The following is a 288,358-nucleotide window of genomic DNA, read 5'->3' on the forward strand; positions in this document are numbered from 1 at the left end:
ATAGACTTAACCGGTAATTAATATGCGTAAATGTCGTAGGCATGAGATGATTTGATACAGCACCCACTTGTGACCTTGTTGCTGCAAATATTATTCCGTTATTTTCGTCACGTTTAGAATCCACCCCAAGCAAAAGAGTCCGATACTCTAACTTCTACATAACTGTATGTGCGGTATTCATTCTGTCATTACATTATCTATGTCTGGAGCAATGTTACTTGTACTTGACTAGTGGGAGGCTCCTTTGCACAGGATGCCGGCTAGATTATGGGCACCACAACGGGGCCTATTTCTGCCGTGCAGCAGTCATGTGTAAACATTATTGTGTTTCGCACTGAAGGGCGCCGTAGCTAGTGAAACTACTGGGAAAATGAGACTTAAGATCTTATGTCTCGAGGTGACGAGCACAATAATAGTGCCGCTCAGAATTTTTGGCGTTTTCCAAGAATCCTGAGCGGCAACTAATCAACTGAACGTCCTGTTCGTCTCGTTCCTTATTTTCATAAAAAAAACTTCTGTGTTCTTGTTCGAAGTGTGTGTAAGTACGGACTGTACAGCAAGAAATAAGTCGTCCTATGCTTAATTACACCAACCGCTTATTTTAAGTATCGAGTCGTACTCGGTACGGTCAGGACCATTCGGTGCGAGGCGCCCATCGGACCGTTCCGACCGGATGTGTTTAGGCTTTTACAAGCAGCATGTGTATTTATTTCCTAACTGTAATAAAACTGTTATTAAAACTTGAATATTCAATGGCCTATCTGACATTGGCCAAATTTTTGCAGCCCTTCCACAAAGGCAACAAAAGCAATAGAATAAAATAGGTTTTATAAGGACTTGGTGAGTGGTTAATATGTTTCTCATTAAAAAATAAATATATCTATTACTTAAAAGTCATCTTCTACTTAATATTAAATTAATTATAAATTTTATTTTACAACGTTGTGAGTTAAACATGTAAAAGAAACCTGAGGTCCTGCGGGTCACTTTATACTAACATCACCCTTTAGGCCTTTACGGATATAATAAATATTGTTCATTGAAACAAAACAAATCTAATAACTATATTTACAATACTACGACTACATAAAATTAAAACTATCATTACGTGGAAGCGTACCAAGAATACTGGCAGCATTTCCACGTTGGATAGCAAGGCTGATCCGTTGACCGAAATAGCTACCAGCGCTTGGGTTTCCAGTAGCCTTATTGAGGCGCGAAGATAGTATTTTGAACATTCTCCGCGTCTCTGGGCCCCACGGGCCAAGTGTTCATTGTAAATTAATGTTCTGTTATAGCTCTGAATGCAACGACTAAATATTATGCGAAGATAACCCTGAGTACAATATAGTTACGTAATATTTTAGCATAAAGCTTCGTTCACATGTAACCAAAACCAGCGAACAAAAGCCAACGTATACTCTCTCTTTTCTTTGACAAGCCACACAACAATAGACTTACAGCCGTTTTCAATAACCTATCTATCCTTAGTTTAACTAACGGATACATTGCTGTCACCGTTTAATGACAAGATCTTATCTATCCATAGCTATATCCAATATAGTTATGGTCCAATGCTATCTGTCAATAGGTTATTGAAATGTAAGTAAGCGTAAAAGGATAGATTTGTCTATCTCTCGTAAGTTAAACTAAGGATAGATAGGTTATTTAAAACGGCCGTTAGATAATACCAGATAATACGACCTGACAGTCCGCAAACAATTTTGATTAATCAATATGTGCTTTACGTAGTGGTTTAATGAGGTTTAATCATAAACTAAGTATTCTACCGAAATAGACGAACCCTGTGTGAAATTGAGATAACTATCCTTACTTAAAAACTTGGGTGTGAGAAACAGACGGAATAGATGAAGACCAAGAAACCGTTTTGAAACAATTTAGTGTCCATTAGGCTCCTGTCAAATCAGACCACGATTTAATTTTAGTGTTTTTATCGTTATAGTTCTGTTATTTAACGGATATTTACTAAAAATATATAGTGGTGTCGGTTCTGTATTAGATTGTGTTGACTTCAAAAAAGGAGGAGGTTCTCAATTCGTCGGTATTTTTTTTATGTTTGTTACCTCAAAACTTTCGACTGGGTGAACCGATTTTGATAATTCTTTTTTTATTTGAAAGCTGGTGCTTCCCGTGTGGTCCTGTTGGTCCAATAACAATAATCGTAACTAGAATTAGATTAATTAATTAGATTGTATAAAAATACGCAATTATTTTTATAATTTTTAGTGCATATTATATCTATTGTTTTGGAATAGTGTTTTTGAAGTCGGTTATTTTTTGTTAATTTTTTTTTATAAAGCATCAATCCAACTAAAGAATCATTTCACAGGTAAATACTGATTCTTCAATACTAATTTCGTGATGTTTATTTTCGTAGAACATATGCACTAAAATACTAAATATTACATTTTATATACGCAGTAAACACTCTATTTTCTATAGATTATACTATTTAAATAAATATGTGTTAGAAAAAAAACAAATAACAAATACTACACACTTGAATAACTCGCTAACACATCTGTAAAACTGGTACACTTGAACATTTTAAATTTAGTCTCGCCGTAATCAGAAGTTTATGGACTTAATATTCAAAATACTACGGAGCCAATGCCGAGTGTTGAACCTGCACGATACAAGGCTAGTAGGGAAGTCCGAGAGTAAGAAATATTCTTCCTCAGTCGGTGTCAATCGCTCTCTCCCTTGAACAAACATGTCTCAAATTTCCGTGACGTTCTTTTCCGTTTCATTTGTAAAAAAATTACCCTCATGCGCCTAAAGATGCATAAAAATATCACAGCATTTCGTACTCTTGCGCAACCATTTTTATAAAATATTACGCGGTCCTTCAGGGGTGGGGTCGTTGACCCGCATCGCTCGGCTAGTGTCTCAGCCATGCCCGCGTCGAACGTATATCTACCGCTATAGATATATATATATAGATACGTTCGAGTGATTTTTGCTTAAAGTGTTGGGAAAACCTCGTCTTAACTGTTTACAACTTCTCAATCAAAATCGTATAGTCTTCTCCCTCGCACGGTTTGTCTATATACGTTAGTATATTGTAATTCTATGCTTATAACACACACTGTTTGTGTCGTTCGTAAGCTTTCTGTCGTCGTCGTTCGTTAAATGTGTACCCAGCTTAAAGCGAGCACCGTCAGAAATATTTTCGCGTGCATCACGTAGACCCGTTGCGACAACCGTGGCATCGAACCCGTTTGAATCGCACTGCGCCCCGCGCACCAACCAGCCACTGTGTATAAACAATATTGCTTTCAAGGTGACCACAACAGAAGTATACTCCATTTTTATCTCACCCTGTGTGACTACATATTTTTATTGAAAGGTGACAATTTAAGAATTTATCATATGGAGGTATTTGTGAGTACAACCACTGAATCATTTACGGCCGATTTCTATAATATACAATCGCAATATTGTAACGGCGATTTGCTTCTAATTTCCAACTTTCTGCTTTGGTATTTCAATAAATGAAACTTAGATCATTTATATGTCTAGATAGACTTGAAAACGTCGAAGAAAATAGACTTTAGAAATAACCTCTATTTTGAGCAATTCACGCACACTAACACAGAGTCATACAAATCGCGAGTGTAAGACGTAGCTTGTCACGCCCACTAAACTGATATTCCTGGCCTGTTTATATCAGTTGTCTAACAAAAAGAGACTCTAGATAGACGTTTTTGGTGATCACTTTATTAAATTGTCACCCACAGATAAGCGTTTTATAGATAGGTTGGGTACATATATTAGGATAAATATATAAAACACACGACATTTTTTGCCAAAATTTACTCACATTTAATCATAATATTATATGCTTATTCATTCGATGACTTTTTGCCATCTTTTATGTAGGCAGTCTATAATAACTTTGGACTTTCCTGGTTAATTTTCTCTATAAAATCCGCGTGAAGTAGAACTAGAGACCCGAATTATGTTTCAACTGTCTTAAAATATTATTAGTTTTAAAATGACGACACGAGCAAAAACGTTCACCAAGATGGACAATGAAGTGCCGCTCAGATTTCTGAACGGCAATCGGCAACGGCATCGCAATACCGCTGGTCACTTAAACTAAAACAGACATCGATACATTAATTTTGACAAACAACAAAACTTCAACTAGTCTTAACCAATATTATATTTATATAATTATATTTTTCTCAGTTTATCATTATTGTTATCGTACCAAAACACTCGTAAATACTCAAACAACAACTCGATTATTTCTACAAAAACACATTGTGCCATAAATGATATCTCTAATTTAAAAATAACATTTTCACGTATTTGCATCGTGCGTAGATATCTGTTACGATGTTGTTCAACAATCAAACAGTTTAATGACGTGGGATACTAATTACTTACTGCTGTTCTGATGTGAAATATCAATAAGCGTACTTTGGTAGTGAAATCTACGTTATTTGAACTTTCTTCGCAATAGCCTCCTCCGTAATTTCCACATTGTTCTACTTCTATCTGTAGCCAATTTGGTCCAGTTGGGTGTCGCTCAGAGTTGCCATATTTTTTGGAACTATTTGATTAAAAAAAGCGGGATTCTTTCGTCGAAAGCAGGACATAGTAAACAAAACGTATACTTAACTAGAAGTTTTTAATTTTTTATCTTTTTATTTGAATTCAAATTACGTTTAAGTGACAATAGATAGCATAAATAGACATAGAAAATGTATTTCAATGAAAATGTAATACTTTGAATCGGATTTACTTAAACACGGATTGTTGAGTCTTATTCGCTATGAATCTTGGCTGGTTACCACTTTATTTTGTTTTCCTGTTTTTCCCTCTTATTGTATTTTGGGTACCAATGCATTATTTATTTAATTCTCAATTTATTGAATTCCACATCAACCTGTTTTCGTCTTAATGTTACTGACTCCCTGCGTAAGGGAGGTAATTTGTAGAAATTACTATATTTATGTTGCTAAATCTTTTGTACATGCCTTTAAGTTTTAAGTCTCCTTGTTGATATTTTTACATTTGTGAATGAATATTGTTGGATTGTCAAATAAAGTAAAAAACAAAAAAGTGATTGCATAACACTAGTGAAAAATACATAGATACTAAAAAGTAACATAATATGCTTAGTAATAATCATAACATGTGAAGCCAAGAATATCATCCTACATATCTCATACATTATATTGGGATTTGTATCAAAAGCTCCATAACATAGTAAAAATATCTGAGGTAAACCGGCTATTAAAACCGAAGGCGAGGCGATAGGGCAACAACGCATGAAGGCAACATCGTTAATAAACAAATACATTGGCTCGACAGCTGTGCACCGCCTTATGAGCAAGTGTATGTAGGTATGTATGCTTGGAATGTGTTAGAAGCACGACATTGCCATTATACATGAAAAATTATTGTATCGTATTCAAATTTTATCGTTCTCGTATTGACTCTCGTGACCATTTGTCAATATTTAAAACGTATTTGTAATATTACATGAACCACACCTTATGGTGTGTGAATAAGCGATTCGTTCCAGTTTCTGTGCTTGTCTGTTCCTGATGATATTGAAGATCCTGATTTTTTTATGAAATGGGACGTGACGAGCAGGACGTTCAGCTGATTGTGAGTCATACGCCCTGCCCATTACAATGCAGTGCCGCTCAGGATTCTTGAAAAACCCAAAAATTCTGAGTGGCACTACAATTGCGCTCATCACCTTGAGACATAAGATGTTAAGTCTTATTTGCTCAGTAATTTCATGAGCTACGGCGCCCTTCAGACCGAAACACTAATGTTAATACATTACTGATTCACGGCAGAAATAGGTGCCGTTGTGGTACACAAACTCTAGCCGGCATCATGTGCAAAGGAGCCTTGGATTGGTAAACCCGGTTAAATTAAAAGATAAAGTCACGTTGATCACTCGTGAAGTAATGCTAAGAACCAGAGACAATGTTCAGAGTCTTTACTCTATAGAGTATAGTCTATAACTAAGACAGGGCAGCTGGTTTATATCTTGAAGAAAATGTAGGTTATATAATACTACACTTGGATTATGAAGACTTTTAAAGAATTCTTCAGTTATACAAATTCTGTGATACATTATTTTCAAACAACTTTATAATTATATATAAGGACGTTTTACAAAATAATATGTTTAAATATTATTGGCTTGTTATTTATATTTAATGTTGTAATGGATCTTTATAAAGTAATTTTATTAATCAAGAACACACAATAATACTCTTAATAGTGAATAAAGTATTAAATTTTGTTGTAATGTATATATAGGCTGAAATAAAATAATTTCGTTTAGGTATGACTCTAAGTACCTACTAGGTATCTTTGGGGGAGGCCTTTGTCCAGCAGTGGACGTCTTCCGACTGATGCTGATGATGATGACTAGGGTTACCATTCATTAATTCAAAAAGTCCTGACTAAAAGCCTGATTTTCATTTCGATAAAAGTCCGCACTTTTTAGTTGATCCCGTTTTATTTCGTTTCTCGTAAAGTATAAGGTATTTGATATTAGTTAATATGTAGTTTTATTACTATATTCCATCTGATTCAAAATAAAATCCGAACAAAATCCGGACTAGAGTCTAAACGTCCGGATTAATCCGGACGGATGGTAACCGTAGACTAGATACCAACACAATTATATAACTTAAGTCCTAACACATTAGACCCAGCCGAATCTATCAGGATACATTTTATGTCGCCATTCAATAACTGGGTATACAGTGTGAAAGCGCTTATTGTTTTGCAGTTTGAAGGTGTCGGTCTTGTGTTGTACCTACCACTGACGTCATAGTTGTACATAAAAGAAATAAATACATTTGATCAAGGATTACGCTTTGAGACCTCTTCTCAAATACGGACCTGAGACCTTGCATCTTATGTCTCAAGGTGATGAACGCAGAGGTGTCTCTCAATATTTTAGGCTTACGAGTACCGTGATCAGTGCCGCAATTAAATTATTAATGTATTTTACTTTGTTTACTATATTTACTTCAGCGGATTATGAAATGCTTATATGAGATTACGTATTTAATTTATGTATACTTAAAATGTGAAACTACAGAAAACAGCTGGTTATACAGGATATGAACTGACGGTTCTGGTAGAAATGCAATCCGTACTAGCAGTGTGTATATATACGAAGAGTATATTAATATATTAAAAATAATTACTGAACATTAAATATTATATTCCCCATTTTTGTTTATACTTAGTCTGGCCATAAATACTGTTACAATAAAAAATAAACAAAATATTACATTTGAATTTAGAATCTGTCATTTTTATATGATTGTTCATTGAGTTTTCTCATTTTGGCGCCAATACATTGTACATAATTTTTCGATATTAAAATGGAGTGGGGTGATAATGAGAACCGAATTGCTGTGATTGCATTACACAAAGTAGGTATGGAGCCAAATGCAGTTTTTAAAACTCTCCATACGCTTGGTATTACTAAAATGTTTGTGTATCAGGCTATTAGTAGGTACAATAAAACCTCTGTTTGTGACAGAAAAAGATCTGGCCGTCCACGTAGTGTTCGTACGAAAAAGGTGATCAAAGCAGTAAGGGAAAGAATTCAAAAAAATTATGTACGAAAGCAGTAGTACTTAGGTATCGCTGGTTAGGTAACTAGCCGCTATTTTGTGTAAAATTGCCTCCACTTGCTTAAATACAAGTGTTATTATTGTAAATAGATTTGCGTTCGACTAGAAATTGCAAATGAATTTGATAAATACTTCTCCGAAATCCCGATTGTCACGACCAAATACCTTAACGCTTCGCCAAAAGCAGCATATGATATGCTTAAATTACACGTACCAGTATCTTCTACTGACTTGAAATTTAAGTATGTTACAGGTAGCGATATAATAAAAATCTTCAAATTAATTAACTTAAAAAATACAAAAGACCTATGGGGCCATTTGTCTAATATTGTTAAATACATACTTGACATTATAGCACCTGAATTAGCAATAATATTTAATGAATGCATAGATGAGGGTGTGTACCCTGACCTCATGAAATACAGCAAAGTTATACCTTTGTTTAAATCGGGCAGTTCTTTTGACCCTGCTAATTTCAGACCTATTTCAGTGCTGCCTGTTTTTAGTAAAATTTTTGAAAAACTTTTGCTTCAACAGCTACAAATGCATTTTTGTAAATTAATGAACAAAAATCAGTTTGGTTTCACTAGGGGTTTATCAACAATTAATGCGGGTACTAGACTCATTGAGCACATCTTTGACGCCTGGGAAGAGTCACAGGATGCATTGGGCATTTTTTGTGATTTGTCAAAAGCATTTGACTGCGTCCACCATGAAACTTTACTCCTAAAACTAAAGCATTATGGAGTGAAAAATAGAGCCCTAAATCTGTTAAAATCATATTTAAGCGAAAGAGTTCAGATAGTCGATGTAAATGGCAAACGGTCTTCGGGTAAACCTGTGCGAATAGGTGTTCCACAGGGTTCTATTCTCGGTCCTTTCTTGTTTCTTATATATATTAACGATCTACCGTTTGTGGTAGATGATAGCCATGAGATTGTATTGTTTGCTGATGATACTTCACTTATTTTTAAAGTGAAGCGACGTGCGGATATTGATGACGAGGTAAGCAATGCACTCTCAAAGATAGTGCGTTGGTTTGAGACGAATAATCTGCACTTAAACAGTAAAAAAACAAAGTGTTTACGGTTCATTACACCAAACACAGCGGAGGTACAAACCAACGTACTTATAAATGACCAGAGATTGGAACTTGTGGACACTACGGTCTTCCTGGGTATCACGTTAGATAAAAAGCTTCAGTGGGGTCCACATATTACCCATCTAGCAGATAGACTCAGCTCTGCGGCATATGCAGTTAGAAAGATTAGAGAGTACACGAATGTTGCGACCGCTAGATTAGTGTACTTTAGTTATTTTCACAGCATCATGACGTACGGTATATTACTATGGGGTCATGCTGCTGACATTGATATAGTGTTTGCTCTGCAAAAGAGAGCTGTTCGTGCTATATATCAGCTTGGTTATAGACAGTCTCTCAAAGAAAAATTTAAAGAAATAAATATTATGACTGTTTATTGTCAGTACATTTATGAAAATTTAATATATGTTCACAAAAATCGTCACCTTTTTGCTCTTAATAGTGATTTTCATTATTATAACACTAGAAGGGATTGCTTGTAACTAATTCTAGTAGGCTTCATAAGATACATAATAGCTTTAAGGGTAAATGTATACACTTCTACAATAAAGTCCCAGCCACTGTTCAGGCATTGTCTATAAATAAATTTAAATGTTTTATAAAAAAATGGCTCTGTCGTAAATCCTATTACTCCACTGCTGAATATCTAAATGATCGGACAGCCTGGGACTAGATTGTGATTATTTTATAGCAACTGTACAATATTGTATATTTTTATTGAAAAGAGCGCAAAAAAAAAGAATGCTGGGAGAGTTTCTTGCGCCGCTTCTTCTCTCTCAGAGCGCCATTTGTTTCCGAAGCGGTAGTAGTATCTAGTAGTATAAGAAATGACATCAAAAAGATTCTAAAGGAATCAATTTTGAGAAAATAAATGCCTTTTATGCCTTTTTACTCTTGCGCAACCATTTTTATAAAATATTACGCGGTCCTTCCGGGGTGGGGTCGTTGACCCGCATCGCTCGGCTAGTGTCTCAGCCATGCCCGCGTCGAACGTATATCTACCGCTATAGATAAATACGTTCGAGTGATTTTTGCTTAAAGTGTTGGGAAAACCTCGTCTTAACTGTTTACAACTTCTCAATCAAAATCGTATAGTCTTCTCCCTCGCACGGTTTGTCTATATACGTTAGTATATTGTAATTCTATGCTTATAGCACACACTGTTTGTGTCGTTCGTAAGCTTTCTGTCGTCGTCTTTCGTTAAATGTGTACCCAGCTTAAAGCGAGCACCGTCAGAAATATTTTCGCGTGCATCACGTAGACCTTGACCCGTTGCGACAACCGTGGCATCGAACCCGTTTGAATCGCACTGCGCCCCGCGCACCAACCAGCCACTGTGTATAAACAATATTGCTTTCAAGGTGACCACAACAGAAGTATACTCCATTTTTATCTCACCCTGTGTGACTACATATTTTTATTGAAAGGTGACAATTTAAGAATTTATCATATGGAGGTATTTGTGAGTACAACCACTGAATCATTTACGGCCGATTTCTATAATATACAATCGCAATATTGTAACGGCGATTTGCTTCTAATTTCCAACTTTCTGCTTTGGTATTTCAATAAATGAAACTTAGATCATTTATATGTCTAGATAGACTTGAAAACGTCGAAGAAAATAGACTTTAGAAATAACCTCTATTTTGAGCAATTCACGCACACTAACACAGAGTTATACAAATCGCGAGTGTAAGACGTAGCTTGTCACGCCCACTAAACTAATATTCCTGGCCTGTTTATATCAGTTGTCTAACAAAAAGAGACTCTAGATAGACGTTTTTGGTGATCACTTTATTAAATTGTCACCCACAGATAAGCGTTTTATAGATAGGTTGGGTACATATATTAGGATAAATATATAAAACACACGACATTTTTTGCCAAAATTTACTCACATTTAATCATAATATTATATGCTTATTCATTCGATGACTTTTTGCCATCTTTTATGTAGGCAGTCTATAATAACTTTGGACTTTCCTGGTTAATTTTCTCTATAAAATCCGCGTGAAGTAGAACTAGAGACCCGAATTATGTTTCAACTGTCTTAAAATATTATTAGTTTTAAAATGACGACACGAGCAAAAACGTTCACCAAGATGGACAATGAAGTGCCGCTCAGATTTCTGAACGGCAATCGGCAACGGCATCGCAATACCGCTCGTCACTTTGAGACTGTAGATGTTAAGTGTCATTAAGCCAGTAATTTTACTAGCTATGGTGCCCTTAATGTTGCCCATCAAGATTCAAATTTGGCCAAAACTAAAACAGACATCGATACTTTAATTTTGACAAACAACAAAACTTCAACTAGTCTTAACCAATATTATATTTATATAATTATATTTTTCTCAGTTTATCATTATTGTTATCGTACCAAAACACTCGTAAATACTCAAACAACAACTCGATTATTTCTACAAAAACACATTGTACCATAAATGATATCTCTAATTTAAAAATAGCATTTTCACGTATTTGCATCGTGCGTAGATATCTGTTACGATGTTGTTCAACAATCAAACAGTTTAATGACGTGGGATACTAATTACTTACTGCTGTTCTGATGTGAAATATCAATAAGCGTACTTTGGTAGTGACATCTACGTTATTTGAACTTTCTTCGCAATAGCCTCCTCCGTAATTTCCACATTGTTCTACTTCTATCTGTAGCCAATTTGGTCCAGTTGGGTGTCGCTCAGAGTTGCCATATTTTTTGGAACTATTTGATTAATAAAAGCGGGATTCTTTCGTCGAAAGCAGGACATAGTAAACAAAACGTATACTTAACTAGAAGTTTTTAATTTTTTATCTTTTTATTTGAATTCAAATTACGTTTAAGTGACAATAGATAGCATAAATAGACATAGAAAATGTATTTCAATGAAAATGTAATACTTTGAATCGGATTTACTTAAACACGGATTGTTGAGTCTTATTCGCTATGAATCTTGGCTGGTTACCACTTTATTTTGTTTTCCTGTTTTTCCCTCTTATTGTATTTTGGGTACCAATGCATTATTTATTTAATTCTCAATTTATTGAATTCCACATCAACCTGTTTTCGTCTTAATGTTACTGACTCCCTGCGTAAGGGAGGTAATTTGTAGAAATTACTATATTTATGTTGCTAAATCTTTTGTACATGCCTTTAAGTTTTAAGTCTCCTTGTTGATATTTTTACATTTGTGAATGAATATTGTTGGATTGTCAAATAAAGTAAAAAACAAAAAAGTGATTGCATAACACTAGTGAAAAATACATAGATACTAAAAAGTAACATAATATGCTTAGTAATAATCATAACATGTGAAGCCAAGAATATCATCCTACATATCTCATACATTATATTGGGATTTGTATCAAAAGCTCCATAACATAGTAAAAATATCTGAGGTAAACCGGCTATTAAAACCGAAGGCGAGGCGATAGGGCAACAACGCATGAAGGCAACATCGTTAATAAACAAATACATTGGCTCGACAGCTGTGCACCGCCTTATGAGCAAGTGTATGTAGGTATGTATGCTTGGAATGTGTTAGAAGCACGACATTGCCATTATACATGAAAAATTATTGTATCGTATTCAAATTTTATCGTTCTCGTATTGACTCTCGTGACCATTTGTCAATATTTAAAACGTATTTGTAATATTACATGAACCACACCTTATGGTGTGTGAATAAGCGATTCGTTCCAGTTTCTGTGCTTGTCTGTTCCTGATGATATTGAAGATCCTGATTTTTTTATGAAATGGGACGTGACGAGCAGGACGTTCAGCTGATTGTGAGTCATACGCCCTGCCCATTACAATGCAGTGCCGCTCAGGATTCTTGAAAAACCCAAAAATTCTGAGTGGCACTACAATTGCGCTCATCACCTTGAGACATAAGATGTTAAGTCTTATTTGCTCAGTAATTTCATGAGCTACGGCGCCCTTCAGACCGAAACACTAATGTTAATACATTACTGATTCACGGCAGAAATAGGTGCCGTTGTGGTACACAAACTCTAGCCGGCATCATGTGCAAAGGAGCCTTGGATTGGTAAACCCGGTTAAATTAAAAGATAAAGTCACGTTGATCACTCGTGAAGTAATGCTAAGAACCAGAGACAATGTTCAGAGTCTTTACTCTATAGAGTATAGTCTATAACTAAGACAGGGCAGCTGGTTTATATCTTGAAGAAAATGTAGGTTATATAATACTACACTTGGATTATGAAGACTTTTAAAGAATTCTTCAGTTATACAAATTCTGTGATACATTATTTTCAAACAACTTTATAATTATATATAAGGACGTTTTACAAAATAATATGTTTAAATATTATTGGCTTGTTATTTATATTTAATGTTGTAATGGATCTTTATAAAGTAATTTTATTAATCAAGAACACACAATAATACTCTTAATAGTGAATAAAGTATTAAATTTTGTTGTAATGTATATATAGGCTGAAATAAAATAATTTCGTTTAGGTATGACTCTAAGTACCTACTAGGTATCTTTGGGGGAGGCCTTTGTCCAGCAGTGGACGTCTTCCGACTGATGGTGATGATGATGACTAGGGTTACCATTCATTAATTCAAAAAGTCCTGACTAAAAGCCTGATTTTCATTTCGATAAAAGTCCGCACTTTTTAGTTGATCCCGTTTTATTTCGTTTCTCGTAAAGTATAAGGTATTTGATATTAGTTAATATGTAGTTTTATTACTATATTCCATCTGATTCAAAATAAAATCCGAACAAAATCCGGACTAGAGTCTAAACGTCCGGATTAATCCGGACGGATGGTAACCGTAGACTAGATACCAACACAATTATATAACTTAAGTCCTAACACATTAGACCCAGCCGAATCTATCAGGATACATTTTATGTCGCCATTCAATAACTGGGTATACAGTGTGAAAGCGCTTATTGTTTTGCAGTTTGAAGGTGTCGGTCTTGTGTTGTACCTACCACTGACGTCATAGTTGTACATAAAAGAAATAAATACATTTGATCAAGGATTACGCTTTGAGACCTCTTCTCAAATACGGACCTGAGACCTTGCATCTTATGTCTCAAGGTGATGAACGCAGAGGTGTCTCTCAATATTTTAGGCTTACGAGTACCGTGATCAGTGCCGCAATTAAATTATTAATGTATTTTACTTTGTTTACTATATTTACTTCAGCGGATTATGAAATGCTTATATGAGATTACGTATTTAATTTATGTATACTTAAAATGTGAAACTACAGAAAACAGCTGGTTATACAGGATATGAACTGACGGTTCTGGTAGAAATGCAATCCGTACTAGCAGTGTGTATATATACGAAGAGTATATTAATATATTAAAAATAATTACTGAACATTAAATATTATATTCCCCATTTTTGTTTATACTTAGTCTGGCCATAAATACTGTTACAATAAAAAATAAACAAAATATTACATTTGAATTTAGAATCTGTCATTTTTATATGATTGTTCATTGAGTTTTCTCATTTTGGCGCCAATACATTGTACATAATTTTTCGATATTAAAATGGAGTGGGGTGATAATGAGAACCGAATTGCTGTGATTGCATTACACAAAGTAGGTATGGAGCCAAATGCAGTTTTTAAAACTCTCCATACGCTTGGTATTACTAAAATGTTTGTGTATCAGGCTATTAGTAGGTACAATAAAACCTCTGTTTGTGACAGAAAAAGATCTGGCCGTCCACGTAGTGTTCGTACGAAAAAGGTGATCAAAGCAGTAAGGGAAAGAATTCAAAAAAATAATGTACGAAAGCAGTAGTAGTTAGGTATCGCTGGTTAGGTAACTAGCCGCTATTTTGTGTAAAATTGCCTCCACTTGCTTAAATACAAGTGTTATTATTGTAAATAGATTTGCGTTCGACAAGAGATTTGTCATTCCATTGTATTTATAAATACGTAATCAATTTCGTAACTGCTAACGTCGTAGACTGCTTCGCAGTAATGTTATTTATAACCCATAGATAAGGAGTACGGTAATATATGGGTGACATTTTAACATGTTACAGCACTTAGTAGCCACTGTTGCATGTAACGAGCAATAAAAGAACGCTATTTAGCAAGCATTTGAGATCTTTTTTGAAGCGAAAACTTCTTAAGCAGCAGTGAGCGCTTTATTTTGCGGGTATTACAAGCACATGGCGACGTCGCCAGTCGCCACGTCAACAGTGAACAGATGTTCTATAAAAGAGTAGGGATAGATACATATTATGTGTTATTATTAGCAGGCTGTCCCACAAGCACACAGCCGGTCTGAGGTTCGAGTCTCCTTAGGAGACGCCCCGCGACTGTTGTTGCGTAGTCTTTGCGGCCTCCACGGCCCACGTCCTACTTCGCTGTGAAAGCCAGGGCTGCTAACAGCACAGAGGAGGCTTTAGTCGGTATGGGGTGTCCGCTTACGCGGACACTCGAGTCCGACATATTACGCCCCGTTCCGGGGCGTAAATACGTAACCGTATTTCCTCCTCTCAAAAAAAAAAAGCAGGCTGTATCTCATAGGCTGTAAAAATCATTATTTTTATCAGCAAATATCAAACTGATTGGAATGACGACCTGTATAGCCGAGTGGTTAGCGATCCTACCTACTAAGCTGGAGGTCCCGGGTTCGAATCCCGGTAGGTGCAAGCATTTATATGATGAATATGGATGTTTGTTTCCGAGTCATGGATGTTTAAATGTATTTATGTATCTTTATAATATGTATTTATGTTTGTTTAAGTAAGTATATTATATTTAATATATCGTTGTCTTGCAACCCACAAAACAGGCTAATATATGCTTAATTTGGGGCAAGATAATTTGTGTAAAAAATGTGTCAATATTATAAAAAAAAAAGAAAGGGATGTAACTCCTCTGTTTACCGTTGGACTGCTTCCATGAAAAGCACCTTATAGAGTTTTTGAATTAATATTTCATTTGAAAGGGTATTGATAGAAGCTGATAGCTGAAATTTTGTGTGAGTGTGTTTTTAAACGCTAATTAGCTGGTATTGAGATCTTTTATGCAGTGAAATCTGCCTAAGGCGCTGTGAGCACTTTATTTTGTCGGTATTAAAAGCGCTTGGCGACGTCACCAGTCACCACGTCAACAGATGGTCTACCAAGGATTAGGGATAGAACCTTACATATGTATTACTCAACAGCGAGCTGTATCTCATAGCCTGTAAAAATCATTATTTTTTTAGCAAATATGAAACTGTTTGGCATAGAGAAAGGGATGTAACTCCTCTGTTAACCGTTGGACTTGTTCCACGAATAGCACTTTATTGAGATTTTGAATTAATATTTCATTTGAAAGGGTATGCTCCCCGCGGTGCCATTAATCACCGGACACCATATCCGGAAACTGAGGACAGACGTGTGTATTGTGTCACTTATCAGATAACTGATATCACTTTCTAAAAGAATAAAGAGAAAATAATTATATGCGCTTACCGAGCAAGCAGTCTTTAACAATCATGGGCGAATATACAAAAAAATACAATGGGTAGCAAATCGCAAAGTTTAGGGAAATGTTTTCGTCCAACTTATTACTTGTTAGACACACGGCATACAGAAAAGTGATTTAGTTAGTTACTTTACTGGATATCTTTTGTCTTGTTTTTCAAAACTAAGTTGCTCGATCGAGTCCGCGGCAGCACTAACACTATCCTGAGTGTTTTTGCAGATCTGTTTGAGTACCCCCTTTTACAAAGGTGGATGTGGCTTCACACCAATATAAAATAATTTTTATTTAGGTACCTACTAACATTAGTTTTTAAGTAACACATTACTAACAGAGATATGGATCAGATGCGAAGCAAATGTTTTATTATTATTAAGTGGAGAAGTCAAACGAGCGTATGGGTACGGAATTAATCAAACTTCTTAATACCAATTCCAATACCATATTATGTTTAAAACATTTTTTATAATTAATCTAACTATTACAAAAACAAAAATATCAAAAAAAGCAAAACAGATGGATTTTTATCTTATTTAATAAATGTTTGAGTTAATTTAAATTTATTTATTTTTTTATTTAAGAAAAACTTCTTCTATTGTTTCCGTCTATCTACAACATCTATTGTCTTAGGTTTATAACATGACTCAAAATAAATACATAATACCTACATAATATCTAATTATATATAAAATTCTCATGTCGCGGTGTTTGTAGTTAAACTCCTTGGAAACGGCTTGACCGTAGGTCTGAGAATCGGGCACGTTCACGTTGTTTGGTCCACGCCAATTTTTTTTTTTAATTTTTTTTGAATTTTTTTTGAAATTTGTTTGTTTATGAGTCAGAATTAAAAAATACATACAACTTCAAATTTTCACCCATCTACGATCAACAGTTACTTTTGTATCGCGATTTTAATATCGGCAATACAACGTTTGCTGGGTCAGCTAGAAATATATATAATTGTTTATAAATGAATCTAAGAAAGCTCCAGTTCAAAATTTTTTATTGAAGTTTGTACTAAATTATACTTTTATCCTAAGGTGTAGGTCTTTCCACTGTCCATTTTACACGCTTTTTATTAGCTTCACTTGTATGTATGTTTGTTTTTAACCGACTCATTTGGGCGCGATTTGGACCCACTTTAAAAGGCCAGATTTCGGTGAAACCTCGTATATTTATCGAGGACTAATGTTTGATAAAATTATTCCATTTTTCAATTTGCAAAATCTGATTTTTGTTCATTTATATAACTATCGTCTATCTTCGGTACATGTTTTTTTTTCCTATAATTTATGTTGAGCCACCCAAATTTATAACTATGTAGATATTAAAATAGTTGACAAGCTGTAGGTACCTTGCATATTAAAGCTGTCAATTAATTATCGATATGAGAGACAGTGATTAACTCACTAATGAGGGCTAAACTGCAATGATAATTGATAACAAAGGTTCATTAATCACAGAGCTACTGTGACCGTGGTCATTGGTCCGTGGCCTGGCGAGAAATGTCAATTTCGTGTTGCCAGTTCAATGCGAACACCAAACCAATACGATAAATTGGTATAATATTTAAAATTTATAATACTTAAAAATAAAGACTATCCTGAGATCCGATATACAATGCGATTCAAATAATAATATGAACGTCAAAAACCTATATCTGTCAAATGTAACTTAAAAAGTATGGTTAGCATAAAAACTTATTTATAAGCACATCCTTAACAATAGTGCGTTAAGTACATTAAATTTAAGTGAATCGTTTTATCATAGTAATTTATCTATAGTAATTACTATTTAAAGTCATAATTGGTAGCTATGACGTCACAATTTGGCGTAATGTCCTCCTAAACTCCTAATCTCATCGTAAATTATCTTCTCAGATAAAAATTATAACTTTATTCAAACAAAACAAATATTATAAGTATATTTACAATACTATGATTACCTATAATTAAAACTATTATTACGTGGAAGCGTACCAAGAATACTGGCAGCTTTTCCACATTGGATAGCAAGGCTGAACCGTTGACCGAAATAGCTGCCAGCGCTTGGGTTGCCAGTAGCCCTATAGAGGTAAGAAGATAGTACTTTGTACATTCTCCGTGCCTCTGAACCCCACGGGCCAAGTGTCTCTATTGATCTTGAAAATTGAAAATAATCAAATCAAGATTTGATTATTTTCGATGCGAAAACTTCTTTATGCTTGCGGTGTGATCTTGGCAGAGGAAAACCATAAGTTTACGTCATTAACATAATGACAGCTTGATGGCAGCAAATGAAAATAAAGCTCATGAAATTATAAAAAAATATCCACTATGTTACCGTACTCTTAGATAAAGAATTGGTCTCCGTTCCCCTTCAACTAGATACCGCACTACCTAAGAACTATAGTTTTTTTATTACGGCAACTATTAGATGCTTTTGTGTGTGACATCTTGACACTCAATGGCATCTTTCAAATTTTGTAATATAAATACATTTCGTGTTATTTTACATTGTAATTATAAAAATATAGAATACTTAGCTACTGATAATACGAGTTTGTGATGCCAGTGTCTTTCTAATTTCTTGTAATAGTAATTTTACAAAGTCTTATTACGCAACCCGACACATTAGTTTCAATCATTAGCAAAGTTTAACAGAACATGTGGTACGTCAACGCCATACATTTTTCGAGACTGGCTCGAGTACGCCCACTTGGGCGTAGTATTTGTTGCCGCACTTTACGACTACGCTTGCGGTATCTAGTTGGAGCGCAGTGGAGACCAATCCTTAATCTAAGCCTACACTATTCAATGATGGTTCTTGTAAAATTTGTAGTTTTATAAGGATATCTGAATAGTTGGTTAGCAACCTGATATCGAGATTAATTTTACGAGTAGATTGTGTATTCATATAAATACACAATTTGATATAGTCCATAATGCTAAAAGGAACATTTTATAGCCAAAAAGAATCGCTTACCTTGAACATAATTTTTTCCCTCTCCATTCCCATGATTATTCTGCAAAAAAAAAAAACAAATATTATTGCATAAAATATTCGTAAGTATCCTTTCTAATGTGCCTTGATATGGCGTAATGTAAGGACGAATACAAGTTAATTATAAGTTGCTTTATACAAGGAAGAGATTTAATAATATTATCGTCGGTTTAACTCCATTATAGCTAATATCAAACGGTACTTGCACAAGAAACTTGTGTTTTTCAGTATAACCTAGGCATTTTGTTGTATGATTATGTTTATGCGTAAATAAACAATGTTCTATGGACCATTTGAGCGCTGTTGCAATTGCAAACAAAAGAACATCACTCACATGCCAATACACGAATGAAATTATCTGCAAATAGATTGAAGACATGGTCGTTTGGGTTTACATTTTGGTACTATTTAATGCTTCAATATATTTTTATCGTCAGAACTTTTGAGGTAACAAATAAGAAGTATTTAATCGTAGCGTTAGAAGGTGTGCCTAAACGACTTTTATTAGGTACCTCTTAATGGGAATTATATTGGTTTCAAGTAGTAATTATCGTCAACTTCTATATGGTATAGAGAATATATAAAAAGTATGTGTGTACTTATGTATTCATGGCCTAACAAAAAAATCCTTAGAATTATTATATTCCACGTCCTATTCTACGTTTGTAGAAAGAACGATATTGTAAAAAGCTTGCAACGATGGCTTCGACAATTAATTATTAAATAACGAATACGGCTGTACGGGCTTGAACCCTTTGCCTATCCTAATAATGGACGAAGTAACCAAAAAAAATAACGAATGTCGCAAACGTCAGAAAATTTTAGAAACCAACTTCACCCTGTTACTTTTGTGTTACAGTGATGCGCGCGCATCATAAATATTTCACTCCCATCATATTTTCATAACGAGCCTAAAGAAGTATGACTTCAAAAAATTGTTACTTTTTTAAGAATATATATGTATATATTTCAAGTAGATATTTAATTTGGAAAAAAATCACATTATTTTAGACTTTTAAGTTATCTACTATTGTAACACATAATATCCACATTTGTATTGTGATTTTAATTTTTCACCCACTTGAAAGCGACCGAAAAGATAATTATTTTTGATAATAACATTTTACAATTTACAATTTTACAACAGACTACATTCTATTTTAAGAATAAAACGCACTGATTTCTTAAGAAACTTATACATTAAAATATAATTTTTATTTCTTTTTATAATTAAATAAAATATCCCAAAACTTTCCCAAGAACACAGTTTCAATATGTGCAATAAGCCTTGCCCACATTTGGATGCTAAACATGATCCTTAACAAAGAAAAATATGCAAAAACTGATGGTGTGCCCACAAAGCATTGAAAGTAGCGTGTTAATGATCAAAAGAAGAGACAACTGGCAAGGTAAGATTAATACTTAATAAGAAAGAAGACAAAATTAGTTAGGATAGAACACATTAGAGGCATTAAAATGGCGATAGGAAAATAGACCAAAGACATTATAAAATGTTATCTGTGTATGTGCGCTAAAGTCTTATTCATTCATTATTCCTTCCCAGGTGTATGGACCGTAAAAAAATAATACTATTTCTCTTCTTCGCATTGTTACGCAAAAATCTTTTCTATTTTCGACCAAAAATCAACTTTCCAAAAGTTTATAAATGGCAGCTGCGGCGTAATCAAAGTAACTCATCGACTTAAAATAGCATTTGAAACAAACGACAAAGATTGGATGATAGGCCCGTATAAGTGCACTCGCTCTTCGCCATTTACGCAATGTTTGAGTCTCTGACCTATAGTGGCCTCTTTGATCGTACTAGACTTGAAATGTTTTCAATTGTAGTCACACGACTTTGAAGAGTGTTTTGTATTGCGTAAATCTAGAATAAATGAATATATTTAAAGAAATACAGAACAATCTTATTACATCTTTAAAACTATGCTAAAATTCAGACTATGCGGTTGTAACAATAATATTGTCTGTGCTTGCAATGGTAAGTAGGCACTCGATTGAATTGTAAATTAATTTAGCTTGTGATTTGCGAATATGGTTATTCATAGATTTGGATTCGTCTCAATCGAGTCATAATGATAACTGAAATAATTTTTATTATTTAACATGAATGTAGATTATGGAGTGAAAACTACTTTAGACACGCTAAGCACTTTATAGGTATTGATAAGAGACTGTCACACTCGGATATGTAACGCTCATTCGGGTAATGTCGGATTGAACCGGCAAAGGGAGAGTGGTCAGTGAGATAAAAATTTCAGAGTAATTTATACACAATTATGAGTAAGATATATTTATAATTTTATTGAAAAAAAAAACAAATCTTAACATTACATTAAATTAAAACTATCATTACAGAGAAGCGTACCAAGAATACTGGCAGCATTTCCACGTTGGATAGCAAGGCTGATCCGTTAACCGAAATAGCTGCCAGCTTGGTTTGCCAGTTATAGCCCTATTGACGCAAGAAAATAGTACTTTGTACATTCTCCGCGCCTCTGGGCCCCACGGGCCAATTGTCTCGACACCAAACGGCACAAAGATGTAAGACTCACTAAAACCGAAGTATTTGCGACGTTTGCTGTCATCGGCAGCAGCATTTTAAATAGGAAAAGTTAGGACTTTGTAAATACAGAACAAAAAACAGTCGTATATCGTATTATTCACCTCGCTTTGTGGCAGTCCTCAGTTCTGTCAGGTCTCTAAACACATTTTTTTATTTTTATGGAATAGGAGGACAAACAAGCGTACGGGTCACCTGGTGTTAAGTGATGGAGTGTTGAATTATATCATCAGAATATCTGGCTTATTTATCAAGTATAGGTAGCTAATTAACAGCGTTATTATTGAATAAGTACATCAATTATTATATATTTTTTTTAAATCTCTTAGGTGTGTTATTAAATCTGTCGAGCAATATGTTAGGTTCTAGTAATAATATTATGTATTTATGCATAATTTTTTTCGATATAATTTTTAAGAATAAATTTTTTATTCATTAAAATAAATGAATAAATATGAGTTTTTATGTGTCATAATATAGCGTATTATGCAGTACGGATTTCTACAATTTAATTGTTAATTTTAACAATTGCATAATTTTTTATCATGTTTTTATGTTTGTCAGTAATAAAAGCTCATAGCAGGGGGGCTAAACGATGGTGAATAATTACCCTCGCCTATTGCATCACTAATAGTGCACCAGTAGGTAGGTACCTACACCACCAAATTGTGGGATTTTAATTAATGGGTAGTTGGTTAACATCTTATGTAATATTCCAAGCTAGTAACTGTAAGTAGTCCAAGTAGGGAAGACTCACTCCGCAAAATCAATTAAAGAAGAAGGGCTCTTGCTGTCATAATTGTGAAATTAATTTTGTTTTGACTTTTTTGCCGGCAGTATTGCCACATAGTGCATACTACAAACATAGTGAGAGGCTCCTCTGCCGGCTAGATCATGGGTACCACAACGGCGCCTATTTATGCCGTGAAGCAGTTATGTGTAAGCCTTATTGTGTTTCGGTCTGAAGGACGCCGTAGCTAGTGAAATACTTGGCAAATGAGCCTTAACATCCTATGTATCAAGGTGACGAGCGCAATTGTAGTGCCTCTCAGAATTTTTGGGTTCTTCTAGAATTCTGAGCGGCTCTGCATTGTAATGGGCAGGGCGTATCAATTACCATTAGCTGAGCGTCCTGCTCGTTCCCTTATTGTCATAAAAAAATACTACAATGTATAGACAACAGGGAGTAAGAAAGTGCGAAAGAATGATAAGCGACGCTATTTTATATTCTTTATTCTAAAACTGACTTGGCACCTAGGTATAAAAATACCGACTTTGCTGTGCTTTTCGTAGGCATAATATAATGCCGGTTCCAGATGTAAAGAACGACGGCGGCAGAAAGAGAAAGTTTGACGTGTTCTGACTGGGAATGAAAAATAATAGCGACTTCGCTGGGTTTCGTCAGTCGTGGTTCTCTGCATCTCGCCTACGTTTTCAAAACTAGGGTTGTTATATTATTTTTATAAATACACCCACCCAATCCGTTCTTAGCCTATGCTCATCAAAATAGATATTCCAAATTAAAAAGAATTCAAAAGGAATCAATTTAGAGAAAATAAATGACTTTTATGCCTTAAATGTCTAAATGACTTTTACGCCTTAAATGACTAATGAACCATGAAAATATTGATATCTTATGTCTTACAGAACACTGGCTTAGAAAACATGAGTTCATTTTTAAATCATCAGGTAAGGATATAGTGGGCCTCTCTGTTGAACGTACCATTGAAATAGCATGTGCAGAGCTTGAGCATGCCATTGTTGTAAGTATATACAGCATTATATGAGTTATTTGAGAGTGTATTGGAAGGCATTGTGTCTGCTGCAGAAATCTGACTTTGACGCTTTCAGCTCACAAAGCGTCGAAACAAGCAACAAAATCGAGATATCTTTCTTTGAGCCTATAACGGTAACGTAACACGAAAAGACCCATGGTGTAGCGTTTTACAATCCGACCTCAATCGCATCACATTGTATCCATCACCCTACGATTCTAATTTGGGATGTGTCATGTCTTAATAACATACAATAGTACAAACTATATTTTTTTTATGGAATAGGAGGACAATAGAGCGTACGGGTCAACTGGTGTTAAGTGATCACCGCCGCCCACAATCTCTTGCAACACCAGAGGAATCACAGGAGCGTTGCCGGCCTTTAAGGAAGGAGTACGCGCTTTTTTTGAAGGTACTCATGTCGTATTGTCCCGGAAACACCGCACAAGGAAGCTCATTCCACAGCTTTGTAGTACGTGGAAGAAAGCTCCTTGAAAACCGCACTGTGGAGGACCGCCACTTGTAGCGTGTCGTGCGAAGGTGGAATTCGGCGGCAGGAATCAGGTTAAACAGCTCTTCGGAACACTCCCCGTGATAAATGCGGTAGAAGACACACAATGAAGCGACGTCTCTACGCAACGCCAATTGATCCAGCCGTTCACAGAGCACTAGGTCCCCGAAAATTCGAGCTGCTCTAGAGCTGATACTTGGGTGCGCCAGACCAGAGATGACAGCAATACTCCGTGCCTGCTCACATCAGCTGATCGACTGAATTGTATGCATTATGATTATACGTAAATAAGGAGAATACCGGGTTAGAAGATTGATGGCACATAGGACGGTCGGCTCTTCTGCTAGTACCTACATATATATATATATATTTTATGTTATGTGATTTGCAAGGGTAAATTGCTGGACTTATTATGGCTCGCAAGCTAGGGAAACTCTCTTTAAAAAAAAGCGATTCACTCGATTGTATAAAACGAGCAGTCATTGACAGATTGACAGAAGACGCCTCTAATATTGTAACAAAAGCAGATATTCGAAATCCACTACGTTTTAAGCAACTGATCGCTTTCAAACTTAGCCGGATTATACTTCGTGGCCAATTGGGATACTGTAATTAATACTATTTCAAACATATGTCCAATGACTGCATGTTTCATACTAAACTAAATTTCAATTATTATTTAGGCAGTCTCGCCTCTGATTACGTTGTATTTACATGCTCTTTGATGTGTCAAGTTGACAAGCGCAATCTTAAGGTGCCGCTCAGAATCTTGAGTTTTCAACTTTACTTATTATAGTGACAGTTTTATTGTATCAGAAGGGGTATCATTTACCATTAAATTAATGTCTTACCCCCTTATTCATAATAGTCTGATAACTTAAAGCATTGCTAATTCTCACTCTGTCTTCTTCTATTGACCTAAGTCAGAATGAGAAAAAACACTCCTTAGCGGCTGTTTAAAGTTAGCTGGCCATTATGAATAAGGGGATTAACATACAGCATAGAAAAGGAAACTATTTGTAACACTCTCCGTGTTATTGACCGAAGGCAGTGAGCAAAACGTCTAAATTTACGCAAGCGTACTATCGGCAAGTTGTAATTAGCTAATTTATTGGGCAACCAACAACAGAACGATTTCTTTTAATGAGATTGTGAGAATAACGTTCTTTACTTATGATTGATTTAATTTGTGTCTTATTTTATGTTATTTTGTCTGATAGAGATTACGTAGTTAATTCAAAACGATTTGCAGGCCTTTATCCAAAGTCGTTTATAATAATCGATACCTCATAATTAGTATTATTAAAACTCTAAGAAAATGCGAATAAATAATTTTTTTTGAATATGATGATAATCAGGTAAAAGACATTTTCATTGATAATTGTTGTTCTGTGGATGGAAATTGAAGAAAGTAATGTTGACAGATCCAATAAGTTAGTACCTACCTACATGTTTTATGAAATTGTTTGTATGCTTATAGATCATAATCTTTTCCATGTACATACAATAATAAATTACGATATTGAAAATATACAGGGTGTCCCAAAGTTATGGGACATGAAGGGAAAGTACCTTAAATATCGAAGATAGGCTATTTTACTGAAAGAAGTTAACTTTATGTTATTTTTAAAAGTTAGTACTTCTGTATTCAAAATACTATGTTACTCAAGAAGAGATATTAGTTTTTGGCCATTCTTTCGATTGGCGTCATAAGAGTAGGGGTGTTTTTTTTTTAATTTAAGTCGGTTCGATTCCCAGACGAGGCAAGTAATTTTTAGAAAATCTTTGAATGCATAATTACTAACTTTTAAAAATAACATAAAGTCTTCTTTCAGTAAAATAGCCTATCTTCGATATTTAAGGTATTTTCCCTTCATGTCCCATAACTTTGGGACAGCCTGTATATGCCTCTCTATCGGTATAATACCCAAACTCAATACTATGGCGGTTTTTAACCTATTTTTGTCACACCTCACCTCACCTACCTAATATGTGTGTATAACACCAGAAAAAGTGCTACAATACTATTCAGCATTTCAATTAAATATCAATAAAATGGGCCCATAAGCGGTACTGCAGTTGCCAAAACAATAACCAAAACACACATTGCACGGATTCGACCTACTTCTTCGTGTGATTCAAGCCGTATTCCGGCCACCTGGTGCCTTGGGCTTGATGACCTTAATTTGTTCATTTTTGGACTCGACAATAACATTTAACTCATAACTATACCAGTAATAATGATAACATTTGCAAGCCTCGATCAAGATCCTTAGATCTTGGGCGATAGGTGCATTAGTTTGCGGGGTTATAGGTACCAACAGTAGCATGCATTGATCAAATCTCATCGCATGATTGTACTTTGAGACCGATCAGCGCATGCCTCCCCGAGCATTCTCATTTTTTCAGAATTTCAAAACATACAGATCTGCTGAGGAGAAGGATATCTTTGTCGAAAGCAGTTACCTACTAGAAACAAACAATATTAATACAATAACAACACTAAGCAATTTATTAATTTTTTTAAGTGATAATCCTCACTTCTGGGATTAATTACACAAAAAAAAATTATAAACAAAATTTCAAATCGCGAGAGGTCGCGGGTTGATGTCCCATAATTTAAATATTCAATATATCTAATCAAATTCCTTTACTCATTTAAAACAATACATACATCTATCTGTGTAAAATAAGACGTATCAGGAATATTTTTTTATTTTTAACCTACCCTCATTCCAGAATGTGCGGTACAAAAAAGAACAGATTGCTTTAATGTGTATATTATGTTCATATCGTGATTTATTATATTTAAATTTCTAAATTTTTCTGTACACAAAGCAAAACTACATCTCAAAACTTAATTTAACTCAGTTCATACAATATTATTATTATTTGAAAGCTATGAGATAGTAAACAATGTTTTTATATTATGTGATACAATAATGAAGCCATCTATTATGCAAGGAAAGTATAGAGATGATGCTTTATTACAAGTTAGAAGTTACTACATAGTTTCAAGTTTTTGTCAGTAACAATATAGGTAATTGAGAGCCGGAAGAACTTGCAACATTATTACCAAACATCACGGACGCGGCGGTAGATCGACCACAGATTACACATCCACAATAACAACAAAACTGTTTAAAAAATAATTGTAATTTTGACCAAATAAATTAAGGCATGGTTTTTTTTTGATGCAGCACTAAAATAAGATAAGCACCCAGAGTACGATATAATTTAAATTTTCCTCGAAAATTTTTTTTTTATGGAATAGGAGGACAAACGAGCGTACGGGTCACCTGGTGGTAAGTGATCACCGCCGCCCACATTCTCTCGCAACACCAGAGGAATCACAAGAGCGTTGCCGGCCTTTTAAATATATTTATTTATGGTAAATAAAGTGTGGGACGTGGGAGTGACAATAACATATCTTAATGCAATAACACTTGCTAAACGTCATGAATCTACATCACACTTAGCCTATTTGATATCTAATATATAAAATTCTCGTGTCATGGTGTTAAACATTGAACTCCTCCGAAGCGGCTTGACCGATTCTCATGAAATTTTGAGTGCATATTGGGTAGCTCTGAAAATCGGACAACATCTATTTTTCATCCCCTTGAATGTTAAGGGTGGTGCACACGAATTTTTTTTTAATTTTTTTAAATATAGATACAACTTCAAATTTTCACCCATCTGCGATCAACAGTTACTTTTGTATCGCGATTTTAATATCGGCAATACAACGTTTGCTGGGTCAGCTAGTAATATTATTCAATTTCAGGTGGCCTGCGCAGAACCAGACAAGAGTCAAGTATTATTATCCCCTATTACTTACTATTACTATAGTAAGCCTTCTTTGTCAAAGTTGCTTTAATATATTTCTTAAATTTATGCTCGGTGATTTCAATATGTTGACTAGTATTTTATTGTAAAATTGAATACTGAGACCCGTGTGGGAGCCCTTAACTAACTTATTATACGGCACGTACATTTTCTTTGTTCTTGAATTGAATGAATTCAAATCACAATTTTTCTTGAATCCAGTAATATTTTTTGTAATATACATAAATTATATTGATATATATTATGTGTATTATGAGGGAAGGGTCGGGATGTTTATCATCTTGATGAGATCTATTACAAAAAAAAATTTCGTCATTATATGCGGATGTTATAAAATTTTAATATATTCTGAACCGTCAAAATCATCAAATTCAAATTCAAATATTTTTATTCAAAATAGGATTTAAAATCACTTATTGAACGTCAAAATCTACCACCCATTCAAAAGAGGCTGCCTCAGACCTGAGAAGAATGGGCGCAAGAAACTCAGCGGGCTTTTTTTTTTTAATATAAAATATGGATTACAATGTAATATCGTACAATAAACATTTATAATTAAAGAGCCTGAGGGTGTTCGCTTTATTCCCAGGCCGTGGTGTCATTAAGAAAATCGTTTATGCTATAATAATCTTTCCCACACAAACGTTTTTAACAATTCTTTTAAATTTCGTAACACATTTGTTTTGTACATTTTCTGGGATCATATTGTAGAAGCATATACATCGCCCAACAAAAGACTTACTAACTCGACCCAACCGAGTAGTAGGCATAACAAGTTTATGTTTGTTCCTCGTGTCAACATTATGAATGTCACAGTTTCTAGAAAATTCCTCAATGTGCTTATGAACATACAAAACATTATCGAAAATGTATTGAGAAGCAACAGTCAAAATGTTTATTTCTTTAAATTTTTCTCTTAATGATTCTTTAGGACCTAGGTTATAAATCGCGCGAATAGCCCTCTTCTGCAGCACATAGATAGTATTAATATCGGCCGCACTGCCCCATAAAAATTTACCATAGGACATAATACTATGAAAATAACTAAAGTATACTAATCTCGCCGTATCTATGTCAGTTAACCGTCTAATTTTCTTAACCGCATATGCTGCAGAACTAAGCCTATTCGCCAATCCTTCAATATGGGGGCCCCACTGCAATTTGGAATCAAGAGTGATGCCAAGAAATATAGCAGATTCCACTGGTTTTACCACCTCTCCATTTAATAAAATATTCGCATCTACATTTTTGACATTTGGCGCGGTGAATTTAATATATTTGGTTTTATGATTATTTAACAATAAGTTATTGGCGCTAAACCAGTACACGATGTCAGATAGAGCATTGTTTACTTCGTCATACAAAACTTGGCTTCGTTTCACTTTGAATATAAGTGAAGTGTCATCTGCAAACAATACCACCAAAACACCATAGAAGGAATAAGTTGGCACCTACTTTTGTATCGGTTTCCAAATCTTCGTAGTAGCTAGCGCTCATAATTAATATCAATTATTTGCATTTATAGAACAGGTGATTACCTACTAACAAAGATTCGTGTTCTTCCGTAGTTGGTTTAAAAATAAAGTTATGTAGGTAGCTTTGTTCATACAACAAAAAGTTTTAACACAGCAACTTCCAAGTCGTTATCGTATACTTAATAATAATAATTAATTTTTTAGTTCTATTAAATATTCTTATTTGATTAATCAGCATTGAAATACCATTTTAAAATATCCTAGGGTTTTAACCAGTGATACTTACATCGTAACAGACAGTTCAAACCAACACACCAAAGTCAGTGTCAGAAAAATTCACGCACAGAACTTTTAAAAACTCCCGCTCAAACTAACTACAGTTGTGTACACGGTTGTCATGGCAACCCGTGACGAATCAAAATGGCGGACGGTGCGCTCACGCCGCTGTTTACGACCGAACTGGCAGCTCTACGCAGCCGCCAACCACCACCCAACTCTTCTGAAAGCGAGAGGAAGAGCAGGCTCCAAAGCCAGTTTTTATTGCGAGGACATGTTCGCACACATTTCCATTAATCCATTGCCAATTCGGTACGCTCACGAACTTTGCTATTTTAGTTAGTTACTCATGATTCGTTTCATGCTTTTAAGGCTTCGATGCAATTAACTCGCTTTGTGTGTTTATTATATAAACGATAAATATTCCTTTGCATTACCGAATGTAATAATAACATGTAACTCCTTCCATTGTTCTTCGATGATACCTAAATAGGTTACTCAAATAAAAAGACCTTTTTCATAAATTGCTTTTTATTTTAATGAATTTTCCATTATGTAATTAAAATAATTTTGATTTCATACGATGAATTTAAATAACATATTACTGACTTAAAGTAAATACGAATACAATCTTAACAATACAAACTCATTTCATACAGAAAAGTACCCATTAATAAACTCTAAGGGTGAAAGTAATAAAATGGTATTTTAATTAATATACGATATCGTTAACGCTAACGAAAGTAAGCTTGGGTTAAAATAATATTACAACAAATGATATGATGCATTCTTGTAGGTTCGGCACCTCTAATAAGCTTTATAGTGACAATATATTCATTTAAATTCGACAGACGACCATCGCCCAATACCACAACAGGAGACAATTTTTTTTTCTAATAGGTATGTCACTATAAGGAGTAACTATTTATTAACACTTAACTAAAAGAACACATAATAACAAAGCTAAAATATGTACTTAAACACAAGCAAAACATTATGTCTATACTAATACTAAAACAGCACCATTTAGATTTACCTAGGGATTTATCATATTTACACGGTGTTGACGACTTGGTCGAAACACTTCGCGACGAACTGTTCTTTGTCGTCAAGTTTTCTGACGTCATTCGTAAGATGTCGAGTCAGCATGGCATTCTCTAGTGCTTCTAAAGCTTCAGAGGTAAACCGTTTGCCTTTCAGTAAAGTTATAACGGACGCTTCGCCATGAAATCCGGATTCGATTAGCCCGGGTGGGATGTTGAGGGTGACGTCATTGATAAGACCTTTCTCCACCGTCATGCTGATGACCAGCTCCTGGGTGGCTGAGTAGAGCTTGGAGGGCAGCAGCTCAGCCGGTACAGGGAATGAACGGCTCACAGTGAACTCTGGAGTTCTACCGTAACACCAGTCCCATTGCTTGAGTTCGTTTGTTAGTACATTTAGACCTGTAATTTAGATACTCATTACGAAAAAGTAAAAACTCTTGCAAAAACCAACAAATTATAATAACAATTATAATGTATTAATTATAAGTGTGGTGTGGATCACCATTTGGATACCACAGCGGCGCGTTTTTCTGTCGTGAATCAGGAGCAAGCATTATTGTGTTTCGGTTTGTAGGGCGCCATAGCTAATGAAATTACTAGGCTGAGTGATCAGCGCGATTCCGCTCAGAATATTTCAATCAAGAAGAAGGTTCAATCAGGAATCCTAAGCGGCCCTGCATTGTAATTGCCAGAGCGTATCACTTAGCATCACGTCTTGAAAGGCTTGTCACTATTTCTTATAAAAAAAAATCCCAGATAACACAGCAGCGAAAATGATCATATATCATCTCACTTTACACATCTTATACCTACCTACACATTATTTCTTTCTTTCTTTATTTTAAAATATATAAAAATGGATTGCTGTTCGTTAGTCTCGCTAAAACTCGAGAACGGCTGGACCGATTTGGCTAATTTTGGTCTTGAATTATTTGTGGAAGTCCAGGGAAGGTTTAAAAGGTGAATAAATATGAAAATGCTGGGAATTAAATAAAACCAAAAATTATGTTTTTCCTTCGATGTGTCCCCGTCGTTCAGAAATCAAATTGAAGGAATAGTTTGAAATGAATAACTAATTAGAATTTTTATATATTTCTAAGTTTCACCCAGGAGGTAAAAAATAAACTTAATTCTAGCTTACTATATTATATTAACTACAGTTGTTAACTATCTATCAGATTATGTTTGTGTAGATTGATATATCTTAAGTTTTGTCACAAATTAAATTTCTGAACGCAAACACTACTATTTGACGTACCTACATTCAAAAGTTTAGGTCTTTTATTTATCGATTAAGGCAGTACGAAGTCTACCGGGTCAGCTAGTTTTAAAATAAAAACATGTTTATTTACCATAGAATGTACTATGTACTTACTATCTCTAATAAATAATCAATAGTTCATCATAAAATATATAAATGTAATTATAGCTTTTTAACTTTAAACTATCTTAAGAAATAAAATAATTGTTACAACTACTACTTCTGTGCTTAAAAAATATTCGAAAGCTTTACGATTCGAGGATTCGACGAGAAAGAACTTTTTCCCTCTAAAATCACTACTAATACTACAAATTTGAATGTAAGTTTTTATGTTATGCTTTTACGTTGGAGCTACTGAACCAATTTTAATGAAATTTGATACAGCGATAGACTAGATAGTTTGGGATAGGACATAGGCTACATTTTATCCCGGAAAAATCCATGGCTCCCGCGTGGTTTGTGAACAACTGAAATTCACATCGATGATAAATGTACCAATAGTAGGTTTAGTTTGCCATAGCAATCTTTACACAATTAGATTCATATAATATGTTGGGAACGGGAGCGAAAACGGGAACCGGAACTGGAATAGGACATGAGATAATCTTCAATTCGAAACTTGCTTATTATTTTTTAAAACCCCTTATCTACGCGGACGAAGTCGCGGGCATCAGTAACAAATCGTTTATATGAAAAGTAAATACAAAATATTAAGTACCTGGATACCAATCTTCAGTAGGGTTAATGAATTGAAAGCCTCTTTGTTTTGAGATCAGCCGTTGGCCACCATCCTCCATGTGAAGTGCTGGAGTCCGGAGATATTCATAGCCAATAGCGGTTTGAAGACTCTCTACAGTCACCCTGTTGTCCAGATCGGCCAAGTTCGCAACAGGCGAGGGTGTGGACGCCGTCGCCTTGGTCTGTATGCCATGCTAAATAAATATATGTTCATAAACCCAAATGATCGGAGGGAAAGGTCGGGTTAAGGTCAGTGGCACAGATTGTTAGGAAATCATTGTATTATGACAACATACATGCATCAAAATATCTTTAAACAATAAAATTATACTTTGTTAATTATCTCAATACATTTATATACTTAATTATAACATCACTCATTACTTGACTTTTACTCATTGAGAGAAAAGCTTAGTGAAATAAATATTATGACAGTACACTGCCAGTACATATACGAGAACCTCCTATACGCTCATAAAAATATTAGCCAATTAGTGATATACACAGTGTCAATACTCGAAACAAACATAAGCCTGCAATTCCATCTACTAGGCTCCGTAAAATTGCTAAATCTTTTAAAGTGGATTGTGTTATATTTTATAATAAACTCCCAAATGAAATTAAAATATTACCTATTAAAAAATTTACATGTGCCGTAAAAATAAATTAACATCAAAGGCCTATTATAATGTGAAGGATTATTTGAATGATAAAGATAGTTGGAATTAATGTTCTAAATTTTGTTAATTAATATTGTTATACTCATTTGAATGCTGTTGTAACTTTTGTACTTCATCCTGACTTGCACTTAATCTATACTAATAATATTATAAAGCTGCAGCGTTTGTTTGTTTGAACGCGCTAATCTCTGGTACTACTGGTCCGATTTGAATGATTCTTTCAGTGTTGGGTAGTCTATTTATCGAGGAAGGCTATATGCTGTTTTTTTTTCAAAATTAGGGATCCGTAATAAAATTGCTATTTTGTAACACAAGGTGTAAAATCGAAAACCTATTTTTGCGTGCGCTGCAAAAACTATTGACAATAGAACAAAATGATGTACAGGCTATAATATAGGCAATATTTTATTACTTATAAAACTATCGCGTGAATTATACTTTATATGGCAAAACAACGTTTGCCGGGTCAGCTAGTAACTTATAAAGTTTTACAGTGAATAAAGATTTTTTTGACTTTGACTTAATTAGATAAATACATGAGTCATTGTTAGTCAGGTGTGACCCTTTGGCATAAGTAAATTTGAATTTTAAATAGCTAGATGCAATTTCATTCATATTCAAAACAAAAAAGTAATGTAAACAGTTTAATTAACACAACTAAACTTTAACTGAGTATATTAGAAGATTTATTTCGTAAAAATACGCATCTTGTTAATTATAAAAGCGTCTTTAATCACTGAAGATCAAAAATTCTTTATTCAAAAGGAGACAATAAACATCTTCCCCCTTATTCATAATGGTCCACTAACTTTAAACAGCCGCTAAGGAGTGTTTTTCTCATTCTGACTTAGGTCAATAGAAGAAGACAGAGTGAGAATTAGCAATGCTTTAAGTTAGCAGACTATTATGAATAAGGGGGTTTGAATTTTCAAGCATAATTTACAATAGCTTCACTATCAATTTACTAAGCCACAAAAAAGCAGTGTGCAAACATTTTTTTTGTGATTCCTATTTGGAAAAGACCTTCACTCATTCAAAAGGATATAATTTTTTTATAGTATTAATATGTATTATATATGGCATGTGGCTTGTCTACAAAATTTTGTCAGGGAGACTATTTACTTTACTAAAAAATTCTAAACATTGCAGTTATATAGAGAGACAAATTAAATGCCAATTGATATACAGAATATGCAAATGTTAGGTTTTTATCTACTTTACTATCACAACTATTTGTTTGGAAGGTTTAAACAGGTAGATTAATTATTAAATTACTTTACACTCATCAAAGAGAATTAAAATTAAATTAAATATCAAAAGAAAGGAAATTTACCAATCCAGTTGCAATTAAACACAGTGATAGATGTGTGAATTATGGTTTGTGTGTATGAAAAATCTGTTTCGATTTTGCAGTTGAATTTGAAATAATTTATATGCACTTGCTATATATCTTAATAAAATACTTTTCATCCATTGAGGGGATAGATAAAGGTACTATAAAGTTAATGTTAAAATGACTGGAGAGTTTTGTGTCACTTGACAACTGCCATAGTTTTGATAAAAAGAATTATAAATTCAGATAAAGTACTCAATCAAATTGTAATTCCTTAAGTTACAATAGCAATAAGATTAATAATATCAACTTTTAAGGTCAACTTTTTGTCTGCCTTGGCTAAAGTTAAAAGAAACGAATGATATCACAAACATAAAACATGCTTATTAAATTACAACCACATATTTTTATTTACATCATTATTGTAGGCATAGGTTTAGTACACTAAACAAACACATGAGTATCAGTTAAAAAGAAAACAAGCTCAACTCACCTCCCGTTTAGCAAGTGCTTTGCTGAGATCTGCCTTGTTGGCATTGACTAGAAGGGTGCAATGATGGTAGGCAGACAGGCGCCCTAGCTTAGCAGCTGTTCCTGATATCTATACATACTGTTAAAGAAATTCTACTCGAGTCTGATGAACATTAATGATAAACATATTCAAATCAAATTAAAATCACTTTATTCATGTAGTTCACAGAAATGCAACTGTCACAGAGTACAAAAAAAAAGAATGCTGGGAGAGTTTCTTGAGCCACTTCTTCTCTCTTTGCGCCATTTGTTTCCAAAGCAGTAGTAGTATCTAGTATATTAGAAATGACATCAAAAAGAATTCTAAAGGTATTTTGAGAAAATAATGCCTTTTAATGACACTTATGAATGTCAAAAAAATATTTTTCTTATTGAATTTACCACCAGCAATATGATCACTGATTAATTTATATCATTTTTAGATTTTTTCATGAGAATTTTTTTAAATCAATTTAACACTCACAGGTCCTTGTATTTATTTGCACTCTTTTTAAATTATATTGTTAATATAATGTATTATTGTATATAAGTAATTGCTGAACACTGTCATTTAATCATAATATAAAAATCTATGTAGTCTAAACATGCTTCTATAAATCAAAATATAAATATTTAAATTAATTAATTACACAATGAATAGAATAGAATAATATTTATCATGGGGAGCAACATGATGATGATGATAGAAGCTACATCAGTTTACAAAGAGAATAAACTATAAAGGGAAAGTTCATATGGGGAGAACTGATAAATGTTTCTAACTTACCATACTAGGTCATCTATTTCTTTACATGTGGGTGCATAATACTTAGAAGAAATAGCGGCCAATTTTAAAGTGTAATTTAAAAAGGATACTTTATATTTATCTCTAACAATTATGTCTTCACGTTCATTGATTGTTGATTTAATTCCAAACCCTCTGTAAAGTGCTCTCTTGATAATTTCCAGATTGTACTTTCGATCATATCTCTCTCGAGGAGTGAAGAAGGTGATGTTCAGGTTTCCACGGTCATGATACACAGTACCTCCACCACTGTTACGTCGAGCCAATGCTATTTCCTTCTCTCCCAAAAATGGAACATTTGCTTCAAGCCATGGATTTTGATGTCTTCCAATAACAACACATGGTTCATTACGCCAAACCATCATAACATGATGCTTTGCGAAATCCATGTTGCGGTACATCCAGTCTTCATATGCCAGATTTGTGTAGATATCAGTTGATTGGGACATAAACACTGATTTTGTGATCTCTCCCTCAGATGGCAGATTTTTCTGGTCATTTTTGTCTTTTTGTGCTGAAGCAGCTGTTGCCAGACTCCTTGCACTTGTTCTTCTTACAAGTCCAACCACAACCATATTGCCCACAACAAACTTTCTCAACATAGATTGGGCCATTTTACTTAATTGATACTTTTCAATATGAATGATTTTTATTAGAATAGCACTTACAGTGTACTTAGATGTCTATTTACAAATATGTAGTAACTTAACATAAACTTAGTCCAACACACTAACACTTGAAGGTAACACGAGGGTCAGTATCAGCCGACGAGAGAGAGATCAAGTATTCGTGTAGGGCTATTGTCTGATGCAGCCACTTCCAAGTCTGGTGGAGGGTATTAATTCGAAAACGAATTCCCAAACAGTCTCGACAGTCACTTTGCATTCCTTCTCTTGAATACAGGTTGACAATGAAAAAGAAACAAAAAAAAAATTGTTAACACACGTGAATGAGTAACAGAATTATTATAATCAAATAATTGCCCGAAAAAAATCTCTGAAGAATACTTGGCTACGATTAACCAGAGCAAAGCAAGCGCTAACGTTAAATGAATTCATTACCTTCCGTCGTCTCATTTTATTCACGCTGATAATGATAAGCGGGCCAAGGAACTAAAAGGTCGAGAGAGGGCATACGAAGTTTACTTGAAGACAAGTAAATAAATGGGACTGATAAGAAGCACGAGTTGTTCACGAGTCACAAGCCAAAGCAGTCTTATCAGAATATCATAAGGTTCTTACTTCATATAACAATCAACAAAATACTAGAATTAGAAAAGACTTCCGTTATCCAGACTTCTACGTTGTTTATCAAATACCAATTAAGTAGGCACTTAGCTATACTAAAAATAGGTATATAATTTATAATAGATAGAAGATTGATTCAGAGTCAAAATGCAATGCAAGGCAAAACAACCTTAAATTATTTTACTTTTTACTCTTTGACATTAAACTTATAGAGCAAGAGCCCGTGGACCCCAGACCTACGTCATTTTATAAAAGCTGAAAGTTTGTCAGTGCATACTCCCAACACAGGTAAAAACGATGGTCCATTATGGAGTTTGGGAGGCAGTGGCTTTGGCAGGTAAACGGTACTAAAGGTGTGTAAAATACCGATCTAAATACATCAAAGAATAATGTGCGATTTTTCGGTATTACTTTCAGAATATTATTAAAAATCACGTTATTCATTGCCAGACACTTACCATCGTGGTAGCCCCTTGCCATATGGTCACGAAATTATAATTTTACTTACGTCATAGTAAAAAGCTGATTTTTATATATAATACTTGGGTAATAAGTAGAAGATGTTTCCTCATTAGCCAGACACTTGATAGTTCCAACCCCTTGCCAGACAAGCATGTAGGGTAGCTGTAGGAGAGCGCGAGGCAGTATGCATATGGGTGAGTACGAGTGAGATGGCGAGTAAAGTCTACCGCGGTCCCTCACTGCGTAGTTGCTATTTCTACTGCGCATGTATTGTTTAGTACTGAGTACTTGTTTACATCAGCTAAAATAATATATAATTATATAAACAATTAAAATAAAAAAATATAAAATATATTCAAGTAATATTAATTTAATATTCATTATTAATTTACAATATAAAATATTTCGAATATATAAAGACTATAAAGTAAATTCAATATTATTGGTGTACGTAGATTATACACTGACCTGCAAAAGTAAGTATCACACTTTTCAAATTAATTTTTTTTCTTAACTATAGAAGGTAGATTTAGGATTAAAAACGTTTTGTTGCAAATTTTATAGGCTTTAATTCTTAGAAACTAAAATTATACATTAGTAACATTTTTAACTTAAAAAAGATAAAACAATGAAAATAGACATTTTTAGTTCAGTGTAAAAAAATTCAACTAAAATGTGTTACATGTTATTTAATTTTTAATAACTGGTATTGTCTCCTCGAACTCTGATTACAGCTTCGAGCCAGTTTGGCATACTGAACACTAGGTTTCGGAGCCGATGTTGGGGAATATTCTCCCATTCTTCTACCAGGGCCTGCTTTAGTGCCCTGAGGGTAGTAGGTGGTGGTCTGCAATTTCTGACTAGCCTCCCAAGCTCATCCCAGGCGTGTTCAATCGGGTTGAGATCAAGACTTCTTGATGGCCAAGCCATCACGCTGATACCGACCACCTGTATATACTCTTGTACGATATGAGCCGTGTGTGGCCGGGCATTATCATGCATCAGCATCGATACATCACCCATATTTGCTAAATACGGCCCTGCATACTCATTGAGAATCTCTTGAGCATATCTTTGCCCAGTGAGGGTGCCTTTTTCTATGGCTACTAGCTCTGTGCGACCTTCTGAAGATATGCCAGCCCATACATGTACACTGCCTCCACCGTATTGGACTCTTTCTGAGATGCAGGCTTGAAGGTATCGCTCACCAGGTCGCCTGTAAACACTTCGCCTTCCATGAGAAGTGTAAAGGGAGAATCGAGACTCATCTGCAAACAAAATTTTTGACCATTCTTCTTTATCCCACTGCATGTGTTCACGGGCGTATCGCAGTCTCGCTACTCGATGCTGTCTCTCGAGTTTTGGGCCACTCGCTGGTCTTCGGGGTTTCAAATTTGCTTCAGCAAGTCTTCTTCTCACTGTACTGTCACTAATATAGTCCCTCCGGGTCTGAAGTAGCTGTTGCTGGACTTCAACTTCATTTTGGTGGCGATTTCTTAACACAGTGGAAATAATATAACGTCACACCCACCATTCTTGCAGTGCGACGCATACTGATGCCTAGTTTCAGAAAAGCCATGATCCTAGCACATTCTTCAACTGAAAGAGGCATAATAAATAAATGTTATGTGCTTTTTAGCATAAATTTTTAAAACAAGACCCATCGATCTTGAAATAAATTTAAAACAGAAAGAAAAATGTTAATGGTAAGATTGTAATTCGGAAACGTCCACTTTGAAAAAGGAATGGTTTTGTTTTTGAAGTTTTTTTTCAGCCAATTCTTAAAAGAAGGTTACCGACTATAAAGTTTTTATGTACAAAATTCTCTTTGGAGTCCTTTTTATTTCGAAAGTATATCTTGTGAACTTAAAACGTTATCCCAATTTTAAAAGTGTGATACTTACTTTTGAAGGCCAGTGTATGTTTACAATTTGTTTATTTGACTTTGTAAATAAAAGTAAGATTGTTTTAAAAAACAAGTCATGGATGATACATTAATTTGCGTTACTTGCAACAAAAGTAGTGATAAAATAACATTATTTTCTGACGAGACATTGAAAAAATGTGAATTAATTTTAAAATAATATGTTATGACATCAATCTATTTTTTTTCCTTTGTGTTCCTTGACTTGTATCATAAACAAATTATTAGTTGAATTTTTGAGGAATATTTTCCTATTTTAAAGATGTTATCGACAGAATAAAATAAAATTTAAGGTTAGTTGTAGCATCAAATGTCTTTTGTTTGAATTTTTTCAAAATTTACATAGACTATGAGTTATATAAGTCTGCGCCAAAAAGTTTATTTGTATAAGTCATTCTAATCACTAATCTCTACTTACGATTTACAATGTTTGTCTGGCAAGGGGTTGGAACTTTCAAAAGTGTCTGGCTAATGAGGAAACATCATCTACTTATAAACCAAGTATTATATATTATAAAAATCAGCTTTTATACTATGACGTAAGAAAATTATAATTTCATGAAGATTAAGGGTGTCTGGCAAGGGGCTGCTACGACGGTAAGTGTCTGGCAATGAATAACGTGATTTTTAATAATATTCTGAAAGTAATACCGAAAAATCGCACTTTATTCTTTGATGTATTTAGATAGGTATTTAACAAACCTTTAGTACCGTTTACCTGCCAAAGCCACGTCTGGCAAGGGGATAGAACTATCAAAAGCGTCTGGCTAATGGGGAAACATCATCTACTTTTTACCTAATATATATAAAAATCAGCTTTTATACTATGACGAAATTAAAATAATAATTTCGTGACCATTAAGGGTTTCTGGCAAGGGGTTGCCACGATGGTAAGTGTCTGGCAATGAATAACGTAATTTTTAATAATATTCTGAAGGTAATACCGAAAAATCGCACTTTATTTTTTGATGTATTTAGATCGGTATTTGACACACATTTAGTACCGTTTACCTGCCAAAGCCATTGCAACCCAAACTCCATAATGGACCATCGTTCTTACCTGTGTTGGGAGCATGCGCTGGCAAACTTTCAGCTTTTATAAAATGACGTAGGTCTGGGGTCCACGAGCTCTTAGACCATTATATGTCAACATTCTACGTATTACAAGAGATGAATACCTACAAAGCAAAGAGCTAGCTACCTATTTAATGAAGCAAGCAATCATAAATGTTTTCGTGAAAAATAACATAATGTTTATCAAAATTAAGAAGACAACATCTTATTTTATTATTAGGTTGCTAACTCTATGAATTTTATTTTTTCAGTACTGAACAGCGCACTCTGCTGGTGCATTTGAAAACTAATTTACGGCATAATTTAAGCATCAGCTATAGATGTCATAACCCAAAGATTGGCAAAGCGGAGAGAGTCAGCATATAGTAAAAGAGTGTGTTAGAACGAGATAGACAGACGAGACAATTTCCGTACACGCTATCGGCCTGTAACGACCAGATGTTTGTTGTTAGCGAAAAAAATCTCGCTTTAGTGGAAATACTCCGCGGTAGTAGTAGATTGAGGAGAAGTAGTTGGAAATGGTTACGTGTACTTGGATGTAATTCATCCAAGAAAGAAAATCCTTAGAATTACACATTTCACACGTAAGTACGACTTCAAACATTTAGCTGTTAAATGCAATATTTTAGAATTTTTCGTAGTCCTTTACACAAATAGATGGGAAAAATAATAGAATAGAATCGATTGGAAAACTTTTTATTAGCAACAAAAAAATACATAACACTAAAATTTACAACAATTAAAAAGTTAATAAGTTAAAAACTAAATTTAATAAGGTAACAAATATTATAAAAAAAATATATGTGCACGCGTTATTCCCTTCTATAAGGAGCTGACTCAGTATATTATTCATGTTAGTGCAGACGACTCCAAATTACAGACATACAAAGAAAGCTTTGAAGTACCCCTAAAAACCTTCAACCTGCTGTGGCTTAAATATCGACGTCAGGAGAGTCGTGTGGTCCACCGGTTACTCCTATTTAATCTATCATTACTGAGCTGCGTATTGATGAGACTTATTGAAAAAAATATACTGTGAATTTAGTATGGAGACTGTTCAAGAGGTTCATTAATTTAGCCCAACAGCATGTTTCCTTATTTTTATATTCACACATTTTTATTTACTATCGATATTTCGTCGAAATAAGAAGAAATCATTTGAAAAGTTAATGGTATCTAGATAATAGATTTTAGATAATTATGTACGCTAAGAAAGTAGATAATTATTAGTTATTCATGCAAAAAAATAACAAAATGAAGAGACGATCTAGTCGTTCACAATGCACTGGACCCTGATAATTCAATCAGTAAATTGTCAATTGAGAAGAATATTTTGGTAAATATCATTGTTTTTGTTTAGTGCCTTGTTGGTGCATCTGTCCTTTTGGCACTTGACCTTTGAAGCTTTAACATAAAATGTCAATAAGGCTCAAAATAACCATACATAAAAGTCTTAGCTACTAGGTCATAAAATTAAAATAATCAATTTGAGTAAGTTGTCAGCTGTCTGCTATCAAGACTCAAAGATGGACAAACAGAACCAAAATAAAAATGTCAAGACTCAAGTGTCATGGCAGCATGTCACAGCTGACAGCCGTGTGTTATTATTATTTTCAATTTAAAATCATCCTAATATTATGAATTAAAACCTAAATAATGGATATATCTAATTTATTTGATTGCTTCGAAGAACCCACAACTAATGAATCTTCAGCACAGTTCCCTAAATGGGAAAATAAAGAAAAAGAATCGTAAGTAGTTCTAACCTATACGAATTTACAACGTTCTTGTTTTGTATTTGCATCTGAGTTACAAACTCATATTAAATACAATTTAAATGTTGCCGTTTTAGATTACAATCAATTAAAGATCCATCTTCTTCAAATAAACGACCTCATGAACAGGTAGAATATGCTGATACTGAAGTAAAACCAGAAGACAATAAAAAACAAAAAATTGAAGATTTAATATCAATAGCTGATCTAAAGTAAGTAAAATAATCAAGATTAATTTAAATTACCATCCACTATATTGTATTTTCAACTTGTATGCAGTAGTACAAGTTCCCAAGATCTTCACTATGGAAACTTTTTATTTATCTAAGTGAAGCAACATATTGTTTAGTTATGATGAGTTGAACAATGCACTCTCACCCCTCGTTAACACCAAGGTTTTATACATGAATTTGACAAGTTTCATACAAATTTCAAATACAATTTTTATTCAATGTCTTCAAAAATCATAAATATAAAACTTGTTCTAGACAAAATTTGAGTGAAACTTGTTGGACAAAATTGTTTGTGAACTGCTAGTTGTCTACATGTTAATGAAATCATGTTTTATACTTATTGTAGGCTTATAGCTAAACTTTTTTAAGACTTGTCAGTACAGAAGTTGATTAATATTTCTGCTCAATTGACTACTGGTATTGATAATGGAAAGTGAAGGCAGAACTTTGCTTTATGAGTATAGTATACTTGTACATCATACAAAATGAGGTGAATTTAATGTAACCACTCAAGTACAGGTCTCGATCATTATTGAGGAGACGACAGCAAGAAGCCTATTGTTCCTTAATTTAATCATTTAAGAATAGAAGACAGAAGTGGAATTAGAAATTATGTCAGAATGACACCAGTAAATTTGGAGAATTTGCTTCAAAAAGTTGCACCATACATTTCTAAGCAGAATACACATTATGAAGATGCCATCAGTCCCTCAATATTATTTTATACAAAAGAAGGACAAACGAGCATACGGGTCACCCGGTGATAAGTGATCACAGATGCACACATTCTCTTGCAACACCAGAGGAATCATGGGAGTGCTGCTGGCCCTTAGGGAAGGTGTACACACTTTTTTTGTGGGCTGTTTATTTGAGATTTCTAGCTATTGGTGATTCATATTTATCTTTATTGTATTTGCATCGGATATCAAAGGCAAAAAGTAGTCAATGCATTATGATGCTTGCTAAACAATTATAAAAGTATTGAAAGAGTATCTTTCTTTGTTTAGTTAAAGTTTGTTTCTTTGACCACTTCATTTATTTTCTTCTTTTAATTTTTCAAAAAAATGTGGTTTGCCTGGTAAATGTTTAAAACATTATACAATCATGGATAGAGTATAAAACTTGTTTTAAATATGTATTATGCATAACCTATAATAAAATGGACAATACTTGTTAAATACATGTATGCCTTATGCTGGTGTGAACACTTTCAATGTATCAGACTGGATCAAACATGTCTCAGACCTATATGTGAACCCAAATGTGTTTTAACTTGTATATGGACATGATTGCTACACAGTGGGTACGAAAATAATATGTTTCAGACAATTCCAATACATGAAACAAATAATTATGTTATGACAAGTTTTTGACTTGTTTCTTGGTGTAAATGAGGGGTTGAAGGTTGTATGTGGGCTTGTGACAAATCATCTCTTTAATAATGTTCCTTTCAGCAGCTCTAGAAATGTGCTGTTTCTTCTCTCTGAGAGTGTCATCTATTTCTGAATTGGTTACCATGGTCCATGGTACTGCTATGGTATATGGTACATGGCTACCATGGAAGGAAGGAATGAATTTAATGCCTTTTATGCTTATTACTTCAAAATATTGCAAAAGACTTGTATTTCCTTAGTGAATACAATAATTTGTCAAGTACACTTTACAACATTGTAACTGTTAGTTTGCTCATCTGTTTCAGCTTAGATTTAGCAAATTCTCGAATAGTGATTCACACACTTGATGCCGAGGAAGGGTGCACACATGAGGTTGCAATACCTCCAAACCAAGAGTATACAGCACTAAAACCCATTGCTTCCGAGCCAGCGAAAGAATACACTTTTATATTGGATCCATTTCAAAAAGAAGCTATTATGTGTATAGATAACTTACAATCAGTTCTTGTTTCTGCACATACTTCTGCGGGGAAAACTGTTGTTGCAGAGTAAGTTGATAATAATTGTTTTTGACAAAATAATATATAATATAGACATTCCTAGTAAAAAATTAATATCATTTGAGGTTTCTTAAGAAAGTATTATAAAAATTAAGTAATATTTTTGGTGATCAATTAGTTGCATCTCAACTCATCTGTCCATAAACAATATTACAATAATTTCCGGTGTTGGAACCTTTGAATTTTGGTGTCTTACATCATATAACTCCAGTATAATATTGACACACTTTTTACACAAATTATCTTGCCCCAAGTTAAGTATATATAGCCTGTGTTATGGGTTACAAGACAATGATATATTTAATACAATATACTTACTTAAACATACATAAATACTTATAAACATACATATTAGCATACATAAATACATTTAAACATCCATATTCATCATATAAATGCTTGCACCTACCGGGATTTGAACCAGTATATCCAATAGTTGTTCATTTGCAATAATTTTTGGTAGTTTGTTGCTGTAATTTATTTTTCATTCTTTTGGAATAATGTGTCTCGTTATATTTCTCATAATTTAACTCATTGAATAACTAAATATGTTTTCTACCTAAATATTTGTACAAAATAATGACACACTTTTGGCCCAGTTGTTTTGCATCAATGTGAACTTACTAAGTACTGTCTAAGTACATTTCTATAAAAAAAAATATTCTTTCAGATATGCTATTGCTCTTTCTCTGAAAAGTAAACAAAGAGTGATATATACAACACCTATCAAAGCTCTCTCAAATCAAAAGTACAGGGAGTTCTCAGAAGAATTTCAAGATGTTGGCTTAATTACTGGTGACGTTACTATCAATCCATCGGCTTCATGTCTCATTATGACTACAGAGGTAATTCCTTCCTCAACTTACTGTATTAAATCTCAACAAGACTTGTTAACCAAATGACTATTATTAACGGTTGGCTGAGGCTATTGATAATGTTGGTTCGTATATATGCTTTGACAACCGGAATACATTGAGAATTCTGTCTTAAAGGTTATTATAACATTAATGACATTATAAACTTGGACATTATTCTATAAAATAAATATTTTATGTCATATCATTTTAGCTTTTAAAAAGCCTCCAGACTTTCTCGTTCTTTTCAGGTCTGACACACAACTTTCTGAATAGGTGTTAGGTTTTTTTCAATCAGTGTTATAAAGATTTAAACTGCTTCAACACATAAAATATATTTGATGATAAATAATTTCAATTTTATACTTTCATATTTTCCTGAAGAAATTGTTAGTGTTGAAGGTCTCCAAGAAGGAATGAAAAATAAAGAACTACAAATAATAAATAAATGTAAACTAATTATTTATTAAAAGGCTCTAAATAATATTACATCTGAGACTGTGAGACACTGTAGTGCAGAGAGTGTAGAAAAGGTGGTCTGTCAAACATACTGACATGTCTTTGACATTTAGTTTTTTTTTTAATTGTGTTCTGTTTCATTGTCTATTTACAACAGAAATAGAGTTAGAGAAACAAATAGACACAAAGTCATCATATAAAGATCCTTATTCATAAATAGAAGAATTCAAATATAAAGATGGAAGTTCTTGTTTTACATAAGTGTGTATTGCAGGTAAAATATACTTATTTTTTTTTACAGATTCTAAGGAATATGTTGTATAGAGGATCTGAGATCATGAGAGAAGTGGGTTGGGTGGTGTTTGATGAAATACATTACATGAGAGACAAAGAAAGAGGGGTTGTCTGGGAAGGTGAGGTTGATGATGTTTTATTGGTCAGAGTATAACTTATTATTATTAGTACATAGCTATATACTAATTAGCATTAGTAGAAATGTGGCATTGCATCGTAATGGGTGGGGCATATTAATTGCCATAAGCTCATCTCATCCCTTATTGTCATAAAAAAAATAATTTAAACTAACTAAGGTGGCTCTATGTTATAGCATGCCAAGTGTATATGCCAAGGGATGCCATCAACACATCTATTTTGCTAAACCTTATGTTTTGAAAAAAAAATAGTGGTAAACAAAACTATTTCCTCTATAAATTGATATATGCATAGCTTATTTTTTTTATAAAACATAGTGTACTACATTGTAAAACTATTTCTAACACGGGCATAAAAATGGACAATAAGGCCATTAAATGAAATTTTCAGAATCTCAAAGATATTTTAACTGCCATTCATTTGTGCACGGCATTCATTCGTATTTTGTTTGATAAATCAAAGTGGAATTTTATTCCAATAATCTATGGGAGGTACCCATTGAATCGAGGGTATTCGCGGGCGACCGGCGGCGGTAAATTCTTCCTTTCCTTGGCGCAAATACAACACGATTTCATTCGCTTATAAGTTTCGCGCTAAAACGGTTTATTTTGATTGGCAGTTTGATAGCTGAGTGTGTGGACATATCTCGGTTAAGTTGAGGCTAATAAAGGATAACGAATAATTCATGCTGCGTTGTTTGACTAGTAATTACATCGATAGTATAGTTCACCACTCGCGAAGGTCGCTCACCTTTATCTTCAAGCTAGAAAGATACTCCCACCTTAATGGCCCACAACGCATCTAGTCCTCTGATATTGGGAATGTCTATGAGTGACACTCCCACTTTCCATCAGATGTGCGATTTTCTCGTTTGCACCTCTAGTATTAAAACTACTGCCTTTTGCTCCAGAGACCTTAATTCTTCTCCCGGACAACGTCCACTACGTGTTCTTGTCGGCCACGATCCCCAACGCGCGTCAGTTTGCCGAGTGGGTGTGTCGGTTGCACTCGCAGCCGTGCCACGTGGTCTACACGGAGTACCGACCCACCCCGCTGCAGCACTATGTCTTCCCCGCCGGCGGAGACGGCATACACCTGGTTGTGGATGAAAAGGTACTTTAAATATTATTGTGGACTCTACAGATTTAGCATACCTTGAAAATTTTAATATATAATAAACGCACTTAAATATTACCATAAATGATATCTCCTTATAAACGAAAAAATTAAAAAACAAAAATAAATCCAATCCGAATGCAGAGCCATTTATCGTATTAAAACTACATGAAAGAATGAGGCGATCTGAGTTATGTTTAAGTATACATATTATATAGATCAAGACCAAAACCTTCTAAATAAATAACCAAAGCCAAATGTGCTCTAACCCAAGCTAATAAATATACCAATAAACAAGAAAACTAGAGTGGAAGTGGGCAGGTCATACAGCGAGGCTAGAAGATAGGTGGACCAGCAGGGTTACAAAGTGGAAGGGTTCATACGCCAAACGAATCAGAGGTAGATCTTACACAAGATGGAAAGACGAAATAACAAAAATAGATGGCCCCTGCTGGCCACAAAAGTGCGAAAGACATAGATAAATGTAATTCTTTAGACGAGGCCTTCTCCTTTGCCTAGAGAGCAGTCTTGGACAAAATAATTCAAGTATTTGCTTTTTTTTCAAATAATATTGTGATACGCATTTAGTTAAAATCCACGTTATCACTGTAGTCACACATTTGCAGGAAATAAAAGGCTTTTTTTTATTTATACATAATATGAAATATATTTCAGGGTACTTTTAAAGATGAGAACTTTAACGCGGCTATGGCGGTTCTGAGTAACTCGGGTGATTCAAGTCAGAACGACAAGCGAGGTCGCCGCGGTGGACCCACAGGGTTCAGCCAGCCCAACATATTTAGTATAGTCAAAATGATCATGGAGAAAAACTTCGCGCCAGTCATCATATTCAGTTTCAGTAAGAAGCACTGTGAGCTGTATGCGATGCAAATGGCTAAGTTGGACTTTAACACAAGTAAGTTTGAATTTACTTTTAAATAATATGTACTTCGTAACAACATACCGACGAATTGAGAACCTCCTCCTTTTTTGAAGTCGGTTAATAAAGGGCTCCGACTGAGAAACCGGCCTTTTTTGACCTTAGTTTGATTATAGGATTGTGCTTTGTCTATTGATTATATATTTAAATCTTAATATATATATATTTCTTTTGTGCGTCTGTTGTAACTGAACTCCTCCTAAACGACGGGACCGATTTTAATGAAACTTTCTGTGTGTCTTCAGGTGGATTCGAAAATGGTTTAGATTCACAATTGAACTACCTCCTAAACGGCTGGACCGATTTTGATGATTTTTTTGTGTGTTCCAGTGAGTTTGAGATTGGTTTAGATTCTCAATTCCGTCCATATAATATAATTCTCCTGCTCATGTGTATGTTAGTGAACTCCTCCTAACGGCTGGACCGATTTTTCAAATTTAAGACGTGTGTACAGGACAACGTGTGTCAGGTCCACTAGTATCATATATTTTGTTATTTATTTCATATATATTCGGTCTTCAAGTACTTTCATACTTATTTATTTAAGTAAAATGTTTTGTTGTTCATTTATATCTGGTACCCTATTTAGGGTGTTAATTTTTAATAAAATAACGGGATTTTTCAATTGGGGTTTGAGTAAATAATATTTTCTACTCCGATTCTTTATAACGTTTGTCAAACAATGAACCTTTCGTCTTTTATACGAATTGCATATCTACATGTAGCCTAAACCACTAGGACTTTTAAAAACAAACTCTCTCCTTCTCCTACTCTCTACTCTACTCGAGACTCCTTCACGAGAGTTCGTGATCTAACTAGAACAGGCAGTAATTAAAATGTCCGGCTGTTAAAGAGTTAATGGGCACTATCAAAAACGAGCGGTTCTTTTACACACACATCAGAAATATGTTGCTACTTACTTAGTATTGGGGGTGTTTTGAACATTAATATAGTTGTCGGAAATGTATTTTTCCTCTCATTAATTACAATATATATATACACTCGAATTTGAAATTTCGCTACGAAAAAGCTACAATATTTTTATATTATGTCAAATAATATTTCAATATTATGTCAATAATTTAAAAAAAATAACACTGGGAACATTAAAAGCGTGTACTTACAGTATTTGCGTTTAGTGTACCTAATTATTATATCCATAAAGCCATTAGCTTTATAGGAGGTGGTGTTTCCTTGCCATCAGGTTTTTTATGATGAAAATACGGGACGAGACGAGCAGGACGTTCAGCTGATGGTAATTCATTCGCCCTGCCCATTACAATGCAGTGCCGCTCCGGATTCTTGAAAGCCCAAAAATTCTGAGCGGCACTACAATTGCGTTCGTCACCTTGAGACATAAGATGTTAAGTCTCATTTGCCCAGTAATTTCACAAGCTACGGCGCCCTTCAGACCGAAACACAGTAATGCTTACATACTATTGCTTCACGGCAGAAACAGGCGCTCTAATCCTAACCACCTATATCTGCACTCTTGGTTATCACTAATTCTTGAAGGCTTTGTTATAAATGTATATACACTTTTATAATGAAATCAGCGCCCTTCCGACTGAAAGACAGTAATGTTTACACATTACTGCTTCACGGCAGAAATCGTTCATCTAGCCGGCATCATGTGCCAAGGAGCCTCCCACTGGTTCATTCACAAGTCCGTTGTCCGTTGGCTAATCCCTACAATGTCTCGTTTATGAACCTATTATACTCATTCATATTAAAACCGCATTATTATTTCAGTTGAAGAAAAAAAGTTAGTTGATGAAGTGTTCAACAACGCAATGGATGTTCTATCGGAAGAGGACCGCAAGTTGCCGCAGGTTGAGAACGTGATACCGCTGCTGCGGCGCGGAATAGGCATCCATCACGGAGGTCTACTACCGATACTGAAGGAGACTATCGAGATACTTTTCGGCTTGGGACTCATTAAGGTAGAACTCTTAAATGATAATAATATTTAAAGCCTGTATTTCAGATAGGTATAATTACAGTTTAAAATATTTTTTTTGTATTAAAATCTCTCATTTTTGCGGAATCCTAATGGATTTCAGACAATATCGACAATCTCATCTGTTTGCCAGAATTTGGCAAAGGTCGCACGCCTCCAATCTTCTCCATTTCTGTTTCATGCTAATATTGGTAAAGTTTTTTTGCGCCACTTCCTCTCTGTCAGAGCGCTTTTTGGTTCTGAAGCTGTGGTTTTGATTTAACTGAAGCAAGACCTCTACCAAGTGCATCAAGCCCATGGCTTTGATCTCTTCCTCTTATCTCCCATATTGTCTTCTAAGCGAATCTATCTATAGACATAAAGACTAATTCTTTGTAATATCAAACAACAGCTAGGTATTAAATATGAATTTTTACAGTTTTGTCTGTTTGCTCCGCCTAATCTCCGAATTCGCTGTACCGATTGATGGGACTTTGGTCATAATAGAGTGTGTTGTTATATGACGTCACGGTATACGACGTCTGACTCGCTAGGAAGGCTTGCCAGAGATTTTTTTTTTAATTGGAAAACAAACATCTTAATTTATATACACATTGTAACACATAATTTATATTACACAAGCCAATAAAGTTTCCACTAAAATATATACATATTAGTAGTGAAAATAATACAAAATATTACGATTTGATATACAGTTAAACATAAGGCGAAAAAAGTACACAAAAATACAAATAAAATAAAATTTATCGGTTTGACATATTTTAAGGATGCTTAAGATATTCATTAATTTTTTTAGTAAAAGTTCGATAGCTGCTATGAAAAATGTCTAAATGAATATAATTATTGTTATAAGTGTTGCATGCTCTTATAACGTGGGTTCCAAGCAGTCGAAGCATATTCTAAAATATATGGTCTGACATAAGCATTATATAAAAGATTAAAAGTATGAATATTTTGAGATATGATGATGATGATATGAAAGTATGAGATGATTAATAACTGTATATTATCTGTTTCAGGCTCTGTTTGCGACGGAAACTTTCGCCATGGGTCTTAACATGCCAGCGAGGACTGTGGTTTTCACCAGCTGTCAGAAATTCGACGGAAGAGATTTCAGATTCGTGAGTAGATGTGCTTGTGGTCTTTGTATATCATTCTAATAACTTTACGTCCATAATGCTTTCGCATTCGCGTAATATATTTATAATATTTGCAAGCATCATCAAAAATACAGTTAAGGGGGATCTCCTTAACTCTATTTTTGATATAAGCGTTGATATCAAAATAAGATAGGCTGAAATAAGACAACCTGAGAGTTGAACAAAGCATACAAGACATTATGACGATACGTCACTCGAACGGTTAGCTCAGTTGGCAGAGCACTCGCACGGAATGCGACAGGTCGTGGGTTCGAGTCCCGTTTCGTTCATAATATTTTGTTTTCAAATTTTATTTTGTGTAAGATAGGCTTTTAAATAAAACACTTTTTAACGGATTAAAACGCGTGTAATTGTAACTTTGTTTTTATATTGTAACTTTTACGCAAAATCTTATTTAATAACATAGTTACAATTACACGCGTTTTAAAACTTTAAAGATGAGTTTATTTAAATGTATACCACTCGCGTTAATCAAGAAAATACTATAAGATAGGATATGCTAAGTATAACACCAATCAGAGTGAATGACGTCACGGATCAGTTATCAAGGCTCGGTTATAAAGTTTATTACTGAAATAAAGTGTTTTTTTTTTCGGGAATAGTAGATCTGTAGGTACCGACATTTAAGAAGAGGAATCCAATTTCTATCATCATGCTATTCTGTGCCCATCATTATTGTTGTCATATTTGACGAGGGATTAAGCGATCACCGCCATATACTCCCTCTACAGCCATAGGATCAGGCAACCTGCTAGTAAGTTTGACTTACTTCTGAATAAAACTGTGTTATAAATTGACCCTTTTTCTCTTTACTTTACAATTAACTAATGTTATACTCAAACGAGTTATTATTCAAAATATAATTACTCACTCATATACGGCGTACAACTTATATAATAATAGCTGACCCGACAGACGTTGTTCTGAAGATAAAAAAAAATCTGTTTTTTATACATAAAAAACAGATTTTTTTTAATAATAATGTCAATAATTTTTCATAACAACAAGAATAATGTATTTCGTAACATATGCTCCTTGTTCTTATAATGAAATTGTTTCACAGCAGAACTGTGAAACCGTGTGTCAATAAAAACTGTCACAGACAATATTTCCATACAAAACAAATATTGGGAATAAAAATAATTATGGGTCCCAAATCGAAATAAAAACTATCCTATCTCTCAAGTTGGACTAAACTGCACTCCATGAAGTAATCCCTATTAAAATACGTTCATTAGTTTAGGAGTCCATCGCGGACAAACAACGTGTCACGTAATTTATATATATTAAGATAAATCATAAAAAGTATTCAAAAATAAAATATATGATTCACCTAAATAAATGAATTTACCATAATATAATTTCGCAACAACCTGTAAGAAATCTAGCAGCCGCGCGCTCGTGTACGCACTAAAACCTCCTTCGTGTCGTCTTATGCGACCACGTAAGTGTGAATAAAATTGTTTCCTAAATATATAATTTGTCTTGTTGAAAGTTTAATAATTATAGATTTTATTTACGGTAAAGGTAAGATAGGTCTACCCGTGTGTTCAAAGTTATATTTCTAAAAGCCAAAATTTAATTGGTTAAAATAATCATAGAACCTTTTTTATGCAGATATCATCAGGAGAGTATATCCAGATGTCTGGAAGGGCCGGACGACGAGGGTTGGACGATAAAGGCATTGTTATACTGATGATTGACCAAAAGGTTACACCCACTATTGTTAAAGGAATGGTGCAAGGAAAGGCGGATCCGATCAATTCAGCTTTCCATCTAACTTACAATATGGTGAGTTTTATCTATCTATATATAGAGAAAAGTATATGGTGTGACACACCAACAGTTTTTAATAATTTATACCATATATAAGCCTGGACCACCAATATTTTTCTTATGGAACAGGAGGACAAACGAGTGTACCTTGTGTTAAGTGATCACCGCCGCCCACATTCTCTTGCAACACCAAAGAAGTCACAGGAGCGTTGCCAGCCTTTAAGAAACGTACTTACACGCTTTTTTTTAAGGTACCCATGTCGTATCGTCCCGGAAATACCGCAAAAGGACGTTCATTCCACAGCTTTGTAGTACGTGCAAGAAAACTCCTTGAAAACCGCACTGTGGAGGACCGCCACACATCCAAATGGTGCTGATGATAATAAGGGACGAGACGAGCAGGATGTACATCTGATGGTAATTGATACGCCCCGCCCATTACATTGTAGTGCGGATCAGAATGATTGAAAAACCCAATAATTCTGAGTGGTACTACTATTGCACTTGTCACCTTGGGACATAAGTTTATGTTAAGTCTTATTTGCCCAGTAATTTCACTAACTATATGTTGGCTCTTAATCCTTTTTCAGTAATATAAAATATATTAACAGTTTCCTTATAATCTGTAAATCTGTGTATGTATCATGTTTTTCTCTTATTTATATTCATTTTTCAGACTTATACATATAATCCATTATGCAACCAACACAGGCACTTTTAAATACTTTTTTTTTAATTTCTCTGATCGTGTGTTATTCATTGTACATTTTTTTTCTTTATTATTGTAAACACTGCTGTTCGTTCCATTAGGTAAACTGTGGTAGACTATAATTGGCTATGTTTTTGTATTTAACTATAAGTGATTATTTTGTATTAAGCTGTTGTCAACCCCAATAAAATAAAATAAAAATAAAATGTTTTCAGGTATTAAATCTGCTGCGTGTAGAGGAAATAAATCCCGAATATATGTTAGAAAGAAGTTTCTTCCAATTTCAAAATCAAGCAGCCATTCCTGAGTTAATTGAAAGTAAGATATCACATTACTTATTCACTATTATAAGTATAGTTTTGAAAGTTGCTTGTTGTAACTTTAAGTGGCGCCTGAACAGTTTTCAGTACAATATCCTTTTAAATATAACATATCACAAAGAGATTATATTAGGTTATAGGGGAAACACATGTTGGTTCAAGTAAGGACAGATATTGTTATACATGTTATTTACATTATTAAAAGAATTTTTTTCCAATTGCCTCTGAGATAGTCATGCGTGCTTTTTGCTCCAATTGGAAGATCTTTGCTCCAGTTGCTTTTGAGATTGTCATACTTGCTTTTTAACACTGTGAAAGGAACTTTGTTCCTATTGTATTTGAGATTTTCATACTTACTTTTCTGCACTGTGAATTGTGAAAGAATCTTTGTTCCAGTTGCCTTAGAGATTGTCATGCTTGCTTTTCAACACCATGAAAGGAACTTTGTTCCTATTGTATTTGAGATTGTAATACTTACTTTTCTGCACTGTGAATTGTGAAAGAATCTTTGTTCCATTTGCCTTAGAGATTGTCATACTTGCTTTTTAACACCATGAAAGGAACTTTGTTCCTATTGTATTTGTGATTGTAATACTTAATTTTCTGCACTGTGAATTGTGAAAGAATCTTTGTTCCAGTTGCCTTAGAGATTGTCATACTTGCTTTTTAACACCATGAAAGGAACTTTGTTCCTATTGTATTTGAGATTGTCATATTTACTTTTCTGCACTGTGAATTGTGAAAGAATCTTTGTTCCAGTTGCCTTAGAGATTGTCATGCTTGCTTTTTAACACCACGAAAGGAACTTTGTTCCAATTGTATTTGAGATTGTCATACTTACTTTTCTGCACTGTGAATTGTGAAAGAATCTTTGTTCCAGTTGCCTTAGAGATTGTCATGCTTGCTTTTTAACACCATGAAAGGAACTTTGTTCCTATTGTATTTGAGATTGTCATACTTACTTTTCTGCACTGTGAATTGTGAAAGAATCTTTGCTCCAGTTGCCTTTGAGATTGTCATGCTTGCTTTTTAACACTGTGAAAGGAACTTTGTTTCTATTGTATTTGAGATTGTCATACTTACTTTTCAACACCGTGAAAGAAACTTTGTTCCAATTGTCTTTGAGATTGTCATACTTTTCTGCACTATGAATTATGAAAGAATCTTTGTTCCAGTTGCCTTTGAGAATGTCATACTTATATTTCTGCACTGTGAATTGTGAAAGAATCTTTGGTCCAGTTGCGTTTGAGATTGTTATATTTGCTTTTTAGCACTGTGAAAGGAACTTTGTTCCAACTGTCATTGAGATTATCATACTTACTTTTCTGAACTGTGAATTATGAAAAAATATTTTTTGAAGTAGTTGATGAATTGATTTGACATTTTCCTTGTGATAAAAATTTCAGCTCCTGATGGATTATTTTGAAATGTTGCATATTTAGTTTTTTTTAAGGTTCACATTTTCGTAGATACTTCGCCACTACATCTCACACAGTTCTAGCTTACAAATTTTAAAAACCTATATATTTACATAAAAATACATATAAATATTCAAAAACCGATATTATTTTCAAACTTATATGACGAGGAAAGAACCTCTGTATTGTTTTTAAAAGGTGTGACGTCATTACTGTTGACATCACAATTGCTATCTTGCTGAAGATCACTCATTGGTTCTTCAAAAGAAAACTACACGAGTAAGTATTTTATTACTTTCGTTTATTCAACGGGCAGCGTTACGACGTCCCAGAGAGGTCCGTACCGTACGACTGCCCGAGCACGACTGACTCAAGTGACGACCGTGCGGCTGTGCTAATCCACGTGTTTTGAAATGCGGCCGTATTTATGAGGCTCGGTGCACGTGCACGTGTTTTCAATTCGTGTTGTAGTATTTGCGCCGATATATATAAAATATACATATAAAATGCCACAAGATGGCGCTGGAAATCAATAGTATTATAGCTTTCATGCTAATTATGGCATTTAGATTATTAAATATTTTCGTATGAAAACAGATTAATCCATATATTATTTATGCAAGTATGAAAAATTTCAGAGGTTAAAGCGAAACATGAGGAATACTCGGCTCTCTCAATAGAGGACAATGACTCCATAGCGACGTATTGCCTCATCCATGACGAGCTGGAAATGCTTGGCATACAGTTCAGATCCTTCATCACCAAGCCTGAGTATCTGAAACCATTCCTGCAGCCCGGGAGACTAGTAAAGGTAATAATTTGCCTTATAATGTCAATATTAGCGGTTGATGTTACTGTGATGAATATTGCAATACATAAAACGCAGTAAATAACTATTTGTGATTGATACAAATCACTTGGACATTAACACTATTATTTTTCATTTTCATTTCACTGAGCTACACTATACTCTAAGGGCAAGGTTCCCTCAGTAAACATGATATATATAAATATTGTGCATATAGCTAGTCAGTATCATTTTCAGATAAATATACATTAAGACAAGCAAAAAATAAATTTGGATACATGCGTCACTCGACCGGTTGGCTCAGTTGGTAAGAACCCGGTTGCGGGTTCGAGTCCCGCATCATTCATAAATTTAATATTAGTACTCTGCTTTATAATTACTATGTGTCCAATAATTAATCTAAAAAAATCTTGTTTATTACTGATCAACTTCATGTCAAAACCCTTTACTTAGGTTAAAACAGAAAAATATGAGTATGACTGGGGTGTAATAGTAAACTTTAAGCACAAAACTGGCAAAGGAAAGAAGGGCAAGGATGAAAACCCCCTGACTGCTGATACAGTCATAATGGTGGACATATTGCTGCATGTAAAGAAGCCTGGCAAAGATGACTACGAGACCAATATACCTTGTCCACCCGGTGAGGTAAATACTGCATGAGTTATATCTCTACTCTCTAAGATGTTATGTTCTTGATTTCATGTTATAAGTCTTTTATTATGTATAATAATGATATTAATATAAAAAAAATTACATGAAAAGTTTAATTATGTTTCCTTAGACATTCGAAGTCCTTTATGGGAGAGAGTGCATCGCCTTTTCTGTACATAGCCCCCTAGATGTCGATACTTTTGTGGGACTAACTCAAAGAGGAATAAGCAAGTACCGCCATATTTGTCTCATTATTCGAATTATAAAGGTTTAATGTTATTACACCAGTAAGATATAATAAAAAATAGTATTATTGTATTAATCGACATTTTATCACGGTCGTTCATTATAGAGATCAACACATACACTTTTCACGTAACAGATTAAAAATAAAAATAAAAACCAAAATTGTAACATTCTACTTTGTACTCAAAGTTTTAACGTATTTCCAAAAAATAATTTTATGTAATTTAGCGACCATGCGTTCGGTTTGAAAAACGACTCAACAATGAGAACAAATATGGCGGCTTGCTTTTTGCTCTTCGTGTTAGTTCCAGATATTAAGACGGGGGGCGCTGACGGCGAAGTCACGTAAGGGAAAAGAAGGGAAATCTAGCGGCTATGTACAGAAAAGGCGATGCACTCTATCTCTTAAGGGACTTCAATCGGAACACATAATATGAACTTCGTAACTTATAATCTTTGTTACCGAATAAGACCTATAAAAATATGACTTTATTAACCTTACTTACATACTTTCATGTTGTGACTCTCTTTATACCTATGGGCTTAAAGAATATTATCACATAACTAAGGAAAGTGTGAGCTCTCTTCAGGCTGAGTTTACTAGCCTTACATCAAAATCTGGATCATGTTTCAAAACAATATGAGATTTCACAGAAAGAGATAGCCGATCACATCACGGCTATGGATAGATTAATTGAATTAAGTAACTATAATGCAGAGCGTTTTGACTCAATTTCTAAAATGTATAGTAATTGTAATTGTCACTTTTCCACAGGCCCTTCAGGCAAAGAAAATAATAGTAAAGCAATTGCTCAATCTGTCAGGGCTCCACTACTCCTGGTATTAAAAATCAACTCTCACAAACAATTTCTTCACACAAGAAACATATTAAGATTTATAGCGATGACCTGGGAAGAAATATGGGGTTGATTTTGCATAAAATTAGTAACGGGCAGTTAGTATCAAATATTTGCATGCCAGGGGCAAGTATCTAATATTTATAAAAGACAGATAGCTAAATCGCTGTCTTGTGTTATCGGTATGGGGCAGTGCGGCCGATATTAATACTATCTTTGTGCTGCAGAAGAGGGCTATTCGCGCGATTTATAACCTAGGTCCTAAAGAATCATTAAGAGAAAAATTTAAAGAAATAAACATTTTGACTGTTGCTTCTCAATACATTTTTGATAATGTAATGTATGTTCATAGGCACATAAGTGAATTTGCTAGAAACTGTCATAATGTTAACACCAGGAACAGACATAAACTTATAATGCCTATTACTCGGCTAAGTCGTACTATATGTAGTTGCCTTTTGAGATGACTTACCTGAATCTATTCCGCGCTACTGATATTATTTTTACTACTTCGTCATATCGTTAGACTTGTAGAAACATTAGTGCGAACGCGAGAGATCGCGGGTTCGAGTCCTGCATCGTTCATAAATTTTGTTATTAAATTTAATTTGTGTAATTGATCGGAGAAGTGAGGGTTATCTAGTATATAAAATTCTCGTGCCACGGTGTTAAACTTTGAACTCCTCCGAAACGGCCGATTCTCATGAAATTTTGAGTACATATTGGGTAGGTCTCAGAATCGGACAACATCTATTTTTCATCCCCCTAAATGTTAAGGGTGGTCCACACGAATTATATTTTTTTATTTTTTTTTGAATTTTTTTTTATTATGAGTCAGCATTAAAAAATACATACAACTTCAAATTTTCACCCATTTACGATCAACAGTTACTTTCGTATCGAGATTTTAATATCGGCAATACAACGTTTGCTGGGTCAGCTAGTCACTTTGTAAAATTACAAATTGTTTAACTGAAGTTTATTGTTTTCAGACAGGAGATGTTGAAGTTGTACCCATAGTTCACACTCTGATACATCAAATAAGTTCACTCAGGGTGTACTATCCAAAAGACTTGCGGCCATCGGACAGCCGGAAGTCTGTGCTCAAAACTATCAACGAAGTGAAGAAACGTTTCCCTGAAGGACCGCCACTACTGAATCCAATAACAGATATGAAAATTAACGATCGGGTGTTTAAGGACTGCGTTGATAAAATTAAGATTTTTGAAGAAAGGTTCGTGTTATAATTTCTTTATAAGAAGAAGTGATACGCCATTATAATGCAGAGCACGATTAATTAAATACCAAAAATTCTGTGCGGAATCGTAATTACGCTCATCACTTTAAGATTGCTCTATAATTTCACTATATATACATATATATGTTTATATATAGTCAGTATATATATACTGAATAGTTTCTATATTCTCTCAGTAAGAGACGGGACGTTATCGCGATCTCACTACACTCACCCTGATGAAAGACTTCCGAATGGTCCGAAACTAGTACACACACCGATAAATCTTGAGTCGTATTAATAAATAAGTCGATTTTAATATCTTAACCTAAGGCATAGGTTCTCAACGTGGGCAATAACGCCCCCTTGTGGGCGTTTGAGACTTTCTGGGGAGGGGGCAGCCGAAGACCCAGAGAAAATTAGGGGTCATTGAGATGGCGCAGATGGGGCGTGGGTAAATTAAAAAATATAGTCTAAAAAGGCAAAAAAATACACGCTAATCACGTACTAAAGTAAAATAAAAATGAATATCGTTTAATTTTTGTTATTGCAGTTATTGTAATCATTTTTATCACGTGTGCACGTATTTTGGTAGGACGAGCAATGGATTAAAATCATCATTACTAAAAACTATAAAATAAAAAGTACTGTAATACGACTATAATATAATATCTTACGTTTAAATATAGTCGTGGCAATAGCTGTTTTAAATTCGCAACAGATGGTAAGTAAAATTAAGATGGGGGGGGAAGAAGAAAACATATTCTCTAGAAAAAAACATATTCTCAAAGTGGGTGGTGAGCAAAATAAGGTTGAGAAACTATGACCTAAAGTGATATGTTAAACACTAGACTGATGCACTAAAAAGTTATTAATAATTGGACATTTTTCAATATTTAATGTAGTATTCTATATTTGTAGATTATACGCCCACCCGCTACATAAAGACAAAAACCGCGCCGCGCTAAAGGCGGCCTACGACCAGAAACAAAAGGTTTACGAAGAACTGCAGGAGGCCAAGCGTGAGTTGGAGAAGGCCAAGAGCATACTGCAGATGGACGAGCTGAAGAAACGGAAGAGAGTCCTGAGGAGGATGGGATACTGTACAATGGCGGATGTGATCGAGCTGAAGGGACGCATCGCCTGCGAGCTCAGCAGGTGCCTGTTTTTTTGTATTATGTAAAAGAAAGACAAACGACCGTACGGGTCACCTGGTGTTAAAGTGATCACCGCCGCCCACATTCTCTTGCAACACCAAAGAAATGACAGGAGTATTGCCGGCCTTGAAGGAAGTTGTACGCGTTTTTTCAGAAGGTACCCACATCATATTATACTGGAAACACGGCACAAGGAAGCTGATTCCACAGCTTTTTAGTATGTGGATGAAAGTTCCACACATCCAGATGTTGAGGTTGCTGAAATTCGGTGGCAGAAATCAGATGAAACAGCTCTTCGGAGCACTTCCCGTGATAAATCCGACATTTCTATGCAATACCAGGAGGTGATCGAGTCGTACACAGAGCACTGGGTCCCCGACAATTTGAGCAGCTTAAATAGTTCGAGCTGATTATATTCACGTGTTGTAGGACCCCAACTGATATATATATTATAAATATCTTTGACTTTGTTTTTGCATAGTCACCGAAACCCTGGGTATCCCATACTTCAAAGTAAAAATTAAAATTGATGACGCCTTGATAATTTTAACTCATACCAAGTACTTACGGTGATATGGTGCTGCAATCAATGCATTAAAAAATTCAATATTTTTTTTAAATAAAATATAACCTATATTTTATAAAAAGAATACTAAAATACTATTAAAAAAAAAACGAAAACCCTTTCAAACTTCCAACCGTGATCCTTATTTGTATTGTATATCCTTATGGGCGTCATCATTTATCATCAAGTGACCTTCTAATAATTCTTTTTCTGAGGCCACTTTTCTCTTCTCGGCTCTTGTCTTAATAATAAAGCGTTTTTTACTTTACTTAAATTTACATGTAGCGATTATTTATTAGTGTGTATATCAGTTATTTATTTATATGGTAACAAGAATCCCTCATGGGTAAATGTCACCTCCAACCACTTCCATCTTTTGCGTGGTCTTCCCACACTTCTCTAACCACAGGTCCTCTCCCAGAAGTGGTAAGTAAATCTCTTGTCTGTGATGCGTGAAACGTGGCTCGCCCATTGCCATTTTAGTGGATATCGGTATTATTTTACGAGAACCATAATCTTATGATAATCCTGAAACTAATCCGTCCACACACACTCTCATAATATAACCAAACCAGCGACGCACTACGATCTTTTTTACTTATGTAGGTACATAAAGTTTCACAACAGGTATCGATTGCGTTTGAAGGAACAAATAGCTGTTCTTCAAAGGTCAATATGTTTTTCAAAAGTAAATTGACATCTTGACTTTGCTCTGTTTTTCTCCGGGGCATAAAATAATAGCGAAGTCCCAGGCCCATGGGTGTCGTTAGAGGCAACTTAGGGCATTTACCAGTGGGAGGCTTCTTTGCACATGATGCCGGCTAGATTATGGGTACCACTACGGCGCCATTTTCTGCCGTCTAGCAGTAATAGTAGTAACCGGCGACGTAGTAGTGAAATTACTGGGCAAATGAGACTTAACATCTTGTCTCAAGGTGACGAACGCAATTGTAGGGCAGCTCAGACTTTTAGTTTTTCAAGAATCCTGGCACTGCATTGTAATCGGCAGAGCGTATTAATTACCATAAGTTGAACGTCCTGATCGTTTCGCCCCATAAGGCCATAAAAATGCCATTAAAAAAATTTACATGTGACGTCACCGCGTCACTGGATTATAAATGTGTGTAATGTTCAGCGCGGACGAACTGTTGCTGACTGAGTTGATATTCAACGGTGTATTCAACTCGTTGACGGCGGCGCAGAGTGCTTCGCTGGTGAGCTGCTTCGTGTGCGACGAGAACTCCACGCAGGCCTCCGCCACGGGGGAGGAACTGCGCGGAGTGCTGCGGCAGCTGCAGGTAGTAATAGGCCAGTTTCATATATCAAAATTAAATTATGAAAGTTTGTTATTTAGAGAGTTTTACCTTAAGTAATACGGATTCAATACTAAGTTGATAAAAAAATTTAGAATTTTTTATATTTTCAAATTTAAAATCATAGTTTAATTATCTGTATGTCACGTGACCGAAAACGCCGACCACCATTTTGTGACGTCACTATAGCAGAAACAATGTATTTTTAGCAACACACCAACGATACGGACTATGAAAGGTCATTTTTATATTTATAAAATTCAATATGTTATTACGACGTCACGATCATGGCGTCTCCCTTTTTGGTGCGACTATTGACAGCTTAAAGTGGAATAATAAATTCTAGTTGGTTATTGAATCTTTACAATCATTTTTTAATATATTTTAAAAATTCGAAGAATATCCTATTATTGTAACACGCACCCACGTGTTCTATTTCTAGCTAATATGTACTTAGTTACAAACGAGCGTTCGGGTCACCTGGTGTTAAGTGATCACCGTCGCCCACATTCTCTTGCAACACCAGAGGAATCACAGGAGCGTTGCCGGCCTTTAAGGAAGATGTACGCGGTTTTGCTTGAAAGTACCCATGTCGTATCGTACGATACTAATAATAATAAAAATACCATTTATTCCAGGCCATAGCCCATATAATGTTAGTAAAATATTATTCTAGGGTTAGTAACACATTAAATACATTTATTTGAACACTTTAATTTTAACAGCCTATTTCTATTCATTATATTTTCAAAATTATTCACTATATTTAAGACAATATTTGAACTATTACTAATGCGGTCTTATTATTATCTTATTAATTCTTTCTGACTTATTAATAAACACAATGAAAAGTTTCTACCAAGTTTAAAATTACTTCTCCCTACCATTGAATTCTGTAGTGACAAAGGTAAGATAGACATACGGCCTCACAAACAAACTTGGTATAAAGTTTTATCGTTTTTTATTGGTTTATTAGGACGTATAACGTTTCCCGCGTTTATTTGCAAGGCTGTTTGACGTTTGTAATACTTCAGAGTTATCATTGTATTGACAGTGTTGGCAGCGATATTGTCAATCTTTTGCATATTCTCGGTTTATTAGTAGGTATAAATTTATAGCAAGTTTATTTGTAAAGCTGTTAAAGTTTTAAATTTGGAATAACTTTACTTCGCCTCTATTAAGACAAGTTAGTAAGTCTTTTATTGGTCGATGTATATGCTTTTACACTATGATCCCAGATAATGTACAAAACAAATGGGAAAGGTTACTATAGCAAAAACGATTTTCTTAATGATACCACAGACTGGAAATGAAGCGAACACCCTCAGGCTCATTAATTATAAATGTTTATTATACGAAATTACATTGTCATCCATATTTTTTATAAAAAAGCCGTTCTTCTCAGGTCTCGGCAGTCTATTTTAAATGGGTGGTAGTTTTTGACGTTCAATAAGTGATTTTGAATCCTATTTTGAATAAAAATATTTGAATTTGAAATAAATAACAATAGTCTGTGTCGTTAATTCTTCAGTATCATCTGTCGTCATTTGACAGTTACTGACCTCTATTATTTATCACTGGACTGGCAGCTGTCAAAGTGCTTTTGAGCCTGTGTGATATTTGCCAATTTGGCGCTGATGGCCCTATAGCGAGAGTCTGCGGTACTAAAACTAGTAATGACAACCAAACATTATTGTATTTACTTTAATTTAAATTTTATTTACAAAAAAAAAAATATGTACTTTATTACGTTGATTCCTGAAATATAAATAACACAAAAATCGACCGAAATTAATTCAAAATGCAATAATACTTCTACTATACGGTTTCTCTCGCAGCCATTTGTATTATACGTCAAAATTAGTTCTCTGGACGCTCGCGAGTGGCGCTTCAAATAGGCACAAAAAATTTGTTGTCAAACATATGGAACAGCCTGTCCAGTGGTATTTATACAGGTCATTGTGAAGAGTGGATAACAATATTGTCATTCTGGTTGTCAGGAGTACGCGAGGCGCATCGCCAAGGTGTCGATAGAGTGCAGCATGCAGCTGGATGAAGACGAGTACGTGGGCAAGTTCAAATGCACGCTCATGGATGTGGTGCACGCGTGGGCCAACGGCGCCAACTTCCTGCAGATCTGCAAGATGACCGACGTCTTTGAAGGTGCGCACCTGGCCACATTTACTAGCTTTTTTTTGCGCCCTGCTCATTACAAGTCAACCTGTATAGCCGAGTGGTTAGCGATCCTACCTACTAGGCTAGAGGTCCCGGGTTCGAATCCCGGTAGGTGCAAGCATTTATATGATGAATATAGATGTTTGTTTCCGAGTCATGGATGTTTAAATGTATTTATGTATGTTTATATGAATATATGTATGTTTAAGTAAGTATATTGTATTAAATATATCGTTGTCTTGTAACCCATAACACAGCCTAAATATGCTTAACTTGGGGCAAGATAATTTGTGTAAAAAGTGTCATTATTATTATTATTATTATTATTATTATTATTATTATTATTATTATTATTATTATTACAATGCAGTGCCGCTCAGGATTCTTGAAATACCCCAAAAATTCTGAGCAGCACTACAACTGCGCTGGTCACCTTGAGACATAAGATGTTAAGTCTCATTTGCCCAGTAATTTCACTAGCTACGGCGCCCTTCAGACCGAAACACAGTAATAATGCTTACACATTACTGCTTCACGGCGGAAATCTCCCACTGGTAAAGCTATTTTTATCTTACTATCAATTTACTTATAGTTCTTCGCCTGTACTAGCCTCAAACCATCCCGTTTGTTCTTTCAGGCTCAATAATTCGGTGTATGCGTCGACTGGAGGAGGTTCTGCGGCAGCTGTGTCAGGCTGCCAAAAACATCGGTAATACGGACCTCGAGGTGAAGTTCAGTGAGGCCATTAGGATATTGAAGCGAGACATCGTTTTCGCAGCCAGTCTGTATATGTAGGCTATATTATAACTATTTTAACCTAATGTTTGTTTTATTATAATGACTTCTTAAAAGTTTGCCAACCCCAAACTACAGTAATGTTATTGATATCGTTAATATCTAGGGACTGAAGATGTTATATTCAAATCGTCCAATAAAACAATCTAGAATCGGGTTAAGGCGTGACACATAGATTTTCGTTTTGCGTCAGATGCATTGTTTGACAAGTGCGGCTTATGGCTGTAACTCTGTCTTGTAATTTATTAGTCTAAGGGAGATTCATAAAATAAAACAAATACCGCCACAATGTTATAAGAGAACTTTATTGTAATTACGGTTTATATATAGCATGAACTGGCAAGTAACAAAAGAACAATATTTGACTATAATTACCACTAGAGAACCAAGTTCGCATTCCCCCCTTTGGGACCGCCGATACAACATTTATATAAACTTCGTTAATTCACGATATCTTCAATCCATTTATAAATTTCGATTAATCTAATCTAGAAGCTTATCGAGGACTCAAATCTTATATGGATAGAAAATAAACTTTAGAAAAGTTTACGAAGGTGGTGACATCTCTTATCAACTTATGGCAACTTAATCTTTATTTTTTTAAAGAGACCTATCTCAATTTTTATGGTGAAACGAATGGCGACTAGTTTTGAGTTTTACTCACTATCAAAATTCTACTTACTCTATTACAATATATAAAGCTACTATGGCGTTTCTAACTTTGCAATATCGACAGAGATCTCTTTAAAATTACATGTACAAGAAAATATACAAAAAATTGCTTATACTATAGTATCATTTGGTGCCTGAATTGATATGTCCACGAAATAAACGCGAAATAAATACAAACTCTAGCTATTATTTGCGTAACTAAACGAGGTATTTGTCTATAACGGCTAATCTCTGCGCCATCTATCGCTAACAGTATACACTATTATTATCATTTTAATACTTAAGAGTACCTGCCTCACGACTGCTATGGAAGACACGACGCTTACAATAAGCACTCATTATTGACCAGTCGTTCACCAGTTGATACGAATAGATACATTAAACCGATCCTTACTTGTATTTATACAAAATGTACATATTTCAAAGCCCTCAACTTCAACACGACAAAATCTTAATTATTTAGATACTTGACAGTCTATATCGATACTTCAGTTCCAAAGAGTGACAATTCAGAAAAGGGTTCCAAAAGAAAACAACTTGAGTTGTTACTTTTTTTTTAAAAGGAGGACAAACGAGTGTACGGGTCACCTGGTGTTAAGTGATCACCGCAGCCCACATTGTCTTACAACACCAGAGGAATCACAGCAGCGTTACCGGCCTGAGGAATGTGTACGCGCTTTTCGCGAATGGATCGAGCTGATACTGGGGTACCGCAGACCAGAGATGACAGCAATACTCCATGTGTGGCCAGACCTGCGCTTATATAGCGTTAATGTTATTTATGTCATGCGTTGCTGTTCTTTGAGACGAAAATATTCTGGATTTATGAAGTAATATTGGAATTAACAATTAAACTGCATTCACTTTTCGACTTGTTTCTCACATATAATGGTGGGTTATCGTTTATGGAACAATTTCTCATACTTATCTCAAACTTAAGGAATTTCAGACTTTGGAACAGAGGTATCGATATTAGACTTCACAATCGGGTACTTTTTACTCTGACATTAAGATTGACAGATACATAATATGTCTGCTATCTCCAAATGGATAAATAGAGTTGCAGTTTCAAGAGATATCTGTCAAATTTATTTGTTTTATGTTTATATAATTGCCAAAACAACAATATTGATGCAATTGTAGAGTATATGTTATAGATACTATTATGAAGAAATAATTTTAAAAGAATAATTTATCGCCTATCGATTTGTAATAGTAATACAAGAAATGTATGTTATCTTACACTAACTTTCTGCCAAGTCAAGCAGAATATCTCAATTGCAAAACGTGTACATTCTAAACATTTTCATAAGAAGTGTCTTATGAAAATGGGGCGATAAAAATATCTGGTAATATTTATGTTTCGTTAAAATTATTATGAGGGAGTGTGCTAGACATAGATTGCGTGCGTTGCCGCTATCTTTTCGACGTGTTCACAGCTGTCATAGCCTATCTAGACGTATAAATTATCTATGGTTATAGATATTGAATTTACAGTTATACCTTAGGGACTTACTTCAAAAACAGCCGTTTATTTGTCTGTATGTCTCATAATCTGATCCTGTCAGTAGACAGGTTTGCCCTAGTTATATATATATATTGGTATATATATTATTTTAATTCAAAATATGATAGGATATCACTCGATCAACGTAAATTTCTCAAATGAGACTCCTACGTGACATTTTTTCCCTATTTAATTAAAACTAAAAATATTTTTATATTATCACAAATTAAAAAGCAATGTTTATAGCATTTATGTAGTCTGTTTCTGGACGAGCTTGCGCATTTCCTATCTCTTTTACCCGATAATGCTGTGAAGGAAGGGGGGGGGGGGGGGCACAAAAAATAATTATCATGTTGCATGTTTTAAACGTCATAATGACGCGGTTACGACACGTAACGACCTATCGATATCATGATTACCTAAAGCCGTTCATGAAATACTATGTTGGTAATTATCAAAGTTATTTTGTAAAATGGGGTCTTATTGAAAACTGGTTAATAAGGTTGAGTATTTCTATAATCAGCTTGCTTTTAACCATCAAAAAATAAAATTTGTATTTTCAATAATATAATTTACGATAAACGGCATTATTTTGGCACTTAATTTCGAAAAACTATGTTTTGTACTATTACAGATGCTTGGATATTTAAAAAAAAATTAATACTGACAAAAACAAGCTGTATATTGAACGTTATATGACAGTAGGTACAACAGATAAATTTATAATCAAGTATCTATTACAATATTTTGATTATAAGTTATTTTTTTAAGTTCTTAATTAAAAATAGCGATAACTTTCTATACCTCGTCGCCATTTTTTTATACTTCATTTGTGTTTACAAGTTTACAAAGGCCCTGTCGGCCAAAGGGATCTTTAGCGGTGTCACTGAATGCGAAGAAGTAAAAGAAGACGAAAGGGATACAAGCGCAGACCGCAATTATTAACGTTCTTTGCAGAATAAATGATAGATGAAGTAAGAAGTAAAATGCCGGGTAAAAATAAGTTTTCTATTACAGTGGTAATCGCCACACAGTATGGAGTTGGATTATTGGATACACTCTCTTGCATCGACCTCGTAACTCATAGACGCCTAATAAAGGTCGAACACTTCCAGACCACATTAGGAACACAGAGTTTATTATAAATGCAAAGTAGCCATTAGTGATTGTTCACGTTATGTTGTGATTATGAACTGACCAATTACGTAACGTTGTGCTTATTACCTGACCAATGAGCATTCAGTACACCGCGCCGGCTCACAACAGCTGGTTGACTGAGTTGTTTGCATTGCAAATGGGTGTATTTTTTGGGGGATTGTATGGGCTAAGACGGCATAATTCCTCTAGGATACAGCGACCATATTTTGGTTTCGTTGCGTTCTATGCCCATGTATATAATTCTAGAGCATCACACATTATGCTGCGACACTGCGACTATGAAGCCGAAAATGTCCCTAGGGAAGGAGGCTTTACGAAACTAAGGATTTCATATCCGCTCTGATGTTGGCCTCTTTTTATTCGACAGGCATTTCTAATCGCGTTATGTCACTGTCTTAGGTAGAGAGGTACAGAAAACACTTGCTCGCGGACTACTTTATAGATACGCATTCTGGCCTGTTTTATCCGTACATTATGTATCAAAATTTACATCTGGCACTCGTATTGGAGTCCTATAATTAGTACATTTAAAGTTGAATTCCTTAATTAATGTAGGTAGTTTGGGAGTCAATAAGTGATTTTTTCAAAAGGCTACAAGCGTTATCCCAACAGCCTGATTCCTTTATCATGTACGCGACTTCACATGCGCATTAGTTGCACTCACCGCTAAAGATCCGTGCTCTTATACCTTTATTATACAAGTACAGCCATCGTAAAGGATGAACAGGTATGAAGTTAACCCGTTATTAACGCATCCATAAAATATAATAGTTCATTGGTTCTCACCGCTTTGAGGACTAATATCGAATCACGTAATAACGGCCGTATTAAATATTAATGCTAATAGTAAATATTTAGGCGACACATATGCCGTAGGCCACTGAACAGTAGATATTTACAATAAAATATTATGACAATGTTAACACTATCTAAAATATTTAATGATTTGAAGATTAGGCGAGAAAATACCTAGCAACTACTAATACAAGGTCACTGTAAGGACACCGAAGTCTTAGGTTGACATCTATAGAGCTTACTAAGACTTTGCTCAGACTTTACTTACGTAAAACTTAGCTGAGTGTGATAAAATGCGAACTTGGCTTTTGCATAGGGCTGTCTTAGCTTAATCTTAGCATAATTTTATATATCAATTGACTATAAAATCGTAATGGAAAATTACGCTTAGCTTTTACTCAGCTAAGGTCTACGTAAGTGAAGTCTGAGAAAAGATTGAGTACCCTCTGTAGATCTCAGCCTTAGTGATTTAATAGGTATAAATCATTATTTATAATAGAATATAGACGAGTATTTTATTTTTTTATATTAACAGTATTTATTATTTTATTCAAATACAAACTTCAACATTTAAGCCGTACGTTGAAAGTTATTAGTGATATTTTCAGGCATATAGACAACCCTATAACTAAGGAATCTCACACACAGTTTCTAAAATAAACACAAAAATTATTTAACTTTTTGGAACTAGCCTGTAGCGTGAATGTCGACATTTCGTATTGAATCTTCGTCAAATACAAAATTCGAATTTTAACTCAAATGGAAAATTGAATTGCTGAACGCGTGATACCACTGCCTTGTATAAATACCACTGGACCGGCTGTTCCATATGTTTGACAGCAAATTTTTTGTGCCTAATTGAAGCGCCACTCGCGAGCGTACAGAGAACTAATTTAGACGTATAATACAAATGGCTGCGAAGGAACGTACAATACTCAGAAGTGTTTTTACATTTTGAATTAATTGCGTTCATTTTCCGTGTTATTTATTCTTCAAGAATCAACGTAATAAAGTACACAATTTTTTTGTAAATAGTTTTGGGAAACTATTTACTGTCTGTGATGGGTCACAGACTCTCGCTACATGTCCAACAGCGCCAATTGGCGAATATCAAACAGGTACAAAAGCAAAGTGCTTTAAAAAAAAAGATAGCGCCAGTCCAGTGTTAACAGAAAGTGACAGAACAATCTGATCTACCAGTTGTTAACCCGCTAGCTACATCTGTCATTGACAGTGTTCATGTGATCCGAGTAGTAACTCAATACAAAACGAGTCAGGACATTCGATTTAATTGCGTGGTAGTAACCCACATGACTCTTCCAAGCTTAGGACAATTATTGTCTCACTCGCAATTAAATATTTGAAATTACTTTCGTCAATCTTCAAATTCTTCTTTTAATTTAATGTGTTTAAAATTTAAATTTCATAGCCAGAAGTTTTGTTGTAACCAAGAACTGACATTTTCTTCATTATTATAAGTATTCTAAATGCCTGAAAGTATTTAACCATAATTCAAGTTTTTCGTGAACTTTGGCCAATATATAATATACAAGGGAATTCCGCATACAATTTAAAATACTAATTATAATTAATTACGAAGTCCTTGCAGCGAGTGACAAACACACAAACAGAACATAGCCAACCTCAATACATAAAAAATTCACTATATCTTTAAAATCTGATTTGAATGACACGAGAAACAAATTGAGAATATTCAACGAAGGTAAATTTTTCTAAAACCACCTTAATATACGTTAGATCATTTATAAACCGGTAACATTTTAGTTAAACAATATCAGAGTTATTGATAACTTTATTTAGTTTAACAAGATATTCGTTTCCTACCTATTTACTGCCAATAGTATGTGACTGGATTGAAAATCTTAGCCTAAATCCTGCACGCAACAAGACGAAAGTTCACTTGGTCGGACCAAACTTCAGTCGATAAGACACTGAGCGCACTCGAGCCAGAAACATTTGCTGGTCTGACTTCCACCCAAATACAGTCCACAGCCCGCAACAAAAACGTCGACCACAAGCTTTTCAAGTTTTCACCGTTGTATTTCACTTAGAAACAAATTGATATGGAGTTTGGTGTGCATGGAAAGCCGGTCCGGACACGCTTAGCGGGTTTAGTTGTCACGCGGGAGTCACGTGACCAGGTACACACACAGGCGCAGCACTACAGTCGCGAACAGTGCGTGAAGAATCTGGATACGTCCCGCTCGTCCACACGACAGGATCTCGATTTCCTGCACACATGTACAGATTCAAAATATAATAACAAGCTTTAGGTACTTATTATGAAGTACAAAAAAAAGAACTAACATGTATACAATTAGATTTTAATTAATGATTAAAATTGTCTATGTCCTTAAAATTAATAGTTCATTTCCTTACCCTTACCTGAATCGTACCAAACTTTTTTATATTTTATTTTATTCCGTACAAGTAAAAAATATTTCAAATATTATTATAATGCTATGTTCAGATGCTTGAATAAAATGTAAAAGTACGAGCTTAACATTATGAATATAATGTACGGGTGTTCAGTGTGCTAAGTTGCTAACTCTACTAACAGGCCCACGCCTGGGTGGGAAACGCGGTGAGAGAGAATGGTCGCTTCTCGATTCAGGTCCTAAGTGAGCGTGACCGGCTTGTAGTTAGTTAATGAAAGCAGCCTTATGCTAAATTCAAGCGAATATAATATTCCATAAAAACATAGGAATAAGTTAAATAATACATACAATAGTAGGAATAAGAAGTTGCTATCGACAATGAATCGAATATAAAAGGCGTAACCAACAAGATAGAGTAAACGTGTCAAGTGTCAACCTGTCAAGAGTTTTTCCCGTAATAATTCCGCGATGACAATGATTCTTAATGAATTCAGCGAAAAAAAAAAACTATGGAGCAAAGACTAAAGACGATCTGTGAGGCAGAGAATAAAAGAATGATAGACTTTTAGTTTGCCGTTGTTCTAGTTTGGTGGACTAAGCTTGTGAATAAGACGTTTCCTCGAACGTTCGTCGATTTCATTCAAGCTCAGTCCAATCATGAATCTGGTGATATTCATAGTATCAAAAAAATCCACTTGTAATTTAAGTCACTAAACATGTGAATTGCCAGCAATATTTATTAAAAAGAAAAGAACTAACAATAAGAACTAGAAAATATCAAAATTTCAATGTCAAATTGGTGTCCACCAGTCCTGATGAGTTATAATAGAAAGAGAAACTATACAGCCAATGTGTCAGAAAATGAGGTTATATATTTTAGGAGTAAACAATCATCTGTTAAAGTATCAAGTGTCAATGGAACACATAATACAAAAAAATATAATGCCACTGATGCTCAGCCTAGCGAAACTCTAAGAAAAAAGCGATTCACTCGATTGTATGGAACGTGCAGTGCATTAACAGATTGATAGATGACGGCTATAATCGTATAAAAAAAGGAGAGCCGAAATCTACTACGTTTTAAGCAACTGTTCGCTTTCAAACTTAGCCGGATTATACATCGTGGCCAATCGCGATACTGTAATTACTATTTCAAAACTTATGTCAAATGACTGCACGTTTGAAACTAAACTAAATTGAATATGTTACTTAGGTAGTCCCGCTATTATTACGTAGTATTTACATCCTCTTTGGTGACGTTTTACGCTTCTATAACCAATAAACCTCATCACTGGACGTTTTCTTAAAGAACTTCCTTTGAGTTTTTTTTTATGGAATCGGAGTTTATGAATGAGCTACACCACTTTGGTACTTGACTTCTATCACTACATCGTGAGTACCTCGGGGTGGTAAGAGAGACAGGAGCGCGGGCGCCGGCGGTGCGAGGCGCGCGGAGGAGCACGGCAGGCGGCACGGGGCGGGGCCTCGCGGGCTCGCACGTCCAGCCGCTTGGCGCCGCACGGACACAGCGTGTCCACCACCAGCAGGATCAGGTTGCTGTGCGGGATCTTCTGCACGCTGAACGGTCTGCGACACACAAAAGGGTAAATGTATACATTTCTATAGGGTAGGGCGGGGCTAGTTAAGCAAATTTTTACTTGAACGGATGTAGCTCCTTAATGATAAGTCTCAATAAATTGTTATGCGGCTTGATGGATTTGTTGTTTATCGCATATATCATAGTATTATTTTTGTAATAAGTAAAATTTAAGAGCTACAGCTGTTTTAATGCAGAAAGTCAAGTACGCTCAATGTACCCCATAGGTGGGGTAAGTTGAGCAAAGGTGGGGGGCAAGTTGAGCACTAAGAAAGTATAATGAAACCATAGGTTCAATGTTGACTGGTGATGAAATAAATTAAGTGTTTAACAATCAGTTCTTTATTTATAGTCTTTTAGTGACAGAGAAAACAAAACTTATAGTAATTTTCCTTGAATAATTAACCAAAAGTAGAATCAACAAAACAATAACGTATCTTAGGAATAACTTCACCATTAGATTCAGTCTTTCTGTTTAAAATCCGACTTATTTTTTTATATTATTACTCATAATACTTAGCTTATATCTAAAAAATAATAATTAATCTTTGGAACTTAATGGTAATTGTCTTAGTGACAGAACAACAAAACTTAAAGTAATTTTCTTTACGTAATTAACTGAAAATAGAATAAACAAAACATCGACGAATCTTAAGACAAACTTTAGGATTAAATTAAGTCTTTCTATTTAAAATTGGACTTGAATATTTAAAAATATATAAGATCTTAGCAACTTAATCGTCGTTGTCACTATTGCAATTGACACAAACGAAAGAAAGACCAGCACCTGGAACACATTTTGTATGAGCCCATTCCCTGCAAGTTTGACACTGGATCCAAGTTTCTCCTGTTAACTTTCAGCATAGTCTTCACAACAAATCAGACAGGAGTAATCACTATTGTCACTTTCATCACTTTACTGGAGTACTTTTTTACAGACACCCTTTTTCTTTTTCTTACCCACGTTCTTCTTTGTGTTCTTAACTTTTTTTGGGGTTTTTTCATATATTTTATTTATATATATTTTCAAAATTCTTGAGTCGAAAATTTAACATTTTAACAGGCGCAAACTGTTTAATTGCTTACAATCCTCATTATTGATTACTAATCTGAATAAATGTACCTACATAAAAAAGTAAAATCTATATGAACAACTTTTATGATAATAGTATACTAAACAAATGAATGATGCCGAGAAAAAACTTGTTTAACTGCAAAGAAAACTGGTAGTTCATAATTGCTCCGGAGTGCTAACTTTAACCTACAATAAGCATTAGCAACCTACAAATATGACTTAAGGGTATGTGTAACAGGATAAAGTAGTGTTCATAGCTCAAAATGCTATATTTTCACCACAAAACTTGTCTATAAACACCTTGTTTGTGTGTTTTCTGTTTACCCTTCGCCTTAAATGAGGGTAAACCGTTTCGTAACGTAACGCGTTACAGCGGCAGTTTGTCTGGCTTCGATTTCTCTCTCGCATACGGCAGCGGTAGGCAGGCTCCCCCTCTCTCACTCTAACTAATAATTGTTACTTTTAAAGGATTAAATAATGATACTTATAATGTACATACACAAAATTCTAATATACGTATTAAAGAATTATTACTAAGAATAAAACATATTTTAACCCACTTCAAAAAAGGAGGAGGTTCTCAATTCGTCGGTATGTTCTTTTTTTTTGTTTGCTACCATATCATATGACCAATAAATGATTTTATTAATATATATTATCATAATAACATACATAAATTTTAAGTTAAAAAAGTTAGGTAATAAAGTCCCAGCCACTGTTCAGGCATTATCTATAAATAAAATGTTTTATAAAAAAAATGGCTCTGTCGTAAATCCTATTACTCCACTGCTGAATATCTAAATGATCGGACAGCCTGGGACTAGATTGTGATTATTTTATAGCGATAGAAATGACTGTACAATATTGTATATTTTTATTGAAAAGAGCGCAAAAAAAGAATGCTGGGAGAGTTTCTTGCGCCACTTCTTCTCTCTCAGAGCGCCATTTGTTTCCGAAGCGGTAGTAGTATCTAATAGTTATTAGAAATGACATCAAAAATAATTCCAAAGGAATCAATTTTGAGAAAATAAATGCCTTTTTATGCCAAACAAACAGCTGGGTGACTTATGGCCGATTTCACCACTAACTACGTGCGCGGTTAAATAAAAGGCCCTATAATTAACCCCTACCTAGAACCTTATGGGAAACTACCCCTAACTATTGGTGTTTTTTTTTGTGTTCTGTGGGTGAAATAGAGCAGGGTCGATAATTTTTATAACCAAAAAAAATAAAGGTAGGATGAAATCCATTACCTACAACTTTGCTATTGGAAGGATTTTCTTATAATGGCGTACACATCTCCATAAGAATACGAAAAAAATTAAAATGGATACCTAAACAAGGATGTTCTGAAATCTTACTATCCCGATCAGTTCAGGGATATAAAAAAACGGTGTCAGGTCAAGAGTAACAAGAATAAGAGACCGTGTATAAACAAGTTATGCAAGTGAATAAAGACGGGAAATTATGTCCGACTTATGCAAATGGAGTTTTCTATGGGAGACAAGTCGAGTTTATATATGCATGTACCTACGTAAAATCTTACCTTTCGCATCCAGAATTATGGCAATTAGTAAGCTTCCCCTTGAGCGGTTGCGCAGCGTTGAGCCTGGTGGACTGCAGGGTGAACAGCTCCGCGCTGGTGTCACAGGGGCGTACGGCGGCCGAGCGAGCAGCCTCTCGGGGAGGAGAAGGGTGCATCGGAGGAGCCGAGGGGGGCGCACGGGTCGCGTCCCCGGCGCCGTCTATTATTATCTCGTACATTCCGCGGTCACGATCCGGATCTTCTTCGCCTTCGTAGTCTTCATAATCTAGTTAAATGAGAAAAGATTTTCATGAACTATTTGTATTGGCAACTGGTAGTGGTTTCATTTGATATTCAGCGGCATCATCAGCCGATAATAGCGACAATATCATCTGAATCATACTGCACCGCAATACCATGGCAGGTATACCAAATCTCATCGCGCCCTGAGACTTATTTGGGGTTGTTTCACGTGTCTGTAATTATTATATTGTTAAATGCACCATCAAGCACTGGGGAGGATCATACGCTGGAACAAAAATGTTGAAACCGCACTTCATGACATTTATGGGTGGTGATGCGGTTCCCCTATATTTCCAGGTTCTTTGATCAGAAAAATCAATAATTTTTATGAAATCGGAGGACAAGCTAGTTTGCATAAAAAATGAAATCAAAAGATCCATCTTGTAACACCATAATTTGTGGTGGTCAGAGAACCATAATTGTTGATATTTTGTCTGAACCCTTGTTACATCCTCCAGACAACACCACAGAAGAAAGTTTTTTGCATAGGTTGTAATGTTACACTGGCCGTTGATAAAAATATATTTGTAGGTTGTTCATCGATACGCAGATACCTCGCTATCTTTTATATTGATAGAAGATGAAATTAACATACCACTTTCATCTTCAGAATACGGTTGCGCTATCGTAGTCTCCCACAGCGGATACCAGACTGCCAATAATCGCGTCAGATAACTACCAAGCCAGGCCCATGGCTTCATCGGACTCAGCTTGGTTCCATCTCCACTAAACGGATTCCTCGAATCAGGACATCGGCCCTGATGGTCGTGGACGGTCACTTTCTTGTATATCTTGTCCTGCACTAAGGAGTCCATGATGGTGCCGTCAATTTGTCCGAAGAACCGCCCGGTCTGTGAAGGCTCTTCAGACAGAATTATGAAGCCGTTATCATCCAGAATATAGCAGTCCAGTTCATCACCAGCGCAGGTCTTTTTGCATACACTTCCAGCAGTACACTGAAAGAAATAGGATAACTATATTGCGTGGCTTAGGCTGTACCAATCAACGTACAAGTTGCGCACATTTATACACCTATTCGTCCATTACAACAATGAGTCGCCACCCGATCATGCCTGTCATGTCATGTCATGGGTTAAAGCACTACACCTTTTGTACCGAAAATATGAGCTCAGATGCATGACCTTTGATTCCCTCTCTGAGACGTGGAAGTCCCTTGTTCTGCAGAGTTATCCTATTACTTTTAAAAGCCGTAGAATCCTCAGTAAATTCATTTGGGGATGGTCATCTTCATTCTTCCATAAGTAATTGGACTTTAAACCACCCTGCTCTCGTTTTTTTCATGGAAAACGAGGGCAAAGGAGTGTACAGGTCACCTGGTGTTAAGTCACTTACTCTCTTTTGAGGGCCATTAATTGTATTAGGTGGGCAAACAATGCTTAAGGTCTACTAATGTCTACAAATAACAGCTAATGGTTAATTACAAGTAAAAAAAAATCAGTGGACTTTATATTGTTATATAGGAACTCTTAAAACTTATTTAAAAAAATATCTTCTATTATTGCTTCGGCTTGCCATCAAGGCATGTTTTTTTTAGTTTTTTAAAATACCAATCATTCAATTAAAAATATATTAAGTAAATGCTTACAGTAGAGGTAACATTGAGGAAATGTTTAGACAGCGAATCAAGTTGGAAATGCAATCCAACAACAGCAGCAGGCGCCCTATGTCCCCTGGACTCCACGAAGACAGCATGCGTCGCCATCACAAGGGGCGGCTTGCCGTTGAAGTCTTCCGGCTCAGATCCGTCCCGGAACGGTACGGAGAACACAAAACTCTCCGGTTCAATGGAGTGATGCTCCACTGCTCTGCGGTACCATTCAGAGTCGAAAGCGCGGGCATATTTTTCACTGAAATGTCTGAATAAGACAAGCATATATTAATTATATGACGCGGTCCGACGGCGATCCTACTATTCCTGGGGTCTGTTTATAAGCTAGTGTGGACGCCGCCGGTGTAATCGTCTCACGATGAGTATTTTTTCAGATATTTACTTTAATGAAAATGTGAAAATGTGATCGAGATATCGTCAACTTGTGATACGTAACGACTCAGATGACTTAGCTGCTGTTTTTATTTGTAGCACCAATGATGACTATATATGTATTTGTGAGCACGAATTTTTAGATTTTCAGATTTCGGATTTCATCCATTTACCACTCCACAGTTCCAGATCTCGTTGAAACAAATTAGTAGTTGTTATATTGATCGTATTAGGGGACAAATTTTATTTGGATGCTGGATTCGAATGTATAATACAACCAGTGCGAGTTCACTGTAACAATATTATCTAGTGCACTCGGTCAAAGATAATTCGGAATCGAAAATACTGTATTAACTTCCAGACATCTGTTTGTTGTCACTCTTCAACTTAATTAATTAATGATAGTTAATAATGTCTGTTACGACAAATAGACGAACACTAGTTCTTTTTTTTTTTCAAAAAAGGGAGGTCAAACGAGCGTACGGGTCACCTGAGTTAAGTGATCACCGCCGCCCACATTCTCTTGCAACACCAGAGGAATCACAAGAGCGTTGCCGGCTTTTTAAAAAAGTGCACGTGCTTTTTTTAAAGGTACCCATGTCGTATCGTCTTGGAAACAGCACACAAGGAAGCTCATTCCACAGCTTGCTTGTACGTTTCTTGAAAACCGCACTGTGGGGGAACGTTAAACGGAAAAAGTTGTACGCTGTGTGTGATAATATGTGTAATTGAGTGTTTTTTGGTCATGAGGACAAAATGGGCGAATAATAAAAAAAAATGGAACAGGGAATGTACATCAAGAGTACCAAGAAAGGAGACGACTGACGCAATTGAAGCCAAGAAAGTGGACTGTATGTAGATTTAATACTCACGGATCAACTGATTCCGTAGTTCTTGAGCTGTTAATATTTTCTGTCCACTTCAGTAGACCGCTCCTTGTAGCGACGAATGACATTGACACTACGAACTTGTGGAATCGTCCTTGTCTGAAAAAAATATGATGTATTCAAATAATTGTATGATAAAAAGGTTAGTCGACATCACATGACACCGAAGAGCTGGCAGCTACCACGGACAAAGAATTAGTCTAGCTATTCAAAGGAGGAACGCTGCCAGTATCTTCGGAACCTTATCTAAAGGGACTTTTAATAATTCAATTATTACTTAAAACTTAATATTATATTAATAATGAATATTGTTTGAGAATAAATTACGTATTACAGGGTATGTTTGTCTTATATACAATAATCAATATAGAGGATTGTTCAATTCTCAGCAAGGATGTGACAATTGCTGAGGATAAAATTATGAGATTGAAAATAATGAAACTTTATTGGTCAGGCGTTTGACTTTGAAAGCAATGATTCGTGTAAAAAACTGTGGCGTAATTCTGGAAGTATATATAATCCTTATATATATGTAGATACTATTGCTTATAACAAGTAAGAATCCGAAAAGCACTTATATGTGAACGTAAACTTTAGCCCTCCTAATATTCTTAAAAGTGTCTCAGATGTCTCCTACTCCTGACCGGCATTACAAGAATATTATTTCAAAGTCAAATAAACTTTACCCCTTAGATCATTTATACGTCTAGATAGACTGTGACAGCAGTGAAAACGTTGAAAAAAAAATTGAGGTTAACTGTTAGCCTCTATTTTGAGAAATGCACGCACACTAACACAAAGTGACATACAAATCGTGAGTGTAACACGTAGCTTGTCACGCACACTAAAGTAATAAACCTGGCCTGTTTTCATCGGTTGTGTAGCAGCAAGAGGCTCTATCTAGACGTATAAACTATCTAGGCTTTATTCAATTAGACTTTATGCGCGTTTGAATCGTCAATATAAATATTTCTTTTCAATTGTTTAATCTAACATATGTTTGAAAAAAGTAGACCTCGTGAGAAGAACATACAAGAAACTCAACGGCCACTCTTTTCAATCAATAGAGTATTTTACAATGGCTGTAATATATAAAACAAATTAGTTTGTAAGGTGCTGCATCCAATATATTATGAATCGTATACAGTTAAAAGTGTTTTAAATATCAAATATTTCAGAAAACGTAATACGAATAAACTAAATAAGTTTTTCTATATTGGATGCATCAACCTTTAGAGATTGAATTCCTTGTTTGTGTAAGGATGCTTCGTGAATATGATGGTCGTGATTACTGTCATAATTATTAGTAATCGCATCTAACAAATACAATGATTTATCAACTATAACAGACTATGACCAATATGGGTTTGGTTTTATATGTTATTTCAAATTTATGGTTATCTGACAATATTGTTTGGACTTAAAAGTCGTAAATTAATTCGTAGACAAGCCATAGTAATTTGTTATATTATTGTAAAGTAATAACCCCCACTTCTGGGATTAATTAAACAAATAAAACTGAAAACAAAATTTTATGGACGCGAGAGGTCGCGAGTTCGAGTCCCGAATCGTCCATAAAATTTTGTTTTCAGTTTTTATGTGTAAATACAATTAAAAGTAAAATATGTATAAATTTATGGTTTTGGTAAACTATATAATAATTACAGCGATTCATTACTAGCAGTGTTATTACCATCCTGGAAGGCTAAATAACTAATAAATTCCATTAGCTTACAAACTATTTACCTTATTCCTTGGTTGCATAATTTTGTATATATTACATAATACTATATTATTGGCAAAGCAGCAACCATAATATATTTCAACAAGCTGATACCCCGCGACTTCGTCCGGGTATACACAGAAATGAGCACTTTGTAGCGAAATATCAAAAATATTTAAAAAAAAAAAGAAGTCTTATAGTTATGCTGTCATGACACTCTTGAAAATAATGATATTGTGTTCTGTACAGTCGCAGTACCTTATTTTATTCTATCATTTATTAATTAAAATCATCATAAAATACACAGAACTTAAATTAGGTTATAATGCCTAATACTGGATGGATGGACTTACAATATTTATAATAAGACGTGGTATTTGTGCGTGTGTGGTTTGGTGAGAGTGCGTGTATGTGTGTTGAGTGTGTAATATTATCATATTATTATTATTATTATTATCAATACTTTTTACAGCGCACGCGATGTAAATAATATATTAGGTATTTTTTTTCTCCTTGTGTTACAGTGGAGTTTTAGTAAAGATCCCTAATTTTTTTGAAACTATAATATAGCCTATATGTCACCCGGGGATAGTGTGGCTTCTTTCCTAGCAGTGAAAGAATTTTTTAAATCGGTTCAGTAGTTTCAAATTTATGAGATTAGTATAGATAACAAAAATGCAGAATTTACATCACGTTGGTTCCTACTTTATTATTCTTACTTTTTTTTATAAAAATAAGGGTCAGGTGATGGTAATTGATTACAATGCAGTGCCGCTCAGGATTCTTGAATCCAAAAAGCATTTTAGAAAGTTGTTTTGTTAACCTCGTCAATTTTATGTCGGTTAAATCGTCTCTGAAAAAAGAAGAACTTCGAGTTCTCATTTGGAGTCTCTTAAATTACTGAGCTTTAAAAAGAAAACTATTTGAATATTACTTTTAAAGTCTTTATTTTATTTAGACACCAAGTTATATATCTATATACCTGTTACAATATTTGTTAAGTGGGTACGAATTGTAAAACAGTATGGTATTAAAAATATATATATTTAAACGAAACAATTTTTTTATTTTATTTAAGACCTGTAGGTATATTATGTGTGTGTATGTATAGGTATTAGGTACTTATGGTTGCTGCTTCAAATAAAATCTCATGGTAATTAGTAATGTATTAGCTGTGATGGCTTAGCGATAATTAATACTTATTAATTAGGTACCTCTATATTAAGTTATCACCTACCACACTCTCTTGCAATAACTTGAATTATATTGTCGCCATTTTGAAAACCGCAAACCAAATCAATAGTGAGACTTAAGTCAAATCTCTTAAGTCTGTACTTAGAAAAAAGCTCGCTAAAATATTTATAGGATTTTTTATGCTGTGTTTGCTGATTGAACGTTATTAATCAAATTCAAGTTATCGCAATTAGACAAAGACTTACCACATCGTACCTTTTTTTCTTTCATTACAATAATATACATTCAAGATAAAATTTGCTACACAATAGTCCTAGCCAAAATAGTCGTTAAAACCTATTACTGTACCTTGTTAGTAGTGCCATTAATGTCGCAATTGGGCTAATTGTGTGACAAACATATAAAATTATGAGTAAAATTTTGTGCATAAGAGAGCAAATGTGCTAAAATTTATAATAAATTCATTGGATTTTATCAAATGCAACTGTAATTTTAGTTCTATTCCTTTGAAATATATATCACCATATAGCTGATAGAGCACGAATCTTGATCGGTGTCGTCAATGTCGCAAAATTATAAATAAAGGGTCTTATTAGCGGAGGGCGTGGAGGTGTGACATGCGCAGATCGTACTCAGCGTAGAAGAGATCGTCGCGCATTAGACTCAGGTCTATAGAGCTTACTTAGACTTTTCTCAAACTTTACATACGTATAACTGAGTTTTTTTTCTGAGAAAATATCGAACGTGACGAGCAGGCCTTCCAGCTGATGGTGCCCATTCCAGATGATGCTCATTACAATGCAGTGCCGCTCAGGATTCTTGAGAAACCCAAACATTCTGAGTGACACTACAATCGCGTCACCTTGAGACATAAGATGTTGAGTCTCATTTGCCCAGTAATATCACTAACTACGGCACCTTTCAGACCGAAATACAATAATGCTTGCACATAATTGCTTTACGGCAGAAATAAGCGCCGTTGTGGTACCCATAATCTAGCTGGCATCCTGTGCAAAGGAGCCTCACACTGGTAAAAGTCAGCTGTCAAATTACTTTGAAAACGAAATCAAAGATTATGGTAAGCTTACACCCAGCTAAGTTTTACGTAAGTAAAGTCTGAGCAAAGTCTAAGTAAGCTCTATAGATCTCAGCCTTATGTGCAGTGCAATATATAAAAATATTTCCACTTCTGAGACCTGCACATTTAATTCGCTTACCGCTCAAGATACGAGCGGGGGCATATATTATATTTTTTATACTGGTTATTCATACTAATAACTTTTAATTTAAAGTGGTTGTCAGTAGTTTCAGAGTATTACAACAATTCTACAAAATCAAATGTTAACTATTCTTTAATTGCAGTTTTTTTATGCTAAAAAAACTAAAAAACTGTTAAATAAAAGCATTTCGTAATAGTAATAAAACAAAATTTTTATTGGAATCAAAAAAGGAATTCATTCAAATTGACGGTTGGCTTATTTTTTATAAATTGTATTTGGATTCCAACAGTTCATAGTTAACATTTTTATTACCTACATATTGCCTATTAAACATGCTCTAAGAAGGTAATATACTTAAATAGAACTTACTGTGAGTGACTAGCGTGTCCTGTGTGAGCGTCCAATTCTTTGATAACAATGGCGTCCCTTACCAGAGACTGTACTAAAGTTTTATCACCTGAAAACAAATATTTGTTATCTTGAAATAGCCCATATTACCCTCTACATAAGTGTGTAAAATCTGTGACTACTGGACCGAAAATTGGTCATTTATGTCGCACAAATGGCACAGATCCGTAGGAGAACCAAAGTCACCGAAATAGCCCCAATGATTGCGGAACTGAAGTGGCAGTGGGCAGGGGTACATAGTTCGACGGACAGACGGCCGTTGGGGCAGTAAAGTCCTCAAATGGCGACCACGTACCGAAAGACGCAGTGTTGGTAGGCCCCCCACAACATGGACCGACGATCTGGTCAAGTACGCCGGAATACGTTGGATGAGGGCAGCGCAGGACCGATCGTCGTAGAAATCTTTGGGGGAGCCCTTTGCCCAGCTGTGGACTTCTTCCGGCTGATGATGATATCGCACAAAAATGCGGCGGAGAGAGTTAGTCCACGTTACGTGCACGTTAACAAGTCATCCTTCAACGTGTCTTTCATAAGTTTTCTGGATGGCTTTTAAAAATTTGACGGTAAACTCATAAAATTAATGTTACTCAATTGATATAGCAACTGTCATTGATGATGCTTATTAACATTAGTTGAATCATCTGCTCGCTATAATTCCGATAAAAAAATTAACCACTTAAATGTGACAATTTTTTTATATAATAAGGGACGAGATGGACATTCAGCTGATGGTAATAGATACGCCCTGCCCAGTACAATACAGGGCCTATTAGGATTCTTGAAAGACCCAAAATCTCTGAACGGCACTACAATTGCGCTCGTCACCTTGAGACATAAGATGTTAAGTCTTATTTACCCAGTAATTTCACTAGCTACCCTTCAGACCGAAACAATAATGCATTACTATTACTTCAAGGCAGAAATAGGCGCCGTTGTGGTACATGGGTCCCACACGGGTAGATTATGGAATCTACCCGGCATTCTGTGCAAAGCAGTATCCCACTGGGAAGTATTATTACATTGTATACAGCAGTAGCAAAATATATAGGACGTACAGAAATAAGAGTCGCGGTCTTGCTTCTTGTGTGCGTTGTGCAGTGTGAGCGCACGGGGCCTCACAGACATCCACTTCCATCCAGGGCGGCCGGCACGAGACAGGAAGTGAAGAAGTTGCTCTTCGGGAGACGAGAACGACTGCTCTGACGTCGACGAGTACTCGCAGTACACCCTGTCCAGTTGACATCATTCAATAAAAACTTTTAACAAAAAAACAACCGACTTCAAACTCTATTCCAAAACAATAGTTATAAATATGGACTAATAAGCAATCTAATTAATTAATCTAATTCTAGTTACGATGATTGTTATTTTTGGAGTGTTTTTTCCACCCGCCGCTGCCCCGCTCTCGCCTCTCCCCTCCTTAGGTCGCGCGCGCGTCTCAAGCACATCTCACCAATGCATGTAGTTACAAACCTACCTAGGCTGACACCGACTCCAAAAATAACAATGATCGTATCGTCGGTTAAAAACATACCGACGAATTGAGAACCTCCTCTTTTTTGATGTCGGTTAATAAGCTAAATATATTAGATAATTTTTACATCTGGATAGAGTATCTTGCTGCTAATAATATATCTCAATAAATTATTCATAATCAATGATTGAAAAGAGTGGCCGTTGAGTTTCTTGTATGTTCTTCTCACGAGCTCTACTTTTTTCAAACATATGGTAGATTCAGTAATTTAAAATAAAAATTTATAGTGACGGTTCCAAAGCGCTTAGCTTAGAATAGATAGAGCCTCTTGCTGATAGACAACCGATAAAAACAGGCTAGGAATATTAGTTTATTAGGAAGCTACGTCTTACAATCGTGATTTGTGTGACAATTTCTGTTAGAGTGCTTGAATTGCTGAAAATAGAGGCTAGTTCTAAACTCAATTTTTTCGACGTTTTCACAGCTTTCATAGTGTATCTAGACGTATTAATGATCTAAGCAAATAAAATATCATATTGTTGTTTTTAAGTTTGATAGTCAATAACATTGAACCCATAACACCTCAGTTAAGAACCTATAAAGAAGCTAATAAGACGTAAAACAAAATATACATACATTCCTTGATTCATATTATATCTAAAAGTCAAAAACTACCACCCATTCCAAAAGATTGTCTCAAACCTGAGAAGAAAGGGCGCAAAAAACTCAGCGGGCTTTTTTTTTCATAAAGTAAATGGTTACATGGTTACAAAGTAATATCGTAAAATTAAACTTATTATTTAATAGCCTGAGTGCAGTCGTTCCATTCCCAATGTATGGTATAATTAAGAAAGTCATTTATGTTATAGTAATCTTTACCACACAAACGTTTTTTAACAATTCTTTTGAATTTCATAATACACTTGTTTAGAACATTTTATGGGATCTTGATGTAAAAGCATATACATCCCCTACAAAAGACATACTAACTCGACGTAGCCGAGTAGTAGGCATTATAAGTTTATGTCTGTTCCTAGTGCTAATATTATGGTAATGACATTTTCTAACAAATTCACTCATGTGCGTGCCTATGTACAAACATAACATTATCAAGAATATATTGAGAAGCAACAGTCATGATGTAAATTTCTTAAAATTTTGCTCTCAATAATTCTTTAAGACCTAGATTATATATAGCGCGAAAATCCCTCTTGTGCAGCACAAATATTGTATTATTATCGGCTGCACTGCCCCATAACAAATATACCATAGGACATAATACTATGGAAATAACTAAAGTAAACTAGTCGCGGCGTATCCACAAGTTATTTATTTAATATATATTATATATTTATTTAATAAATTTAAATGTAGTAATATTATCATCATAAAGTATTTAATAATTTTCTCTTACCAGTCGGGATGAACTTTCCAGTTCTCGCCTTTTAAATACTCCGAGACTGCATTTGGAAATATTTGATTGATTAGTTATCATAGAAAGTTGCATAAAAAGTTTTTATCATGTTCTTACATTCGAAAATAATGTCTAAATAAGATTGCTAATATAATAATAACATTGACACACTCTTACACAAATTATCTTGCCCCAAGCTAGGCGTAGCCTGTAGTATGGGTGCAAGACAACGATATATTAAATACAATATACTTACTTAAGCATACATAAATACATATAAACATCCATGACTCGGAAACAAACATCCATACTCATCGTGTAAATGATTGTACCTACCGGGATTCGAACCCAAGACTTCTAGCTTAGTAGTTATATTAAATATAACGTCTTATATTGTGTGATAAAGGTATATATACGACAGATGTCTTTATCCATTACTCAATAACGTATACCGCCTATTCATATAAAAGCAAGAACGCATTTCTATCCCCAAATAATATCCAATTTAGATTACTTTTTAGTGTCATATTGAACTTCGACAAAGATTACTTTGACAGGACATTAGTTCGACAAAACAATAGTTCGACGGCACAGCTTCAAAAGGGCACTCCTTCGACAGATCTCTTCTCCAGCAATGTTCGGGCATTCATACTTTGTAAGTCAGGCATAGATTTTTTGCAGAGATGGTAACCCTGTCCCTATGCGCAGTAGGTACACGAAAATGTGGCTACGGCGGTTAATTAACTCGTCATAAGTTTTTTAAATAACTTGAGAGGAAGAAAAACTTTGACATCGTAATGTATTTTATAAGGCAAACATAGAATATTTAGAAATAAAATACTAAACTTTCCGCTATGCTATATAATAAAAATCGTATAAGGGCGCCAAATCCTTCATAATGTGCGTTATGTAACAAATGTCAAAAAAAAAAGTTTATTTGAAATTTTTCTTGTTTGTTTGTGCAAGCTAGTCTAAAAAACGACTTTATCAATTTGAAAGAAGTTTTCACTGGTGTGGTTTGTGACTGTTGCATTTCAAAACTAAAAATGTTAAGATAAATCAAAAGCATAAATCTAAGCGGGAAAAGTCGTGCTTTAAATAATTATCAACCGTAACATATATATTTTTTATGACGAGCAGGACGTTCAGCTGATGATAATCGATACGCCCTGCCCATTACAATGCAGTGCCGCTCATGATTCTTGAAAAACCCAAAAATTGTGAGCGGCACTATAATTGCGCTCGCACCTTGAGACATAAAATGTTAAGTCTCATTTGCCCAGTAATTTCACAAGCTACGGCGCGTTTCAGACCGAAATACAATAATATATCTTCCACTTGTTAAATATATGCGCGCATAGTTTTTGGAAAGGGGAACTGAACAGTTTGATGCAAGGGCATACTAATATTTCTGAGCTATGAAATTCTTCTCAAGCACGATGACCTACCGTTAATAGGGCTGTGCTTGATCTCCTGTTCAGCTTGCAGCTCGTACATTCCGTATCCATCAGGCAGCACTGCCGCCAACGAGTAGGGCGTGCCTTCCACAGGGCTGTAGAAGTACCGCTGTCTCCTGGTCGCGACACGCCTCATGCCGTCGTATTGGACCTTCACACCTATCTCTGTCTCACCTTCACGCTGCTCTATCATGTCGTGACGGAGCTACAAACATGATATGAATTAGAAAAATAAAAGGATTGTGTGGTTTTATGAAACCACGGTAAAAGTGAAACTTTTTTTCACATTATAGACATTTAACTAAAAATTGCGTGGAGCACTGGCACAAATAAGTAATAGTCTATACACTACACGGTCAGCTGCTGCGCACTATAGGCGTCACACGAGTACACGACATGCAAAACACAGACGAAAAAGTTTGAGACGATGCAATAAAAGTTTCACTTTAAAAATGAAAAAAAAAATATATTCTTAATATTTAAACTTGTATATTTTATTCAAGTAAGTAGTATTACATACACTATTAATCATTAATTGATTATTCTAAACATTAACAATAAAAAATATAATACTAACAGCTGAAAAAAAAAAATTATAGATCAAAAGATGTTATATGAATGTTTATCACAAGAAATACGCGTAAAACGACAGTAATTATAGTTTTACATAAGTAGTCCTTCTAATAATTAATAAAAATAATTTAAACTAGGCCTGGCCTGTATTTTGATACTAGTTACTTCCAGAGACATTGTTTTTTACAGTTGCTTCAGTACATAAAAACTTATATAACAATTCAACTTATGAAAAGAATTTTCATTCTTAATATTTTCTTTCATAAACATTATACCACTGCACTGGCAGCTGTCAAAGTGCTTTTGTGTCTGTTTGATATTCGCCATTTTGGCGCTGTTGGCCATGTAGCGAGAGTCTGCGGTACTAAAACTAGTGATCACAACCTCAGCAAACATCGATAGATGATGGGAAACAATTTACAAAAAAAAATGTGTACTTTATTACGTTGATTCCTGAAGCATAAATAGCACGGAAAACGAACGAAATTAATTCAAAATGCAAAAATACTTCTGAGTATTGTACGTTCCTACTCAGCTATTTATATTATACGTCAAAATTAGTTCTCTGTACTGTCACGAGTAGCGCTTCAAATAGGCACAAAAAATTGCTGTCAAACATATGGATCAGCCTGTCCAGTGGTATTTAAACATAGAGGTCAGTAGCTCAAACTGAGGTTAACTCTCAACGTACATTTCCGACGTTCACAGCTGTCACAGTTTATCTAGACGTACAAATACACTTACATCGAGTAATAGCGAAGTGAGATTGACCCTCGAGTTCTCATCAGAGTCCACCAACAACTCCACATCCGTCAGATCGACGCTGGAGTATAACGGCCTCAGAGTCTCTGTGTACTAAAATATTAGACAATTACATTTTTTATGGAGAAGGAGGACAAACGAGCGTACGGGTCACCTGATGTTAAGTGATCACCACCGCCCACATTCTCTTGCAACACCAGAGAAATTACAGGAGCGTTGCAGGCCTTTAAGGAAGATGCATGCGCTTTTTTTGAATGTACCCATGTCGAATCGTCCCGAAAACACCGCATAAGGAAGCTCATTCCACAATTTTGTAGTACGTGGATGAAAGCTTTTTGAAAAATGCACTGTTAGAACTGGATACTTCAATTATACAGTTATTTGAAAAAAAAAACGCTATGAACACCTATATAAAACCTTATATTATGCATTACTTTTACTGGTTTATAGATGTCGTTTCATTGTGTGTCTTCTACGGCATTTATTGAAGGGGTTGTTCCGAAGAGCTGTTCGACCTGAAGCCCTATTACCAAAATCTAAATACGAAGTTATAGTTCACGGATTGTACAATTTCCTTTCGTCTCATCCGTGCCGCCTAATTCCACCTTCGCATGACACGTCACGAAAAAAAAGCCGCACAACAAACAGATTGTGGAGATAATGCCCACATTCTGTATGTGTGGCGTTCCTACATAGTGTGGTTTTCAAATAAGTTTCTACTACGTACCTATGTACCTACATTTGTAATGAAAATCCTTCCGCGGTGTTCGCAAAACGATACGATATGTGAAGCGTGAAAAAATCGCTTATATTACCCTAAATGGCAGGCTTCTGTGGTTCCACCGTTGTTGCAGGAGGATGTGAGCGGCGGTGATTACTTAAGGCGAAGGGTAAACAGAAAACATGCAAACAATGTGTTTTATAGGATTTGGAGCTATGAACACTACTTTATCCTGTTACACATACCCTTAAGTCTTACTTGTAGGTTGCTAATGCTTATTGTTGGTTAAAGTTAGCATTCCAGAGCTATAATGAACTACCAGTCTTCTTTGCAGTTAAACAAGTTTTTTGTGTGCACCATGCATTTGTTTAGTATACTACTATCATAAAAGTTGTTCTTATAGATTTTACTTTTTTGTGTAGGTACATTTATTCAGATTAGTAATCAATAATGAGGATTGTAAGCAATTAAGCAGTTTGCGCCTGTTAAAATGTTACATTTTCGACCCAAGAATTTTGAAAATATTGGTTTGTTACATAGGAGCCATGAACTCATATCGCTCAAGGTCGCCGGCATTTAGTGTCGTCTTAACATTAGATGACCTATACGCTCGTTTCATTCAATTATTCAATATTCTTTCAATGGTTCTATTCCTTCTTCTTGGAGGTTCGTTGATAAAGCGAATTCCTCTGATATTATCTTTCATTTTGGGGAATAGATAAAAATCGTTATGTCTCCCTTGATTTTTGATTTTGTTTACATTATCTTCCCTATCACAAAACGTTTTTATTTTATTTTGCAAGGTCGCTAATATTGCGTAATTAGTTAATAATCTTACACATTGACTTACCTCTTCATTAGTATGCTGTAACAATAAAATATTTAAGTTAATATACTTTTAATAAGTAACAATTTTATACAACCTACACATTTTTCCGTGTAATATAAATCTTAATAAATTATTAATATAAATCTGTACAAAATAGTTCACATTAAAAATAAATTAGAAAATATTTTTTTTAATAAATAGAACCATTTTAATAAAACTCTTTTTAAAGGATTAAAACGTGTGTAATTGTAGTTTTGTTACTTTAGATTTTTGCGTAAAAGTAACATTTTCATTATTATTTTAGTTAACCCGACCTTTCGACGGGGGACTGACGCAAAAATCTAAGGTAAAAACAAAGTTATAATTACGTTCGTGTTAATCCTTTAAAAAGTGTTTTATTTAAATTAGACTCGCGTTAATCAAAGAAAATACTAAACACAACACAATCAAGCACAGATAAATTAGCATTGAAATTTCGTATTTTGAAAAATCTTACGGGTCGAGTAAAATCTCACGACATCTCAGCAAGGGTGGGGCAGGAGTCGAAGGATGTTGAAGCTTTCTCATGGCTAAGTTTCATGACGAGATAACTTTTTGTTTTCGCATCATAAAACTCACAAATTGTAATTCCTGTTCATAAATTTATGCAACTCTATATTTTTGATTACGTATACAGAAATAATTCTCACCAAAGGCCTCAAATCCGGATGATATAAAACATGCCCGTTGTTATCCACCATGAAGGAGTAGCCATTTACTCCAAGCTGAAAAATAAGCCAAAAATTTTTTCTCAATTATTTTTTTATAGAGAATAAGTGACAAGACAATAATGACGTCCTGCATATTACAATACAGTGCCTGATTCTTAAAAAACCCTAAATCAGAGCGGTGCTGCAATTGCACTCGTCACATTCAAACAATATTCAAATTCAAATATTTTATTCAAAATTGAAATTTTAAATCACTTATTAAACAAATGATTTAAGTTTTCTTTAGTGTTAATTCCGCCAATATTTGTTTTTAAAACAATTCGACACGTGTTTCGCCTCTACGTGTTGTCCTGAGGATGCTTCGTGTAGAGGCGAAACTCGTGTCGAAATGTTTTTAAAAACAAATATTGGCGGAATTAACACTAAAGAAAACTTAAATCATTTGTATAATTATGGGTTTCCGCAAAGTAACGCCTAATTCAATAAATTTTCACTTATTAAACTCAAAAATTACCATACATTTGCAAAAGTACGCCTCAGCTTGAGAAGAAGTCGCAAGTCCCAAGAAGGTCGCAAGAAACTCAGCGGGCTTCTCTTTTTTTATTAAATGATGGTTACAATTTAAAATCGTACAATTAAATTTATAATTTAATAGCCTGAGGGCGTTCACTAATTAATATTATAACTTTTACTATGAATCTAATATCCACTGCAGGATACGATGGTGTACGTAATGGCAAAGTGTAAAAAGGCTATAACACAAACCTTCGAATACTTTGATAGATACAGATCGTAAAACAGTTCCACTATTTAGCAAATTTTAAATTTTTCACTATTACTTTTTATTTTTACTAACATTACCTTAAAATTTAACTTGACTCGTAGCTAGTGAAATTACTGGGCAAATGAGTCGTTAAGTCAACATCATCAAACATATTGTTACAGTTTACTGAATGTAACTTGAATTACCAGTGGGAGGCTCCTTTGCAGCGGATGCCGACTAGACTATGGGTAACACAACGGCGCCTATTTCTGCCGTGAAGCAGTAATGTGTAAACATTACTGTGTGAAGGGTGCCCTGGCTAGTGAAATTACTGGGCAAATGAGACTTAACATCTTCTGTCTCAAGGTGACGAGCGCAGTTGTAGCGCCGCTCAAAAATTTTTGGGTTTTTCAATAATCCTGAGCGGTACTGAATTGTAATGGACAGGGTGTATCAATTGCCATCAGCTAAACGTCCTGCTCGTCTCGTACCTAATATTCATAAAAAAGACTCATAGTTTTAATTACCTTATATGGTGGTACGAGCTTCTTTATTTGATTGACAGGAACATCAGTGCCAACTACTCCCAATAGGTTAGCTTCCCTTTGCTGAAAAGAATTATAAACTGTTATTCGAGCTAAAAGTTGAATGCGGAGGAATTCGGCAAGAGGTGTAACTAAAGACTTAATAAGTTGACGGTTTAATAAAATGGTGTGGGAAATATGCAATTATGTATATACTCGTATATATATTATTATATCTAGAATATTTATAAAAAGTAACTTTATTTATTAAAAATAAATAAAGTTACTAAATAGAGCAACGGGCCACCGGCTGATCAGAGAGGAGTAGCCATACGCAGGAGTTCCCCTCTGTCAAAGTACAAGTCTACGCGGCCATGTGCATTTAATAAAACTAGTTGAACCCGCACAGATCCCTAGGTTAAATCTAGTTGCGCGAATGAATCAACGTCCCACAAAAATGCCAAATTGCTCCATTCCTCTATGGTCGAAACCAGTAAGCTTGCATTCACAAATGTATTTTGGAAACCTCTACAGTGCCTAATTTACAGGTGGACTAATTTATGGATAGGTATAGGTATCAAGCATATGATGTCAGCAAGTCGTACTGACTGAAAAATTTCTACAATGAGATACTCGATTGTGACAACAATTTGCGGCCTGAAGATAAGAAAGTAAGGGTAGTAGTACCTCAAATAAAATGTTAGTGTAATATAAGATTTACCGTATGATTTCTTCTGTCGAAGATTGGTACTGTTACTGACGTCATCAATTGTCCCAGTCCATCGTCATCTAAGTTGCTGCTCTGTGTGGTAAACAAAGATTTATATATTCAAATTCAAACATTTTTATTCAAAATAGGATAAAATATCACTTATTGACAGTCAAAAACTACCACCCATTCGAAAGAGGCAGACTTCCTCAGACTTGAGAAGAACGGGCGCATGAAACTCAGCTGTTTTTACAAAAATATGGTTAGATACAATGTAAAATTGTTAATTTATTATTTAATATCCTGAGGGCGGTCGGTCCATTCCCAATCTGTGGTATCATTAAGAATGTCATTTATGTTATTGTAGTTAAGTATAGTAAACCTTTACCTCACAATCTTTTTTTAACAATTCTTTTGAATTTCGTAAAACATTTGTTTTAAATGTTGTTGTGCTGTTGTTGTGAAAGCATATATATACATAGCCCCATAAAAGACTTAATAATTCGACTTAGTCGAGTAGTAGGCATTACAAGTTTATGTCTGTTCCTAGTGTTAAAATAACGTTATCGAGAATATATTGAGAGGCAATAGTGGAGATGTTTGTTTCTTTAAATTTTGTTCTCAATGATTCTTTAGGACCTAGGTTATAAATAGCGCGATTAATTTACTTAGATGATTAGTAAATACTTAGTCGGGCCATAAATATTGCTACAATAAATTATAAGAATATGCATTGTTTTCTCACTATCCCGCCAATCTGTGTTTAATATTCTTGAGATATTAAAAAGAAAGGAGCGACAAAGTAACCGAATTGTTGTACATTAGTAGCATTACACAAAATAGGATCTTTGGAGCCAAATCTAATAATTGAAACTTTTCCTTCGCTTGGTATAATAATTCGAATGTTTGGATACCGGGCTGTTGATAGGTCAATTAATTTTTTTTTTGAAAAAGCAAACATTAGTACATGTGTGTCATATCATATAATATACGATTCCAGATAAGATGGTTCTAGCCTCATAACAACTCAATCTTTCATTCAACATTTAAAATGTTGTTTTCTAATGCAGATCATTTAGATTTTAATGCTATGGTGATACTCAATATGATAATAATATTAATGTATAAACAAATAAACAATAATAAATATTTTATACAAAAAAAAACCCAAAGGAACAAAATAGTTTGAAAGGTAATAAAGATTTAATATGCTCATGAGATTATAATATATAACTTAACGTTACGCTAGACTCTAGAGGGATATTGATTGATTTAATTCAGGTTTTAGGAAAAATAGTTGCACGCGCGTTGGAAAAATTTCACTTTCAAAATGTTTCCCAAATGCGCAATTATAAGCATATATTTCTAATAGAGACTCCAAGGTTGCGAGTTTATTCTAAATATTTTGCACTCACTCTTCCGCCAATGTAGACAGGACTCCAGTGTACCGGGTGCATGGTCTGATACATCACCAGAGGTCGCGCCAACACCTCTATGAAGTGGAGCACCTTGGAACGTATCTCACTATACTCGTTGATCGTCACGTGGAAACCTAAAAAGATATTACGATTATGGATAATAAATATTCATGATTCATCTGGTATAATCCCATAAGCTAGTAAATAACCACAAGTATAATCCCAGGGTTAATAAGATAGGAGGGGCCGTATCTTATACCTACTTAAAAATCACCAATCAAAATTATCGTTTGCAATTATTGACAACTGCTTATTATGCTGATTATGATGTTAATATGACTAGATTCCGTCCGTCCGTCAATTCTAACGCGCGGGGAATAATGTGTTTTTGGTGAGATGAATCGTCATCAGCCTCAAGATGTCCAAAGGCCTCCCCCAAAGATCTCCACGACGATCGGTCCTGCGCCACCCTCATCCAACGTATTCCGGCGATCTTGACTAGATCGTCGGTCCATCTTTTGGGGGGCCTACCAAGACGACGTCTCTTCCGGTACGTGGTCACCATTCGAGGACTTTTCTGCCCCACCGGCCATCTGTCCGTCGAACTATGTGCCCTGCCTACTGCCACTTCAGTTTCGCTATCATTTTATTCAATATCTAAGGCATAAGAGACATAATAAGGAAGAAGTAGGTGAGAGGGTTAAATAAACGTAATTCTATCAAAAGTAATAAATAATGTTCTTGGTTTAATTTTGGATTTATTTTTCCAAACGGTAGCCATTAAAAGAAGGCGTTGAGGCTTCTTGATAGGTTAATGGTAAAAAAAAAGAAAAAATACATTTTTCGTAGAGAAAAGCTATTATTGCTTATACTTTTTGTTTCAGCTTTGCCTTTTCATGGGTTTTTGACAGATCGAGGAGACGATTTACCAAATGCTAAGTGACATGTTCTGAAAGTCGAGAACAAACGTGCGTACGGTTCACCTGATCACATGAGCATTACCAGCCTTTAAGAAAGTTGTACGCGCTTTTATTAAGATATCCAAATCGTATTGTCCTGGAAACGCCGCAAAAGGTGATCACCTTCAGTGTACTGCAGTGCAATTTGACCCGGATCATACCATATTCCGCCTATCCTCCCAAAACTTAAGATACCTTTCATGTCTCATACGCCTTAAATAACACTGGCACCCAAACTTTTAAAATGGAACACTAGAGTCCTGCTATCACGGAAATATGTGTTTTGGTGCAGAATTGCTCCGGACTAACAATGTAAGCCATTCTACAGTTACTAAAGTACCTTTATTAGTGCAGGCCATGTCTTTCATATTGCTCCCCGTGGTCGCATCTCCGCCGACTCGGTACGTGAAGATGCGGACGGGCATGTGTGGCCAGTTCCAGGTGCGAAACACCCCCTTCACCCCCGCGGTTCCGCCACCCGCACCAACCACTGCAATCGCTTGGTTGCACTGGCAACCCTGGCCGGTTCGGTTGTACTGTAAATTGTTAGCCTATTAGTGAATAATTAATGTTCTTTTAATTTACGAGCAAGCCACAGACAAGAGCTACGTACATAAATCGTGGTATCAATGACTTATTCATGTAACTCCCTTAATATTGTACTGTTCTCTTGACCTGCTCCTACTCCTTAAACGCCATGACATTTAGCTTAGTTAGGGTTGACGATAATACTTCGTTTTTATTTTTTAATAAATATTTATCAAACATAACGTGGATGTTAACATTATGATTATAACAATCTTAAAACTATATTTACAATACTATGATTGCATAAAATTAAGTTAAATTAATATTGATTATTATAGTTTCTAGAAAATTCACATATTATGTGCCTACTAACACTGGTTTCAATTTACTATCTGTGGCCGGACATACTAAAAAAGTGTTTGTTTATAATTAAATAGTAAGATGTGATTTCCTTTCACTGTATTTATTTAGAAAAGGGGTTCACACTTTTATAATAAATAAAAAAATAGGAATCTGGTTTTGCCATATAAGCCATCATGTGTTTAATGCAGTGAACGCATATAAAATATAAATAAAGTCACAATACAGTAAATTATCAATGCAGTAATGAAGAGTGTAACTGGTATTGAAGCTAGGTTGTCATAGGATGTGCATTGTCAGCTGCGCGGTTATGGGAATAATTCTGTTACAAGCTCAGCGATTCGACCATCGTACGATCATGCGCGCTCGCCCAACGTGATTAGCCGGAGACCCGGCTATTTACGTGTCTCGGCATGACATGATCGAATGACATCCGAGCCGGTATAGTTTTTAAGCACTGCCCACTACGGTATAGTTTTAAATGCGCTAGTTGAAAGCGTCAGAAAAGCTTCCATGCATTATATGCGTACACCAATGACGAATAAAATAAGAAGGACTCCGTGGCACCTTACATAACAGTGAGGCACCAAAACAAGTCGTTAAACGTGTAAATATATAGCCCCACGCATACACTTACACTAATACATGCCGATCGGCCGCCATTATGAGATTTTCCATCGTCTGTGACAGATCAGTTTGCGTCGCAATAAAACATTTTAAAAATGCCGTCGTGCGTTGTGACAAAGTCTTAAAACAGTACTCTTGGATATATGATTATTTAAGGGAGAAAAAATTGTGTATCTGGTATACCCCGTAACCGCACACACACTAGCATAAAGGTGCTTCACTTGTTAATATCGCGGCGCGGAGTCCTTCTTTTTTTACTAGTCCGTGGCGTACACTGGTTTTATGTAATAATTTCATGCATATCATATGGTAGATAGATAATTTTGAAGCTTCAAATCTGCTTAGAATCCCGCGTAATATACTACACTTGTAACTTAAGAATAACCTATGTAATATTAGATTATGACTAGTTGAACATACCCGATGTAGGATCTCGAAGGCTGTTGTTAGCGCCCCCGTCATGTTAGCGACACCTCCTCTAGGTTCCGCATTCCAGACTGCGCTTTTAAGTTCTCTAATGCTCTCTGGAAGAGCCTGAAAGTAACACAATCATAATAATGTTAATAATGCAGATAATAATTCAGTTATATTAGTTGCAGTTTTCCTCCGCGGTAGTAAAACCTCTACAAATATTTATAATACCCTCTTTTAGGTAAATAAAGCACCAGTGGGACTCGCCTTTGCACAGGATGCCAGCTGGATAACGGATACCACAACGGCGCCTATTTCTACCGTGAAGCAGTAATGTTTAAGCATTACTGTGTTTCGGTCTGAAGGGCGCCGTAGGTAGTGAAATTACTGGGCAAATGAGACTTAACACTTTATGTCTCAAGGCGACGACATGACGAGCGCAAGTGTAGTGCCGCTCAGAATTTTTGGGTTTTTCAAGAATCTTGAGCGGGATTGCACTGTTATGGGCAGGGCGTATCAATTACCACCAACTGAACGTCTTACTTGTCTCATCCCTTACTGTCACTAATAAACCTTTTTAAATGATATCAGCAGGTTATGAACTAAAATTATCACCAGCACAGTTTTCCTTTTTACATAACATCTTATTACAGAACACCATTAAAACTCAACCCATTTAAGATCTTATATAAAAACGGATTGCTACAAAATGTGTAAAAGCGTACAGTAACATCTATTGAAATGCAATGAAAGGTATAAAATTAAATACACATTTGAAAGAAACTTTTCGAGTCAACCAAGTTGATAGTCTGCGGCTTTCAAAGCTAAAAGGGTCAAGGATCTATGTCACAATTCTATTTAGATGAAGTTATTCTTCACGTTGCGCCGATGTTCAGATACTATTACTCGCTTTTCAGTGAATTTTAAATTTACGAGCGCCTGCCTGCGACTGTATATATGCGTAGTATTCCGCGTATAATTACAATTAACTCAATTTTTGAAGTGAAAACTTCTTTCACCGCGTTGGGCACTTTTTGGTAGGCATCACCGACATGCTAATGACGCGCAGAAAAAAATTACTAAAAAAATAAATATATCCATAAATCTTGCAGTTTTTTTCACAATGAGGATGTGCGTAGTAAAAAGTTTATTGCAAAAAGCACTGCTGTAGATTGTCAGACATCATCATAATGAGTATGGTATTTCTCATTTCGACGACCACCGTAGGTGGAGAAATTCTGCTGCCGGCATTAATAAAAAATGAAGCGACCGTTGGGGTAGCAAAGTGCCGGAAGACGTAGTGTTGGTAGGCCCCCCACAAGATGGACCGATGATCTGGTTAAGATCTCTGGTATACGTTGGACAAGGGTAGCGCAGGACCAAACGTCGTGGAGATTTTTGGGGGAGGCCTTTGTGATGATGATTTATAAGAAACAGTATTAGCTGAGACCTTTTTAGATTTAAGAACTGTAAAACAACATACTGTCACGCATACATGAATGCGATAAGGACACCTGTAGTTCCCAAATAAACATTTGAGTTACGTTCTCGACAATTTCCTCCTCCAAAAATTACGCACTCATAACGAAATTTTGTAATTTTGTGAGCTGAATGGGAAGGAAATATTCTGTGTCAGACAGTTTTAATTTTGATTAAGCTCAACATATTGAAACTCTCTATAGCAAAAGCGATTCACTCGATTGTATGAAACGTGCAGTCATTGATAGACTGACGGATGACGGCTATAATGTTATAAAAAACGGATATATCCGAAATCCACTACGTTTTAAGCAAGTGTTCGCTTTTAAATTATTCAAATGTAATTTCTTTAATACTCTAACACTTATAAAAACAATTTATCTAGATTCAAATATAAAAAACACAAACCAGAGAGAACCAGATAATGTAGATATCTTTATAGGGTAGGGTTTTTTTGATAGGGTTAAAAGCTATGGAGAAAAGAGTAGAGACCATTTGTATGGAAACAGAGCCACTAATGTTTCCAACATCTTGTGTCTCCACCCCCCTGATAAAAGATGCAGAGTCATCTCTTCACAATGCCAAATAATTAAGCTAATGATGACTTGATCGTCGATCATTTGACACCTCGTACACGTTGGTTGCAATATCGAGAGTTAATGCATCAAACACATTCAAACATGCATAATATCCAAAACTTGTTTTTACCAAAAACATTTTAATTAAAAGTTAAAATCGCAACTCGTCATAATACAACAATATCCGCAGTAAATGTTATATAACTCACAAGCAAATGAATGCAGATATTGCAGTGTTAGTCAGAAACCACCTCGCAGACCTTCGCTGAATACAGAATGAAGGAATTATAAAATAGAGCAAATATTATGTTCAGAATAATTGGACGTTATTCCAGATAAACGTTCCAAACCACAATCATGTCGAAATTGAGTTAAGAAAACAAAAATGGTCACGTGATTCATAGTAACGGACTGACAAAAAATGGTAGCCCTACTGGCACTCTTTAAATGACATCATGACTTAGTAGCCCAACCCTCAAGTATAGAATACACTAATATTTATTTAACTTTAAACACAAATTCCTTTAAATGTGACGTTTGTGGCTTGGAACGTTTTTCAGGAACTACGTCCAATTGGCGATGTATACTAAGGAGTTCTTATCCGCATATAAGAACTCATTGCTCTATGGTTGGCTGTCAAGCTAAAAAATAGAATATTATTTTATAATTTAAAATATTGACGCGGATGAGAGGACAAGACGTTCAGCCTTTAGTCTAATATTTAATATTTATAATTAATATGTTTAATAGAAAGTCAAAGTGAATATAGAAGTATTAGAAGAATCATTGTTTTATTAAAACGATCCCGCGTGTTAGGGAGGTCCCACCCGCTACAATACTAAAAGGTGACATTTTTGTTATAGCAACCGAATATTAGTTAGAATTAGATCACAGTTCATCGTGCTCATGGCATATTTCGACGACCCCGATTCTTGAATGGAATTGTAAAAAAATTGTGATAGAAATATTATTAGTGCGAATTCCTTGCGGTACGACTGGCGCCTAATATTCTGCTTACATTACATTGCGTACGTAACGTTTAAAACTCTCCGGATTTTGACTTTTTTGGGACTTGGGCTGCAATGGTGTGCAAAATGAAGGCAATGCGAATCAAATTAGAATCTTATTGTAAAAAATGATCGCAATGTATCTACATAAAGAATAGCAAGGAACTTAATCATCAACTGAACGTCCTGCTCGTCTCGTCCCTTATTTTCATAAAAAAAAACTTCTTGAAAACCACGACCGCACTGTAAAGAGCGTATCGACCGATGAGAATCTGAATACATAGTAGATTGGCTACCCATACTGATTATATGATTTTGAATTGATAATGATAGTCATGAAATGACACGTCACAAATTAGAATATCATCAACACTATCACTTGAAGCACCTGCTTCCGGGATGATATGACATGGGTACCTTCAAAATAAATAGTAGTTGAAAAAAACTAAAAAACACGCTTTTATAGAATACCGAACTAAAAAAGTAGAATATTTATTTTGAAATTTAAAATTAACATCAATTCCTGCATTATCAATGATAGATTATATAGTTAAAATCGCGCCCAAATGAGTCGGTTACAAACAAACCAACATACATACAGGTGAAGCTAATAAAAAGCGCGTACACCTTCCTTATATGCGGTTAGCGCTCCTGTGATTCCTCTGGTGTTGCAAGAGAATGTGGGCGGCAGTGATCACTAACACTAGGTGACCCGTACGCTCGTTAGTCCTCCTTTACCATAAAAGATCAGCTTAAAGAAATAGACTGCTTCTTATATAGTATAATCCAACGAAAATTTCACTTAAACACAAAACATTTAAATCCTCACCAAAATACATGTATATATTAACTAATTTGCATTCGTAGGAAATAAATTTGAATAGAGTTTGAAACTCATTCTGATGCCTCGTGTTTCGCCCCGCTACACCCCTTCATTGCAAATAAGCAATTTAATGTCATACAAATAACCCCGGGACAGGCTGTTAATTTGTGCAAACATGTGAATTTTATGTGAGCCACAAATGTTTTAACGAATTTGCGTGTATTTCTGTACTTAATAACGTTTCGTCTTTGAAATTTTTTAAATGTTTTTGTCGATTTAGTGCTTTATAACAATATGGCGGCACAGAAATCATTAAGAGCAGACTAAACAGATATGAAATATTAATTCTCCAATATTTTCGTTGAAAGATTTCATGTACACATGTCTTACGTGACAAGCCAAAAACAGAAATTATTTGAAATGATTTAATGAAATCGATATTGTGCTTTTTTATTCAATACAAATTTTTCAATTTGTCCGTTCACAGATTCTATGAAAATATGTATAGTACAGAACCAGTGTGAAATATTTCTACGGTGAAATTTTAATAAGTAACATTATTTGTTGTTTGTTGAAGTGAACAAATAGGTAATAATAATATTGTATTGTCAATACTAAGACGTTCTAGCGCTGCCGGCTAAATTTATACTTACTAGTATAATATTATATTATGGTACTCTGTGGTTTATACTGGCTGGTTGGACGGCTCATCAAACTTAGCCCCCCCAAAAAAAAAATTTTTTTCTATTTTTGAATTTTCAATATCGCATATCGTTAGTTCGTAGTTTTTTCTTTTGTTGTTTATTTAAAAACAATTAATTAAAAATGGGGGGAAACGCCTACTATTTGGTTCTGGCACTCGCCGGCTGCTGCCGCGGCACGCTACGCTCGGCTCGTGCGTTGTTTTAACTGTTCTAACATAACCTAACCTAACCAATTTTAATGAATTGCAAATTTAAAAAAAAAAAAATCGTGAACAAACAAATGTTTATAGAGAACAATCAAGAACAAATGGCGAACTAACGATGTAATAAAATAAAAAAAAATCTGGGGGGCTAACTTTCTTGAGCTTGGTTGGACGACAGAATTCGTATTTAAGCAGGCCTGTCTCACCCTCCGTGTAGGTATGGAAATCGTAAGAACATGCGGCGGCCTCTACAGAGAAGGCCAGTCAGTACGGACCCACGAGCGACCATTGACTTTGTTGTCACCTACTCACAGATCCGACTGATGTTTTAAAAATGAAGAAAAATAAAAAAGCAAAGCATATTAAAGGCCATTGTGATTTTTTCAAAATTTAAATTTATTAAGCTTCCCAAAGACGCTGAAACAACCTAATTTAAAGTGATTAATAATATTATGAAATTACCATTCATGATAGGTACATATTTATTACTTAAACTAAGTAGGTTCAATGGTTGTGATTCATTTTTCGTACTTAGATCAAGAGCCGACCGCAAAAAAGTTATTTGTTATTGTTGATTTAATGCATTAGAGGACGTGTGCAAGTTTAGTCACGTCAGGTCGTGGTACTGTTCAAGGTCGTATGAACCTACGTACCTATTTAAATAGTTCCTACTTTTTGAAGGAAAAATGAACTTTGTTTAATATGTCGTAGTCTTCCAACACATACATTACTATCTTCAACGAATGTAGGTTTGACAACAAAAAATATTCATTTAAAATTATGATTTTCTCATGGTTGCCATAGTCAGATCTGAATAAAATTGCATTGGGACCACACTGAAGGCACCAGCTTTCAAATAAAAAAAGAAATATCAAAATTAGTTCACCCAGTAGAAAGTTCTGAGGTAACAAACATAAAACAAATTGACAACATTGAGAACCTCCTCCTTTTTTTGATGTCGGTTAGTAACGATTACATACCTATTTATTTTATAGAGAAACTAAACTATTTTCATAAGATTACCTTATCTAGAAACCTCGGAAGTAGAAGTTAGGTTAAAAACCTGCAGTTTTAGGTAAAGAAGACAACCCTAACGTTGTGAGAAGAGGTAAGTCACGCGATAGAAAGAGAACCAAATTCTAGGTGAATAAAAATGTAGGTTAATAGCGCTGTGTGATCCGAATTACACCTTATTGTCTGGCCGTAAGAGTTCCTATTTCTTTAATTGATTTTGCTGAGTGAGTTTTTTGTACTTGTACTAGTAACATATTCTTTGCCCCAAGTTTAAAATTACTTCTCCCTGTCATGTTACTCTGTAGTATCAAAGGTACGATAAATACAAAAACGTTTAAATTTGGAATTGCTTTTCTTCGCGTTTATTAATAACACAGTAAATGTTAATATTAACTCAAATGACTGTATATTTACAAGATTTGCGCTTAACTTAGCTTGGGAACTTACTCCATTAGTACATATAAGATACAAGCCAGTCAAATCAAAGTTTCGAGCGGTTCGTAAGTTTAAGATAAGGCTGCGGTTTCGCTCACGCCCACCTGTCATAAGTCTCAAGAAGCTACTCAGGTCTTTACGCCGATCATTTTATCGCGCAACTTTATTATTAACTCCTAAAGTATTTAGAAGTCATGCGATTTTATACACTAGTAGTGCCCCGAGGATTTGCCCGCGTATAATTTTGTCATATATTACCTATTTTGGCTTGACAAAATCTTAACATACAGGCTGTCCCAAAGTTATGGGACATGAAGGGAAAGTACCTTAAATATCGAAGATAGGCTATTTTACTGAAAGAAGACTTTATGTTATTTTTAAAAGTTAATACTTCTGCATTCAAAGATTTTCTAAAAAATACTTGCCTCGTCTGGGAATCGAACCGACTGAAATGTAAAAAAAAAACACCCCTACTTTTATGATGCCAATCAAAAGAATGGCCAAAAACTAATAACTCTTCTTAAGTAACAGTATTTTAAAAGAAAGGAACAACGTAAAATGAATGTTTTCCTACTTAGATTGGTACGAATGGACCGATTAGATGGCCGGCCAGACCCCGGACCTTACACCATAAGATTTCTTCTTTTGGGGATACGTGAAAGATATGCTATACAAAAAGCGATACGAGAACTTGGGTGAGTTACAAACAGAATTGTGCCATATCATATCGAGTATTCACCATAAAATGATAAGAAAATCAACAGGCAGCGGACTCATTAAAAGATTGGCGATTTGCGTAAGACAAGAGGGATCACATTTTGAGCATTTAATTAATTAATTTACAAAAAAAATACTCACTTAATTGACTACTTTCTTTTAAAATACTATGTTACTTAAGAAGAGTTATTAGTTCTTGGCCATTCTTTCGATTGGCATCATAAGAGTAGGGGTGTTTTATTTACATTTAAGACGGTTCGATTCCCAGACGAGGCAAGTAATTTTTTGAAAATCTTTGAATGCAGAATTACTAACTTTTAAAAATAACATAGTCTTCTTTCACTAAAATAATCTTCGATAATTAAGGTACTTTGCCTTCATGTCCCATAACCTTGGGACACCTGTATATATAAATTACGTGACTCGTTGTTTGTCCGCGATGGACTCCTAAACAAATGAACGGATTTTAATGGGGATTATTCCATGGAGTGCAGTTTAGTCCAACTTGAGAGATAGTATAGTTTTTATTTCGATCTGGTACCCAAAATTATTTCTATTTTCAATATTTGTTTTGTATGGACATATTTTCTATGAGAGAATTTAGTGACGCACGGTTTGACAGCTCCACTGTGAAACAATTTCAATATAAGAACAGGGAGCATTTTTTACAAAACAATTCTTGATGTTTTGAAATATTATTGGCAAATGCCTATGAAACAGTATTTTTTATCATCTACAGAACAACGTCTGTCGGGTCAGCTAGCATATATATAAATTACGTGACACGTTGTTTGTCCGCGATGGACTCCTTAACTAATGAACGGATTTTAATGGGGATTACTTTATGGAGTGCAGTTTAGTCCAATTTGAGAGATAGGATAGTTTTTGTTTAGATTTGAGACCCATAATTATTTCTATTTTCAATATTTGTTTTGTATGGACATATTTTCTATGAGAGAATTTAGTGACGCGCGGTTTGACAGCTCCACTGTGAAACAATTTCAATATAACAACAGGGAGCATTTTTTACAATATAATGCTTGATGTTATGAAATATTATTGGCAAATGCCTATAAAATAGTATTTTTTTATTATCTACAGAACGTCTGTCAGGCCAGCTAGTATAATAAATAGTAAAATAAAAATTTCATATCTCGAATATATCACAAATCTCAAAATGTTATATTTCAAGTTACTATTGTGACATTAGATGCAACAGCAAAGATACAATCTTTAGAACAATAATTATTGTGATATTACGTTTTAAATACCAACCCTAACTCAAACACGGACATGTACTTACCTAAACAAATACACTCCTTTTGTCTTACTGTTACGATTGTACACAGTACACTGAGATATTTTAGCGCAATCCGCACGGTGGCTGTTGTTGTTGGTTTTTTTAACTACCCGCTTGAAAATTTTAAAAAATCGGGAAGTTATTGGTTTTACCCCGTTTTACGAATATCGAGTTTTTATCAGATCTCGACGTTTTAAGATCCTAGGAGTTTCCTTGACTATTCCCGCGATGGTTTCCGTACGACTGTATGTGTGTATGAATGTATGTAAACCTCTTATAACTTTTGAACGGTTCGACCGATTCCATCGCAGTTGGCGCACATTACATTTTAAAATATTTAAAAAAAACTACGAATTTTTTTTTCATATGCGTTTTTTTTAAGTTACCTTTAAACTGCTTATATATATATTGAGAAATCTCAAAACACCAACGAAACAAAAATCTAAATGCATTTTATTTGGAATAGTTTTTAAACGGGCTTTACCGATCGACCGAAAATTGCGTGAAAATTGGTTTATTCATTCAAAAGAAATTGTTAACGTCTAGCATGGCGCTTAAAAATATGAAATAGGGTGTTATTTAACTTTTATCAGACTGTTAGTGTAGGGTGTTATTTAACTTTTATCAGACTGTTAGTGTAGGGTGTTATTTAACTTTTATCAGACTGTTAGTGTAGGGTTTTATTTAACTTTTATCAGACTGTTAGTGTAGGGTTTTATTTAACTTTTATCAGACTGTTAGTGTAGGGTGTTATTTAACTTTTATCAGACTGTTAGTGTAGGGTGTTATTTAACTTTTATCAGACTGTTAGTGTAGGGTGTTATTTAACTTTTATCAGACTGTTAGTGTAGGGTGTTATTTAACTTTTATCAGACTGTTAGTGTAGGGTTTTATTTAACTTTTATCAGACTGTCAGTGTAGGGTTTTATTTAACTTTTATCAGACTGTTAGTGTAGGGTGTTATTTAACTTTTATCAGACTGTTAGTGTAGGGTGTTATTTAACTTTTATCAGACTGTTAGTGTAGGGTGTTATTTAACTTTTATCAGACTGTTAGTGTAGGGTGTTATTTAACTTTTATCAGACTGTTAGTGTAGGGTTTTATTTAACTTTTATCAGACTGTTAGTGTAGGGTGTTATTTAACTTTTATCAGACTGTTAGTGTAGGGTGTTATTTAACTTTTATCAGACTGTTAGTGTAGGGTGTTATTTAACTTTTATCAGACTGTTAGTGTAGGGTTTTATTTAACTTTTATCAGACTGTTAGCTGTTCCAGAACAGCTATCTCTTTGAGCTCGAAGAGCTCAAAATCGTCATAAGTATAATTTGAAGCGTTTCGGTATGGAATTTGCGGAAGTTGCAGGGATGGCCTATAAAGTCAACCGTTTTCTATTTTTTTTTTATTTAAGAAGGGGCAATAGACATCCGTAACACCAGGGTTGAAGTGGTGCGTTACCGGCTTTTAAGTTGGGAGTATGTTCTAATCTTTAAGGTCACCAAGTTGTATCGGCTCGGGGTAACTGCAGTTATTGGTTACACAAAGTGGCTGTCCGAGGCAAGGAGTTTCCTGCAAAACGAGCGGTTGCAGAATGCCAACCATGAAGATGATGCGGATGAAATTTCGGACTTGATGTAATGTTCGGTGGTTCAATTCGGCTGTTGGTGTTCCTGTCGTTCTACTCTTACTGTATTATTAATAAACGCGAAGTAAAGTAACACCAAATTTAAAAGTTTTTGTCTTTATCTTACCTTTGTCACTTCATAATTACATGACAGGGAAAATAATTTTAATCTTGGAGTAACTTTACATCGCGTTTCTAAATAAGACCGTTATGGTGTTATTACAAAAAATAATTTAAACATGGCTTAGACACGTATTTTCTTAGACAGTGACCTAACAATAACGACGTTTAAAATGGACTTTATTTTTTTCTATTACAAAAGTTTTCAGCTTGTGTTTAAATAAAACGTCGTTAAGCACAAAATCAACTGAGGGGACAGGAACAATTAAAGGGACGGCACGCAATTTTTGACAGCTGTCATTTATCTGTCATCATATAATCTAGATCTTCCATATGAATATGTGCTATCCGTTAGATACAACTTAGACAAGCTTCGACTCGTGTTTGAATTTAGGCAATGTCTAAAGATTGTTGAACGCCAAACAACAGAAAGACTGATTTGTAATAGAACATTTCTTAAAACAAGTGTTAAACACACGTTCAACTTTTTTGTAATAACACACCTTTTTGAAGGGCGAAGTATAAAATCAGGCATATATTTGATGTCACACATGTTAAGAGACGTCACAGTTCTGTCGCTATACAGTACATTTACAGTGTGTCCTCCGACAGGTAAAAGCATCCCATAACTTTCCCTACATCAATCTCGTATTTATGTGAAGGATTCATTAATTTCGCTGAACTTTTCACTTATAAAGCGCCATTTACAATGCTCTCAATATTTCCATTAAGGTGCGTGAACAAACTCTACAATTGATGTAAACTTAAGTACGGTGTTGCTGAAACTTAAGTTTTGTATTCATAAGATGTTCTTCGGGTGAAGTCAAATTGCTTATTCCTGATAGGGAAATATTATTTAAATTTACTTTGTTATTTATTCTGCAGCGCTAGCAGATCTATTAACGTTAACGATGGACTATTATTTAGTTTGTTATATTAACAATTGTATTGTTCGTATTTTGTTATAGTCTGTTTAAGTTTCAAGTCCGCTTGTTTTTTCACGGACGAGTAAAAAAAGAAGGACTCCGCGCCGTGATGTTAGCAAGTGAAGCACCGTTATGCTAGGGTGTGTGCGGTTACGGGGGATACTAGTTACACAAATTTTTCTCCCTTAAATAATCATATATGGCCACAAATAAGTATTTGATGTCTTTATATATTATCTTTATAAGTATAAAGTATCGTTTTTACACTTTTTCAAAACGTACGACGGCATTTGTACATATTTTATTGCGACACAAACTGATCTGTCTCAGACGATGACAATTCTCATAATGGCCGCCTATCGGCCTGTACCTGTAGTAGTGTAAGTGTAGTATTTACACGTTAATCGGCTTGTTTTGGTGTTACACAGTTATGTAAGTTAGGTGACACAGAGTCCTTATTTGTTTATTGAAGTAAGAACCACCGACATCTTGTAATTAAACCTGATGCGTGAAAATCAAACAAAATCTGATTGCTGAATGAATTTATAATAATAATAAAGTAATAAGGTTTAATATCGTATTTGTGTAAACAGCTTTTACATAACCGCTTTACCGCCAATTTTTAAAATTATTAAAATGGATCTTGTGTATCATCCCTAAGAAAAAGTCATCGCGGACTTTTCTGTAGACCTTTATAAGATACACAATTCCATCATACATTAGTTTGTTATATCTCAAGGGGTTTTTGACACCTCCAAGAAATATTATTAATATGTATAAAAATGTATTAAATAATTTCGCATATTATATAAACCTCCCTCGAGGACCACGCTATCCATTGTTGAAAACAGCATGAAAATCGGTGCAGCAGTATTTGTGTTTATCACGAACAGACAGACAGACATACGCGCCGGCGGACTTAGTTTTACAATATGTAGTGATAATATTTTAAATGTGGATAACTTAGATTTGAATAATGTTCTTAATTAAATTTAGAATTGGTGTAATATTAGTTTTGATAAAAATGTATTCTGCGAAAGTATCGAAAATTGCAAAATTATTACTTCTTCTGTCATTGTCATACCAATTCTGTCATGTCAATCAATTTATGTTCAGCAACAATTTTCACACAAACGGGCTACATAAATGTATCTTTAACCAACATGGTTCTCTAGTGGGACGCTCCTTTACACAGGAAGCCGGTTAAATTATGGGTACCAAAACGGCGCCTATTTCTGCCGTGAAGCAGCAATGTGTAAAGATTTATTTGTTTCGGTATGAAGGGCGCCCTAGCTAGTGAAATTACTGGGCAAATGAGACTTAACATCTTATGTCTCGAGGTGACGATCACAATAATTGTAGTACCGCTCAGAATTTTTGGGTTTTTCAAGAATCTTGAGCGGCACTGCATTGTAATGGCTAGGGTGTATCAATTACCTTCAACTGAACGTCCTGATCGTATCGTCCCTTATTGTCATTAAAAAATTGTTTTCTTACTACAAGACCCACTGCAGATATATAAGAAAAGATCTGCAGAAAAGCAAGTCAAGATTAAACTGAGACGCAAATAAATTCTAAGCAATAGCTCTATATCCTTATTTATTGAAGTTCTCAACCTGAAATGAAGCCACATTTTTATTTACCTCAATTTAATTAAATCTACTCGAAAGTCTGTCAAAGTCGCTTTCATCCTAATGAATGGATCAGCGTGAGTGAAAGACATTTTTAAATTGTATTACATTTAGATTACCGGAGTCGCTGACATACATTATTCCTGTCCTAGATTTAATGGAGACCAAAAAAAAGGTTATTTGATTGAATCCATTAGGGCGTGTGTCCATTGAACACAGATGGGCATCGTCACAGAATAAATATTAGTTGTACAGTATCTTGATAACACTGATGGCGCGCACGCAATACATGCATTTGAATTGTAATTTGGAATTATGATTTGTTACCGGTGACCCTCCGATTACTGATAAAATAGTCATTTGGGCTGAATATCAATGTTGAGGGATTAAAGAGCTCGTTATGTTCGTTAATTTACTGTAACTGTTTATTTATTGTTTCGCTGTTAGTCTTTAATTTCTCTTTAATCTTAAAGTCCCGTATGACTTTAGAAGAGTTCAATTTGGTTACACCGCACTTTTGCGACTTCAAAATTTCAGTATAAAATGTTACCGTCTATTTTTTGATTACTAGTGACAGCCGGCTTGTCCCTCACGTGTCTCCTGCCCGTGTAAATATCGATGTAACTCTATGGGAAATGATTGAACCTAGATAGTTTTTGATCCCGATCACTTAGAAACGAAAAAGATTGTAGGCTTTTCTCATCACGACCTTTCCAACGATATATATGGGGCACACTAAAAGTTAATCTAAACGATTTGAATTTCGAATGTTAAATTTTTTGAAACGTTGCAACCTTCTTAGTAACAAAAAACAATTGGCAGGAAATCATTTGCCAATTGTTTACACATCAAAGTTCTACGTACGCACCGAAAATGGAATTAAGTCGAATATATTTTAGTGTGATGATTTTTTATTGATTTTAAAAGTTCTCTCTGTCTCCGCAAGACTTTAAAATGCTTCTAGGAGTGAAGCACCTTGCTTGAGCACCGTGAGGCGATGGTTTGTTGAATTTTACTGAGGTGGGGTTTCTTTACCTGACGAATGACGAATTTCGTGAAGGGCGGCCTTCAACTGCCGTCAACGAAAATAATGTGGCTACTGTTAAGCGGCTAATTGAAGAAAACCCGCGGATTACCAATGAGACGATTCGAGGTCTATTGGGGATTGGTATGAACCATAATTGTTCAGAAAATTTTACACGAAGAATTGAAAGGTCGGGAACTTTATTGTCGTTGGAGCGGAGCATAAGCGGGCTCCCGTGGAATGGTGCTCACAGATGCTAATGAAGTACGACCAAGGACAGTATAATGCTGTTTATGAGATATAGATAGAGACAGAGACGATACGTGGATTTTTTGTTTTGAACCCGAAAAAAAGCAGGAATCTTGTGAATGGGTAAACACCCTTTTTTTTAGCCCTTCACCCTTTTGCAAACGCAAATGAGAACAGGCTCAAAAAAAGTGAGGCAGGGGAGAAACGTTGGTAAAAAAATGATCGCATCCCATCTGCATAATTCCACTCGAAGATCAAAAGAGTGTTAAAGCCGAGTGGTATTCTACCATTTGTTTACCCAGGGCGGTCTCGCGTTCATGACAACGCTTCTTCACACACGGCCAACTACACTAAGTCATTTTTAGCTTCCGAAAAAGTACAACTCTTCACCCATCCTGCACATAGCCCCGACCTAGCACCAAAATCAAAATCAAATACCAAAATCCAAAATCAAAGATTTGATGAGAGGTTTCACTATTACCAATTCCGAAGAGGCAGTGATAGCGTTCAATCAGCATGTAGAACACATGCCTTCAGATCCGTAGTCCTCCTGTTTTAAAAAATGGTTCGATCGCATGAAAATATGTTTAAAATGTTAAGGAGAGTATTTTGAAAAGCAATAAACATAATATTTTGGTTACAACATGTTGTTTTTTTAATTTACGCAAATCTTTTCGTGTGACCTACGTATTATGGGGGTTGAACCCACTACATATTGTGGTTGCTGAGGACTAAAATTTCCAACGTGGTCTTTGTGTTTTATAAATAGCTAATATCTAAGTTGAAAAAATACCAAGTCTCCCAACTCAGTTCTTCTACCAAACTTAAAAGTTGTGAGATCTATGTATTCCAAGTCGGTCAATTTACTTCGTCCCTGCTTAAGGGTCCTCTGTATTAAGTTATTACATAATTAGCTAACCTAACAACATCTTATAGTGACCATATCAATATTAAAAGTTAATAATAATTAATATAATTTACCTGAGTTAAAATCTTCGTATAACACTGGTGTATCTCAGACACGTCGTCGCTGTACCTATACACGTTGACGAAGTCATTCGGCCCCAAAGTATCCAATAAAGCCGAGATGGTAGCTTTTGCGAGACGTCTATACGATGACCCCAGGTCGTCAGAGTCATCCAGGAGAATCACCAGGTCTTTAGGAGAGGTAGCAGCTTCGACGAACCAGTTAGAAGATCGGAAATCGTAGAAGTCCCGAGCGTGGTGCGAATAGCCGTCTTCTGGTGGCCACGACATTGCTGTTAACAAGAGTATGATACCTATAACCACATCTGAATATGTTTTGCGCTAACTTCAAGAAGTTATAATTTAACAGCTATTTATTTAATAGCTAGTGAAATTACTGGGCAAGTGAGACTTAATATCTTATGCCTCAAGGTGACAAGCGCAATTGCATCTAATGCCGCTCAGAATTTTTGGGTTTTTCAAGAATCCTGAGCCGCACTACATTATCATGGGCAGGGTGTATCAATTACCATCAGCTGAACGTCGTACTCGTCTCGTCCCATTTATTTAATTAAAAAAACAATTACAAGTCAGAAATTGAGTTTACACATATTGGCGTTGCTTGAAAAATCACAGACTAAGCGCTATTTATTCTATATTAGTGAGAATCGAGATCAACTCTCCAAATATGGTTGGAATAAATAGGTGAACAATATATTCCATAGAAACACAGTAATTAGCATATTAAAGAAGGGTTGGACTTAGTATCCCTTAGCATGAATTTGAATGTAAAAAATATTGTAGTTGATAGAGCTTTAGTCCACGATTACAATGATACCACTCTTATTACAAGGTAATGCACCGTTTGCAAGAAATCTCTTAAAGAAGCTATTAGACATGGTCAAAAGTGCTCGTTCTTTCACGCAAAAATCTTGAAAGTTTTATTTTTTTGTACTTCTTCCAAAGACGTACGTTTTCTATCTCAGGAATTAAAACATTATCGGAACAAAATCTTTCAAACCAGCTATTTCCGGGTTTTCATTATTTTTAGGACATTTATTAGGGTGCCTACTAAGATATTTTATTGCTTACCTGGATACCTTCGCATGAAACCTGTAGAGGAGGCGTAATACTGCCAGGACAGTGTCGGGTCGATCTCGTAGTTATTCACAAACAATGGGTCTAAGTGTTCCGACCATGCTATTTGGTTCTGCACTTCTTCATCTAAACAAACAAAGTAATGTCAAAAATCAGCTAATTAATTTTACTCTTTTAATGAAAGCCATAAAAGGCATATATTTTCTCAAATTTGATTCCTTTAGAATTCTTATTGATGTCACTTCAAACACTACAACCGCTTAGGAATCAAATGGCGCTCTGAGAGAGAAGAAGCGGAGCAAGAAGCTCCCCCAGCATTCGTTTTTGCGTTCTTTTACTCAATCAATATGGAATTATGTACTTGTATTAAAAGTTATAATGTGCTCTTCTGCATATGTATTGTTATAATTTATTGTTTTATCTGCTTAGATCAGTAGAAAACCTCCAGCACGAAACACCATCTAACTATATATACGAATATGGACTTCTAACGGCCGTTCCCACTATATTATCTACAAATAGAGATAAATTAAGAATAATAATAGAGGGAATTAAGGCCTGTAATATACTACAGCATTCCTTATATATAAAATTTTAAAAAGAAAGAAAAAGCGCTGACGCTTTATAAGGTCGGTGACGCTCTTGTGATTCCTCTAGTGTTATGGTCGCGGTGATCACATACTCGTTTCTCCTCTTCTTCCATAAAAATACACCAAGAAAACATACACTGCAACAGTTATCCATTAGCAAAACGGACAGGTATTCAATACAAAGCCGTGCCGTGCTGGAACAATATAGTATTTTAAGGCGACACTAAATGCGACCTCGAGCAATATGTTATATGACTTTATTTAACAGCGGCCGCCCGCCATCTATGTAACAGAGTAGTAAAAAAAGCAAACGCTTTGACCTAATATAGGTAGGTGAAAACGAAGAATATTACACGCACGTTAATAGGTTTAGGTAGACAGACACTCTGTATGTGCAAGCGTAAGTTTGGCTACGTCGCCGTTGCGCATCATCGTTGGCATAATATAATGAAGCGACTGATCATATTTTAAGCAAAATTCTTGTGTGGAAAACGTAACGACTTGTAACATTATAACAGGCGCAAAACGTTTTTATGTGTATAATGCTTGTTATTGATTTATTTAAATTATCTGAATAAATGTACCTACACAAAATGTGCAAGCTATAAGTATAACTTTTCTGAGTTTCGTGCTAGACAAAAACATGTTTAGCTGTAAAGAATATACGAGGTAGGTATGTATAAAAGGATTCAGTAGTGTTCATTCAATCTACGAGTAAAAGTTAGGAAGAGAACATGGTAATGTTTAACTCAATATCGGTACTAAATAAAAGAAAGTGGTTCATGAATTATGCATGGAGCCATTGAAGTTGTGTATCGCGTAGGGGTTGGCGCTCCCCGTGAGCCAATTAGGCAAATTTTTATTTAACTCGAGTGGCTATTAAAGCCGGTCTGACTGTTGAACTAGACTTGAATACGTCTGACTGCTGACATTGAAACGTGTAAACAGACGGAAAACGTACAGAAAAGATAATATTTAACTTGTATAAAATCTATCAAATCCTTTTTAGGGTTCCGTAGCTAAATGGCACGAAACGGATCTCTTGTAGATCCGTCATCTCTTGTCTGTCTGTCCGTGTTTGTCACAGCCACTTTTTTCTAAAACTATAAGAACTAAACTGTTGAAACTTAGGGAGTAGATGTATTCTGTGAACCTCATTAAAATTTTCACATAAAAATAGAAAAAAAATGAATAAATTTTGGTGGTCCCAATACTTTGAACTGAAATTAATTTTTTTTTCATGAAACCCATACGTGTATCAATGGATAGGTCTTCAAAAATGATATTGAGGTTTCTAATATCATTTTTTCTAGCCTGGAGGTCTACTCGCAAAATCGACAACGATACATTCGGAACGATACGATAATACTCCGAATATATCGCAACTATCCTACTCTAACAAATGTTCGAATTCCTTATCGTTTATCGTTACCATAGACTAATATTTTGATTTTTTTACGATGTTAGTGTGAATGAAATATTTTCAAACCTAAACATTATCTGTGCTATGTCACTGTTGAGTGTCAAAAGTCAAAACATAGTTTAGGCGCTAAGGACCATGCCAGACTCTGCACCACCAATTTGGTACAATTTACACATAATGTAAATGTTAAAATAATATGTAATGAATATAATATGACCATTTAAAATTGAATAAATAATACAAAACTTGCGGATAGTAAAATGTAAAAAAAAAGTAACTCAGCCCTTCTCGTCGACTTCCTATTTCTCAGGCGGCCATTTGCATTATTTCTACTCATAAACAATCAACAAAATGACTTAAATGACTTGGTAGTAAAAAAATCCTGTTGAATAGTAAATCACATATCATTATTTTAATAATATTTATTAAGTATGTATAATGTATGGCAAATATATCTACACAACTTGAAACGATAATAGCATCGACAGCCTAGAAGGTGTCGTTGAGATTATCGTAAAAGTGACGTTTGATTATTTGTGAAATTCGAATATTCGTCTCTGACATTTTCAACTAAGAGTAGGGTTAGGACCGATAATATCGAATAATGTTTCGTTCGTTCAAACATCGTTTCGACATTGATTACGATGTAACTAAGAGCAGGATTCGACATGACTAATGCCACGATTTATCGAATATCGATTTTAGGAGTAGGCCCCCTGAATAGTATGCGCGAGAGACATTTACGACGGTATTTTTTTATTTTTTATTAAAACTTACATAAATAAATATTAAATATCCATTGGCTACCTGTAATACTTATAAAGTAAAACTACAAAAAAGGCAAACGTGTAACGTCACATGGCAATCCCGTATGTTTAGCATCTGGCAACACACTCAAGTGAATCCCCTTTGTGTCGCATCGCAATCTTTTATTCCCTGTCTAAAACCCATGAGATTTAGAACGTTCAATATCCTATTCTACGTCTCTTTGTCTTTGTATCTCGTGTTGTATGTTATGAAGTAGCATTTGATTGAAAACGTTTCAATGCTCAATTTTATTTATATTGCATCTTCAATCTCGGTTTATAAAGAAATAGGCTCCGTCGCGTCGACTATTTGCAATCACGGTACGTTAAAGAGTTTTCAGTCTGATTCTCTCAAAGCTGTACTCCACAGAACTGTACGAAAGAAGAATTTTCTGTGATTAAACTTTGACACAATGTCAACGTTTATGTATTGAATGTTGTAAGAATGAAAACCGGCCAGTTGTCACTCGAATAATGCAACAATAATACTATATTACTTATAAAGGACCAGATTAGCACATTACGATACAAGTGCGCAAAGTAGGTCGTTCAGGATTACCTACGTGCGCACGAGTATCGTATACTATTTTTCCTATTAAGTTGCGCAAAGTTCGACCACTATAATTATTTTCAAACATTCCCACACGCTCGTGTCAACGTCTGGGAAAGTGGCACTTAGCGAACGCAAATGCATGCGCAAAATCGAACTTCGCGCACGATAATAGGAAATAGTAGATTTTACGAGTGCAGAAAACGAACAATTTTCATCCGAGACTTTTAGCAGGCCGAGCCGAAGACGAGGGCTGATAGCAATGTCGAGGATAAAATGGTTTTGTGGACGAGTTAGTTTAGAATAACATGGACATTTTTAACAATTTTAGCAAATTTGAAGAAGTTAATAAACGCACGAAAATACAAGACCTGTTTCCCACCGCTATTTTTTTTTATTCTTACGACATTGATACTCTTGGCTTGGGCTCCAGACCTATACAGCCTACTATTAAATTAATGTTGTAATATATATATTTTTTAAGCAATTAAATAACCTACCGTATTTTAATTTTAATTTTATTATATTTTATGTCTTAAAAAACACATGAGACAAATAAATTAAAGTAAATATTATAAAATAACAAATTCTATCTCTGAAATTTTTGTTGTGTTTGGGGCTGTATGGTTCATTTTCTTTACATTTATAGATACATTTATGAGTAGATACGTTAATGCACTTGTGCACAAAAATCGATTTTGTGCAGCCTATATCTTTCACAATTAAGCACTTGCAGAGCAAGAGATGTGAAAAAAATATTATGATTCGAAAGGTACCTACTAAAAGCCCGAGTTAGACAGTTCCCTACCATAGTAGCAGCATTTGAAAGGCTAGTCAAAAAATAAAAAAAAACGTGTTAATGCTTGATAAAGGTCCTAAAAATATGAATAATGAATAAAAATAGACGTTGTTTTGTTTTTTGTTAATAAGACCAAAGCTATAAATGTTTAAGAAATTTTGAAACAGATCCTTTAAGAAGAGGATAGTCCCATCTCAGAGTTCAGTGTGCATCTTGGCATAAGCCTGCTCTAATAGTTTCCATTGAACCATGTCCATGGTAATTCATCTTCAGTTCAAACCATCTGTAACGTTGAGTTCGTCATCCAGCTGCTACTGCCTACTTCTACTTCTTTTACCAAATTTGGGGCACCATTCTATCATTTTTCTTCCACTTGTCCGGATGCTTTGCATGAAATTTCCTGTTGATTTCCTCTTGGGTTTGATGATATGATTGATAATACGTTAGTTTTTGTATTTGCCCTTCGTGAATGAAAATCTAAAAATAGGCATACCTTCAGTGCTGATGTAGGGCGGCATAAGAACAGCGCTGTAGCTGGTATTGACAGCGATGTGGTCGAAATGTCTGCTGGGGAAGAGCAGTAATCTGCGTGCGCGAGCAGCCAGGGTTCCGTCGTCAGCGTGGACGTTTAGCCAGCGAGCGTCATAGTAGGAGCCGGGTGACCCATCGGCGCCACTCCCTGCTGTCAGCGCAGCAGCTTCAGATGAGTCCATGATTCGCTATAAGCAAAGCAATACAAAGTTCCTAATAAATGAATGATACCACAACATGGAAATAGAGCGATCGTGCCAAGTGTACTACATCAAATAAATTTAATTGTAGTGCAATTTATCTTTTAAAAAATCCGGATATTTTCTGCACAAGATATATTAGCACGTACTTTTTAGATAGCTGTGCTGATCCATTGGCTGAAATAGCTGCCAGCACTGAGGTTTCCAGTTACTCTATTGAAACAAACGTAAGGTTTTTGTACATTCTTCGCGTCTCTGGGTCCCACGGGTCAAATGTCTAGACACTAAACGGCACAAAAATGTTTTCTGCCAGATCTAATATTTCGACTCAATAGAATTACTGAAAACCCAAGCGCTCGCAGCAGCTTTGATTGATGGATCCAACGCGGAAGGAACAGGAAAGGTACAATACTCGTTGCTTTTCGCATTATCAGACGGACAACGTCTCCAGTTGGTTAATCTTTCTTTTTGTTTAAGAGGAGGAGGAGGACAAATGAATGTATGGGTCACCTGGTAAGTGTTCACCGATGCCCACATTATCCGACAATACCAGAGGTATAACTTTAAGGAAGGTGTGTGCACTTTTTTTGAAGGTATCCATGTCGTATCGTCCCAGAAACACTGGACTAGGAAGCTCATTCCACAGCTTTGTAGTACGTGGAAGAAATTTCCTTGAAAGCCGCAGATTGTTGGTTAATCTCCAGATACGTTCCAAAAAATGGTAATTTACAAATCAAAATAAAACTAACAACAATAATTATTCTCACAGAGAATCATGAATTTGTGTAGCGTTAAAAATAAAAACAAAAGGTAGGTACTTGTAAAAACGAATAAATAAGATCGCGGCACGGCCACTCGTAATATTGAATATAGTCATTACGAAATGCGATAAAAGCAGTGGTTTTCTTAAAACAATACTTAAGGGCGCTCTGTAAATGCGGAATTCCTTTATTTGCTTTGGCTACAGTTTCATTAAGTGCGAGATGTTGGCTGGCGTTGTTTTTTGTTGGCGACGCGGCCCACTCGACGCCCCGAGCCATGCAATCCTAACGATTTTTCATCTTTATTGTTGAGCTAAGTTTTAGGCGCTTTTGGCCCGAGTCTTGTTCGCAACTTATTATGACACCGCCTATTCGTAGTACTTCGCTTCGTGATTATACAAGTTTTCTGTCTGTGAATTATTTGTGCCTTAACTTCTTGCTTCGATGCTTGGAAACAGATAAGAGATTTTATTATTTGCTCAGAGTTGATACAATGCGAAAATGTCTTGATTTCTTTGATGTCAAATCCATGATTTTTCATTATTTATACGTCTAAATAGACTATGACAGCTGTGAAAACGTTGAAAAAACTTGAGTTTGGAGTTAACCTCTATTTTGAGCATTTTTTTATGAAAATAAGGGACGAGACGAGCAGGGCGTTCGGCAGATGGTAATTGATTCGCCCTGCCTATTACAATGCAGTGCTGCTCAGGATTCTTGAAAAACCCAAAAATTCTGAGCGGCAGTATAATTGCGCTCGTCACCTTGAGACGTAAGACGTTAAGTCTAATTTGCTCAGTAATTTCACTAGCTAAGGCGCCCTTCAGACCGTCACACAGTAATATTTACACATGACTGCTTCACGGCAGAAATAGGCGCCGTTGTGGTACCCATAATCTAGCCGGCATCCTGTGCAAAGGAGCCACCCACTGGTATATAGAATGCACGCACACTAACACTAACAATTGTCATACAAATCGGGAGTGTAAGACGCAACGCTTTAACAATGGTATAAGCTGCTATGTATGGCTATCCCGCATAATACAGTTGACAAGGAATTTTCGCTTACGCACAACCAAACTATGGAATGGAGTTTCATGTAAGTTGTTCCAAAAACGGGTAGAACTGCTCTTGTAATTCGAGAGAGTATGAACTTCTAACTTCTATCCATAAAATCTTTTATCCTGGTAGGTAGCTATACTTCACTTTTGGATCTATACTTCAAAAGCACTACCTCTTTCTCTTCACCATTTCTATCATCTTGCTTGCAACCTTTAATTTAGTTTTACAGACAGGTAATTATCCCTCAGTATGGAAGAAATCTCGAGTTACTCCTATTCTCAAAACGGGATCCAAGACTGCGGTAGAAAACTATCGTCTAATAGCAATTCTTTCGGCTTTAGCTAAACCCATACATTTTAAACGGTGACATGGAGATATCAACACAAAACTTAGCTATATATCCAACTATTTGCTATATATATTCAGAAGCTTGGTTATGATCTAGTAAATGAAACATTACAACTCCATTTTCTTCTAAGATATATATAATATAACCGTCACTTTCATTTGCTATTATTGTAATTACGGATTACGATAAGCAAAAATAAAAAAAATACTTGCGAAAAAGTGAAAGACTATTCCCTGACCCTTGCTAAGATAAAGTTTCAAATAAACTATATTCTTCTCAATAGCTATAAACACTTGTATCTTAACATCTCTTGAATCACAGCCAAAGGTTGATAGCATATGATGCGAAACAAAGAGTAATTCAAGTGTTCATGAAGTGAAGTGAAGAGACTGTCTTGCAGACTGGTGACCACGGTCATTGACATAAGCAGTATGTAGCCACTAGACATGGCGAGCTTGTTGCTAGCGATTTTGATACTTGTAATATTATCATAGAGTTCCACAGATTCTCTAGAATTTGAAATTGTCCTTTGAACCAAGCAGACGCTTTTATAGCTAAACATGCAGTTTTATAAAGCACTCAATGGAAATGATGCTATTTGCAAATATTTTTTTAACTTAACTTTGTATGTGACAAAACAGATGTTTACCAATTTTTCTACTTCTACTTATCTCTTGACACGTCTTTAGCTTTCATACTTATTGTTATTTTATTCAATTTAAAATTTTCCAATTTAAAATACATTATTCATGTTAGAGCTTCTGTATGTCATATATATTTTTCTTGATTGTTTATTTATATAACGTTAGTAAAGATCAAAGTAATGTATCAAAGCCGTTCCTTCTCTCTACATAAGCATTATTTGGATTCCTGCGGTGAGTGATAGTACAAAGACAAATTTTCTGTGAAGTAAATCTGTAATCTGTAAGCATCATATATATTAGCATTATAGTTTTTTGATTAATTAAATAATAACATAATAATTTGTAGATATTTCACTACGTGAAATGCTGATAGCTGGCAGGAGGTACTTTTCTTTATGGAATCTAGCAGAACCAGAGGAATAACAGTATTGCTGGTCTTTTAGACGGTTGTAGGTACGCTTTTTTTAATACGTGAATGTAAAATATTATAATATGAAAATGGTATTAATGAATTTTATTTACAATATTAAATGATGTAATAATCAGTAAGTGAAAAAGAATAATGGAGAAAATCAAGAAACTAATAATAATTTGATCTGTACGAAATGTAGTAAGTGTTTATTTTTTAATGAATTTTAATATAACATTATTTCATTCATTATTAAATATTTAAAATTTCACATGTTAATAGTAGATTTTACAACGCGTGCACAAAACGAATCATTTTTATCCGCGACTTTTAGCAGCTTTTTTTTTAATCTTACGACATTGATATTAGGCTTGGGCTCCAGACCTATACAGCCTACTAGTAAATTTATTTTGTAATATATATTTAATTACTTAAATAACCAACCGTATTTTAATTTAAATTTTAATATCTTTTATGTCTTAAAAACACACGAGGCAAATAAATTAAAGTTTAATAAATAAATGATAAATAACAAATTCTATCTCTGAATGTTTTATTGTGATTTTATTGGGCTGTATGGCTCATTTTCTTTGCCTTAATGTAGATACATTTATGAGTACATACGTTAATGCACTTGTGCACAAAAATCGATTTTGTGCAGACTATATCGAGCACAAATAAGCACATTCAGAGCATGAGAAGTGAAAAATAATATAATTATAAAGGAACTTTTTATTTCAGGTACAAAAAATACCAACGCTGCTCAAAAGATGAGGTTATATCGGCAGCGTTTGCGAGAAAAAAAAATAGCTGACAAATGTAACAATGCTCCTTGTTATCCAGCAATACGTGAATGTTTTAGTTGGTAACACGGCTTAATTTTAAATCAATTAAAAATCAAGTAATGAGTCATAAACCAATGTATATTTTAATGATATACTTAATTGATGTCTTTTAACTTAACAAGAATAATTATTTACTAAATAAATATTTGTTGATAATTCCTAAAATAAATTATATTAAGTTTTACTTTAATCGCGCGTAATGATTTCACGCTCAAACTTTTCTTTTCTTCTAAATATATTTATATATTATAATTATATATAATATATTATAATTATATCTATTCACAATTTTATGTTTAGTTCCAGGCACAAGCTAGTAAATGATATTAATAATAATAATACTTAATTTCATTTTCTTTTACACTAACTGCAAATAATTTAAATTATACAATACAATATTTATTACATAATACTAATTATTTACATCTTTTTATCGCTAATTGTAATAATACTAACATTGAGAAACGGTTTTGCTGTGATATTAAAAGAGGTTGACATCTGACCCCGAAACTAGTTAAAACTGTATGACAAGCGATACAAAATTAAATGTGAATGTATGTATGTGTGTGTGTGTGTGTGTGTAATAATATTGATACAAAAATTAGGATAAAAGTTCAAAATATCTAGTGGCAATTTCTAATTCAATCAATACATCAAATCTATCTATATACATATATAAAAATGAACTGTTCGTTAGTCTCGCTATAACTCGAGAACGGCTGGACCGATTTGGCAAATTTAGGTCTTGAATTATTTGTGGAAGTGCAGAGAAGGTTTAAAAGGTGAATAAATAGGAAAATGCTGCTAAATTACTCAAAAACAACAAATTTGTTTTTCCTTTGATGTGTCCATACATATTTTCTATGAGAGAATATATTGACGCACGGTTTGACAGTTCTGCTGTGAAACAATTTCATTACGGCAGCAGCGTGCATATGTTACGAAGTAAATTCGACGAATTTGATGTTATGATATATTATTGACAAATTCATATGAAAACATTATTTTATTTATTATATACAGAACATCGTCTGTCGGGGTCAGCTAGTCTCTAATGAATAACAAAGCTTCAAATAAATCAGTATTAATAAATCTCGTGCGGTAATATGAACAGGTCGTGTTATAAAATATAAAATGGGTGCTCGTAATATTTAATAACATGATTCCTATCCTGCGAAATGTGTAGCCGCTGGGAAACGGTTAAGCTTATCAAACGGAGAGGAAGTCGGCCAATGTGTCCATTTTCCTGTGTTCATTCCCGTTTTCATTTACTAAATACCCAAACTGTTACATTTATTAACCGCCTCAGTGGGGATTTTCCCAGAGTTATTTATTAATATTTGCTGTTGAACTATATTTAACGGCAGAATATACTCTAATACGCCTTCAGTATTTAAGAATAGGTAATAATCGTTGCTGTTATTTAAAATATTATGATATAATAGTATATTACGTATCTAGGGAGAAAAGTATATCATTCTCATTCGCGGAATATTATGGCAATGTCCTACTTATCTCACGTGGTGCGTATACGATTTTTTTTATTTTAAAAAAATACCTCGTCCCTCGTACCAGGGACTTAAAGCAAGCTTTTCATCAAGGTGGGAAAAAAAACTTTTTACATAAAATTCTGTATGTTTTTTCGAAATATCTATATCTATTTTGTAGGTAATTATCACGGGGTCATATAATATTAAGCAAAGAAAAAAGTACTTGAAAGATAGTAATGGATATTGTGACAAAGAAATGTATTTAAAACATTGTTAATAGCAGACTTAAATTTGCGGATATAATGTGCTCATATAATAACACATTCTAGCATCTAGGGCTGAGATTTTTAGACAGTACTTAGACTTTGCTCAGACTTTACTCATGTAACACTTAGCTGAGTCAAAACTAAGTGTAATTATGCTGAGCTTAAACTAAGACATCCCAATGCAAAAACCAAATTCGCTTTATATATCTCAAGTTATGTAAATTTAAAAATGTATATTGATTGAGGAGAAAATGTGTAGTATAATGTTAAAAGGCATTTATTTTCTCAAAATTGATTCCTTTAGAATTATTTTTGATGTCATTTCTAATAACTACTAGATACTACTACCGCTTCGAAAACAAATGGCGCTATGAGAGAGAAGAAGCGGCGCAAGAAACTCTCCTAGCATTCTTTTTTTGCGCTCTGTTCAATAAAATTCATTTCTATCGCAATAAAATAAACACAATCTAGTCCCAGGCTGTCCGATCATTAAGTTATTCAGCAGTGGAGTAATAGGATTTACGACGGAGCCATTTTTTCATAAAACATTTAAATTTATTTATAGATAATGCCTGAATAGTGGCTGGGACTTTATTATAGAAGTGTATAAATTTACCCTTAAAGCTATTATGTATCTTATGAAGCCTACTAGAATTAGTTACAAGCAATCCCTAATTTCTAGTGTTAAAATAATGAAAATCACTATTAAGAACACAAAGGTGACGATTTTTGTGTTTTATATATAACAAATTTTTGCAACGAATAAAAGCCTTGAAATACGTTTAAATAAGTCTACAACTGAATGACTTACACCAAATAAGAGTATGGTTCTACAATATTTAATATTAATAAATTAATTTGAAAGCATTATTAATTCTAGTAAACTTAGTTTGTTTGGTGTGAAACTTGTTGTAGCTTGTAGTATAACACATCTTGTCATACCATAGATTTAGGACACGTACACAGCGCGTGTATTGTATACGAGGTGCCGCTACATTCCCGAGGCGTGCCACAGAGTGCATAGCAAGGGGGTAAGGATGGGGAACCACCGACCTTAATGTTGCCATCAGCAAATTGCAAAACAGCTGTTGATGACAGGATGACAGTTGTGTTATTGAAATATCACACAAGCAAGATGGGATAAGTAGGGATTTATACAACAATATACCTCTACTAAATGTTGGGAATATTATTGATATTAAAATGTTGAACTGAATCTGTTTAATATTGAACCCGTCTTCAATTTTAGAAGAAAAAGAAAACTATGTTTAGAAATATTTGACAAGTTTTCGGTTTTTATTAGTGACAGTTCGTGTAAAAGTTTATTGAGAGGGAATGGATGATCAACTTAAAAATTCTATACCAGCCCTGCGTTGCCAGTTAAGTTATAATAAGTAAGGACTTAATCTACACGCAAATAGGTTTTTCTTTTTAAGTGTTTTTGTAATTAAAAATAAAGCGGCTTACATACACAGATAAGCTTTACTAAGTTCTTTATAAAAATGAAAAGAAAAAATATTTTTAATCATCAACGGATCGTCACTACTTACTTGATTGAAGTTGCCTTTTTTCACAATTAATAATTTACTCCAGATGGAGTCAATACAGGTAGGCTTAGAAACAATGTCGTTCAGGAGATAGGCATATAATACCTAGGTACCTTAAAAAATTTAAATGAGCAGTCCATTCTAAAAGGTTGGCACTGCTCTAATATATCACCACTCTATACTCTAGTTTTTTTTTTGCAAGGAAGCATGGCAATTAGCCAAGGTATTTTTAGATGACCCACAAGCTAACAGATCTCCCATTTATCCAATCTCTCATTAAATTACCGATACATATAACTTCCAAGTAACACCAACCTCAAAGTAATCTTACAAAACAAGATTAAGATAATAAACTTAAGTATCATATGTATGATAGATCAATGTAATAATATCAAAGTAATAAGGATCAAAATACGGGGTTAAAAGGTTATTACACAGTATCTAGAGTCGGGAGTTTGTGAGGAGTGCAGTGTGACCCATATTGCAGCACCCTGTATAAAGTGGACTGTATTGATTCGCAGTCTTGAGATGGTGCTCTGTCTCCCTCGCTCCTGTGCCATCCGACCTCCTCCCCCAACTTCCCCCCGGCTACTTACTCAATATTCCGAAAGCGCTCGGGACGCTTGCAATAATCAACTTTTAATACGCAATATATCTGTAATACTCTATAAATCTGTTGTCTATGCGTGATATCTTAAAATAAGTCTTTATTACAGTCCAACACTTTTTATACTTTTTGTAAATTTAAGGTGAATCTTACTGCGATTGTTTATTTTTAAATTTATTGAGTTTTAATATATTTCTGCTATTGCTACAGTTTGTAATGGGCGATAGATTTGAGACAACAAAATGCCACAATATTTTTTTTCTAATGATAGACACAACTAATTCTTATCTTTTTTATTTTAGTTACACTTTCCCCCTTTAAACAGCCGCTTAGGAGTGTTTTTTCTCATTCTGACTTAGGTCAATAGAAGAAGACAGAGTGAGAATTAGCAATGCTTTAAGTTAGCAGACTATTATGAATAAGGGGGTATATCTTTAATACTAATTTTGGTAATGAGATGTGTAAAATATCTAAGTATTTTCATCTTGACTATCATAATTTTCTAAAGACCTATTTTTAGCCGGGTATTCATCATCATGTTAAATAATATTAAAATATCAGTACTTTACTAAACCGATGGAAGAAAGTCTAGCCTTTCATCCAACGGATGTCTTCATCCATCTTGTGAATTTATAACAATATCGTATTTTTTTCAAATTTATTAGAATAAAATCTATTCTAATATATTAAGAATTTAATTTTAATCGATAAATTTGCAATACATATTAATTTGCAATAAGGCGAATCGTGGAAGTAAGGTAAAATATACATGATGTATTATTTTTATCTAGGATCGTAAGCTCGTTAAGAGCATATGTGACGAAAATATAATTTATCAAGTGATATTTTAGTTACGTAGTTTAACTTATTGTTTCATTATGTGAAGTGAAAATCTAGTGAGGCTTATAGATAAAAAGAAGGTATTTCTAATGGTTCTCAATTAAACTTTGTTCTAGTAACATATTATAAATGCAATTAAAGAAACTGTTGGTAATGTAAAAATAACTGGTGTTTTAGTAAATCCTTAATATAAAACTAGTCTGTCGTGCAATTTATACATTATATAATTATTTGATACTCTATGAATTTAAATAACTATTGTATTTCGTATTATTAACCTGGCATTTTTCAAGTTATCACTTCTGGCGCGTAGTACAGACTACGGCACCTATTTCTGCCGTGAAGCAGAAATGTGTAATAATTACTGTGTCTCGGTCTGAAGGGCGCCGTAGCTAGTAAAATTACTGGGCAAATGAGACTTAACATCTTATGTCTCAAGGTGACGCAATTGTAGTGCCGCTCAGAATTTTTGGGATTTTCAAGAATCCTCAGTGGTACTGCATTGTAATGGGCAGGGCATATCATTGATACGTACTATGGTAATTGTACCATCAGCTGTACGTCCTGCTCGTCTCGTTGCGTACCTGTTTTCATAAAAAAACTTTTATACTAACGTTATATTTCAAATAGTGGTTTCTCTTCTTCTCGAATAAAAAAAAGTTACACCTTCATTGTTAATGTTTAAAAAATAATAATTTATTAATCATTGATTTTTGCAAGTTGATTTACAATTACAATGGTATACTTACTTCTCATGTTGTAGCAATCAATCAATCAATCAAATTCATTATTTGCGTATTAATAAATAAATCCCACTATAATTTCCCAGAAATTTAACAAACATTATGTTTTTCATCGCAGATTGTGTCAAACATGTTAAATATTTCACGGGGAAGTTACCCACGTAAAATGTACAAGATTTAACTTGCATCATGGATACGGAATTCTTGTTAAAGCACGCTGCCTGCATGAGCTCGAATAGTTCTCATAAACAATTTCCGTTTGCCACCGGTATTTATCTACCGAGAGCAAGTGTTACTTAATTTTACAGCATATGAAGTCACTATCGATCACCGTTTTATTTACATACAAGCTGCTACAGCGTGGACGCTGTGAAGCAGCAAAAATATATAAGTATATAACGGGTGTCCCAATAAGAGTGCCCGATTTAAATATGGCGCCGTTTTTTTTCTGTGCAAGTAGCAGCTCTTGAAACTTGACAGCTGTCATCTATTATTCAATATGGAGCGTTACACAAAAGAACAACGTGTTATCATTGTGAAAACCCATTACAAAAATGGGGAAAGCCACGCTGAAACCGCTCACAAACTTCGCGTAATTTTCGGTTGTGATGTTTTCGAGAGACTGACCGGTAAGCCGGCGCACAGGAGACTTGCTATCCATAATCGACCCAGTCTTCTCAAATTTATTGATCACTCTTCGATTTATTGACACATTTCGAAAAAAATGGTGCCATATTTAAATCGGGCACTCTTATTGGGACATCAGTTAGCTTCTAGCGTGGCAATATGTACGTAGCCCATATGTTGTCCCAATCTCTTGTTAAAATTGCAAAATTTATATAGAATCTATTCAGTAGTACGCCCACCACCGGACCGCACCATAGTATCGCGCACCCGGTGGTCATTGTCATTACTATTGAAATATTTCTCCAAATTATGTAGTGTGAAAGACAAAGTTTATCTACTTTAAGTACAAGAAGGGATATTTAAGATAATTTTTTTCACTACACAAATTAAATTTGAAAACAAAATTTTATGAACAGTTTAATAATTCTCGGTGCACCTAATAAGTTATTGTATAAGAATGGAATACAGACAAATTATCTATAAACAGACACTTTTTTATCTTGATTGAGCCCTTAAAATGATTATCCTTACGGTGATTCACAGCCTTCGTGTCTATAAACAAATCAATGTCGTGATTTTATCAAAACTTCATTTTATATCCAATGATATATATAGTTACAATAGAATCAAAAACTTTTCGTTAAATAAAAAAATAAAACACCCAGTATTTTTTACAGTAAAACTACTAACTATCAGAATACGACCTAATTAGGACGCTTTACAGTCACGAGCTAATATTACACGTATTCCTTTTTGAATATTAAAATTTTCCCTAATATTATCATTGTTTATACCTGTTTAAATCGACCACTGTGAAATACTGAAACAATAGTAATGTCCATTTGGGTTAACTCCGTTGAAATGTGGAACAAAAAACAGAATGTTAGCTTTGAATTGAGCTCGCCGTTGATAGAAACGTGATTCAGGGACATTCCAATCTCTCCGCTTAATTGAATCCTGTTGGCCTTCATTAAGGGACGGCTTAGAAACGACAAAAAAGTCTGTAGAAAATCGAGAGCACAAAACTTTGTGACTGAAATAAAAAACGATCGTAAATTATTGATATGAAGAAAAAGAAAAAACGTTATTTACCAGTCGGAGGTTTCTTTCGTACTGGATGGCGGTTGTTGGCGCTGTAGCTAGTGAAATTACTGGGCCAATGAGGCTTAACAACTTATTTTCAAATTGATTTTCACAAAAAGATGTCGCTCAGAATTTTTTGGCTGAATCAAGAAATCGTAGCGGCCTTGTATTACAATAAGCAGCAGGCAGCTTATCACTCATCAACAAGACCTTGTTTGTCTCGTAACGTATTTCTATAAAAATTCAACTTAGGAGGGTATGCGGTTTGAACACGCAGAGGAGCCAACAACCTTGAGCGTTTGATGGTATTGGGTAAAATTGGTGTTAAAAGACCTACAGGCCGTAGTTATAAGCGGTGGTCGGATCAAATTTCCGAAACAGTGACGATCCCCATAAGCACCGCACCACCAGCTGATGTAACGAAAATGGCTGGGCATATAAAACGTCTCTTACGTCTCAAGGTGACAAGCGCAATTGTATAATAAATGACTTTCTTAATGATACCACAGATTGGGAATGGAGTGACCGCCCTCAGGCTATTAAATAATAAGTTTAATTGTACAATATACTTAGTAAACATATTTTTAGAAAAAATCCCGCTGAGTTTGTTGCGCCCGTTCTTCTCAGGTCTGAGGCATTCATTTTGGAATGGGTGATAGTTTTTGACTTTTATTAAGTGATGTCACATCCTATTTTGAATATGAATATTTGAATTTGAATTTGAATATGCTATATTTTGTTAAGTGTAAGTTCATCAGTGTTCTTAGTGAATAAAATGTGTACGAATTAACTAGTTATTCATTATGATTAGTTATTTATTAAAAATACAATGTAAATGTGTATGTACTAAAGAAAGAAAAGAATCAAAATTATAAACTAGTTATCTTATATTATAGAGCTTACAGGCATCATACTCTCAAATCATTTCTTATTTTCTTTGACCAAACATCCCATCGAGCTGGCAAATAGATCACACTGTGGTGCTACCTCAAGTACAGAGTTTAGAAGACAGATGGCGCGTGTGCTTATGCGCTTGAGTGCGTGCAGGCGACTGCGCTAATAGTGCGTGTCGCCGCGCGCGTACGTACGAGGTCGGTACAAAGAGATGCAGCAGACGTTGTAATAAGTATACTCTGCCACGAATTATTTTGAGAACAAACTTAGTAAGAGCTACGTACCTACGTAACTGCAGTGAATCAAAGGCCAGATGTCCTTGTAAAAAGAGTGATAAGTAATATATAAAAACATTATGAAGATTGTCTTCACAATAAGTTAGATAATAATATTTAAGTTTTATCGTATTGGAATCTGATCGCAATGGCAAGTTGTGTTTCAGAACTAAAAGAATTTCAATAAGACAACTGTGAGAGGGAAAGTTTAGAATCGCGGAATCGCACATTTCTGAATATTATGTTAATGTTAAAAATTTTCTTTGCCGTAAGACGCCTAAACTTTTTAATTCCATTACTACGAGAATTTTTATCACGGAAAAAGAGGATAGGCGAGGATATAGGCCTAATATAATGTTCTCTTCTAATATTAAACTATTTTAACAAGACACATTTTCGATAATTATACAGCATCACTTTATTTAAGTAAATTACGTGTAAAATTAACACGGAAACAGTTTTATTGTATCAGTAATATCACCAGTATTTTACCAGAAGGCTTCTTTGCACAGGATGCTGTTTAGATTATGGATACCACATCGGCGCCTATTTCTGCCGTGAAGCAGTAATGTGTAAGCATTATTGGGTTTCAGTCTGAAGGGCTAGTGAAATTACTGGGCAAACGAGACTTAACATCTTATGTCCCAAGGTGACACGCGCAATTGTAGTGCCGCTCAGAATTTATGGGTTTTCAAGAATCCTGAGCGACACTGCATTTTAATGGGCTGGGTATATCAATTTCCATGTGCTGAACGTGCTGCTCGTCTCATTCCCTTACTGTCATAAAAAAAATGCAATATCCATATTGAATTCAGTATTAAATTTCATGAAGAAGTAATGGAATATGCATTCTTCGTTATTTCTTTTACCGCATATTTATTTATTCTGCAGTACCCTTAGGGCTGATTTCACCATTAAATTAGAACGCCTAACTAAGTTAACGCTTGTAAACGAGTTTACAGACTCGACTCGCATTTCACCAACACCAACAGCAGTTATAGACTAAACACGTTTAAATACTGACCGCGAAACTTTTAACGTAGGTAATTATTTGATTCGTTCAAGACCTGCCACTGTCATTATCGTAATAGAAATATTCAAAAAGAAGAAAGAGGAGAAACACTCTTCTTCCTCTCACATGTATTTCAAATGAATTTTACATATTTTTTTTTGACTTTTATTTAATGACAATAAGCCCACTGACATATGTAGGGTAGGTACCTACTGTAGACCAGGGCTTTATAAATTTTACGATAAACAGGATTTTTTTAGTAGTAGGTATTCATATTAATTACGAAGATAATATTTACTGAAAAAAATAAACAATCCTAGCAATTCGTAACTCCCATAAAAATATAAACGTAATTTTAACGCGTGTGCAATGATCTTAGCACGCTTGGCTCACTAATCACGTTCTCCTGCGGATCACTCCATAATACCTGCTTCCATAATCACGTAGCGTTCAACATAGTTACTTTTATTTATTTATTTTATCAAAATACACACAATCATTACAGAATATTCCAATGCGATTGAGGTAGGTACATACAATATTTCACTTTACATTTTTACATCCTTAAAATATTACATATTATAAATAACGCTACTCTCGTGAATTCACACTGAGTGCAACAAAACAGATCCGTCTGTGAGGTTACTATGCGCGTCACCGCTGACTGGTTTAACAAGTTGGTGCGCGCGATCGGCACCATCAGCAACGGCAGCCGACGTCGGCGCCCTACATACCTATCCAGAACAAAAATATACAGTCTACTCAATATATCTGCATTATACACCTTCCCTCTTAGTACTTAGAATAGATATGAGATCAGCGCCAGGTCCCTCCGTCTTATCCTCAGCTCGCTGTATTATACCATACCCAAAATAAATAATGCATTACATGCAATGCATTACATAGCAAACAAATCGTATCACATTTTAAATAAAAATAGTCACCTTATAAATTCGAATTTTGTCATTGCATATTTTAATTTTTTTTAATAATAATTATTTTTAAGAATCTCTGAACTGTTTCTTTCACATTGTCAGTAAGAACGTTAGTGAAGTAAGTAGTTACCTCGTCGGTAGTAATAAGTATTTAAATATTTCTATATACATTCTCAGGCTGCGTGGCTATAGTGCTCGATTGACAGCGACGGTCAGCGCTGACGTCGGTCGAGCGCATGGATAGCGCGTATCCGTACGCGCTCGCGCTGTCCATGTTTGCTTTTTGTGCTCAGCCGACAGCAAACTTGATTGCGCGTGTACAATTGAGAAGAAAAATAAATCTATTTTTAACCTCTTAAATATTTGCATACTACTTACGCAAACGATTACAAACGAATAAAAACGGAGAAGATATCATGTTTACCCAATTATTATAGAGCGTTAAATTGAAGAAGGAATTTATACAATATATTCGAAATTGCCGGAACACGAATTTTTGATTACGACTGATTACGATGTTACTAACGTGCGTATGGTCGATAGCTTGGTGATAATGCGTTAGCGGACGTAGCTGTACGCGCGTAGCAATTATTCAGCGCTGGACTGAACACGATCACATATTTTCATTGCTAAAGTTGACCGACGTCAGCGCTGACCATCGGTCGAGCCCTAAATGCAGCTTATAACTAGACATGCCTCTTCCCTCTTTATGCCAATGATGTAAATAGTGTTCAGTACAACTCACCATAACAGCGTTTGTTTTAAAGTCCATGTGGTTCTTCACTTCGGCCGCCAGTTCTCGCACCAGTAACAGTCCATCTTTTCTCACCACCTCGACGTTGTATTCGTGGTATTTCTACACAAAAAGATGACTTATATGAATAATAACGTCAAGCGAATTTAAAATGTTGACAAATATAAACAAATCCACTCGGGCTTTGCTTTATTCTTTAGTATTTTTAATATGTCTATAAAACTTTTACCAGTGGGAGGCTCCTTTGCACAGGAAGCCGGCTACATTATGGATACCACAATGGCGCCTATTTCTGCCGTGAAGCATGCTATGATTTTTGTATTTATTTTGTTTACGAATCACTTTTATTGATGAAGTTACTGATGTTTTTATGAACATATAAAAGATTTTCATACATGTATAGGTAAGTCACAGTTAATACATTTATTTCCTTAAAGTTCTCTCTGAGTGACACCCTGGGGCCGTTTGGAGGGTGCTGTAGCTAGCCGTTTGCTAGATCATAGTCCTTGTTAGCTTATTATTATATGGTCGATTGGTATGATTGTTTCCCATGGAACCGTCAACACTACAAGCACTATACTTTTGAAAAAAATGGAAAATTCCAGTCTGGATGGCAAAACACACACATGCACTGTGATTTTAAAACGTTTTCATTTTAAGAAAAATAATATATATTATTAATATATATTGTTACTAAGTGATTTATGGATGTTGAATGTAGCAAAATGTTGCAGTGGCTGATATTAGGTGGTTTTACCCTAACAATCATGAATTCAGCGTAATAATTTGAAATATTCCAAACTCAAACATGTCGTGAAAGTAGATAAGCATTGAATTCACATAAATAATTGTGAGAATGACAACAATCGCATCGTTAACATCCGTGATTCTCGGGCCACGCAACGCGTCGAGTTATTTGTCCCAAAATGGCGGCAGATCCTGTCAAATTTAAAATGGAACGAACACGTCTGGAATTCGCTGGATGCCAAATTATTCTTATTGGACGGACGCCTCCGCTACTCAGCTGTTATTGAATTTTGAATTGTATCCTTTTTCTTTGTACAACACGTACAATGAAACACATCTATTATTTTGTGATAATAAGACATATTGAAAATATAATGGTTGTCTGTTATGTGTTAAATTAACAGTAACCATGCAGGGTGTAAACTAGGCGATATGAAGAAATTAAAAATAATTGTTATAATATGTATGAACCCGCAGAGAAGTTTCACTACAAAAAAAAAATATTTCCGCTATGTTCAAATCATTCTGATAATTCAAAGAAACATATTCCATAGATAATACTATGTATGTTATTTTGTGATATCTATTACCGGCTGCAGTTTTTCTGAACAGATACGAATTAGGGATATTCAAGATTAGCATATTTATATTATTCAAATTAAAGGTCGACAACGCACCTCTTGACCCCTGGTGTTGTTTATGTCCATGGGCGGTTGCCTCACCAATGAGCCTCTAGCCCGTTTGCCCCCTTTTATATAAAAAAAGGTATATCTTACTATTATATAACTTAATTATAATTACTGGAAAGTAAACAAAGATTCTATCGCAAACAAATAAAAGTACCCAAAATTTCCCAAAATGTCTACTTTAATAATATGTTAACGACGTTTACAATAAATACGGCATAAGAATGTAATGGAAATCGAAATTAAATGGAGTTCCTATCTATATGGCAGCAATAAACCTTTTTACGTCGAAACAATTGCCGCTCACCCAATAAACTCGATGTGTACCTTCGACCGCGGGTTAAAATGGCGGCCGTGTCATAGAATCAAGGGGGTCGTAGAAAGCGCTTGTATCAAGGTTAAGTCTTTCTTTATTTTTAGAACTTTATGCAACGTTTGGACTAGAGAATGTTTTAGCTGAATATAGTAAGAATTTTTATTCGACTGTTTAATCTTTGAATGCATTATATTATCCGTTTAATAATTATTCAAGGCTTGTATATTAAAAAAAAGGTTCAAATGAACATGAAAACATCTTTGAGATATTGGTATAGTTATTTACATTACTAACAATGCCAAAGTACCCAACGTTTGAAAATCACCCCCTCTTTCCACAGTTTTCCATTACACTGAACAAATTCGCGGCATTATCTTGTACAACTTCAACCCTATTTCTTTTCAGAGCGCCATCTTGTTTTTGATGCGGCTTTGTAGATTTTTATTTTATTTACAAAGATCTCAGAGTTTTTTTATTTGGAGTTTATTGGAGTTTACTCCTTAAGAATCGTTTTATATATAGCGCACGGTATGAAAATAGATAGGTAGACTCGCACATCTTATAGCCCTCCCCGCTCCTCAGTCCCGGCCATTTCAAAGTTCATTTTGATAAAGGTTACGGATTGCGTATAGAATTTTTGAAAGAAGAACTCAAGATAAATGTTGGATGTCCATGGGCGGTTGCCTCACCATTCCCATCCCGTGAGCCTCTTGCTCGTTTGCCTCCACTTATATAAATAAAATGTGTGTGTACTTATGTATGCACGTAAGAAGTCTTCTTTGGCCTAACGAAGCAAAAATCATTAAAATGATTTATTCCTCGTGCTGCTGTACGTTTTAGAAAGAACAATTTTGTTAAAAACCTTGCAAAGATGGCTTTGACAATTAATAATTAGATAATTAATACGGCTGTATCGGTATGAACCCTTTGCATGACCTAATAATGGACGAAGAAACCAAAAAAAAGAACCAATGACGCAAACGTCAGAAAATTCAACTTCACCCTGTTACTTTTGTGTTACAGTGTTGCGCGAGCATCTTAAAATTTTACTCTCATCATTTTTTCAAACCGCGCCTAAAGAAGTATAACTTCAAAAAAATCTAGTTTCTGGTAGAAAAATGTGGACAGCCAATGTTTTCACGATTCGTAACTCACGTTACTTCTGATATCTGTTCATGTATCGTATTTTAGTTTTAAATAAACATATTGCCACAGTATTTAAGAATGATGTTTCTATGTCCGAAATAAATAATGTAATGCAAGAAATATATTTTATCAAATTAATATGAAAAAATATATGAATTCATCTAATTCCTTTGCCTATTATATATATTTTAAGATTATTGTTTTTAAGGAGTAAACTCGATTCACGTCGGAACTGGCACGCACAACTTTTAAATAATTTTGGACAGTCACCAACGATGAACATGACGATCAATTAATTGTAGATTAGTTTATTGGATCAATAATTTTTTGTATGAAAACAAGGCACGAGACGAACAGGACGTTCAGCTGATAGTAATTGATACAACCTGCAATGCAGGATTCTTGAACATTTTGAACTTAAACATTCGGTGCGAATTAAGTCGATATATATATAGATTATAGATCGGTCGCGGGGAAGATATATGAGGTTTATGAATAGGAATATTAGTTAATTGGTTAATAACAATTATTTCTTAGACTGATTATTGTAAAGTTATTATATACATACTTTTATATATCTAGATAGACAATGACAGCTGTGATAACGTCGAAAAAAATTTAGAACCAACCTCTATTTTGAGCAATTCACGCACACTAACACAAAGTGTCATACAAATCGCGAGTGTAAGACGTAGCTTGTCACGCACACTAAACTTATATATCATAGTCTATGGAGTATAAATGATATAAGGATTTAAGGCTGTATATACGAAGTGGCGGACACTCTGTACATTACAAGTATATCAGCAAAATAAAGCAGGGTTGGTTCTAGCAGTCGACCGTCGTGTTGTCATGTCGCCGGACCCACAGGGACACATTGGCTAACAAGAACCGTAATTCAATTAAGACTGGTAATTTAACCCGCTTTGTACAACGTCGTCCTTACAAACCTCTGATTGAATTCTGTACTCCATTATTACACCAATTATTAGTGTCGCGTCCATTTCCATGTATTGTTTAATCTTAAAATGGACGTGAATAAAATTCACTTCCGTTTCGAGCTGTCGGTGAGTCGACCACACCCTAATTTAAGACGCTATTCAACTGAGTTAGACCTTTTATTTTTAGCCAACTTCAAAAAAGAAGGAGATTCACAAATGCTGGGTAATTATTTATGTCTGCTACTTCAGAACTCTGTTATATTTTTTGGAATGGAATGGGTATATTTAATGTTTACCAATATATCATCTATATCTCATTTTTCATACTAATGTACCGTGTGCCACCTGTAATATAAGTATTATGTATATTTACTTAAAAATTATAATATGATTTAATATTAATTATAATTATTTACTTATAATTCTATTTTATAACTCTATAAATTTACAACATGTACATGAAAAAAAAAATTACAATGGGAAAACTACAACAGCTGTTTACTCCAAATGTCACGAGGGGCTGCAGAAAACCAGTGTTGTGTTGGTGTCTTCTGCACTGACCAACAATATACTGAGTCAGCTCCTTTTAGCAGGGAATCACGCGCCGCACAGTTATTTAATATTTTGTTTTTGTTTATATTTTAACAATTTTTGTTACATTTAATTTATTACTTTAAGATTTATACTGTAAATTGAAGGTGTGTGTTTTACTGTTAATAAAGTATTTCTATTCTATTCTATATTTTTGAAGTAATAACTTCTAATGGGAGGGTAAACGGATCCGTAACGTAACGCGTTACGGCGTCAGTCTGTCTGGCTTCGCTTTCTCTCACACCTACGGCAGCGGTAGGCAGGCTCCTCCTCTCTCACTCTAACCAATTGTTATTTTTATAGGATTTAATAATGATACTTATAATGTAAATTCATATAATTCTAATGTACATATTCAAGGATTGTAACTAAGAATAAAATATATATATGATAATCAATAAAAAAAAATATGAATAAACAACCTTTCCTTACATTATCACATTAATAAACATAAAATTTTAGTTATAACGTAACCTTTTCTCAAGGTAAACAATTTCAATATTAAATAGGTCCCGCGCCCTTAAAAAAAATAAGCCGTGGGACAAACATGCAATATGAGAAGAATTCATGATTATAAATTCATTAAATTTTGTTATTGTAAGAAATTAGATTATGGAAATGTTAAAATGTTATTTACACATGACAGAGATAAGTAAGACTCCCGGATAAACCCTGTTATGAGATTTGTGAACCCCAAGGACCTATCATCTCCATCCCAAAACGAACAAATATGAACCCATCACTGAGTGATGCATGTCCTCCGCTCTAGATTTTTGGCAGTTTTAAGACTTTTTTTATTATTAAGAACACAATGTATTTAGAATATTATGGTATATAAAGCCTTGAAACAAATAAATAATAATAACAAAATTACTCTCCTTTGTGTGGCGCAGTTTTGTTGTCTAGACTCTATCCTAATTTATTTTTATTAGTTGTGTGATAGTCACGTCTGTGTGAAAATATGCAAAGTATCTTAGGTTAACAATGACGTTCTATACATAAAGACAATGAACGTCATACAAATGACACCATAATAAGCTTCGACTGCTTTGTCTATACATTTCTGCGTTTACTCGAGTTGTTTAAAATATTATTGGTCAGTAGGCAGCAATGTAAACACTTTTTCAGCTTAAGCTGCTTGGACAGTGACATCAGTGGAGTAGCAGTTAAGTATTTTTTAAGCCCAGACGAAAAAAAGGGTTTGATATAAGTTTTACGTTTGTCAGTCTGTCTTTATATTCTGATCAAGATCTGTTCAGTCTTTACGTTTTAAATAAAAATCACACTCATTTTATAAAGGCGAAAGTTCGTATGCTTACATATTGGTTTGTACTTGTATTTGTTACTCCACTATTCTAGACGCTCTTAATGTATTTGGATCTAATAAGTTAAGGTTACCTATAATGAGAGAGACAAACACTCAAATATATAATATAATATATCAAATATATAATCAGCGTGTGCACCTTCCTTAAAGGCCGGCAACGTTCTTGTGATTCCTCTGGTATTGCAAGAGAATGTGGGCGGCGGTGATCACTTAACACCAGGTGACCCGTACGCTCGTTTGTCCTCCTATTCCATAAGAAAAATATAAAATATTTTTATTTACATAAAATAAGTCGTGAAACAGTTTATTAAGATGGATAGTTTCCTGAAATAAATTTAATTGATTAAATTTTATCTTTGAGACATAGACATAATTTCGAGGATACCTTCTTGGTATTTGTAGTGTAAGCGGACGTCAAAATATCTTGGTATGACCCTTTGTGCGTCAATTTGGCCTCAACTGACAAAATATATTGACTTTCGAAAGAGGTTTCAATACTTTTAATGTTAAAAAGTTTTATCATACTTTATGAGCATGAATTTTTGAACCCTTAAAACTTTTAGTGGTGATAAATAGTACTAGTTTGTAATTGTACACATTCCTGTAAGCCGTTTATATTCACAGGCATTGACTTTCTGTGCACAAAATACAATATTGTTTTAAGGGCCTTTAAAAAAAGCGACTTTTGGCAAAGGTTTTCCATACACAAAATACAATTTTACTAATTATTGTTCACTGGGCCTTTAAAAAAAGCAACTCTATAGTTTTCCTTTCTGACTGTGTTCTTTTCAAGTCCTTTCATCTTTCTCATTTCTGACAAGCGGGAGAGAAGGAGATATGAATACTTTTCAATAATTGTACCATATTTAGTGAAAAAAAAAAAGAGTTATAGTAAATAATTTACACTTTTTTTTCTTTTAAACTTTTCGGTGATAAATCACACCATCTATTTTTTGCTTCCTGAACGTATTTTTTGTGTACTTTTTTATACCACACTTAGACTTGGTGATTGACACACAGTTGACACATGACTAAGGAGAAAAGTGTGCTTACATTGTCTTTAAGCAGACTTTTTCCGTCCCGCTTTCATAATGCGAATGATATGTCCATATGTATAGAACCTCTTTGTATGTTAACTACTAGCTGACCCGACAGACAAAATATTTTTTTTCTAATGTGTAATTCGAGAATTATGCCAGTATTAAGCCATCTGAAATCTGTAATCTTATATTTTAATTAGTTAAAAATGAAACAAAAATGTATTTCTGAATGATAATACCCTTCAACTTTGTTCCTTGTTTGTAGTAAGCAGAACGGTGCGGGGGAGGGTTGTATCGCATCAAACAATTATAATATTGTGTTAAGGAGTAAAATATTAACCTTATTTACAATGATAAGGATCAATACCTTGTTTGTGTAGATAGATTTTACATTATCGCTTTATAATAAAAAAGATATAGTATGTTATCCTTAAGAGATATGCTATTGCGAACTTTTATTTAGTCCTATATAACAAAAACAATTCCACCGTACATTATTTTGCTATATCTCAAAGGGTTTAGACAGCGTTTTTATTCAAAGCTCCCAGACGGCTTACTTTTTTCCGTCACATCCAACAAATATCGTTAATGTATACAAAAAAAAATTAACAAAATAACAACCGACTTCAAAAACACTATTCCAAAACAATAGATATAATGTGCACTAAAAAGTATAAAAATAATTTCGTATTTTTATACAATCTAATTAATTAATCTAATTCTAGTTACGATTATTGTAATTTTTGAAATCGGTGTCCTTCCGCTGCGACGCGCTCTCGCCTCTCACCTCACGACTCAAGCACATCTCACCTATAACTATGTTACAAGCCTATCTTGGATGACACCGACTTATCAAAGTCGGTTCACCCAGTCGAAAGTTTTGAAGTAACAAACATTAAAAAAAAATACCGACAAATTGAGAACCTCCTCCTTTTTAGAAGTCGGTTAAAAATTTAACAAATTATATACTAAACCCTTCCTTGAGAACTACGCTATCCATTGGCAAAAAAAGAACAGCAGAAAAATCGGTGCAGTAGTTTATGAGTTTATCGTGAACAGACTGACAGACGCAGTGGAGGGCTTTGTTTTATAATATGACGTGATTTAATTAATGAAAAACTGTGTTTATAAATTAAAATCAAATCAAGTCAAGTCAAAACAAATTGTTTCATTAATTTAGGACAAAAACCGACACTTATGAATGTCCAAAGTTATACTTTTTATTATATTCCACCACATCGAAAAAGGCTAAGCTTTATTGAGAAGTAGTTAAATAATTTTATATTACAATATTAAGTTTAATATTAGAACAATAATAATAAAGAATATATTATTTATATTATTATAATTTTTTAAATTGACTTAAATCATTGATATTGAAGTATTTTAAATGTTGTTTTATCTTTAAAAAAATATTATAATCACTGGTAACGTAACTCAACCTAGATTTCTTTTGGATTGACTCAATCCATGTGAAGTACTTTCGGAAATACCACCTGAATATATAAATAACTAGCTGACCGACAGACGTTTTTCTGTAGATAATAAAAAAAATTATAATAGGAATTTGCCAATAATATTTCAATACATCAAGAATTATTTCGTAAAAATGCTGGTATAAATGTTGTTTTAATGAAATTGTTTCACAGCGGAGCTGTCAAACCGTGCGTCACTAAATTCTCTCATAGAAAATATGTCCATACTAAACAAATATTGAAAATAAAAATGATTATGGGTCTCAAATCGAAATAAAAACTATACCTATCTCTCAAGTTGGACCAAATTGCACTCCATGAAGTAATCCCCATTTAAATCTGTTCATTAGTTTAGGAGTCCATCGCGGACAAACAACGTGTCACGTAATTTATATATATTAAGATATTACTCCCAAGTATTCTCTTGAAGCAGGAATATTGAAACTGTTAGACGTTTTCTCGTATAACATTATCTATGCTACAGTTCCAATTATATAATCTATGGCTAATTATTGCATGTTGTGGTTATTTGGCCAGCTAATCTGTACGTATGTATATATTGGTTCTATAACAAACTCACTAGTCAAACATTCCTGTGTATTATGAGGGCTTGGAGTTCAATAAACTTATCAAAGGAGAGGCTTTTAGTAATTCTCACGTGGCGAAAGTAGAAGGACTGGACTAGTTTTTTTTTATGAAAATAAGGGACGAGACGAGCAGGACGTTCAGCTGATGTTAATTGATACGCCCTGCTCATTACAATGCAGTGCCGCTGAGGAATCTTGAATAACCCCAAAAATTCTGTGCAGCAATACAACTGCGCTCGTCACCTTGAGACATAAGATGTTAAGTCTCATTTGCCCAGTAATTTCACTAGCTACGGCGCCCTTCAGACCGAAACACAGTAATGCTTACACATTATTGCTCACGGCAGGAATTGGCGCCGTTGTGGTACCCATGATCTAGTTAAGGGTAGACTGCCTTCCTTAATATTATGATTCACCTCTATTGGTTTTTCCATTGACTTGCCATCGCAAGGTTGATAACTAATTGAACAGAATAAATTTAAACACGATAAGGTTATATCAATAACAATTGTTAGTGTTTAGGTTATGTCTAAATAGAAAAGTTTTATATAAACTAAAACTTTTGCTATTTGTCTAAATTACATTTTTACAAATCTGTGCACTTTCCATTAACGGCCGTTTTCAATAACCTATCTATCCTCAGTTTAACTTACTAGAGGTGAGACAAATCTATCCTTTTACGGTTGCTTACATTTCAATAACGTATTGACTTTGGACTATAACTATATTGGACATAACTATTGATTGATAAGATCTTGTCATTAAACTTGTCATTAAACGGTAACATTCATCTGTAACTAGAGATACGTTATTGAAAACGGCCGTTAATAAACACTATTCGAGTGCCCTGGGAATTAGTATCATATTGAAACATTTATTATTGGAATCAATGCCGTTCTTATAGAACGTCATTGATTGGAATGATATCAATTCTATTAGTGCCATGGTCGTTGTAACGATTTATGACGTATTAAAAAAAACTACGTACTAGATCTTATTCAAACCAATTTCGATGGGAGTTTGCATGGTAATGTAAATCATTTGTTTTTTTTTTTAAATTTTATCGTTCTTTTATTTTAGAAGATACAGGGCGGGGGGATACATTTCGAAGGTGTCTCTCGAGCAAACTATTCAGTATAGAAAAAAATTATGTTAGAAACCACAATATCATTTTTGAAGATTTATCCATGGATACGAATGCCTATGGGTTTGATGATAAAAATTTTTTGAGCTTCATTTCTAAGTATAACCCCCAATTTCAACAGTATAGTTCTTATAGTTTCAGAAAAAAGTGGCTGTGAAATATATCACAGTTATAATTAACTCTGATTTTTTTTATGAAAATAAATATAAGTTCCTGTTGATATAGTAAATGAGACAAACAAAATAAAAACAAAATAAACAAATAAAACTTAAAATTAAGCGAGAGGCATAATCATAAGTCCAGTATAAGAACGCCTTCAGAGCACTGTTGGAGCTGCCACGTTTTTGTAGCACGTCAGCTATGTTTGTACGCAGAGGTCGATAGCTTTAGCGCCGTTAACACTATTCCGAAAGAATAGATATAATAAGTCCTTCCGCCGCGACCCGCTCTCGCCTCTCGCCTCCTCACGACTCAAGCACATCTCACCTATAACTATGTATGTGTAGTTACAAACCTATCTTGGATGACACCGACTCCAAAAATTAGATTGATTAATTAGATTACATAAAAATACGCAATTATTTTTATACTTTTTATTGCATATTATATCTATTGTTTTGTAATAGTGTTTTCGAAGTAGGTTGCTTTTTGTTAATTTTTTTTTGCATTTTTAGTGAATTTGAAGTACACTAACTAACAATTTCTCTAAATATGTGTAGATATACCAAATTTTTCAATGCAGCAATGTACGTAAACACTTTGCAATTTGATTACAGACAGTTCCTGCCACAGATCGCATCATATTCGACTACGACAGTTACTTGACCATACTTATGTTATGGTAGATGACTTAAATATCCGGATAGTATAAAAAAGATTCGGCCGAGTATCGTTAATTTGCTCCTTAGAATTGAAGAGTTCCGTTACTTTGTCATGGATTCCGTAATCAGAACTATCTTTGAAGTATATAATTTCCAATAAAAAAAGAATCATCGAAAGCGGTTGGCGCGATATTGAGTTATTCGTAAATTAATCATCCACTTTGCTATACGTATGTATAGCAAATTTAAGACTTTTCTCATGGATGTCATTGTCCGATCTAAACCAAATTACAATGGGACTACTTGAGAAGCAACACCTTTCAAATAAAAAAAGAATTATCAAAATCCCAGTTGAAAGATTTGAGGTAACAAACATAAAAATATACGGACGAATTGAGAACCTCCTCCTTTTTTGAAGTCGGTTAAAAAGCGGCTTCTCTACTCTGCCAAATACGAGGCAGCAGTAATGAAGGCGATAGCGAACAGCGGGGACTGTCGTAGATATAATTACGAACACAATTAGATTATAAGTTTACTAACAATGGATCGTAGTTATCTGAAAATAAACGTTTTATTATTATTATACCTAATCATATATTTGAGTCTTACATGTAGGTATGTGCCATTTAGATTCGAGACACAAAATAGAGGCGCGAAGAATGTACAAACTATAGTCTACGCGCCTCAATGTAACTGGTAACCCAAGCGCTGGCAGCTATTTCGGTCAACGGATCAGCCTAGCTATCCAACGCGGAAATGCTGCCAGTATTCTTGGTACAATTCGCCGTAATGATAGTTTCAATTCAATGTAATTCAATGGATTTTTAGTTAAAGTTATAAACATTGTAATAAATTTAAGGAATTAGTTACGGATTTTGAAAAGTGTCCGAGTCTTATTAAAATAACTTTAAGTAAGCATATGGAATTTCACAAATGTAGTCTTTAGCTCTTGTCTGTATCTATAATTGTTACTATTAATCAAATGATGCTTAAATTAAAATGTTTAATAAAAAGGCATAAAAGGCATATATTTTTTCAAAATTGAATCATTTATAATTATTTTTGATGTCATTTCTAATACTCCAACTGCTTCGGAAACAAATGGCTCTCTGAGAAAGAAGAAGTGGCGCATGAAACTCTCCCAGCATTCTATTTTTGCGCTCTTTATAATAAAATATACAATATTGTATTGTCATTAGTATGCATTAGTATCCCAGGCTGTCGGATCACTTAGATATTCAGCTGTGGAGTAGCAGGATTTACGACAGTGCCATTGTTTTATAAATCATTTAAATTTATTTATATATACTGCTATAATAGTACTCGTATTATGTAATATATAAGATTATGCATACATTATTACTTTATTGCTGTATCAACTCAACTCTATAATTCTTGTAGTTTATAATTAATAACATTAATGCTTTTAACTTACTCGTGTAAGTGATTGAGTATTTGACGTTCGAGTACTTTTGTTGCGTCACTTTATAGATTATAATTTGTAAAACGATGAATCTGTGAATGTTGATTTAAAAGAGTGAAAGTGAGTTTCTTGCCACTTCTTATTAAAGCTTATATACTTTTGACATTCGTTAGTATCACTTCTTTGTCCTTCGGGCTTCCCATGAACTCTTATTGCGATTCAATTGACAACCTAAAATGAACTGCTATGCAGTTTCGTACCACGACTTCATTAGAGCTATCCATTTTAGGTTGACGTCAAATCAAGAAATTGATATCGCAAACTGATTAAGTTTGTTCATTCATTCGTACCATGAGGTATACACACATCAAAAAAGTCTAAGCAACATGCATGGTATTACAAATTTACCATTTATATTAAGTAATTTCTAAGTCTTTATTCACTCAAAGTGCATAGGTATGTAAACTTTGTTGTTATTGATGACATACTGGCTGTTTGTAAAAAAAAATTCGATTATGTATTGTTTTTTTCATAAAATTAAATGAAAGGGAATTTGTTTGAATTTAAGTGCGTTTTTATTGCTACGTTTAGTCTTGATTTTATAATTTTACCAACCATTTAAATAAAGTTAGCGACAAAATTGAATTGTTAGATATTCTTTACGTCATTGAGCGACGTCATTTGACGGCAAATGAACTGCAAAGAGCTGTAGGGATGTTGCAAGCGGGAAGTAATCAATCTCAGGTATCTCGGCATTTTGGCATTCAGGCGATAAAAGGAGTACAACTACTCGGCAAGACCGGTACTTACAACTGACTGCAAGACGCCAGCCGATGTTAACCGCTCGAGAGATAAGTTTGAGCCTACAAAATTCAAGTGGTGTTGATGTAAGTCCTTTGGGGACAGTGCAAAATCGACTGCATGAGTTAGGCCTACGAGCTCGACGCCCAATTAGGTGCCCACCGATACGTCACGGGAATCGCACTCGTCGAAATTAATGGTGTACAGAACGCAGAACATGAGATGAGTCGTGATTCGGGTTTAGGCCTGATACAAGAAGGGTGCGAGTGTACCGTCGGCCCGGAAATACTGAAAGGTTCAGATGCATTCAGGAAGTTCATCCATACAGCGGCTCAACAGTTATGGTATGGGCGGGTATTATGACGGACAGGTGAACTGAGCTCGTTTTTGTAAACGGAACGCTGAAAATTACATTAAGGATATTCTCAGACCTTATGTCCATCCATTCACAGAAACCTTTGGTTCCGATTTTACGTTAATGCATGAAATGCGCGTTCACATACAGCTCGACGAACCAGTCAATACTTGGCAACGGAGAACGTCCGGGTATTGCCCTGGCCTGCACAATCGACAGACCTCAACCCCATCGAGCACGCATGGGACATGCTCCAGAGACGTGTTTTGAAGGACTTGGACGGAGTGACAACAACCCAACAGCTGAAGGATTTGCTAGAATTCCATTGGGAGCGATACCGCAAGATGACATAAACAGCCTCATTAATTTAATGAATAATCATTGCCGACAAGTTCTTAATAGTAGGGGTGGCCATACTTTGTATTAAATTATCCTATTCTTTCACAATAAATTCATTTTCTTTAGAAATTTCATTTTGTTAAAAAAATATTTAGTTGCTTGTGTACCTTAGTTTGTGCAGTAGATATATTCTAAATTTGTTAATTTCTGTTATTAAAACAACTTATAAAGACAACAGCTATTATTTTTACATCATAAGACCCTAAAAATATTATTTTTAAAAATAAAATACGTTATAATGTGAAAAACCATCCTAAAATTTAAATTAGTACATGTTGCTTAGACTTTTTTGATGTGTGTATTTCAACCTAAACTGGATAGCTTATGTGTTAAAGTGAGCGATTCGAAAAAAGTTGCTACTTCCTTAGAGGAAAGTGAATCGTGTTGTTAATAACTTTTAAAAAATAGTGAAAACATACAGAAAAGGAAGATTTTATTGATGAAAGATGAGATGAGAATACTTTATTGAACTTTTTGTAAAACAAAATACTGAAAATAAATACCGAAAATGAAAATACTAAAGACGAGGCAGTAAGGGACCGGGCTATAGCATGCTCGCAAGAACGAATTGAAAAAATGTACTCTGTGCTCTTTTCAAATCAAACATCAATGAAGATGCGTTCACATCTCGTTATATTTACGAAAACACCTAAGCAAACATTTAATTTGTAATTCCAAGAACTATATATATTTATATTACTATTATTGAATAAGTACAAAAACGTTCTTAATGGTTTGTAATTTGACGCTATAAATCGCAATTTTAAATTGTATTTTTAGTATTTTCTACGCAAAAAGAACCCCTAAAATCATATCACTTTAGGTTTCGAAGCGCAACGCATATGGTTCAAGTAAGAGAGATAAACTTATTCAACGACTGTAGAGCGTCATCTCTTTCTCATACCGCGGACCACAGACAAATTTATTTCGTGCATTCTTCATAAGCGATCCAAACGCCATTCAGTAAAAGGCACTTCATGGTACGAATTTTAGCGATTCAGTTTAGCGCTAATTAAAAGTTAGTGGTAGGCCTTATGATAATAGTGATGTTGATTTGATTCGAATGTCAAAACGAAATATGGTATACATTTTAATGTTGGTGATTTACATAACATGCCGAATAGCTTTAGCATTCACAATTATTCTACCAAAAAATATAAAGAAACTCACATTTTATTAGATAAAAATCACATATTATACAACCATGTTAGTTACATGTGATTAATGAACGGAAAACAAACATTGAGTCATTCTTTGGTATGATAACATGAAAGCTTTGTAAATATACTAACGAAACTAATGTAATTGTACTGCCCTTGTTTTATGTATGGATTGTTCAAATTTCAGTCAATTCAACTGTATTTATTAAAATACATTAAATTATTTCTAGAATTAAAAGGGTTATCTCTTGGCTTGTGTTTGAAATGTCTTTTATTAGGACATTTCCTTATACTTAGCCTGGCCATAAATACTGTTACAATTAAAAAGAAACAAAATGTTACATTTGAATTTGGAATCTGTCATTTTTATATGATTCTTCATTGAGTTTTCTCATTTTGGCGCCAATACATTGTATAATATTTTGCGATATTAAAATGGAGTGGGGTGATAAAGAGAACCGAATCGCTGTGATTGCATTACATGAAGTAATAGGTATGGAGCCAAATGCAATTTTTAAAACTCTCCATACACGTGGTATTACTAAGTTTTTTGTGTGCCGGCCTATACCTATTAAAAGGCATAAAAGGCATTTATTTTCTCAAAACTAATTCCTTTAGAATTCTTTTTGATGTCATTTCTTATACTACTACCGCTTCGGAAACAAATGGCGCTCTGAGAGAGAAGAAGCGGCGCAAGAAACTCTCCCAGCATTCTTTTTTTGCGCTCTTTTCAATAAAAATATACAATTTTGTACAGTCAATTCTGTCGCTATAAAATAATCACAATCTCGTCCCAGGCTGTCCGATCATTTAGATATTCAGCAGTGGAGTCATAGGATTTACGACAGAGCCATTTTTTTATAAAACATTTAAATTTATATATAGATAATGCCTGAACAGTGGCTGGGACTTTATTATAGAAGTGTATACATTTAAAATGAGACCTCTCTGTTTGTGACAGCAAAAGATCTGGCGGTCCACGAAGTGTTCGTACGAAAAAAGTGATTAAAGCAGTAAGGAAAAGGATTTCGATGAAGATAGCACCTAGAACCATGTCGCGTAATTTAAAAGATAATTTAGGACTTGCAGCCTGTAATATGGCAAGACTAAGTATACACCTAGCCTTGCCATAAACACAGTTTTAAACAAATTATCTTGCCCCAAACTAGGCATAGCTTATAAAATACTTATAAACATACAGAATTACATTCATGAATCGAAAACAAACATCCATTTAGAGGCCGGCAACGCTCTTGTGATTCCTCTGGTGTTGCAAGAGAATGTGGGCGGCGGTGATCACTTAACACCAGGTGACCCGTACGCTCGTTTGTCCTACTATTCCATAAAAAAAAACATATTCATCATATAAATGTTTGCACCTATCAAGAGTCGAACTCGTGACCTTTAGATCAATTGGCAGAGTCAATAGCTACTGGGCTATATTGGGTCGTTAAATTAGGGCCTTTATGAGAACAGAATACATAAATAAATAGATTAAAGTTGAGCTTCTACGTCGCAATATACCGATGAACTGTTGACATTTGCAATAAAATTGACAAACTTGCTATCAAATGTCGCTGTGTTAATTAAGTTATGTATAGCGCAAATTAGTTTTGCGAAGCCTTCAAAGTTTTATGAGATTATAGCGAACGTACCTTTGTTGGTTTTTGATGTCTAAGTTAATATTTTTATGCTGAAGCTCTTAATGTGAATCTAATAGTGTGTGTCTTTTGCCAATTCTTAAAATATTAAAATTTAACGTCACTTACAATATAGTAAATTGTATTATATTCCACCCAGTATTCGAACCCGGGACCTCTAGCTCAGTAGGCAGGGTCACTAACCACTGGGCTATAGAGGTCGTCAAGATGTATTATAATTATTAATTTTGGTTTTTAACTTTGGACTTTACCTATTACATATTATTCTATTTCACTAGTATTGTCATGCCAAATAATCGATTAAATAATCCTATTAATATTATAAATGTGAAAGTTTGTATGTCTGGATGTATGTTTGAACTTCTTTAACGCAGAAACTACTGAATGGATTTTGATGAAACTTTACAATAATATAGCTTACACACCAGAATAACACATAGGCTATTATTTATAAAACTATCGCGTGAATGATACTTTATATGGCAAAACAACGTTTGCCGGGTCAGCTAGTAGAAAATAAAGTTAAATATTGTGGTGATGCCGGTGACCTCAATCGCAACGCAACCTATCGGATCCGATTGTAAATATTAACAATACACACATACTCACTCGAAGAAACACGAGCTTATTAAATCGGTTTATCCTTCCATTCCACACGTTCAGAAGAATTATAAAATCGAGAACCGAGTACCAACATTATCTCCAAGTTTTTGAATAATGAATGCATCAAAAAAATGGAAAATCCATCACTCAATATAAAAATCTAAAAAAATATAATAAACTTTTATCGTGCGATATTGCTATGTATAAGAAGGCCTCCATACAAAAAAAATAGAGGTGTGTTATTTAAACCTTATGTCGTGACTTATGAAAACGTAGATTGAAAAAAAAGTAGATTGTAAAACAACATAAGAAATAATTTTCGACGGGAATTTATTCTTTCAAGTAACTAGATGATACCATTATTTATTTGTTATTAAATTAATATTTGTTACATAAAAAAATATTTTATTCCTATATTAAATAGTTAGCCACGCTTAGCTTTAGCTCCTTAGTATATTGAATGTTAAACTTCTAGCTAACGTAGACATTGACAAATCAAAATTGGTCACGTTTTATCGGGCTGTCAGATCTTCAATACGCTAGTATATCCTAAGTCTATGGTGTGCAGTGTATACACTGCCTTATAGCGGCAGTATACCCAGATTCACAGGAATGACCGCACAGGGGAACAGAGACTATTTAAGTTAAATTAAAATTATAAATGGTAAAGATACAGTTTATTCGGAATTTCCTCCTCTATAAGATCCTACCTACTAAGCTAGAGGTCCTAGGTTCGAATCCCGGTAGGTGCAAGCATTTATATGATGAATATGGATGTTTGTTTCCGAGTCATGGATGTTGAAATGTATTAATGTATGTTTATATGTATTTATGTATGTTTAAGTATATTGTATTAAATATATCGTTGTCTTGTAACGTTGTTGATAACGATAATTAGTGTAAAAAGTGTGTCAATATTATTAAGTGTAATGTTAATATTATAAGGATCTTCTCATAGATGTTTTTCAATTAGAATAATTTTCGAATTATTAACGAAAAACGAAAACCAACTTTTTTTCTTCTTAATTTGTTAATAACAATCACAATTTCTATGTGCTAATGCATCTTTGAGATACATTTTACATAGACGTCATTCCTAGTCGAATATTTTTAGGATCTTCGTCAAGAATAAATACGTTGACGTTTAATTTTTGTTTATTTTTATGTGATATCTCTTACTTTTGGGACTAAATATTTTACTAATTTAATTCGTACCAATATTAACTCCCAGAAGTAAGGGATATCACTTAAAATTAACTTAAAATTCACAAACTGTTTAGATTTAAAAGATTTTACAGTTGGTAAGAGCACTCGGATGGAAAATGATGGGTTTTGCTCTTAATAGTGATTCTCATTATTATAACTCTAGATATAAGGGATTGCTTGTAACTAATTCTAGTAGGCTTCATAAGATACATAATAGCTTTAAGGGTAAATGTAAGATTTTCAATACGGTACACCTTTATAATAAAGTCCCAGCCACTGCTCAGGCATTATCTATAAGTAAATTTAAATGCTTTATTAAAAAATGTCTCTGTCGTAAATCTTACTACTCCACAGCTGAATATCTAAGTGATCGGACAGCCTGGGACTAGATTATGATTGTTTTATAGCGATAGAAATGACTGTTCAATATTGTGTATTTGTATTGAAAAGAGCATAAAAAAGAATGCTGGGAGTGTTTCTTGCGCCGCTTCTTCTCTCTCAGAGCACCATTTGTTTCCGAAGCGTTAGTAGTCTCTAGTATATTAGAAATGACATCAAAAAGAATTCTAAAGAAATCAATTTTGAGAAAACAAATGCTTTAAAAACCCAAGAGGCGCGGGGTTTGAGACCAGCATCGCTCGTAAATTTTGGTACAAATTAAATAACTAATAATTAATAATAACATTGACGTTCGAACTTGTTGACTAGCCTACAGCTTCATAGCTGCAGGATTAATAAACAAAAAAAAATATTTCTAAAAAAGTTTACACATTGCGTGGTTAATACAGTAGTGACTCGTTTGTTTAAAACAAAAACTGTATCTATTAAAGAGTATGTTGCTATTATACAAGCTGGTATCCGATTTAACGGGGTCATTCGCTGATTTTGTAACTGGGTCGCCCCCACCCCACTGCTTAGTTTAGGGCAGCCGCGAATTCAATGCGTTTTTGTTACCGGCCCACCGTCCGATCGGCATTAACTTCCTCAAAGGAAAGTTGCCAGTTTCGCTCACTATACCCACCGCAATATGACCGAATTGTGCTTTTATAATATAACTTATTTTAAATACATTATACTTTAATGTTAATATTATACTAGAACTTTTAACTTTTAAAAGTGTTAGCAGATTGATTTTCGATTATTATAACATCAAATTTCTTGTACACTATCATTAAAAATTTAAATTGCCTAACATTATGAAATTACATTTCAACTTGCTAAAAATAATTATTAATGAGACAAAAAAGGACGAAGTCATATTCAGTGTTTATCTTTGCAACGTAAAACAGGTCACTTATTCACTTTTAACTTCAGCGATCACGAAGTCAACCCGGGCATTTGATACCGTGGCTTTGAATCCTTTTCCACGGATGGCCTCAAGATAGTTTGAAAGAAAATTAAAGAAATATTGTAATTAGAGGACTGTAGAGATAAAGAAAATGATACTAGCGGTCTTCTCTCGCGTTTTGTGCTTTGAAAAATACCTACCAAATAAGGCGTTAGGCACCACCTCCACGAGCGAGTGCGTCGCAGCGAGTCCGCTAATCTATGGTTAGGGACTGTCCTCCAGACGGCAATGTTAGAGATAAGCCGAGTGACCGTGACAACTGGCTAAGGACTCTCTGTTTAACCTCGAAAACTCCTTGTACATTTAATTTAAATAAATAGTTCAATTTGACAGAACGCTCACAACGATATCATACTGAGAGCTCGTAATGACAGGCGCGTGACTCGCTCGCGATAAAATCACTCGCTCGTAAAGGTAGCGCCTTAAATCCTACTTATAGAAGAATACCTATGTTGTGTTTTGTTTAGGGTTAGAGCATTGATTACTAGGTAATGGACAACAGCGGACATAAATTTGTCATTCATAGCCTTCGTTCCATGAAAAATGGGTGAATACCAAATAGCTTGAATTAAAGTAAATCTTGTCTGAGGGTGTTGTGCCTTGTATTCAAGCCCGTAGCACGTAACGCTACGCCGTAGGTTGATTTGTGATGCAATACAATTTCTGAATCGTATTGTCAAGTCAAGTCAAGTCCTCTGGGGCTTGGCCAACTAACAATCCTATTATAGCTAATCTGTTACGATCATTAGTATGTAATATGACAATACGATCCTTCTGAGCGTTTCACATAATATATAACACAAGTTTATATAGCGCTGGTATATACTTCCTAACTCTGTGGTTCACTGTTAAGAGCAGATTATATCATCAGGTGAACAATCAGGCAGTTGCGTCACTTAATTCCCAAGGCTTCCAATATGGAGGGTAGAGGTAAGGTGAGTTATCTGTGTATATAAGAAAATGTCCATCAAAATAGAGTGGCAAAATAATTCTTTAAGGTTATATTTATTGCATTATTTTGAACAACGTAAGTTGTTGAAACTTTCTCTATTTAACTATTTTAGTCGACAACAATATTACATTTTTTAACTCGGCATACTTCAATTCGTATACAATTGCTACATTCACCATAGTTCATAACATACCCTGTGCCTACACTAGCACCATTGTGGAAGCTTTTTGAACTGTTATTTACAACATAAGCTGGACACTTTTTCAACTTTTCGCTCTCATATGAGATGATTCTCCTTGCCTCTAGCCTCCATAACTTACAATATGCGTGACTAGCTTAAACTATTTTTTTATATGAGAGGGGGCAAACGGGCAAGAGGCTCACGGGATGGGGACAGGTGAGGCAACCGCCCATGGACATCCGCAACAACAGGTGAAATGAAACATCAAGAAATGCGTTACCGGCCTTTAAGGTGCTTTTTATGCTTTTTTCTTGAAGATCCCTAAGTCGTATCTGTTTGGGAAGACCGCTGCCGGTAGTTGCTTCCACAAGCAGTGGCTGTGCGAGGCAAGAAATTTCGAACAAAACGCGCGGTTGTAGAATGCCAGAAGTCTACGTGATTCGGATGGTACTTTGCACGTAATGTCCGGTGCTGGAATTCGGCTGCTGAAATCAACCCTAACAGCTCCTCTGAGCACTCCCCGTGATAAATGCGGTAGAAGATGCAGAGAGAACCCACATCTCTACGCAATGCCAAAGACTCAAGCCGATTGGAGATGACTTGATCGTCGATGATTCGAGCCGCTCTTCGTTGTATGCGGTCAAATGGAAGAAGCTGGTACTGGGGAGCACCCGCCCAGAGGTGAGAACAGTACTCCATGTGAGGCCAAATTTGCGCCTTATAAAGTTGCAGGCGGTGGCTTTTAGTGAAGTACTGCCTCGCCTTTTTGAGTACACCAAGCTTTTTTGAGGCCAGTTTGGCCTTCTCTTCCAAGTGACCACGGAACTGAACGTCGCTCGATATATCGACGCCAAGTATGCCAATACAGGCTGTGGCAGTTATAGGAGTGCTTTCGAATCGAGGGGATACGACAAAGGGAGACTTTACGATACTAGCGTAATAGACATATTCTGTATGAGAGTGAGATAACTATCCTTACATAAAAACCTGTGTGAGACAAAGACGGAATAGATGAAAACCATGAAACCTTGTTGAAACAATTTAGTGTTCAATAGTCTCCTGCCAAAATGTTCCGCATTTTAATTTTAGTGTTTATAACGGATATTAATTAAAAAATATAATGGTATCGTGTTCTGTGTTAGATTGTGTTGTTATCTTCAGCAACAATCCAAATAAAGAAACATTTCACAGGTAAATACTGAATCTTCTATACAGCTTTCGTGGTGCTTATTTTCGTAGAACATATATTCACTAAACAATTTTTTTAATACATTTTATACTTGCATTACGCATTAAACACTCTGTTTTCTAAAGATTATATTAATTTTAAAAAATATGTGTTAGAAAATAAAATATTGTATACGTGAATATGACGCCATTTATCAATATTTATGATAGGGATTGACCAAAAGCAACTACTACACACTTCACTAGCTCACTAACACATCTGTACAACTATGACACATAAAAAATTTATTTATTTATCACACACATAGCAACTATCATTACAGGTATTACCTAACGCGACAGTTACAAACAAACAAACACAGCAAACAACAAACAAATCAAACTAAAACTAATCATACAATCAAACATTACATTACAAATAATAAATATATCACACCAGAAAAAACTTAAACATACTACTATTTACCATAACATACTACATACAACAATACCCTTGTGAGTTCACTCCACGTACACTCAAAAATGTCCACTTTGTTGTGGATTTTCTTCTTCATTTATATGGCGAAGGGCTCTAGTTAAAGGCGACTTTGCCAACACATTTGTTCTCGCCATCGGAATGGATAGTAGTGGCGGATGGACGCCTCCACACGTACCGGTCCGGCACACGGACCATTATAAATTTAGTCTCGCCGTAATGAGGAGAGTGTTTGTCTATTACGCTAGTATACGTCTATGGTATAGACGAACAAAGTATCCAAGAGAAGAGAAGAACTTCTCTACCGGAGATACGGCAAGGAAAGCGAATCTATTGTTACTGTAACTGATTTTGAATGACTAGTTATAAATAGTCAGACTCGCTTGGAATAAGCTCCTTGAAAAAAAACGGGTTGGAAGAGTTCCTTGAGCCGCTTCATCTCTCTCAGAGCGCCATTTCTTTCCGAAGCGGTAGTAGTATCTAGTATATTAAAAATAACATCAAAAAGAATTCTAAAGGAATCAATTGTGAGAAAATGCCTATAATGCCTTGTATTTTGAATACTAAACTAGCAAACCGAAATTTTCGGGATGCATGCATTCATTTTCATGCATCAGTTTGTCTATACTCTTCTAATTTCTATGCTTGACCCCAAATAATATAAGACTCTAAGACCATACAACAAAAATGTGAACTTCATTAACGTGAGGTTAGTAACATACAGTAATATATGTAAATCAGGTGCAATGGTTTTCCAGCAAGGTAGGCACTGTAGATCTAACTAGTCGTAGTTGCGCTTTTTTTATGAGAATAATGGACGAGACGAGCAGGACGTTCAGCTGATGATAATTGATACGCCCTGCCCATAACACTGCCGCTCAAGATTATTGAAAAACCCAAAAATTCTGAGCGGCACAACAACTGCGCTCGTCGCCTTGAGACATATGATGTTAAGTCTCATTTGCCCAGTAATTTCACTAGCCACGGCGCCCTTCAGACCGAAACACAGAAATGCTTACAAATTACTGCATCACGGCAGAAATAGGCTCCGTTGTGATACCCATAATCTGGCCGGCATCCGATACAAAGGAGCCTGGTAAACTTTATTCCGACAGTACGACATCAGCTGTATGAAACGCTCCTTACTTCGTATATACAACTCATATATGTATTCTGTAGACTGCCTACCGTAGGTAGTAAATTAACTTTAACAATAGTGCTATATTTATTTAGGTTCATAACGAGGTAGGCACTGCCTAATTGCCTATATGATATGCATGCCCTTGATATAAATTATAATTTTGTATAAATTTCAGTTGCACAGTTTTTCCTGACTGATAGCCAAGCCATAGTCCAATTATTGACCTTGCTCCGGCTGTGTTGAAGAAGCGTTACATAGCCGAGCGTGACAGCTTGTTCAATACCAACAATATAAAAACGACAACGCGTCTAAAGATGTTTTCATGTGAAAGGCTACTTACATTCTGTATCTGGTTCATTTTGGTAAAATGGCGGCCGAATTCCCACAAGTCAACGCCAAATTTTAGCGCCCAATTCTTGACTCTGAAATAAAAAACGTTACTGTTACATATGTGCGTGTAATACGACTCCAGTCGTTTGTCACCGGCTTTAATTAAAGCTGGTTGTATCTATGAGTTAGTAAGACTTATATTTTTTCCAGAGACGCACTAACATAAGAGTTTAACGTAATATTGCACGTCTTAAGTCCAAGTATTTTATCTGAGTGCTTTAAGTATACACATACATTTACCAGTGGGAGGCTTCTTTGCACAGGATGCCGGCTAGATTATGGGTGCCACAACGGCGCCTATTTCTGCCGTGAAGCAATAATGTGTAAGCATTACTGTGTTTCGGTCTGAAGGGCGCCGTAGCTAGTGAAATTACTGGGCAAATGAGACTTAACATCTTATGACTCCAGGTGACATGCGCAGTTGCAGTGCCGCTCAGAATTTTTGGGGTTTTTCAAGAATCCTGTGCGGCACTGCATTGTAATGGGCAGGGCTTATCAATTACCATCAGCTGAATGTCCTACTCATCTCGTCCCTTACCTTCATAAAAAAAACACAATTTCGAATTGTTGTGAAGTTTTATCTTTCTTAATATTTTTTCGATTTTGTTCATAGAATTCACCTTAATTAACATTCTCACAATGACTATAAAAAATAAATTTCATTCAAAGTGCATCACGATTCATGTAATATCTACGTTGATTATTCAGTGGAAAAGAAGGAGAAGGACCTATTCAAATTCACTCGCAAAGACTAGAAAACAAATAAATGAGATTCGATAAGTATTTGGTGTTGTGCCCATTAAACATTTAATAGGTGTCTTTATAATGACAGAATTGTATTTATAATTTAACACTTTATAACCGATGAAATAGTTTTGGTTAGTTTTCTTGTACAAATTTAATAAATACCAACACTACGTCTATCGGTACTTTACTTTGACTTTATTGCCCTAACGGCCATCTGTCCGTCAGCTATGTGCCCTGCCCACTGCCACTTTATCTCTGCAATCATTTAGGCAATTTTTGTGACTCTGGTTCTACTACAGATCTCCTAATTTCTGATTCGATCTCACAGGGAAACTCCGAGTATAACCCTCTCCATTGCTCTCTAAGCGACCATGAGCTTTCACATCAGGCTCACTAGCGACCACGTCTAGATACCGTAAGTCATCACTGGCAACACACACTGGTTGAAAACCTTCGTCTTTAGACACTGTGGTATTTGAGACGAGAAGATTACGGAGATTCCCGAACGCTGCCCATCCGTGAAGTGACCTCTTTCGCGAAAACGGATCTACCTAACTGGATTGTTTGTCCAAGGGTTTGTGCCCAACAGTTACGGGAGTAACTGCGACATGGACATTAGACATGATCTTCGTCTTGTCCATGTTCATTTTGAGACCTACTCCTCGGGATTACTACTTCCAAATTCAATCACCATTACCCAAATGTTCACTTTAATAAAAGTTGAACAAAGATCACAACATTTGGGTAATTATGAATTTCCGCTAAATAATGCCTATATCAATCAATTTTCAATCACCAAATACTGGATTTATGACAAAAAATCAGTTATTAGTTAGAAGCGTTTAACTCCTACAACTACATAGTACATTTAATATTTAAATGTTCGTGACGCAGGTCAAGTAAAGAAAAACAAATATGAAACAGATATTATTTCTCTGGATTTTCCACAAAAAATATTGTATATACATAATAACATAATGATAGTAAAGTTTCATGTTAATTATAAGAAATATGAGACATTATTGTAAATTGCTGTAAAATTTGAAAACAAAATTTTATTAACGATGCGGGTCTCGAACCCACGACATATTAGGAAATTGACTTGAGATGGCGCTCTTGTAAATCTAAACAAATATTTGGGTTGAGCAGGTTTTCAACTGTAAAGTAGATCCTGTAGATGAAGCCACAATCTGAGAATTGAACAAAGCATACAAGATTTTATGACGATACGTCACTCGAACGGTTAGTTCAGTTGGCAGAGTACTGGCACGGAACGCCAGAGGTCGTGGGTTCGAGTCCCGCATCGTTCATAAAATTTTGTTTTCAAATTTTATATATTAATAAAATAAATAAATAAATCCTTTATTTTGCTAGAAAAAATGTAACAATGGGTGTAAATAATTTTAATTTATCAATGTTATCGGCCATTTCTGGCATGCAAAATTATTATTAACAGTTAATTCATTTTTCGTTTCATTACAAAATTCTAGTTATTATTATAATTGATTTAACATTAATAAACTCTATATTTTAAGCACTTAGCTCAATTTAAATTGTAATTATTATTTTTAAATGTCATTATTTAAAGACTAGAATTAATATATATTTTAAAGTCAATTTAATTTAATCTAATGTGTCAACATTTCATTTATTTATTTGTGTATTAATCCTAGAAGTAAGGGTTAACACTTAAACTTTAAAAATATAACATATTATTTCGAAGCTTCTCAGAACTTAAGAAAGTATGCTACTGGGAATAAAGTACATCTTTAATTTTTTTTTTTCAAGATCGTGAGTTATCTCGTTTTTATTTCCAAAAAAGGCTAGAAGTTGTAGGTATTATATCAATAGCGTACACAAAACAATATGTGTGTATTCCAACATTGAAGTTCGGAAGGAAATTAGGCGAAGTCAAATAAACACAGATCGTCGCTTACACAAACACAAGAACGCAGACATCTCGAATAGAGTCAATATTAACATGAAGGGAGACAGTTTAACATTTAGCCCTGGGATTTAGAATATGTATTCATGGATTGGGAATATAAACTACAGCATAAATTGGTGCTACGCACACACATAGAGTCATATGCGAATTAAATATTAAATTTAATCTATATCTAAATATTTTTATTTATTTAATTAATAGGTTTATTTACAATCACTTACAATGATACACACAAATATAAAAAGTAGAACTAAAAACTAGGAACTAAATGTAGTGATTACTTACAAATAAACACAGCATGCACAGAAATGATTAATTATGAATATTATATAGAATAAGTTAACAATTAAACAGTTTTTTTTAATAGTTATTTATGCAATTGTTGTGCAATAGTAAAACACGAATTTGGGTTTAGGCGAAGCCGAGTGTGATAATAGTATCACATGAGTGTTTTAATACCTAATTATCAACAATTGCATACAAGACTTTATCTACACCCAGAATATGAATCCTCTAAAAGATTCTGAAACTAACTCTACTCTAACATTAAAATAGTTAGTCCTAGTAGTAACCTAATTAATATAACTGATTATAAACAAATAAACTAAGTATAAATTACATTACTGATTATATACAAATAAACTAAGTATAAATGAAAGAATTATTTACTTTTAGTAGTACCTACATTTTGTATAGTGTGCTGTCAAAACTTGAATCGCTCATTTTTTCTAGAAAAATGGCGGCGAATCGAATAATCTACTTTTTTTTAGGGGGCGCGACGTTCTGGTAATGTGGAACTCGCGTAAACGAAAATATTCTTTTTTTGAAATTCATACAGATACCACACATCGAGCAATAAGAATGTGGCTGGCTAAAGATAACCAATATTGGTGCAAATAGTATGCGGAATTTGGCTAAGGAATACACCTTAAGACTTTTAAATTTAAGATAACCGTGGGATTGGGGAATTGGTACCCAGGATCGTTCGACGAAGTGGAGGACAAAGTGGAGTAATAGGCTTACGTGGAATTCTCACTGGTACTCTTAGACTAAATTTCTAAAATCGACCCATACGCATACTGTGTTGTAACACCAGTGGAAAAGTTAGAATTGCAACAAAAAGGACAATATATTAGATATTTTTCATCTTACTCTTCGAAGTTTTAGAAAAATGATATGTGATGTCCAAGGTGAATAATAAACTATCATATCAAAAAGTCAAGTTACTATCTACATAAGTTATATAAAATTTTTATGTACTCACTAGCTGATGCCCGCGACTTCGTCCGCGTACATAAAGGGTTTTAAAAAATTATAAGTAAGTTTGGAATTGAAGATTATCTTATTTCCTATTCCAGTTCCGGTTCCCGTTTTCGCTCCTGATCCCAACATATTATATGAATGTTACTTCGAGTTAGATTGCTATGGCTAACTAAACCTACTATCGCTACAGTGACGTGACTATCGACGTGAATTTCAGTTTAGCACAAATCCCGCGGAAGCCATGGATTTTTCCAGGATAATATGTATCCTATGTCATTTTCCAAGTTCTAGTCTATCTCTGTACCTTGTAATTTCATCAAAATCGATCCAGTAGCTCAGACGTAAAAGCGTAACAAACAAACTTACATACACATTTATAATATTAGTAAGGGCTGTATTAGTATTTGCTAACAAAAAGTTATGTCTTTTTTTTCTTCTCAATATAATTTTCAATATTTTGTTTTATTTTTGTATATTTTTTTCTTCCGACAAGTTAAACGTGATTTGTAATTTTGTAATCATTACTGGTGATTGATGCCAGATTCTATTTATTTTGTTAAGATTTTTCATATAATTATACTGTTTGTTTCCTTTAGTTAAATAAATAAGAATAAAAACCAGTGGGAGGCTCCTTTGCATAGGATGCCGGATAGATTATGGGTACTACAGCAACGGCGCCTATTTCTGCCGTGAAGCAATAGGGTTTCGATCTGAAGGGCGCCGTTGCTATAAAACTAATGGGCAAATGAGACTTAACATCTTATGTCTTAAGGTGACGAGCGCAATTGTAGTGCCACACAGAGTTTATGGGGTTTTTCAAGAATGCTGAGCGGCACTGCATTGTAATAAGTAGGGCAGATCAATTACCATCAACTCAACGTCCTGTTCGTCTCGTCCCTAATTTTAATAAAAAAATAAAAGCGTAGCCGACGTCATATGGTGTCTTACTTCCATATGAATTTGAAAACCGAAAACACATCGGTACATGGCTGGCGAGGTTGGAACCGGAGGCTCCGTGGTGAGACTCAATGGTCTTTTAATGATTCAATTATAAGAAAATATATTCCAAATATACATTTTTTTAAGTAATCAAAACAAATCATATAACTATATTTACAATACTACGACTACATAAAATTAAAACTATCATTACGTGGAAGCGTACCAAGAATACTGGCAGCATTACCCCGTTGGATAGCAAGGCTGATCCGTTGACCGAAATAGCTGCCAGCGCTTGGGTTTCCAGTAGCCTTGAGGCGCGAAGATAGTATTTTGAACATTCTCCGCGCCTCTGGGCCCCACGGGCCAAGTGTCTCGACACCAAACGGCACAAAGATGTATGACTCACTGAGACCAACATATTTGCGACGCTTGCTGTCTTCGGCAGTCGAAGCAGCAGCCGCAGCACCAACTGACGTAACTTGGACATGAGAAGGAGCCAGAGTGTCGACGCAAGTAGCGTCCCACACCAGCGCCCTTCCCCGTGCCCAAGCCACCAGCGTCATTCCATCAGGACGCTTGCCATCGCGGCGGGTAATACCATTTGGCTCTAAAACAGCTGGTATGTTAAGAGCGGCAAATGCCCTGCGGATGACTTCATTAATGCTGGCGTGACGACTGATACGGCCTGCCGATTTTAGGCAGGATAACCCGTGGCGTCAAAGAGCATCTACCTGAACGCCACATCTACATTGATGTGGTTCATTCAGTTTTATACCTAGCCTGAGTGATACGCATATTGACAATGTCATATTGTCAAGTAGCGTTCCAATCGGCGCAGAAGGCAAGGCTTGTAACCAAAATCCCGACTCATTTTCTGTCACGGCCAAAAGACGAGCACGCTCTGTTATGTCAGTAGATGAGATCAAAAGATCATCAAAGGCTGACTTACAAATAAGTGCGTCCCATGCTTTTTGACACTTTAAATCGTCTGGAAAATTTTTAATGTTTGCAATATTTAACCAAGCATTGTTAGCTTCGATCAAATACACAATCTCTGAGTTACCTGGTACATGATTTACAATTCTAGTAACCAAAGGCTGCGCACTATGAACTGAAGATAGAAATGCTGGTAAGGCAACGCCCGAAACTTTGCGAGTACCCAAACCACCAAACCGTATCGGTAAAGAGGCTTGAGACCAAGCACGATCTGTAAACGCGCAATTCAAAACGGTTTCTAAAATATTTTTAAGTGAAATATCAATCACATCAAGCAAATTTGGAAATTTCCATAACGGGCTAGACCTTAAGAGGTACGTAAATTTTGGAACAAATAAACAAGACCGAATAATAGTTAAGGCCATATGCGAATTAATTTTTAATAATCTGTCCGAAACATTATTAAATTTTTTTATGTGATCGTTTAAGATCGTTGGAATTGAAACAGGAAATAATGGAGCTCCAAGAAGGTCAAGTGAATTCTTATCCAAAACTTTAATATTGGGGGCCAGAACATTAAATTTATTGGTAATATCAACCCGGTCTGAAATTTGGAAATTTTCGCCGATAAAAAGCTCGCATTTCGAAAAATTTAACTCAAGGCTGATTGAGCTAAAACTTTCTATTACAACTTTCAAATCATCTAAAACAGAGTCCACTTCACCACCCAAAGTACCATCATCCAAGTACCAAATATTAAATTTTGATTTTAGTTTTGTTATAGCGGAATGAATGGCAAGGCTAAATATTGCTGGACCAAGAGGGTCGCCTTGCTGACAGCCAACAGAAGACCAAATATTATGATTTTTGAATAATAACTTGGATGGTTTACTATAACATTGCCAAATATAATGATAGATTGAAGGAATTGAATTTTTAACTTCTCTCAGCAGAGCTCCCCTATCAACAGAGTTAAAAGCATTTTTCACATCTAATTTTAAAAAGACATCACTAGAGTTCCTCTCCAAAAAAGTTCGCGCAGCGTGGACTGCAGCTTCGCAACCACTTTTGCAGCCGAAACCCAACTGAGTTGGAATGAATTTAGTTGATAGGAAAGGAGAAATATGTTTACAACAAATTTTAGAAACAAGGCGTCGAAATGTACAGCCCACGGCTATAGGACGAATACCACCATCTTTTTTCTTAAGAGCACATATATTCGCACCATATAAAATTTCGGTAATTTCGGTATTAACTTTTCCAGAAAGCATGAGATTTACTAAGAGAACAATGTCCTCAAGCAACGCACTACCCGCATCCCCTGTGGAAGGACATACCAGATCTTTCAGATGCTGGGGTGTCAGTCCATCGGGGCCGCCGGCAGAACCAGTCTTAAAGGACATTATTGCTTTTAGTACATCACCATCATTAGCCCGTAGATGATTATCGGAAAAAGATGGTTCCAGAATAACACAATTAGCATCTGGTGATGGGTGTTTACTTTGTAAAGCCAAAAGTGTTTCATTTGAGTCGGGTGCCAGGATATCATTTGAAAAAAGTATAGATGCAGCACCTTTCACGTCACCGTCATTAACTTTCTGTTCTACTTTTCGAAAAATGTTGAATTTTGAATTTTGGTTACTATTTAAAATATTGCCAAAGATATTTGGGTCAGAACAATTTGATTTTATTTTCTGTGTGAGTGAACTGTGGTCATCTTTTTTTGCATGTAAAGTTGAATATGCGAACATGAACAAATGCTCCCAACTATCTTTTGAATTTTGGTTGACTGTAGATCGAATGACTTTGGAGAGTGCAGTTGCAACAGTAATGCGAGCCCCTTTTGGAATTCGCTTTACTACTGGAACCGAATTCTTTAGTTTTCCTAATAATTCCGAAAAATTTGTTGTAACATGATATGCGTTATTTGTCGAGGGCAAGGTGCTATGATGTATATCCGAAACTAACGCGGAACTGTGCTTTTTACCGGTGTGAATTTTTAAGCCTCTTGCACCTCTAAAATAACGTGTAGGAGAGCATAGGTCACATTTCACAAGATCACTGGCTTGGCTACAAACATTGTTTATGTTTAGATTATTATCACTCATTAATTCACTATTGGTCCATTTAACAGTCACTTCACACACAAGCTCAGCTATTGGTCCTCGAATTTTTTAAGTTGAACTATTTCATGTTTTATAATAAAACGTTTTGCATACGAACAACGCTGCTTAGAAAGGTAAACATTGTTGTCAATAATAATATTGTTTAACAGTCACTTCAAAGAATGCTTGACGATGAAAAGTTTTGCCTTATTGTGGTGACTTGGGCTTTTGTTTGTCGAACGAACTTAATATTTTGAAATAATAGGACTTTTAGTACAAAATTGCCGTTTTGGCGTTCTGGTTCCTTTGGATTAAAATAAAAACTTCTTGGTGCGAGATTTCAGAGTGACAATTTTTTTACATTACAGCTTCTATATTTAATAGTATGTAATCATAGAGATTTAAATTCATACATTGTAATTTAAAGTAATTTTTTTGAATACGATTTCCGGAGTGGAAGTATAGAAATAGCTCGCAGTATCAATGCTATGTTTGGAGAGTATACGACTATTGAACGCACCGTATGTTTTTGGTTTAATCGCTTTCATAGAGAGAACAATGACTTGCAGAAGAAGCCCGAGGAAGACCAGTCAATAAGGTACACAATGATGAATTGAATGTTAAGCTAGAGACCTATTTGCATCAAACTCCCAAGGAATTAGCATCAAATCGGTACTATAAAAAAAGTTGAAGAATGGGTGTGCCATGATCTAACTAACATACAGAGAGTACATCGCGTTGAAGCTACCGCATGATAAAAGTGGCGATGACTAAGCCCAGGTTAAACATTGCAATGTCCCAAAGTGAAACTTACCTATCGAAAAAAGAGGTATATGATAATCAATTCGTGGTGGTTAACTAATTCCTACGATCAGGTCGGGTGAATCGGGATAATAATAAATTACCAGTGGGGGGCTCCTCTGCACAGGATGCCGGCTAGATTATGGGTACCAAAACGGCGCCTATTTCTGCCGGGAACTAGTAATGTCTAAACATTACTGTGTTTCGGTTTGAAAGGCGCCGTAGCTAGTGAAATTACTGGGCAAATGAGACTTAATATCTTACGACTCAAGGTGACGAGCGCAATTCTAGAGCGGCTCAGAATTTTTGGGTTTTTCAAGAATCCTGAGCGGCACTGCATTGTAATGGGCAGGGCGTATTAATTACCATCAGCTAAACGTCCTGCTCGTCTCATCCCTTATATTTATAAAACAAAAATTGAACTTCGAAGAGTGATTACGAAACTTGCGTCTACGTGGTGAATAATATTCTCCTCGAAAATAATAAACTTCACCAACGAGAAACAAATGTGTACCTTTAGCTGTCATATCAAAAACTTTCCAATTAAACTTGTATATAATGTAATTACAAGAGACCGGATTATATGCAAATGCATATTGCATATGCTTTTGCACATTTAGTACCTTTTCAGCGGTAGTTGCATATTTTAGTAAAAAAAAATATCATGCATATTTACGCTCGATCTCGCCCATCGTTCGATGCTTTTCATAGTACGCCCAAACATTGTACTCAAAAAATTCTGCCCTCAGGAACCTCAGTAGACGTAGAACGCTCCTTTTCTGCTTACAAAAATATATTGAGTGATCGTAGACACAATTTGTCTACAGAACATTTAGAACAGTACTTAGTAGTACATATTTTTAAGGGTAAATCTTAAATTTCATTGGTACCTTAGTAAGTTTATCTTGTAATAGTTTCTTTCACAAATACGATTGTCAGTACAAGCCTTTATAAAATAAAATAAAAATATGACTTTTTATTTTTTCCTGTTTAATTGTATGCATATTTTGGCCCTTTTTATGGATTTTCGTGCATATTTTAGTTATTTTACTTGCATAGGTATTTGCATGCATATTTTGGGCATTTTTTGTAGCATATAATCCAGTCTCTAGAAATACCAATGTAGTATAATTGTAAATGTATATAACTATAACAAAAGTTTATACACATAATGATAATTCATTTATTCTCACTAATGTGAACATTTCGAGGAAACCATGAAAAGAAAAGGCGAGGAAAAGACAGCTTTACTTAATAAATTTTATATTGCATTGACTACATATGGGGATAAAAATAAACACGAGGTTCTATACGTCATTAACTAACTATTTCTAATCCGTCCTAGCCTATTCTTATAATAAAGCATCATAACTTATTTGTCGTATTTCAACAAACATTAATGATACATACACGAATAAAATTTGAAAACAAAATTTTATGAACAGTTGGCAGAGCACTAGCACGGAACGCCAGAGGTCGTGGTTTCGAGTCCCGCATCGATCATATAAAATTGCGATTTCGAATTTTATTTCTGTATTACTCCTAGAAGTGAGGGTTATAACTTTAAAAACATAACCAATTCTTTAGAAAGAGCGACATCTCAAGTCAATTTCCTAATATGCAAATATTGGGGTTGAGCAGGTTATCAACTGTAAAGTAGATCCTGTAGATGAAGCCACAACCTGAGAGTTGAACAAAGCATATAAGATTTTATGACGATACTTCACTCGAACGGTTAGCTCAGCTAGCAGAGCACTGGCACGGAACGCCAGAAGTCGTGGGTTCGAGTCCCGCATCGTTCATAAAATTCTGTTTTCAAATTTTATTTGTATATGAGTCCTAGAAGTGAGGGTTATCGCTTTAAAAACATACACGATTTACACGTTTGACCATACCTGATGAGAAATTGAACTTACTTTACTTTATTTGGAAAACAAACAGTACAATAATAAACAAACATACAATACTAATCATTTATGTGTCTTCGCATATCTAAAACTTATAAGCTGTGTCGTCGAAATCCGAGCTATCGATTTATAAACCTATTATGAAACTATTTATACTATTTTAGACGAAAGTTGCAAGGCGGAGGTCACGCTATTGATTCATAAAATAACGTGCTCTATCAAAAGACCTTAATACTAATTGTACATACAGTACACCACACACATAGTGTTTCCTGTTCAAGTTCTATTTCAAGGAAGCTATTTCTAAATAAAAATGTATTTTTAGTATTTGAAGAAATTACAATTCTATAACTGCTTAAGCTTAGGTTCTCGGAACTTATTTTATTTTTAGTCAAAGTTCGTAATATTGTTAGCTGTGGGATGTTTCTCTGTGTGTTAGCGCTACGCTAACGGCCGTTCCCAATATTCAGTCTATCTCTTACTTGAGATATAAATCGTAACTATCGTTGACTTTTTTGTCCCAATAAACTTATCGACGGTGAATCACCATATCCGTACACGCTGTCTGTCAATAGGAGGACGTATAGCTTACCAGCGATAGAAGTTTGTATGAAAATTGCAATTCACGCGTCCCAATATAAGGCGATAAGAAAAACTTATACGGGTATATTGGGACAGCTTCAGATTTTTGACAGCTAATTATTGACAGTAAAAGGTAGTAATTTATCTCTTTCAGTAAATAGTATATTGGGAACGGCCGTAAATGCGTTGAGCTATTGCATGTGATGACGTCGTTGACATGTGGGATAATTCATTACATTTCCTAAAATATGGTCGAGAGAAGCAATTGCTGGCTACTTGTGGTAGCTGGATGGTCTTGATATCGAGAATCCCTCTGTTGAAGTTGAATCTTAACCTATATTTTGTTGAAATAGTTCAAATGTTTATAAAATGGTCGCATGGGTAATATACAGTTTGTATCAATTGCAACCGTTCGAGTGACGTATCGTCATAAAATCTTGTATGCTTCGTTCAACTCTCTCACACTTCAACTTTCACATAAACAGGCACAAGGATTCACTTAAATAATAACAATATTATTCGTAAACTACTTCACAATATTCTCAAAGCAATTGTTTCGCGGGCATTATTCTACAAAGTTGGGCCGTCGGAGGCAGGAGTTGGGAATTTTAAATAATTTAAACGTCTCAGCCGGCAGGTGTTCGCAACCGTTCCCGGGCCAGTAAAATTATCATGTCGGCTAAGTGCTTGCAGTTGCCACTAATGTAAGCGAAGCTGAATTAAAATTTCATCAGGTGCGCCTTGCTCTCTTCGTCTTCTCAGCTGCTTTACTATACTGCATGCCAAGAACATGCTATACTATACTTCTATAGTATACTGCCTTACCGTAACACACTTTTATCGTGGTCATCGTCGGCTAAGGATGTTGGGACTATGATACATCTTATCATCTGCCTACATCGGTGCTTGTCTTTTTTTTCTTTTTTTTATGATAATAAGGCACGAGACTAAACAGGACGTTCAGCTTATGGTAGTTTATACGTCCTGTTCATTACAATGCAGTGCCGCTCAGGACTCTCGAAAAACCCAAAAATTCTGAGCGGCACTACAATTGCGCTCGTCACCATAAGATGTTAAGTCTCATTTGTTCAGTAATTTCACTAGCTACGGCGCCCTTCAGACCGTAACACATTAATGTTTGCACATTACTGCTTCACGGCAGAAATAAGCACCGTTGTGGTACCTATAATCTAGCCGGCATCCTGTGCAAAGGAGCGTATCACTATGATATAATGATAATATAATATTGTTTTTGGTAATAATTATTGGTCTTATTTAACCTTCAGTGTATTTGAATTCAAGTTACATTCAGTAAACTGTAAAAATATTGTTGTAATACCATACAAAAATACAATTAAAAATAAGTGTTCTGAAGAACTGTGATTGATTATTAAACCTAGGCGGGTGAAACCAAGTGGTACCACTTGTTCCATTTACAAAAAAAAAACGGAGGTAAGCAATTGTACATCTCATTTTATCCCTCTATAAAGGCAGACCGGACTTGACCTTAAAATCAATGGATTATACTTTTACTCGTAAAGGATTAAAACGCGTGTAAATGAACCAGACGTTTCGGGGCCTTTCCTGATCTGGTTTTCAGGGGGCAGTCTCCTAAACTAAAATAAAAATAAAAAATGTAACTTTTACGCAAAAATCTAACTTCAAAAAACAGAGTTACAATTACACGCGTTTTAATCCTTTAAAAGCATTTTATTTCAATGTGTAACACTCGCGTTAATCAAAGAAAATGCTATCAATGGATTATGCAAAATAACGATAGAATTATGATGCTAAAACATCTCAATGTTTCTTATAAAAATGTTTCGAAGTTCAAACTGTCGATAAATTTTTCCGTAACTCAATAGTTTAATAAGATAACGGTTTCTTGGAACAAAAGGAAAAGAATTATGTGCGCCGGGTTCCGTTTAAAATATCTTGTTACTGTAATCGGTTTAACTCGGAAGTGAGCGCAATGGAGTTTCGATTTGTCCCTCACCTGTTTCTACGAGACTCCATATTAAATCTCACTTAAACACCATTGTATAGAGACTAGAGTCGACAGTTTCAATGGAGTTTACCTTTTCATTTTTGCTTTACTCGTATCTGAACTGCATTTTAGTTTTCACGCTTAGGGTTAATTCTGTTACAGCATTTTTACACTTATTGAGTACGAAATACAACTACATATATTTTTTTAGTGGTAACTTCCTTACTTTTGAGAATATTAGAAATAATAATACTTTATAGAATATACATTAAGGTTTTTTTATGAAAATAAGGGACGAGACGAGCAGGACGTTCAGCTGATGGTAATTGATACGCCCTGCCCATTACAATGAAGTGCCGCTCAGGATTCTTGAAAAATCCAAAAATTCTGAGTGGCACTACAATTGCGCTTTTCATCTTGAGACGTCTGAGAAGATGTTAAGTCCCATTTGCCCAGTGATTTCAAAGTAATGTTTACATAATATTACTGCTTCACGGCAGAAATAGGTGCTGTTGTGGTATTCATATTCTAGCCGGCATCCTGTGCAAAGGAGCCTCCCACTGGTTCTTGTACCTGTCCTATTCTTGTTATACAAAATTTGTTGTCATTCGTGTTACTTACTTCGCCTTGACGAATTTTTCACTGCTGATCACCGTCTATTTATAAAATCTTAGGCTTATTAACTTTATTTTAAAATTATTTAATTTATATCCATAGGCTTACAATATACGCACGTATAGACAAAGTGTACGAGAGAGAATAACATCTCCAACGGAGATACAGCAAGATAGGAAAGAAAAGCTATCTATTGTTATTGTAAACGATTTTGATTGATAAGTCGTCAACAGTCAGCTACACTTGGCATTAGCTCTTCAGTATTTGAATATTTATTTATTTTAGCAAACTTTACAGCATTTCTATTTTATAAATTAATACTTTAAACTAAAGTGTAGTCCTTAGCCATAGTCCTTTTACAAAGTTTGACAGGTTAAATTATAATTATATAATAATGCTTATAATAATATTAATAAGTTTAAACCACTAGCTAAGGAATATACTGACAAATCAAAATTGTTCTATTATGATGATGAAATCTACTAATTATTTTGCAAAATAGCTTTGTTAATGTAAACAGTTGAAGGCGAACCACTTTTTCATATCTAAATGTTATGTGTTATCTCAAGTGATCAATTCGAGACGTATTTCGCCTCTACACGAGGAATCCTCAGGAGATGTTCACTACTAAAACTCTATAAAGAGAGTCAATCTCTTAACACAACTCTTCAACATTTGGATAATTATGGATATCTGCAAAATAACACCTAATTCAATAAATTTACACATAGTTATAGTTGGGCTATTTATATTCGTGTTTATGTGTTTACTAAACACCAATCAAATGTGATTATTATGAAGCTGATGTGCCCTTGACTAGGTTTAACGACCATAACCCAAAGGGCCGACGGATATGAGATCAGTCCACTCTATTTTATCGCGCTAACCAGCCTAGCTACTAAAGAAACACAATTTGTAATCCATTTTTTATAATAATAATAATAATACGCATTTACAGAAAGCAGCTGTTTTGGGAACGGCACGCAACGTGCGGAAGTTCCTCAGTCTATCTCCCTAACCGGCGGTCACCGGCGTGTCACGGGCGGAATTGTCGTGAACCAACGCCGGCGGGACTCTATTTTTTATATTTATATTTGTAACATTGTTTTTTTTTTATAAAAATGTTATATATATAAATATAGAAAATAAGATGCAATTATAATAAAGAGAATATAATAATAATAAATTTCTTTACTGGGGCAACAGAGGCCCATATTTTGTTAGTAACAGGCTTAAAAAACTATGTTATTATATTACAATTTCCACGATTTGCATATAATATAATTTATTCTAAATAAATAATAACATAGAATAACTTTGTTAACAATCGGACACAGCGTGTTTTTATCGAATAAGAACTTGAACGAATCGTTGCAGTATTTCCGAATCCAGTTTTCCCGCTATCATATTTCGGATACTGTTTGAGCTAAGAGTTTCCCGATATTTTTACGCTGCTGCAAATGTCATAAATACTGGACCACTGAGATTTAATGACAAGTTAGTTAATCGCAGACAAATCTATGTACCCTTATTCTCAATTAGAAATATTATTTCTCAATCAAACCTTCACATTTGCTCATTCGATCATCAGACTACCTTTCGGTATTTTTCTTTTCTTTCATACCTGTTTTGATATGCCGAGTAGAAACTGAAACTTGTTGGGGGATTTAAGAAGTCTCCTTTCCAAATTCGTTAGTCTAAAGACATCGAACGGAAAAGATATAATACGACCACTTGGTAATTAAACTAATCGGGTTTGGTAGACAGGGTGTCAGACTCACATACCAATACAATACAGCCTTACGTAAGGCAGCCTCCGTACTCTGTAGTACGCCGCCGCCCGTTGCCCCTCGTCCCGCACCCCAGCTACCCCTACCCCCCTCTCACCCACAAAGCCTCCGTGCCGTTGCCCCTCTAGATCAATACCGAAGCCGCCTTTGACATGTGCTCGGTACCGCTCTGGGCTAATATTTACGTTGTGGCGACTGATAATAACCGGTTTCATCCGGTTTTTTGTTTTCCAACTAAAGCTGATGCTGTTATTTTAATTATGAATCTGTTTGACAAGCCTTCACATTATATGATTGACATTATAAGACCTTAGCACATTGATAAGACTTCTCTAAGCTGCTGGTCTTCGATTCAACGACAATTGTTAGATTCCGAGTAACTGATTCATATGCATGTTTTAATATGATGATGAAATACATCATTGTCAGCACTCGTAATACTAAAAAAAAATAAGGGCCAGTAAGAGCAACACTTTAAAAAAATTAATTTAAGCAGAGTAAGATAATTATCATTAAATACTTCAGTTTATGTCAAAAATGCACAGCTTTGTCGCTTAAAAATGTCAATTGTGACATATTTTTGCCAGATGTGACATAATTAACATTTGGCTTTGCATATTATTTATATCTAGAGAATGACTCCGCAAATGTCTTCATCTACATCATCTGGTATGGATGAGGCTCTTATAATTACTGGTATTGCACATAGAAACAAATTACATATATTTTATTTATCATTTTAAAGCAGCGATGATTTGGTATCATTTTAATTGGGATACCATAAAAAAGTTTTTACAATATATTTAAATTTAATTGAGAACTTATGACAGCTTTCAATGGTTATTTATGTATTTTATCTTTAATTATTTCACTTTCCAACCAAGTTTCATTATTTTTTTTTTTGTGTATATTTATGTTTTTAATCATTAATTTTAATTGAATAATTTTCTGTCGTTTGTTTCTGTTTCTCTTATAATTATTGTGTTCAATTATATAATCTTGAATTAACGTCTTAAATAATTTCACAAATCCCTTCTAAAAATAGTTTTTTTCAATAAACCTGATTTTGTAAACATAGATTTAAATTGAAACAGTAAAAGCAAATATTTCAATAAATTTAGTTATATATTTTTAATTAGATGGTTACTCAAGGAAAATAGATCTCTAATCTTAAAATATATCAATCCAGCGTCCAGTGAACTCCTAAACTAATGAACGGATTTTAATGAGGATTACTTCATGGAGTGCAGTTTAGTCCAACTTGAGAGATAAGATAGTTTTATTTTGATTTAGCACCTAAAATTATTTTTATTTCCAATATTTCATTTGTATGGACATATTTCCTATTATTATTCCTTATTGACACACGATTTTACAGTTCTGCTGTAAAACAATTTCATTATAACAACAGGGAGCATATTTTACGAAATAATTCTTGATGTTATGAAATATTATTGACAAATTCATCAAAAAATGTGTTTTATATATTATGTACAGAACAAGGTCTCTCGGGTCACCTAGTAATTGATTAATTGACTAATTTTTGATAAGTACATAGCTTACGACTAATAACAAGGGGGCGAATGTATAATAAAAGAAATATGAGTGACGAGAGATGAATAATACATATCTAATAGGCGCCAGCGAATTTTCTTTTTTGTGTAGGTATTCACTGCTTTCCTTCACCGTTAAAATAAACATATATATGAATTCAAAAATCTTTAGTTAGTCATACATATCTAACATCAGATATCTAACCGTGTTATTAGTTAGGCAGATAAGAATAAAAACAAACTGACATTTTGACATTCTAAACAACATTTAATTTTTTGTATACATGAACACATAAACTACAACGATCTATATTTATTATAATGCAGTACTAATTAGAATAATTCTAATTACTTTAATTAATTAATAATTTTTAGACGTATATAAAAGTGATCAAGTCTAATATTAATATCAGTTTTGAAGGCATAATACAGTTAAATTGTGTTGTTGTGTGACGCCTACGTAGCTACATTGATACGTCGCTAGGCGGCTACGACGCTACGATTCTACGTTGCTACGTTACTAGTAAATCATACTACAATCACACCCACGACCGCAGCCCACGACTTTCTTCGCTTCACAGATCATTTGCTACAATTTATATGAAGTCTCTCATTCGTAAAGGTAGGTTAGTAACTACTAGATAGATCTGAGGGCTCTGTCTGTTGTAACATGTTTTTTTGTTGAGACTAATTGACACCAATTTAACAAATCTGTCTGTATGAACTATTATAATTTAAGAATGACGTGATTGGCTAATTGATAGGCTATATATCATGACTAATTTTCTTGTTTGCAACACTATCGGAATGAAACAGTCACAAAATTTTACGGGGACCATGCCACAATACATTAAATAAATGAAACGTGAAAATAATATTAAAATGGATGTGAAAAAAGAAATATATAAAATTCTTAAAAGTTATTTTATATGCTAATGTACAAACACAGCATATCTAAAATTTTAAAATATGACGTATAAATGAATCGTATAATATTGTAAAGAAAAAATTAACATTAAAAATATAATGGATTCTCGTCGGTTCTTTCTAATACTCAAACTTACTTAAATGCGATTCTCTTTGGCTGTTATTTAGAAATGACAATTGAAAAACTTTATAAGTCTTCATTGATGAATATTAAGTAGATTTAAAGCTTGAATTTGTTCTTTGTGTGTGTGTCTATGACATATTTTGAAGAAGACTTAAGTCTAAAGAAAAATTTAAGTTTGTCGTGATGGCAAAGGTTAGAAAATACATTTACAATAGATTCATCTGTGAAAAAATTTTGTGTTTGATAGCTTTGGTCCGAGAATTTTAAGAATTAGAGATGAAGAATCGTTAGACCGGTCAATATAGAGTAATCCAAAAATTGAAATAACTTATTGAATTTAAAGCCACGAGCCTTGAAAGCACAATTGGCAAGTTATATATATAGGAACGACAGTAAAATGGATAAATTTAGAAAATTTTAATATGTGCAAATAATAATATATTATAATAAAAACTATAATTAATAATAACCAACTTTTACATTATATGGGTAAAAGTTTTTATTTACCTGACGTCTTAATTGGAGTGGTGTTGTCTAGAATAGGTCAAGGTCGTATACAAATTCAAATTCAAATATTTTTATTCAAAATAAGATGTGACATCACTTATTGAAAGTCAAAAACTACCACCCATTCCAAAATGAATGCCTCAGACCTGAGAAGAACGGGTGCAACAAACTCAGTGGGCTTTTTTTTTAATGGAAAAAAATTTTTTAACAAAAAAAAAACACTATTCCAAAACAATACATATAACGCACTAAAAAGTATAAAAATAATTGCGTATTTTTATACAATCTAATTCTAGTTACGATTATTGTTATTTTTGGAATCGGTGTCCTTCCGCCGCGACCCGCTCTCGCCTCCTCACGACTCAAGCATATCCAGCCTATAACATGATGACACCGCCTCCAAAAATTACAATAATCGTAACTAGAATTAGATTATTTAAAAATACGCAATTATTTTTATACTTTTTAGTGCATTATATCTATTGTTTTGGAATAATGATTTTTAAGGCGGTTGTTTTTTTTGTTAATTTTTATTTTATGATTTTTAGTGAATTTGAAGTAACTAACAATTTGTCTAAATATGTGTAGATATACTAAATTTTTCAATGCAGCAATGAACGTAAGTGATTTGCAATCTGATTACAGACAGTGTTCCGTTACTTTGTCATGAATTCCGTAATCAGAACCTAACCAAACTATCTTTGAATTATATCCTTTCCAATAAAAAAAGAATCATCGAAATCGATTGGCGCGATATTGAGTTATTCGTAAATTTATCATCCACTTTGCTATTATTATGTATAGCATATTTAAGACTTTGATGGTTTTCTCATGGATGCCATTGTCAGATCTGAACCAAATTACAATGGGACCACACGGGAAGTACCAGCTTTCAAATAAAAAAAGAGTTATCAATATCGTAATCGGAATCCTTTTTTTGAAGTCGGTTAAAAAATATTTTTACAAAGTAATATTGTACATTTAAACTTATTATTTAACAGCCTGTGGGTGGTCACTCCATTCCCAATCTGTGGTATCATTAAGAGAGTCATTTATGTTATAGTAACCTTTAGCACACAAACGTTTTTTAACACTTCTTTTGAATAACGTGATACTTTTGTTTTGAACATTTTCTGGGATCTTGTTGTAAAAGCATATACATCGCCCCACAAAAGACTTACTAACTCGACTTAGCCGAGTAGTAGGCATTATAATTTTGTGTGTTACACTATTAACTTCATTATAAAGTTTCCATGCTCTAATAAGAAAATTGGACTGTCTATAATTACATTTTGCTGATTCCATTTCAAGGATGTTGCCTCGCCTTTGGGAGCTGAGAGTTGTTCGTCAGCCAATCTGCTCTAGCAATTCTGCACAGTTAGTTCTATATGTAATATTTAATTTGATGCAATTATTTAATGTGCACATAAATATTAAGGACGATGAGTTGGAATTTCGATACAAATTTAATTTGTATAGTTAATCCAACAAGTGAGGGAAATCTCTTAAGAATATTTTTTTTAAATTCGAATATAAATCAAATGCTATTTAACCAACTACTAACATTATTTTATTAATATTATTAATATAAATTTATTACAAGTGAAAGAAGTATAACTACGTGAAATTTGCCTGCACTGTTGCCCGTAGAGTTGCTACAGCTATTGTCAAATCAAATCAAAATAACTTTATTCACGTAGGTCACGGAAATGACACTTAAGAATGTCAAAAAAATATTTTTCTTATTGAATCTACCGCTACTTCGTAAAGGGTTGAGCTAATGACAAGAAGTAGTAAGAAACTCATTGCCACTCTTTTATATCAAGATTTACATTTTCATCGATTTACAAATCATTTCAATTACAATATAATATGTAAAGTGATGCAACAAACATTCTCAAACTTTGTCAATAGAACCTTATTAATAGGTTAATAAGATAATTGTATTTGATTCTATCATTGTTATAAATATAATGTCAAAACTAAACACGTATTCTAAATACTTATTAAATTGTTTATTTATATACATAAACAATACCGACTTGAATCATTTTAAATTTAAAAAATCAAAACATCCAAATTGTCTAAAACTTAACAAAAATTTGTTTTCAACAAGTTTTGTTGTCTCTCTTGCTGAGACCGGAATAACAAATGTTTACATAAAGCGCGATTGATAAAAATATCCCCTAAAACAACATACAATTTACGAGGGCCGCTCCTTTGACATGATTATCGAGAGAGACAAAATCAAGTACCTTCATAAAAAGCACCTTTGTTGAAACTTCAACTACATTCACTATCCCCGACTTGTAGAACTTGTTTTGTTGAAAATAGTTGTCGTGAATATCAACAATATTCATTTAAAATCATCAATATAGCAAAAGGAAGATTGATACTTAACAATTACATTTACATAAAGGACGAAGCAATTGACAAGTGGGAGGCTCGTTTGCACAGGATGCCGGCTAGATTATACGTACCACAACGGCGTCTATTTCTGCCGTGAAGCACTAATGTGTTAAATTTATTGTGTTTCAGTCTGATGGGCGCCGTAGCTAGTGAAATTACTGGGCAAATGAGACTTAACATCTTATGTCTCAAGGTGACGAGCACAATCATAGTGCCGCTCACAATTTTTGGATTCTTCAGGAATCCTGAACGGCACTGCATTTTACTGAGCAGGGCATACGCCCTAACAAAACTGAAATTCATGATGAGCTATATGGTATAGTATAATAATTAATAATAATTCATAACTATTCATTTATAAATATTTAAAATTTCAAGCATACACGGTTTTTTCTGTTTATACCTCCTTATTTGTTTCTAAATACATAATTAGGTTCAACTGATGGTAATTGATACCAATTACCATCAGTTGAACGTCGTGCTCGCTCCTTATCGTCGTAAAAAAAAATTGAAAGTACATGTTAAAATTAAGATTCTATTGTAGTAGGAATCAAGTCAAACACCTATTCTCACTTTTCGTGATATATATAGCAAGAGACACACGATTAAGTACGCGACGTTAAGCGATGAGTTGGCGCATTCGGTTAGACCATTCGAATCTTGAAAGCGGATTCAACGCTGAGATTATCAAATTCTCTATTGTTAACTAAACCAGTAGCACCACACATTGATCAAACAATCAAACATTTGACTAGAGAATGTGAAATTGTAGACTCGACCTTAGAGATGTGTTCGCTTGAGTAATATTCGATGTTCCATAAACGCCTTTTTTTTAATGAAAATAAGGAATAAGACGAGCAAGGCGTTCAACTGATGGTAAAAGATAGGCCCTGCAATTAATTAAATTATTATTATAGGCGGGCTCAATCTAAGCTGGTTTTCAATATGTATTTATCATTTTTAAAAGGAATTATATTCTTAATATATATTCCATTCGAATATTTTTTGACGTCAATTAAATCTCTACAACCACTGGCACGCTGTGAGAAGAAACGGTTAAATTATTAAAACTTTCGTGAGACATTATTACCCCGCGCCCCCCGCTCTGTGAAGCCGCGCACTACGAGCTCAAATCCGTAGTGTGAGACGGGACGTACTGAAAACCGTAACAAACGCATTACACTCACCCTGATGAAAAACCCCCCAATGGTCTGATCTAGTCGATACCAACACCATGAATCGTGAGTAAAGTCGATTTAAATAAATTAAGATTACATTAAACTTAATTAAAAATAACCTATTTCTATTTCTGTTATACAACAGAAATATACCTATACAGGTTGAAGGTGGGTGAAATGTTTGTGTGGGTAGAGAGAGGATGTGTGTTATTTGCATCCGATAAAGATAGCGGCGGAGGTTAAAGGTTAAAATGTGAATTTGCGGCTATTGATAGAGTAACAATTTTAAAACAGCTATTTGGGAACTTTAGATGAATAGAACCTTAATATATCTTTTTCTGTACCCCTGTCGACGTGTTTGTCGTCACTACTGGTTGAGTATTTTTTTTTATGGAATAGGAGGACAAACGAGCGTACGGGTCACCTGGTGTTAAGTGATCACCGCCGCCCACATTCTCTTGCAACACCAGAGGAATCACAAGAGCGTTGCCGGCCTTTAAGGAAGGTGTACGCGCTTCTTTTGAAGGTACCCATGTCGTATCGTCCCGGAAACACCGCACAAAAAAGCTCATTCCACAGCTTTGTAGTACGAGGGAGAAAGCTTCTTGAAAACCGCACTGTGGAGGACCGCCACACATCCAGATGGTGGGGATGATATCCTAACTTGTGGCGTGTCGTGCGAAGGTGAAATTCGGCGGCAGGAATCAGGTTAAACAGCTCTTCGGAACACTCCCCGTGATAAATGTGGTAGAAGACACACAATGAAGCGACGTCTCTACGCAACGCCAAGTGGTCCAGCCGTTCACAGAGCACTGAGTCCCCGACAATTCGAGCTGCTCTACGTTGCACGCGGTCAAATGGATCGAGCAGATACTGGGGTGCACCAGACCAGAGATGACAGCGTTACTCCATGTGTGGCCGGACCTGCGCTTTGTAGAGCGCTAGAATGTGGGCCGTCTTGAAGTATTGGCGTGCTCTATTGATGACGCCCAGCTTCTTCGAAGCCAATTTGGCTTTGCCCTCCAGATGGCCACAGAATTGGCAATCGCTCGAGATTTCGACACCCAGTATTCCGATACTAGGCGCGGCTTTAAGAGAAGTGTTCTCGAAGAGCGGTGATACGACAAATGGGGTTTTTTTAGTGGTAAACGCGCAAACTAGAGTCTTCTGGGGGTAAAATTGGACAAGGTTCAATTTATACCATTCCGCGACCTTCTCGAGAGAGGACTCGATAGAAGACACAAGTTTCTCCCGGCACTGGTCGACGATTTCGCGAGAGAGACCTGCATGGCCCGTGTATACGGCATCACCAGTGCTGTCATCTGAGTGAATGAGTAAAGTGTAACAAAGAAAGTTACTATTAATATTAGCATTTAGATAAGTAGAGGTTATCGGGAATTCTATTAAGGAGCTTGGGTTCGGTATAGAATTATTGATTGCGTGAAAAACTCATTAATATTTTCAATTTAGCTAAAGAATTCAATCTCGTAATCTAAACCGTGAAAGGGAAAAGCTAGATTAGAAGAATGAATATTTGACAAATATGGTTACTTTTAGGTGAAGTTAAAAAAAAGGTATAAGTATTTTGTCTATTTAGTGATGTGCTTAGACGCAATGCTCATGTTTATTTTGAGGCGTAATACAATATAATTATGTATTTAGAAACAAATAAGAAGGTATAAACAGAAAAAACCGTGAATGCTTGAAATTTTAAATATTTATTCATGAATAGTTATGAATTATTATTAATTATTATACTATACCATATAGCTCATCATGAATTTCAGTTTTTCACAAATCCCACGGGAGCCATGGATTTTTGATCAAATGAAGCCTATGTCCTTTCCCAAGCTCTAGTTTATCGCAGTACCAAATAACATCAAAATCGATTTAGTAGCTCCCGCGTAAAAGCGTAATAAACAAACTTACATTCACATTAATAATATTAGTAGAGATAACTAGACACAGACAATCTGATGTTTGCCGCATTCGGACAAAAGCTATAGTTGTAAAATGATTCACAGCAGGATCGGTACTGAAAGGTCATGTATTCGGAATTGTGTCATCTTGCTACTTGAGACTGTCTTACGGAAGTTTTTCGTTGAGAAAATGTTGAGTGACGCAATTATTGGATTTCATCATTTAGGCGGCAATTAAAGTTTGTTCAGAGAAATTAATGAATGGAATTAGAACAAAGAATTATTATGGCAGGCTTCCAGAAGGATCTGGTGTTTCAATACAAACAAGCTATTTCTAAAGGAGTTATCATTCCCTAAAAGGTGACTACTACCTACTGATTACTTATCATTTCATGACCATCAATACATAATTTTTAATCTTATTTATAATAATAATGAACGAAAAATTCTTGTTAATATATTTTGCTTTTTATAAACGGTTAAAAAATTTGGATGAATTTTACGCCACGCGTGCTTTTGGAGAAAATAACCTACCCAGCAATTCTAAAATTAAATTAAATAAAAATGATATTATTTTGAAATTAGCGCAAAAAGAATACTGAAATTCTTTCTCTCACGGCTTTTCAACGATATAAAAAGAGGAGACCAAAAGAGAGACGACAACGCGTCTCTCGACCCCTGGTATTGCAGGTGTTTATGGGTGGTTTTCTTACCATTCCCCGTCACGTAAGCATCTTGCCCATGTGCCCCGTCTGATATAAAAAAGAGAGTGCCATTTTCATGACATTAAAAATAATTTTCATGGAATTAATTTTGAAAAAATAACTGACTTTTCAGCTGTGTTATCTCTGAATAACTAATAAATAACAGACATTTCTTATTTTTAAGAGATTTCCTTCACTCCTGGGATTAAATATACAAATTTAATTTGTAAGAAATTTATGGAGGATGGGGATTTGAATCCGCGTTTCTTGGGATACGCTCAAGTGCTCTTACCAACTAACGGCCGTTTTCAATAACGTATCTCTAGTAACGGATACATTGCGATCACTGTTTACTGACAAGATCTTATCTATCCCTAATTATATCCAATATAGTTAAAGTCCAATGGTTTATGTCGATAGGTTATTGAAATGTGAGTAAGCGTAAAAGGATAGATTTGTCTACCTCTAGTAAGTTAAACTAATGATAGATAGGTTATTAAAAACGGCCGTAAGCCAACCGTTAAATAACAGATCACATGTTTTACGCATCACTTTATATATTATTAACACATTAACAAAGTCCTCCGCCGCGTCTCTCTGTCTGTCTGTTCGCGATAAACTCAAAAACTACTGCACCGATTTTCCTGCTGTTTTCACCAATAGATAGTGTGGTTCTCGAGGAAGGATATATAGTTTATTAATTATTATACATTAAGCATATTTGTTGGAGGTGTCGGATTAAAGTAAGCAGTTTGGGAGCTTTAAATAAAATCGCTATCTCAAAAGATATAACAAAATAATGTATGGTGGAATTGTGCATCTTATATAGGACAAGTCCGCGATGGCATATGCCTATCTCTTAAGGATAACATACTATATCCATTTAATTATAAAGTGGTAATGTAAAAGCTGTTTACAAAAATACGTTATTGATCCTTATCATTTTAAACAAGTTAGATATTTTACTCTTTAACATCATATAGTTGTTTGATGCGATACGACCGTCTTGCCTACCACAAACAAGGAACGATAGTTGAAGGGTATGATCATTCAGATATACGTTTTTGTTAGACTCACGCTTAAGCTTCAGACTACATTATTCCCGAAAACTATATTTTTTTCTATTCACAGAACAGCGTCTGTCGTCTCAGCTAGTATAAACTGAATGGAAAGGAATAAATTATTGTTAATTATCAAAAAGGAATTTATTGTTTCTCAAAATGTTTTTAATTAGAATAAAAGCACTGTTTCATACGAATAAACATAAGTTAATTAAATTTCCGGCAGTCCTGTGTGGTAACCTATTTAAAACTCTTCGACAGCATCTTCTGGTAATGAAAATCGTTGATCGTGTTCTCAATTTTTGGGAACAAAAATTCACAAGGGGCCATGTCTCGACTATATGCAAAATGGATCACATGATTTTCACCTAAAGTTATTCAGAATTCATACATAGTTCGTCAATAACTTTAATGGAAAAGGAGCATAATCCAGCGTCTATTTCACCTGACAAGTGATCACCGCTGCCGGGAAAAACATGCAGCAAATAAATGGTCCTGTACCAATCGCTATTTACAAAACGACATTTCTCGCGATACCCGCGCCCTGTTTTTGTTTTCAGCTCACCTTGATGTATACGCTCGTTTTGGGATCCTGGCAATCAAGATGCCCAGGTCTTACGGTCTGTCTGTTCCGATCTTACGGAGAATAGCGTAATGTTTCTGTTTTTTATGGCAGTGGATGAGCAATCATCACAAACTTACGTAGATTCCATTGGACTAACAGATATTTTAGATCGTTAGTGATCTTCTCTCCATCCAGTGAGCAGGCGGTCCGAGGTTCTAGTCTCCTTACGAGACACCCTCGCCTGTAAGCTACATTTTCGGCCTCCAAGGCCCCCGCCCCGGCTTCGCGGAACTAGTCTTTAGGGCTATCAGCACAGAGGAGATTTTTAGTCGGTAGGGATTGTTTACACCTGAGCCCGACATATGGGTTCCGTTTTGGGGTCTTCAATACGCAAATGTATTTTCCTCCTCTCCAAAAAAAAAATCACAAACTTAGATAATACGTCTAGATAGAGTCTCATGCTGTAAGACAACCGATAATATCTGGCCAGGAATATTACGTAAATGTGCGTGACAAGCTACGTCTTACATTTGCGATTTGTATGACACTTGTGTTAGGCTCAAAATAGAGGTTCGATCTTAACTAAATTTTTTATGACGTTTTCACAGATATCATAATCTATCTAGATGTATAAATGCTCTAAGATCACAAAATTCGTCACTGCCTATGAAACGATCACATTCGTTTGCTGTGAGCCAGCTACAAATAGACGTTTTGCTTGCTATAAATAGTGCTTCATCGCTAAAAGCAGTTTTCAGCTGAGAAAAGCTCTGCTAAACCGTAACTACAAACTATAACTTTATAACTATACTAAATATAAATTATCGTATATTGGATGCATCAACCTTTAGAACTTGAATTCATTGTTCCCATCAACCATGATGGTCGTGATTACTCTCATAATTAGTAATTGCATCTTACAAATATAATGATTTATTAACTGTAACAGGTTGATCATAACCGACCAACCACCACAAGCAGCATCCGTTCACAAGTTGACGCATGGACCAGCCATCGTTCCCTTCGCACATATTTGGAAAGGACGCCGCCGTAAGCAATTCCATTCAGTGAGCATGACGAACCAAGTTATTGCATACCTTCGCATGATAAATAAAAAATATTTGTCTCTGTTAAATAAGACTTTGTTGTCAACTTGTCTATGTAATGCTCGTTCGGTTAAAGTCGGCTCCAGTCGACTAAGGGAATCCGATCAGTAAAAATAATTTATGCAATAATACGCAACCGGTTTGGTATCCTAGCTGGCATAAGAACATCATTCTCACAAAGAAAAATTTAAAGAAATAAATATTGTGCCTGTTCATTGTCAGTACATTTATGAAAATTTAATATACGTTCACAAAAAACGTCACCTTTTTGCTCTTAATAGTGATTTTCATTATTATTTCACTAGAAATAAGGGATTGCTTGTAACTAATTCTAGTAGGCTTCATAAGATACATAATAACTTTAAGGGTAAATGTATACACTTTTATAATAAAGTCCCAACCACTGTTCAGGCATTATCTATAAATTAATTTAGTGATCCGGCAGCCAGAGACTAGAATATGATTATTTTATAGCAATAGCAATGATAATAAAATATTGTATATTTGATTAAAAAGAGCGCAAAAGAAATGCTGGGAGAGTTTCTTGCGCCGCTTCTTCTCTTTCAGAGTGCCATTTGTTTCCGAAGCGGTAGTAGTGCCTAGTAGGTATATTAGATATGACTTCAAATAGAATTCTAAAGGAATCAATTTTGAGAAAATAAATGTCTTTTATGCCTTCTAACGGACTAAATAAATACTTTTTAATCTGATAGATACGTATTCAGATCAGCTGCTCCTACCCAATCATCACCTCTCGCTCCCTCTTACAACAGAATCACAAGAACATAAAAGGATTGTTCACATGACATCATCAGTCTCAAATGATATATTTTTATAACCTAAAAATACAGTACATTACGCAGCATTACGAGTACAGGATGACCTACGTGCGCACGAGTATCGTATACTATTTTTCCTATTGAGTTGCGAAAAGTTCGACCATTATTTATAATTATTATTTTCAAACATTCCCGCACGCTCTTGTCAACGTGAGGGAAAGAGGTACCTACTTTGCGAACGCAAATGCATGCGCAAAATCAAACTTTGCGCACAATAATAGGAAAAATAATTTATGTATCCTACCCAATGGCGTTCTATAAGGTCATTGATCCTACCCATTATTTCAGATTATATTTAAATAAAAATGCAGCACGTGATGTTTATTTGACCTTCGCTTATCACGTCTTCGATAACTGCTAACCTAGTCACCAAGATAATATGTAAACAATGTAAAAGCGTAAAAAAAACTTTAAAAATCAGAAATAAAAATCAAGTCAGTTATAAAAATATATGAGTTAGGGTTTAAGTCAGTGCCTGCCCTTGGGTTGTTTGGTTCTAGACGAAGCTATCCCGCTCAAAGTCACGCGTGGCGAGTGTAGGTACCTGTTATTACATTTGACTTGGCACCGACTTCAAACTTTTTAATAGGTAGCATACACAAATAATAGTATTTTATTAATATTAAAGGTATAAATAACCTTCGGCAAACGGGTTAGTAATAGTAATATATAATTAATGTAAATGAAAATTCCAAAAAAAACAGTACACAAACTATAATAAAATGATCCACGTAAAAAAATATTCATAAAAAATGGTCCTAAAATGAAAACTACTGGGCCAATCTATGTCAAATTTATATGGGACCAAATGGCATTGCGCATCAAACTAAATACGCAGAAACACGAAATTCGGATCATAAATCTCAGCGTAATCGGTGTACATAAATAAAAAAATACTAATCGAATTGAGAACATCTTCCAAAAACTACAGAGAGACAGACGGTTTTTTTCAAATTTATATTTTTGTGTTTTCCTATATTTCCTAGAATCGGTCTTTATAAAAAATATCCAATGTGCAGTCACGTCGACTCTACAGATTTTTGAGTCTAGATGATAGGATCACATGTGGCTCAGCGTGACATACAAAAAAACCGAAATCGGTCATGGGGATGATCGGGCATGAGGGGTTCCGGCTCTGGTTGTAACGCTCGCGAATTTAAATATTTTTATATATTATTATTAAAAAATAAATATTTTATGAAAATACTAAATTACCGAAAATAAAAACCTTTATTATTTTTTGAAGTGAAAATTTAATTAACGGCGTTGAGCGCTTTTCTTTGGATGGGTATAAAATGTTAAACTCGCATCAGGACACGTGACCTGATCGTAAATTCGTAAGTTTTAGAAGTGGGAGAGTCACGCAGCCGTCTTTTGACGTCAGCACAATCGGGCCAGACTCGTCCGGGTTAATTACCACACTCGCACAGAATACCGGCGTGAAGTAGCGGCCTAGTGCCGCTATGTTTCGCATAGGTTAGTGTCGAGGACCGGAGGCCATTCCCCCCCATCCCCAACAAAGATTATGAAAGCGGTCCCTAAAGAGATAGTACCCCAGGAGGGTACCGGCTCTACCAGAGTCGGAGAATCCCTCCCCGAGCACTCTAGCTCGGGCTGCCCTTCGTATTCTGGGGAGGTCACAGTACCGCGCATGACCAAGGACAAACGAGGCAGTAACACCACGGCACCCCGCTCCACACTCAACGTGGACTTTTGCAATATCAGGGGAATTCACTCCAACTTAAACGCCATCCACCACCACCTTGAGACGGCGAAGCCGGCCTTGTGTTTCCTTACGGAGACGCAGATATCTCGACCTAGCGATACGTCATATTTAACGTACCCCGGGTACAAAATTGAGCACAATTTTTTGCCTCATGCCGGGGTATGTGTGTACGTTAGGGAGGATATCTGCTGTCGCCGTCTCGGCAATTTTGAGGGTAGGGACCTGTCCACTCTCTGGCTCCGCGTAGATTTAGAGGACCGCGTCCGCATCTATGCGTGTGTCTACAGGTCCCATAGTGGTAACGCAGAAACCGATCATCTCATGGGCTGCGTTCAAGCGGCAATTGACGACGTGCTTGCACAGATCCCCTCCGCTGAAATCGTAGTCTTAGGTGATTTCAACGGACACAATGCCGAATGGCTTGGATCACGTACCACAGACTACGCAGGGCGATCTGTGCATAATTTTGCATTGGCGTACGATCTGTCCCAATTGGTTGAGTCGCCAACGCGGCTCCGGGATGTGGATAGCCACATGCCGTCCTTATTAGATCTTCTGCTGACTACACATCCCGATGGTTACCAGGTCATTGTCGACGCCCTTCTCGGAACGTCCGACCATTGCCTGGTCAGGAGTGTAGTGCCTATACGACGCCCACGTCGCAGACCACCAGCGACCCGCCGCGTTTGGCACTACAACTCAGCAGATTGGGATAGGATGCGTTCCTTTTTTGCATCCTACCCTTGGAGCAGGGTTTGTTTCCCTTCGGATGATCCTAGTGCCTGCGCCGTTGCAGTAGCCGATGTGATACTACAGGGCATGGATATTTTTATACCAAGCTCTGTAGTACCGATCGGTGGCAGATCACAGCCCTGGTTCGATGCGTCAGTTAAAGCAGCATCTGACTGCAAAAAACAGGCGTATCGAACATGGGTTGCGGCGCTGGGCACAAAGGATCCGAACTGCATAGTTCTAAAGAGGAAATACAACCGTGCTTCCAGATTTTTTAAGCGGCAAATCGCCCGTGCAAAGTCAAAACACGTCGTCAAAATCGGCGAGCAGCTTTCCAGTTACCCGACCGGAACACGCAAGTTCTGGTCGTTGTCGAAAGCTGCTCTTGGTAACTTCAGCCAGCCGTCCATGCCGCCGTTGCACATGAGGAATGACACCCTGGCCCATACGGCAAAAGAGAAAGCCGATCTCCTGTGCGCTCTTTTCGCCTCCAACTCGACTCTTGACGACAACGGATAAACACCGCCGACCATCCCGCGGTGTCAGAGCTCTATGCCTGAAGTACAGTTCAGACAGAAAACTGTTAAGCAAGCTCTGTTTTCGTTGGACGTCAGGAAGTCGAGCGGGCTGGATGGCATTTCTCCAATCGTGCTTAGAACGTGTGCCCCTGAGTTGACGCCGGTGCTAACGCGTTTATTCCGGCACTCTTATTCCAAAGGCGTAGTCCCTGACTCATGGAAGTCAGCCCTTGTCCATCCGATCCAAAAAAAAGGAGACAGTTCGGATCTGGCAAACTACAGGCCTATTGCTATTACCTCCCTGCTCTCCAAAATCATGGAGAGCATAATTAGCCGTCAGCTCTTGGTATACCTAGAGGGTCACCAGTTGATCAACGACCGACAATACGGGTTTCGCCATGGTCGGTCGGCAGGTGATCTTCTGGTATACCTAACACATAGATGGGCTGCGGCTATTGAAATCAAGGGGGAAGGCCTGGCAGTTAGCCTGGATATAGCGAAGGCCTTTGATCGTGTATGGCATAAGGCGCTCCTCTCTAAACTTCCATCATTTGGGCTTCCCGAGAGCTTGTGCAAGTGGACCTCCAGCTTCCTCACTGGGCGCAGCATACAGGTCGTTGTCGACGGACATTGCTCGAACCCGAAGCCCGTGAATGTTGGAGTGCCCCAAGGCTGTGTGCTATCTCCTACGCTGTTTCTTCTGCATATCAATGATATGTTGGACACCTCCAACATTCATTGCTATGCAGATGACAGCACTGGTGATGCCGTATACACGGGCCATGCACGTCTCTCTCGGGAAATCGTCGACCAGTGCCGGGAGAAACTTGTGTCTTCTATCGAGTCCTCTCTTGAGCAGGTCGCGGAATGGGGTAAATTGAACCTTGTCCAATTTAACCCCCAGAAGACTCAAGTTTGCGCGTTTACCACTAAAAAAACCCCATTTGTCGCATCACCGCTCTTCGACAACACTTCCCTAAAAGCCTCGCCTAGTAGCGGAATACTGGGTCTCGAAATCTCGAGCGATTGCCAATTCCGTGGCCATCTGGAGGGCAAAGCCAAATTGGCTTCAAAGAAACTGGGCGTCATTAATAGAGCACGGCAATACTTCAAGCTGGCCCACATTCTAGCGCTGTACAAAGCGCAGGTCCGGCCACACATGGAGTATTGCTGTCATCTCTGGTCTGGCTCACCCCAGTATCAGCTCAATCCATTTGACCGCGTGCAACGCAGAGCAGCGCGAATTTTCGGGGACCCAGTACTCTGTGAACGGCTGGATCACTTGGCGTTGCGTAGAGACGTCGCTTCATTGTGTGTCTTCTACCGAATTTATCACGGGGAGTGTTCCGAAGAGCTGTTTTACCTAATTCCTGCCGCCGAATTCCATCTTCGCACGACACGCCACAAGTTAGGATATCATCCTCACCATCTGGATGTGTGGCGGTCCTCCACAGTGCGGTTTACAAGGAGCTTTCTTCCACGTACTAGAAAGCTGTGGAATGAACTTTCTTGTGCGGTGTTTCCGGGACGATACGACATGGGTACCTTCAAAAAAAGCACGTACACCTTCCTTAAAGGCCGGCAACGCTCCTGTGATTCCTCTGGTGTTGCAAGAGAGTATGGGCGGCGGTGATCACTTAACAACAGGTGACCCGTACGCTCGTTTGTCCTGCTCTTCCATAAAAAAAAAGACAATCATTGAAATTATAGGATGAATGTTGATTTTTCTGAGATAAACTTTTTAATCTAAAATAATAAATAATAAATCTTTTGTGTACGATAGCGCAATAACAGAATATTGTATTTAACCACATAAATACTATATAGTACTCTCCTGAGAACTAAAAAAAACGTGCGAAATTATTCCCTAACCATTCCAAAATATTAAAAAATGCACAAGGTTAATGTTGAAGTTTTCACTTATGCCGGTACTCCCGTTATACTGTTATTTTTTTTTTGTATCTGTTGAGTGTAGTATTTACGTGTACTAAGAGTTCATTCATCAAGAGTACTAAAACTTAACGTGTTTTCAAATTGTATTATTATTCATACAGTCAATCTATAAATATTTTGTATATAAATTACGTAACCAAAACTTCAATAATAAGTATACAGGAAGGGTACTAACAAACACATTAATTTTATATTTACGTATCACTACCTTGGCGTGGCTTTACAAACTAAGCTGATCCACATCGCATTAATAAAGTTTTCCACAGTCAAAACAGGTCAAAGGGATCATATAATATCGTGTCTGGCTTACCCCTGGCTTAGCCTTAAAAGCCACAGCTCCGGTATTGAAAAACATTCATAATTTTCTCTACAAAATCTTCAAAAGATCTGTTATATAGATCACCTAATGAATGGTAGCCAAAAAAATTTTTGTGCTTAGATGCATCGAGGGCAATGCACTTTCTATTGCATAATAGTCATCTCATAACTGTATCATAATTTTGATTTCATTTATATATAGTACTTATTTTCTAGTATATCGACTAGGTATACTTATATAGTAATGATTATTATTAGTACTGATCTAATTTTATTCAATTTATTTTCTTTTAAACTAGATTAAAAATACTTCGAATAATGTGCATTGAATGGCGATCTTATTGTATAGATATAATAATAGATTGTGTGGATTATTAAGTATTGATGAGAAAATCCTTACTCATTATGAGGAATGTCTTCTAGCTGGTTCGCCAGCGCGGCGGCTAGCATCACTAGGAGAAGCAGCGTCCGTCGGGACATGGCGGCTACAGTGTACTATCAGAGCGCGGGCCGCATGTCACCAGGTCACCACACAGTGCTACATGGAACAACAACACCGTAATAACCACTGAGTCATGGAGAGTGCACGTAGCGCGCGGGGACTGGGGCGTAGCGGAGTGTCGCGCGCGAATCACACCCGCCCGCCGCTCGTAGCACCCCGCCCCCCGCCCGCGTCCCGTCGCACTGACGCTGCGCGCGAATCATACGCCCAATAACGCAACCTTATTATTAAGATTTATTTGATCGTACTCCGAGTTGAGGGTCACTGGCGACTATGACCTTACCCCGGACACAATTAAACTACCCCGCCATAGGGCCCCGATCACTCACGATGATTTATGTACTTTTTAAAACTTATACCGGGTATATTTCGTAGAGGCAAGCCGAGGGGTGAAATCGGAAATTAGTGGTCGAAGCTACAGGCTTTTGGCCACCATTCCGCGACGCACATGCGTGGGCTCGCCGCCAGGAAATCCTTTATTGATTCCCGCGCTTGTGCTTTTCTAAGGAATGTCGCAGGCGTTGTTGCCGCCAAAATTCATCCGCCCTCCATTATAATACTAAATGTGAAGATAATTGTATGGGGTTGTGATTGCTTCCAATCAGGGTCGTCACAGATAGGTGAGGGATAATAACGACCTTTGATTTATTCTCTCTTTACTTCAGATATATGTATTATAACTTATCATATTTATATGTTATATCTCAATATATTAAATAGATATCTTATATCTTTAAGCGAGCAATTCTTGTATATATATATTATATTCTGAATCTCGGAAACGGCTGCGACGATTTTAATGAAATTTAGTATACAAGTAGTTTCGGGGGCGAGAAATCGACCTAGCTAGGTTTTAAAAAATGTTGTTTAATCCGTGTTTTAATGAGAAACAGCTACAATAACATTAGAATACAGTGGTTACTTTCGCCACTATATACAAGACTATAATAGCTCTGAGGGGTGTTCCGGAAAGCAGAAGACCCCGGTTCGAACCCAGATGTCCTATTAGTAGTTTTTTGATGTTTTGTATATTCTAAAAAATCCGAGCAAGGCTCTGTCGTTCAGATATTATTAATAATTAGAGGTCAGTAATATAGTGGTATTCTAGTGTTTAATACTTGACAACTTAGCCAAGTTAATAAAAAAAATATAGAAATTGACCATGATTTATTTTAATGTAAATTAAACAATGTAATATTTACAGATAAAATATTATTTTTTTATAATACAATTAATTTACATTTTTGTTACGTTTTATATTTTGTAGTCACAGTTAATACTAGTAACATTTATATTTTATTGTCATAAGTACATTTTTATACCGTCCGTCCAATAATCCGGTATTTTAATTTGATATTTTGTTTTATTATTATTTTTTTGTATTACGTTCGTGAATGGTATATAATTAAGTTTAATTTGGACAACAAATTTAATTTAAAAGTGGCAATTTTAGTTTTACAGTAATATTTTGGTATAATATTGTTATACCGCGCATAGATGGATTCCAATCAAATAATATTACAAAACCAATTCTGAGCGTCTGTTTGCACTTAAATTGATTTCATAATCTGTAATTTTGTAAATTAAGAAAAGAAAAAAACATTCTCTATGAATACTGTATTTCATTATAGGTGTATTGAAATGCAAATTTTGTAGAATTAAAAACAAGAAGAAAAAAATTGACATCATTTAAAAATCCGTTTATTTTCTAGTTTTTTGACAATACGTCATATTTTATATAAAATGATCAGACCACAAGTATAATGTTGCCTTATAAGATAGGTTACTTGTGCGTTACATTATTCACCTTAATTACAATATTTACAGAGTCTAACTATACTGCATACAGATAAATTAAATAAACTAACTAATAAGTACTTTGCGCATAGTCACAACGCTTCGACGACGAAAAAATGAGGTAAGGTTTGTTTTGACCATAGACAAAGAATGGAGCAATACCAATACAAAACTAACCAATCCGAAAAAAAAAACCAAGCGTCAACAATATTATTAGAGCGCTTTCGAAGTACGTCCGATCCGAATACCATCTGAACCCGTGAAACCACCCGATGTAGTCGTAAAACTATTTCTAAGGTTGACGGAAAAAAATCGGATGACGGAAGCCGGATCTTTTGCGTAAACTACCATAGATCGGTTTCAGATCGGACGTAGAGCAAAAGCGCTCTGTCTCTTTTCTTAAATAATTACTGTCTCCTAGAACTGTAGTGTACATAGACAAAGAAAAAGCGTATGAGGTGGGAATCCTAACTAAATCCTAGAAAGAGACAAATAATGGCCGCATCTCCACATTATTTCCCTCGTTTTTTCCTGTCATTTGTTCAAAACTCACTCCAGTATTGACGTCCTTGGGTTTTACACTTTTCTTTTTTAATTTCGATGAGGTATGATAAGAATTGACTTCATATAAATAATGCCTAGTTAAAAATAGCATTGTTCGAATTAATATATTTAAGATGCTGTTACATAAAACACTGGGCCATTTTGAAAACAAAATGGCGGGGTTGTTATAAATCAGAATATGCATGTGTATCTATTTTCAATGGGTAAATATACAAGATATTGAGACTGAAATAAATAATTTTGTGTATCAAAACATGTTGTATTCGATTCAAATAATTTTTATGTGTTAATTAAAAGCCATTCAAATCCAGTCTTTACTCGTCATGAGCTTTAACATCAAACTACAGCTAAAACATTTACATACATGTATTAAAATATCTTAGTAATCTCATAAATAAATGCCTTAAGTAATATACACCTAAATTAATTTGTACAATAAATCCGACTCACTGATTACACTTTTAAAAATTAATTAATTAATTGACAGATAATAAATAATAATAACGATAAATTAAAGTAGCACAGTCTTTACATGTGTAACAATGTCTTCAGATAGGAACACACAAGAGTGATAAACAAAATGAAGCACTCCGTACAAGTGACTTGTTGACGCTATTTTAAATATTAAAGTATTTCAATATTTAATTTTACTTAGATTATTTAACCAAATAGAGACCCCAGGCGCATAAGCAATTAATTAAATATATAGTTTGTTTTACTCGAGCCACGGAGTTAAGTAGAGGCACCTTTTATAGTACTGAGAGAATACTTATAGTTCTATTGAATTGAATTTACATTGATTTGATGTATTATATAAAGGGGATTGATTCCTCTCCCTAATAACTTTATTATGAACAGTATTATCCCGTGACGTTTGATTTAATAATACCTATATACAAATTGCGGAAGAGCAACATTTTCACTTCTTATACCTAACATTGCTTATGCTTCTCATTCTATGCAAACAAAAATTTAAAGAATGCTACTAAAATAGACATTTTTTGCATTTAAAATATCTATATATATAAAAGAGATTTCCACGTAAATAGTCACTCATCACGATATCTCTGGAACCATTAGAGCTAAAGACGGTCAGCTAAGAACGGATTTTACGAAATTCCAAGTTTTTTTTTAATTATGAACAGAACAACGTCTGTCGGGTCAGCTAGTATGTTTATAAATGAACAATAACGCAAACAAATTACGATCCAAGCTGTTTATGTATCTTTTACTATTACAATAATTATTTTTTATACGCGCCTTACAATGGCGTCTCCATTTGGATATATACTCTGTCATACTTTTAACTATGCAGACACTTCGTATTTAACATCTAGTCTTACCTTACATGGCCAGTAAAGCCACTAAAAGTAGAATTTCTTACATTACAAGAGTGTACTATTCGTTAAAAGATAAACGAAGATTTCACTGTCTCATGCTAATCTTGTAAATTTTTATTAAAATTTATTGCATATTAAAATATAGGTCGACAGACTACATTATAATTTAAATAAATTAAAGTATATAATTTTAGAAAGACTGCATAGAACATACAACCTATGTAGTATCTATTGTTATGCGTATACCTTGAAAGAAAATAGATTTATAAAATAATGTTACGGTTCCTTAACCAACAATGCAAGTCCATTTGTCGAATGATTCTTCAATTTGGCAACTAGAGTACACTCTAGTCATATTTCTCGGAGCACGATATTACTCTAGGCACGAATATAGCCTCAACTTACACGAAATCCTAAAATAAAATCTCGTAATACTTGCCTTAAGGCATAACGCTAACATAAATGGATTTAAAAACACGTTTAAACTAATCTCAACTAAAAAGTAACTCCATTACTTTAGGTAAAGATGCCGATTTCGTTTAATAGTTAATTTCACACAGCACTGTCAAAATGTGTCTACAAATTTATAACACTATCTTTAATAAATATAAAGTTCTTGTTTATTTAAATAGCTTCGTCTATATCTCTTTAATATATAGAACGTTCTAATTCTAATCTCACTCGATTATCGATAATTTTCGTTTCAATGTCTCGATGAATCGCTCTCGTGGCCAGAATCTCTTCCGTTCTCTCTCGGTGAAGCTCTATGATCCCTTTCGTCTCTGTATCTGTCTCGCCTGTCCCGGGAACGATCACGGTCTCTGTCCCGTTCTCTATCCCTGTCTCTTTCTCGGTCGCGATCCCTGTCCCTGTCTCTTTCTCTGTCATCATCACGATCTCTACGCCGATCGTAATAATGATACGATCTACGTGATTTTCTATCGCCCGGCGTTACAACCTCAACTTTGATGTTAGCTGTTGCAGTAACCTGTGGACAAATAATACATTAATGACTAAATAATTATACTTCTCTTTCATATGAATGTCAATCGTTACATTTTAATTATTATATGACGCAAAAGCTATTATATGGTTCATATATAAACTCTGAATTATGTTTTCTTAGTAAAATTATTAATGGAAGATTTTAGCTCTTAATCATCTTTTATAATATGTCAGTTATCGCATATAGTAAGCAATTAATTCTCTCATCAATAAATTGCCACCGATGGCGTATTTATTTATTTCGGGCAGTGGCGTTTGCAAAGCGTTTGGGAAGCTATTCGCAAATTCTCATGCATGTAGATGCTTTACTGCCCTTATATAAGTGAAAATTAGTTTGTACTTTGTAGCTTTCTTGGAATTGAACGTATTTACCCTATATATACGTATACCACTGGGTTAAATAGCTTTTGTACCTAGTCATTATCTTACTCACATATTTAATTTAACAGCTTCGAAATTGTTCTTTGTAATTACGCTACAAATGTAAGAGTTACAAATAATCCTTACCTTCGTCGTAATAGAACCGGCGTGCGACGATTTCGAAGTGGGTGTAGATCTGCCAGACGCGGAATCGCTGCCATTGTACGTGGTGGTTTCCACCACCACCTCAGGCTGCACAACGATCGACTGCATGGAAGACTGGACAGAGTGCGCGGAGCTGTGCCAGCTGGAAGGTTCCTCGGTGATGGTGGTGAGTGATGGAGCGCTCGCTCGTGGGGCAGACTTGTTGGTGCGGCTCGACTTGTCTCCGCCGCTCGAGCTGTGGCTGGACTTGCGAGGGTGCACCGGTGATGACTTCGATGATGGTGTTGATAGCCGCTCTGGATGCTCCAATGGCCGTACCTATAGAAATTAATGTTTAATTACTTTTTAAGATAACTTTAAGTAGCAACAATAAATTTCGGTGGATGAAATGCTTCAAAACCTAATGCTCACGGCAAATAACAGCCAATCATAATCAAGTGAGCCCAGTTGATGAGTCAGATAATAAATATTTTTTATTAATTTTTCAAGTATTTTTGATTTAACATGATTTATTACTCTAAGTAACATTTTGTAACTACAGTACTATTTACAATTGAAATAGAACTATATCTCTATGGTACATTTTTTGCAATGTAGGTACTTAAAAAAAAAATACAAGTCAAAAGTGGCTCAAAGTTCATAAAGATTATATAAATTTCGAACTGTGACAATAAAATAATTCAATCGAAAATAATAGTCTTGCGTAACGTAATGTAACGTTCTTCAGTAGTTATTTATTCAAGTATTTTTTAATGAAAAAAAAAAACTTTTGAACGTCTTTATACAAATGTTCCTAACGCTCGAGTTCCACATCGCTCATAACTTTTTGTTATAATTTTACTTTGTATAATGAATCCAAGAGTGATCTGAGATCACTTTAAAAATAACAAATTGTTTAGACCTTAAATACTCTAATAGACATATGTATGTTACCTCAGCGGCCGGTCCAAGTATGGAGAGTATTATCGGGAAGAATAGCAGTCCATCCATCAATCCGAGCACCACCATTGTCAGCAGCAGTCGCAGAAACAGCCGGGCCACAAAGCCGAAGTCACTGGCGGCCAACATGGAAGCTGCGAGGGCAGCAGCCACCGCCCCGTGGACCACTGGAGCCAGAACGCTCTCCAGGGCCAGGGAAGCCCGACGTCGCTTACATCCAATAGATGTCACGAACGCCTAGTAAAATATAATAAAATATTACAAAAAGGGTTTCTATTATTTCTATGAAACTTTTTCAAGTGATTCGTTATTCAAGACTAGCCGATTGCCCCGACTCCGCTCAGGCTGAATTTGATAAAATAACAAGCCTTAGATAATTTATACGTCTAGAGAGTCACTTTATGTTTAAAATAGAGGGTAGTTCTAAAGTCAATTTTTTTTAAAGCTGTCATAGTCTATCTAGACGTATAAATGATCTAATGCGAAAGCATATAATACACTTTTTAACAGCATAGTGTTGAAAACCTAGTTTTTAAGCATAACTCTTAATCATACATTTTTTGTAAGGATCTAAAAAGATAGTGATATTTAAACAATGTCTACCATAAGCAGTTTGTGAGAGGCCGTTGACATGCGGAGGTACAGACTGCAGGGTCTTAGTAAGTGTTTCCATTAGTTACCTGGCTCATACAGAACCCAATTAAAAGATTTTTATTGAAAAATGACAATTAAATTTACCCGGTCTTTCGTAGGATTAACATAAAATCCGGTTAAGTCAAAAATAGGAATAAGATGTAACGCTTAAATGTTCATGAATTTAGTATTTAGTAATAAGTATTTATTAATGTAATGGAGAGGAGTATGGCAGGTTATAAACTGCAGGATAAGATAAGAAACACTGACCTAAGGAAAATTACGAAACTAACCGACATACTCAAACGAATCGACCAACAAAAGTGGATATGGGCAGGGCACACGATGCGAGATAAAGTGCGGAAATGGAGCAAAAGACTTACATAATGGTACCCAAGAGATAACAAAAATAAACGAGGAAGACAGCACACAAGGTGGGAAGACGAAATAAAATTCACAGCAGGACCTAAGTGGAGAAGAGTTGCCCAAAACAGAAAAGAGTGGAAATCGTTGGAAGACAATTTATAGTTTATACTTTATAGCTTAAGATTATTGGTTTTTAAAATGTTAATTGTTTTAGTTCGTAATATAATGGCTTTATTATTCATTAATGTATTCTCACCAAACATAGATGCAGCGTAAAGTGAACTCCACGCCCGATCGCCAGCACCAGAAGTACCGCAGGCATGGCAGATAGCTTGACCCCCAGTAGAGCCATAGCACCTACCAACTGTAGCACCAGGGCTCCCAGAGACACAGTCACCAGCAAGGCTGCCCAGGCGTTCAGTACCGCTATCATAACACACTGGAAACAAATGACAAATTTAATTGGGGAATCTAAAAATATTCAAACTTTATTCTTTTTTATTAGTTAACTGTATTGGGGTTTAAAAGATTTTATGGATATTTTAAAAACTTAGGTGACAACCTCTAGTTTGATATTCACAGTACATAAGAAAGCCATTGCCAGTGGAACATATCTTGTCGACACTATAATTAAAAATGAATTATTTTATTGTAATAATTACAGCAAAAGGGTTAAATAATGTATGACACCTGACGGCTTTCAAAACGGTTAAAAAAGGACACTAGAAATTAACGATACACTTGGCGTTGCAAGAGGAACGGTTTTACAGGATCTTTTCCTTGTGCGGTGTTTCCGCGACGATACGACATCGATACCTTCAAAACACGTACACCTTTCTAAAAGGCTGGCAACACTCCTCTGATTCCAATGCAAGAGCAAAGAAAATGTGAGCTGCGGTGATCACTTAACATCAGATGACCTATACTTGCTTATTCTCCATTAAAAAAAAGACAAGACTCACCAGAAATACAGCTACAAGAGCACAAGCCAGTGCCAGCAACAGTGACGTCCTCAAGTACAAATACTGCTCCCAAAACAAGAATGGTATTCCAGACGGGAAGTTCGGTAATCCTTTCGCTTCATACTTCAAACACAAGTCCCGTACAGACATTATCAATGTCTTAATACTATCTGTATCACTCAATCCGGACAAGTAAAATGGAAGTTGTGTATATATCAAGGGAGATGATTTCTTTATCTCTAAATGTACATCTTCCGGTGAATGAATCCATCTTTGCGGTTGCGGTTTAAGATTTCCTTGTGAAGCTCCGTACGCTAATGCATCATTGGTAGCCCATGCTGATAAATAATTATAAAAGGCCTTTGGATTGATTATCCCTTCTTTATCAACTAATCGATGTCCTGAGTTTATTAAGGATTTATCTATCGGATTGTCCACATGCCCAGTTTGCACCATTAGTTTGTAAGCAAGAATGCCTTCATCGCTAGCATTACCACACCAATATTCCTGAGTGATACAGCCGTTCGCAACTTCTTTGTCGAAAGCTACCTGTAAATCTAAAAGCCAATCTCGGAAGAGACTTAACCAGAATTTGGGAAGTCCGCCATTATCGTTCTTGATAATATTGGGTATTCTAACAAATTGTTCGTGATATTCGTATAGTAAGTTCTGATTCGTTGGATATTCAAAATCTCCCTTGGTAACTGCGTACATGTTGTAAAAACCAAAGTATTTCTCTTGGCGACTGAGGAATTCATGTTCGCCGGTGTTCTCAGGTACAATGTCGGTCAGATCAAGTCCATCCTTTACTTTAGTAGCTCCCCAGACACTCGCCAGAATGACCGCAATAAGGGCTAACATTGATGTTACCTAAAAAAAACAAAAATCTTAGTACTCTTTACGTATTAATTTTCGAGTAGTTAGCGTTTCTTGTATTTGTATGTATATTTATAGTAGTATAAATGATTAATCAATAAATTTCGATTTTTAACGACCCACCGTCTACAGAAATATTTGTGTAGTACGAATTACATGATTCATAATAGTTTACAAATTTTATTTGTACCAAAACTCATGGCCGATGTGGGACTCGATTGCTCTTACCAACTGAGCCAACCGTCTGAGTGACGCATCGACCCAAATTTTGGTATATCTTGTTCACTCTCATGTTGCATAATGGTGTGTTGAATTATTTAAATTGGTAATCGAAAAAAAAATAGGTCAGAGGCGTTTTATTATTGTGATGACTGTGGCTGATACTACAATAAAATGGAAGATTAAAAAAAAGATTATTATTAAGCTTATTGAAAACTCTTAGCCACTTAACTGATGGGATTTATTTTACAAGTATTGAATGAGACTGAGTCGTTACGATCTATGATGTAACGCTTGTTCGGTTAAAGTCGGCTCGTGACTTGTGTATCGGTATAGCGCTAATACAGATTTCTTATTTTAGCTACCACAATCTTATTATTTTATTTTTAGTATACGACGACAGTATAAATAAATGCAGTATAAATATTATGAGTCAAAAACAAAAATAATAATTGTGTTTCTTAACATTAACCTGGACTTGATTAAGATTTTACTTCTGCCATGTGTTCGTAAGTATTCCGAAGAGCTGTTTCATCTGATTCCTGTCACCGAATTCCACCTTCACACGACACATCACAAGGTAGGATATCATCCCTCGGTGGTCCTCCACAAGGCGGTTTTTAAGGAGCTTTCTTCCACGTACTATAAAGCTGTGGAATGAACCTCCTTGTGCGGTGTTTCCGGGAAGATACGACATGGTTACCTTCAAAAAAAGCGTACACCTTCCTTAAAGGCTGGCAACGATCCTCTGGTGTTGCAAGAGAATGTGGGCGGCGGTGATCACTTAATACCAGGTGACCCGTACCCTCGTTTGTCCTCCTTTTCCATAAAAAAATAAGTACACAACATAAGTAAATTCAATAGACTATGCAAAAAAATTACCTTGACAGCAGGTCTCATGATGAAAGGTGCATAGTGATTCTTAGCCCATTTCGTAAGGGATATACTAAGACAACAGGTTTTGGTCTCCTCATCCGTCACCTCGGGATCCAGAGGTTGCCGTGACAAATCTCTAGTCTGAATAGAAAAAAAAACTATGAAAACACTACTTCTGGTTAACCAAAGAACTAATTAATATATTTTCACTGACAGTAAATTAAAACTAACCTTTTCATTTCTCCCATTTTTATTTCTAGATCTTTCTGGAAGCTTCTTCCTCGGCAATGGACTCTCTGGTAACAGGCAGCATAAGAGATCTGCTCTTGCTGCAGATCTACGGCGTAAGTCAAGAGATATCATTGCCGGAAATACTAAGAGCATTGAACCCAAGTTGAAGAGGAGAAGAATGGCAGCCTGAAATAAAATTAAATATTTGTTAACTTGTAAAATCAAAAATATATGATAACAGTATGAGAAGTTAAAGCAGGTATTACTATAGTATTATCACTATAATATTACTATTCAAATAAAATTTATTAACGATGCGGAACTCGAACCCGCGACCTCTCGCGTTTCGTGCGAGCGCGCTTCCAACTGGCCCAACCGTTCGAGTGAAGTAACGTTGAAAAATCTTGTATTTCTTGTTCAACTCTCAGGATCCCAAAAGTGAGGGTTATCACATTAAAAAAAATATAACAACTATTACAATTTTTCTTGAAAACTAATTTATTATTCAATTTGGATTTTAAAATCACATATTGAAATGCCTTAGTTCTCATAATAATGTGGGCACACTTGCAAAGCTAAACTTCACGTTTCATGTTATGCGTCTGTCGTGGCTTACAGAGTGGTTTATAGTATAAATATATAATAAAAAATACTTTTTATATTCTCACCTGTAAACAGAATACTCGAAAAGCTGGTATTGGTAACAAGGCAGCAGCCAAAAACGCCATTACGTTGCATAATGACGCTAACAACACGCTTAACCCACTCTTCTTTAGAACGAGACCAGTTCTCTCCTCCCTGGGCACATCTCCCGCTTGCTCCACGTAAGTGTGAGTGAGAAGAAACATATCCTGGACACCCAACCCTAGCGCTAAGAACGGGACTATTTGGGTACTTGATGCATTGAAAGGTATTCCTGTGAAAGAATAATATAAAATTAGACATGAACGTTTATAGTGTATAAAAGTTTTTAAAAGAAAAAAAATAAAGAAATAAAAGAAAAAACGTGTAAAAAAATCACCTAATAGAGCACAAAATCCTAAGCCTGCAGCTACTGTGATTGAAAGCAATAAAACGCCAGCAATACCAACTCCTGCTTGAGAACGAATTGGATCCTGCCATTGAATAAGTGTAACCGCAACATAAATTAGCTGCAAGTAAAATAAAACAAAATAGTAAAACTAAAATGAATAATGAAAATATATACAAAATAAACAAAACATATTGTAATGTAGAAATTACCATGAACATGTATCCCAGTACTATGTTCCTTAGTGAAACTTCAGAGAACTTTCCAAGAATATCATTCAGCGTTGATGTCGAAAACGGATAGAAACTGTAAGCCTGAGAAATTTGCCCGGATGTTGTTATTTTCTTGACCTCCTGAAATTTATAAATACATTTAAATAAAAGAATATATACTAGCGGTTATTCGAAATATGAAAGCAGTACAGTATTTATTCTGTATTATTATGAAAAGCTGTCTTTTGGTACCTGGTACGAGGGACAAAAGTGGCCAATTCTCTCCCGGCAAGACGACTTTTCTCCTTCGTACCAGGGACGCTTGTCAACCAGATGGGAAATAAAATCGTATATGCACCACGTGATTATCTCACGTAGGACATTGCCACCCGCAATTTTCAATATTCCGTGGATGAGAATGACCTACTTTTCTCCCTAGATGCGTAATATACTATTATATACTTACAGCAGAAAACTTTCTCTGCCAAGCATCCAAAACCGAAGCTGCCTTTTCCTGATTCCAGCCGATTTGATGAACTTTGTAATGGTCGGCCCAATACTCGTACATCTCTCTTTCTCCCATAAGCTGTACAACAGTCTGAAGAGCCTTTGCACTGCGTAGGGCTGAAGTGGTGTTTCTGGTTGCTCCACCTACTATCAGCTGCTCTGGCCAGTGCATGTACGCCGCTGCGAAACCGTAGCATCCGTGGGACAGCTCGGCCGCTACATCTGGAATCTAAAAATTTGGTCGATATTATGAAAGGAGCCTTCCTCACAATTACCTCTATACTTTCCTATCAAGCACACAATGATCTGCTGATATTTTTGTCTCCAGACATCAGCGACTTCAAAAAAGGCCAGAAACATCTCAGTAATAGCCCGATAAAGTTGAAAGTAAGCATCAGCAACGATGACAAGTTACTTTTAGAAAAAACTTATTTTGATTCCGATAAATAATAAAGCATATAGTTATGAATGGAACATTACTAAACAATGAGTAGAACGTCGTGTAACAACAAAGATATGCGCTTTAGTCCTAAGATATTCAATACGTTTAAAAAAATATTGTTTCTAGTAATATCTTCGTACAAAAATGAACCCCGTATTCCACACACCATAGATTCCAAAGCTAATATATAAAGCGTAACCCAAAATCAAGAAAGACATGATTTTAAATAACATAAATTCGCAGAAGTGTACGCTAGCAGGTGGGCCGGACAGCAGGTAGCTACAGAGATATTTCAATCTCCAACAACAATTTACGATTCCGAAGAATATTTGTGAGACTATTGATAATAGTGTCATTGTAACATTCGGAGCCGGCAAACGAGGTCCAATGGAGCATTGAAGCATGTACAATGCGCCCGTATAATACAGCCACGCTGGAACAATGCTCGCCGCGGTCCTTCGACGAACGTGGGTGGTAAGACCTTCACTCGTCCACAAAAACGCACCCAAGCCAACATCTACTGTATTATTTGTTTAAAGCAGTAATTGTTACAATTTACCTCCAGAGCTACATAAAAAGACGTCTCGCTAATGAATAAAATACTTCTGATTGATATAAAGTTGCTCCGATGTTAAATTTATTAAAGTTTTACTCGATATCATAACTTTCTCGATCGTTCCGAGACAGGTAGTCGACCATCTGCCGGTCGGCAACCGCCTTTCATCCTTATAACTGTTTCCAAATACATATTTTATTATAATGGTAGTTTGTCTGTATTTTAGCTTTACACACGCACACCGGAGCTGTTTTATATGTCGCGATGGTATGCGCTTTATTTATGTGATCGTAAAAATGTCGTAAATTGAACTCTTCATAAAAGAAGCGGGAGTAAAGCGGCCCCTAATGTGGGTCTCACGAAGCCGTAACGAATGGATCGTATACATCTCAATCACTCGGACCAAACAAGGAAGCAGTAATATACAGTTGGAGTCTAATGACGGTGACAAAAAACGTGCGGTCGTGAACCATTCGGGCACAACATGCAAAACATTCATAGAAAATTGAATTGTACGAGAACTTAATAGTTTGCTTTTAAGGCCTTTGAATACTGAAAATGTACTCTAGTTATAACTATTGGTCTATTAATGAAACTATTTTTAAAAAATATTATAGTATGTAGGTAATCGTTGAAACCTACTATAGCAATTCTAACTATATAATTGAAAGAAATAAACATTTCGACTGTTCCATCTCAATATATTCTTGATAATGTTTTATATGTTCCGAAGCACATTAAGATAAATTATTCATCCATAAAAAAATATTGACTTACATGACCAGACTTCTTGTTCGGAGCGGTGGCTGGGCAGTGTGGGTCTCTGGGGTCCAAGCACGGCTTCTTCATGTAAGCGGACGTGATACCAGCTCGCTTCATGTACGCCTCCATCGTGCTCAGAGGGAACTGGAACTTCAACTTCTTCACTTCCTCTATCACCTCCAAGGGATTGAGATGCGTCCATTGCAGCTTGTTCTTTAGATGGCTGTAAAATTAATGCTGTTGTTAGCATTTGTAAGCTTGTTTCATTAGAATAAAAGTTTTACAAGGGGGAGGCAACCTTTGCACAGGAAGCCGGCTAGATTGTGGGTGTGGTACCGGCGCCTATTTCTGCCGTGAAGCAGTAACGTGCAAGCATTATTGTGTTTCTGTCTGAAGGGCGCCGTAGCTACTGAAATTACTGGGCAAATGAGACTTAACGTCTTATGTCTCAAGGAGATAAAATTAAAAAAAAATTGCTTTTCCAAAGGAGTATTTAAGAAGTAGGTACATCGTGTTTTATCTTTCACAATGGAACCAGCCCTTGGTGTGCGAGGGTTACCTTCTTTTAGTACACTCGTATCTGGCCAGGTTTTTTTATGATAAGACGAGATATATCCATAGGTAAGTTAGTTAGTGAAGTTCCGAATGCCCCTTTGGGTCTTAGTCCATAAATAGCGGCGAATTATCATGATATAACATACAATCACTTATAACTCTGGTGTTACAAAAGAGTGTGGGCTGGATAAGCACCATTGAAGGATCCGTAAGCTCGTTTGTCCTCCTCTCCTATTAAAAATAATATCACCCATTCCTTCCTAAAACTATTGTACTTACGGAACAAAAATGGGATAGTCCGGTCCGAGTAATTTGGATCCTTCCCAGAAGCAGTCGAGCGGAGTTATGATGGCGCAGGGGATGACGTTGTCGATGATGGACTCGATGTGGTGGTAGCCCTCGAAGTCGGGCACACTGGGGCTGTAGCAGAGGTCCTTCAGCCGCCATTCGATGTCATACATATGCACCGTCACCCTGGTAGCTGCGTGGACCACCTAGACAAGCAACGACACAGTTATACAAACTAGCTGACCCGGCAGAAGTTGTTCTGTACATAATAAATAATATACTGTTTGTTAAGAATTTGTCAATAATATTTCATAACAGAATTATGTCGTAGAATATGCTCCATGTTTTTTATAATGAAATTGTTTCACAGCAGAACTGTCAAACCGTGCGTCAATGAATTATAGAAAATATGTCCATACAAAACATATATTGGAAATAAAAATATTTATCGGTCCCAAATTGAAATAAAAACTATCCTATATCTCAAGTTGGACTAAACTGCAGTCCATGAAGTAATCCTCATTAAAATCCGTTCATTAGTTTAGGAGTTCACTGGAAACAAACATTAGGACACTGCATTTATATATATTAAGATAAACCAAAAGCTTCTTCAGTCTTATTTACAAATAATCTTTTTATCGTCCTTCAAGAAAGTACACAAATACCAAAAAGATTGCTGCAATAAACAAAAAACCTGTTTCGCTGGCAAAAATACTAAAATTAACGTAATTGATACTCACTAATAGCACTTTGTACAATCTGTCCGCCTTAGGCCTCGACAGACAAGTGAGGGTAACCATTTTAATACTCAGCAAATACTCGTCTTCTACTTACGGTGTGATAGTCTTACCAAGCCACGATCATAAAGGTAACTTTGACTTTTAAAATTACAGCTCTAATTATGGAACGGCTGTCCTCTCCCACCTCTGTTTTCCTTGCCCCCATAATATCCGTCTCCAGACCGCCTTCATGATAGTTTCCTTTTATTAGGTTGCAGCATTTAAACTTTTCCCATAATATGCCTAAAGCTTTCCTATCTTTACCAAATATATAACTTCTGCTGATTTCTTTACGAACTAGAACGTATTACTTTATGCCAGTAGTATATTATGTAAATTCAATAAAATTTGAGCTAAACTTTTTACCTTTTCTTCAAAAAGGTTATCAAAACTACCTACCAACACTACATCTTCCGGTACGCCATTCAAGGACTTAACTGCCCCAATTGCCACCTGTCCGTCGATCTATGTGCCCTACCCACTGCCACTTCACTTTTGCAACCAACTAGCTTATGTCGGTGACTTTTAGCTTAAGATATCTAATAAGGAACTTTAATTTTTATATACTTATCACTTTAATGTATTCGAATAAAAACCGTTATAATAGAGTAATACATGTAAAGTACTGAAAAAACTTTTTCTAATTTTGCAAAATTCGCCCAGATTTCCTCGTTTTTCTACCCATAAACACAATAGTTACGTTTTAAAAACAGGAAATATGATCCAGATGCTAAAAATTAAACATTAACTCTAGGAACATAAATAAATATACAACATGTTGGCCGTTGGGTAAAAGCTCGTAAGTGTTGTTTTCTTAATGGCGCGCAACTTCAAGTGAAAGTCAAATATATTATTCAAATAGGCTTTAATTAAGCCCTTTGAATCGTCATTATAAATATGTAATTTAAATTACTGAATCTACTATATGTTCGGAAACGTTAGAGCTCTTGAGAAGAAGCTACAAGAAACTCAATGCCAATCTCGGCTTCAGTGACCTCACCATGATATAAATAATAACCATAAATATCATCAAAAATTTAATATTCGAAAGTGAATAAGATAAACAAAACTCTACATACCTTCAGATGTTCCAGTAAGGGTCCCGGATGCAAGAGAGAAACGTCTGGATCTTTGGCAGTTTGAATTATAAGTTGATGCGTGGAAGAGTCTGCCTCTCCCAAGGCTTGAGCGGTGTATTTTAATTCAGCTTCAAGTCTTCCGCCCTCTAGAACAATAAAAAGAATTAGAGATACTTAATTATTTTATCATTATGTATAAGCTGTAACTGCAAATTTTAACTAGTTTCCACTAAAAAATCTCGTATCACCAAAAAATCCCATAATAAAACTTGATATACTAAAAATAAAAGAAAACTAAATAAATTTAACTACAACACAATTTTCGTGAATCATGAAAGATATCCAGTAATTAATTAATTGTAGCGTATAGCCGTTAAAGTTTAAAACATTATGTTCGAGGGTTAGTTTAAATCATTATATACCAGTGGGAGGCTCTTTTGCACAGGATACCGGCTGTGTTATGGGTACCACAATGACGCCTATTTCTGCCGTGAAACAATAATGTGTAAACATTACTGTGTCTAGGTCTGAAGAGCGCCGTGAGCTAGTGAAAGTACTGGGCAAATGAGACCTAACATCTTATGTCTCAAGGTGACGAGCGCAATTGTAATGCCGCTCAGAATTTTTGGATTTTGCAAGAATCCTGAGCGGCACTACATTGTAATAGGCATGGCGTATCAATTACCATCACCTGAACGTCATGCTTGTCTCGTCCCTTTTTATAGTAAAAAAAAGGACGATCGTCGTCGTGTAGACCTAGAACTACAAGAACACCAATGAACGTCACCAATAACTTTTTGCAAACTGTAAACTGGTATAATTAATGCAGTCTTCGCGACATACCAACACGTACAACTGTATTAAAATCCATATTGGTACAGCAATAAAACTACATTGGCAAAGAAAAAGGTCGCAACATACAGGTGCCCAGGCCACCTTATACGTGATTAACAACTGCAAAAATTATCAATGCGTAATGACACAAATAGCGATTGGTTATAAATGAAACGCAATTATATACGCATTTACTTTTTCATCATAAGCGGAAATTACTACCATTTATGCGTTCACGAATTTGTTGTTTAAATTACATTGTCAGTTTTACTGAATGTAGAACACTGTCTTCATTGCAAATGACAAATCTGTTCAATACTTTTATATATTACTAGCTGATGGCAGCAACTTCGTCCGTGTAAATAAAGGAATTTTAAAATAATAAGCAAGTTTGGAATTGAAAATTATATCATGTTTTTTTCAGTTCCGTTTTCGCTCCCGTTCCCAACATATATGAATCTTATTTTGATTAAGATTGCTATGGAAAACTAAACCTATTATTGGTGTAGATATAGCTCATCGACGTGAATTTCAGTTTTTCACAAATCCCATGGGAACCATGGATTTTTATTTTAGCTCTAATCTATCGCTGTACCAAATTTCATGAAAATCGGTTGAGTAGCTCCGGCGTAAAAGCATAACAAAAATACTTACATTAATATTTATAATATTAGGTAGGGATAATTATCGACATTTCGAGAGCGTTTGGTTATGTTAATTTGATTTTGGAAAGGTTTTTTTTACTATTGTGAAGATTGGTAGAAGATTAAAAGGAGTCCCTTTAGGCAAGGTTCCGAAGTTACTAGCAGCGTTCCCCCTTTGAATAGCTAGACTAATTATTTGTCTGAGGTAGCTGCCAGCTCTTCGGTCTCCTGTGATATCGACTAACATTTTTGCTATTTCCATAAAAAGCCTCATAGCGCTAGGACCCCACGGACCAAGGGTCTCGACACCGAATGGGACAAAATCATATTCGGAGCCTAGACCCCTGTATTTGCATGCTTTAGCTATTATTATATAAATTACATACTATTTGTAATCAACAAAAGTTTCCTTTAAGTCCACTAACTATTTCTATAAATACTGTCGAAATGTCCACTCCTTCTATACCATAATAAAATATAGAAATTTATTTATAACACATGTCTGTAACATCAGCGTAGCAATTTGAGGAAATAAATCATTCGGACAAGTATTAGAATATCTTAATTAAGAGGACGGATTTACCATCTAATTTGATCTTGAGTGCGTCGACAGTCAACACATTTGGTAAGGGCGACTGTGTTGTAGTGTAAACACATTTTTCAAGCGATTTATCTAACTTGTGACTTCCCCTACGCCTAGTGCTGTCACGAGTTAATTAAAAATAAATTCCCAGGCGTTGAACTGACACGGTTCTTTATGGTTAGTATTAAAAGCTTGGATCATTGGACGGCACCGATATAGAGCATAGATTAAGCTGTAATTTCCGCAAATAATTCAACAAAACTACTATGTTTCGATTCGATTTACGGCCGAATGTCTGGTTACGGATACATTGCTGTCACCGTTTCATGAGAAGATCTTATATATTCATAGTTAAGTCCAATATAGATATAGTCGTATAGTAGATATAGCTTTATGTCGATAGGTTATTGAAATGTACGTAAGCGTAAAAGGATATATTTGTAGTAAGTTAAATTAAGGATAGATAGGTTACTAAAAACGGCCGTAAAAGGCATAACAGGCATTTATATTCTCGAAATTGATTCCTTTAGAATTCTTTGTGATGTCAATTTAATAATCTAGGTACTACTACCGCTTCGGAAACAAATGGCACTCTGAGAGAGAAGAACCGCCGCAAGAAAGTCTCCCAGCATTCTTTTTTTGCGCTCTTTTAAATAAAATATACAATATTGTAGTGTCATTGCTCTTGCTATAAAATATTCATAATCTAGTCCCAGTCTGTGTGATTATGATGTAGATATTAGCTGTGGAGTAGTAGGATTAATGGCACTGACATTTTTTAATAAAACATTTAAATTTATTTATAGATAATGCGTGAACAATGGCTGGTACTTTATTATAAAAGTGTATATATTTACCCTTAAAGCTGTTATGTAATTAAGCTATCATTTATTGGTTGCAGCATAGGAGATAAATATTTTCGATTGACAGTTGCGCGAACTCTCTCTCCCACTCTTCGACGACGAACACTTGGCCCAGTGGTTACGACCCTCAACTTTGAGTCTTAGTCTTAACCCCGTTAGATGCAAACTTTTGGATGCTGAATACAATTGTTACGTAGGCTTAGGCATAGACTTGTAGTGCTTGAGTATTGTGTATCAAATAAATATTTGAGTAACAGTAATAAGTTACAATATCGTAAATATGCAGCATCATTTATACTGGAGAGTTTAAGAAATATTATATACTACCTGACCCGGCAAACGTTGTTTTGCCATATAAATTGTATTGATCTTTTGCTTGCTAGTTGATAAGAGATGGCGCTAGTTGTATTCATCAGTAACAATCACAATTCTTTCATATTTTGTATAATTCACACTATAGTTTTATAAATTATAGCCTATGTGTTATTCTGGTGTGTAAGCTATATTATTGTAAAGTTTCATCAAAATCTATTCAGTAGATTTTGCGTTAAAGAAGTTAAAACATACATCCAGACATACAAACTTTCACATTTATAATATTAGTAGGATTGTAACAAGGATTTCTTATCCCCATATAAGAACTCATTGTTCTATGGTTGGCCGTCAAGCTAAAGTTAAAGAAAAAATGATTCAAAGTTTGAATATTGACGCGAATGAGAACATAATCGAATAATAATTGAATAACGATTCAGATTAGAGAATGAAGTAAAGTCAGAACGGTCGGCCTACGGCCTAATATTTAATATTTATAATTAACTAGCTGACCCGGCAGACTTCGTACTGCCTCAATCGATAAATAAAAGACCTAAATTTTTGTATAAAATAAACTTAAAACAAACAAAAGGAATCCTTTTTTAAGTGTGTAAGTTACTCGTGTTTTAAGGAAGTTTGTTTTTTACCTCCTGAAAAAGAAAGAAATAAAAATAAAAAATTTAGAAAGATATAAAAATTCTGATTAGTTATTCATTTTAAACTATTATTTTTATTTGATTTCTGAACGACGGGGGACACATCAAAGGAAAAACCAATTTGTTGTTTCTATTTAATTTAGCAGCATTTCCCTATTTATTCTTTAAACCTTCTCTGGACTTCCACAAATAATTCAAGACCAAAATTTGTGAAATCGGTCTAGCCGTTCTCATGTTATAGCGAGACTAACGAACAGCAATTCATTTTTATATATATAGATATGTTTAATAGAAAGTGAAAGGATATAAGAATAACAGAATATATAAGTTTGTTTTAATATTGAAACGATCCCGCGTGTGAGGGAGGACTCACACGCGCTACAATATTAATAAAAATAATACAAAACAATCAAATTATTGACATAATACTCACTAACAACGTAAAATACTATGCAACGATTTATGAACAGCATTGTGAATTCTTCTTTAGTGTATCTGTAGTGAACCTCAATACGCACACAGTTAAAATCATTAAAATTCTCAAGTTTATAACTGGATAAAAAAGAGATCAGTCAATGGACTGCTATATAATAGAATGCTATTTGTCTATATTTGACATGCTCGACATCATCCTCAACATTTACAACAATATTGGAAATTGTCTAAGGTTATTAAATCTCACCGGAGTTCCAACCCACGAACCATTTGCTGAAAGGCAAAATGAAAAAGCAAACATAGAATTATTCTTCGGTGATGTCCAAATTGATCAACTATTAAAGTTCCGAGTAAGGCCATAAATAAGGCGTTGATACGATCAGTGCATCTGTCGAAGTGACATACGAACTCCTTTCAACGTCGAATGATGCAAAAACGTGTTTCGTTCCCTTGAAAACGTTAAGTTTAGTTCATTTAGCGTGAGTTATCAAGATATGTCGTGAACAGTCACCCAATTAACACCCATGCTGATTTATTAATCGTTCCTGGCCTTTTTTGCGTTAGAGAAACGGCGTGCTTCAATGTGGCAAACTAATTAGTAAGCTTTCAATATTTAGTTTCAAAAGAATATAGTTCTTTAGCACGTACAACGTGGTTGACTGTACGTCTGACTTTCCTACACCATGAATTTTATTTATTTTGGTACTCAACTTGCACGCCTAGTACACATTGTAATTTGTAAGTTAAACAATGTAATATTTTCGATAGTCTTGCGTATTGCGCAAATACAAATAAGTATACAATAAAATAAAGTTTTCGGTCATATCGATATTGGAAATAGCTTATATAATTAATATGTCTAAATAGATCTCTTTCTGTTAGACAACCGATGAAAACAGGCCAGGAATATTAGTAGTGTGCGTGACAAGCTGCCTCTTACACTCGCGATTTGTATGACACCTTGCGTTAGTGTGCGTGAAATGCTCAAAATAGAGGTTAGTTCTAAAATAAATTTATTCGTAGTTTTCACAGCTCTCATAGTCTATCTAGACGTATAAACGGTGTAAGGGAAATGTATGCTGTTAGTTTTTAGGTTATCATATTATATAATTAATAAGCCAACAATAATATACTAGCTATTATCATCCTCATTCAAAGTCTTTTGGATATAGAAAGTTGTATTTAAAGCTGAATAGATCTCACTGTAACGCACATAGGCGGAAAAAGGCGACTACTTTGGTTTAAATTTAATAATACTTCTTTTTACAATTTTAATTCGTAACCGGATAATAAAGACATTGAAAAATCAATTGATCTGGTATAACGCATTTCGCTATCTTCTAGATACGGACATAAAAGATGGTCATCTAATGTTAGGCGATCCCTTCTCCTAAAAACAAAGACGATGATATGATTTGAGTTGTAAAGTATCACAGAAGGATTTTGGCAAAGTAATGCGATACAGCCTCAATTATAACAATATAAGCACTTTAGAAAATAGGCAATAACTTAAATAATTTATCCTATTATCCTTATTAGTGTACTGGTGAAGTTCAGGGAGTGAGAAGTAAGGAAGTCTTAACGAATAAAATGATATAAATAGCTTTAGTTAAGTATAAAGCGAGCGTTGCGTGTCGGATATTAGGGATTATCATAAAGTAAGTTGAGTGAAATCGGGCCCGGCTCGGCCACACAGAGCGCGGTCTATTTTAACACTTTCAGTCGTGGGCGCGATTTACAACTCTACAATCCGATCAGCTCTCTGCTATTGATTAAGTCTTAGTACTGGTTTACTAATTTGATATATACTCAGTGCATATCTAACATAAGCCAATATGAGAAACAGGCTGCTTTGTAAATGTAAAAATCTTGAATGGAACCAAAAGTCCAACAAATCATTGCGGGAAAGATAGCTGGTAATATATAGAGTTGTTGATGAACATAATATACAGTTTCTCGCAGGATTTTCTCAATAGAGACTCCTACCAACCGGGATATTTGAAGAGAATATAAATTGACCATTCCGGAGATACGAATATTTTCGACGTAATACTATTTATGTATACTGTAATGCATAGAAAACGATATGGTATGATATCTCTGGTGGTCAGTCCACAGGTTCGCCAATCACCAGACCCCACAGCGCTACAATAACAGTTTCCCACGCACAGGACGTCGATAGGCACAATAAAACATAATTTGTATTATAAAGCAACGAAACAGCGATTCCCAGAAAGATAAGTCTGGATGGCAAAAGTCAATTCGAATGTTGGGAATTGCATTCTCAATGCGTGCGCGCCGATAATGACAACATTTCTACTCGACGCGGTAGCCGTAGTCGCCGATCAGGGGCGGACGATCGCAATGAATGACGTCCCGCGTGGCACCGCGGCGCGGGGGCCGGGAGGGTTATACGTGCGCCTGCGCATGTGGTTGTGACCACCCGCGCACACTCCGAGGAGCCCGTGTGGTCTCCCCCCGCCCCTCGCGCACCTCAGCCGAGCCCTCTATGCAAATTAGCCCGCGTAGACAACAGATGGATGGCGGAATAAACAAACTGAGTCGTTTACTGGGCGCGGTTGTATGTTACAACAATGTAGCATCATACATCATTACACAAAGAATTGTCTATGTTTTGTATCGCTCAGAACTGGCCAACGGTAACTTTCATATTGAACGGTGAAAGCGAATTGACGATGTTCAGATTCCAACATCGAGTCTACAAAAAAAGTGAGCATTCAGTTTGGACTCGCGAAATAATTGGACAATGACAATATAATTTCGGTGATTTAAATGATTCGTTGGTACGGATGAATTCTATCTTCGTCATTTGGAACGATACGACGTCTTCATACAAAACAAGCGATAACCTGCCTTTTTTGTTCAATAGATTCTTTTTTTTTTTTTATCGGCGGCTATTTTACGTGAGCATATTTACGGTCAGCCGCAGGCTACAAAATTAAGTTGTTGGGCCTTTGGAGCTATTCAATATGGGAGCATTATTGTTATTGTGATGGAATTTTTAGTTAGGAATATCACGGAAGCCGTTTTTACTCCAGGCTTGTGATATACGAACATACTTCATTAAGATAGTACCTTCGATATGACAAATAAAAATTTATGAATATCAAATGGGTAGTCCATAACACGCAATAACCGACAAATATTCTGACAGCTATTTTAGCATAGCCTGATTTGTAATAAATTGCTAGTTTGATAAATCTATATACATAATGAAAATGGTCTATGAGGCTCAATACGCCTAAACCACTGATCGTTCGACATAAAACTACCACCATTCGATGCGAAACTCTATTCTTAAATATTACTGGTTTTCTTTAGTTTTCTTGCATCCCGACTAATGACACAACAAAGTTAGTTTCTCGGAAGTGTGGCAACCCGCATAGGAAGTACATCCCTTTTAATCTTTTAATAATGTACACTTCCAAACGGAACTTCCATTGAACTACGTCATCTAGAAGAAATTGAAAGTACAGCTCTCTTTGTGGAGGCGGGGTTAATTTTTTTATAATAATAAGGGACGAGAGGAGCAGGACGTTCAACTGCTGGTAATTGATACGCCCTGCCCATAACTATGCAGTGCCGTTTAGGGTTCTTGAAAAACCCAAAAATTCTGAACGGCAACACAATTGCGCTCGCCACCTTGAGACATAAGATGTTAAGGCTCATTTGCCCAGTAATTTCACTAGTTACGGTGCCCTTCATATCGAAACACAGTAATCTTATACATACATTTAACCTTTACTTTACATTACTGCTTCACGGCAGGAAATAGGCGCCGTTGTGGTACCCATAATCTAGCAGCCATTCTGTGCAAAGGAGCGTTAGAGATTTTGTGTATGGGGCCCACTTGATTATAAGTGATCACCCCCCATTGTAATAGCTCAGTAACAATTTGTTATTGAAAAGTGATACCTCTCACTTCTAGGATTAATTATACAAATTAAAGTTGTAACCAAAATTTATAAACGAACGGTTGGCTCAGTTGGTAAGAGCGCTCGGACGGAACCTAAGAGGCGCGGGTTCCAGTAATAATACGCAATTGATCAAAATATAGAGCTTAGTTCAGTAGTTATCTGTACGATACATACTTATTAGAACAACGATTAAACTTTAAAGTTAAATATAGATTCACCTGTAGCTGTGTAACTTAATCAAAACCTTCAAGACGATAATTTAACTTAAGCTTGGCATATATCTTTACCTTTACCAGGCTTACCAGAACATAATTCAGGTCTTTTAAATATAAGCAGGTACTTTTGAAGCTGTATTGAAACAAATAAAGACAAAAAAATAGTTAAAAATGTTTAAGTTTACCTCCGAATGGTCAGAAACTAGTCGATACCAAAACCTATTTATGGTGAATAAAGCCTTTTAAACTACATTTTAAATGAGTTAAATCGCGCTAATAAAGGTTACTTGAAGTTATGATAATTTTAATTGCATATTATGTTTCAAATTAGTATTCGATGCAATTACAATTTCTAAAACAATATTATTTAGTATACACTTATACTACAAATGCAGTATTTTTTATATAATTCAATGTTAATTAGATTTACATCCTGAATTATAAAACAGTACAACGTCCGCACAATTAAGCTACTATCAATTATCAATTTACATTCAATAAATTACAATAAGGGTCAATTCACATTGACCGGATGCATTTCGAAATGGATAGCCAACGAATTTGAATGTGACATGCATGTATAAGGGCCTGTCTACACCGCGGCTTCTATGTACTGCCGGCTTAATTCAGACCACGTCCTCAAGGCGGAAGCGGCGACACACACTTACTGGTGCATTCTAAAACTTGCATAAACCAGTGCGTTTATTGGGGTTCCCTACCCATAAGGAGCAAAAAAAAATATTTTTATACATAATAAGGTTTAGAGAGTTCTACGCTTTAAGATAATTTGGTTCAGTACGAATTTTATACTGTGTTTTAAAGTGAAAATATTATTATATCGCTTCATAATATTTTTTTCATGTATCGCATGTCGCTTTACAGGTGGCGGTAGTAGCCGTAGTAAAGGTGAAGTTGAATCATTAATTTCAACTACTTATTTCAAATCGGTTTGGTTAGACCTAGTTAGTAGTAGTTAGAGTTAGGCGCCAAATTTTAGCTCCGCTTCACGGGAGAGAGTGTGGATTCGAAACCATACACCTGAACAAGTGTTTTTATTAAAGTCCTATTACACATTTTTTTTGTTTTTTTTTTGAATATTTTTCTTTGAAATATTTGTTTTTAAGCTTTGTCCGTTAAAGTTTCACTTGTGCTATGTGTCCTAGCACACATTTCCATTTTTAACCAGCTTTTTATTAGCTTCACCTGTATGTATGTTTGTTGCTAACTGACTCAATAGGGCGCGATTTTGAGCCACTTTAAACCGCCTGATTTCGTTCAAACTTCGTAGAATTATCGAGAACCGATAACAATACATTAATTAGATAAAATTATTCCATTTTTCAATTTGCAAAATAAGATTTTAGTCAATTAATATAATTTTCATCTATCGTCTATAAGGAATTGACGGTAATTTTAAATTTCAAAATAAATTTTCTATTTTTTTAATTCGGTATTCTATAAAAAGCGTGTTTTTAAGTTTTTTTAAACTACTATATATTGGTATACAGAACCTTTGACGCAAATCCACGTGCCCGTTCCTTATACTGTTATTGCTTTGAGATTAATATCATAAAGAATTCTATTAAAACGTACCTTGAACCCAGAGCTGGTCTACTCTTGTATGTATTTGCGCAGACTTCAGGCCGACACAGAACGTTGATAAGACCAAGATGGCGACGAACAGGACTTTCCCAGCGTCCCCTTGAAGGAAACAGCCGAGGATGAAGAGCTGCTCCTGCAACCAGGCTCGTATCCACAGCGATGATCTTCCACCGTCAATATTACCCTATAAAAAAAGAAAGATCTATTAATAAAACAAATAAAATAATCAAAATAATTTATAGGCTAATTGCCTCATAATAATTGACAAACTATCAGCTAGCCCTAAACTAGGCATATTAAAATAATACAATATACCTACTAAAACACGCGTAAATATATAAAAAACCATAGATAATTGATACATCTAGATAGAGTTTCGTACTGCTAGACAACTGATGAAAACGGGCCAGGTTTATTACATTAGTGTGCGTGACAAGCTACGTCTTACACTCGCAATTTGTATGTCACTTTGTGTAAGTGTGCTCAAAATAGAGAGGTAGTTCTAAAATCTATTTTTTTAGACGTTTTTACAACTGTCATTGTCAATCTAGAGGTATAAATGATCTAAGGTGGCAGCATTGGAACATCGACCAATTTGGTTATACTTGTAAATGCGGACGAAGTCGCGAGTAACAGCTAGTATATCTAATGTATACGTGCTGCATTATGTGTAGCTACGCGTACCTATACTATGCTATGTAATTATATGTAGCTTCATAAGATACATAATAGCTTTAAGGGTAAATGTATACACTTTTATAATAAAGTCCCAGCCACTGTTCAGGCATTATCTATAAATAAATTTAAATGTTTTATTAAAAAAATGGCTCTGTCGTAAATCCTACTACTCCACGGCTGAATATCTAAGTGATCTGACAGTCTGGGACTAGATTATGATTATTTTATAGCAATATCAATGACAAAATATTGTATATTTGATTTAAAAAAGCGCAAAAAAAATGCTGGGATAATTTCATGCGCCGCTTCTTCTCTCTCAGAACGCCATTTGTATCCGAAACGGTTGTAGTATCTAGTATATTAGAAATGACATAAAAAAGATTTCTAAAGGAATCAATTTTGAGAAAATAAATGCCTTTTATGTCTTTTTATTTGCATTTCAGTTTTGCAAGGTATTTTCCTCGTAGTTTATGGTAAACGCAACAGCTTCTCAAGTGACGATCCCGACTTGAGCATCATTCACGTAAATATACACTCAGTGCAGATTAAGGTATTGAAACATTTTAAACGTTGGTGTAATTTCTTAGTTGATTGTGATTAATGAGTGGCGGAGAGAGGCGCAGACGGCGCACCGCGGCGGCCATAACCGTAGGGTTGTCAACTACACTGTATTTCAGATAAGAAGTGACGAGATGAGCAAGACGATCATATTGTCGTATGTAATACGCTTTGTCAACAAGAAATGCAGTACCGCTTAAGATTCTTGGAAACCCGAAATACTACGCCGTCACCTTAAAAAAATGTTACTGTCACTGTAACCAAGTAATTTTAAAACACATAATGTGTCAGGAATACCGCTTGGGACAGAGTAAGGTGCTCTTGCAAGCAATTCATCCATCCTCTGCCTTGGGTAGCCTTTCTACTTTAACTTATAACTGGTAATGATTTACTTTACTTGCACACATACAGTGATAAAAATGCAATTATGCGAATATTTTCTGTAATGTGTAAAACAGAAGAGCTTATATTATATATAACAATATAGCAGTGTATAATTAAATAAAAAGTATAACTATGCAACAACCTTGTTTCAAAAAAAACTATTCTTTCTGTAGATACAATATTTTTCATATTTGAAATAATTTGATACATTATTTTTCATAAATCGACAGCCCTAGTGCCATGGCGCCACAAGTTCCCTGAGATTACCGGCTAAATGGACCCACACATACATGCACTACAGATTATCAAATAACAAACTCATCTTGAGAATACATCCGTCATTCTGGCATTAGCTGATTCTATAGTTTTATCTGATAATAACTAAACTGCTTTCCGTTGATTTAGTTTTACCTGAAAAAGTTCAGATTTTCTTTAAAATCTTATTAATAAATATGGCAAAACAAAAAGAAGAAAATATCACAGTATGGAAATTAAAAAACAAAGCATGTTAGAGAAAATATTGTAAATAATAATATAGATCTGCTATGGAATGACGAAACATACAAAATTTTGCTACAATTGTTTAATTTTTACATTTTTGTATGCAGGTATCGTACACTCGCAACTGCTTCGCGTGTGCCATTAGTAGGTCACTCTACGTATAATATTACGTCTCAAAAACAAATTATGAGCACTTTTTCTTACCGGCATGTATCTTATAATCAGTAAACTTCTAATACTACTACTTAGTCAACAGGCTATTGGTCAAGTCACGATCACAATATAACGTTTACATTCGCTACTTCCGACTGTAGATTTATTTTAAGATCTGTGTGCTAATGTGGTATCTGAATGCATTCGCCTATATAAGCCGTGTATGAATTTTAATATGATCGTTGGCTCTAAAACATCGACTACGTCAACATTCTCTTGCGTCACGACTCATAAAACTCTTGTGCCATACTGCCAAGTACACTGCACATACAGGTAGTTACTTCTACTGAAAATCTTGAGCGGTGTCATAGAAAGCTGAGAAATAGTGTCTCATTGCAATAGGGGGCTTGACACAATGGAACCAGCTTTCGTCGAGCAATACATTATGGCTTTGTTTTCTGTTATTGTAATGATTATTTCATTGTAATGTACAAAGTTGTTTAATGACACAGTTACGTATCAAAAATTACATCACACACGTTAAGGACGTGAAGTTATTCTTGCCAATTCGAAATGTAAACATTATAGATATACTTGGTCCTTCAAGCCGGATTCGTGTTTAAATTCTGATATATATAAGCTCTTGTAGATTGTTTGAAAACGATTTAAAGTTACATGGACATTCAGTATAATATTTATATTTTTTTTCGTACGTGAGTATGAAACCATTGGCGTTGCTGGGCTCTCTCGTAAAGATTGGATTGCAGAAAGGCCGCCATCTTGTAAAAATTTAAAAATCTTTAAAAAAATATTTTCAAAAATATATTAAGTCCGTTTCGATTTAATAACTTCTTTGATTAACGCGGGTGTTGCTTATTTGAATAAAATACTTTGAGAATTAAAACGCGTTTAATTGTAACTGTATTTTTACATTAGATTTTTGCGTAAAAGTTACATTTTTATTTTTTTAACCCGACGTTACCGTGACCTTTGCAGAACACGTTTTCGGAAGGACTGTTTCATTCAAATAGTTTAGATTTATCCACCTTTTAAATTTTTTAATTTCTATATTTTTAACTGTTATGTAATGTCTATCTGTCGTTAGAATTCGTAACAAACATTTTCGCCACCCTAAAACATCTGAAACCTTTCCAAATTGAAATCCTCGTTTCAAAAAGTCATATAACTCAACCATCCACCAAGTAAGATTGAGATTAGAAGCTAACGTCACACACAAGGTTTTGTAAAGCCGTCATTCAAAATCAGGTTGCAGAGAGCGGCGTTCAGAGTTCCTCTTTGATGTTACAAGTCAATGGCCAACACACACATAAACACGCACTCTCTACGCTCCACGCCACTATCAGAATAATACATTTCCTCGGTGGACCGTTAAGCATAATTCTAAATATAAAAAACTTTTGTAAAGACAAAGGTTACTCAAATAATGTTAAGCATATTACGGAAACAAAATACTTGGCAGATTAGGCTTTGTTAAGGTTAAATTAATATCATTCAACAGATATTAATAAAGCATTCATTGTTTCGTAACTAAAGCAATCGTATGAAACAATTTTTCTACTTTTTGATCCAAAAAAAATCAATGATTTTCAATTTATACATAATATTTTTTTATGTTTGAATTTAAAGCTCTGGGCGACCACCTCAATTATTGGCAAGATTGATTGATAGTGAATATATAAGTATTTCTGCTAGAACATAAACAATTAAAACATGGCGAATAAAATAAAAAGGTTGCGTATCGAAAGATCATGTAATAAAAAAAAAGTAGTAACAAGAATTTCGAGAATTTTAAAAAGGTGGTTTTATATCTTGTACAATGGTTTGGAAACCTTCATGTGCGCTTCGAAACTCGCATTTTAACTTGTTTATATTGTCAAGTTAAAAAAAAAACTACAACTAAAACCTTAGCTAATCAATTAATTTAGAAAAATTATAATTAAATGCCGAATTGAACATTACCTTCGTCAAAGTTATAGTAATAAAGTTATTAATCGTATGCAAAATAAGACAGTAGGACAGGCTTCGTAGGAAACGATATATAGAGTCGTACGTTGCGTCGTGCTCGCTGGGTGGCCGTGACGTCACTCGTGGAATGCGTACACCTCCCCGCGCCCCCCCCCCCCAGCCAGCCGCCGCCCGCGCAGCTCAGCCCACGTGGGCACTACGCAATACTACTACAATATGCTATTGAGATACCAGAAAACTTAGTTCTTCATTCATCACACATTTAGTTTATAATTGTGTAAACGATACGTTCGTATTTCAATAATTTTATACCTGATATAAAATATATTATACTTTTAGGTCAAACCCATCTCGTAGGTTCTTGAGTATGTTGAAGTTTGAATTACTAGAATCGTCACAATATAACACGTAACATGTAACACATCGTCACATGTTAATAGTATTGCAGTATTTTTGAAGCGCTACGAATAACGAGTTACGACAATTTAAAACGCTATCCAGCCATGTTCTTTGAAATCTAGTAATATACTGAGGATTAACTAAACGTCAAGGGAATCTGGTAATAGAATATGAAGTATGAATTGCAGTTTTGTACTTACAAATAAATATTTCTTTGTGAGGTAAAATATATTTTTAATTCCTTACATTAATACTTTCGTTCTCTGTACTTCTTTGCAATGTCAAAGAAAGGTCATTTATGCCTGTGCGGTGGTCTCGACATATTCTGTTTAGAGTTTTGTTATTGCTTCTTCAAAAGAAAATTGAATACCATTTAAAAAATTATCCAGATAGCGGAAAAATAGTGCTCGGTTTGGGCCTGTCCTGGCGAATACGGAGAATGTCGGGAGGTTCCTGAATGTAGGTCCTGTATAGTTGAGTGAGGTCTTGCGTTGCAATGATGATGAAGATTAGTTGACGAGTCAGGGCTGTCTCACCGTGTGTTTCGCCATCATTGTTCTAAGTTCAGTACAATCGACATCTGCTGACTAGTACTAGCCGAGGAAGCTGAAGTGAATTTTTTAGAGGTATCTTCGCTAAAGGGCATTGTTACGGCCTTCGACCTGGACTGAACCATGGCGATATTTGTCAGCGAATATCTTATAAGATCCATTTTTCATCACGTCTCATTTCGCACCAAAATTGCATCACTTCTGCCGTGTTCAACATGGTATGGTTAATCGCGTGTTTCTCTCTGTAGATCATGTGGCATCAATTTTCTAACCTTTTTTATTTTACCGATTTGATTCAGTTATGTCAATATTGCGAGTATGATGTATACTTATTCCTTGATAGTTTGACGTGAATCAGCTCCTACCATAGCATTTAATACATTTAGTTCATTCAATCTGAAACTCGAAATTTCCTCTATGGAAGAGATTAAACTAAAAACGCACGATGGAGTCATTTGTCGCATCATCACTAAACACAGCATTGATATTACGAGCTGTTTCTGCTGCGTTAGTCCCGACAACTAAACCAATTTTCAGAATCTTAACATAAAACGAAGCTAAATATATATAAATCCCTACTTAAGCATCTGACTCATCACCGTCATCAACGGTGCTTTTATTTCGTTATCGCCATGGCAATCTTTGAAAACGTATTTCTATTTGTGTTTTTATAAACAAATTCAAAAGACAGCATGTATGTATCTGCCAAAAACCATTGAATAGCAAGACTTAGGATCAGCTTGAGGTTTATACTATAATCAGTGCTAAGACGACATTCTGACGTAAGTATCGACTTAGATGCTGATGCCGACAGTGCAGTGAGATAACTGACCGGTGATATAACAGTGTGCTCATAGATTACTGATGAATGAAAACTAAGCAAAACGGAAGTAGATGCAGCTCTGTGATGTCACAAGTACAAACTGCATTAAAGTTTGTTTAAAAGTTCATAAATATAAAATCTTATGTAATGAAATCAAAATATTATTTTGTTTTTTTTTTATATACGGTGAATATGGAGAATTGATTCCGAGTCATGGATGTTTATAAATATATATTTATGTATGTTTAAGCATGTATATTGCTTTAAATATATCATCGTTGTTATGAGGAATGAACAATGTAATATTGATACATTTAATGCAGACAGAAAAGGTAAGCATTTGCAAATTTTCAACACGTTGAAAATTGAGAAATGGGTTTTCTTTCAAATACATTCGCTACTTTCCGCATTTCGTGTGTATTGAGGTACTGTTCAACTCTCAAACACAAGTATAAGTCAAGGATCAACCTATCACCACTAAGTTCAACAAGTTTTTAAATATAAGCGTGTTTAATACAATTAAACACGCTTAAATTAATTTTGTCGATTTAACTGGTGACGACATATCTTCGATGTACAAGTGGCAATTTAAACATAAACATAATGAATGAATGCGAATGGCAAAGTGCTTAGGACCCTGTTCGGTCTATTCTTGTTCAGAATTGTTCTTTTTGTACGTAGTTTATATCACTTCAATGTTAATAATCCCTAAGTTTGTTTGTTACGCTTTCACGGCACAGCTACTGAACCAATTTTGAACTGAGCGTTTTATCCTGGAAAATCTATGGTTTCCGCGAGATTTAGGAACAACTTCTTCACTCTGATGAGCTATAACTATACCAATAGTAGGTTTAGTTTGCCATAGCAATCTTCCTCGAAATAAGATTCATATCATATGTTGTGAACGGGAGCGAAAACGGGAACCGGAACTGAAATAGGTCATGAGATAATCTTCAATTCCAAACTTGCTTATTATTTTTATAAACTCTTTATGTACGCGGCCGAAGTCGTGGGCATCAGCTAGTATAATATAGTTTCATTATCACAGCTGGCATGAACTACTTTCACAGAACCGTCACCAGTCCTGTGGCAGTAATTTTTAGTAACGTTAACAGGATAGCATTAAACACGTGCTTCAATATGAACTTCTCTTTTGTTTCTTTTAACGTCATCGGCATTATGATATTTTTCGATGACTATAGTTTTTATTCGTTTTATAGTTTAGTGCTTACTTATAATTACTTTATCGTGTTTCAAGTTTCGCTTCGCATAATTATGTTTTAGAAAATTTTTCATACTTAAAACTGAATTTGTTAATTTTATGAGGCATTGTTTGCTATCGATCGAATTTTATGACATATTTTTTTTAAGAAAACAAGGGACGAGAAGAGCAGGACGTTCAGCTGATAGTAAGTGATACGCCCGGCCTATTACAATGCAGTTCCGCTCAGGATTCTTGAAAAACCTCAAAAATTCTGAGCGGTGTACATTTAATCCAAATCGTATAAACGAGCATTTAAGCATAAGGCGTACAGGAAACAGGGATAATTTTAGAAAACATTCAAAAGATGGCCGTTCGGACGGTGTCTTGATTCATTCGTACATTATCTGGGGTCGTGCCACAGTAATTATCTGTTTGATTGCCTGTAAACCGGCTGGAAATAGTACAATATGTTGTTTCATTTATCTCTTGCTTATGACCCATTATGTATATGCTGTTGCTGTGAATCTACTTGATGAAACTCTTTGATCTTTCTATGGAAATATTTTTAATGGAATAATAGAACAAACCAAAACTCTCCCTTAACGCCACGAATAACATCATCCCCACCTCGACGGTGCGGTTTTCAACGAACTTTTTTACACATACCACAAAGCTGTGGAATGAACATTCCTGTACTGTGTTTCCGGGACGATATGAAATGGGTACTTTCAAAAAAAACGCCTTTCATTTGTTTGTGCGTGAAATGTAGTTTGAAAACATCAACGAACAGCTTATATCCAAATGATAAGACTAATTATTTAAGTTCCTAACATGTGTTGCAATGTTAAAATTCAATTTAAATAAAAAAAAAGTGATCGACGATACACGTGATTCGAACAGTGAATTAATTTTTGTAGTTTTTAAGAAACTTCTCTCTAATCTAATACACGAACTCTACTTAAATCTTTTAACAGCTGGAAAAAGTAATAAAAATATATATAACAACCAATTACACCAGTTATTACCTATAGCAATCGCTATCACATTGAAAACAGTATTTAATTCATATAATTAAACCAATAAAACAGATTAATTTATCTTAACGACTGTTGTTTATAAGACTGATTTAATACGAGGCAAATTTATGAACGTAGAGTTTGATAGTGTACTCTACAGATCGCAAAAGACCATTGGCAGCTGTAGGCATAATATCTTGCTCTTTCTATTCTTTTGTCTACTCTAGCTTGCACTTAAGAACGTACGGCGCCTATGTCTGCCATGAAGCAGTAATGTGTAAGCATTATTGTGTTTCGTTCTGTGAAGGACGCTAATGAGGTAGCGTAGAGGTAGGTTGTCGAATATTCGATAATAGTTTCAAGAAATTAGCACACGGAATTGACGACATAGCAAGTTACTACAGTAAAAGGTGATATGATCTATGTGTGTTTAATATCAGCCAACAGCAGTGAAAAATACTAACAATTTTTTTAGTAGCTTATGTAATTAACGCGTTTGTTACACATTTTAATAAAATACTTTTTAAAGGATTAAAACGGGCGTATTTTTACATTAGGTTTTTGCATAAAATGTACATCTTTATTATTATTTTACTTAAACCAACGTTACATGACCTTTAAACAGACCACTTTTTCAGAGGGACCCGGAAATACTATTTTTTTTGGGAATAAACATATTGTAATAAATACTTTTACAATATATACGATTCAATAGTGCATAAATTACTCTGGTTGCACTGTCCAACCGTGCTTAGTTTCGTTACATAACCGAGCATTGCTGCTTAGTCACCATCAATACCCATGTTATTGATAAATTCAGTGAAAAGTTACTCCAAAGTTTAAAATTACTTCTCCCTGTCCTGCACTTCTGTAGTGACAAAGGTAAGATAAAGACTAAAAGTTATAAATTTGGAATAATTGGACCAGTATTCCATCTATTTATAAATGTAAAAAGGATTATGATTCACTGTTATATTATCATTTTTTTTTCATTATTATTGATTTATTGTAATCCATATTTATGCTGCTACGAAATAACAGGTATGAATTCTCTATGAAATGCCTTTTAATGGGCTCAAATTTCCCGAATATTTACCATTGTAATGTATTTTTTCTATGCCTTAATAAGTTTTAACCTAGTGCATTCACGATAAATATCGAGTAACTCGATAGTAAAAAAGTAAACATAAGCCTAGGTAAGGCTAAGCTATGTAGACATATGGTAAGTCAGTGAAACGGAAGCAGGACTCATCCTAGTGGAAAAACGACAATGTGCAGTGATTTGAGTAGCTCAGTAGTGACCACGTGTTGCGGTATTTGAGACGTTATTTGAGACGAATGCAGCTTGCTGGCGAAATATGACATAATCAACACCAATATATGTCCAAGTTGTTAAGGAGTTATGCTTCTTTTGTTCACCATAAACTTGGTATAATAGACGAACCGTGTGTGATCGTGAGATAACTATCCTTAGACAAAAACCTAGGTGTGAGAAAGAGTCGGAATAGATGGACCCTGAAACCGTTTTGAGACAATTTAGTGTCCATTAGTCTCCTGTCGAATTTTACCGCATTTTAATTTTAGTGTTTTTATCGTAATTTCCTCGTGATAGACTAAAACGGAATTTTGTTTAAGATTCACTTAAGTACACCATTGTAAATAATTCCCATTATAACACAGGTTAGTTACAAACAAAACTTAGCCAATTCATGGATAATGACTATATAACACAACTAATGTTAACTATTATTGTACTCTATAACCTCGTAAGACCGAAAGTTATACCGAATTTCGAAAACGGGTTGTTGTAATGACCGGCGGTACTCTGTAAAGGTCCAAATTTTTCGTAATAAAGGCTGAGAACTTCAAATAAAGTTTTTTAAGTGTTCATAGATATCTGACTGACTGAAATTAAGTTGAGGTAGGTATTGCTTAATTGTTGTTTTTAAGGTAGGTACTTCCGGTTTTAACCACTACTTTAAGCAAAAAATATAAAACGATACCATTTGAAACTCTTGCAGAATTTAAGCTTCGAATTCATATGTACTTGTACATTATAAATATGGTTATTTTGATGCAGTTCAAAATACGAGGTAATACATTTTCGTTGTTTTAATTTTGATGCACAACTTAAAATCGTGGGTGTACTAACAATCGTTTATAGGTCCCAGCAGCTGTCGACCGCCGGCGATCATTGTTTGGAAGAGGTCAGACTATGTGTGGGAATAATGAGATGAAAGGGGATAGCAAATAAACCTTAACAGAAGAGGAGAGCACCACAACATGCAGCGTACGAAAGAGAGGGATGCACTATCGGAAACCACAAGATGTCTCAATTCCAACAAACCGATCTCTGTGCGGTCCTTCCAGAATATTATGTTATTGTAAGTTTTTTAAATAGTTTTATTTCTTCTTTTGCTGTCAAAATCAAAGAGCGTGCTATTTATAAAAACCTACAAACACAATGTACGTATTATATTTTTGTTTATTTAGTAAAATACATCATAGTTTGCCAAAATCATAATTGATAACGATGATGTCTTTACTAATACTTTACTATATAGTATGTATATATGTATGTACTATATAGTACAAATAACCGAAGACAACATTTATTTCATTAAAGTAAAGTGTTTTTATTATAAAACATCAAAGTGAGGTCTTCATTAAAAGCTTTCACTGACGTTGCGTGGTTCCAAGTTGATGTCTCTATCGCGACGAGCGCGGCGCGTGGTCGGTGCACCGGCTCGGCTCAGTTCCCGCTGAGAGATAATTACTTCATCTTGGTAAAGGTCCGATTTACCTTACAGTTATTTCGTCATTACATACACTGCGCTATCTATAAATTATCTTATATTATTATCATGTTGCTTCTAGTAACTATTATTCTGCGTCTATTTAAATGGTAATTTTGAATTAAGAATCCTACTATTGACTGGCTGTTAATAATAACACAGAAATAAAAATCAATGGAATGGCTTAATTCTTCGAAATGATTGTTTAATAATTTGCAAGGAAGGTAAGAAGGGTGACGACCACCTCGACGTGGTTCTTTCTAAGAAACCACAACCTTCCTCGAACCTGAACGTTTGAAAAGAATAATGACATCCATTGTACGAGTAACATTACTGGTTACTTTATCCTTTTATTAATACGTGCTTTTGTTAACACCGCCTGACTCTACATTTTTATTTGTTTGGATTTATTTAGTATTACTAATATTAAGTATTTGAAATCATGTTTCGATATATTTGACTTTAAGTTAAGTTTAAACGCAGCTTTCGGAAATAACTTTATAAATATACATTTTTTTAAATACAATGTTTTTCGGACTGGTAAAGTTTGAAATAAAAATGCTCTTGAAATAGAATATACTTATGTTCGTTGATAAGCTATTTAAATTGATTTAAGAAATGTCAAAAGTAGCGGGAAAACATATCGTAGGTTGTGTCTTGTGTTAATTGTAATAAGAAACAGTTAAAATATGCGCGGCCTTGATAGTACACATGGTTACCACTAGTCGGCGCCACACGGATCAAGTTGCCGCGTTCCGTTTTGCTATTGACATTCGCAGAAAAACATATACACGTGCAAAATAATAACTGAAATTAAACACTGAATATTTAAAATGATGAACACTACACCTTTTCAAGTTCTGAGAGCGCTAGAGCTGCGTCAACCCAACTCGTACGAATATACAAATCTGCGCTGTGGCGCGCCTCGGCAGCTGAGGGAGATTCTTGTGCAGACGTTATCCGAGGATTCGAAGTAGCCTCGGGATTGGGAGCCACCATGATCTCGGGGCCAAACTTGTCACCAATATCCTCATGAAGACGGCTGGAGTCCGTCTGGCGGCGCAAGATGTCATATCACTCGCCGACACATAACCACACAATCGCACACCTAAATCCTGCACCTCTGTTTGTCACCAAAACAAATCACGAGAAAATAGTTTTGTCTTGTAAACGCGCTATAAGTACGTGTTGCTCCGAGCGCGGTGCGAGCAATACTAAGCCAGAAACGAACTTGAATGTTTGTCGCCGCCATCATGATTCTGCTTATTATGTTGTCTTCCTGGCTCACGGAGACGCACGAAAGCTTACGAAAACCCTCGAACGACTGGCTGGAAGACCACACACGTGATATAGCTCTCTCGCTCTTATTGTGAGACGGATGGATTACACTAAAATAAAAGCATTGAATGAAGCTGTCGATTGCAAACTTGCAGTTGCAGTAGTAATAATCGCGTACCATCATTCGACAATGAATAGCCTTGTCACTCGTTTACATCGAACAATAATATGGAGTAAGATAATGCAATGAGCACTTGATCTATATCTCCAGTAGAGTTTATAAATAAATATATAGAGTTTCAAATAATAAAGGATTAATAAAAACTTTTCAAGTTTCGGTTCATCCATTTGTATATTGTTACAATCACTATTATTATCATTAATATAAGACAAAATAATCCTAAGATAGTAAAAAAAAAGACAAATAATCTAATTATTAAATATGACTGCGTCAAAAATTTAAATATATGTAGGTTGGCAATTATACATTTAAAACGCATTTAATGTATAGTGTCTGGAGTCTCGAAACTATAAGCGATTGCCAAGTCTATGGCCATTAATAGAGCAAGACATTTTTTTTTTATGTCAATAAGGGGCGAGACCAGCCAACCAGGACGTTCAGCTAATGGTAATTAATACGCTCTGGCCATAATAATGCAGTGCCGCTTAGGATTCTTGAAAAACCCAACAATTCTGAGAGGCACTACAATTACGCTCTAAACGTTTAGACATAAGATGTTAAGTCTCATCATAATAATTTCACTAGCTACAGCGCCCTTCAGACCGAAACACAATAAAGCTTACACATTACTGCTTCACGGCAGAGAAAGGCGCCGTTGAGGTACCCATAATCTAGCCGGCATCCTGTGCAAAGGAGCCTCCCACTGGTGGGGTACTTCAGGTCATATCTACCTGATGCACGCCAGTATCGACTACTCGAATTGGTGAGGATCCAGTACTCCATGAACAATTCATGCTCAATCGTGTACCGTTGCGTAGAGTCGTTGCTTCATTGTGTCATCTTCTTACGCATTTATAAGTTTTTTTTTAATTTATTTAGCAGAGTGTGTTAAATTTATATATTTAAAAAAAATGATTTTTATGTGAGAATCTTATGAAAGATATTAATCATAATTCTCTTAGATAATTAAGAAAAATTGATAACAATTTTAATGGGTACCATACTGGTTACATAATTGTCACATATCTGTTAAAAAGTATACATTGGTACTTTATACAAGATAGAGTCATTGCTGCTAGACAACCGATGCAACAAGCCAGATTTATTACTTTAGTCTTAGAACATTTATACGTCTAGATAGACTATGACAGCTGTAAAAACGTCGAAAAAATTTGAGTTTAGAGCTAGCCTCTATTTTGAGCATTTCACGCACACTAACACAAAGTGTTATAAAAATCGCGAGTGTAAGACGTAGCTTCTAAACGCACACTAAATATACTATAAAACCCGGCCTGTTTTTATCGGTTGTCTAACAGCAAGAGACTCTATCTAGATGTAAAAATTATGTAAGTCTTTATTATTTAAAAAGTGTGTAGGATAAATTCGAAAAAGCTCACCTTTTTACAATATTTGATGATACGATAATTTTAAATCGAAGTTAATGCCTACAAAAATGAGTGTCAAACAATAGCCTCAAAGAATATCGTTTACACAACAAACAGTCTGTATACACATAATAAATACGGCCTAATACTCGAACGCATCATATCATTTTGTTTACCGTGTTTTCTGACTAAAAACTCGAGCGATCCCCCAGGCAGGAGCGCGGGACGTGGCGGCCACGGCACTAGCCGGCTCCTTTGATCTCGCCGACATAAAACGACGCCGACGGTAATTTAACTAATGAATTTATTTAGCGGGCGTTCCGAGCGATGCCATACAAACGCCTAGATATACAAAACAATCAAAATTATATGATCAATTCATATGAATATACACGGTCTTATAAATAAACTTGGTATAAAGTTATAACTGAGAATAAGCAAAGAACTATGCGAAATGTTTACAAATAGATATTTTGTTTATGATGGGTTTATAACGTTTGTCGCGTTTATTTACAAGGCTGCTTGACATTCGGAAAACTTCAGAATTATCATTGTATTGACAGTGTTGTCAGCGACATAGTCAACATTTTGCATTAGCCTAACGAAACTCTCTAACAAAAAACCGATTCACTCGATTGTATGAAACGTACGGTGATAGATTGACAGATGACAGCTATAATCTTGTAAAAAACGGAGATAGCCGAAATCCACAAATCCGCTTCGTTTTAAGCAACTGTTAGCTTTCAAACTTAGCCGGATTATACTTGGTCGCCAATCGCCATTCTGTAATTACTACTACTTCAAACTTATGTTAAATCACTGCACGTTTCATACTAAACTAAATTTCAATATTTACTCAGGCAGCCCCGCCTCTTATTACGGAGTATTTACATCCTATTTTCTTTGTATATTCTTGGTATATTCTCAAGTATAACTTTTTATTTATTTGTAACGCCGCCAGAGTGTACAATTGATTGTATTATTAAATGAAATGATCGATTTTGTACGTCAGCCGTCAGCACTTTAGTTCGCATACTAAAAAGAATGACAGAACTATTGAGAATAATAGAGAAGGTAGAGATTGGCACTTAATAATACTACTGAGAATAAATAATAATTACCGGTTGCTGTTTTCCTGAACCGATACGGCGTAGGTTAGGGACCTTCAATATAAGAGCATACTCCCACCATAAACGTCGTCAATGCATTTCTTCACGTTGCGGATGGTCATGGACGGTTTTTTTATGCCAATACAGAACGAGACGGGCAGGACGTTCAACTGATGGTCATTGATACACCCTGCCCCTTACAATGCAGTGCCGCTCTGGATTCTTGAAAAACTTGAGCGGCACTATAATTGAGTCATAAGATGTTAAGTCTCATTTGCCCAGTAATTTCACTAGCTACGGCGCCCTTCCGACCGAAACACAATAATGCTTACACACCACTGCTTCACGGCAGACATATGCGCCGTTGTGATACCCATAATCTAGCCGGCATCCTGTGCCAAGGAACTTCCCACTGGTTGCCTCAATACTCCCCATGACATGTGCCTCTAACCCGTACGATACGATATATACGACCTACAAATGCACCTAGAGAAAAGATCAATTTCAGTTTAAGGTTAGTATGCTGCTGCTGTTGCAGATGCCTGATTTTTAGAACATATACTATTTGAAGTAATGCAGTACTTATTATTAATTGATATTGCATTATTAAACAAGTACATAGTATAAATTAATGGTGTGATTAAAATCCGTGGTATTTATTTTACGACACGTTATGAAATAAGTATACGTCATTGGTATTTGTCCTTATCATCGTGTTAAAAAATAATTTTTATCGCGAAACACAAAGTTTGAGCGCGTCAGAGAATTAATTGAAAGAATTTTAAAAAAGAAATGTAAATTAGAAATTGAATACTCTAACTCATTTGACAAGTAGAGGTTAATAAGAACCGTCGGAATTTTAGTTTATAATTAAAAATTCATATCACATTTCTTTCTGAAACTTTTAAGTACTTCAAAAATCAAACATGTTAAAAAACGTGTAACAGCCCTTCTGAAGATTCAGCTAATAATTATTTCGTTAATGAGTATCTACATAAAGACATACCACCGACAGGTAGAGTGAGGTCACTTCTGCGGAGACTCTATATATGACCTACGATTATATTATTATATTATACGAATTCAGGGGAAAATGTTCGGAGGAAAAACACACTGGTTATTGTCCATTATCATATAAAACGTTTATCCATCGCTAAAGAGAAAGAGCCTATCTTATTTATAAATTATCTAACCTTAAACCATTCAAAAACCCCTTAGCTGTAGTTTATTGCCTTTTCCAATTCATAACCAAAAAGTTTCGTAAATATGTACTTAAGCAGTCATTACGCAGAGAATTATAAATAAGACTAATATATTTTTTTTTTATATTTCTAATTACGCGCATGTATTAATATATCTGACTATTGTTTTGATTAAAAATATAACGCAAGTGTTACAGATTTACAGTTATTTTTTAAATTATTTCTGTTGTATGTTTTCAAAATGTAACTTTTACGCAAATACCTTATGTAAGTAGAAGACTGTTAACCGAGGGTCGACAGAATCAATTCCCGAGGTATTTAAACGCCCGAGCGCAGCGAGGTCGGCTATAGTCCGAGTAGGAATTGATACTTTTAATCGAGTTATACACTCTACTTTTCATTTTGAATATGAGGAAAATAAAAGTAGTTGTTTATCTAAGCACAGATTAGTATCCCGCCAATTTATGTCGCCTAAATAGGCGACATAAATATCAAATATGGAACTTACCGCGTAATTGTTGTGGCTTATTACGCTCAAAAAAGTTTGCGCTAAGTTCACACTGGCTGTGTAGAAAGTCACATGGCCGCAGCATTTTTTCTAATTAGTTCTTTTTTACATAAAACTCTTCACAGCAGTTCTATTTTTAAAGTTCATTCCGGCCCTTCGGTGGAAAGTAATTTGTATGAGTTTTTCCCTCTCCATAGAGAGGGAAAAACTCAGGGGAGGGAAACAGCATTTTCCACCCAATAATCAGATCAAAACAACATTACTTTCCGAGTATGAGAAATGAAAAATACAGTTACAATTTAAACGCGTTTTAGTCAAGTTCAAAAGTATTTTATTTTTAATATCTGATCTTATAATTTGGTAGTTAGCATCCAGTGATCATTAAACTAGTTGAGATTTATAATGCAGATAAATTGCTTTTTACTGAGTTTGTCAATTACTGTAAAATATCCTTTCACTGATCGACATAAAGAATGATTCTCGCTATTTATAATGTAACATTAATATATTCGTAAAGTATAATAGAACGGTATCTCCGGGGTGGTTTACCTTAGACATTTTGACACTTCGAGCGAATTCACAGCGGGATATCTCTACGTGTGTTCTAGGAACGTCGCCGGTTATTATAGAGACCACAATGTTTAACAATTCAATTATGGTTATAAGCTATGAAAGGATACTTATGGATCGTACACTCTAAATCAGCATACATTTTCATCAAAACTTTTAAATTGTATTAATATAATAAAAATAATATTGACACACTTTTTACACAAATTATCTTGCCCCAATTTAGGTATATAGCCTGTGTTATGGGTTGCAAGACAACGATATATTTAATACAATATACTTACTTAAACATACATGAATATACATAAACATACATAAATACATATAAACATCCATGACTCGGAAACAAACATCCATATTCATCATATAAATGTTTGCACCTACCGGGATTCGAACCCGGGACCTCTAGCTTAGTTGGTAGGATCGCTAACCACTCGGCTATACAGGTCGTTGCAGGTGTATTACTAATGTTGTCCCTTTCATGTTAAGCGCATAAGAATAGCTTTTTCTAAGTAGAATAATCATGAATGAATTTAAGTAAAGTTTTGCTTCAGAATTTTTTTTAGCGTGAGTGTTAGTCTTGTTACTATTTGTGTATTATATGTGAAAGCAATATAGGCATATACTAAAACATTTATATTTTGATTTTTTTATCATTTCGGCATGTGGTTCAAATCTGTTATCTTTATAGAAACGTACGTGTAAACTTGAATAAATTTTATTTTAGCAAGTTTAGAGTTTTAGTAGTATATTATGGTGATCTTTACTTTGCGTGTTCGCGTCATAATAATTACAGGCTTATGGTACTTGTGTGTAGGTAGGTGTTTTTACATTATCAAGTATTAAATGGCAAAAAAAGCATTTAGTTTCGTAAAATTAATTCCTTTAGAATCCTTTTTCATGTCACTTCTAATATATTAGCTACTACTACCGGAAACAAATGATGCTCTGAAAGAGAAGCGGCGCAACAAACTCTCCCAGTATTCTATTTTTGCGCTATTTTTGATATAATATACAATACTGTACTGTAGATGTGGCGTTCAGGTAGATGCTCTTGGACGCCACGGGTTATCCTGGCTAAAATCGGCAGGCCGTATCAGTCGTCATGCCAGCATTAATGAAGTCATCCACAGGGCATTTGCCGCTCTTAATATACCACCTGTTTTAGAGCCAAATGGTATTACCCGCCGCGATGGCAAGCGTCCTGATGGAATGACGCTGGTGGCTTGGGCACGGGGAAGGGCGCTGGTGTGGGACGCTACTTGCGTCGACACTCTGGCTCCTTCTCATGTCCAAGTTACGTCAGTTGGTGCTGGGGCTGCTGCTTCGACTGCCGAAGACAGCAAGCGTCGCAAATATGTCAGTGAGTCATACATCATTGTGCCGTTTGGTGTCGAGACACTTGGCCCGTGGGGCCCAGAGGCGCGGAGAATGTTCAAAATACTATCTTCGCGCCTCAATAAGGCTACTGGAAACCCAAGCGCTGGCAGCTATTTCGGTCAACGGATCAGCCTTGCTATCCAACGCGGTAATGCTGCCAGTATTCTTGGTACGCTTCCACGTAATGATAGTTTTAATATAGTTATAAGATTTGTTTTACAAATAATGATTAGATATTTGTTAATTCATTTAATTTAAACCTACCGTCAATAAGGCAGGTGTTAATATAATAATAAACGCGTTTTGTCATCCAATACTGTACTGTCATTACTATTGCTATAAAATATTCATAATCTAGTCCCAGGCTGTCCGATCACTTAGATATTCAGCTGTGGAGTAGTAGGATTTACGACAGAGCCATTTTTTAATAAAACATTTAAAATTATTTATAGATAATGCCTGAACAGTACGGCTGTCCCAAAACAAAACACAGTAAGGGACATTATACTCAAAATCAAAGTTTTGGCAACATTCTACTAACACAGTCATTCCCTACAATATGCAAAGACCCTTTTTTTAAAAGTGGCCATTGTTTTCAAGTTATAAAATTACAAAAGACAGTAAGGGCTCGGACTGACACACGATTCCTAAAACAAAAATACAGCAGGAGACAGTTAATATGAAACACAGCACGTGGCATGCACTTAATGTATTTGATGTTGGTAATTGAGACTTCCTGTGGATATTTGGAAATTGTTGTTGCTTATAAACCTACTTGACTAATAAATTCACAGCATAGCACACGTGCGTCAAACGTTGAGACAAGATTTTGGCATTTTTCAATTTGGTGGGAAACCGCAGAGTCCACGCAATTTTAAGAGAAGTGTATGGGGAGTCAGCAGAGGAGGGTAGCGAGCGTCTGCCGTTCACCATAAACTCAGTCCGCAGCGGACAGTATTAAGTCGTGACGTAAAATTCAAGACTTGTAAATTCAGTTTTTCCAAATTATTATTGGTATAATATCCTACTTTAATATGAGTCGAAGCAGAAAGATAGCAGAAGAGAAGCAGCTTTGAGATTAAATTCAGTTGAATTCCAAAATACTTCAATGGATTCGCTGCCAACAAAAATGTAAGTAACTATTGGAAATTGTATTTTATTATGAGTTGTAGGTAAGTTCTTAGCAATTTGATAATAAATAACATTTAACACGGTTCTTACGTTGATTTCTGTAATCATCTTACACTAAATATTAACCTACGTTCTTTCTTTTAAACCGAATGTCTTAAAAAGCAGGTTGCTTGGTGCTGCTTATTCTTTTGCTATATTTTTTTCTTAAAATGCACTTAGCACAGGTTTGGGATTTGCTTATTTTCAGTTTGGACCAAAGTATACCAGAAATCGAAAATTTAATTACATTATCTGATCTCGGGGAAAGTTGTGATGACTCGGTGGTTGATCCAAATTTAATCGCAGACATAATTTCTGACACAGCCAGTTCTGATGATGAATATGAAAGCTTTAATTTAAGAAAATTCCCTCAAAGAGAGCAGGCTACGGGTAAACGAAATCGTTCAGTTTTAGATAGGGGATCAACTTCTAAAGCAACAACAGAACGCAACTCGAACATAGCTGATTTTATTGCCGTTTACCTGGAACCACTTATCATTGAACAGAATTATAGCCATAAGAAACACGTACTGCTAGAACAAGTGATTCGGATATATTATGACACGTGAAGATGCAGATAAACAGAAACTAAAACATCACATGTCAACAAAATATGCAAATGTACATGAGAATACATGACATTTACTGATCAGTTAAATGACTTTCAATTGAGTTCGGTTGTTCAGGCAAAATTTTTAAGAGGTTCACGTAACATGTTTTACAATACTTAATTCAGTGATGATCATTTAGCTTCACTGAATTTCATTAATATTTTTTATTATTTATTATTCACAAAAAAAAAAAATTGTTGGACCAAGAACCTTATTTTACCAATCTCGATATTTGATCGATGAAGAATAAGCTGGTTTTTTAGGTTTAATTTTGATTGTTTACAATCTTATTAAATTTGATTATTTTAACTTCATAAATGAGTTTAACTTATAGCATATTTTGGCAATCTTATTAAAATTTAATAGTGATTTACAATGTTTCTAAATGAATAAACAAGTTAAGAAATTTAAAAAAAAAAAAAACATGTCAAAACCCTAGTTAGGTAATATGCTATGTTTCAATTTGGTGGTTAAGAGTTTAATAGAACAAAATAACTATTGTGAAGTTAGTAGGTCTCATAAAACATGCATAAAGTCGCCAAAACAAATTCTTAATTTACGCAAATATAGGCAATAATATTACCTTTATGACACAATAGTCACTTTGGTGTAATTTTATGTATTTTTGTACGGCTAGTCAAAAATATGTTTTTTTGCTCTCCTGTATTAAGAGCTGGTGACGATTTTTCTGAACGTATATTAAATTTTCATAAATGTACTGACAATGAACAGTCATAATTACATATAATATTGCATTTAATTTCATTATCAGTATTTATATATATACGCGATACCAAAGTAACTGTTGATCGTAGATGGGTGAAAATTTGAAGTTGTATGTATTTTTAATGCGGACTCATTATTAAACAAATTTAAAAAAAAATGCCAAATAAATAAAAATAAAAAATTTCGTTTTTGACCACCTTTAACATTTAGGGGTATGAAAAATAGATGTTGGCCGATTCTCAGACCTCGGTCAAGCCGTTTCGGAGGAGTACGGGAACGAACATTGTGACACGTGAATTTTATATATAAGAAGATTAGGTGACGCCTTGGTCTTAAAGTGCTGACGCTAATGTTATGTCTGCATTAAAGCATACATATGTGCATATATAACAACCCCCCTTTAAGAGGAAACGATTTTTTTTTTAATTTTTTTGACATTTTTTTTTTAATTTGTTTGATTATGAGTCAGCATTAAAAAATACATACAACTTTAAATTTTCACCCATCTACGAACAACAGTTACTTTTGTATCGCGATTTTAATATCGGCAATACAACGTTTGCTGGGTCAGCTAGTAAAATATAAAAGCAATCAGTCTCCTTCCGAATCCTGAGCCGCTCATACGTTTCAATTATTTCTAGTTCTTCTTGTTTTTAATATTCCGCCTAACAGTCCGAAGAAGAAAAAGAGAGTTATAAATAATTGTATTTGTTGGATGTGATTACTAATTATGACAGTAATCACGACCATCAAGTTCACAAAGCATCCTTACACAAACAATGAATGTTAAGGTTGATGCGTCCAATATACGATAATTTAAATTTATACAGTTCGTTTTTTATAACTTCTTATGAAATATTTCATATTACTTTTACTTATAACAACATTTGTTATGTATATATAACAGCCACTGTAAAATACTCTATTTGATTAAAAGAGTGGCTGTTCACTTTTTTGTATGTACTTCTCACGAGCTCTATTTTTTCCGAACGTATACATTCAGTAATTTAAAATTAATATTTATAATAACGATTCAAAAGAGTTTAATTTAAACCAAATTGAATAAAGTTTATTTTACTTTGACTGTGATAGTTAATAGTAATTCAAATTCAAATTCAAAAACACTTTATTCATGTAGTGACCTACGGAAATGACACTTATGAATGTCAAAAAAAAATATTGTTTCTCATTGAATTTACCGCTAAGTAGCAAGAAACTCATTGACACTCTTTTAAGTCAAGATTTACATTTTTATTGTTTTACAAATCATTTCAATTACAATATATGCAAAGTGACGCAACAAAAATACTCAAATGTCAAAAACTGAAAGTCTTACACGAGGAAGTCAAAAAAAGAAAAAAAAAAGTAAATTAATACTTATAAACACTTGTGTTATTGAGTATAGTAAGTAGATGAATCAATCCACACATACCGTAAATAAATAGAGAGCATTTCATAAAATAAAATATATAATAACTTTAACTTTAAAGGAAATAATAATAATAAAAAACACATCAAGCAGACATAAAAACATTGTTAATAATTTCTTTGATCTTTTTCTCTATCAAAAATATATATGATAATACGATAGTGTTTCGCTTTTTTCTATATTCTGAATAATAAAAGTCCAAGACAGACATATAAAAGGACGAAATCCGTAAGCAGACCACATTTTAATTGATTTATAAATCAATTGATATATAACCTTAAATAAAAACAATTTACTATTATTCCCTATGAATAAATTAGCAAATAAAGACAACTATTTAATATTAATGATGTTACGGTGATAAATTGTTCGCGTACGAATCAATAAGTCTCGCGTCGCGTCGTGTAGAAAAGTTAACTACTTTTGTAGGCATCTTGAATTTTAAATGAAGCTGTACCTATTTACGTTTTGCAATGAATAAGACAAAGATCAGTCAAGGTGTGAGGTGCTACCGTAATAGGGGAGCCAACCGTTCGAGTATCGTTGATAAAATCTCGTATGCTTTGTTCAACTCTCAGGTCGTGGCTTCATCTACAAGATCTACTTTACAGTTGACAACGTGCTCAACCCCAATATTTGCATATTAGAAAATTGACTTGAGTTGTCGCTCTTGCAAATTTAAACAATTTGTTATGTTTTAAAGTGATTTTTTTTTTATGTAAATAAGGGACGAGACGAGCAGGAAGTTCAGCTGACGGTAATTGATACGCCCTACACATTACAATGTAGTGCCGCTCAGGATTCTTGAAAAACTCAAAAATTCTGAGCGGCAATTCTATTACGCTCGTCACCTTGAGACATAAGATGTTAAGTCTTATTTGCCCAGTAATTTCACTAGCTACGAAGCCCTTCTGACCGAAACACAGTAATGTTTACACATTACTACTTCACGGCAGAAATAGGCGCCGTTGTGGTACCCAGTATCTAGCCGGCTTCCTGTGCAAAGGAGCCTGGGGTAACCCTCACTTCTGGGATTAATACAGAAATAAATTTTGAAAACAAATTTTATGAACGATGAGGGACTCGAACCCGCGACCTCTCGCGTTCCGTGCAAGAAAGCACACGCAAAACACAAATTTTATTTATTTATTCGCTTAGTAATCTTACAGAAATTTCGAACATAGTTGATAATATGGTCAAAAGTGGATTACGAATCTAAAATAACAATAGAAGGTTAAACTGTTCCTGTGCAAAGAGGATGTAAAATAAAATCTCTCTAAATAAATCTCTTATTAAAAATTCTTATGTCTCATAGTGACGAGAGAACTTGCCTCAAAATTTTTCGTTTTTCTATAATCATAAGCGGCACTATATTGTAAAAGTCACTTATACTTATAGAAAAAATCGTCTGAAGAGCGAAGACAGAAAGGTCAATCACGCTCAAAAATTTTCTGAAGCAAAACTCTGCCTACGCGTTTATTAGTCAGAGTTTTTGTTCAGTTGTGTTTCCATCGCGCTTTGAATACAACGCCACGCAAACAAAGTGTTCAGTGAAAAACTGTCCAAATAACAGCAAATCCCAACTTTAAAAGGATGGAGTGTGGTATTTCAGGTAAGTTTCCCTTTAAATTAACAAATTTTTGTAACTAACTTGACGTTTTAATCATTTTGCTAAATATAATTATTACAATTGATAAAACAAATTGTTCGTGCCTCGAATTCGTGTCCGTCTCTTTCACTCCATATTCAAACTACTTCTAATGAGCGTTAAAAATGGACATTGAACATTACTGCAACGAAATAAGGTTTTAATTTGAATAATTCTTTTAATACTATCCGTATAAGTTAATGTCCGTATACACAACGCTGCAACATTTTTTGATGACCTTTTAATAGGCGACTGGGAGTGTAATTGTATAAAGTACAAATAAAACACTTTTAATATATTAAAAGGCGTGTTGTTCTGTATTTTTACATAACATTTTTGAGTAAAAGTAATTTTTTTTTTAATTTTTGCTAACCCGACATTTCAAGACCTTTCCAGATCTCGTTTCCAGGCGGACTTGGGACAGGACGAAGTAAGGGTAAGTACTAAAATTGTTTTATTTATATGTGTAGCACTCGAGTTAGTCAAAGAAAATACTATGGATATAGTTCGATAATGATTACGAATTGTAAATTCCAATACGTATTAGTATTGTTTTGATTTGAAGAAATTGACAACTAGATATGTAATGTAATTTTTATTATTATTTTTTTTTTTTGACACTTTAACACAAATTAATTTGCCCCAAACTAGGCATAGCCTGTACTATGGGTGCAAGACAACGATATATTTAATACAATATACTTACTTAAACATACATAAATACATATTAACATCCATGACTCGGAAACAAACATCCATATTCATCATATAAATGATTGCACCTACCAGGATTCGAACCCGGGACCTCTAGCTTAGTAGTCAGGGTCACTAACCATTCGGCTATATGGGTCGTCAAATTATTATAACTGTTTCATTTTAGAAGTCTATATATATCAGGGCGTGATAAAACAATGATTTTTCAAGTAAATAATAATAATAGAGTTCTGATAGGTAAACTACGTGGGTGGTCACCGCCGCCAGCGACTACTAATTGGACATTACGGCATCAGAGATACGATTCAAACAAATTATTATTTATATGATTGTTGTGTAATTATTAAATTAAATGACCTCGGGCTTTACCTTCATTTTTAGCTGTTATTATTAAAATTATGTTGATGAATAACATTGAGTCAGGAAGAAAATTACCTAATTTTTTTTTGTGTATACCCTTTATTTTGTCTCTACCTGCATCTCTCTATCCAATATAATTCGTCAACGTTATGTTTATCAGTTCTAAAATGTCCGTTTTTCTAATGTGTCTAGGTCGTATACCCTCACTTACTACCATAATAATGTAGTGTTGACGAGAGAACCTTAAACGTTGAGCCCTGAGGGTCTACCATCAACTTTTCATAAGCGATGCGATTCCGATGCAGTTCAGTTTAGGTACCTAAGGTAATTCGTACCATAAAGTGCCTTTTACTGAATGGTGTTTGGATCGCTTATGAAGAATGAACGAAATAAATTTGTGTATGGTCCGCGGTGAGAGTAAGAGATGACGCTCTACAGTCGTTGCATAAGTTTGTCTCTCTTACTCAAACCATATGCGTTGCGTTTCGAAACCTAAAATGATATGATTTTAGCGGTTTTTTTGCGTCGAAAATACTTAAAAATAAATTTTTAAATTGCGCTTTATAGCGTCAAATTATAAACCATTAAGCCCTTTTTTGTACTTATTAAATAATAGTAATATAAATAAATATAGTTCTTTGAATTATAAATTAAATGTTTGCTTAGGTGTTTTCGTAAAAATAACGAGTTATGATCGCACTTCCATTGATGTTTGATTTGACAGGAGCACAGAGTACATTTTTTTTTATTTGTTCTTGCGAAGAGGCTATAGACCGGGCCCTTACTGCCTCGTCGTAGTATTTTCATTTCCTGTATTTATTTTCAGTATTTTGTTTTACAAAAAAGTCCAATAAAGTATTCTCATGTCATCTTTCATCAATAAAATTTTCCTTAACTGTATGTTTTCACTATATTTTAAAAAATCACGTCGTGGTACAAAATAGGAAAGCAGTTCATTTTAGGTTGTCAATTGAATCGCAATAAGAGTTCATGGTAGCCCACTGGTGAAAGGGTCTACTTCTTCTTCTTACTTGGTCTTGTCAGTTCTTCAGTGTTTCTTATTAGTTCTTCTCCCCATGACAAAGCCACTTTACGAACTGATGTATCTTCAAGAAGTTTTGTTTATTTATTTATTCAAATTCAAATATTTTTATTCAAAATAGGATTCATAATCAAGTGATTATGAATCCTATTTTGAATAAGTAAGTACTGAACGTTAAAAACCCGTTCAAAAGAGACTGCCTCAGACCCGAGAAGAACGGCGCTAAGAAACTCAGCGGGCTTATTATAAGTATAAAAATATGGATTACAATGTGATATCGTACAATAAACATTTATAATTAAAGAGCCTGAGGGCGTTCGCTTTATTTCCAGTCCGTGGTGTCATTAAGAAAATCGTTTATGCTATAGTTACCTTTCCCACACAAACGTTTTTTAACAATTCTTTTAAATTTCGTAACACATTTGTTTTGTACATTTTCTGAGATCATATTGTAGAAACATATACATCGCCCAACAAAAGACTTACTAACTCGACTTTACCGAGTAGTAGGCATAACAAGTTTATGTTTGTTCCTCGTGTTAACATTATGAATGTCACAGTTTCTATTTCCAGAAATATCAACAAATAATAAAAATATATAAAACAACTTAGATTTAATTACAGATATTCACTAATAGACAGCAGAACTAATAATATAAGCACACTTTAGTTAATCAACGGAATCGAAAAATGATTTAATAATAAATTGTTTGTTGCGTTAACAGTTGTATTAAATTGCCAGCGGCCGCGCGCTAAACCAGCATGATGCGACGCTAGTAGGGAAGATTTTCTACTTACTAGCGGCGCTATGTGCTTTGCTACCTTGGCCCTTTCTCACTCTCTCTCTCTCTTTCAATCGCTCTCTCCCTCTTTTTGGACAACAACCACATTTTAGTGTCATTTTATTGCGTTTCATCCGTAAAAAAATTACCCTCATGCGCGCAAAGAAGTTACTTCAAAATATCTTCATTAGTAAACTGTCAACCTCAATTTCTTTCGACGTTTTCACAGCTGTATAAATATCTTGACGTATAAATGTTCCAAGATTTAAAGCTTCATCATTTAAAGAAATTATTTTAGAAACAATGTATGCAAAGGAATGCAACATACATAAAACCGTTTTAACCTATTTAAGCAAGTTAAAAATTATATTTAGAAAAGTCCTCAAGATATTAGCTAAACGCTTTTAAACCTGGAAATATCTTTGAAATAAGTTACAGAAGTTAGAAATAAGTTAAAACAAATAATTCAAGTTATAAATATCAATATTGTTTGTTTAATATTGCAACAATTATAACACATAACTTAATGCACTAACACAAGATTAATACTAGTTAGTTAATTATAAACAAAACTTCAGTTAAAACAAACAATGCTATTATTATCTATACGGATTATTGTAATATAGTTGTATAATGAAACATATATAACTGATATGACTAACTATTAGCAATATACAAGTTATAGAACAGAAGCGTAACTCAGCGGCTTAAAATTTATACTTACGTCTGTCCGGAGCGCTAGGGTTGGTACATACACAAAAAGACGCAGCTAAGGCTATGGATCTCCTATTTTATGCCGTACGCGGCATCTGGCGTTTGCGTCAACGTTCAATGCCGTGGCTTCCAACGTCTGGACACAACGCACAGCGTCGCCGGTCAATACGTCTGGCGTGACGCAGGTGGCTCAGTGGCTACTCGCAAACGGTCACGTGCGGTAGGTAGTGTTTTGGCGATGGATTTGGTAATATATTTTTTGCTAGAAGAAGAGGCACAAGACGACCGTATAAGCAGAAAATTACCAAAAATAAAACAATTTTTTTCCAAACTTTGATGAATATAAATATTGTTTTTATGATTCTTGTCACTTTTATCATATACTGCATTATAAGATTTTACTGACTCAATCAACAACTAGTCTTCCTATATCAAACCACATCATTTTGCAGTGGTTCGAAATGACTAGAGAGCGTCGACGTGTGAAAGAGACCACAACAGTACATTTATATAGTAAGCATTGTGACGCAGCGTACGGCGTAACGAGACGTCGCGTACGGCATAAAATAGGAGACCATACCCTAATTTAACTTGGACAGCGAACAGTCTTCGAGGCGCGCGTACGGCGAGGCTCTCAATAGTTTTGTCTCCCCAAGATTGCTTAGCGGCCGTATAAATTGTGTCTATGTGTGCATAAATTCGGGCGGTCTGGTATGAAGTTAAAGTACTTTTCTATTATTGTATTGAGCTATTAGATACTTCTTTCTATATTAATAATTTATTTCTCTTAAAAACATAGGCTTACAGCAGCTAGTTCGAATTTTCGGAGCTAGTGGCCGGAGTCACATTTTAGGCAAATAATCCCTGTACCAGATGTCTCCGCTCTCCGCTCTTCCATTTCAGCAATGTGTTATTTTTATAAAGTTTTATTGACATGGAAGTGAAATAATAATAAAGTTATGAAATGAATCAAAATTTACAATTTAAATATTTGGAAAGTTATTTTTGAAGACTTTACAAATACTATTTATGAAAGTGTATGTTATTGTGAGGTTATTGGAATTTTGTCATAGGAATAGATAGGAACTATCCTTATTAGTTGATAACAATATACCATTTGCGTTTTTGGCGTAATAGGGTAAAACTATTGGCTCTCAAGAAGGTCATGGTTGCTCAGCGGGCAATGGAGAGGGCTCGGATATATGAGGATATGCTCGGAGTTTCCCTGCTAGATCGAATCAGAAATGAGGAGATCCGTAGGAGAACCAAAGACACCGACATAGCGTAGATGGTTGCGAAACTCAAGTGACAGTGGACAGGGCACATAGCTTAACGGACAGATGGCAGTTGGGGCCGTAAAGTTCTCGAATGGCGACGTACCGGAAGACGTAGTATTGGAAGGATGATATTGGTACGGTGTAAAATTAAATCTATTGGTGGGTGAATTGAAGCCTGTATTATAAATAATCTTTAGCTAGTGGATATATATATTGCAAATTATTTAATTTACGGTTTGTATGTTATGTATTGTTTGTTTTTATTGTATTGTATTCGGATATTTAATGAATGATCTAGTCGGTAACGGTTCCAACAGAAATAATTTACTATCATTGGTCCTTGATACGTGAAAAAATTTCCAAGTAAATCGAACTTCTTGAATTGAAAATCACATTCAAAGATTTTGTTATATATACCCACATCTATCTTTATAAATTAAATATCTTTTTTATGAATTTTGAATCCTATTTTGAATAAAAATATTTGAATTTGAATATGGAAGAGGAGGAAAAATGAACATATCTACGGGTCACCTGATACCGACCTTTTTTTATGGAAAAAGAGGACAAACGAACGTACGGATCACTTGGTGTTAAGTGATCAACGTCGCCCACATTCTCTTGCAACACCAGAGGAATCACAGGAGCCTTTAAGGAATCTTATCGTACCGGAAACACCGCACAAGGAAGCTTATTCCATAGCTTTGTAGTACGTGGAAGAAGCTCCTTAAAAATCACACTGTTGAGGACCGCCACACATCCAAATGGTGGGGATGACATCCTAATTTGTGGCGTGTCGTGCGAAGCTCTTCGGAACACTCCCTGTAATAAATTGTGTAACCTTATAAAGCGTCGAATATACGTATATTTATTTTTTACCAACTTCAAAAAAGGAGGAGGTTCTCAATTCGTCAGTACGTTTTTTTTATCTTTGTTACCTCAAAACTTTGGACTGGGTGAACCGATTTTGATAATTCTTTTTTTATTTGAAAGCTGGTATTTCCCGTGTGGTCCCATTGTAATTTGGTCCAGATATGACAGTGGTATCCATGAGAAAACCATAAAAGTCTTAAATTTGCTATACATACGTATAGCAAAGTGGATGATAAATTAACGAATAACTCATTATCGCGCCAACCGATTTCAATGATTCTTTTTTATTGGAAAGGATATACTTTCTTCAAAGATAGTTTGGATAGGTTCTGATTACGGAATCCATGATTGAATTGTTAGTTAGTGTACTTCAAATTCACTAAAAATCATAAGATAAAAAATTTTTTAACAAAAAAACAACCGACTTCAAAAACACTATTTCAAAACAATAGATATAAAGTGCACTAAAAAGTATAAAAATAATTGCGTATTATTATACAATCTAAGTATTTAATCTTATTCTAGTTACTATTATTGGAATTTTTGGAGTCGGTGTCATCCAAGATAGATTTGTAACTACATACATAGACACCTACAACACTAACACTAACACCTATATCTAATAGGTGAGATGTGCTTGAGTTTTGAGGAGGCGAGAGCGAGTCGCAGCGGAAGGACACCGATGCCAAAAATGACAATAATCGTAACTAGAATTAGATTAATTTCTTAGATTGTTTAATAAAACGCAATTATTTTTATACTTTTTAGTGCATATTATATCCATTGTTTTGAAATAGTGTTTTTGAAGTCGGTAATTTTTTGTTAAAAATTTTTTTATTGTTAGTTTTATTTATAATCACTTACAATAACATAAATATAAAATGTAGTACTAAGAACTAGGAACTAAATGTAGAGATTACTTACAAATAAACACAGCAAGCACAGAAATTATTAATTATGAATATTATATAGAATAAGTTAACAATTAAACAGTTTTTTTTAATTAATAAATGAATAGGTACAGAGTTACATTAATTTACCAATTATAACATTATTAAGACGATATAGTACTAAAAAGTAACATTTTTGAAAATCGACTTATTAATCGAATACTTCTACGAATACTACGGTTTCAATTTATTGACATGTTTATTTCCATTTCTTTATCTAAATTATGGCAGTTTCGAAAACATGATTACGAAAAAAAATCTCGATGGTTTTTTTTTTAGAAAAAATAGGCCTTTTTTATTTGAATTGTTTTATATTATCATAAAACTATGATAGCTATAAACACAGAACTTATTTCATTCGATAGTTTATTAGTCTTTTTAAATTTTCCTTGTGGGTTTTATCAATACGCTTTGTGAATTATTTTATATTAATTTTTTTCGTAATAAACCAAACGCGACGCCTTGAATGATTACCAATGTTAGTGCAAATGGTCTTGCGGAATTTGGCTAAGTAATCTGCAAATATGACAACATCCACGCTATAAGAATGTAGAATTATTCATTACCTTGGTAGTGGGTAATTGGTATCGTTGTTGGTTTGGTTGGATCGTTCGACAAAGTGAAAAACAAAGTAGAGTTTTTAAAGAGGCATTTTTGAGAATTTTCCGACCATATAGAAGACCATATAACACTTATATAACTTCTATCTCGCCTATCGTAAGATTTTCCTGAACTCCCTCCCCCCTTCCTTAATCTCATGCGAGATTCTTTCAAATTTATATTTTGGCTGTAAACGTCGATTATTGCAATAACAAAAAGAACTTTTGAAGACTAGCAAATACTAATTAAGTCTTACATAGAATTCTTACAGGAACTCTGAATAAATGACTCTGAAAATATGAATTTATAACTCGACATTGGTACGTGGCGGGTGAGGATCGAACCTGGGGCTCTATGGTGAGAGTCAACGATTCAATCTACTTCGCCACGGGCGCTTTATTTACCATCTGCGATGGATTATTTTATTTAATAGCTTCTAACAAGTAATCATAACAAACATATATTGTAAACATAATACATTGATTTCAGTCTAGGTTACTATGTGGGTGGTCTTGCCGACTTCTCTATAGCTCATCATTAATGTCCATATAATTCAATACACAAATGGCTAAGATAAACATATTATTATGTGAACGTTGTGGCTCTAATAACTATATAAACATCTATTGTAGATATTTGTTTTGCTTTACAATTTATTACACAGATACCTATATGATATATATATTATAAGATATTATATAGATTATAGATATACTAGCTGACCCAGCAAACGTTGTATTCCGGATATTAAAATCGCGATACAAAAGTAACTGTTGATCGTAGATGGGTGAAAATTTGTAGTTCATAATCTAACAAATTTAAAAAAAATGTCAAAAAAATTAAAAAAAAAATTTCGTGTGGACCACCCTTAACATTTAGGGGGATGAAAAATAGATGTTGTCCGATTCTCAGACCTACCCAATATGCACTCAAAATTTCATGAGAATCGGTCAAGCCGTTTCGGAGGAGTTCAATGTTTAACACAATGACACGAGAATTTTATATATTAGAAGATGTATACATAGTTTTTGAAATAAGGGGCGAGCAGGAAGTTCAGCTGATGGTAATTGATACGCCCTCCCCATTACAATGCAGTGCCGCTCAGAATTCTTGAAAAACCAAAAAATTCTGAGTGGCACTACAATTGCGCTCGTCACCTTGAGACATAAGATGTTAAGTCTTATTTGCCCAGTAATTTCAATAGCTACGGGGCCCTTCAGACCGAAACACATTAATGTGTACACACTACTGCTTCACGGCAGAAATAGGCGCCGTTGTGGTACCCATAATCTAGCCGGCATCCTGTGCAAAGGAGCCACCCACTGGTAAAAAGTTTATTGCTCTGTATTGAACTGCGTATGTTGATATAACTACTTAAGCTGTTCGAACTTACTTGTTCGGTGTTTCCGGGACGATACGACATGGGTACTTTAAAAAAAACGCGTATACTTTTATTAAATGCCGGCTATGCTCCTGTGGTTCCTCTGTTGAGAATGAGGGTTGCGGTGATCACGAAACCATCAGATAACCCGTACACTCGTTTGTGGAGGACATACGTTCATAAAAAAAGTCGCAGTATTCATTTAAGTTGCCCAAGAAGCTGGCAACTTTGCCTCTTTGAATTGACATACTTATTCATTGGCAAAGGTATATTCCAGATCCGAGTGTAAATTATTAACCGCCTCGACAACTCTTTAATGAGGGTTAGTACTGACGGATCCCATATACCCAAAGTCTCCACCCCACAGAAAGATATATATCCTTCAGTCATCATCTAGTGATACATCTTTTCACCGCTTTAGGTGAAACATCTGATTCTGCCCAAGTTACTTGTGATATAGTGTCGCGATCGATGATTTTCTTCAAGGCGACAAGTTGGTAAAGATAACCTGCGATATGGCGTCAAGATAGACCGTGGTTACCATGGCTGGTTACCAGGGGCGAGGCTGGGAGGCTTCTTTGCACAGGAAGCCGGCTAGACTATGACTACCACAACGGCGCCTATTTCTGCCGTGAAGCAGTAATATTTAAGCATTACTGTGTTTCGGTCTGGAGGGCGCCGTAGTTAGTGAAATTACTGGGCAAATGAGACTTAACATCTTATGTCTCAAGGTGACGAACGCAATTGTAGTGCCAATCAAAATTTTTGGGCTTTTCAAGAATCCTGAGCGGCACTGCATTGTAATGGACAGGGCGCATCAATTACCATCAGCTGAACGTCCTGCTCGGCTCATCCCGTATTTTCATAAAAAAAAATATTAAACTTTAAACACGAATTCCTTAAAATGTGATGTTTGTGGCTTGAAACGTTATTCAGGAACTATGTCTGATTTAGATAAATAACATTATCATATGTTTCTGCTAACTTAGAAGTCTTCTTTCATCCTTAATGAAACCACGAATGTATTTGCCCCATTAAATTCACATACATAACATAATACCTCCCACGTTGCCGAGAATAACGATTTTAACAGACAGATAGAAGGTTGACAAAGTGATCGTGTAACTTACATTTTTCCTTTTAAAGGTACAATACTCTAAAAAGTTCATCAGTCCTTATTAAGAAACTAAAATCTAACCTCTTATCAATCATTTGAAGTAAAAGGCAAGAAAAACAAGAAACTACTCTGACCGCAGTCTGTATTTCTAAACAAATCAACTAACTTCTATGCAGCCGCAAATTAATTATTTATAAGATTTAATTTCATTTAAGGCAACTTGACTTTAAGTAAGTTTTAAAAGCAGATGTAGCAATAAAAAGCTAATACAACCGCTTATGTGGTAATTAAGTTTTGAACAAAAAATATGGTGCTCTCTGTATAAGGAAAAGTGTAGTTTTAATAATAGATTATTTATTGAAGGAATGCCACACTTTATCTGTTTTAGTTTTAATCTTTAATTATTATTTTTTCCATTTTTATATCATAATCGGATGGGCCTTTTTTTTACAAAAGATTTCCATAATAAAGTGTCTTATCTCCTTAAATGAGCTCATTTTTAAATGCTAAAAAAATATAAAGATGTACGTATTTATAATATACTTTCTAAGATTTTATATAACTACTTACTACTGGTACTTCTGGTGTTGCAAGATAACTCATTTGTCACACAAATTAATTTGAAAACAAAATTTATGAACGATGCGGGACTCAAACTTGCGACCTCTCACGTTCCTTACTAGCGCTCTTTCCACTGAGCCAATCGTTCGAGGTACGTATCGTTGATAAATCTTTTATGTCTTGTTCAACTCTCAGGTTGTGGCTTCATCCACAGGATCTACTTTACAGTTGATAACCTGCTCAACCCCAATATTTGCATATCAGAAAATTGCCTTTATATGTCGCTTTCAAATCTAAACAATTTCTTATTTATTGCGAAAATCCTCTCTTCTGGGATTAAATAAGTCCCGAATCGTTCATAAATTTGATTTGTGTAATTAATCCCAGCAGTGAGCGTTATCACTAGAACGTAATTGGTTATCATTTAAAAAAATAACAAATTGTTTAAACTCATTTATGTCTCACATGTATATAACACGAACTATATATACCTAAAGAAATATTATCATATTATGATCCTCTTTAGCTTTCAACCCTTACCCTAACTCATAATAAAAAGAACACTTAACATTCTACAGATGCCCCATAATGTGTGGTGAATTAGTTGATTGTGTAATAAAATTATGTAGCATTCATCTTGGGTGGTCCGTCACGGAACAAAAAGATACCCAGACCTCATCGGCTTCAAGACAGACAACGATTTATGGAACGAACATAATATAATATCTTTATTAATGTTTTTGCTCAGTAAAATTTAAACGTCAATTTGTTTTAATTTTGATTAACTTTGTGGTTAACAACGATATCTCTTTGGCGCAAGATAGAAATATTTGTATGCCGACTTAAATTGAGGTTATGTTATAAATTATCAACATAATTTTAGCTTGACAGAAAGGGACAACTGAAGATTAGTAGCTTTAATAAATGCTAATTATTAAAAAGACAGTTAATCTATAAATATTATTATATCGTGTTGGATATCTGCGAATGTTAAATAATATCAAATGATTATAAAAAGACCATAATGGAATTTATTATCTGTTTGTATATAGGTACGCAAGTATATTTGTAAGTCTATTGGTATCCAAGTTTGACAAACTAGTCAACAAGTTTCGGTGTGGTGCCTTCCAACTCAACCGAAACCGAGAAAAACACACCAAAATCGATCAAAAGTCATAATCATGTTTAACTGACAGTTAACCAGGTAGATGCTGAAAATCAGGGCTGCAGCCAGTGTTGGTTTACAGCACAAGCTTAGCATCGGCCTTCTCTTTTTCCACACGGCATATTTAGTTAAGTTAGGATAAGGAATACATATTAAGTATTTAGATTGTATTTTTATGTGTGTGGCATGGCATAATAAATTTTTGGGTTTTTCAAGAATTCGTAGCGGCCCTGCATTATAATGGGCAGGGCGTTTCAATAACCAACAGCTGAACGTCCTGCTCGTCTCGTCCCTTATGCCAATGTATTTATTTAGAATATAATTATTTTCTCTTTTTTGGAGATATTGCGTCATAAAAAAAATCTTATTTAGTTACATCTGAGTTTATGTTCAGATTACGTATTTAAACAAGAATTGCTTTAAATACAAATGATTTATATGGTACATACCTACTACTTAAAAACAAAAATTACCATAAAGAGTTATTTAACAAACACTACAGTCTAAACAAGACATAATAGTCACTAACACTTAAACAGTACGTTAAATTACTAACGTTTTTTATTCAATATCAAAAAGCGATGAAGTTTTGGTTAGACAAAAAGCACCGGAAACACGTTCCGATAAAATTGCATGTTACGGGCGGTTCGAGTTAACGTCTCAATAGACCTGACACGAGTTGATGGACCAATGATTGGACACGCCTAGCATGGGTTCCCGGTAGCGAGGCGTATTTAAAAGATACCGCTTCGGACGCATTCGCAGAAAATTCAGACCCGCATTTTAGGTGATTAGTTTAAGCGCCAACCATTTTGAAAGAACATATCAATTACTAAAATCATCAAACTTACCTGCGCAATACGATATTAAGATTTGAGACGCTCAGATGAAAATAATTAATTATTTTCATCGAGTTTAAAGCCACGATACTTCTTTGTTTTTTTGATTCAATTAAATCATAACCTTCATTATTGAACAATTACTAGAATATTTACCAGTGAGAGGCTCCTTGGCACAGAATGACGGCTAGATTATGGGTACCACAACGGCGCCTATTTCTGCTGTGAAGCAATAATGTGTAAGACTGAAACACATTATTGTGTTTCGGTCTGAAAGGCGCCGGAGCTAGTGAAATTACCGGGCATACGAGGCTTAACATCTTATGTCTCAGGGAGATGAGCGCCATTGTAGTGCTACTCAGAAATTTTGGTTTTTATAAGAATTCTGAGTGGCACTGCATTTTAATGGACAGGGCGTATCAATTACCATAAGCTGAACGTCCTGCTCGTCTTGTCCGATATTGTCATAAAAAAAAATAACTTGTTTTAAACCTGCCTTTAAAACTCAAACTTACAAATCTTAAACATATAGTCCATTTAATATGAATATTTTTATCATTGTCTCTTTCTTTGAATATAATAAAACGAATGCTTTGTCGTCGTGTTATATCGCGTGTATCTCATCTATAATTTGCAGAATTCTTTCAAATTGTATGCCCTTATGAAGCTCTTAACGCCAACCATTATGAAACTCGACGTAAACTGAGTGTATAGCTGATAAATACAATGGTGGCCTCTTAATGTAGGGCTCTTTAATTCGCTGACGATGTCTAATCTTTGATGCAGGTATCCGGGGCCAAAGAGTCATTATGTGTCGGAAGATACGGTAATTACGTGGCGACAGCCCAGCTTGTTTATGACAAGGGTCTCTAATCTACAAAAAAATATCGACAAATATACTATGGAATCATTGTATAATTCTACCATAATGATATTTCAATGACTTTGGGCAATTCTTCAATTAAGTATGCCATAACGTCACTAAGTGTGATCACGTTTTTTTTATAAAAAGAAGGATAAGAAGAGTATGACGTTCAACTGATGGAAATTGATACGCCCAGCCCATTACAATGTAGTGCCGCTCATGATTCTTGAAAAACCCAAATATTCTGAGCGGCACAACAATTGCGCTCGTCACCTTGAGACGTAAGATGTTAAGTCTCATTTGCCCAGTAATTTCACTAGCTACGGCACCCTTCAGACCGAAACACAGTAATGTTTACACATTACTGCTTCACGGCAGAAATAGGTGGCGTTGTGGTACCTATCCGGCACCCTGTGCAAACACCTCCCAAACACTGGTAAGAGTAAAATGATCCTGTGAAAATAGTCAATAAAGATAAGTTAACAGGAAAGAAATGTGAGTTATTAGAAATTATTGTTGTTAAAATTTGTGCAATTTTTAAGCAAGCTATTAGGAACTAATTCAACAATATTGTCAACCACGCAAATGTTAATTATTATCGGCTTCTAAGTGAAAATTTAGATATCAAAGTCTATACCAAAGTCTATAGATTTATTTTTTTGAAAAAGAACACAAAATGGCCTTATATGTTTAAAGGTATACTCAAGATAATAATAATAGTTTAGCATACTCCTTTCCATTGCATACTGGCAATTTGCCAGTTTGTTTGAGGTGACCTGATTTAAGGAGCATGACTGACACCCGTACGTAAGGACAGGTAGTATGCAGGTGTTAAAAAGTTTGCTATTTAGGTTAATGTGGAGCTCTTTATCTTTCATAGTCTCTATTAGACTCCAGTATATCTTCCAGCCATTTGTAATTCTTTTGTCCACTTCCTTCTGCATAGGATCTTTTTGAGTTATGAGCTGCCCTAGATATACGTACTCGTCTGTATAGTTTATTTCAGTGTTTCCTAGATATATAGTATGTTTAAACCCGTTTGTCATCAGCCTAGTTTTTTTCGGATTCATTGCCAGCCCTACTCTCTCTTTTTATTCTCAAGGTAAACGATGTTAAAAATAAATGAAAGGGAACCTTTATCGCAAATAATATTAAAGGTTCCTACAGCCATTTTTCATTTCTTATTGGATTTAGATTTATAACTTATGTTTGTTCACATACTGACCCACACTCACAATTATGTTTACATTCTAAAGTAAAAAAAATGGTAAACTATCAGGGGGAAATGTACCAACTACCAGGAATACTAGCGTTCCGCGTTGGATAGTTAGGCTGATCCGTTGACCGAAATAGCTGCCTGTGCTTGGGTTTCCAGTAGTCCTTTTGAGTATGATCCATCATCATCATCAGCCAGAAGCCGTCCACTGCTGGACAAAGGCTTCTTCAAAAGATCTCCATGACAACCAGTCCTGCGCTGCCCTCATACAACGTATTCCGGCGATCTTGAGCAGATCGTCGGTCCATCTACCAACACTGCGTCTTCAGGTACATGGTTTCCATTCGAGGACTTGACTGCCCCACCAGCCACATGTCCGTCGACCTATGTGCCCTGCCCACTGCCACTTCAGATTCGCAATCATTGATTAATGATATGTGTCAAGATAAAAAAAAAAGTTGGCGTTTGCGCTTAACCACCGAAAGAGTCACATAACGGAGAATCAACACTTCATATATTTATACGGAAATTTGTTTAAAAATTATATTATACCTATTATTGCTACATAAATAGAACGAGAATCGAGTGCCAATACTAGTCAATCGTCATGCTTTAAAGCGATTTAAAATATCAAAAAAAAAATAGACAAAATGCATATTCCTTATTGTTAACTGTTATTATACTCTATAATGTGATAATGATATTTGTCAAGCAATCTAGTACAATGAATGTATTAATTATTTATCTATTTTAATAAATTAATTGAATCCAGGTCACTATATTGTTTCAAGTTACGATATCAAGAGGCCAGGTCAAATGTCTATCTGTCTAAGAAGATTTATTATGCAAACATTTGAATATATCAATGTTTGTTAAGAATATCTAATCGAATTCCTAAATATATAATATATTTCATTTGTTTATTCAAATAGTTTTACCATCGCCACATCGTTATACAATAATTATAATTAAGTCATCATTAAAGTAGGTGGATTATTTGAAGACGATGACGCCTTGATTTATTTTCAGTTTGCAATTCGGTAGAAAGATTTAGAGCTCAATCCGAACCAGTTTAAATTGGCAAACAGTGAAATTGGCAATTATCTGGCGGTACAGTTAAAGCTGTTTGCACGAATATGATATTAACCCTTATCATTTTATTACTACTTATTATAAAATAATTCAGAAATACGTTTTTATTTAATATTTAACTCTTTAAGTTTGATTACACATTTCTGATGGATTTAGACTATACTATTCCCGAATACTTATATCATTTTTGGAGTTTACTCCTTAAGAATCGATTTTCATATAAGGCGCCTGGTATGAGAAAAATATGGAGAGTAAAACCTACTCATCAAATGGCATAGTAACGTTTTAGGTGCGCATCATTTCTCGCGTACCTTTCACTTTCTTGTTATTGAAGCTATATTATATTATTGAAATTTATTTATTATTATACTTTCATAAAGTTAAGTGTAAATTCTATAATTTATGGAAGAAAGTGGTGTAAATAATAGTGCCGGGAAATCTGATAAGCACGTGGGTACTAAGTAAGTTACAATTCATATATTAATATGACATGTATTGTATATATTTAAACATGTGTGCTTTGTACTTATTAAATATTGAATTATCAATATAGTACATACACATTTATATAAACTATTCACATAATTAAATGTTTAATTTACTATGGAGAGTATGTATTTTCGTATATATTTCACGCCATATAGACAATTTTTAACCTAACCTATTATTTTATTTTTTTAATATCTATAATTTTTTTTAAAGTTATTATGATTTATTTTCTATTAATTATTTTTGTAGTTTCAGTTATGATAATTAATGATTCAATAATATAATTATAATGATGTAATCATGTAAGATCTACTTAAATGTAAAACATTTGATATATAATATTTCGCCGAATATTTTTTAATTATTACGCTTTTATTAGCTTCTGCTGTATGTCTACTTGTAACCGAGACCATTGGACTTGATTTTGTTTAGTACTTGTTCTAAGACACTCGTTCTTGAGGAGTAAACTTCAGTCGTGCGTCGGAGTTGACACACACACTTTTTTAATTCTTCCATTGACAGAACAGCGGCTGTCGGGTCAGCTAGTATAGAATATACGCATGGCGCGCCACCAGCGGTCGCGTTATGTCGCCGCTATGTCCGACGGGAGCAGCTAGATTAGATTATTGGTATGCTATGGTTTAGGGGTTCCTGTTTCCGAAATTAAACCCAAGTGGTTCCATTTTGCGTGCAGTATTGGCCAGTGACTCCAACCAGCCCAGCTCCTTCCAGAAGTTAATAACATTATTGGGGTGTTCGCAGACTTCCTGGAGCGACCTCGTATTAGTTAAGGTTTATGCCATGGTTGGCCACCCCCGCACATTCCAGGATTACGTGAGTGACCGTTTCGTCCTCGGCCAGACAGCCTCTACACTTAGGTCTATCCGTTACGCTGATTGTGAAAAGGTGCTTGTTTAGTGATGACCCGTCAGGGTGCCCACCATTATACGGATGTCATGTCTGTTGAGGAGATGTCTACGTGTCAGTCTGGGCGATAGTGCAGGTATCGCTTCTTTCGACTGTCTACAGCTTGAAACATTCATCCATCGGGTGTTGTGTAGGTTGTTAATGAGAGAGCGTATCCATGAGCGCATTTAGCTGAAGCGTAGTGGCAGAAGTGGCAATTTGATTAGTCTCTTACGTGGGACATGTAGCGAGCGAGCATATTTCGTGATCCAACCGTGAATTTATCTCCCCTCCCAAACGTGCTGAACACGCCTAAAGAAAATTTCGCTTCAATAAAATTTTATGAAATCACTACATACCAAAATCACATTCCATAAAATGGTTAGTTAGTGATACAATATACCATACGACTTTGTCTTTAGTGGGAAAAATATAGGTAGGTAGTTAGTGATTGTAGATATGCCGTCTCATGTATTAAATATTAATAATTAATCTTCGTGCAATCGTTAAATTCAAAAAATATAGTCAGATATGCCTTTTAGATAACAAATTCAGCGCATGATGCATCAAAGTGTTGTTTGAATGTCGCTCTGTTTCATCGATACGAGACCATTGGGAATAAAAAAGTGATTGATTGCTCCGATACGATTACGGCTAATGTATACTTTGTAGCGAAATGTAATGCACTAAACAAATATTTATTGAATTTTGTGTCCGATGTAGCATGAGTAATTTACTCTTCTACTTGTTCAATGTAACTTATGACCTCAACCCGTTTGACCTTTCGCGCATAAATTATTGTGTTTAGACATTGTTTGTGATTGAAAGTAACTTAATATTATTTATAGTGATAATTTGAATGATATGTCTGTGTTATTTTTTTTAGTTTTATCATCTTAATTTAGAAGCTCTTATCTCTTATTATAGAAGCTATGGGGGCGAGGGGTAAATTTACCTATAGCGCATTTTTTGAGTTTCAGTTCGAAGTATGGGGAAACCCGCAAAATTTATTGATTTTTTTTTTTATTTTTGTGTGAAAATCTTAATGCGGTTAAACGAATGGATAACAGAATTGCCAGATCAATAGGCTTGTATATTTAATTTGCAACTATTTCGAATTCGAAACGTGGCACTATTGCATTAAAATTGACCTAAAGAGGGTACCATTTGATGATGATGTGATAACCGCTCTGGACGTCCTTGGGTGTGTCTACATACTATAGTAGTACGCCAGTTCTTGCCTGTATGAGCTACTTACTATTCGACTACATATTTATAGTCCAGGAGGAATCGGCGCATGAGTACCGAAAACGATTCCACCTCAATTTTTTTATGCTATCCTCTTCAAATTGCCCATCTGATGTTATAAATAACAATTCCTTGCAATTGTTTAAGCAATAAGTATAGCACTAGGTTGCTCCATGACAACATGCATTTATATCATCAGTAGGGCAATTTGAAGAGGATCGTATGAAAAAATTGAGGTGGAATAGTTTTCGGTACTTATGCGCCGCTTCCTCCTGAACTATTACTATCTAAATGTTAAAATAATTTTATACTTGACATGATTGCCGCTCGCACGGTGTGTTTCTTTACAATAGATTTTGTTTTTAGTGCTTCAAATAATACGATTCATTAAGATATCATTGAATCAAAATATGGTGTGTACTGAATAATTCGTACTGCTAAAATAAAAATTTGAATATTCATTGAGAAGTATCATATCTGCAGGGCGTTAACGGCCAACTTTTTCTATGTTTATATTGTGTCTTCTGGGTCTGTTATCCGACTTTTATCTTTAAAATTGGCGCCGTTTGCCAGCATTCGTATACACTATAAGTAAATATAACTTTAAAAACAATCGTGGTTTTGAACGTAACATTCTCCATTATTGGGGAAATTTTCAATTTGCCTATATTTCGAAGTCGTCATGCTCACAGCGCGATTGAATTCAGGGTTCTATCAACTAATTACTTCTGTCACCCTGAGCTTTTTATGCTAACCTCAATACACCGGGAAACTAAAAAAATATCTTATTATACTAATAAATAAACGGGGTCTTAATTATATTGTGGCAAATAATAAATGTATATAGTTCTATTAGCCCTAACATAACACATCCAGTTCTAACCAAGTCTTGTTGTTATTTTCATTATTATAACACTAGAAATAAGGGATTGTTTGTAACAAATTTTAGTAGGCTTCATAAGATACATAACAGCTTTAGGGGTAAATGTATACACTTTAATAATAAAGTCCCAGCCACTGTTCAGGCATTCTCTATAAATAAATCTAATAGTTTTATAAAAAATTACTCTGTCGTAAATCCAACTACTCTGCTCAATGCTGAGAGAGTTTCTCGCGCCGTTTCTTCTCTCTCAAAGCGCCATTTGTTTCCAAAGCGTTAGTAATATCTAGTATAATTAGAAATGACATCAAAAAGAATTCTAAAGAAATCAATTTTGAGAAAATAAATGCCTTTTATGCCTTGTTGTATTAATATGATTGAGAGTAATGCAAGATGCTGATACAAATCAAATTTGTAGTCAGGCGAGCGTGGCACGGTGACCAGCGCGGCGGCAGACGGCAGGCGGCAGGCTGATACGAGTGCCCTGTGGCACACGTCAATCAGTGTAGATCGATGTATTGTACAGTAGCGGTTTGGCGCAGTGATAGCGGGCCGCGGTGGAGTGCCCCTGCCACGTGGGTGGGCGCACTGTGTGGTCCGCTCTGGGTGGCCCGACGCGCACGTAAACACACACTCACACACGCAAGCCGCATTAACACACGCCACGCGCAAATAAACACAATCATCAACAAGACAACAAGCAGTACCTCCGAGGCTCCGACTGATGGGCAAGGATCACTCGGTGAATGTTCCTCGCATGGCGGAATCACATGCTATCTAACTAGCTCTCTGTGCATTGAGAAATGTCCGCTTTTATTACACTAGGCTCATGTTTAATTAGCACGCTTTTATTAACTTGACCTGTTACTATGTATTGAACGGAATTTATCAGGCCATTCTCATCAATTCGAGATGTCGGATAATGTTGACATTTGGTACAGTAATAAAAATGAAAAAGAGGACAAGTGCGAGTCAGACTCGCCCATGAAGGGTTCCTTAGCAGCAAGTAACATAATATGTTTTTTTATATTGGAGTTGATTGAATGAAAGGTCAATTGCGGTTTACGATTTATGAAGTACAAAAAAACTACTTGCTAAATCTAGTTCAAAACAATTTTCGGTGGAAGTTTGCATGGTAATGTACATCATATATTTTTTTTTAGTTTTATCATTCTCTTATTTTAAAAGTTACAGGGGGGACACATTTTACCACTTTGGAAGTGTCTCTCGCGTAAACTATCGCGTAAAAAAAATGTTTTGATGAAAAAAAAATTCAGTTTCAGTTCTAAGCATCCCCCACAATTTAATGTATTTTTTTTCTATTTTAGTGTTAAAATTTTAATGCGGTTCAACAGTATAGTTCTTATAGTTTCGGAAAAAAGTGGTTGTAACATACGGACGGACAGACAGACCGACATGACGAATCTACAATGGTTCCGTTTTTAGCCATTAGGCTACGTAAACCCAATAAAAACGAATAACAATACTTTAACTTTATCCAAGTATAACATGAATTAAATGATTGTTTGACCACGTTTTGGAATGTTATTCTTCGAGAACATTGATTTCCTGATGATTTATCTGCTTCAAATAAACTTTATAATTAATACAATTCAAATTAAAATGTCACCTTTTTCCAATCGGGAGATACAGCGAATCATCTAAAAACTATTTCCATTTAAAAGTTTTCAAAAACATTAATATGTTTGATTAGTTTGATTACGAGTAATCTCGTAATCAAACTTTTAATTAATCTTTAAAACATTACCCTGCTCGGATATTAAACGTTGAGTAGCAAAACTAATTGGCCATTGTACAGAAAGAGACGCGAATAATCCCTTCAAATTGTCATAGGGACAGAACCTTGTCAAATTAACATTTGCGTGACGTCAGCATACAGCCGTACAGTCAGCATCTAATACTATAACTACCAAGAATTAAAAAAAATCAGATATAATGTATTTTTTTATTTTATCAATATATTTTAAATACATTAATTGTATAATTATAATCATAACTATTTGAACATATATTTCATGAGCTAGAATTTGTTGCGTCTTTTTTTTAAATATATTTATTATGAACTGATGTTAAGTTACTATTAAAGAAATCATAATAAATTTACGTTTTTATTATATTATGCTATATTTTTTTACGAAATGAGCGCAGCTTTCAAATTAGTTTAATGCATACTTTATATAATTTCATGTTACAAGGGTGTACGTCAACTATCAATGTCTTTGTAATGCTCATTGTAGGTTATATGAGGACAATATAGGACAAACGAACATACGGTCCGAACATACACCGCGATCCCTACTCTCTGGTAACACCAAAAGAATCACGAGACACAGAGAGAGATAACGCGTAGGTTTACGTCAATGATTACGTATTCATTTACGTAGATGTGTAGTTAGTTAGTTGGTTTAGCTGGGCTGTTTACGCACATAGCCCGATTTCACCAATGACACTTTAAGCTGAGTTCAATAAAATTAATTTTTACGTAAACGAGTTCAAATGACAGTCTTGATCTCGATTAAATCACAAAGCGACTTGTTGACGTAAAACTGAGTTTAAGTGTCCTAAACAATAGAATGTATCAAATACTTGTCAAAAGTGTCATCGATTTATGTAAAAAAATAAGATTAAGTTGAAAATATCATTAAGTACTTATATTTAATAATTTTATCTGTGTATAATTTTATGTGTGTCTTTTATAGTCTAACGGCATGTATATTATTTGTTTCATTTATTATAAGAAAATAAAATCTTCTTTAAAGTTAACACTGATCATTACCGTTAAAGTTACGAAACACATACTCAAAGCTTGGTAGTCTACTTAAACGTGATACTGACAAATCTGTGAAAAATAGAATAGAACGATAGTGACAGCTCTTGAACGCCATATGTTGAACGTCCAAAATTCGGCGGCATTTAACCGCGTTTAGACTATAGCTGCGTTTAGTTTGTGTTGGTGAAATCTGTAAACTCATTTATGCCCGTAAGGTTAGTTCAGAGTGTTCTTCTTCAATCGCGTATTACTTCAATGGTGAAATTGGGGCTTAGCCTTTTCATTGGGCCATTGTGCGTGTCCGTTCTTCTTCTTACTCCAATTAGCCCATATCCTTCCAGAAGTGTATCGGTCGGACGGAGATCGGAGGATTTCTGCCCGTTTTTCGGCCACTCCTGCACTATATTAGCACGTGTTCTTCATGAGGGGCTGTCTGTCACACCTATGGTAAATAGATGATTGTTTAAGGGATAGTACCCTGTGTTAGCACCTACAATTTTGTGTATTCTGTTCGTGTATTCTAGTGTGGTATCATTAGGTTGCGGGCTAAAACCTAATTTAACCCAATTTTCATTCCATTCACTTTTGAGTTTACCTTGTATATATTGTATACTGTAAAATCATCAGCCAATATACTATTGGGTTTAGGAGATACCTACAGCACACTGGAATACGGACGTTCAATTAAACTTTTAAAGTACCCAAAATAAAAATAGTTTTTTCTAGCACTGATGACTACTTGGATCTGGTTAGGCTTGTTTTTGAAGAAGAGTAGAAGTTTTAATGGCAATATGTGACATGCTGTCCCAAGCTACTGCGGTCTATATTGCGAAAAGGGTTTAGAGTTAGCAGCCATTTTTAATTTATTTAAATATATCAAATAAGCTTTATTTTAAATTAAATCAATGCTATCACAGCTAAATTATTTTGATATTCAGCGCATGGATGTAATTTGCCTCAAATGCTAGAGCGTACGTTATCAACAACAAAATCATCGAATCTGATCTATGCGCTCTTGAAGATAATCTTTAATGTATCCGGTAGCATCACAAAATCGACACGTCCGTCCACAACTATCTTCCCTACACCATGTTTGGGAAAAAGCTCTTTCGATCAAACATTTTCATAAACATTTTACAAATCGTGGAATAATAATGGTGGTTAAACAGCCTTAGGTTCGTATTTCAGATCAACCTAATCTATGATCAATTGTATTTTGTCTCTTTTATGTAAAGTTATAACGACAGTGACAAAACACACTCGATCACGGATTACTTATTAAGACGCATTCTGGAATATGAACCTTATACTCATTCAGTTGCTTTCTGTTTTCTTGCATTTTTTTATGATAATAAGGGACGAGACGAGCTGAACGTTCAGCTGATACGCCTTGCTTATTACAATTTGGCCCTGTACTTTCCCGTCAAATAAGTCCCGTTAAATACGTCGTCAAAATCGGCGAGCAGCTTTCCAGTTACCCGACCGGAACACACAAGTTCTGGTCGTTGTCGAAAGCTGCTCTTGGTAACTTCAGTCAGCCGTCCATGCCGCCGTTGCACATGAGGAATGACACCCTGGCCCATACGGCAAAAGAGAAAGCCGATCTCCTGTGCGCTCTTTTCGCCTCCAACTCGACTCTTGACGACAACGGAAAAACACCGCCGTCCATCCCGCGGTGTCAGAGCTCTATGCCTGAAGTACAGTTCAGACAGAAAACTGTTAGGCGAGCTCTGTTTTCGTTGGACGTCAAAAAGTCGAGCAGGCCGGAGGCAGGAGATGGCATTTCTCCAATCGTGCTAAGAACGTGTGCCCCTGAGCTGACGCCGGTGCTAACGCGTTTATTCCGGCACTCTTATTCTAAAGGCGTAGTCCCTGACTCATGGTAGTCAGCCCTTGTCTATCCGATCAAAAAAAAAAGGAGACAGTTCGGATCCGGCAAACTACAGGCCTATTGCTATTACATCCCTGCTCTCCAAAATCATGGAGAGCATAACTAGCCGTCAGCTCTGTTATACTTAGAGGGTCCCCGGTTGATCAACGACCGACGATACGGCTCTCACCATGGTCGGTCGGCAGGTGATCTTCTGGTATACCTAACACAAAGATGGGCTGCGGCTATTGAAAGCAAGGGGGAAGGCCTGGCAGTTAGTCTGGATATAGCGAAGGCCTTTGATCGTGTATGGCACAAGGCGCTCCTCCCAAAACTTCCATCATTTGGGCTTCCTGAGAACTTGTGCAAGTGGACCTCCAGCTTCCTCACCGGGCGCAGCATACAGGTCGTTGTCAACGGACAATGCTCGAACCCGAAGCCCGTGAATGCTGGAGTGCCCCAAGGTTGTGTGCTATCTCCTACGCTGTTTCTTCTGCATATCAATGATATGTTGTACACCTCCAACATTCATTGCTATGCAGACGACAGCACTGGTGATGCCGTATACACGGGCCATGCAGGTCTCTCTCGGGAAATCGTCGACCAGTGCCGGGAGAAACTTTTGTCTTCTATCGAGTCCTCTCTTGAGAAGGTCGCGGAATGGGGTAAATCGAACCTTGTCCAATTTAACCCCCAGAAGACTCAAGTTTGCGCGTTTACCACTAAAAAAACCCCATTTGTCGTATCACCGCTCTTCGGCAACACTTCCCTTAAAGTCTCGCCTAGTATCGGAATACTAGGTCTCGAAATCTAGACCGATTGCCAATTTCGTGGCCATCTGGAGGGCAAAGCCAAATTGGCTTCAAAGAAACTGGGCGTCATTAATAGAGCACGGCAATACTTCAAGCCGGCCCACATTCTAGCTCTGCACAAAGCGCAGGTCCGGCCACACATGTAGTATTGCTGTCATCTTTGGTCTGGCGCACCCCAGTATCAGCTCGATCCATTTGACCGCGTGCAACGCAGAGCAGCTCGAATTGTCGGGGACCCAGTGCTCTGTGAACGGCTGGATCATTGTGTGTCTTCTACCGTATTTATCACGGGGAGTGTTCCGAAGAGCTGTTCAACCTGATTCCCGCCGCCGAATTCCACCTTCACACGACACGCCACAAGTTAGGATATCATCCCCACCATCTGGATGTGTGCGGTCCTCCACAGTGCGGTTTTCAAGGAGCTTTCTTCCACGTACCTACTACAAAGCTGTGGAATGAGCTTCCTAGTGCGGTGTTTCCGGGACGATACGACATGGGTACCTTCAAAAAAAGCTCGTACAACTTCCTTAAAGGCCGGCAACGCTCCTGTGATTCCTCTGGTGTTGCAAGAGATTGTGGGTGGCATGGCATCACGTAACAACAGGTGACCCGTACGCTCGTTTGTCCTCCTATTCCAAAAATGGAGTGCCGCTCAAGATTCTTAAAAAACCCAAAAATTCTGAGCGGCACTAAAACTTCTCGTCACCTTGAGACATAAGTCTCATTTGCCCAGTAAGTTCACTAGCTACGGCGCCTTTCAGACCGAAACACAATAATGCTTACATATTATTGCTTTACAACAGAAATAGGTGCCGTTGTGCTACCCATAACCTAGCCGGCATCCTGTGCAAAGGAGCCTCAAAGGAGGATCTTTATTTCCAAACATAAGTTTATGTTATTTATAATTAGTACACATTTCGCACTCTGAATCCAAATTTGACTCAAAAAAATCATTCAAATTGTACACTCGCGTAAGAAATAATATGTGTCATTGTTTCCAACAATGACGTTCTATACATACATAACGTCATTGGTTTCCAAGTTAAAATTTTTATAACCTAATCGACTCATTGTTCTTCAGTTTTACGAGCGGTACATAAGGCTTCCAGACTCTAAAACATAATGCCGACTCAGGATTTTAAGTAAGGTTGGTAGCCAAATTATTGCACAGAAGCAGTACGCAGCTAACATGTTCCATAATTATGGCCAATGTCTTTTAGTTTCTTTGATCCTTGTTTTTTTCTCAACGACGCGTACGGGTTACGCATTAAGGCTTTGACTTACAGCCTAACTACGACATTTGATCGATTTTAGCGTGGTTTTCTCAGCTTCGGTTCAGTTGTAAGGCGCCACTTCGAAGACGTTCATTGCTGAATAAAGGCCTCCCCCAAAGATCTCCACGATTATCGGTCCTCCGCTGCTCTCATCCAAAGTATTTCGGCGAACTTGACCAGATCGTCGGTCTATCTTGCCTGCCTTGGAGGCCTGCCAACACTGTCTTCCGGTACGTGGTCGCTATTCGAGAACTTTTCTGCCCCACCGGCATGTCCATTAAACTATGTGCCGTGCCCACTGCCACTTCAGCTTCAATCATTTGGGCTATGTTCGATCTCTCCATTGCCCTCTGAGCGACTGTGAGATGAGAACGCTCATCAAACCCATAGATAGCGGCCACGTCTGCGTACCGTAAGTCTGGTTGGAACCTTCGTCTTCAGACACTGAATGCCCATCCAAGTTGGATTCGACGAGTGACCTCTTTCGCGATATTGGACCTGCCTAACTGGATTGTATGCCCGAGGTAGACGTACTCGTCAACAATTTTGAGAGAACAGTTCCCAATTGTTACGGAAGTAGGTGCGACATGGACATTTGACATGATCTTCAAAGTGTGCAACAGAGAAGAACATCTCTTACGCAGATACACCAAGATGAAAAAAAGAAAAAGGAAAGGCAGTCTATTTTTATTGTAAAGCCATAAACAGTCAGCCACCTTTGAATTAGCTTCTTAGTATTATGAATATTAATTTAGCTAACGCATACTTTGAGAAATCAGAATTGATCACACATAATCAGGAAATCAGGACGTCTATAAGCTTTTATACTCTGTCTTTAGATATAAAAATATACCCATAACTAACACTAGATGCCCCGTTCAAGTAAGATTTAAGTGTGTTTAAATTATACAAATAAACTGAGCCTTTCCAGTTGCAATTCTTAAGCATTATATTAACTAAATTTAATTGGGTCTAGGAATTCAACTACTTCGCACATCGTGGTAATAATATGTTCTACTGTACGGCAAAACTTTTCCGATCAAATTACAAGGCGCAACTCATTGACAACGGGCCGGGCACTTTGACATTCACATTCATTCAATGATGTCAAAGTTGACAGTTGCCAGATGTGACAGTTGTTGAATATATTATATTGAACTTAGTAGTGAAAGGCACTATTTCACTTTTACTTGTGTTTTGCGAGCTCTTAAAACAGTATCTCAATACACATCAACACATATTTTAAGCAAAGCCCAGCATGTTATCGCTACGAATGCTTTTCATAGACTAAGTGAGTTGACTACAGCTGGCTAAAACTCGTGTAACAATGCATGTTACCTCAATGAGCACATACGAATTATTTAATAATTGAATTCATAATATAAAATGATAGTATTTGTACATATTTGGAAAAATGTACAAATACAATGTATATATATATACAATATGGAACATGCCCCAAATTACACCATAATAAGTAACACTGCTTTATCTATACATTACCGCAATTACTCTAGTTGTATAAAATATTGTTGGTGAATAAGCAGCAATGTAAAACACTTAGTTTAAAAACTCAGTTTAAATTTGTTTCGGACAATGACAGTTTACACACGACTAAGGAGAAAAGTGTGCTTACATTCTCTTTAATCTCACTTTTGCCGTTCCACTGTCAGACTGCGAAAGATATGTGTATACATAGGTCGTCATTGTTTTCATAGTATAATGTCCTATGGTATATTGTTATGGGGCAATGCTGTCGCTGTTAATACCATCTTTGTGCTGCAGAAGAGGACTTTATTCGCGCTATTTATAACCTTGGTAAAAAAGAATCATTGAGAACAAAATTTAATTAAATGAATTTCTTAATGATACCATCGATTAGGAATTGAGCGACTATTTTATTTTGCGATATTACATTGTAAAATATTTTTATGAAAAAACAAGAAGACCCCTTGAGTTTCTCGCTCACGTTTTTAATAGGTCTGAGGCATACTTTTTCGAATGGATGTTAGTTTTGACTTTTAATAATTTTATTCAAAATTGGATTTGAAATTGAAAACTTTTTCTTTTTTGCAATTTGACCACTATTATCTTGTATATAATCTGATATATAGTAAGCCTTTTTATCAAAGATATGTATATTATTATAAAATTGAGTACTTACCAAGACCTATGAACAATCCCTTAACTCTGGCTAACCTTATACGGCTAACTTATTTTATTTTATTCATATTTCTTCAATCCAGTAATGTTTTTTCTTACATACATTATATTCATTTATATGTCTTAGACGCATACTATATTGTTCTAATAACCATAATATAAATATTTCTTCTCACAGACGACTTATAGAACACCAGAAAATAAATAGTTTTTAGTATTGGAATGGCGGTTGCGAAACGAATATTTCAATATATCTAACTCTTCCACAAACTGCAAATATGATAATGAAAATAATATATTTCCTCGATATGAAGGGGAACCTGATGTACCTAGGACAGTTTTTTTACATATCTATTTTTTATTTTTATTTGACGAACCGGAGTCAAACGATTTGAATATTCACCACTAAAATATCAAATATATAGATTTAATACTTACAAGTGTTTTAATAATTAAAACGAATAAAGGGGTTTTGGCCAAGGTACAAGATATTCTATGTACCTAGGCCCGTACTATGGAGTACATAGGAATTGGGGGTAATTTATGGAAAATAAAACGATTCTTAACTAAAACCGTTTCATTCGATTAAAAAATATTTTTAACAAAAAATTACTCATAAACTGTGAACAAAATCAAAATGGTATTCATAGTTTCTTTTTGATAATGAGAAGAAGCTTTTATATTTTATTAAGAATATTATATTTCATGAATGTGAAATAATTTAAAAAAATATTGTCTTAGCCAAAGTACAACATCTAAATGTACCTTGGCCTGACTGACTTATGTACTTACTTTGTACTGACCAAGGTACAATTGATTGACAGTGACCGAGGTACAACACTACTCCAACTTTAACAAAACGGTGGGTTTCAAATAATTTGGAGTTACCTTTCTCGTAACTTTATTATTTTAGTACTAGTTAGAGAAAAGAACCAATGGCATATACTATAATAAAACGTTGAATACTTACTTTTTTCCCCAAAAAAACTTTTTAACGTCGATAACACCAAGCACCGGCTTAATGGCGGTAAGTGACTACTTCCAAATTGAATAGTCAATAGTGACGTACAGAATACACTAGACAAAAGAATTTAACATCGCGGGAATTTTTATACCAGCCTTATGACCTAGGTACACATAGTGCCAAGGTACGCCATTGACTATTTGACGTTTGAGTAATATATAAGTAATATACAGTAATATAATGTAAAATGATGCAACAAACACATGTTGCATCATTTTACATTTTACATATTATATTGTAATTGAAATGATTTGTAAATCGATGTAAATGTAAATCTTGATATAAAAGAGTGGCAATGAGTTTCTTGCTACTTCTTCTCATTAGCTAAACCCTTTACGAAGTAGCGGTAGATTCAATAATAAAATATTTTTGTTGACATTCCTATGTGTCATTTCCGTGACCTACGTGAATAAACTGATTTTGATTTGATTTGAACAACAGGTTCCCCTATAATATGTGGCGATATTTTTTTTATAATCAAATTCTTAAGTTGTTATATTACACAAGTTTCTTAATATCCGGAGCATTGCAAGCGTACGTAAGATTATAGATGTTTATTGAAGCGACAGTCATCGAATATTAATATGTATTTCTATTACCTTCTATTACATTATACTAGCTGAACTGACAGACGCTCTCCTGTCAATAGGAAAAATGATGTAAGTATTCGAGAAGAATGGAGTCTAAGGCCATTGGAATCAAGCCGATATAGACGTATGCCATCGCGGACTTTTCTGTAGACCTATATAAGATTCACAATTCCAATATACATTATTTTGTCATATCACAAAGGGTTCAGACAGACTTTTCGTTGAAAGCTCCAAGGCAGGCTGCCTAGGAGACACCTTAGACAGAGATTTTTTTCGACACCAAAATGTATACAAAAACTTACAAATTAACACTAAAACCTTCCTCGAGAACCACGCTATCCATTGGTGAAATCAGCATGAAAATCGGTGCAGTATTGTTTGAGTTTATCGCGAACAGATATACAGACAGACGCGACCGAGGACAATATGTAGTGACTATCGATGGTCGTGCTCATTATTTTCTGTTCCACGCAATTTTTTTGTGCGTAATTTTTAAAATTATCTCCATTCAGATACCTGAAATAGTTCGTGTCATTATCGGTATTTGAGTACATTGCATACTATCGTTCATGAGTATATAAAGCTGCTGTTGTAATTTCAAATAAATAATCGCTATAAAAAGTTCTAAGAGTTCTACTAAACGGAACAATAAAATTAAAAAGCAATTTAAATCACTTTTACTCGAACCAATAAATCCAATTAGGCAACTGACAATGTCAATGCAATAAACACTCAAAACAACGAACGAAATAAATGAAGGTACAATTTAATCAGCGATTACTGACAATTAAAATGCTCTAGACACCATCTGGAAAGGACCACCAGCGTCTCAGACACTAACGTAATAATTCAATGTTCAAAAACCAAGACCCATAAAAACAATTATGTTTGACCACGCTACCATAAATGAAAGTAGCTGAGGCAATCTGGGTGCAATTAAGGATTCTAATGACAGGAAAGGATGCGAGAGCACGTAAGTGAAGTACAGGTGATGTTATGAGTAGTTCTGATAACTTGGGTAGAAGAACTTCGAAGAATATGCATCAGAAACATTTGTTCGGCAAAAGCTAATCTTAATATATATAAATCCAGTGTCCTAATGTTTGTTTCCAGTGAACTCCTAAACTAATGAACGGATTTTAATGGGGATTGCTTAGACCCGTAATTATTTTATATTTCTAATATTTTGTATGGATATATTTTCTATGAGTCACTTTTTTGACGCACGGTTTGACAGTTCTGCTGTAACCAATTTCGTTTCAACAACAGCGAGCATATTTTAGGAAATAAATCTTGATGTTATGAAATATTATTCACAAATTCATAAAAACAGTATTTTTTTTATTATGTACAGAACAACGTTTGTCGGGTCAGCTAGTAGGCTATAAATTGAAAGATATACAACAACATCATATAACCATAATATTTTCATAACCATAATGTTAACACCAGGAACAGACATAAACTGATGATGGCTTCTACTCGGCTAAGTCGAGTTAGTAAGTCTTTTGTGGGGCGATGTATATGCTTTTACAACAAGATCCCAGAAAATGTTCAATACAAAAGTATTACGTTATCCAAAAGAATTGTTAAAAAACGTTTGTGTGGTAAAGGTTACTATAACATAAATGACTTTCTTAATGATACCAAACATTAGGAATGGAGCGACTGCCCTCAGGCTATTAAATAATAAGTTTATTTGTACAATGTTACTTTGTAAAACTTATTTTTGATGAAAAAAAAAGCCCGCTGAGTTTGTTGCGCCCATTCTTCTCAGGCCTGAGGCATTCATTTTGGAATGGGTGGTAGTTTTTTGACTTTCAATAAGTGATTTCACATCCTATTTTGAATAAAAATAATTGAATTTGAATTTATCTGTTCAAAAATTAATATCTGTAAAGTGGTAGTAACTACTAAGAATTTATAACTTTATTTTGCAGACTGATTACTATATTATATAACTACTAGCTCAACCGACAGACGTTGTACTGCACATAATAAATAAAATACTATTTTTTTATGTATTTGTCAATAATTTGTCATAACATCAAAAATTGTTGTTATAATGAAATTGTTTCACAGCAGAACTGTCAAACCGTGCGTCCAAAAATTCTCTCGCAGAAAATATGTCCATACAAAACAAATATTGGAAATAAAAATAATTATGGGTCCCAAATCGAAATAAAAAGTGTCCTACCTCTCAAGTTGGGCGTAACTGCACTCCATGAAGTAATCTCCATTTAAATCCGTTCATTAGTTTAGGAGTCCATCGCGGACAAACAACGTGTCATGCAATTTATATATATTAAGATTATACTTTGAAAGACAAAACGAGAACTTAGAAGAAAATCTTACGTCTTGCGGTGTTTCGACAGCAATGTTTCTATAGAGTTTTGTTGCATTTTCTTTGTTCCAGTAGGAAACACTTAAATAAAAGAAAATACTTAAATATTAACATAAATCATTTAACGTTCAGCATTGACATAGACTTACTATAAGCTAAGAAAATAAGAAACACTAAGGAAAAATAATAAAGAAATACAAATTTTCATAAGATTTTCATTTAAGAATAATTAATTAATCAAGATTAATCGAATAAATTCTTGAATTTTGGTTAGCTTTACCAAAGAGGATGTAAATACTACGTAACCTGCAAAAGCCTTACCTGGATGTATATCACATTTATTAAATCTAAGAAGCAAAACAAACATGAAAATAAATACAATTAGTACTTCCTACAACACTTATGTAATAAATCCTCCTTGGAGTAGATTTAAGGACTGATTAACAAACTCGCATGGAAAGGTGACCTTACTGTTCCTGATCTTAAACACTATAGATAAACCTCTGAAGTGAATTCTTAAGTTATAATTATGTTTCGTCGTGGGTGGGCGATGTCGGTCTGTCGTCGGTACGTTGCTATGAACAATTCGTAAGCTTTTCTACCACGTGAAGCACAATATTCATGAACAAAACAATACTCTTCGCAATAATATATAAGCTGTAACCTTCACGATGCGATGATTTAACTGCTCATATACATTTCTACGTTGTTTTTAAAGTGTTTCAACTCAACACAAATGATCGCCCCTTGGTAGCTGCGAAAATTTTAAATTGTTGCATATTGAATTTTGAAACATTGTGGTCTGAAAGAAGATGTTGTGACAAAAATTGAGCAAGGTTTGGACATGTGCAGAGAATAAATGAAGAACGATTGACGAAGAAAGTGTATAAGGCCAGTGTGAATGAAAGTGTTGGAAGGGATAGACCTAGGCGGACGTTTCAAGATCAGATCAGGGACGTCTTGAAAAAAGAGCAAGTCAAGAGTACCCTAAACCGGAGAGCATGTATGAAAGGGATAATGAAAGTGGACGAAGCGAAACAAGTATGTAAGGATCTTAGTCAAGTGGAAAGAAATGGTCTCTGCCTACCCCTACGGGAAAGAGGCGTGATTTTATGTATGTGTGGATGTATGAATTTTGATATTTAAATGTATATAAAAGCATTCTTCTCAGGTTCGAGGGTTTGCTTTCAAATACTTAGATTCAATCTTTCAATAACTGACACAAATATCCAACATTCAATATTTTTATTTTAACAATCTCTAGTCTTTTCTTTTGATAAATTAATTGATAAAATTGCGGGTACAATGGAAGATTGTTAATAAAGGCATTATTTTAATTGATTGGTATTAAAAGGTAAGAAAAAACAATATTTGCTGATATAGAAAGCTCTCTATCAGCATGACCACTTCTAAATATAAAAAATATAACATTTAAAACACGGATATTATAAATTTCAAGTAATTTGCAGGAAAAAATAAAGCAATCTGTATCAATTTGTTCCAAACTGTAACTAATTCTTGTTGATCACTTCTTTTTATTTAACCAAAAATATTTGAATCAGTTTCTTATGAAGCTATAAGGCATTCAAATTACATAAATAATTTATCACATTGTTTTTGTTCAGAGAAACGATAAAATTTCTTACTTAGTAATGGAATTCGAATAATGCCACCCACATAGCCGGCCCATTGTGACTGAGTTATTGTTAAATTTCGCAAACAATGTGGTGTAGGATGACTCAATTAGTTGGGAGTCAGGAGATAGTCTACAATAGACAATATAGGATTGCTGTCACCAATCTAACTAAACAATTCTCAACAGTTACCAACTTAACTACTAGATACTCATATCTTAAGTCATACATGTCTCCTAATTGGTAGAACATATTATGCTATTTTTTTTGTAAAAATTTGTTTTTATTTTGTGATATAACTGAGCTTTTATGTCAAATTGGCTGTGTAACGCTCGCTCGCACTTTGAGCGGTTTGAGTCGACTTGATGGCCTTAACACATGGTCGGATTTGGTTCATCCGGACCATCAGATGGTCGCCTCGCACCAGTTGGTCCGGCGTCGTACCTAGTCCAGACGGTAGTAATAATAATTTTGTCCGATAAACAATGCGACGTCCCATCGAATATGGTCCGCCATCAGACCGCAGCCGATTTATCGGCCTTACCAATCCGATCATGTGCTTAGGCTATAAGGGTTGTCAATTAGTCGGAGCAAAATTTACCAGAGTCATTTTTATACAAAATTTAATTATACATATAATATGTTATAAATTGAATTATTTTAAAAATACATACCTAGAACAAAAATAATTGTTGTAGTTCGGATTATTAGCCTCGCCTTGATGAAGGTTTTTTAGTATATAATATTACAATTAAGCTTTCTTATCAAAAAAAGTCATAAATTAATATTTTATATTGATCTCTGCTTTTATATGTATCGACTAATGTATAAGACACATTTGTAATACAATTTGCTTTTATTATAGTACTGATTGGAAGACATCTTGTTATTGCATTACTAAATTCAGGTGGGTTAATGCTTACCCAGCTCAGGTCGGATCTATAAATTCTTATAGGGCAAACATAGTTCACATACGTACGGTTGCAGTAAAATGCGAATTGCACGTGTCTGTATCTATCCCCCAGTTCCCCGTTAAAGGTAAAAGTTAGCAACTTTGATTAAGCAATCTTATATATACATTGAGAGAAGTAGTATGTTAACAAAATATTAAAAGTTGTATATTTAAAAACTTTCACGGCTGCACGGATATAAGGCAAAGATCTTTTGAATTTAACTCATTTGTCTGAAACCAGGCAAAGTCGGATCGAGCAGCAATTAATTATACACAGACATGGCCCATGACTGACCACGAATGTAAACAGTGACGTTACGAAATCGAGAGTAAACAGCGTAATCAATCATGAACGCATAATTGTACGGTGCTGTGAACAACAGAAGGTTTGTTGGAGGTACAGGATTTTTCGAGTTCTCAGATGCTCTCTTGGGGAGTTTTTTGTTCGTCGAGGTGGCATTCGCCTGAACAAACTCAGCCCCAAGCGCGACATCAATAAATCCACTTCTCAAGCTATGACGACGTGGCTGCATTTCCACTACACTTTCGATATCGAACGACTAATGATTTTTACTATGGAAAGGAAAATTGCAAATGCAGGTCAAAGATCTTATCAAATTGAAAAGCGGAAAAGTTCATACTAGTTTAATTTTATTTGGAAAAAAGTCAGTTCTTCAAATGTCAAAACCTCTTCACGAACTAATGTAGCTTCATGACGTTTCCAAGTGTTATTCAAATATATTGTTATGCTATTGTCACTCCCTATGGTAAATAAATATTGTTATATTATTGGAAATCTAACTGTGTAGCTAATAAGATGATATTTGTGTTCGTGGTGTTGGATGCTACCATGAAATTCAGTGGCAGAACAAATGAAATAGCTCATCGCCACACTTACCGTTATAAAATCATCAAAGCATCGAGCCATTCACAGAGCTTAAACAGGCATTCGTATTTAAAAAAGAAGTAAAGAAGTATCGTCTGCAAACAATCATACTATCTCATGCTTATTGTGTACAAAGTATGGTAAATCATTTATGTATACAAGGAATAGGAATGGCCCAAGAATCGAACCCTGTGGTACTCCCATGATAACGATACACCCAGCTGACCTTTTATATTTACCTCAACCATCTGAACCTGTTGCCCAAATAAGACTTTAGAAGGCAAAGTGCTACTCCCTGATACCAAAATGATATAGTTTCCTCATTAAAATTATTCATCACAGGCAGACAGCTATTTGTAGTTACTCGTATACGGTTGTCAGTATTGATGCGTATATTCAAACATACCTTTAAAAAGCGCATACACCTTTTTAAAAGGCCACCAACTCTCTTGCGATTCCTCTGGTATTCCAAAAGAATGTGGGCGGAGACAATCATGTAACAGGTGAGCCATATTTTGGTCTTCTTCTCGTCTTTCATGAAAAAAAACACAAAGAAGTTTTTGAAGCTGTCTGTTCCACCTATCGGGATCCAGTGAGTACAGCCAATAATTGGCCTGCAGCAAAGATCTCCATCTAAGAAATCTAACATAAAATAATAATTATCGAACTATTGAAGCAGCATTATTTCAAATCGTGAATCGTGACAATGGAAACAGTTCACGGCGGGCAGATATCGGTCACGGTTCCGTCCGTACTTCCTGTGGATATTGCGCTATTGGTCGCACATTATTTATATTAATCTCTCAAGCCAAACCCTCGCACCGTGGGAAATGTATATTTCTTTGACTTTATCAAAATAGATAAGAAATCGGGAAAAAAAGTATAAAATCAAGCTGGAATTTCTTGAGAGACGAAGAATTGGTTTAAAATTCCGAACAAAAGTCCACATCCTTACTTAGAAATCTGAGATCGAATATTTATTATTTATTCCTTAATAACTTAAAAGATAAAGAGGATTAAAAATATTTATTATACAGTCTGATCTTAAATATACTTAATCCTATATACGACTTTTAAGCAAATCTTTATTTCATTGAGGCAACAAATTTAAATTTACGTAATATATAGTAATGAAATATTATATATAGTAAACGAATTGAATATACCCAATATATTTAAAAGGTTTTAATATGCCTTAATTTATATGAAGGCGATAGCTATATATTAACTAACACAAATTAGGTATACTACAACTATTTGGAGTTATTAACGATTCCTTGGTTATTTTATTAGGGTCCAAGTAACTGGAGGTTACTTGCTGTTTTTAACATTCATAAGTGTCATTTCCGTGACCTACCGATGAATAAGGTTATTTTGATTTGATTTAAACAATCGATAAAGACAGGCCAGGAATATTAGTTTTGTGCGAGAAGCTACGTCTTACATTCGCGATTTGTATGACACTTTGTGTTAGTGTGCGTGAATTGCTCAAAATAGAGACTGGATCTAAACTCAATTTTTTTCGACGTTTTCACAGACATAGTCTACCTAAAGGTATAAATTATCTAAAATTCTAGAATCTTCCCGGCCAGATTTTATAGAATGTTGCTCTTATCTATGGTCTTCAATTCCAGTATCAGCTAAAACTATTAGATAAAGAAGAATAGTTTGAAATGTCGGAGCATCAGTGATATATAAATACTCTGTGATGTGCCTTATCGTTTCCCGTTGTTTAGAGATGTCGCTAAACTATGTATCTACTACCGCACTTACCATGGGGACTGTTCCAAAGAGCTGTCTCATTTGATACCTCTTGCAGAAATCCATCATCACAGAAGAAACTAAAATATCAACCTAAGCATCTGAATGTGAGTAGTTCCAATAGGAACTGAATACAGTGCGATTGTCATGGGACTTTCACGCACAAACAAACTATGGGATGAATTTCTTTGTCAGTATTTCCAGGATGATACCACGAGATCTTCAAGAAAGAGCCAACAATCTCCTTAAAGGGCAGACAGTAATGATAGATTGACTACTGTGATTCCTCTGATGTTGCCAGGGAATGTGGACGGCGGTGATCACTTAACACGTACGGGTCACCCCGTACGCTCGTTTGTCTTCCTTTTCCATAAAAAAGGCAAAACTCTCAAAGACGCAATATTGCAAAAGACTGGTAGCATATTAAATGGTTCAGGTATTTACGGACTATTTCTAAATTGTCTTTTTTTCGACATATCACTTGAAACTGTCATCATTCTGTTAGAACTCCTGTGTCATAAAAATGTTGGCACAAGACGCGTAGGAGCTGGCTTTGTTTGTGAACACATTTATCAGATGCCTGTTACTTCGGCTAGTTTCGAGTAAACAGTGTTAATATGTTGTCGTGCTTCGTTTGTGAATTCCGAGCATTTTGCATTTACGTGCGTCATGTTTTTCTTTGTAAGAAGTACATTTACTAGGTTTTTTTATGACAATAGGGACGAGGTGACCTGGACGTTCAGCTGATGGTAATTGATACGCCCTGCCCATTACAGTGCAGTGCTGTTCAGGATTCTTGAAATATCCGAAAATTCTGAGCGGCACTACAATTGGGCTCGTCTCCTTGAGACATAAGATGTTAAGTCTCGTTTGCCCAGTAACTTCACTAGCTACGGCGCCCTTCTGACCGAAATACATTACTGCTGCACGGCAGAAATAGGCGCCGTTGTGTTTGTTACAAATATAGCACTGTTCGTAAATACGGCCGTGTCTTTAATAGACACTTTTATACACAATATAAATAAGAATGATATATTGCTAACTGCAATTATTTTTACGACATTTGTTCTTTTACTGTCTAAAACTATATAAGATGCTTTGCGACAGAATAATATTCAGTAATAATAATGTCAGTATTATTATTATTAATTATCTATCTCGAATATCTTAAGCGCATTAAATGTTACTAATATTCAAAAGTATCATGTCTTTTTTTTTAAATATTTATACTAGATACTAGCTGACCCAGCATACGTTGTATTGCTATATAAAGTAATAAAAAAATTTTTGGGGTGTAAAAAGTAGATGCAACCGATCCTCAGACCTACCAAATCTATCGTACTATAATTATTGTAAGTATTGATCTATTGCCATCTTGCAATCCTATAGCGGATTTGTGGATGGAACAGAATAATATAAAAATCGCGATACAAAAATAGGGGTTGATCGTAGAGGGTTGAAAATTTGGGGTTGTATGTATTTTTTAATGTTGTATCATAAAAAAATACATAAAAAACATAAAATTACGTCGAAAAAAATAAAACAAAAATTTAACCCTTAACATTTAAGGGGATGAAAAATAGATAGTTGCTGATTCTCAGACCTACTGAATATGCATATAAAATTTGGTAAAAATCAGTAAAGCCGTTTCGGAGGAGTAAGGTAAGTAACATTGTGACACGAGAATTTAATATATGTGATATAACTTATTGTAGTTAGCAACTCAATCAATCAATAAAACTTTATTACCATGACTCTCTTTAAAAAAATAGGATAGAATATATTAAATGAAAGTCTCGTCAATATTTTCAACGTTTCCCTATCTCAGGGTCTACATTTCTTAGAAAAGATTGTCACCACGGTAGCCATAACTAAATACATAGTATGAGTAATCTGTGTACTCAGGACGGCGCGGGCGCAGTAGCTATTTACGCTACCTGTGCTACGCGCGTCTACCTGAACCCTCCAACACAAACTCCAGAGCAAACAATTCTTATCATGCCATAAAAACACTAAACATACAGACAAAACTCGAATTTCAAATACAATTCTCTATCTACCAATAACAACGCAACTAGATTTGAGAATAGTCCCGACTTATTAATTAAACTTCGTTTTTGAGTCGACCACGTTATTACAGTGAGAATCATAAATCTTAGTGGGACATAAAGCAACACATGTCTGTGTCGCGTTTTAGAGGGACTAATTTTCTTGAGGGACTCTATTTTTTTGTACAAGCAAAGGTATATAAGCGAAATGCCACCCACGACGTTTGTACGACGGAGGTTGATGAAAGGAGTATCGTTGGGCATTAGCCTCAATGAGCCATTGAATGCAGGCACTATAGTCTATGGTTTCAATACTAAACAATGTTGACGTTGTCATAGCCACATACGAGTACTTTGCAATTGGAGACGCATATCTTTTGTGCCTGCAATAATGTTTAATAGTAATTATAAGAATATAAGTTTGTTTATTCGTTTTTAATAGATAGTAAAGTCATGAATCAACTAATATGTTGTGACAGTAGTAGTAGGGATTCGCCGGTTCTGGCTCACAGTAGTAGGGATTCGCCGGTTCTGGCTCCTCGATTCTGGCTCACTTGCTCGTGATGCCTACTAAAAAAAAAAAAAAAGAAGTTTGGTGTCAAACTGGTGGTTTTGATGTATTTCCGAGCGATTGCGCTGATCCGTTTTTCGATATCTCTTATAGTTTCAAAGTTAGCATTTTAAATTAAACAGATCCATAATCATTAATAATCACTGGTCATTTAGCTAATGATTGGTGAGCGACTCAATGTCTAAATTTCCATGAACATGATACAGGTAATTTACTAATTACCTCTATCACATTCGTTACTACGATTAAAAAGACAGTTTCTGTATTTATTATTTATTTTTAAAACATGATTTAAATAAAGTATATAATAAAACATCATTGCAGATTGTATCATTTTCAAAATATTTGATGAAATCATTCAAACTCTTCTTATTAAACTTAAAGTATAGATACATTATGCAGTACTCGCCACACACTGCGGTATATTCATTCTGTACTCTTGCAGTATTGTAGTTATACATTCTGCAATTCCTTTGTAAAAACATCAGCTGGAATCCCTGAGGTGGACGACCATATGAATCGAAGTATTGTCCAATACCCTGCTCATCAATGTGTATTGCAACCCAGTGAGTGCCTGGCTTATTATCACTATCTAAATTGCTGACAATATAACAGGGCGTTACAACATATATCGGCAATCGGTTTGCCGCGTAAACATTATTTTTAATACTGGGATCGATTTTGTTCAAATAATTCTGTATCTCGATTGTATTCATATTAGTTGAGAACAGGGTCTTGTCAGTTGCGAGGATTGAATAGTTATGTGGATCATAATAACATAAGCACTCAATAAATAAGGCTTTAATGTATCTTATTCATGTATTTAAAACTTATATGGTTACAATAAAACAAAATATCATTACAAGCGATTCAAATATAAATCTATGAACATTTGATGAAATTATATTTTCATCAATTTTATTATAATATAAAAGCTGATTGAAAACGAACTTTGTACCTACATACTTACGTAGTCATTAGTACAATCTGGAAATGTTGACTCCATTAAACTATCAATAATTGAACTTATCATTTAAGTGCCATTATGTTTCACCACAATATTTAAAAACCAGTACTAATCATAAACAAATTTACTTTTACGATATTTTAGTATAAAATGCTAGAACTGTTCAGAAAAATAATCATTGAAGTGGCGTATTCAGTCAAATTATTATATATTTTGTGTGTTGTGTAATTGTTGAGTGATTTGCTGCAATGGAGGTAAGTTTTATCTATTATTCACTTTGAAATTAAAAAGTAATATCATTTGTTATATTAAGATATGTATGTATAATACTATTCTAAAGCAGTCTTATTGTTGTTGTAGAATGCATTCAACCCAACAATGGAAGAAACTACATATAAAACATTTTACTATCCATTATCTGAAGATAGTCAGGATTCATTAAAAGTTCCTCAACTTAAATCCTTGAAGAGGGCCAGCTCAAATGAAAATATAGATGCATTATTCGAAGTGAAAAAAACAAAACAAAAGAAAATATCATCATCAATATCCAGAGCACATGAGAATGGAAGTATTTACATTACAACTAATGCAGATGACGGAAGAAATGCATCACATTTGGTTAAAATAGAAATCTATGATCTCAATAAAATAAAAAACACGCCTGCACAAGAACAATGGAAATACGCTGATTATAGATTAAAATATTATACAATCGACAATAATGAAAGTTATAAGGACATAAAAAAGATTTTATACAATGTTACGAAGAAAATTTTAGAAACAGAAAATTATAAGAAATATAATTTTAACAATAAGTAGGTAGCTATGAAGAAATACATAAATATTAGTTCAGTTTAGTTATTAGTTTATTTATTCTCTTATACAAATAATATTATTATATTTTCATCATTTGGAAAATTAAACATAACGATATGGAACTCTGCTTTGTATGTAATGAGGTTGAAAAAATGATCAAGTGAGTTATTTTCTTTGTAAATTATTTAGTATTATATTATTGATGAAATGTGGCTAATATCATTCACTTATGTTGTAGTCAACCTGTTCTACAAAGTGGAGGAGGTTTTAAGAGAAGAAGTGTAGTATTACAAGGCAGTGAAGACAATGATACAAGTACAAAGAGAGGAAGACAAGGGGAACCATCCACATCATCGGGGCTCACCAGTGTGAACGATGAAATGGTGAACTGTTCTTTATGTCAAATCTTAATACGGAAAAGATATTATGCAAATCATCTTAGAAGTAACCTCCATAAGAATAACGTAATGCAATTACATAGTACTTTAAAAAATGTCACAGTACACGAATCGGCTTTTGGTAATAGAATTATCTCATATAAAATAAAGAGTAAATCCAACCAATTACAAACATTCGAAACACCAGAAATGTTTTTGAATTCTATTAAAAATGAAATTATTTCACTATTTGAGGAATCTGTTCGATTGCTTACAATTTTTAAAGTTAATTTTATTCTGCACGCTAATTTTGTTCAAGAAACAAAAAATATTTCTAATGAATTTGAATTTCAAACATGTAGTTATACTATAATGCAGGGTGAGGATTTAAATTTTTTCTTTTCGTCCTTATGTGATATGTTGATGACTAAAATTAGCACATTTGAGAAAAAAGATAGTGGTTGGAGTCTTAAGAAAATAAATGCATTAGACATGAATATAAACAAATTCAATCCATTACGTGGAAAATCATATATTGAATTACCTAAAGAAATCAAATTAAAAAAAAGTGTTATAAATGTACAAAACTCGGATGATTTATGCTTTAAATGGGCTTTGCTTTCTGCATTATATCCAGTTACTAAGAACTCTCAGAGAGTTTCATCTTACAGTAAATATTCAAATAAATTAAATTTTGACGGAGTTACGTTTCCTGTTAAAATGACAGATATACAGAAAGTAGAAAGGTTAAATAATTTAAGTGTAAATGTTTTTGGTCTTGAATACAATTGTAAAAAGAAAGTACATGAATTAGTTGGTCCATTGTATTTAACAAAATCACGGAAAATTGTTCATATCAATTTATTATTTATTTCGCACGGAACAATTAATCATTTTTGCTACATTAAAAACCTATCGCGTTTAGTAAGTGGTCAAATTTCAAACCATGAACATGCAATCTACATCTGTGACGGTTGTCTTTTACACTTCTCAACAAATGATAAGTTATCAGCTCATCAATTGAATGATTGTTGTCATATTAAAGTGGAATTGCCTAATACAGAAAAAATTTTTAAAGATTGGTTTGAACAACCAATTTCAAACAATGTCTTAAAATTTGATAAATTTAATAAGATGTTACAAATACCCTTTGTTATATACGCGGATTTTGAAGCTTTCCTTAATCCAATTCAGACATGCTTTAACGATCCATCAAAACCTTATACAACTAATGTTCACAAACACGAAGTTTATAGTTTTGGGTACTATATTAAATGTTCATATGATGATAGTTTATCAAAATATGAAACATATAGTGGTCCTCATTGTACTCATGTCTTTATGAATCAGTTGTATAAAGATTTAGAAGTGATTTGCACAAAAAATTATTTTGTCATAAGTCCAAAACCTTTGACTTCCAATGATAATGAAATTATTTCACAATGTAAAGACTGCTTTATATGTCAATCTAATTTAAATGGTGAATGTGCATTATACTTTGACTCGCATACAGGAAATTTTAGAGGAGTTGCACACGAAGTATGTAAGACAAAGTTTAGAATCCCCTATCACATTCCAGTTTTTTTACACAATCTTAGTCAATATGACTCTCATTTTATTGTTCATGCATTAAATTCTATAGAAGGGGAAATTGATATTATTCCACAAACGAAAGAAAAGTACATTTCTTTCACAAAAACGATAAAATTAAATAATCATAAAATTCAATTGAGATTCGTTGATTCGTTTAAATTTTTACCTTGTAGTTTAGACAAACTTGTTCAAAATTTGAAGGAAGAACAATTTCAAACATTAAAATATAATTTTCCAAATAATAATGATTTTTTACGTCTTAGAAAAAAAGGAATTTATCCATATGAATTTATGTCGTCACATGATTCCTTAAAACTTTCAGCACTCCCTAGTCGCGATAAATTTTACAATACATTAACCGACACACATATTTCCGATGAAGATTATGAACATGCCAAGGATGTTTGGCAACACTTTCATTGTCAAAATATGTCAGATTATTCTGATTTATATCTTAAAACCGATGTTTTACTTTTAACAGATGTGTTTGAAAATTTCCGAGCCTTATGTTTGCAAACATATGGTCTAGATCCAGCTCATTATTATACAGCACCTGGGTTAAGTTGGGATGCTATGTTAAAATGCACAAAAATTAAATTAGAATTACTTCAAGACTTTGAACAAATAGCTTTTATTAGATCGGGCATTCGAGGAGGTGTATCTCAATGTAGCAATCGTTATGCCAAAGCTAATAACAAATATATGCGAGAATATGATAAAGACACACCAAACTCATTTTTAACTTATCTTGATGCTAATAACCTTTACGGATGGGCCATGTCTCAATTCCTTCCTACAGGAGGTTTTGAGTGGGTAGATGTCACAACTAATTTTGATGTCCCTGATGATTATGAATATGGTTTTATTTTGGAAGTAGATCTAGAATATCCTATTGAACTGCATGATTTACATTCTGACCTACCCTTATGTCCCGAGAATATATGTATTGGTAATACAAAAGACATAAAATTAGTTCCAAACCTTCGTAATAAAATTAAATATGTGATTCACTACAGAAATTTAAAGCAATGTCTGACAATGGGTTTAAAATTACAAAAAATTCATAGAATTTTAAAATTCAAACAATGCGCATGGTTACAATATTATATAGATTTAAATACAAGCATGCGTAAACTAGCCACATCTGATTTCGAAAAAGATTTTTATAAATTAATGAATAACTCAGTGTTTGGAAAAACAATGGAAAATATCGAAAAAAGAGTAAATGTAAAATTATTGAGTCATTGGGAAAATCAGGGTAA

At 35.0% G+C, this 288,358-nt stretch overlaps 4 protein-coding genes across 5 annotated transcripts; 1 reads left to right on the plus strand and 3 right to left on the minus strand.

The window, feature by feature from the left end:
* Positions 1 to 32,700: 32,700 nt before the first annotated feature.
* On the minus strand, positions 32,701 to 36,810 carry LOC126966638 (lipoyltransferase 1, mitochondrial). The gene is made up of 3 exons (XM_050810798.1): positions 36,128 to 36,810; positions 35,235 to 35,342; positions 32,701 to 32,922 (listed from the first exon to the last, which is right to left on the minus strand). Exons 1-3 carry the CDS (start codon positions 36,668 to 36,670, stop codon positions 32,701 to 32,703), a joined length of 873 nt encoding a protein of 290 aa, XP_050666755.1. The 5' UTR covers positions 36,671 to 36,810.
* A 5,525-nt stretch (positions 36,811 to 42,335) lies between these two features.
* Positions 42,336 to 65,699, plus strand: LOC126966577 (exosome RNA helicase MTR4). Its single transcript, XM_050810712.1, has 18 exons — positions 42,336 to 42,514; positions 42,616 to 42,750; positions 44,471 to 44,713; positions 45,396 to 45,570; positions 46,340 to 46,451; positions 47,381 to 47,583; positions 48,262 to 48,502; positions 50,279 to 50,469; positions 51,506 to 51,607; positions 53,264 to 53,437; positions 54,347 to 54,449; positions 56,508 to 56,680; positions 57,131 to 57,322; positions 59,424 to 59,665; positions 60,590 to 60,826; positions 62,526 to 62,688; positions 64,704 to 64,866; positions 65,516 to 65,699. The coding sequence occupies exons 1-18, from the start codon at positions 42,420 to 42,422 to the stop codon at positions 65,671 to 65,673; spliced, it is 3,102 nt and encodes a 1,033-aa protein (XP_050666669.1). The 5' UTR covers positions 42,336 to 42,419; the 3' UTR covers positions 65,674 to 65,699.
* A 258-nt stretch (positions 65,700 to 65,957) lies between these two features.
* LOC126966572 (voltage-dependent calcium channel subunit alpha-2/delta-3) lies at positions 65,958 to 192,783 on the minus strand. 2 transcript variants are annotated; one of them, XM_050810699.1, is made up of 25 exons: positions 192,581 to 192,783; positions 158,369 to 158,450; positions 134,306 to 134,416; positions 118,934 to 119,159; positions 114,267 to 114,398; positions 113,190 to 113,467; positions 98,387 to 98,500; positions 96,792 to 96,987; positions 95,490 to 95,626; positions 94,087 to 94,167; positions 93,369 to 93,449; positions 92,058 to 92,132; positions 91,390 to 91,404; positions 89,801 to 89,911; positions 88,475 to 88,688; positions 87,027 to 87,072; positions 85,194 to 85,366; positions 84,100 to 84,187; positions 82,859 to 82,891; positions 79,579 to 79,692; positions 78,311 to 78,581; positions 77,300 to 77,660; positions 76,423 to 76,687; positions 73,605 to 73,791; positions 65,958 to 72,057 (listed from the first exon to the last, which is right to left on the minus strand). In XM_050810699.1, exons 1-25 carry the CDS (start codon positions 192,658 to 192,660, stop codon positions 71,956 to 71,958), a joined length of 3,573 nt encoding a protein of 1,190 aa, XP_050666656.1. In that variant the 5' UTR covers positions 192,661 to 192,783; the 3' UTR covers positions 65,958 to 71,955. The 2 variants fall into 2 exon arrangements, with proteins under 2 accessions (XP_050666656.1, XP_050666657.1); XM_050810700.1 differs by lacking the exons at positions 65,958 to 72,057; positions 73,605 to 73,791; positions 76,423 to 76,687; ... (3 more) ...; positions 82,859 to 82,891; positions 87,027 to 87,072.
* Positions 192,784 to 193,834: 1,051 nt separating this feature from the next.
* Positions 193,835 to 231,611, minus strand: LOC126966571 (protein patched). Its single transcript, XM_050810698.1, has 16 exons — positions 231,205 to 231,611; positions 219,299 to 219,491; positions 209,226 to 209,371; positions 207,359 to 207,573; positions 206,540 to 206,747; positions 204,724 to 204,993; positions 204,258 to 204,398; positions 204,037 to 204,166; positions 203,684 to 203,931; positions 203,016 to 203,201; positions 202,791 to 202,925; positions 200,814 to 201,683; positions 200,108 to 200,290; positions 198,847 to 199,089; positions 197,896 to 198,231; positions 193,835 to 197,371 (listed from the first exon to the last, which is right to left on the minus strand). Exons 1-16 carry the CDS (start codon positions 231,352 to 231,354, stop codon positions 197,087 to 197,089), a joined length of 3,939 nt encoding a protein of 1,312 aa, XP_050666655.1. The 5' UTR covers positions 231,355 to 231,611; the 3' UTR covers positions 193,835 to 197,086.
* Between the last annotated feature and the right edge of the window lie 56,747 nt (positions 231,612 to 288,358).

This window comes from Leptidea sinapis, chromosome 10 (assembly GCF_905404315.1).
Source record: "Leptidea sinapis chromosome 10, ilLepSina1.1, whole genome shotgun sequence".
Lineage (NCBI taxonomy): Eukaryota > Metazoa > Arthropoda > Insecta > Lepidoptera > Pieridae > Leptidea > Leptidea sinapis.

Excerpts from the sequence above, each read along its gene's own strand:
- LOC126966638 (XM_050810798.1), bottom strand. The coding sequence starts at position 36,670 with ATGGCCCAATCTATGTTGAGAAAGTTTGTTGTGGGCAATATGGTTGTG. Across the intron at positions 35,343-36,127 it reads TTGTTAGAGATAAATATAAA|ATATCAGGAACAGCTGCTAA; the intron begins GTATCCTTTTTA and ends CAGTATGTATAG. Across the intron at positions 32,923-35,234 it reads AAGCACTTGCTAAACGGGAG|CATGGCATACAGACCAAGGC; the intron begins GTGAGTTGAGCT and ends ATATTTATTTAG.
- LOC126966577 (XM_050810712.1), top strand. The coding sequence starts at position 42,420 with ATGGATATATCTAATTTATTTGATTGCTTCGAAGAACCCACAACTAAT. Across the intron at positions 42,751-44,470 it reads ATATCAATAGCTGATCTAAA|CTTAGATTTAGCAAATTCTC; the intron begins GTAAGTAAAATA and ends CATCTGTTTCAG. Across the intron at positions 56,681-57,130 it reads AGCCCGGGAGACTAGTAAAG|GTTAAAACAGAAAAATATGA; the intron begins GTAATAATTTGC and ends CCCTTTACTTAG.
- LOC126966572 (XM_050810699.1), bottom strand. The coding sequence starts at position 192,660 with ATGTCCCGACGGACGCTGCTTCTCCTAGTGATGCTAGCCGCCGCGCTG. Across the intron at positions 95,627-96,791 it reads CATGGCCTGCACTAATAAAG|GTTTCCACGTGACGATCAAC; the intron begins GTACTTTAGTAA and ends ATATCTTTTTAG. Across the intron at positions 72,058-73,604 it reads GTCTCTCTTACCACCCCGAG|GAAATCGAGATCCTGTCGTG; the intron begins GTACTCACGATG and ends ACATGTGTGCAG.
- LOC126966571 (XM_050810698.1), bottom strand. The coding sequence starts at position 231,354 with ATGGTGGCTCCCAATCCCGAGGCTACTTCGAATCCTCGGATAACGTCT. Across the intron at positions 204,399-204,723 it reads GGCAGAGAAAGTTTTCTGCT|GAGGTCAAGAAAATAACAAC; the intron begins GTAAGTATATAA and ends TATAAATTTCAG. Across the intron at positions 201,684-202,790 it reads TCATGAGACCTGCTGTCAAG|GTAACATCAATGTTAGCCCT; the intron begins GTAATTTTTTTG and ends TGTTTTTTTTAG.